This window comes from Aythya ferina (genome assembly GCF_964211825.1).
Source record: "Aythya ferina genome assembly, chromosome: Z".
In the NCBI taxonomy this organism is placed as follows: Eukaryota; Metazoa; Chordata; class Aves; order Anseriformes; family Anatidae; genus Aythya; species Aythya ferina.
In genome coordinates, this window is record NC_140299.1 from 77,802,311 (window position 1) to 78,090,668 (window position 288,358).

The window sequence follows — 288,358 nt, forward strand, 5'->3', positions numbered from 1 at the left end:
GGTCTGAGAGAGGGAAGACCTTGATGAAGGGAAGGCCCTCCAGAGTTATGCCTCTGCTGCAGAGCCTGATGCCTGTTGCATCACCCAGGCCACCAGAAGACGTGTAGGTGCGAGGGGCTGGAGACTGGCACACGGTGTTTCACCCCTGGCTGTTTCTGCCTGGTTGTGCTGTGGCAGTCACAGTCTTCATCTTCCCCTGTGGAGCCACACCTTGCCGACTGGAAGAGGGACTTTTGAGGAAAAAAGTAATCATTGAATTTTGGAAATTTAGATGGCTTGGGTTGGAAGGGAACTTAAAGATTATTGAATTACAGCCCCTCTGCTGTGGGCAGGGACACCTCCCACTAGATAAGGCTGCCCAAAGCCCCATCCAGCCTGGCTTTGAGCACCCCAAGGGCTGGGGCACCCACAGCTCCTCAGGGCAGCCCTCACCACCCTCTGAGGGAAGAATTTCCACCTCACGTCTAACCTAAATCTCCCCTCTTTTACTTTCAGTGCTCCCGTCAAGGAACATTCCTTTAAGAAAACAAAACCCTCGAGAAGCTTTGAGCTGAAGGGGGGGGGGAGTTGGACAGCCGGACAGCCGGACTGACGGACAGACAGACAGCCCCCCCTTACCCCAGCCCCACCCACCCGCCACTGAGGCGCCCACACTCGTTGGGCCACCAGCCCCGCTCCGCGCATGCGCGCCCTCTCCTCCCCCCCCCTTTTCCCCTCCCTCCCCAGCGCCGCAGCGCTGCCCGCCAGCATGGCGCGCATGCGCAGCAGGCGGGGCGCTGCCACGTGGGCGGGGCCCCCTTCTCGCTCCCCCCCCCCCCCCCCCAACCCCGCGCCGCGCACCCCCCCCTTGGGGACCCTGCCCGGTGCTGGGGGGGGGGACCCGGTGCTGACCCCCTGCACCCGGGAGGGGACGGGACGGGACAGGCTGGGGCAGGGCAGGACAGGGCAGGACAGGGCAGGGCAGCCCCATCCTGTCTTGTCCTGTCCCCAAATCTCCCGTGCCCCCTGCCCCAGGTAACGCGCACTCGTCCCCGCAGGGCTGGGGGCGCTTTTTTTTTGGGGGGGGGGGGGTCTCAGCAGTGGGTGCAAAAACCCACTGGGTAGGTGGGGAGGAAGGAAGGAAGGAAGGAGGAGCCAGGCTTTCCGCAGCGCTGCCCTATGAGACGCCAACACGCGGCACGCAAAACGACTTATTTCTTAATGTTTCAACGCAAAAAAAAAAAAAAAAAAAAAAAGAAAAATAAATAAAAATATTGACTGCTATGGTAACCAAGCGCTGGGACAGGTCCCCCAGAAGGGGCTGTGGCAGCCCCTTCCTCGGAGGTAATGCTGACCCAGCTGGAAGCGATGCTCCGAGCAGGGTGGTTGGGCTGGGTGGGCTGCAGAGAGCCCCCAGCCCCGGCCGCCCTGCGATCCTCCAGCTGAAGGGACGGGCTTTTGTGCCAAAGGAGCGAAATGTGCCCCCGTGCCTTTGTTATTTCGCTATTCAGTTGCTGTAAATCAATGCGAGTTATTTTTAGCCCGCGTCTGTCAGTACTGACGTTTCGGTTTGCTCTGCAGATGTCCTGTAGCATGGCTGTCGAAGAGGACTTTTTTCTGGAAGAAAAAAGGTTCAGGCAGCACTGCGAAGAATTTGTTAAGCATTCGGAGCAAATAGGAGATGGCTGGGAGTGGAGAACTACCAAGGTAAAAATAACCAAAGTGTTAATTTTTAGATACCCTTGCCGGCCCTTTTGAGCTGTTGGCAACCACTAGGAGCTAGAACATCCTTTTGGGTGGTTTGTATTGCATGAAGTAAATGGCATTTTATTGAGCTGATCCAACAGCAGAGGTGGTTTATCCGAGGATTTAGGCCAAGGCATCTGTTGAATAGGACTCATGGATCCAGAAACAACTGCTGGGATGGACCTCTTATGTAACAAAGGGGTAGGATAATCTCATGACTGCTGCTTTGATGACAAAATGCTTTTTAAGGCGTTATTCTGTCTCCATTTTCAGAATTCCCAAAGATGAGGAAACAATTACAATTATCAACAAGCCTATCTAGTGGCTGACTGCTTGAAATCTGAAAAAAATACTTTTAATCAGAACTGCCTAGCTTCAGCTTCCAGCAGCTGGAATTTGTACATTGTCTTCGAAGCTGGGGACCCATCTTTTATCAGAATTCTTCCTGTTTTAGTACTTCGAGATTCACAGAGTCACAGAATCATAGAATGGTTTGGGTTGGAAGGGACCTTAAGCACTATCTAGTTCCAACCCCCCTGCCATGGGCAGGGACCCCTCCACCAGACCAGGTTGCCCAAAGCCCCATCCAGCCTGGTCCGAAGCACCTCCAGGGATGGGGCAACCTGTTCCAGAGCCTCACCACCCTCAGAGTGAAGAATTTCTTCCTCATGTGTAATCTAAATTTCCTCTCTTTTAGTCTAAAGCTGTTCCCCCTTGTTCTATCCCCACACCCACTGACACAGAGTCCCCCCGCAGCTTTCCTGCAGCCCCCTTTAGGCACTGGCAGGCTGCTGTGAGGTCTCCCCGGGGCCTTCTCTTCTCCAGGCCGAACAAACCCAACTCCCTCAGCCTGTCTTCTCAGGAGACATGCTCCAGCCCCTTGATCATCCTTGTGGCCCTTCCTGTTGTTCCAACAGGTCCCTGTCCTTCTTGTGCTGGGACCCCAGAGCTGAGCACAGGGCTCCAGGTGGGGTCTCGCAGAGCAGAGCAGAGGGGGACAATCCCCTCCCTCGTCCTGCTGCCCACGCTGCTGTTGGTGCAGCCCAGGGTACGGGTGGCTCTCTGGGTTGCCAGCACACATTGCTGGCCCATGTTGAGCTTCTTGTCACCCAACACCCCCAGCCCCTTCTCCTCAGAGCTGTTCTCAGTCTATTCTCCACCCAGCCAGTATTTGTGCTTGGGATTGCCCCGGCCCAGGTGCAATCCTCTGGATGGCATCCTTTCCCTCCGGTGTGTTGGCCGCATCACAGAGCTTGCTGTCATCAGCAAACTTGCTGAGGATGCACTTGGTCCCACTGCCCGTGTCACTGACAAAGATGTCCCACTACTTAGCCCTGAGCAACACCACTCGTCACTGGTCTCCACCTGGATGTTGAGCTGTTAACCACAACTCTTTGAGTGTGACCATCCACCCAATTCCTCACCCACCATCACGTGGTCCATCCATCAAGTCCATGTCTGTCCAGCTAGGAGACAAGGATGCCATGGGGACAGTGTCAAATGCTTTGCACAGGTCCAGGTAGATGGCTCCAGCTGCTCTTCCCCTATCCACCAATGCTGTAACCTCATTTTAGAAGGCCACCAAATTTGTACGGCAAATTCAGATCGATTCACCCCTTAACCTTGTCTGTCTTAAGCAAAGCACATTGACCTCCTTGACTGTTTGGCATGTTTTCTAGTGTTCCTGTGGATCTTTGAATCCTTTCAATATGTCTACATTGTTCTTCGGCTATGGTCAGAACTAGATAATTGATACTGTATCATTGTGAAGTCCAGATTTTTCTACTAAAGGATGACTTTAACCTTTTAAACTAAAATATCACATGGAGTATTCCTGTTCAGCTAATTATCCATAAACCAAATGCAGGGATTTTGCACCTAAGGACCTAATCCTTCATCTTGCAGTCTTTGTTCTAGATGTGTGACTTAATATATTTTGTGTTTAAATACATGTTAATTACTTGCATACAGCAACCAGAAGAATCTGTATTAGTGATCAATCCTCATTATTTTTTGCTTCCCCATCATTTTTAAACCTCACCAATAACAATTACATATTGTTTCTAGGTCATTAACCAAAATTTGAAATAGACTAGTCTCACAGGACCCCATTAGAATCACTTCTTCATGTTGATTCCCCATTTTTTAAGTTGTGTTTGAGATCTCTGAATTAATCATTTTTAATCCTTTAGTCGGTGTCAGATTAGTTTGGGATTATTTTAATTTTTAATTTCTGCTTTTGGAATCAATGGCTAATTTACAGAAGTCTGCATGTGTCTTGTATAATATTTATCAAACGATCTCATCTTTTTAAGTTACCATAACAAAAATCTATTTTTCTTAAGTAATTCCAGTTAATGAATATATTTCATTAATGATTGAATTCCATACGAAGTCTTTGCTTGGCATGATGTAAAGCTAATGTGTGTATAGCTACGCAACTTTGTAAATACATACTTCTAAAGAAACATGGCTATGTGCTGGCCTTCTCCCAAGTTCTCTGGAACTTCCACAGGGCTCGAAGACTTGAAGTACATCAGCAGTTCTTATGTGCTGATTTGAGAATACCTAATTATAGCCACTTCATGCTAATGTCCTGCTTAACTACTCCTGACATGAAGAATTTGTAGTGGTCAGAGCACATGGCTACACTGTTTGTATTTTATCTCCAGTACAACAGAAATACTTTGAATGCTTGTTTTTTTTTTTTTTTTGGTTTTTTTTTTACTTTGAATGCTTCTATTATTTTCCACCTAATAATAAGGCCATGCTGTTTTAAGATTTCCTTTTTCTTCATTTTTTTCTGCTTGCTTTCTTATATTTTCTTGCTTCTGTGATCAGTGTTCAGTAATGGATGGTTTGAGATACTCATTATCTTAGTATTTCTTCTCTTTGCTGTATGGAATTTACTTCTCTAGGATTTTTTTATTGTTATTTTTTAATGTCTTGTTCCCTATCCTTTCATGAATTTTGGGAAGAAAAATCATGCTTGTACCGTTTTGAAATGCAGGAATTTCCAGAGTAAATATGTAATATAATTTCCATGTAATTGTATGGCAGGGTTACCATTTGTAACCCCTTCATCACAGATAAAACAATTCCAGTAAGAAGTGGGATTTTGGCCCTAGATACATTCTTTTCAGATGTTTTTAAAACAGTGCAGTTATTAGCCAAGTGTTACAATGTACCCTTTCTTGTAGGCAACCATTTGAAACTTTAGATTTTGGTCCAAGGTTCTATTTATGAGGGATTTATTCAACAAAGAAAGATGCTATGAGCCTCTATTGGGAATTCAATACATAGGTCAAAGTTTGAACTTTCTGTGAAATATGAACCTCTGCTGGAAATAGCAAAATAAGATAGATTCTTCTCATGTATAAAAAAATTGTGAGAGTTGATTTTTTTTTTTTTTAATGGACCAAGTTGGCAACTGTGATTTCAGAGTGTGATAAAAACCTGGGCACTGAGACCATTCATGTATTCAATAGCATCTGTGAAGGAAAGTATCTCATTGTCTTTTTGCCTTTTTTTTTTTTTTTTTTTTTTTTTTTTTTTTTTTTAACAATGTACGTGTTACGGGCAGTTTGGGGCACTCAGTTTTGCTGATGTAATGCACTTGGATCCCATTCCTCATTCCATGCTCACGTGAATAGACCCATTGATGGCAATAAGACCACACAAGTAAATCAGACTTGTAGAACTGTGTTCTTGTGTTCCCATGTTTTCAGTAGAGATTAAACTTAGGTGATGAAATGCTCATTGTTTTTGCCAAGCTGCTCTTGTGGCATAGGCTTACATGACCCAAGCAGAATCCTGTATTCTTAGCTGTAAGTGAAATGTTCTAAATTGTGTCATTTTCATAATCTCTCTTTTTCCCCCAGAAAGAAGGCTGTATAAAAAGCTAAGAGAGCCTCCGATGTGGGATCTGCTGGACCTCAATTTAGATTTTAACACTGACTTTTATTAGGGATGGATAATTAAATCTCATCTGTGATGGCTGTCCCACTGTTTGCTTTCTGTTTTTTTTTTTTTTTTTTTTTTCTTCTCTGTTTTAAATACTACAAATTGTATTTAGCTAGGTTAATCTGGGTGGTCATACCAAAGGCTGTATCGGTTCACTTTTGTTTATGATACTTAAAAGACAGCTGGAAAAGAAAGGGACTCCTTTTCCACATTCATGATGATCAAAATCCTTACTAAAGTATTGATTTATAGGGCAGAAATGTACAAATTATGTACACAGAGTGCAACGGGAAGGATGCTCCTCTTTCCAGCCACCTCTCCACTGACCTCTGTCAAATATGGAGACTTCTAACTCCGGGTTTCCAGCTGTATCTAACTACTTTGCATGGCATTCAAATACTGTAGAGCACAAAGACTATATGGCTTTGGCTCCTTTCCCCTCACTGGAAAAACTGGTTCAGGGAGGTGGATGTTATATCCAGCCCTTCTCTGGCAAAGCTCATTGTGCCTTGGGGTGTTTCACCTCTGTGGGTGGTGGTAGTCCTTTCTTTGCTGCTCTTAGGGTGATAAATACCAGTGTAGGTAGCTGTACTCCTGCTTATGCTTGCATGAAACTCCCCAGGGAGAGACTTGAGAGGGTGTTGAGAATGAATGGAGTGGCTTTTGTATCACCAAGATATGCCTAATTTTTTCCACCTCTATTGTCCTCTGGATACAGCCAGGATACAGTTGGTTGGTTGTACAACCAGGACATCCAGCAAAGTTTGGCAGATTCATCCTCTCGATGAGCAATATAATTGCTCATAATATGATTCACGCTTAAAAATTCACAGGGAAAAACACAATATAGATGGCATTATTGTTTTATTTAAGGCGTGAAACTTGATAAGAGCAAAGTACATGTATAGGCTTAACAGATGTTGCAGGTACTTATATACTGCAGTGTCACCGAAAGGAGAGAGCTAGCATGTCCAAATAAAACCTGTGTTGATTTAAAGGTCAAAATACATGAAGTAAACTGTGTCAGAAATGATACATTAACCAAAGAGTTAAATTATGGTTAAATTTGTGGCCTTGTCAAGCAATTTAATGCTACATTAATGAATTCTGTAGAGAGACTGTTTTGAATAGAATCCTTTTTCATCAGATGTTGCACATGTGCTTTCTGTGTTTGTCTAAAATAAAATGTAATGAAACAGCTCATAAAACCCCAATTTATTTGTTTCCTTTGAGAAATATGTTCTTAACATGCAACTACTGTTCTTTGTGTTCTGTATACCCTTTCTCCCTTTCAGAGTGTATATTTTTCCAGTGATCTGTTAGTAAAGTTTTTTTCTCTCTTCTTTGAATTGGAAAAAAAAATAAAAATATATATGTGTGCAGATAGTCAAGTCAGCAGAGGGAAAGCTCCTAAAAGCTTCTCCTACTACTCAGAATTGCACAAGGGCCTTTTACAACAGTAGACCATGTGGTCTGGGAAGCAGAACGATAAAAAGGGAATTGGGAGAAGGTAAAGCTTTGCTGTTTTCTCTTATATTTGACCCTCAGAAGTGATCAAGAGGAGGGAAAAAAAGCTGTCACTCTACACATTCAAATTCTGAAGTTGTTTTTGTTCTTTTTTTTGAGCTCTGTTTACCATGTAACTTTCATAAAGTCCTAAAGTAAAATAAACTACTAAGAATTGGGAAATTTATACTGGTATGATCAATGCCTTGCAAGCTATTGGCTGCCCATCTTTTCGTGACCTTCGTGCATTGTCTTCTGATTCCTTGGCAGTCACCCTTTCTCCTAAAGTATCAGTTATCTCATTCAATTTATTACTATATTGAAATTTATTTTCACTTTTCACATCTATAACTTCCTTTAACACTGGGAACTAGTGTAAACTGCCTGTGAGAAGATGCTGAAAAGCAATGCAGTGGTTGGTTCCTGTAAAAAGACTTGGAGCTTGTGCCTAAATGATAGCATTTTGGTAGCTGTTTATTTTCTAGAACAGTGATAGCATTCAGCATTTTGTTTACAGATCTTTTATTTTTTATTTTTATTTTTCTGAACACAGGACCTTGCTGATGGTTATCTCAGTAAAACACAGTTCCGAATAGCAAACAGAGGCATCCCACCAGGTCTCAAGGAGGAAAACAGTGATAACACTGAACAAGCTCTGTTTCTGCATGTTGAAGTAAGTAGAGATTTTAGACTTCTGAGTTAATAAAAGAAATCATGAACAGGATTTTTTAAAATACTATGTTATTAAATTAAGTCCTTCCAGAAAGATTTCAGATCTGAAGTTACGGTTTGCAGTGGCTTTTGGTTATTCTTCATTCAGTTCTCGTTCATGTGTGCAGCTAACTTGGAAGTGGAAACTGGCAGGAAATGGAAAGGCTCTAGCATGTATATTTGTATATACACATACATGTATGTCATGTATGTATAGTTTCATCGTGGAAGGATAATATTTCTTAGTACATCAATTCACTAACATTAAAAAAAAAACTGTTTTTTTTTGAAAAAGGCATCGTTATTTAGTTATCTTAGAGGCAAAAAATAAAAAAATAAAGAAAACTTTCAGGTTTGTGTTCATTTGAAGTGATATTCTGAAGAAATAAGATGGGTAGAAGCGTTTTATACTTGTATACTTATTTCCTGCTGTGAGAATTCTTACCAAATCTTAAAAATATTGAGTAATTTTTTGAAACCAGTAGTGGGAAAGAAAATAGATTGGGTGTTCTTTGAGGAAAATAAACTGATTTCTTCCAGAAAATGAATCTTGTTCATTAAACCGAGGGTGACTGATTAGAATAATTATTCGCTTGTTTGACTCTGCATTAGACCTCCAGATTATTGACTAATCAAGATATAAACAGCAGAAGTTCACTCACTTGTTTTTGTGTTATCATACATATGAAAAGAACTTTCAGATTATAATTGACTGAAAACAATGGATTCGTTACATTGTAAACCACTGAATAGGTTGACAGAGTGTATTTTCCAGTTACCTTTCCCTGTAACAATTCCTTTTCTTTTCTCATCATCACACTGATTTTTTTTTTTCTTTTTCCCCACAGAGACTCAGGTACAAGGTCTTAGATAAGTATTCTTTTGGCCTGATTTCTAAGGAAATGCCACTTAAAACAATCATACCGTCTGCTAGGTAGTTGTTTCTACTGATTTTTCAGTTCACTCATGGATTTCAGCTGTGGGTAGAAGAGGGGTAGATATTTCAGATCCTAAAAATGTTGTGAGAACTGATGTCTGAATAGGTGAAATATGACTTTTACTGGTAGGTAGGAGGCTGATCTTCATGCTCTGTTTGGCTGATCTGTGCAAGTACAGGACTGGACTGAAGCAGCACCTTGGTCCCTCAGGGTACCACAAGGAGCAGCTAGGGTTCAAATGACCCAATAAGTTGCAAACAAGACTTGATCCTGTTGCTGTTAAGACAGCTTGTTCAGTACTCTGAAAAAAATTGGGAAACTTTACAACCCCGTTGCTGGTACACCAGCTTTGATACAAATTGAAATCCATATCATCTTTAAAATCATTACCTTATCTTTGTTTGATAGTTACAAATTAATAGCATTTGTTTGATAGTTGCAAATTAATAGCATTAGTGCATCTTAAGCATTTTAGGTTTTCCTTTAATTTAAATTCTACTGTTTCTAAGCTAGTATCAGTGCTTCAGAGGTTGTTATTTAGCTGTCATTACAACAAGGTTTGTGTACTTTACTTCTGGCTTGTAAGAACAGATTACTGTTTATATTCAAAATTGCTTTTTATTATTGCAACTGTTTTAATAATGAATCAAGACTTCATTACAGAATATATTTTAAAAGAGCGTCTTGTAAAGCTGTTTAGTTCTTCCTCTAGAAAATGGTATCAGCTATAGAAAGCGTGTCACAACAAAAGAAAAGGCTTCAGTCTTTAATGTACTGCAATATAGTTTTAGGTCAAACTCTATGGTTTATCTTGAAATATTGTGACAGATTTTATATATCTTGAATCATAGTCGTGTCTAGGTTGGAAGGGACCTTGAACATCAATTGGTCCTCTTTGAGGAGAAATCTTTGTTCATGTTGCAGAGTAGCAATAAAGATGAAGAATCAAGCAGGGGGGAGGTCTTAGAAGGTGTTGTAGGTTATAAAACCTAATAGTATGCATAAGAAAATATTGTCTCCTTTCCATAATATTAGTTGCCCAATAGAGATTAGGTCAAATATATATTCTTCATTGAACTAAAGGGTAACCAGACTGTTCAAAGCGTAGCTATTTAATCTAGAATTTTGTAGAAGCAAACTGATCAGTTAGAGAATGAAATTTGCTATGGACATGTAAAGTAAAACTATTTATTGAAGGCTAAGCAGGAAGATGGAAGCAGTGACTGCAAGGGGGATGAATTTGTTCAAGAAACCAGTGCATGCATGAAAGGTATGCTTTTTTTCCACAGATGAAGACTGTGAGAGCCTTGTTGCACTAACAGTCTATTGTTTAAACAGGTTTTGTTTTGCAAAAGTACACATTGCACCCATAAATCACATGGTTTTACAGAGCTACTACAGTCTTTTAAAACACTTTATTGAAATAGATTCTGATGAGTAGACTTGAACAAAAGTGGGAGTTGTGATAGAACTAGGGAAGTCCTCCATGGTTATATGCAGTCAGTGTTTAAAATATTTTTTTTAGTATATTTTAGAAAATGTATTTTTATATATTTGAAACCTAAGGGAGCTCTAAGTAAGAATTACAGTTGCTTTTGCAAAACATGTGGCTGTTGACTGATAGTTTTGCATTTCAGAATTTTCAATTTTCAAATTACTGTTGTGATCTAGATCTTTGCTATATCATATCTCTACTGTTTGTGTGTCACTGAGATATTTTCATCCAATCTTCTCCTGCAGCGTGTGGTTGGAGGTAGGACACAGTATTATGTTAGGTAGTTAATTAGGAACAGTCAGAAAGGAAAAATTAGGAAATTAAAAGTCCTTGTAATCAATATCCATTGTTAGGAACAACAAGCACTGACAAAAGACAAGGCAAAAATGTATTGAAGTATATGGCATGTCATAAAAGGCCACAAGATTTCCCTCCAGAGTGTTCCTGGGAAGTCCAGTTCAGAGATTACGAATGGAATGTTGGTTTTGGCAGGCAAAGTGAAAAATAGGAGGAAGATAAAGAAGACAAAATTTTGAAGCTGGATGAAAATATAGGAAAGCTATCCATAATAAGGGTAAAACTCCCATTTAAGTAATTGAACCAGAGGAGACATTGAATAATCCAGTGGGTGTATCCTGTTACAGCGAAGATGATAAATACAGTGTTGAAACTACAGAGAAACAAAATAGTTACTGTTCTGTTTGTTTTTAATCTGTCAAGAGATACTAAAGTATAATGATACAGTGCAAAAGATATGCGGAATAGTTGAATTAAAGTAACCTTATTAAAACAGAAAATCAATGATTGGATATCATATTATCAAAAATGTGCTAATATCATGGGATCCTGAGGGAAACTGATCAAATTATTTGAAAAGTTTATTTCAGTTCATTGGTCATGGACAGTAAACTTTTTCAACTTTCCATCTCATTCTCTGCTATCTAAATATTTGGAGTCTTCGTGGTGAGGGAGTAATGAATAGCTATGTACTCTGGTCTGTTCTGCACAGCGGTCTGTATTACGTGGTGTATTTGGTTCCATTTACACAACTTGTGTTTTAAGACAGAGAAGAAAAAGCATCTGAAGACCAAGAATAAAATCCTGTGTAGGTTTCTTTTTGCTGTTTTTAGATAGATGCAACATAAAGCTTGTCACTTACATCTTTTTTTTTCAGCCTGAGGAGGTGAAAAAGCAGTTTTCTGTATAAATCAGTCAACCTATTTTAGGGGAGGATGAATGTAGAAGAGTCTATTTTTCTTCATTGGTCAAGGAGAGCTAGAAGATGGTTAACTTGGATGTCGGTGCCTGCGTTTTGTCATACGAATTTTATACAACAAAGTATGGATGAATGCTCATTAAAGGCCACAGCAGTTGTTGCTGTTGATTTCACTGAGATTTCACTTGGACAGTAAAGCTTGTACTTCATTCAGGGCTCGAAGGATCAGCCCTTGGAGCAGCTTGAATTGAGTCTTTGCATCGAGACTGGCATGCTTGACTGCAGCTGGAAACTTCATTTTTTTTTTACAGTAGGATGCTCTTGCCCTTGTGATACCAGCAGTCAGAACAGGCAGGCACAGTTGGCACGTGTGATGGAGCCGTACATACTGGTGTGGCAAAGTACTTCTGGTGGCTCATCACCATTTTCAGGGGGGCAAATTGCTGTATTCCAGCTCCTTGCTTTCACGGAGGTTCCTGTGTTGCAGGTGTTATGAGTTACTAATGACAAGCTGATTGGCAGGAGGTTTCTGTAAGGTGAGGCTGCCTGCTCCGTTGCACCTGCAGGAATACAGCAGAAGCTAAGAACAGGTTTGGGAGCCACTGTGCTGCAAGTTGGCATGCTATCTATTACAAAGCAGGTTTTCCCTTTTCTGGAACTTGAAGGCTCCTGCCATGCACATAGTAGTTAATTGATGGTTGCTTCAGCTCGTTGGCAAGGCTGCAGGATTCAGGCTGTCTCCTCGTTATCCTTTCACATGACAGAGAGCCTTTGACATCTGCGAGTTTCCAGACACACTCTTGCTAATTCCTGAGCTGTCCTAGGCAGTAGAGGAATTGTTTCATGAACTCATATGAGGGCTGCATAGGGTGTTGGGAGAGGGTACAGTGCCCTGCTTTTTAAGTAGGTACAGTGTTAGAGCCATGAGTTGGATTTTGTTCATTGTATTCAAATGACCCTTAGAGCAAGCTTAGGTTAAGATAAATATGAAGAAGGTTTTACATCTGCATAGACACTGAAACTTTAAACACAGGATGTTTGGAGACAGGTAAGCTTAAATGCTAATACTTACTAAGAGCAGTTTCAGAATGTTTTTCTCTTTGTACCTGTCAGTAACTGAGATGTCAAGCTATTTTTCTAACCATTGCCTGGTTGTCCTGTTTTATGCAGACCCTCTCTCTTTCCGTTTGTTTTCTTCCTAGAAAGGAATTGAGAATGTTTCTCTGGAAGGCCATTCTCTGATTTCTGTGGGTTTAGTTTAACCAAAATGTTTGTTTTCACATGTGAAAGGGACGTTTGCTCCTTTTCTGGAAGAATTACATCCACAGCTCCATGCGGTAGTATACGCATCCAGATTGGTAAACTGAAACTGCTAACGACATTGTGGCTAACTATATACAAATTTTTGACCAAGTTTGTGAAGGGCACTCCCTTCTAACTAATGAGATGGGATTCAGTCCTTGGGGTAACAGCTCATAGAGAGATCATAAATCTTCTGCAGCATCTTTCAATAGATAGAAAAATAGCATGAGATGCAAAGCAAGAACTGATACAAATACATGGTGCTATTTTAAATTTTTAAAGTTGCAGTTTTGGTCTGGTTAGATTTTTATTGAGTCAGTTGTCTTTCTGGACTATCCTGACTTTATTCATCTATACTTTTCTGCAGACAGCAGAAACCACCATACTGTATTCTGGCTATTATTCTATTATTACACCAATATTTGGTGTATATTCTTTCTTGATCCAGATCAAATCTGTTCCGCTGGGAGATCTGTCAGGGTCTGTACCAAGGAACATGGAATTGTATAATCTTTTGTATAATTTACTTTATATATAGAATGTGTGTTTAAAATATTTCTGTGTTGATGCCCTTATGTTAACCGATTTTATAACTGAGATTCATAGATGTCATGCATCACAAGCTGTTCACTGAGATTAAATGCAACGATGACCAGCAGTGCAAGGGCAGTAATAAGTTTGATGAACTTAAGCTGTGCTTGATTTTGAGGTATACTGGGACAGTAATATCTTGACTGAGGCCATAGGTTCCTCTTCATCTAAAATTGGAAACTGATCCTTCTACATTTGTGTTTTTTTTTTTTCTTTTTCAGTCATCCTTCTTTTTTTCTAAGCAAATCATAGCAAACAGAATGTTTTTTTTTTTCTCCTTCCTATAGTTGAAGCTATTTGAATGCTATGAAGTCATATATCGCATATTTTATTATCAGCCTATTGCACTGAAACACTGGCTTTCATTCTGGACATTAATATTTACCATCAACTGTATCCCACTCCAGCCTTTGTTAAGTGCAGTGTAGATACCTCTTAAGCAAGACAGAACAATTACTACCACATATTATTACGTGGATTGTTGACAAGATGAAAAATTCTGTACAAAATTTGAAATGAGGACAGTCCTCATGCCTCAAAGAGCTTACATACTGAAAGAGTGAAATGGGAAAATCTGGATTCACTTATGCATTCTTTCTGTTTATTATTCAAATAGCTTAAGGGAAGCAATAACTTGGAGTAATAATTCTCTGTGTGTGGTTTGTCTCAGCTCTTCTCGGTATTGCAGAAGTAGTGAGTCAGCGTGGAACCATTTCTGAAGCTACAGCCATTGCTGCTTTATGTAGGAGTGGGCAGGTTGGGAATGTAGAAGGTCTGTTAGTAACCGATGTTGCCTTTGGAAAATGAGCTCTGAGCTTCACTAACATGTCGGTTAAGTTATATATTTATTTCTACATCGACTCATACCTTTGCTGGCAGATGTTCATTAGTGTAAGCGAAGATTTTCCTGATGAAGGGTGTGGGAGTGAGCCTGACATCTTTCTTGTACTTCATAATGCTGTGTGATTTGCTGTTCAGCTGTTCTGTTCAGTTTATAACAATTAGAAAATTATAAATCTTAGTAATTATTAATCATTTTCTCTCTAAACAACTCCGGTATTTTTAGAATTAAGAACAAGTCATTTTTTTGTGCAAAAGTAAATAGCATGAGCTCAGTGTAAACATAGGCAGAACCACAGTATTTGTTGGATGGTTAAAAAAATGTGAAGTAAAAACCCAGCAAAAGTACTTAGGGAGAAAAATGTAAATATATTTAATGGAATCCAGCTCTCACTGGAGAAAATAATAAAAGGTCCTTAGTACACAGGGAGACAATCAAGTATTACATACGGCCCCCAAACATCATTTTTTAGTGAATGATCCCAGCTGAAGAGCGGTGCAGCTGCTCCAGAAGCAGGTGAGTTTACCCACAGTCTTTCCCATACTTACCCTGATGCTCTGAGGAGGGAGTAGGTCATGCTGCATATGTACTCAACCCAAATTATGTTTCCTCCGAAACCTGATGGAAGAAGGTTTGGTAGTTTTGACAGGAAGAAGGAATTCTAATTTCAGTTCAACTCAGATTCTTTTCAGCACGCTGGGCTTCCTCTGCCATCGGGTCTCCCTGGAACTGGCTCTTCCTTTAATGCTTGTGCCCAAATGCTGCTAGGCACAATTAATTGTGCCATAGTACATGTCTGTGCCCCATAATTCTGCATTAGCCTGGCCACTGTTTGGCTCTATCTTCCAAATTCTCTCGATGCTTCATTTTCTGGCATAGTACCACAAGCCTTTTAAAATGCCAGATCACAGGAAGAAAACCCAAACTGGTGATGGAAACCAGTAAAAAAAATTTTAAAAAAATAATATATATATATATATAAGAAACCACCTGTTCTAAGGAGATCTAAAGTGAGTTGCAAAATGCAGCAAAGATGCTTGTGATTTTGCTTAAAACTATATTAATCTAAAAATTGAATTATTAAGACACATGAAAAAAATCTGGTGTGGATTTTATTAACTTTGTTTTAGATTAAAAAGCTTGGCAAAAGAATGACATTGTTTAGAAATACTAAAGCTGAAAGAAGCTTCAGGAGAGATTACTCCCCTTGCATGAGCTGGGAAAACCTCAATAGAGGAGGAATGCGATGGTGACAGAAGTCATCTGAGTCCAAGATAAATCCTGCTTCTGGACTCTTTCATGGTGGGATGTTTCAGTCTTCATGAAAGAGGCTAAATGTTTCTCCTCTTAGGAACTTCTAGAGGCATGGGAAGTTTCTCTCTCTCCCCCCCATACCTTTGCAGATCACTTTTCTGTGTGTGACTTCTGTACCCTGGCAAATCTTTTTAACAGTAGTTACATTTAGTTTTCAACAGCTTTGACATGCTGTTGGTTTGGCTGTTGTTGTGTGTGGTAGGACTGTAATCTGTATTCTCCATTTTACACATGCTTTGATTGCTGTTCGGTTTTACCCACTAGAATGTACTTAGTGTGTTTTTACAAACCTTAGAAATGATATCAAAGCAAATACAAACTAATTACGAAGCTTTTGGGAGAACTGAAGAAGCACACTGTATGACCTTTAAATGTAATTTCTTTTTGGCGTAGATGTTAGTCCAAAGCGTTTTCAACTTTTTGTGTGCTTAGTATTCAAAGTCATCACATAATATTAGCAAATGAATTCTACATCAAGCACTGGGAAAAAAACCCTTCTAATTCAGCTTGGGTAACTGGATGCGACAGTTCACTTGGAGTTACAGTGGTTGAAGGCATGCCATAATCCCAGCAGAATGTCTTCTTTCTGCAAGAAATAAACCTCCATTTCCTTTGAAGCACACGTTGAGACTAGTAAGTGAAGACGGTTTTCCCAGAGCCTGAACTTTGAGAGACTAATAGCGCCACTGACAAAATTATTTATAAGCTCATTCATTTGGCCCGTGATCATGTGTTACAGATATTGGAAAGAAATATTGTTGTTTTGTTTCTACTTCAGTGCATTGTTTACTGACATCTAGAAAGTTGTTCTGAAAAAAACCCACGTTTTTTCTGTTTTTTCTTTTTCTTTTTTTTTTTTTTTTGAATCTAGAAAAGAAAAATTACACTGAGACCTTGGAACTTTTAAAAAAATTTTTGAAGTTCAGATTTTATTAAGTAAATTTCAAGTATGAATTGATTTCATAAGAGTACAGACTGCATTTTTATGTGCCTTTTTAATCAGTCATTATTATTAAGTCATAAATAATATTTTTTTAAATGGTGCCAGAGTATACTTCAGTAACAGTTGTCTTTGCCCTGTAAATTATGTGGCCAAAGTTACCTTAAAACTGCTTGTAGTTGCACGTACAGAAGTCTTAGAGATATGCAGGATACAGATTTAGACTGTAAACCTACCTGGCCTTTCTGTTTCCCCTCTCTGTCTTCTAGGGTAAAGTCTTTTATAATTTATTTATTCATTACAAGGCTTGGTAACTTTTGCGTCAGATAGGTTGATACCCACAGTTGATAGCTTTGATGTGATATGCTTGACGTGCCTTGATGTTTGCCCAGCTTCTACAGTTTTGTAAGTTGCAGGGCTTGTGGGAAATTAAAATCTGTTTTTCTATTTTCAGTTTAATGATATAACTTTAATAGTCTTATTAAGAAAAACCTATTATAAAAATAGATCTTTTTTGTTATGTTTTTTTTTTTTTTAAATAATTCTCCCATCTTTTTTCCTCCAAAACCAGAAAGTCTGATATGAGCTACTGTAGGTTGAAGAGATACTCAAGTGATGGACATACCAATGGTACTTATGGTAAACACCATCGCATCAGATTCCATTATTAAAAATATTACAGCTGTGTAACATCACAGAATGGCTGAGGGACCTCTGGAGGCCATCTGGTCCCACCGCTGCTGCAGCAGGGCCACCCAGAGCAGGGTGCCAAGGCCTGTGTCCAGGTAATTCTTGGAGATCCCCCCAGGAGGAGACCCCACAGCCTCTGGGCGGCCTGTGCCAGTGCTCAGCCACCCGCACAGCACGGAAGTGGTCCTGGTGCTGAGGGGAACCTCCTGTGCTCCAGTTTGTGTCCACAGCATCCTGTCCTGGCACTGGGCACCACTGACAAGACCTTAGCTCGGTACTTTCTGCGCCCTCCCTTCAGGTATTTATAGATACAGATGACATCCCCTGGAGCCTCCTCCACTTCAGACTGAAAGTCCCAACCCTCTCAGCCTCTCCTCATAGCACCATTGTGGCATTCAGTTCCTGAGCATTGCTCTGCTTGGGGATAATGAGAATGAAGAGACTGGAGGAACATACCAGGAGAAAACACTGATTCTTTCTCATATATGAGCAGGTAGATACCACGCACTTTACCATCTAAGTCTCCAAAATTGTGTTCAGTAGTTGAAAAAAGCTCTATGCTAGAGTGTTTTTACTCAGTACAGCTCATAAGTGGGAACAGGCATGTGGTTAACAGCTCACTAGAAAGAATAAAAGACCCATTTTTGTTACGCTGAATTTTACTCTAACAGCTTGCTTTATCTCTTAATTGTATGGGTTTGTATATGAAGACTGCGCTTCAAAATTCAGAAGAATGCATGATACAAATTGGTGGTGGTTGTTCAGAACTGATTAATCACTGAGATATGCCCAACGCAAAAGGAATATGCTCTGAGCATATACATCGAAACTGACAGTGATGTTAAATATAATAAAAAGGGGATTAATGGTAAAATCTTTGTGTTCCTGAAAAACAGTCATGTCGTGCGTTTGGAATAATCTGGCCTCGTGAAGGTAAAGATAAGGTAGTTCAGAGGAATAGGAGTACTTGTGAAAATAGTTGATGCACAACTACATTTTGGATTGACTAGTATAAGGTAGAGAGAGATAAGAGAGCTGCCTATATCATGAGTAGCATTTTGGAGGCCTGGATTTTAAAGCGTGCTTCTGTTTTCTGCCTGTATTTATGTCATGAGTTAGCGACAGTGGTGCATGGGGTCGGACAGCGTGAAGAAGAATGAAGCTTGCTCCCAGCACTCCTTGTGGCATTGCTGCATCAGCACGTTGGGCAGTGTGTGTTGTGCCAGGTGTAATTAGTTTGCTCCCTCCCAGAGTGGGAAGGAGTCCTGGGGGAAGCTGCAGTACTCTCTGATCACGATTTTTTGGCTGGCCAGGGGCGGGGGGGCAGTCTGATGATGTGCTGCTCTAACGCAGGGCAGAGCATTGCCTTTTTGTCCAGGCTGTATTTGTCAAATGCTTGTGACATCAGCTCACAAATGAGAAACATGACACTGTAGTATTTGTCAATACTGTTCTACCACAAAGGAAGCAAAATCACAGTCTAGTCAGTTGTTAACATTTTGCTTTTTTATGGTGAACCTCCAAATACTTGATGTTGCAAGCCTTGCATATATGCCTTCCTTTGTTTCTTTTAAATTAAATTACACTGGTACAGTGTTATGCTCTAATTTTCTAGGGAAAATGCTCATCTGTTGGATCAATACTCTGATTTTGGCTAAGTGCCTGTGTTCTGTAGCAGCATCATATGCTTCATTTTTCACGTTAGTGTATCTGCACTATTCACCTGCAACATACAGGTCATGTTGGCATGAAGTGAGTGTTGGAGGTTTAGGGCCGTACAGTGAGCAGTGTTTTCCTGAGAACCAGGCGAAATGGATGAACTTCTGCATGGTGCTGCACTGTAGAAAATTCCAGAGTCAGGAAGCTCTTGGATTGCTCATTTTATTTCTTTCTGAAAATTATTTTACTACTTGTAAGAAGAGTCCTAAGTTACTGTCCCTCTAGCTGTGTTTAAGTCCTGTACGATGGACTGCAGCCCAGCAAGCAACCCTGGCAACTCTGCTTTTGGTGGTGGGGATCCAGGACCTGATCCCAACTTAGGGGTGCTGAAATTACACCACTGAAAATTTACATCTACCAAAAGTGTAAAGTAGCAAATTATCTTGAAAGTTAAGAAGACGAACTCAATTTGTCATTGTCATTTTAGTTACTCCACCTTAACAGTCTCTAGTCTTTGATACAGTTGTTTTTGCTGTGAGGTCTCATTGTGGGTTTTCAGATTTTTACCCCAAAACCATCTCACCATCATTGTCTCTGAACTGCTAATATGGGTCACTCTCAAGGTACATGAAACACTGTTTTTCTCCCGTGTTACAAAGCACTGTCATTATTTCCTACTCTGGAAAAATTCGCAGTCCCATACTTTTTTTTTTCTTTTTTTTTTTTCCCCTATGTTTTAAATCTTTCTACACTGTCAATTTTGTTAGCCTTATTAGTTAAAAAAAAAAAAAAAAAAAAAAAAAAAGTAGTCACTGCTGGTTTGTTGTTAGCGTTGTCAATATAGTGATTTACATTTCTTCTCAAGGTCAGAATGCAAAGTGTCCCCCATGTATACTATATACATGCTGTGTAGTCTGTGTGTGATTCTGAGGTCTAATCCTTCCTAGCTGTAACCAAATAGCATTGAAGTTGATGGAGATTTAGGAAGTTGCGTTTTCTGTAGTTATGAAATATGTCAATATCAATAACAACAGTAACTTACCTAGCATCATAAAGACACACACAATGAGGAGACACTGCTTTTCTGTCTCATAATAGCCAACTTGTAGCAAATGTCCTATAAAAACATAGCTGTAAAAATAAGGTTGGGTTTTGCTTTCTTTTTCTTCTATATTGGGCTGGTACTCAACATAGTATTACCAAGGCAGTATGTTAAAACTTAGTACTGATGGGATTGTGAATGCACCAATTTCAAAATTACTATTCCAGTTTATAGCAGGAATGAATTTGGTTCTGTGAGTTTGTATAAGATACAGGTGTTTTCCTGAATGAATAAGGCAATATATCTTAAATAATAGCAAGTATATTTTGCTTGAATTCAGCTTGTTAATGTTGTGTAATCTTTCTGCCCTGGTTTGCCAGGAACTAGTTCAGACATTGCTTAGACATGTTTATTGACAATTTCTGTGAGACACTCTCACTTGTACATTCCAAGCAAAGGGAAGATTGTTTAAATGATCATATATGTTTGGGGATGGGAAAGTGTATTGCCGAGTGTAAACTCATGTCTGTAACTGGGCGTATTTCATTTTGCTCAATGAGAAGCTTTCTCTGGATGATCTGTGGTGGTAGCAATGAAATTAAATGATATGAATTGGATTCGAAGAGTTTTTACCATTCTGCCCTGAATTCTGGAGAAAAAACTTAAAGTCATAGGCTTAATAGGATTTAAGTTTGCTTTCTGAGAAAAAGAAAACAGTAAAGAGTAAAGACTCTTCACAATCATGGTATAGACATTTCTGTGGGATCAGTGATAAACTAAGATGCAGAGAGATGGCTCTAGCACAGGAGGGAGAAAGCTGTGGCTTGCAGGAGATGAAAGATTCGTGCTGTAGGTAATAGGTCATATTTTTATAGTGTAAGCTTTGTGTTCAACTAGTGATTTTTGTAATACAATTAATAGTATTTATTTCCATCCATATTTTGTACTTTTCCCTATTTAATGGCTTGCCAATAAAATTTCTTTCCAAGACAGCTGAACCTAGCTTGCAGACTGACAGGGAACAAAAAAACACCTTCAAAGGAAAGCACATTAAAAAGCTTAGAAATCACCAGAAAGCATTAACGGCTCTGTTGGCTGTTGCACAATGGGATGCAGGAATTGCAATAATGTTCTTCTTCCATCTGGTGCCTGCAAACTTGCTGTTTTCAGAGGCATTCATTACTGTAGCAAACTGTTCACTTATTCATTCATGTGTGGCTGCCCGTTATTCTTTGGAAAAGACTTGGGTTGAAATCGGCTCAGTTCTTTGTTGCAGAAGTGCTCAGTGTCAAACATATTACAAGAAGATGTCAGTCCAAATGCAAATACCACCGAAATTTAAAACATCTCCGCATGTTGTATGTATTTGGAATGTACTGTGAAGGTGTAGTCCTAGGAGAGAGGATCTTGACTGACAATACTCAAAGGAAAATCATGCGTTGTCTGTGCCAAAATGTCTGTCTTAGACTGAAATTTCAATTTCTGTTTTAAATTTCCTGGCTTGTGTTAAATAACATCCTAGCCTTAAAATTTCTTTCTTTCTTAGAGAGTCGATAGTTATTTTCTTTGTTACATCTGGACTAGTTAATTTTCAGGATGCGAAATAGCTCTTGGAAGGTGTCACTCTGTGAGGGAAGAACAGTTTTCTGAACTAAAAAGATAGGGAAAAGCTGGAGCTGGCTTTTTTCAATCCCAGTAACAAAAGGAGACAACTTTATTTTGAAATGTACCTCGTTATTTCCTTATTCGTTGCCAACTGGGGGCAGTATTGGGGTTGCCAAATTTGTCACTTTTGTGCAGAATGAGGGACATCTTAGGTCTAAACTGAAACTTAGGCCCTGTAAGTAATTGAAATAGATAAACTGAAATTTAGGCCCTGTAAGAGTACTGTGCCACTAAGTGCAGAGCAAACCTGAATTAAGGATCTAGCTTAAGCAAATGGAATTCCATCTTCTGCTCATGAAATCTTTGATTTTCCTCCTTTTCAGGTGTTAGCAGATAACACAGATCATGTTGGAAGTGAGGAGTGTCAAAAGAATTATTTAAAAATAACTAAAGATTATCCCCCCCTTTTTTTTTTTTTCTTCATCTGGACCATAGGAGCTTCGGTAATCCCTAGAAGCTAAGTGTAGGTTTCTGAACAGACCTGGTATTTAGCAGTGGTAAGTCCTTCAGCTGCCCTTAGTGGAAGCCTCTGAGTACATAGTTCTTTGAAAAATAAAGCAGATAGGTGCTTAAAGGGAAACCTGCTAACTTCTGACTGTAAGAGTCTTGTCCAAGGCTCATGAGGTAAGGTAAGGTTAGTTTTAGTTTTGAGTAGTTATATAGATTTGCAGATATGAACACAAGAGCAAGTAAAAATTTCCTATATGAATTCCTGAATCCGAGGCAGGACATGTGGCATGCATTTAAATATTTATTTTTCTAGGGTTCTTGTGCTTCAGCAGTGTCTCAACATCTGTCTTTATGCTGGAAAAGTTGCAACCAGTCCAGTTATCACTGGTCTAGAAATACAGGTGAGGAACTGTTTGCCTGCTGCTGTAGGAAATCAACCAAAAATGGTTACTCATAGTACAGAAGATGTAGAAATGCAATTAAAGAACAACAGAAAGTGCATGTGATCAAAACTTTGATCCTGTAGTGTGGTATTAGCTAGAATTATTTTGCTTTCCCAAACAAGCATTACAGCTGCAACCAGTTGAGTGTAAATGGTAGAAATTCCCATGATTTTTTAAACTATTCTTACTTTCTGTCTGTTAATAGATGCTTAGTATTCATGTTTCCCATTTTTTTCGCCACACTTTGAAAGGACAGAAACATATTTGCCATTTAAAAATCAAAGATGCAATTTCTGTGTAAACTGTAACTGCTCAAGTTTCTGAGAAAACCATAACTACAAAATTCTAAGAAAAGTTTTAGACATTGGGAAGATGAGAATGCAAATTGTCTGATATTCTAAGAATTAGCAAAGTATGCCACTCTTCTTCACTTGTTTTAGAAAAACTGTTTTGATTTTCTGTAGTATTTATCTCTGCCCTTGCCTCTGCTCAAAAATTCTTCCATCAGTGGAGGGATGTTAACTGCATTTGAGCAAGGTAGAGGTTTTTAAAGACAATTAAGTTCCTGTAAGTTTTGTGAAATTAAATGGCTGAGTGGAGGACAGAGACCATAAAAATTCTCTGCTTGAGGGCAGAGTTACAACATGTGCTGATAACTTGCAGTGTGCCAGGCAATCCACATGAGAAAGACCTTGTAAATGTCCCAGCTGAAGCAAAAGCCCTGCCTTTCCTTGGACCTAACACTCGGTTGACCACAAGATTCAAATCTGAAGGAAAGAAAATCAATCAGGCAAACCATTGCAAAATAATTCAAGGTAATTCTGAGTGTACACTATTTAACAAGCAATTTGATGAGTAATTTCAAAATGTTTTGTCATGTGGATTTGATGCAATATGGAAAAACAAACACGAGTTGATTAAAGAACTACGGTGACATAAATTTTATTTTATTTATTTATTTATTTTTGCTACTGAGACTTTTTTCATCTTTCCTCAAAAACATATGCTTTGGGAGGACAGTGTGTATGGCCCACCTGATGAGCAGCCCCGTGGCAGTACGCTGAGTATATGGATATTAAACCCCCATTGTGCCATAATTGATGGCACCCCTGTCCCCAGGAATGGAAGATTTGAGTGTCTCTGAGGAACAAAACTGTGCTGAACCTCTCTGGTAGCATTTTTTGATCCTGTGTTAAACAAATGCTCAGGTCTTGGTAAATCTGACTTGAACTTCTGGACATACATGGTCGTAGCCAAAGCTGCTATGCATGTGTATACTAGTGAATTTACATGCAAAGTAAATCCAGGATCTGTGCAGAAACCCCAGTAATTCCACTAAGCTTTATTACTCAGTTCTTCATAACTGCAAAAAGTCTTAATGCTTCCAGGGAAAACATTAGACTTACTGTGCATTGCTGCATATCATGCTTATGGTACATGACCATCTTTGAAAGGAAAATGTACTGGAAATACTCTTTTTTTTTAAATTTTTTTTTAATGCAATATGATGAGTACTTACTTTCCCTGTCTTCTTTATTTTGTGATTTTTTTTTTTTTTCTGGTTGATTTCATAACTTTATAACTATAATGTTGCATGGGCATTGGTAGCTGTAGGAGATTTCAGAGCAAGGGTGTATTGAAATCCTACCCAGCTTTCGCTGAAGCTAATATAAGGACTCACACTACTGTGAACTGTATCTGATCCTGCTTTGTAGATAACAGAATTAGTAGCCAGAGATGCAAAGCTCTCTAATATCCAAGTTTTTGAATCAAAATGAATCATAAACATACTGATGAAGTGAAGAGAATTCTAAACCATGTTTTCAAACATTGTAGCCAGTCTAAATTTTGATATAGTGTTGTTCTCGGCACCTAAAGTAGCCTGGCTGTCAGTAATCTTAACAGGGTATTTTTTACCACTGCTGATCAGATTTTAGTATTAGACTTGATTTACTGCTTCATGTTTTTCACTGTTTTGTGTGTGTGTGTGTGTGTGTGTGTATTACCTCTTCTACTACCATTACATATTTTGTCTCTGGATGAAAAGGGCATTTTCCTGCTGCAGTAGAGTCTTGTTACAGAGTTTTATTTCAAACCCATCTCGACAAGTATCTCTTAAAGTAGTTACTTTAATGCCATTAAAAAAAAAAAAAGTCATTTTCTCAGAACTGCTGATACCACTGTGATGAAAATATTGGTAAAAGGGAAGCAATGGAAAAACAACATGAGGGGGGTTGTTATTTATGTCTTTTACTTGGTGAACCTTACTGTCTTCAATCAAAAGCCCTGTTGTAATCCGATACACTTTTTTCTGGGAGGTGTTCTCATTTTTTTTTCGTAGCTAGTAATTTCAGATCTCACCTGTTGGTGTTACTGTAAGCCGTGTCTTTGAGAATTAACTTCTGCCAGTTGTTTTCCAAAGGCAACCCTTTATCATAGGTCTCATAACTGCATGTAAGCACCATTTTTTCCAAGACTCCAGTGTGTTGACAGCTGGTTGTGCTGTAGGTGTTACAGTGAATGGTGTATTGTTTTTTTAGTATGGCCTAGAAATCTTTCTGTGGCAAGTTGGTCCCTTATATGTGTGAAGTCCCTCTTAAAGGACACCACTTTTTAAAGAAGTAAATAATAGGCAATTAGAAAGCTTAATCATTTTTTTTTTTAGTCATTAAAGAACATTTAGTAAGTAATGAGTAATATAACAATTTGCTTAAGCAAATCAAAATCAAGTGCCTAGGAAATTTTTAAATAATAATTATTAAGAAATGAGTACTTACACTTTGAACTGAACTTGCTAATAATATGTAGATGTACTTACAAGGAGTGAGTGGATGAATATAAACAAGTGTTATGAGTAGGAGGGAATTGAGCTGATGCAATACGTTGGTAGAGAAGGGGATGAACCCATTCTAGTCATTTGGAGACTAATTTTAGAGCAGCTTCAGAATGCCAGAAGTTTGATTAAGAGTAGTTTCATTTTCAGCATCAGGAAAGTGGAAAGGAGAGCAGAATGGTGTTTTCACCCTGTTTTATTTTTTTTCTTTTGGTCTCTCTTAAATTCTCACCTAGCAGTATCAAAGAACAGTTATTTTAAAATATCTTATCTCTGACTAGGTGAAATACAGTTGTGTTCAGCTGGCTCCAAAATAAAATTATCTTAATAATTTAGTAAAATGATAGAAATTCAAAGCATTAATTAAATTTTATAAAAGATAATTGAATTAGAGAGTGGGAAAAACCACTGTGAATGCATTGTCCCAATACACTTGCATAGTTATTGTATCCTGAAAAGAACACAGAAGAGATAAAACATTTTCAGGTATTTCAAAATCTGGCTGTAACCAGGAATTAACTTAGATTGTAAGCTGTTTTTTTAGGGACCTTCTATTTCTTCTATTTTTGAAGGAGTTACAAGGGCTTGCTCCCGGAAACAGAGTAGTTATTATTGCATTGCGTTGTTAGACATAATTAGCCTCATAGAGAAGTAGGATATTATGTTTGCCCAAGCAGAGTATCATACTAATGTAGCTGTGTTTTTTTCTGGTACCTGAACCATATATCTCTAGAAGTTGTGAAAATGCTTTTGCTAGAACAGATGATTCATACTGATAATGTCAGGAAACCAAACAATATAATAAACGGACTGCATACACTGAATAGTTTCCATCTGTCCATACCTTTTGGTATTTGTATGCAGTACTGTGTTATTCTTTGAATCTTACTCTAAAATAAACAGGAATACATGTAGTCCTTTCTCTCTCCTTATTTTTCATCTTTCCTGTTACTACGTTTTATGGGTAATATTTTTATTGAGTATTTTTCAATAGTGGTACATAAATAGCAATCATATAAATAATATTTGAAAGAATAGAAAACGATGCTACAACCTCTCTCTCTATAAAAATAGGTTAGGAAAAATATTATAGAGCTAGAAATCAGTTCTATATCTATATCTATAACTTCTTTGGTTAAAATAACAGTTGAAATGAGAAGTTTTCACCATGTCAATAATAACATTTGGAAGCAAGCTTGTAGGATTGTATTCTCCCACTATCTATTGGAAGTAATTTGTTCATAATTATGGTATTATTAAATTTAATTATTACTTGGTTGTTATTTCTAAAAATGATAAGTCTTCTAGGTGTAACAGCTGGTGAGTTTTTTTCATCAATTGGGTTTCTTAATGAACAAAAACTCTTTCAAATCTTGTTTCAGCATTTAGTTAGATTTACAGAATAGCTGGCCTGGGAAAACAAACTTGTATGGATATGTCATGAATTGATTCTGTTTAAATAAGTAGATAACCAACTTTATATGTTTCTTAATTTCAAAAGGTCAAACTTTTTTTTTTTTTTTTTTTTTTTTTAGTTTACTAAATATGTTTAATGATTTTGGTTGAAATAGGCTTTTACTTCCCTTGAATTGAAAGCACACAGTACTCTGAAACTCAGCCATTGTAGTAAGATTTGCAGGAAAATAATGCAACCTTAAGGAATGGAGTAAAGATATAGCTTCGAATTTCTAGATAAGAAATGAGAATTTCCAGAAAGTGAGCCTACATTATATCTTGAAAATAGATCTGAAAAGATGCTAAGACAAATGTCAAAAGGTTATTTAACTGTATGTATAGAAAGATCAAAGGAAAAGAAGTAAGCCCAGGGGAAAGATCGCAGACAATTATATTTTACTCTCTTCTCCAAATAAATGAAAATAAATTCCCATTTTCAGTATAGACTAGTTCATAGAAGGTAGGATAACTACTAAGAATGGGGTTGTATATAGACAGGAATTATTTTGATCAAGGTGAAAGCAAAATCTGAGAGATGGTAGTAAGGTAGAACATAACAGATTAACTTCCATCCTAGAATTCTTGTCAGGTGTCTGTCTTGTTGGGGACATAGTTTCGAAATACAAAAAAAAATAAAATAAAAAAAATAGAAAGGCAAAAAGCTGTAGGTTTATTAACCTGACATAAGTAGTATTCAAGATTGTTGAAAGAAGTTTTAAGAAATATTTAAATGTTGAAAATGAATATAGGATGGAATGCAATGTGGGTTTACAGAAGGTAGTGGATATACTGAACCATGATGCATTATTTGGCAAAATTACTCATTTGTTGGGGAAAGAAAAATACATTGCTTCTAATCCATGTGGAGTTAATAGAACATTTTGTATTAATAGCACAGAGGAAAATAAAAGTGAGTGATAATACCACAAAAACTGGTCTTTGGGTAGATCTTATATTTTAACTTGTAATTATAGTACAGGATGTAGGAGTGGGTTAATTAAATTTGCTGATGGCAAAAAATCTGGAGGCATTGCTAATGTAGCAGAAGATAAGAAATTCCTGTGGAGAGAACCAGAGGGCCTTGAAGACTGATATAACAGAAATGGGATGGAATTTATTGGTGCAAAGTATAAGATCATGCACTTAGGGTAAAAGGAGAGGATAGTTCCATTTGAGAGGCTTGTGACTCGTTAGTTGGAAATGAGGGAGGAGGAGAAAGAAGTGTTTTAGTAGATCATAGGATTGTTGTGAGCTGATAATGGACATAAAGGTTCTGTCTAGGTGGTGCTCTCAACTGAAATAGGCATTGTACAGCAAGAGGGCTGTTGAAAGCTCATCTGTAGTGCTGTACATCTCGAGTTTCAGCTACTCACTCTCAACAAATAAGGGAACTGAGGAAAAAAAAAAAAGTGAAATTGTTTTAGTGGTTAGGAAAATGAGATTGAATAGAATAGTTCAGTTGGAAGGGACCTTCAGAGATCATCTAGTTCAACTGCAGTTGGGAAAAGCCTGCAAAATTGAGAAGCAATGAGAAGTATCTATCTTACGTAGCCTGGAAAAAAACACAGCCTGACAAAGAATAGGGTCTATCCCTGTTAATACATTGGTCAAAAGAGGTTTGAAATGCCTGTGAATGAAAGAGCTATTTAAGCCCAACTAGCACGTTGGCACTGGAATTAAAATTTATAAACCAAACATGGATAAATGTGCACTAGAGTCAGTGAAGAAGTAAGATGATGCAGGAGGTTTCCAAAAGGAAGAGTACTGCCCTGGAGCCAGTTACTTTTCAGGTAAAGCTACAAATTTAGTATAAGGCTAATATGATGTTGGATACCTGTGATAATGGGGCTGGACTTAATGACCCAGAACGTTCCTTCCCCTCCTGTTTCATACACTATTTTTAGTAATTTGTTGTGATCCATGGCTGTGGCTAAAGCCTGAAGTTAGTGCTGTTGTTAGATGTTGCAAGGCTGCTTGGAGGGTCTGGAAATGAGAGCACAGCTTGCGCAAGAACACATGTTTTCTGTTGTAAAGTAGAAGCCTCATCTTTATAGTATCTAAGTAAGAGAAGTTTTCACTTTTGCTCTTGGTAAAGGGTCCTAAAAAACTTATTTTGAGAAACCGTTACCCTCAAAATGTCTCAGATGTTGTTCTTCTAAAATCTGGCTTCTGTTTTCATGTGAGGTTGAGCTAGGGATTCCTCTTTCTGTATGCCCTTCCCAAAAACAAGTCAGAGAGATACCTACTTTTACCATAGAAGAATCAGCAGGAAGAAAATATGGGGAGGTTATCAAGAATTAACCTAATGGTTCACTGTTCAAGCATTTTTCCCTTTATGTTTGGAGTTCTCCTTTATTACTGAGACACCAACATACTGTGGGGAATATACATTTTGGGATGTCCTAATGACTTTGACACTTGGCTAAACAAGTGGCAGTCCTTTTTGCCTACAGAGCCTGCAATAGGATGCAGAGCAGGGAAACCTCCTCCTTTACTGAAACATGGATGGGGGAATCGAAGGCTCCTTTCCCCCGAACCCATCTCTACTTGGTTTTCAAACGAAACGTGTTCTGAGAACCCGAATGAGGTGTTTCTTCCTCACATCACCTGTGTTGTGCTGGAGGGGGTCTCTAGGAGCAGCTAGGCCTGTGTTAGATCAGCAAAAAAGGATAAAGTTGAGGGTTTGTGGAATCAGCTGGAGGAGCTCCTGACAGGTCCACTGGGCCCAAACCATGTCTGCTCCTCCTGCAGCTCGCTCACCTCCCAGGAGGATCCAAAACTACCCAAAATCCGTGGGTAGCTCTTCTTGCCTATAGCTGCTTAGGCCTGGATGGAGAATTTGGTTTAGTGAGAGACAGTGGGATGAGAATTGAAGAGTGGGATTGCATGCTCACACCCTCTGTAGGTGTGAGCAGGGGGGCAGGAGCATTTCCTACAGATGGACGCTGCAGAGGAAGGACGTGAATGGGACATGTGGAGAAAGCTTGGGATAAGATGGCAGTCATCAGAACGAATAGATACTGTTCCCTGCTAAAATTTCTCTTTGGTGTACATTTCTTGTTTTTCCCTATGTTCCTGGACTGGGAGCTTCTGTGTTTCTGTGGCTTGGAACAAAGACCACTACCGCCAAGTGTTATTGTCAGTAATGCTAAGCAGTCCTGTGGGCCTCAGGTAGCTTACGTCCACCTCTGTAATGAGCATTTAGTAATTGTGGTGGGATGGGACCAAAGAAAAAAAAAAGTTTAAATCCCTTTGGTTACTGTTTTTGTGTGTGGTTTTTTTTTTTTTTTTGTTTGTTTGTTTTTCCTTAGTATTGGACATGTAAGTTGTTATATTCAATTGTAGTTCCTCAGTCTAAAAGCTGCATTCCTATCTGATAAAAACAAGCAGGAAGTGATTACTGGGTGAGCGGCCTCACAGGATGAAAACTTGCTCCCTACTCCTGCAGTGTAGCTTCAGAGCTGAGTTCTGGTGGATTAAAGAGGGAGGAAGGATGCAGCAAAGTTCATCACTGGCTTCACCTCTGTAGCTGAGCTTTGCCTTTAAGCAAGGAAACACTCTGGTAGTTAAGAATGCTATTTTTAATGAAATACAATTTCAGATTATACATAGCTTTAGCTTTTTACTTTTTTTTTTTTTTTTTTTTTTTTTCTTCTTGGCAACCTTGTTTCCAACTTTGTAGCCAAGAACATAATCTTTTGCTTTGCTAGATGAAATTTGTTTTCATTTTTGGAGTCATCTAGTGTTAAAAATGAACAGAACTGACAAACGTTCTTCTCCGGAGATGAATCCTAGGAAAGCAGCATGTAACGCTGTCAGTCAGCAGGGATCTACAACCTGAGAGAAAGCAGGGATTTTCTGGAGCTGGGCACAACTCCTGCCAACTGGAGTGGTCCATGTGCACCTGGCATCAGCTGCTTACTGATAGGAAGTGTCCTGGCAGGCAAGCTACAGGTGGATTAAAGCAGAGCCCTGGGCAATCCCCCAGATCATCGCACACTTCTGCACGCTTCCAGCTTCTGAAAAGCATTTTTTGACCAATCATACAAATTACTGGTATTCAGGACGCATGCTACAGGTTGAAGCATATGTGCTATTAAATAGTCCATGTTACTTACCTGCTACTGGTTGAAGGTGCAGTCATTTGGAAGAAAAGCAAATGTTTTTGAAAGTGCCGTTTTACATATCTGTGCTGAGAGCTTGCCCTAGTGAAATAGATGAGCTTTGAATATTAGCATTGTTCTTAACTTCCCTTGCCCTTGTTCTCAACCCTGCACATCTTTACGATCTTGGTTCAACCTTATTATTTTACTTTCATGTTAGAAAAAAATGAGCCAATACATAGTAGAGAGTTTGAGGTGAATACTTTTTTTGATGGTGATAAAACTAAGGCTGAATAGAGGATGTCATCTACAAATGTGTTGAATTTCCATTTCCGTTTGGTAAACTAGAGGAGCATTTTGCATTTTTGCAGAGGTATTATCTTCACTGCTATTTCATTTTTATTAGCTGACTGCTCAGCAGCCTTTATCTCCATATTAGAAGTAAGGCTGGTAGTTCTGGCTGTGTGTAGGCACTGTTCTCTTGTCCTCTATTAGTGTTCTTCCTCTGCTGTAAGCCACAGAAGGATTCCCAGGACATGTAAGGTTTGTACATATTCCATAGGGACCTGTGGAGGACTGTTCTTTCACTGATGGGGTGTGCCTGTACGTTCATGCTGGCACAAGTGTGGAAGAGATATATCATCTGTGTACTCATCCTCTTAGTAGAGGTTTGTACGGGAAAAAAAAATTAACCTTGATTATAGAATTATGGTTTTATACCAGAAAATCTAATATTAATGTGCTCTTTTTAGGTTAATTTTGTCTGAGTGACTCAGACAGTTCCCAATTGTGATTGGCAATCAATAGCAATAATATGAGCACTAAGTCATGTTTCTTCATCAAAATGACAAGCCACAGAGCAGACAGTATAATTGTTTGCTTTTCTGCACAGATAGAGACATGATTGCTCTGCTTTTTTCTAAAGAATGTGTTCATGGGGGCTGAAGAAATTAATGTGTAGCGTACCAGAGACAAAGGCTTATATAAAAATAGGAAAGCATAAATATAAAACAGAACGGACATTAAAAAAAAAAAAAAGTCAGGCTCAACATATACAGCAGTAGCTAATGACATACCATATAAATACCCTTTAGAAATCTGAAACAGAATGGAGCTTGTGTGTGGCATCTCAGAGAGGCTTGTTAACATGAAACTAGAACAGTGTTAGGTACATACATGCATGATCTTTTAGGAAGAGAAAAAAGGGTTTTAGAATTTATAAAGTAAGATAACTTATGTTACTGGTATTTCTCAACACACTCTAACCTCAAACCTTAAAACCAAAATAAAACCTATAATAAATTTTTTAGGTTCCCAGCAGGGTATATGATTTTTTCTGTTTTCTTGAGTCTTATCTCCATAACAAAGGATTAAGTATAACTCTTTCATTTGCAGTTTGCCAAGTTACATGTTTTCTATCTAGCATCTGATTTTTTTGTGTGTTCCAAAAGGCATATATCTTTTGGCTCAGTAATATGTATGTTATTTAATATCTGTAATATCAACAATTCCCTCAATGCCAGTGCGATTAAGATATAAGCTGGAGAAAGTTAGTTATTTTTAGAGCATCTGATATCAAAGGGGTGAAATCTGCAGAAATCTTGTTGAAAGTTAGGTTGTTTCTCACAGTGCTGTTATAAGAAGGCTAGGAGGAGGAATGAGGCAAGATGGTTTTGGGATGGAACTAGCATCTGAAAGGGAGTATATGATGCAAAATTGCTGTATAAGGCAGGTACTAGGCTTGATACTGTGTGCTGTTACTGTGTGCATGATCATCTAACTCACAATGAGTATTTTAGTTAATGTGTGGACGTGATTTTTATCTAACACATCCTCATTTTGTAAAACCTGGACCTCAGTCTGCCAGGCTAGCATGATTCAGGTATTCTGCACATACTTGTATGCTTTTTCCTTTTTATTCCAAATCAGGTGGATTTGTGTAAAACTGCCATGTATCAGGAAGGATGCTCATGCACAACTGCCATAGTGAATGAAACAAAGCAAATCACCAATGGAGTCAGTAGTTAACAGCAAGAATGTGTGCTGTGACTTGTCAGTCAGTTTTGGAAAGCTCAAACTAGCATACAAAGTTCAGTTTCATAGTTATAAGTAATATGTTCTTATTTAGTTCTTGTAAATTCATTTTTTTCTTTCTATTTTATTTTTCCTCCAAAGATTATATCAAGACTTGAGATTTTCTGCTACTGTTTTGTGTTAAAAAATTAAGATCCTTTGCCATGGGAAGAACTCTATGATTGAAGAGCTAACACGAATTCTAACAGGAAAATGGGAAGAGAATTATAAATCAGAGTGTGTAAACTATGTTTTAAGTATGCTTACAACACCTACTTCTGTGATTAACCTGTATCTGAATAGAAGACAAATTTGGGAAAGAGCTAACTGTCTTAAAGTTATAGTTCAAGTTAAAGATACAAACATATCTTGCCTGTATTGTTCTTTCTCTGGCATCAAATTCTGTGCCTGGGTTTACTATGCTAGAATTTACAGGTACAGTGATATGCTTTTTCTTGGTTATATCTAGTAATTATCTTCTGCCAGCTGGGGTATTCACAGGGTTTGGTGTCTTCAGGTTCAAGTATTTTTCCATTTAATTCTTCAAGGTTGCTGAAAACTTAATTTTACTTTCCCTGATATAGGGGGATCCAGTTTTGGAAATAACATAATCTAATAGTTTACAGAACCATTTGGCAGTCTTTTTTTTTTTTTGTGCTTAAACTTAATTGTATAATACAGAGACTCATAATTCCTGTTTAAGTTGTTTGCTAGGTTCTTTTCGAAGCATGATTTCAGTAGTGACTAAAGCTGTGAAGGTTTGAAGATGTATACAAAAGTCTACTAAGGCAGGGTTATGTTATTTTTGTCTTGTGATTGCAGTACAGACTGTTGATAAATGGTTAAGCATGGCTAGTGCTGATTTCAGTTTAAATTTATTACAGAAAGGGCTTTCCAAACTCATTGTTATTGTACCAGAGAATAATATGTGCTTTTTATTTTGGAATGCTTGATTGCTTTGGAAACAAAAATATTCTTTAAGATATCTTAAGTATTTTACTGTCACGTATTTTACCACTGTTTTAAGGGTTGCTGATATTTATAGACAATTTCAGAACTGGATTTAAAGTTTTTTTAGCTAAAATACAGTGTTCTAAGGTAGGTAGTTGTTTTGAGGGTCTGGAAATAACACAGCATTTTGGTGTAAGGAGTCAGTAATTAATTTGTACCGTCAGTTTTCTTGTGAATTTATCGTGTAAGATTGATCAAAGTGCTTTACCTTTCTGACTTTTTTCACAGAATAGCTTGTGTTTGTAGGGGGTAGAAGTTAGCAAAATAAAATAACTTCGTAAAGAGTTATTGCAATACAGAATAAGGAGTATATTTTGTAATGCCACTATGAAAAATGACAATTTTGCCTTTTTTTTTTTTTTTTTTGTTAAGCTTGAGCTGTAGAATAATCCAAAATGGTGCAACTTAAAACATTGTGTACATAAAGACTGTGAGGATAAAAATCTCAGAACTGAGCCGTTTAATATTTATGTTACAGATGATCGACCTAACTTTAGACCAAACTATTTCACAATAAAGCTGTACATAACCAGTGTTTATTGCAGTGATCCACATTCTTCTTCCATGCGACACATTAAAATCTGTGGAATTAAGCAAGCGATAAATTTGACCCCATTTGTCTTGTTTTTATTGTCATCCAATTTTAATTTTGCAGTTTTCTCTGAGCAGGGGAGAGGGGAAACATTACGTTGTCCAAATGAAACGCAGGGTGTGATGTGAGGAATTCCTCCTGCATGTTCTGCAGTAATGAGAGCGTGTATATCATTACAGATTCCCCCGCTGCAGGTTGTTTATTCGGCTTGAGTAGCAACCACGTTTTCTGTTCGAGTACTAGCATATTGTACTGTAAGTAGTTACACATTTCTCTGGTGACCCATATCTCTGAGCAATTGGAGGACAATTCAAAAATGAAGAGAAAGATAAGGCATTAGAGCAAGACCGGAGGGCTAGCTTAACCCCCTCTATCCTTGAATTTAGTTTGAAATACGACTTCCTGTTGGAGGTCTGGGTCTCTAATGGCAGTGGGAGGAAAATACATTTTTTCCTTACTAAATGTGTTGTAATTGCTGGGAAGGGTGGAATGGGTTGGTATGAACATTTATACTTGAGGGAAAAGCGGGAACATTGTTTCTAATTCCACTGAAGTACAGACATTTTAGAAAGCTCTTTTAGAAGGATGTAAGAAATGACTTGAACGCATCTCACTGGTGAGCCAAGTGTGCCCCACGCGTGCTCAACCAGCAGGCCGTGCCAGCGCAGTGCTGCTGGTGGGCACACAGGCCAAACCCGCAGCTAGACATTTCTCCTTCTAGGACCATCCCCTGCCCCAAACGAGATCAATTTGGATGATGAAGCCTGGCATTTGGTGACAGGACAGCAGTGCTGCCTGTGGAAGAGGCTGCCATCTTGCTCCTCCACATCACTGAGCACCCTGCCTGCTCTGGTTGGTGCCCTTTTTTTTTTTTTTTTTATCTTAACACGTTTGTTTGCAGCCTGTTGTTGGCAGAGGCAAGGGGCAAAACCGATATAAGAGGTTCGCACGTGGTGAGCTGCAATAAATTGATTTTGGCTTTGCAGTCTGTCATGTAAATGCATGCTTTGGCTCATGAAGCACTTTGTCAGTGTGCTCACTATTGTTACATGGTAAAAGCTTTATGGAACGATTTGATGTGTCCCTGGTATCAATGTGAAGTAAATGAATTTTCTTTGACTAGTAAGTGGCCTTTTTCTATTCTTTTCTCTCTCTCTCTTTTTTTTTTTTTTTTTCTGAGTTATAATTACAGTCAAGTTTATAAGCCTGTAATTCTCTTTTTACTTAGTGCTATATGAGTACTGTAGCAGAGGTGAAGGTGTTAGAGATTTTTTTAATGGAAAAATTGTTCTTTACAAAGTCAACTTTTTCTTCTCTCTCTCTCTCTCTCTTTTTTTTTTTTTTTTTCCTAATTAGACAAAGGAAAACAAAGTAGCTTACATAGGATCAGCTTAATCCCACAGGAGGTGTCACAATGTATTAAACTTTTCTGAAAGTTTGTTTTTTTTTTTTTTTTTTTTTAATAGTAGTTCAACAATATGCTGCATTGCCCAGCATAGCTGTATTTTTTTTTCTTTTTTTGCATCATTCCCCACCAGTGCTCTGCTGGGGAAAACTGTGTTATGGTTGTGTTGGTAGAGTGTAGTATTTCCTTTGACTGTGTAGCCAGCAGAGTAGTGAAGTGCCTATGAATGCCTCCTGGTAGAGATAGAAGCCCTGTTTTATGGCTGAGAATCAGAATTGCATTAGGTTGTGTACACTTCAAGGGTTAGCAAATTCAATGTCCAGCTGGTTCTAAGTCAGTCAGTTCAGCACACTGTAATTTGGAAATATACTTTCATTCTTAATATTTTAGTGTTTCTAACCAGAAAGTTTTTGTTGAGTGAAAAATGCTCGCATTTAACTTTTGTGTTGAATAAAGGAAAAAACAAAACCATAAATACTAAAATTCAGGAGTTTCTCGTGGGATGGAAATTGCAGGATTTGCTTGGATGTCAGCAGTCCAAATTCTCTTTTCTTGTAAAAAGAGCAAATGAGATCTGTGAAATGTAGGCAGAACCCATAGTTGCAATATGAGAACGAGGGGCATTTTTCTTTTGTTTTGTTGATACTGTCAATACTTCTGTGACAAAGAGGGAGAGAAGAGCTGAGATCAGCTTGTGGATGATCTTGATGTGGCAACACTTGTGCTATAAACTCCATTTCCTGTAACACTATCCCTGCTCTATTGACAGTGCTTCACAACTTTGTATCATCAGCAAAAATTGTCTACAATCTCTTGCTTTTGTGCTCAGGTTATTAAGGAAAAATTTAACCAAGATTACTTTGCAGATAAGTTTTGGAGGTACCCAGCTAATCAACTGTGTTCTGGACAGTAATTCTCCTTTGAGCATATCCCATTATTATCTTCCCTTTTTTTCCAGTTTCTTATACATTACTTTTTAATATATTCCTCATGTTCTCCAGTTTAAATAATAATTTTCCGTTTGGCACAGTATTGGGTGTTTTACTGAATCCAGGCAGATTAGGTCTCCTGCATTTCCTTGTCCACTAATTTAGTTATCTTATCAGAGAAAGATATCAAGTTAGTCTGCCATGGTCTTTATTTGGTAAACCTGTGTTACATACATTTTGCTAGTGTTTCAATACACCTCTGTATGTTTAATTACTCTTTCCTTCAGAAATTGTTCTAACCCCTGTAAGCACTGAAGTCAGAAAACAGCTATCTAGATAGTTTTTGTGTTCCCCCCTTCCCCTTTTCTTAGGTGCAGATACTTCATTTGTTATTTTTCATTCAGGTATTTTCACTCCAATAGGATTCAGTTATAAAAACACAACCCTTGCTGCTGTACGTATACTTCTTGTGTCATGGGATGAGTGTGCCCTCATCCTCATTAACAATTACATGATGTTCCCATCTTCTGCAGTAGCACACTGAGTGCACGCACAGTGCACTGAGACAAAGTCTGAAATCAGGTTTGTGGCTGTTCTTTTATTTGTTTTACTTGAACCTCAGTCTGATTACATTTTTGCATGACTTTTTTTTTTTTTTCCCTTGTTTTACTTTTACTCATGTCTGGTGAGATTTTTGCCATTTATCAGTGTAACTTCAGCTTGAATTTTGGCAATTTTTACATTCTTCTTCTCACTCAGACTTCAAGATGCAGCTTTTTTTCTTTGTCATTCTTCTGTTCTCTGTAGGTTTGCTGTTGTGTGGTGCTTTTTTTTTTCCCTCCATCTTTTCTGAGGTGATTATTCTCTCAGCTAAGACTAAGCTTCATTCTGCACTTTTTTTTTTGGTGGTTCAGGATGTAAATTTTAGGCAGTTTTTGTATCTCTCTTTTAAATACATTTAAGCTTCTCTTTTTTTTTTTTTTTTTTTTTTTTTTTTTTTCTGAGCTGATTTAAACCATTATCTTCCTTAATTTTTCAAGCATTTAAAATACATATAAAAAAAAAACTAGATTTGGAAAGGCTTATTATGGACAGTTTCTTTCAACAAATACTCAGTACTGGAAGATCCATAAAAAAGCTGTGATAATCTGCATATTAGAGGCCAAAATGCATTTCTCAGTTCATTTTAGAAGGTGAAGATCTGTTGTAAAATACTAAAAGCCACTTCTTTAATTTATAACATTCCTAGCTGATCCTAGAAAGCAGAGCCCACACTGTGCAAGGCCTTAAAATTTCAGGGATCTCTGTCAGTCTGATAGTGGAGATTCCCACCTGATCTGAAACCTTCTAATTGGTTGTTTTTGCATGTTGGAACGAGACATAACAGTCAAATATGCTTAACACCATGTGTACACCTATTCTTTTGTATTTTTTTTTACTTATGTGCAACTGAAATCTTTGAGTCAGACTTGTTTTGCATAAACAACTGTCCTGTAATAGTCTTGAAGCTTTGTTAAAATAAGTACAAATCATTTGTTGTTAATACAGTGGCTTTTTGGTGAAGAAATAATTCAAATATCATGTCTAAGGAAAAGTCTTGCCAATATTAGGAACATCTATTATGTGATATATTGCTACAGAGTTTGTCTCCTGCAGTTCCTGCCATCACTAATCTCTTTAGCAGCATTTGAGAGATTCTTACCCAGATAAAATCATGTAGGTCCTTTTTGTGCTATTGTAAACCCTGTTTTTATAATTCTTCCCCCAGATGATTCTGACCCTAACTAAGTTATCTTCATCTGTGTTACTCGTATTTCTCTGCATGATTCACAGATGGAATATAGGCACTGAAAGCACTTATTCTCAAAGAGAGGTACTTCTTCAATACTTTGCTTTGGATCCAGCACCAAAAGCCCACAAGAAGTCTCTGCTTCTTTCCGCGTGACCCAAGTTCTCTCTCTATATATATTTAATTTCTTAATAAAATTATATATTTCTGTTTCTTCGTTTATGGGTTTATTCTCTGTTTGGATAACAGACATCTTTCACAGCATTTTCATTCCAATTTCCTATTTTAAAACACTTTTATTAGCCATACTAGACTTGAGTGGAAACATCAGTGACCCAAGCTCAAATGATATATTTTTGTAGAGAGAAGTTAGTTTCATGTGGTTGCCTACCAATGACTAAGCTTCCAAACAAACTTAATCAATAAGTCATCTCATAATCAACACTGATATTATGCCTCTGCTTTCCTTCCCTCAAAAAGGTAAATCCCAGTGAGTCACAAAACTGCCACCAAAAGTTCCATTAAACCTTCATTTCTTTGAGCATTTTCCTCTGTCTCGTGTAGTCATCTGTGAGTCATTTCTGTGGAAATTGGGCTTTATCATCTGTCTCGGCATGAAGGGACACTTAGTAGTTTCCCGCACGTCTGTCTCGATCTGTGGCTTGGAAGTTGCATCCTGAATGGCAAGAATAAAAGTCCTTCAAGAAGAGATTACGAAGTCACCTAAGCAGATCGTAACGTTTAAGGGAACTGGACTAGTTAGGCAAATTCACTTCCTGTGCCCCTGTTGTTTGAGTGCTTCAGCCTGTTAGAACAAACATCTATATATCTAGTCATCATGTGCACTCGTGTGCAAATGTTTGTGAAAACATATGCTTCAATATAAAAGGCCAACACTTGCTTTTTTCTCTATGAACTGCATACTGTTTTGTAGCATTCAACATATGAAGGGTCCTGGTACTTGTGAACTGATTGCTGCAACAGTAAATTCCTGATCTGCTTGCATATTAATTCCTTGCTTGGCAAGGTCAAAATGCAGAGGTCATCTTGTACCTGAAATGTTACAGAATAGGGACCTCTGCGGTGATGTTTAAAATGTCATATGGACACCAGGCCTTTATTCTAAAATTATACCTTCAGGGACTGCAGTTGAGCTGCAGAAAGCTATAAACAGGAGCTAAGAAAAAATCAATTGAGCCTTTGATTCTGGTGCATCACTATCATTCATAGGCTCTGCCTTATGAATAAAGTTATAGCATAGGATGTTAATAATATATTTAATTTATTTTTAGTTGCTTTTTCTTCCTCTACATCCTTTGTTTTGCAAATGCATGAAGTTTAATGTTTAGGAAGGCATGCTCATAGTTGATTCTAGATTTATTCCTTTATATAACCAGAAATGAATTAAGTAGTAAATATCTTGCAGTTTCTGTGGGACCCTATTTGGGGTACATGCAGCAGCAAGCAGTACAATAAATGGTTCTTTCAGCAAATGTTTAGGAAAATGCTTTCCAAGAGATCTGCGCAAGATTAGAATTGCTGAGTGCTCTCCTCTTTGGCTTCCTGTTTTGGAATTAAATGCCTTCGGGACACTTGGAATATCTCAGTTTTGAAAAGCAAGAGCAATTTAACCAATTAAATACTTCATTGTCTTAGCTATGATTTCAGTTTGTTGTAAATAGGGACAAACATATGAAATGGTCCCTGAGATACCTTAATCAAATTGAAGGAATAAATTAGCTCCAGTAGCCATAGAATAGCTTTTGAGGGAAATTAGAGGAGGTAAAGTGTAGCAATCAGCCAAATCTACATTCTGGCTCTTCCTGTGCACATGTATATGATTCCTAGTTCTCTTCTTACTGTATGCCTTGTTTCTGGTCCTGTGGGACACTGAGTGAATCGCTTTCTGATCGAGTCAAGGAAATTGGGTCTGTTGAGCCTCTCACGGTTCGTGCCTTCTGAGCACAAAAGTCATCTGCAAAGGTTAGCACAGCATGGTGTCATTCACCTGGCTCCACGAATACTTGGGCTCTGCTCCCTGCTCCAGTGAATGCTTAGTGGCTCGTATGAGGTGGGACAGGAGAGGCGTCACCCGAAATGCATCCAACTTTCCCCACGCAGGAGGAGGAGTGGCACAGGATGGGTGAATGCAGCATCCAGAGGATACCCGCTCTCCTTCTCCATCTCCAGTTTTCTGCTTTTCCCAAAAGAGGAAAGCTTGAACAATTTTTTGAACAATTTGATGATTGCCAGAAGTATTTTACATAGCTTATTTATAAAATGTGAAGGGAAATTTAGATATGCTTCTGGAACATCTGTATAGAGAAGAATCTCTTCAGGTCTCTCCACCTACTGCTGAGCAATTACTTCAGCTACCAGAAGAACTCCCTTAAATGAGATAAATTGATGTATTTAGTTGTTTACAGATTATTTAGATTTTGCATCTCTGTAAATTATCTATGGCAACACTGTATTGGAGCTTAGCCAAGCATACCTATGTGCAGTGTGTAACATTTCTTGATTTTCTTAAAGCTTTTGCTACAGTGGTGTTGGCTGTCTGTTGTATTTATATAGTATTGTTGACCATTACAGGTGTTTTGAGCCTCATGCTGCTGTAAAACTATTTAGGTGTTCCTGATTTGGTACTGGGCTTTCTTGTCAATTGAAACAAAGCTTGCCTGAAGATGGAGACTATTAGAGGATTCATTCCAGTTAGGAACATTGTAAATTGTTCATTCAAATTTTCTACTTGGCTTCAAGTCCTTGGTTTTGGAGTACAGCTGGCTTCCAGGTGCAGTTGTACTGAGCTGTACAAAACTACTGGTGGTGTATTGTTATAGTTGGGATCCTGCTCTGCTTGTGTGTTTTCTTTATTTGCCCAAAAGAAAGTCTCCTAACTGTTACTCAACAAAGGAATACAGTATAGCTATCTTTATTGTTAGAAAATGCCCTAACAGTCTATTTTTAATTATAAGAATGTATTGCATTGTGCCTTCTCATTTGAATTTTGCGAATTTTAGCTACATTTCGTCAAACTACAATTACTTCTTTGTAAAGCCTGCTAGCGGTTAAAATTGCATTGAGTTCTATTATGTTCTGCATTCCTGGAAATTAATAGTATCATGTAATACAGCATGGCAGTTTTCATTTGAGATCACATTAATAAAAGAAGCATTCAGTACTGTCTTTCCATCCAGTACGACTGTCACCAATATACATTTGGGGTAGTTGTGATCAATGACATTTGATAACATTATAGTTATTAATACTTAGAGTATGTAGAGCATTTTGTTTGAAAATGAACCGAAGGGCTTTTGACCTATCCAAGTCTAAATCTGGAGCTTTGTGTTTCCTGTGTAACAATGATTGGAGAGTAGAAAGTAAGTACATCTGTATTACATCATATATTAATAAAATTAGCCATTTTTTAAAGCAGGTAAAAGCTGAACTCATTTGACTTGGTAAAGTCCAGCCCTGTTCCTCAAAAAAAGAATAAAAAAAATTTATTATGTTTATATCTTTAAAAAAGAAAACATTACTGCATCCTAGTATGATACTAGTTTTTGTATAAGTGTAGGAACAAATCCAGAGACTTTTTTTTTTTGAGAACTTACAAGTAAATTGATAACTATTCTGAATGATAGGTTTTTTTTTTTGAATCGAGATTGATTTTGAAATAGCTCATTATATTTTAATTTTCTCTTCCTGTTTTAATAATAGAAGAATCATATGTGCTTCATCCTTAACATGTAGTTAATTTAATTGGACTCAAATAAATACTCATACTCAAATACACTAGTTGTAATTAAGCTATGTTGTTTATGGTTATGGTTTCTAATTGTTGTGATTGTGTAGTATAGGTTATGGCCAAGCTTAGTGTAGCATCTCAGGTAACTTTTAGGTTGTTTATTTAACCAGGTTCTGACAGACATAAAGGAAATCAGGTAGTATTTCCTTTTCCAAGTAGGCAGCATGCAGCCATTAATTACCCTGATTGCAGAGAGTGGTGTGATGGAAACCGTTCACCTCTCATTGGTGGTTCGAGCAGCCTGGTTGTGCCTTTTTCTTGTGATGTTTAGGGTGGGCATTAGAGCTGGCAACCCCCGAAACACTTGTCCTGGTCCCGCTGTGGCTACTTGGGGTCCGTAGCACAGCACCAGGCTTCTGAACCGCACCATCTCCGTTTCCCATCCAGCCGCTTTTAATTACAACCTGTAACTTCAAATCTCATGTTTTTATAATGCCAGATTTTGTGACAATTTGAGCATTTCTGTCTGTAACGTTTTCACTTGAATTACTGCTAAACACTGTCAGCCTTGGCACCATTTTCATGCAGTTTCCCATCTGAGAAATTAATGAGGATTTGAGTTTGTCTTCTGTAAAGTAAAGAGCTGTAGGAATTTGCTGTCAGTCTCCCTATTGAATTAAGTGTGGCCAAAACTGGGTTGCTGCTGAGATTCTCAATACAGAAATAATAATCCGTGTTCTAAAAAGATAAAACTGACCTAAAATACAGCTGAACTGTTACCTTTCTCTTCTAATATCCCAATATTTTTTTTCCTTTTTTGCCTATGATAAAGCATATTATTATGAAGTGTAGAGCCCAATCCCGAAAGCTCTTAAGACCAAAAAAAAAAAAAAAAAAAAAAGCAATAATCTTATGCAATAGTGCTTAGCATTATAGAAATAACTTTTCACAATTTGTACAAATGCAAGATAATAACATAAGTAATGGAAAAATGCTGCAATTTGTTGTTTTCCAGATAAAATTGAATGATACACAACTTAGTCCACGCATCAGGTTTACACTTCTTTTATACTCTTAACAATTGTTGCAAACTAACTGTGCAGCCATGTATAGTCATACCCACTTGATGTGTTTTTCATGAACCTTGAAACTCACCTCTCTGTGTGTATATATATGTATACAAGTGCATGTTTGTAGTTTGTCCTCATGTGGTTGCACTGTGGAGGAACTGGCATGTTTTGCAAGTATTTTTATGCAAGCGTGGGTATAAAATTCCCAAATTTTCTACTGAATGCAATTTTCTTTTTTCAGTCTTAGAATGGTAAAATTGACATCCATAAATCTGTAGAGGTGACAACCACTGAAGGACATGGCTGCAAATGGCAGCTCTGGCCAAAATTTGGTCCCGCAGAACCTTCTCTCAGCCCACGATGTGCCCGGGGTCCCTGCAAAAGCCGCGTTGGTCATGCCATGAAGTCGCTCTCAGTGTTGGCTCTACTAACACTGTGCTTCTTTTTAGAAGTTTTAGGAGCTGTTGGGGTCAGCCAGCCCATCGTTCCATGCTCGACTTTGGCCTTCCCCCTCTCCTGGTTGACTTGCCTTGCTTCCTAGCTTTGCTGTTAGCTGTAATTTCTACCAGAAGGGATTTTTCTGACATATTGTTCCGGCACTGAAGCCCTGTTCAGAATGGGTCCTTGTACTTAGCACATAAAAAAGAAGAACAATGTCTCTTTTGGGGGAGGAGGAGAGCCACCAAATTCTGCATTTTACGTGTGACAACAGAGGAAGAATGAAGAGTTGATTTTGAAAGAATTCACCACCTTTATATGAACATAGAAAAAAAAAAAAAAAAGAAATCACAACTGTTCTGTTTTCATGGTCCATTGCTTCTTTCACTTGAATAGATTTTGCTTTCACTTGTGATAACAGTTTTAAAGCAATCAAAAGACAAATCTAATTTCCAACCATTAGAAACGATTGTTAATGCATGAGGGACTACTAAAATTTTATGTGCTGCATCTTTTTGGGGTGGAAGTGTTGGTTTTGTTCTTTTGGTATGCCTTGAATGACAAAAGGCTGTGTTTTTTGTTAGTAACCTGTATTTTCCGGGAGAAAGTCATTCTAATAATCACTGAATTCTTCGCCGTTACCAGTGTCAGGGTGCTGACTTGTAGTAAGGAGATTTTCCTTTGTGAAATGACTCATTTAAGGGCTCTGTGTATCCATAGGGATCCATTTATTGTTTACCTCAACATACGTCTGTGGTTTCCATAGGTGGCTTAGTGGCTTTTCAAGGAAACTCTGTCTTCCAGAACAAGGCTCTTTGGGCTTGGTGTTTAGTAACATCACTTGAGTGATTTAAGGGCCACTTTCTTTCTGTTGTTGGAGGGCAGTATTTAACCAGGTTCTTCACTTTGCTAATTGGATTTGAACAAACCCAAGATAGTAGGGAGGATCGTGTAGCAGCATAAAAATATAAATCCATCAGGTAAGTTTGTCATTTTTCAAGTCACTTTTGTCATCCTTGCATTGCTTCATCTGTCACTAATGATGGCCACACTGCAAAACATGCAGAGATTGTTGGATTCCTCATATAGAGTTAAGATAAAAGAGCAATTTATTTACTATATGGAAAAGCTGAAACTGGTGGTAGAGACATTTGTATACCATTCATCTTGCACTTAAATTATTCAGGAAGATGTCCACATTTTTGTGTTTTTACAGGCCGTGATACAGTGGGCCAAGTGTGATTAGGGCCTCTAAGTTTTAGCATAGTATGAGCATTTAATAGGGAAAGGAAAATGCTGGCAATCACTTAATACAAACTGAAATTCTCTTACTGTGTTAAAATAGAAAGCATGTGCTAGGACGGTTTTGAGGTTCCTACAAGGTTTTTATTATTATTTATTTATTTTTTTTTCATCCCCAGGATGTTTATTTTTGCAAGGGGATTGTGTTTTTTTGCATTTTATAGGCCGCCTCGCGATTTCCACATAAGGGCTCACTCTGAGACTGCAATCCAGGCGCTCGGCTGCTTGGCAGCTCAGCCTCCGCTCTGTCATCCCAGCTGGTGCCTCCTGCCACCGTCCCCAGCTCGTGGCGAGGGTCTGAGGGTCCGGATGGCTGCTAGGGGACGGCAGCCCCGGTGGCTCTGAGCCTCCTCGCAGGCCTCGCCGCCGGCTCTGACTTGGTGCCGGGTTTTTTCGGCATGGCAGGGGAAGGGCGGCTCGGCTGCCCTGGGAGCTGGCACCAGAGGGACAGAAACCAGCCGCAGGATGACCTGCAGAGACTAGCACAGCGGGGGCTGCAGGCAAAGACGTGAGGCACGGTCCAAATAAAAGTGGAGAACACCCAGGAGGAAGAATAAAGAGCGCAGATACAATCTCTACCACGCTGCCGCGCCCTCCACATTAAGCGCGGTTTTAATTCTATCTGATGAAGGGAAGGCTGTCCTGCCATTCAGTTTGCATGCTCAGATCTCTGCGTTTGCCAAAGGGAAAGTGTTGAACCGGGAGGGGAGCTGCTCCGGGAAGGCTCTTGTGCTTCACACGGGAGCTCGCAGCCGTTTCTGGAGGGAGAGGAGCACCACATGGGAGCAATGTGTGAAGGAGTACGTACACGATACATTAGTTCTCCAGCTCGGAGGCCAAAACAGAATCGAGCGTGAATGTATTCAAGGCGATGAAATCAGATTTGGTTACTGATCTGGACTGCATCTCCCTCTTCCCCCTCGTAATGGGACAACCAGTGCCAGTCGCGGTGCCTGCGTCCCCTTTTCCTCCCCTTCCTGCTCGCGGCCCCGTCACGCCGACCTCCTGCAGCAGCATTTTATGTCTCGGGAGGCTCCCTGGAGCAGGAGGAAGTAGAGGTCAAGGCGCCAAAAAAAGAGACGAGGAACATGGGAATTGGGAGAAAGGCAGGAGTGAACGGATGATACCCAGGAGAAACGACGTGCCTGCTGCTGCCGTTCAGACCACTGCTTGTCCCCAGGAAAAGACTTCAGGCGCAGGGAGTTTGGGCTGAGTCAGGGAGGCCTGTGTGTGAGGTGGGGAGAGGGAGAAGCTTGGAGTAATGTCAGCAGAGGAGAATCCCCTTTCCATCAGGTGATTGTGCCCCTTCTCAGCATACCCTGTCGCTCCCCTGGGCCTTCCCTTTCCATCGGAGCTCTTCCTCCAAAAGTAACCTTGCCTGAACCCGTGCCTTCCTGCTGCCTGCGGAGCGCAGCTACTGCTGAAGAAGATCAAAGCAGGCCTGCACCTCTCCCCTGCTCTCAAATTAACTTGTAACCACGAGATTTTAACTTGTCATCTTCATCAGAAGGAAAAAAAAAAAAAAAAAGTTGCATTATTTTGTTTTCAGAGTGACATCCTACATCACTTCTGATCTATTGATTTAAATAATTCAGCATTTAAAAAGGAACAAATCAACTTAATTTGTTTAGGGGGTACTTAAAGGTTGAGAACAATTTTATATCAATTAAAATTAGTGATAATTCATTTATGACGGAACTAATATAATTAATTAGGTGGTTGCTGCCTATCTTTTTATAATAGATACATTGCTTTTAAACATCTGCTCAATAGTCCATTATGATAACACAAGAATGATTTTACATGAGAGCAACAGGGTAGCAGATGCTTCCTGATGACAACTTCCCAATTTGTTTAGGAAACAGTCGGTGAGTCCTTGATTCACAGCTTTAACATGAAGCATGGCAACCATTCAAGCAAATTGCAATGCAGACACACAAAATTATTAATAATTATTTATAAAATAAAATTATTTCATAGTTTTAAGGATTGCAATTTAAATCTAAACCTTCTAAACCTTTTGAAGGTGTTTAGATTTAATAATAAACTTATTTTCTTTACTCAGGCATGTTTATTTTGTCTTTACAAGATCCAAGCAAAATTATGAATTTGTTGTGTGTGTACAGGTATGAATGTTTTATATCAGTTGTTCAATTTCTTGATGTAAAAGTTGATTTCACTATTGTCATTGTTAGAATACCTAAATAATCAAAATAAAATATCTAGAATATCTATACAACAGTATATGTGAAAAAAGAAAGTAGAACAATTAATTGAAGAAAAAATTAAATAGGCTAGCAACTGAAAATCAAGATCTGCTTTTTTTTTTTTTTATGAATTACACTTGCATTTAGTGTTTGTGGCTTTAGCAGTAGTTGGTTAAAGACTGAAAAAGAGATGTCTTCTTTTAGGTTGATGTAGTGCTCTCTGAGGTTCCATGGCTTTATACAGCCATGCATAATTTTTAGATGTTCCAAAGATTGCCTAAAGTGGCTGTGCTTGCTTTATTCATATCATCAGCAAAGTTCATCTCATCAGCAGGAGAGATACCATCAGAACTTTTCGGCTCCAAAATGTACTTTCCCGGCATAAATCCTATGCATCATACTTACAGAGGCGGAAAAGTACAGGATTACACATCAGTGATGTATTTTTTTTATGTAAAAAGTCTTGCCACTGCTGTTTAACGAAAGGAAGGGGGATTAGAAATAGCCCTAAGAAGGATTCAGCTATCTGTCTTTCTATGCAGATCACAAATACAATGCTCCCACTTCTCACTAGAAATAGCAGGAAAGGAGATCTGATTATCAGAAACTGTCTGTGAATGAGCATAGGAACTTTGTAGTAGACCGAAGTCCATCTTGTAACAGAGCAGAAGAGTGTCAGTTTCAAAGCTGCTTCAAGCTTTGCATTCAGCTGAGTGCTTGACTTCAGACACTGCTTAAACTATCAGTCAGCGAACCCCAGGATAATGCAAAACGAATGCGTCCACAAATATTCTGCTCTCCAAAACAGTAATTTGTTTAGAGTAAAGCTATTTATACAGCCTTCTTCCCTTGTCGGCTGCCTCTCCTGCCATCGAACTGTGTATGTCTTCTGGGAAGGCCACTTCTGGAGAAAATCAGCTTTCTCTGGAAGTAATAGGATGTTTTGGTAAGTAGCCCACAGTCTAATATCCTTCTGGTAATGGCAGAAATTCTCTTGAGAGTTTTCTCACTGGCCATATCAAGGAACAATGAAATTAGGAGGACTGACTGGCTCCTTCGCTTTCCTTTTCCTAATCCAGAAAATGAAGATAGAAGTTGCTTACCAGCTGAAATCCTTGCTAACCCAGCAGGCTGAATTCTTGATGACAAAGTTATTCTTAGCTTAATTTATGACTTTCTGAGATATTAAGTAGGGTATTTACAAAACATGTTTTCCCTAGGGGTATACAGCTTTTGAGTATTTAATTTTTGCGTATTTGAGTATTAAGTTACTTCTTTTCCTAGGTATTTGCAGGTAATAAAGAATACGACTCCTTTATCATTCAGTCTAAAATTACCACAAATCAGATATTGGTATTTATGTGATGGTTTAGAGTCATTTGCATACACAAAACAGGAGAGAGAAGTATGTGTATACAGACAGCATTTTTTGGGGAGAACATCATCATCTAATACATAGCAAGGTAGTCCTGCCATTTCCAGACACGTTTTTAGGGCAAGTTAAGCTAGTGACTAAGCATAATACCCAATGAAGCATTAATGTCTGTAAAGCAGCATGGTTTTGATTCCAGAAGGCTGATCTGAGAGGGTTTTTTAAATTTTAATCTAGGTTCCATTCTGGAACTGTTTCTCTTTCCCACCCCTATAAACTTGAGAGCCAAGTTGTTTTTTGATTTCTTTTACCACCTGCTGCTGATGTTCTTTCTTTTACTATTCACACTAAAGCACTGAAAACAGATCAATTTAAAGAAAGTTGTTTACTTTAGAGAATCTCTCTTTTTGTCAAGAGATTTTTTTTAAAATGGTATTCTTCTGTATTTGATATCTGATCCAACATGAGGGAAGAAGAAAATACTTTGCTTTCTTAGTCTGTTACACAGTTTTATAGGAACTGGGGAACTGGGCATGGCATAACTAACTTTACCTGGCCCATGAACTCAGATACAGCAGTCATCATTGTTCCTTCTGATGTGTTTTCTTTCACATCCAGTTTTTTAAAAGTAGGTTAACACGGAGGGGATTTTCTTTACTGCTCCATTTTGGTACTTTAGATATCTTTTTACTAATAAGCTAAAATTGAGCATTGCTGCAACTGTCTAGAACCTCCCAGAAGCCTTCTACTCCATGACCATCTGTGATTTTCTCATTTAATGTCCAAAATTGTATTTACAGTACCTTGGTCTGTTGCTTCCCATGATCTGGGCTCTTTATTCATGATCTTCTATCCATGTGCTTCAACAGTGTCTGGTTGTCTAAAATGCTAAATGTGGGCAAAATACGTTTTATGTGGACTATCAAAAAAAAAATTAAAGTATTTTGTGTCATTACCATTATAGCTTATCCGGTCTCTTCATGGATTGATTGATAGCTGAGTTATGGGTGTGAGATAAAAATAAATGGCTTTAAATTTCTCATGTGTTAAACCAGTATGGCATTCAGAGGATGCTGGATCTTCTTTTCTGTTCAGTCTTTTTCATTTTGCTTGGGCAGAGACAGTAAACCAATATTCAAAGTTGGTTGGCAATAATAAACTTGTGAAGTGCACACCCAACCTATGGGGCATTATGGTTGCTTAGTTCATGCATGTAAATTTGGGGGTTTGAAAACCAAACAAGTCCACACCCGTAGTGTCTTCTTGGAAAGTTTGTTCTAACATTTAATCTTAGTGGCATTAGTAATTTAATTTTCAGAAATGTTGAGAATTGAGAAATGTTGAGAATTGTCGATTTTTAGAAAAGTCAAAACAACTGGGTGTTTAGCACCATTTGAATGTTATTTTGAAATTAACAAATTGATAAACATGTTAAGAGATTTATGCACCAGCTAGGGAATATCTCAATGCAACAAATTCCATCTCTTCAGATTTATTTAAAGTCTACAACATACATTAATTACTTTACACCTGAAATATACAGTAACAGGAGGAAAAATGTCTTAGCTTTTAGAAGTATTATAGTCAAAACCAGCCTTTTGCAAAAAGCCTTTAAAGACAGTAGAGCAGAGAATTTCTGGTGGATACTGTTGATGTGTCCTTTGGCAAGCAAAACCAGATTATTTAAGGATACACTTTTAAAATGGTTTATAGTAATGTTAATCAGAAGAGATGCAGCTGTAGTTAGCTTATTGTACAGGTATTCTGCCATAAAGATTTTAGAGAGCTTTTGCTTTTTTCTTTTGTTTACAAAAGCAGCCTGCACTTAGAAAGACCTCAGTTCTGCAAATGCCTGCACATAGTTCACAGAGTGTAAAAGTAAGTGTGCAAGATGTCTTTGTAGGTTTTGGACTGCTGTGATTTTCTTGCTGATTAAAATTCTTTTTGTAATACTAGAAGGGTGATGTTAAAGTGGTGATCACTGCTTTTTTCTGTTCTATATGTTTATTAATTACAGCAGTTGTAATTTAATTCCTCTTGATAAAAATACAAAAGCTGATATATTATTATGTTCATGTTTGTTGTTTTAGGAATCTTTGGATGATTCTCAAGTAGCTGGAGCTTGTGCAACAACAGAAGAAGTGGTTCGCTATGAATATCATGTCTTGTACTCCAGCAGCTACCAAGTACCCGTGCTTTATTTTAGGGCTTGCTTTTTAGGTAAGACCAATTTTCTGTTAGACAAAGTGATGAATAAAAACATGTCAGATGCCACAGATGTTAAAAACACAAATTTTATATTAAACAGAGGAACAAAATAATGATCGTATGTAATAAGAAAGTAAGAGATGAGACTGTTCACCAGTAAATTTTATAATACTCCAGACACAGAGCTTCAGGACCTTGGAGTAGATGATATCATCTCAGCCTGAAGGAGGCTGATCTTTGGCTCCTGGCATCTTGCCTGTGGTTGACTAAAACTGCTGATCATTTTTCTTGTTCTTTCCTTTAAATGAATACAAAAACCTTAAAGCTGCAGGTTTGAATTTGACTATGAAATAAGTGGAGAGAATTACAGTGCTTCAGCAGAACTGTGTCTGCTTCTTTGAAGCCTGACTTTGAGCCACAAGGCTGGGGGTGTAAATGAACCTTTTAAAGTGTATGTTGTTTTCTGTTGAAATCAGCTGCTTTAAAAAATAACGAGGTATTGTCTTTTTCTATCTATTAAAACTGGTTCTTGAAACACTAACTGATCTTTTTTTTCCTCCTAAGATGTACATCTTGTTACCCATTACTCAATTGCTACAGCTACTGTGATTTTACTCACCATCCTGTCAGGAAGGAAGGAGGAACACAGAGCCTTCCTCCAAGGCCACTGTTAGTGTCACTTATTTAATCAGCAAACATAGAGTGATCACACTGCAGCACTGGCTGTGCTCTGTTCCTCTCTGCCCGAAGACTGCGTACCAAGGGCTGAGGGACTGAAATCTTCAAGTCATTTCTTCAGTCTCCTGCATGGTAGCATCAGCATCTTTTGTGTTTTGAATAATCTCCTAACTTTATCTAGATAAAGATGTCTGACTGTTGCCAGAGATATCTTTTTTCTTTTTAATTAAAAAGTAGCTTAAGATGCTTTGAATGTGTTTGGTAGATTTAATCACTCTCTGCCTTATATTGTTTAATGGTTTCTAATTTTGCAGTGTTAGCATTTTAAAAGGCACTTTAGATTTAAAATTGAAGAACAAATTCTCATAGACTCCCTGGTGAAAGGATTTTAGTCAGAGGTGCAGTTTCAGGAACGGATAATTTGGGGTAAATTTTCAAACTGGGACATGGGGAATTGGGGACATTGCTCTATCTTTACCACCAACAGAACTCATTTGCACACATCCTGCTGCAAATTTATTTCTAGAATTATTACAGGCATTTAGAAATGTGCAGTGTTTTGCCTTTAAACTTATGTGTAGACAGAAGGGTGAAGAAAGTTTTTCTGTAAGAGACAGGTTAACCTATTCGTGGTCGTGAAAAATGTCATCATCTTGGTTTTTGCTGAATTAATAGTGCATAGTCTCTACAGAAGAGATGGAGATGCTGCAGGTAGAAGAAATAGGACACTATTTCTACTGTACTGTACTTTCATATAATTAGTATTCACCATAAGCAGTTAATCACCAGAGAAGAGCTCCCAGAGACAAAACAAGTTGTTTAGCTTGTCAGCATCAGGGAATCGGAGGTGTTGAAACATGACTCCTTATATCTGGAAGTGGATATTACAGAAGCTAGTGGATGATCTAATGCACAATCGTAGTATTATGTGCCAACAGCTCCCCTTGCAGTACAAATATGTAATTGCTCCTGCAAGTGAGATTATGTTTTAAAATGCTTTTTGGGAACCTTTCACAATGGAAAACAAGGACTTTTTTTGAGATAATTCCTGAAGTCACCTGGGCTCTCTTTCGCATTTAATGCTTTCTTTTAACATATAACGTTCTCTGACTCTTGAAGAGAGAAGGATACAAAATACTGGTAATAAGTACTTCTCCAAGAATATTTTCAGCTGTTATTCTCTGATTTCAGTTCTGGATAGTTTATTTTTGAAAACAGCAAAATCTGTCATCACTGCAAATAATTTACCTGCCTATACAGTGCTATCTGAAGGCACCAGTGTGGGTTTTTCAGAAACATGCAAACATCAGTCAATCACAATCACCTGAGCTCTCTCAGAGAAATATCTTTTGTCTTGCCCTGAGCCTAATATGAAGAAAATTCTAAGGTAAAGCCCCGAGATTTTTTTTTTTCCTGAGAAAGGTCGTAATCTTCCTGTGATAGGCTTCTCACCTTGTTTCTCAGACAACTAGAAATACTCGCTGCATTCCTTATCTGAAATTTTCAGAGAAGAATCTTCTTCTGAGACCTGCATCGATTTCTCACTCTAAATTCCTACTATTGTTTTCAGATTAACTAACAAAATGGGTTCTTCACAAGTCTCTTGCGAGCTGCTCATGGTTTCCCTTGAATCCTGTCCATACTGATCCTCATGTTAATTAGAGCATGTTGCAAGAGGTGAAGGTGAGCTATAATCCTTCCAGTGTTTCCACAGCCCTGCCCTGTTTTGTCTTCCCCAGCAGCAGAGCATGGAGGTTGAATTTAAAACTCTGCTTCCTCTCTGGCAGTATGTTAAGTGGCCATTATAACTCGAGGCCTGCCTAGGAAATAATAATTCTTCTGTTCAACCTGACTAAGTAGTTTTGCTTGTTTTGCAATGCAATTCAACTCCTCACTTTGTATGTTATGATAGCAACCGGTGCCAGCCTGGCCAAATCTGTGCTATTCCAAATAGACTCTAAAAACTTTTCTAGAATAATTAAATCCTTCTTTTCTCCCTCCATTTTTCACTGACTGCTTGTCTCCAGCAGTCCCTCCTAGGAAAAAGGCTTCTCAAAGGGTCGCTGTGGAGTTTTTCCCATCCTCTTTAGCAGGGTAAGCATCTTCAGGAGCTTGTGTCAGTGAGGACATCTGGTTTTCACTCGTTTCTGCTAGTGGTTGCACTTAAACATTGCAGGTCAGTCCTTCCAGCAGAAAGACAAAAGCTCAATTGTAGCCTTATCCTTGCTGCTGTTTAAATGGGATGAGTTATTTTCTGGAATTCATCTTTAAACCTCTTTTCTCTTTTTTGTCAGAAGAAGTTTGATATGTAAGGTAGTAACAAGGTAATGGCTTGAAATTTTAATTGCAATAGGACTAAAACATTTTGAAAGACATCTAAACTTTCTGGTAGTCTCTGGGGATAGATTTACAGGGAAGATTTTGTTCTGTGCAAGGACAAATACTTCAGCTGAAAATGATTAAATGTGATGACTGTCTGGAAAGATGCTTGGGAACATTACAGGATACAAGAAGATATTTTTAGGATACACATATACATCTGAGTAACATTTTTCACCAGTTCACGATACTTTCCATGTGGCATATATTCCTAAATTCAGACCTTCTGAAGTCCAGACAGTGGTCCTCAGTATCTCAGAGTGTCAGAGAACTAGGTGTCCTTTCTCCAATATTAGTCTTATGCATGCCATACCTTTGAAAAGCAGGAACCCTTCTTTCTTTTTCTGGCTTCCAAGATTACCAAAGAGGTAGCTGAAGAAATGCATGAACCCCTTGCTGAGATCTGATGTCAGCAATTAGCCCTCTTAGAGACAGATGGTGTAGGCAATTAGCCTTCCCCTTCAGTGCTGGCATCAGCCAGATGGGCTGGGCTAGGTCCAGTAAGCTTTCTTTAATCAGCAGAGTATTTCCCCTTTTCTTCATCTTTAAGATGTGAAGGAACTTCAGTTTTTTCCTGAATTGTCATCATCTAAAACCATACATAAAAACACCTCTTGCATTGACAGTGAGGTAGCAGCAACAAAATCACAGGTGGACACAGGTATCATTCAGGAAACACCCTGTATGTCAAGAAAAAAAAAAGCTTGTTTCACACTTTGCTGCTTCTTTTTCCTGCAAAGCTAGAGAAAGATTCGCGAATACTGACTAAGCACCAAAAAGAAAGAGCAGGAGTCAACACAGCCTGCACCCCAGCTCACCTAGAAAAGAGTGAAGAAAGGGGATTTTCAAGTTGACCTGCTCAAAATATGTTTAGCTTTCTGACAATACAGATACATCCCTGCCAATAAAAACCATGCTAATCAGTGGTTAGAGAGAGACAGCTTGGAAGATAATGTAGCTTCCTCCAACCCTGAAGGCATGACTTTCTGTGTTCATAACAGTACTGGGCCTGATGGATGCACTTTCCAGAAACCAGACTTACTCTCTGAAGTCAAAAGCACTCTCTCCTTTCTCAGAAAAATGTCTCTTCTTAAGACCTCGTTCTTTGAGAAAGGGCTGGATCATGGTTTTGGACATATAAAAAATTTTGTTAAAAGAAAATCTGCTTTTTAATTATTTCTTATTTCTGGTGATAAAAACAAGTTAACCCCAACTGGACGGACCTTCACCAAGCCTTTTGAAGCAAGTGTTTGTTATTATCAAGGCAGTTTAAATAATAAAAATCAGAGTTTCTGATAGGAATGCTGTAGTTATTCTGGGCTGACTGTTACGGCAGGCGAACTAATTGATTCAAGCCCATAGTGAGTGGCAGAAGTAGAACCAATATTAGGAATTCTTGACTCTTATCCATCAGCTTCTTTCTCAAAAAGTATCTCATCTGGTTGTCTCCCAGGCTCTTTTGTCCCTTCTTGTTGCATTTTGTCCTAGCACTGATGAGTGGATAATGTGTTGTGTGCCAGCCTTGTGGTCTGTCAAGGGAAGGGTAAATCTGGCATGACCCACAGGCAGCTACCGACTGCAGTGTGGTAGAAATTTCCTTTTGCTCTCTGTGGCAATTGGTGTGATTATTTAATGAGGTGAAATATACAAAGCAGGCGTATAACCACAAATTTTTGATTCTGTCAACACACCTGCTCCCAGCTATACCTGGGACAGGGCTTAGGATGAGCACCTCAGGGCTTAGGCAGGCACCTCAGCATCTGCGTCACCCTGTGGGGATGGTGGACAAATGCACTGCAGGGTGAAACTGATGCCTGCGCCTTCCTCTCCTGCTACTTCTCTTTGCTCGCTGCTGCCGTCGCCTTGTTTTTCTGGCTGTACGTGGGGAGCTCGGCTCCGTGACAAGAAGCGGCGCCACAAGAGGCAGAGCGGCCGCCTGGCTCAGCGGGTGCCGCCGTGGCCCCTTGTTGCCAGCAGCAACAATTACAGGCCGCTCTGTCAGCCCCTAGACACGTGAACACTGGCAGCCCTGGAAAACAGCGGGCTGAAAGTGCCCAAAGAATACAGAAGTGTGTTTTGTGCCAAGATGGGAGACTGGGATTAACATGGCTTCAGTTATATCGACCTAAATGATTCAGTATGTGCTTGCAGCCCAGAAAGCCAGCCGTACCCTGGGCTGCACCAACAGCAGCGTGGGCAGCAGGGCAAGGGAGGGGATTGTCCCCCTCTGCTCTGCTCTCATGGGACCCCACCTGGAGCCTGCGCTTAGCTCTGGGGCCCCAGCACAAGGAGGACAGGGATGAGCAAGTCCAGAGGAGGGCCACAAGGATGATCAAGGGGCTGGAGCATGTCTCCTGAGAAGACAGGCTGAGGGAGTTGGGTTTGTTCGACCTGGAGAAGAGAAGGCCCCAGGGAGACCTCACAGCAGCATGCCAGTGCCTAAAGGGGGCTGCAGGAAAGCTGTGGGGGGACTCTGTGTCAGGGGGTGTAGGGATAGGGCAAGGGAGAATGGCTTTAAGATGGCAGAGCATAGATTTAGATTAGATATGAGGAAGAAATTCTTCACTCTGAAGGTGGTGAGGCTCTGGACCAGGCTGCCCAGAGAAGCTGTGGATGCCCCATCCCTGGCAGTGTTCCAGTTAATCTTTAAGTTCCTTTCCAACCCAAACCATTCTGTGATTATATGATAAACAAGTAAACAAATTCACACACAATGAGGACTTTTAAAACATGTAACACACCTCCAGTCAGATTACCTGAGATGAGTTTTATCATCCATACTTATCTTTTGATACAGAAACAGGAGGAAGAACAAAGCAGACTACAAAAACTTAAAACTTCTTCACTTCCAGCTGCTATCTAACATACTAGGACTTCTATCAGTCATTTGAGATCTTAGTGTAGCTTTTATTTAGTTTTGTTTTGTTTATTTCGTCTCATTCAGAGGGAAAACGACAGACTTTGAGGTCTTCATCCTGCAAAAGGCAATGGGAAAACTACCCATTAATCACCTGTCTTTTTGCAAGGGTCTTACAGTTTCCAGCTGTGAAGCTAAACCTCATGTCCATTTTAAGTATTGATAAGTTATTCTTTCCTGCTGTATTTGTATTCCCATCTTCTAGGAAACTGAGCTAGTCAATTAGATGAGAATTTATAGGAATACAATACTTGGGAGTATGTATGAAGTCTTACTAAAAACAAAACAACAGCAAAAAAAAGAAGACTTTATACTCATTTAAATCTTAGTGAAATATATTATAATTGTGCAGAAAATTCAGAATGTAGGGAGACTTAAATCCAAGGATATTTCAATATGTAAGTGCCTGGTCAGAATGCCCAGATCAATTTTTGTTCTTATGTGAAACGCTGCAATTAGTTTATAATAACTATTGAAGTGTATAACTGAGTGTGATCTCACTCTGGTGTGATGTAAAACTTCTGGTTTTAGTTTATATGTATTTTTATCTGAAACGAAAATAATTCTATACCTAAATATGATGGACAGTATGCTGCTTTTCATACACGAAGTAATAAGACCCATGAGGCAAAACTCAGGTAATTTTTAACTATGTGATTAATCCTTGATCCCATGTTTGATAATTTCTGTAAATGAGATGGTTAGTCAGAGTAATCCATTCTATCTCAATTAGCTCAAGTGTTGCTATAAAAATTCACAGAGATGTACAGGGCAAAATCTAGAGTGGTAAATCAAATTTTTCATTTGAATGTATGTTGTTTTAGATTTTCCATTTACACTCACTCTGAATTGCCTTTGCAGGTTGTGTAGAAAACATAAAATTGCAAGTATCTATGGTATTTTGTATTATTTGTACACAGATGATTTGAGCATAAATATTTCCTCCTAAACTTCACTTACTCTCTAGTAACAAATTTCTCAGCAAGTGTTAGCCAGAACAACTTTGATATCTGCCATCACAGGACAGGGGAGATGCAGGTCTAGCAAGTCTCATGTTCCTGAGGATGGCATAGCGTATCTACTTAATATTCTGTTGCCTTCGCAGATACTTCATTTGCTGCACATCTTAATGCTTCTGTTATATGGTGCTTAAGTAAGTGCAGAACTTGGTGCAGTTTTTTCAATGCATGCAGAAGATAAGATAAAACAGAGACTGTAGGCAGCTGTTTTTAACTTACATCTAAACATGGCATTCAAATGTTAATTGGATGAATAAATCTTGTTCATTTTACAGACATGAAAATGTCAGTAGAATAAAACTAGTTATCACAGGATAATGGTCTCTGACACCTAATAGATGTTACGATGAAGCAACTTATTGAAAGTATATCAAAATATCCTATTGCTATTTGTCAAAAACAAATATTCTGAAAAAATTGACATGATTATTTTCAAAGTGGTAATACCTTGGCATAATTCTAACATCACCACTGAAATGTGCTGTGACAATGTGGCTCAAGAAAAAAATGTCTTAATGTCTCAAGTGTCTCAAAATATGTCTCAAGGAAAAAGAAAAAAAAAAAGTCCTCTAAGTTAGCAAAGGGCAGTGAACTTTTGACTGCATAATTTTGTTCCTTGCATTTTTTTCCATTCTCTCACTATGAATTACATGTATTTACATGAAATAACTGTTAATGATGCTATTCTGTGGTTTTTAATCTCTCTTACTCAAGCATTATTTTTACAAAGTTAGTTTAACTTTAGGACTTGCAACCAGGAAAGTGAGTTGTTCCTCTCAGGGGATGGAGAAGTATAGGATAGTTTCGAGAATTTGGGCTAGCTTTATACACACATCCAGTTAGGATTTGAGCATTACTGTTCTGGAGTTTTGAGGCCAGAAGCAGCTCAGTCACATTCTGCTGTTTTTTCCATCTGTCTGCAGATAATCAGTATTTTCAGATTTTCTTTTGCTGTACTCTATTAATACAGCCTGCTTAAGAGCTCTGACTGTGGGTGCTTTTTCCCCTCCCCTCTACCACAGATGGAAGACCTCTAACTCTGGATGAAATATGGAAAAGTGTTCATGCGTGCTACCAGGCTCGTCTGCTGGAGGGGCCCTGGGACACTATTACACAGCAGGTGAGAAGCCACTCGTCCATTACAAAATTGATGGTTGCAATATATGCCCAAATCCTCAATGGCCTTATTTCTCTCCTGGACACAAATAAAAGATATAGAAGTCTTACTGAGGTATGTTGAGCCAGTTATGAACAACAGTTTCAGACCTGGATTTTGAAGAATACATAGATGTTCACCACATAAGACTTAGTGTGACCATATCTCTCATTTAAAATCCTTCTCAAAAGCCAGTCCTGAAAACTGATAATTTCTAAGTAATTTTGGTTTTTGGCAACTATAAAAATAGACTTACTTGCTTACTTAAGTAAAATATAGCGGTGTCATAGTTCACAGATTGTCTGTTAATCGAATTACCAAAAAGACTGTGTAATTTTCAATTTTAAATAGACCTGCAATCCCAAGAATTGAAGGAGAGAAAATTAGTCTCTCAATCAAATAATATGTTGTTACTGACTAATGTACTTAAGAATCAGTGGTTAATGAACACCATGTTTTACAAGAGGAAGCAGATTAGTAAACTCTGTTATCAGTGCCTTGTTTTAGAGGTATTCAAATCACTTTTATTTGAAGTGGTCTTAAAGTCACTAGATTATTTCAGCAATTTATGTCCTATTCATAGAATTGTGATGGTGGCTGTCTTGAAAACAGTCCTGTTTGTGCCCAGGAAGATGTGACTCAGAGCTGAGCTGTGCACTCTGGGTTCTCCTCTCAGCTCCAGGCCTCCAGTGCAAGTTTGGACAAAGAGTGGGAATTCTCCAGGTGTGAGGTTTTTTATCATCAGAGGAAGATACCAATGTCTCTTTTCTTTCCCCACTTCCATCACTGGCTTCTTGATCTTAGCTGCTTCCAGGTACACAGGTCTCTTACAGGAGCAGCTGGTGCAACAGGAATATAACCTCAACTGAGGTCTACAGGTGTTTCCATAATTCAACTAATACAACTTAATTACAGGATGTCTATTTGTAAATGGCACTCAATCATGGGAACACAAGCAACGTTGATGTTTTTGCAGCCACAGACTATTATTTGTATTATAATAGCTCCCTGAGAACTTAACAGGCATTGGTTTTCAGATGTTTGTTGTGCATTTCTGAATTCTAATTGTGAGTTTGCAGATTCTGTCATAATAGATGCTTTTAAATAAAGTATTAATTATCTGGGTTGTCTACTACAGAATGAAGATGAGAAAATTGGATTTAATAAAATAATAGATTAGCTGATAACTCCCTTTTCTGCACAAGAGAGTTTTGTAGTTCAGATTGTAAAGTTTTGTGATTCATAGCTCAAGTTTAAGATTCAGAGCTAAATCATGACCGTTTCTGCATAGAAAGGCAGAAGATTCAATTAACTTTGCTTTCAATCCATTTGAAAATCCATTGCTGGTAGATAGAGACCAGTAACTCTTAATTACAGTCAGATGCTAGGAATCCTTTGGGGCTGACATCTCAGGTATTTCCCAGATGAGCTGTTCTGGCTTGTGGATAGCTTACAGTCCCACCTGCAAAAATGTATAGGAGAGTCTGCTATCTGCACTCCAGAGGTGTTACTCCTTCTCTACACTTCTACACATTATACTGTGGCCTGAAGCCACATTCACGCTCTTCTGTAGAAAGCACTGTCTCTTTCTATTTGTCTGCAAAGCACTGCAAAAACCCACAGCACAGTGTAGGTAATAAATCATAATGCAGTACTACTGAGAATAAAGCGAAAAGAATATGTTTGAAATGTGTAAAATCAGAGTGATGGAAGCCAAAAGGAAAAGCAGGTCACTCCCACCTGGAGATTACTTTTGCCTCTTAAGACGCAGTAAAGTAAAACTGGCCTGCATCTGTTAAGTAGGGAAGTAAGTGTGTGAGATACATGCTCGCAGGGGCTTGCAGGAACAGGTTTTATGTTGGTAAAATGTGTGGTGTGCTGAGCCTCTTGTCTCTGTGGCACCTTTCCAGAAGTGGTTCAGCCCATGACTCCAGTGACAGAAACTAAGATATAAAGAAAAACATTTTGGAGAAATTAGCAGAGTTATAGCAGCAAAACACTACTGGACATAACATCGAGGTGATATTCCATTGAATAAGTCATTGCAGACTAAGTTAAACTGCTTTTTCCCAAAATAATGCACATTGTGCCTCAGGCTGATAGCATAATATTGGAACTGCTGGCAGGTAGAAGGTAAGATCCTCCAGCAGTTCCATGAATGATTTGGAATTAATTTACCTTTTTTTTTTTTTTCTTTTTTTTTTTTCTTTTTTTTTTTTTTTTTTTCCCCTATGCCTTTTGTATGTACCTCATTTCCCTGAATACCATGTACCTGTGGCTTACGGCTGTTGAATTCTGCTGACTTGAGGGAGGTTAGCCTGCTTCACATCAGTATTGAACCAGGTCCAAAGGCCCCAGCTGCATTCCTGGATTGAAAATGTACTTTCCCACATGGCTGTGGGAGAGAGCCTCTGGGAAAGCCGCTTTAAGAGGTCTACAGTTTTAATTTTAGATGAAAGCACAAAGGCACCGGGCAGTGAGGATGCACTGGCCATCCAGCCAGGTGATAAGAAGACAAAGGGAGTGCATGGTTTTGTGCGTACATTTCTGTCTGAGTCTGAGGGGAGGCAAAGCACCAGCACAATTAACAGTGCCAACAGTATTGTATTTTAAGTGCCAACAACTGCTGGTATAACAAACACTTCCCCTTGTAAATTGAGAGATACATATGCCAGATCAAATAGAAAACAGCAGTAAAGATCAGAGCATTCTCAAAGGAATTACAAAAGATAATAAAAACCTACAGTAAGCAATAGCCTGCAAGGCTCAGATCAAAATGGGAGTTAGGTCTGCAAGAAGAAGTGGTTTTTTGCCCTCAAGTGGGCCAGGGGTCTGAACTGAAATACCAAGTGTTTTTTCTTTTTTTTTTTTTCTCCTGCATTTCTGCTGACCAATTTTGCTATGTGGGTTAGGCTTTGCCTGCAGGGACATAGATCATGTAATGCAAGTCACTGGGCAAACTCACCAAAACAGGCTTGAACTCTCAGTACACGTGGACAATAGAGAGAGAAGGTTCAGGATTTTGCTCCAAAACAGAGCAAAACTTCTACAAGCAATTCACCACTGGGGAAAAAAAAAAAAAAAAAAAAAAGAGCAGACAACTGTCAAAGGGTAATGTTACTTACCTTTTAACAAAGGCTGATTTTGGACTTCAATTCAAGAGTTGACAGATTAGGAAAAAAATTCTTACTGCCATTTTTTAATCACAGACCCAGGATGTTCAACCAAACATTTGGGACTTACATTCTAAGTGTTTTATGAAATGTGTATAGCATGCCAGTGTACAGTTGTAATACAACTATGTTTTGTCTTATACTCTGTATGGCAAAATATAGCAGAGATCAGGAACTGAAACATAGCATGAGCTCCAAAGAGTTTAGCTATTTGGCAATTATATCACCAATATAATTGAAAACAAATTTAAATAAAACTTTGAACTTTTCTGTTACTTTTGATTATTATTTGAAAGGCATATTCATTTTCAGAGAAAGTGTCTTCAGATATTTTTACTGACTAGCTTATTTTACTGCAGTAAGCAGAAGCCAACTAGTTACCTTCTCATAAATAAATTAGTATGATAAGGTTGCATAGTATTTTATAATGATAATTGATAAATGGTGATGATTTAATTGCACTTCCTCTAGTAATAATCTTAAAATGCTCAAATGAAGTTCCTGTGATTGGCTTTCTTGTGAGTTAAATCTCCCTGGAGTCTTCAGTCATCCCTTTTCTACATCCGGAGATAACTTGCTTTAGCTGTTTTAAATAATACAAATCAATTATAACACACAGCTGTTTAACAAAACTTCTAAATGTTGCTACAGGTCTCTGTGGGTATTTCCTGATGGCTTATAATGACATCAATTTAGCACACCTGGTAAGATCTGTGTTAGCTGGAAGTAGCTTAATTCTGCAATGACAGGAAAATTAAGGAGTATTTATGGATTACTGTTGCATTTCAGAACTGTTGCCAACTGTGATTTTAGCTTCTTTTTGAAGAGTCAGAAAGGGAGTTGCAGACATGGCATGTCTGTGTCCTGAATATCTTCCTTGTAATTTCATAGATGCTTTTGAGGATATCCTGCATTAGCTATTACTCTCTACGTATTCTGAAAGAATGTTGCTTTGCATTTTTGAATTAGTGGATTTTAGAAATGTACTCTTTCGAAGAAGCTCCTTTCTGAGTGCCTGTTGTAACTTTCCTGAAATACAAAGAGAGCTTTCCTCAGTTGCCCCTCAGCTGGTTTGTCCCATTCAGCATGACTTAGGATGTCCTAGGGGATCTTCTGGGCACCTCAGACTGCCAGCCCTGTTTTTTTCCTGACTTTTTAAACGTACTTCCTAAGCTTGTTATGTATTGGCCTTAAGGACAAATTAGAAATATCGATGTTTCCAAAGGAAGACAGAAATGTCGTGAATCATAGAATCATTCATGTTGGAAAAGACCTCTAAGATCATCTAGTCTAACCTTTAACCCAATATGGACAAGTCCATCATTAAACCATGCTACTAAGTTCTACATCTACATGTTTCTTGTAGATCTCCAGGGACTCAGCCACTTCCCTGGGCAGCCTATTCCAATGCCACACAACCCTTTCAGTAAAGAAACTTATCCTAATATCCAGTCTAAACCTCCCCTGATGAACTTGAGGCTGTTTCCCCTTGTCTTATCACTTGGTGCCTGGGAGAAGTGCTCAGTCCCCATCTTGCTACGAGCTCCTTTCAGGTACCTGTAGAGAGCAATGAGGTCTCCCCTGAGCCTCCTCTTCTCCAGGCTGAACAAGCCCAGCTCCCTCAGCCACTCCTCGCAGGACTTGTTCTCCAGACCCCTCACCAGCTTTGTCGCCCTTCTCTGGACTCTTTCAAGCACCGCCATGTCCTTCTTGTAGCGAGGGGCCCGAAGCTGAACGCAGTACTTGAAGTGCGGCCCCACTAGAGCCAAGTACAGAGGGACAATCACTTCCTGAGTCCTGCAAATAGGATGAATGTAAAAATAGCACTGGAGAGATTTCAATTAATAACAGGAAAAAAACAACTCAGGAGCAATCTCCAAAACCTCCAAGCAAAAGTATCCAGCTAAAAAAAAAATTACGGTAAATGGGAATAAAAGTCTGTACAAAGGAATGATGAAGTATATCATTGTGATAAGGGATGGCAGCAAGAGAGACACGTTTCTCTCACATATGCTCTGATATTTAGCAGAGAAGTCCAGTACAGTTTTAGGTAGATACATAGTGGTATTGTATAAAAAAGCTCCAACATAATGGTCCTTCTTCGTGTAAATGAACAGCAGGTTCACTGCTTTAAAATCCAGGTATGATACACCAGAGGCATAGTAAATCAGCAGAAGTCCAAACATGTCATGGTGAAATGCTAAATGATGAGACAATTTGAAAAGAAAGACCACAAGAACAGGAGAAAGGATCCAAAACAAACAGTGGAGAACAGAGAATAGACCTGAAACGAAGGTGGAGAAATCTTAATCTTAAAGTGAGCATATTTTATGACGGGGTAGTGCATTATTTTACAACCAGGAATTTCAGTTGAAACAAAGTTTCAGTTTTTCAGGTTATCTGTAAAGGCTATTATTTTAACTTTTGTCGTTTTGGGAATCTTCTCCAGCATGAATGGGAGATGTGCAGCAGTTAAACGTAACTCTATGTTTATAGCTAGAACTTCTGTCCTGAAATTACATGGTATTTGGTCCTTCTTGTAGAAGTTGACAATACAGAGTATTAAGTTAAGTACCTGTGACTAGCAGATTTTGTCCTCTAATTTTTAGATACTTGCTTTTCAAAATTATGGCCTGATGATGCATGTAGTTACCTATTAAAAAGTGAACTAAGAAGACCCATTTATTTTCCAGGCACCTTCCAAAACTTATTACAAAATAGTAGAGTATTTATTGGTGTGGACAATGGGTGAAGGCACTAGCCATTTTCATCCTGTCTTTGCGCTGGGGGGTGTTTATAAAAATGTGCACAGAACAACTTCAGCAGGGAAGAGTGAAACATTCCCACCTCCAAAACGCAGCTCAGTGGTACAGTGGTGTGGCTAACTTCCTATGAAGTTAAGAGCTTTACTCTAAAACAAGAAGAAAAGAAAGCTGAATCTAGGTCTCGTGTCTCAGATTAGTTCTTTACTCGCTTGTAGAGTAAAGCGGGGTATAACAGCCATCTCTTCTTTCTTTTTGGTATGTTTTGTACAATACCAGGTTTGGTAGGCATGCTGTGTGGATGGCTGTGGGATTCAGTTTGGGGTGTAGGCCAGAGGTTTATGTTCTCCAGATATAGTTGTTTATGCCCATGGCAAGTAGCAGAAAAATGTTTTCTTCTTCTGTGAGGGGGGACTTAGCACTCTGAGAAACAGGTCTTCCAAAGGCTAGGAGTAAGCAAAGTGAGAATTTCAGAGAATTTTGGATATAAATCCCTGAACATATGTGCCCAAGTTCATTTTTGCTTCTTCTCATTTGTGCCAGTCCATGTCTCAGTTACTTTTTTCTGTTTTTAAGCAAACTAACAAGATGATTTTAAAAGTTGAAGAATAAATCTGATCACAGTCAGGAAACAAGCATCATCAATTTTTTTTTATTTTTATTTTTTTATGAGTGTCATGTTGTCATAAACCCTGACCTTGCCCTGAGAAAACAAAGTCATAAACACAATCAAGTAAATCTGCTAAGTTTTAATCAATGCTCAGCGATGATGGAATGTAAAATCAAACATCCAAGGATAGAAATCGAATTGCATTATTACAGGAGGCTCAGCAGTTGAAAAACTGCCCAATAAAACAAGAATGAAGGCTTGGTGACTTGAAGGTTCTGTAGAAACAGTCTAAAAAACTAATCTGTGAGTCAGGACTCTGAAAGATCATGGAAGTTAACAGAGCACATGCTGCCTTGCTCATTCCCTGCCCCTTATCAGGTTTTACCGAAACCTCTTCAGACCCAGATGCTTCTGTTACCAAAATGTGAATTAGGGCTCTGCCTGCAGGGCACTCCTCCTAACCATGGGAGCGGACAAGGTTCACGTATGGTATGTCGGTTCTGTTTTTGCTGCCAATAGGTTGGTGTTTTGATTCTTCTAGTGCTTTGCTGTCACCCCAGAAAAAAAAAAAAAAAAGACATCAGACATTCTGATACTGACTCTCAATGCAGTAGTTTGTGAGGACAGTTGCAAGTCTTAAATCTCAGGGCTATATTAAATTCCTAAATGTGGTAGATCATTGTTGTCTATGTGGTAGTCTGTTAAAAGATCCTCCACGCTGTTTCAGGTCTTAGCTTACAGGCTCACCTTGTGTAACCCTTAAAATAGAAGGGTGTGGGCTGCTGACACCAATGCTAATTGAATGAGGCTGAAGATGATTGTGCTGTTTTCCTTCTGCACTGTGCATGCATCTTCATGTTCAGTCTATTCAGCCCTTTTATGAATCCTCATCTGCAATGAAGAAAGCTATTTGCATTTACTAACAACACTTCTACTACAAAAGGGAATATTTGCAACCCTGTCCCACAGATACTAAATTTCAGAACAGCAAGTGATAAGGAATTCTCCTATGTCTGATTTGTTACTATTGTTTATTTCTCAATTTCACCTAAATCAGATGTTTTTCTCCTGTCATGTGGTACTTAGCAGGTAGTTGTAATATCATCTCTGTTATATGTCCATTCTGTCACATAAAAAGTAGTCATCCAAATGAAAACTTCCCAAGAACAGCACAGAACTGCAGTATTTTTCCAGAGTCTGCGCTTTTTCAATATGTAGTTAAGAATCTGAAAGACATATTCTTTATAGAACTTCAATAATCCTGTCCATTACATCACTTAATTTATAGCAATGTTAACAGAAAAATCAATAAACATTATTTCTAAAATGTCAAGGATGTTAATGATGTGATTTAAAAAAGGAAGAAGATTCAAAACTCTGAACAGAACACTTTGATATAGTGTTGTAGAGGCACATCTTGCTGAAACTGTGGTAGGGAGGATTTAAATCATTATGGCTCAGTCATCTTGAAAAATGTGTGTAGGTAGCTATTCTTAGACATACAAATCTTTCTTGCCATATTGTGGGATTTTGCTAAGTGGGGGAGGCTGTATACAGTATATCTTAACAGAAGGTTGCTAAGATCTCTCTTAAATCACTTTGACTCATATCAACAGTTGCTATGGATCCCCTGCTAATATTTTTGGAAAATTATTAGTACAACTTCCTGAGGAAAGGGAATCTTATCAGCATGGATTGGAAGGCTGTTTCAGAGGGAAAAATCTAAGAACGGAAAAGCTGGGTGAATATTTCTTTCAATCTAAATTTTTCTGTGATAGATTGAACTTCTGTGGTTGAAAACACACAACAGTGGTGTACAAGCTAGCAATAAGGTTTATTTGAAAACTAAGCATTAATTAATAATGTATAGCTGCCCTACAGCTGAGTCATGCTTCTCCCAGTAAGACTTTATGGGCATAAACCTAGTCTGACTAATTTCAAAGGAGGAAAAGACCAAACAGTGGACCACTATTGAAGGATATAGAATAAGTGAAAAGGCTTAATGGGTAATGTTCATATGGAGATAAAAAGTGGTAGGAGGATCCTTGCTGATTTCTGGGGCACAAGTCAGTACAGACTTTTAGTGTTATTGCTCCTTGAATTGATCAGTTATTCTGAAATGGAGATTTAATAATATTTCTACACTGATACATAATTAATTGAATGAATTACAGTGTAGTAGTATTGATTCCCTTGATTCTTCTCTGCTTCTGTAGAAAAAATGTGACAGTGCTACACATTGCATTTGCCTTTACAGCCAATTTCTCTAGCAAGAGAGATTCCACAGAGCCTCCCAAGAAGAAGATGAAATAGTATATTCTTTCCCTGGTCTGGCATTGCTCATTGTACGCAGAGATGGGTTGCTCTTCTGTCTTCCCCTGCAGTGACCTCCAGCAGGCCTGTATGGACCCAGAAAATCATTACTGATATGAGGCTGGTTACTGAATATTCCGCCTAATTGAATGTTCCTGTGAAGAAAAAATTAAAGTACACAGTAATATCGATTGCACAGTGTGAGGGAAATGGATATCATATATGTCACAAATTCAACTCCACATGAAAGACAACTGTCATGGTCACAAAACTGTTGTAAACTTGATAACAATTCCCTTTTTTTTTTTTTTTTTTTTCTGCAGCAAGTGCTCTTGGTCAAGCCCTTCCGCAGATTTTATTTATTTATTTAAGAAAAGCTTTTAAAGTGCCATTTAAATGGAGGTTCAGTATCCAGGTTAACAGATCAGCAGTTCAAAAGCATTTAGACAAATTCATGAGACTACTTGTCCATAAATGGATTCAAAAAGACCATGCATGAATGTGTCCTCCATCATCTGTAGTACAACAAGCACAAAGGGAGTAAACCACAGAAAAAAGCCGGGCTCTTGCTCTACTACAACAGCTTTTCCACCTGCCACTGTTGCAGACCAGACCCACTGCTGGATGGATTCTGTTCCCATCCAGTAGGGCACTTCTTACATTCTTCAGACAGTCTGAGGTTCAAAAAGGAAGGTGAACTCATCAAAGGAGATGGATTTTCTTCATATGGTCAGACCAGTATATGAAGCTGTGTATAGACTCTGAGGACTCACAAAACCACCTGACAGTTCTTAAAGTTGAAAGTCAGACAGAGGCCAGTGTTGCGTTCTGATTTTGTATACTGTATTTCTGGCTGCATAGCAGCCTAATTCAGGAGTAAGCAGAGAGACTGCTCAAAATGCCCTGGCAGAATGGGAGTTACGGCTCCTGCAGCAGTGATATGTTCAAACTTCTGTAAACTTTTGGGCTCTCTGAAGAGAGATCAGTGTTTCACTCGTTTGTTGTCACAGACACTGAGGTGTTCCAAGTCTTTTTTGAACTCTGAATACCATTGTAACCAAAGCACTTAGCTGCAGCTCTGGGAAGGCCTCGTAGCAGACTGTTTCAGTTCCTTTTGGCATTTTCTGTTCTCCACCTTTCTTATGCCAGCATTCACTTTTTTTTGGTGCTCGCTAATCCCAATTCAAACTTTTTACTCTGCCATATACTGTGTATGGAGATTCTTGGCCAACTTGTGACAGATCAGGCTTTTACACAGCACAATGCATGTAGCCTTATATCGAGTCTATCATCAGGAAAATTACCACGAATATTGATGGTCTTAAAGTGTCTGTGCAAGAATAAGAATTTCCTGTTTCAGTAGTTATTCAGAGTATTGGTCCAACAAATGGTATTTCAAGTAATATGCACTATGGGGTGCAAGTCTTCCCTTGGCCTGAACTCAGAATGAGGGCTGAGTCACATTTTTACGGACATTTGATTGCCTTCTTATATTTGATATAGTCAAATTAGTGTTCTACTGCTCTGCTGCAGAAGAAATTTGCTTTCCATTCATTACCCTGTGGTAATTGTCTGTCTTCTGACAACATTATAGCTATTAGTCATACTTCCTTCTTGATAAACTATATAGAGGAGGTAGGAATATATGCCATCTCATTTGCTAGTTACAGTATTTCAAACTCAAAAGTCCAATGAAAATCTCTCTTCCCAATATCTTCTTGTCCAGAAATTCCTGGGATTATAAAGTGAACCCTTCGGGGGCACATTTATCAAATGCCATTATGGATTTTTTTTTCTTTTTTTTTTTTTTTTTCTGAACTCAACATTTTTTAATCAGAGTTGGAAATCTGTCCCAAAATCTTTCCATACTTATACAGCTTGTTGGATCTTTCAGTTTTGCACCTTAGATGAATCTCTTAACTTAAGAACAGATTTCAAATAGTAATTAATTAAGACTATAAGCTACATAACTAAAATGGTGACAACTGAATTAATCTTATTTTGGCAAGCATGGAAGAGGAATCATCTGTTTATTTTCTTGGAAAAATGGCTGAGATGCCATTTCTTGACAATATAATTATGGACCTGCCAATTTTTAACTATAGAATTTTCTTAAAGAATCCTAAATGCAAGTTACATGCTTTTGGGAAGTTTAGGCTTTAAAAACATAGCTTTGTCTGAGCGTCACCTAGTGCTTTATTCCACTTTTTCTTAAATTTAGTAATTCAAACCTGGTTTTATATATAAGCATCAGCAGTGTTGTCTATTCTTGTTTAATGTTATGCTTGTCCTGCGTGACTTAGGTATGCCTTTAAAAGATATTCTGTTAGATGTTAAATTATTAAAAAAAATAAATATATATGTAAATTGCAAAAGAGGATTATCACCCTCTTAAAACTGTAAATATTCTGGAATAAGGCAGATGAACCAATTTCAGGGATGAAATATGAAATAGGTCTTGGTTATCTAGTTATTTATGTTATTTTTTATTCTGTAGTATTAAGGTGATACAATTGTAAGCTCTGCACAAAAAGTGCATATGCATGTCAGATCTTAAGACATTCTTTTCTGTTGTTATCACTGTGTTAGTTACAGAAACCACTATATGGAAAATGTATTTATCTTCTGAATAAACCTGAAATAGGAAGGGCCCAAAGATGTAAAGTAAATGAAAGTGAAACTTCTGATTAAATACATTTCTGTCTGTTGCCCTTGAAAACACTTTATTTCTGGGTAAATGGCTTTGTCTAAATGACTTTCTAACCTGTACTGTGCATTATACAAGAAAAGCAAAGCTGTCCTCAAAGATTTTGGATTGAGGTACCATTCCTGTTTTGGATGCACATCCTATTTCTGGTAGCTTTAAAAATGGAAGAGCAAGATTGATGTTTTTGTGACATTTGACTACAGACACGTTCAGGTGTCACATTCAGCAGAAGCTGAAGATGTCAACGTAAGTCACAGTAAGTTAGCAATGTAGAGGTGATGTGTGCATGGACTGTGGTGGTTAGAGCTCTGTCCAAATTAAAAAACAATTTTATTGCAAACTGTAGACAAAAGGCTGCATTCAGGCTGTGATCAGCCAGCTTTCATGTCATTAGCAGGGTTTTAAGATGTCCTTTATGGAAAAAGGAGTGGCAGTTTGTGCTCTGAAGAATTTGTTTATTCAGAAACAGCATTTCCACCGTCTTGGCCATGATGGATTTGAAACAGCAGGTACAAAGTGGTAAATGTGGTTCATTTTACAGAAATTCTGGCTGCATCAAGTATTCTCGTATATTTGTGTTGTGGAATCTGCCAAAGCAACTCCATTTTCCTCAGAAAAACTCCAGCAGTTTGATTAATTGGTTTTTCGACTTGGACTTCATACTTGATGCAAGAAGAAAGCTTATTTGACTGTGTGGGGTTCACAGTTGTGAAAGTATTAATAAAAACATGTCGCTGAAGGTAGCATGTCTTTGGAAACACACAGGGAACACATACATTAAATCATAAGGGCAACTGTAACTGTCCCTCTCCAAAGAACTTGAGCAGGAATTAAAATCCATCTGTAGCCTTCTCCTCCAAAAAGTGGTTCAGTAATGACAGAAAATCGCTTTTTTCGTCTGATTTTCACTTTTTTTGTCTCATCAGGCTCCCTTCAGGTTTTCCCTAGCTCAGTACCATTGCAGATTTATTTTGATTATCTAAGAAAATGCAGGAGAGCAGAGATAGTTGCACTTTTAGAGTCATTCTCCAGTACCTGCTACAGACAGAAGTAGGCTGTTTTATCCTCAGCACGCTTAGCAATAGGAGTTCTTCTCTGTGTTTTACTGCAAAGTTGTCGGAACTTTCCGCAGTTACATCAGTGGGATGACTCGACTTCTGTTTGTAAATCGAAATCAAGGTGACTAAATATGTCACCTGCCCCAGGTAATAAACTATCCTGTGCCCACTAAGATGGTAGGAGCTTTTAAAATGCTTTTTGGATTTGCCAGCTTTTACAGCAAGCACATTCCTTTCACCAGCCATCTTGCCCCATCTGAAGATTTTTTTGATTATCACTTCTCTGTAACCAATACCAGTCCTATTCCTTAAACATTGTTTTTATGAAGTGGCTGCACTAGTAGAAATGTTCTGACCCACATCGGTAGAAAGGAGAAGTGCTACACAGTTAGTATTCTAGCAGCTTTATTACTATCATCTATGCCTTCCAACGGGATGATAGAAATTTTTGGTGTAATTGAAATTCCTTAATGCTGCTTCTGCAACACAGTGGTGCCATAATAATGGAGTTCCTGTTGCAGTAATTCTATTATTAGGGAAAAATCTGTAAGAAGGAAACAGAGAGAGATGTTTGGAACATGTTTCTTGTAACAGCTGTTGCTGTCCTGTTGCCTTTGCAAGTACCATTACTGGACCTTGTAATCACAACATGCATATGCTCATCAGACTTCACTGCTCAGGCTTAATGTCCCCCTAGCCCTTATTCATAAAAACATTACTTGATTTTTACACCCAAACTGGAGCGTGTGTGTAATCGAAGCATGAAGTCTTCCTTTGACCTCAGGTTCAACGTGCTTTGGGTTCCACGTGTGCAGTTATTGTTGTGGTTGTGGGACATAGAGTCAATCTGAAGAGAAAAATTATATTGCTGTCTTTCTGAATAAGAAGAGTTTGATTTTATTGACAAGTAAGTTACTACTGGTGTGTATAAAAAATAAGGAATGAAAAAGGAGGTTGTGAATTCAAGGCCATAAAATACTTGTAGCATCATAACCCTGTGTGAAGAATTTTTACATAAGAGTAGGCATTTATTTCAGTAAGTGGGGTTAAAAGCTGGTGAAAAGGGAAGGGTCTGCAGCTTCCTTATTCATTGCATCACTGTTTCCATTTCCTTGAATGGAAGAGATTATGGAGGTCATGATTTATTAATCCTACCTTCTTTTTCTGACCTGATGATTGGGATTGCAAACACTGCTGGGAAAATACCTGGAGATGGTAGGTGCTGCATGGGGTGTTTGGTAGCAGTATCCTGCATGAAAGTTTTGACACCCCTCCGTGATGATATTTGTAAAACAACATCATGCAGACTGGATCGGGGCAGAGTTAGTTTTAGGTACAAATCCCTTGCACTATTGTAAATGGAGAGGCCATAAATGTTATGATGTATGGTCTAAGGCAGGTTAATATAGCACTGGAGAAAATAGAAGCCATTACTACGGGACAAGCTCCAGTTATGACAGAGAAGATAAATGGTGCTGTTACAGAAGATGTACTGACAACAAAATACCTGCTGGCTGGCAAAGAGAATAGCGGAGCACAGCACAGCTACCTACAGGCAATTACCCAATACCTGAAGTAATGTTTATTTTTAATTCAAATCTGACTTGGGTAGTATTTCCTACGCGCACTGATAGGTAAAGTGACATAACCCAACCCGATGGAAGTTTTGTATTCGATTATATGTGCACTTAGCGGCCACCCAGTTTTTGCCACTGTTCAGACTCATCTCTGACATTTCACTGCATTACAGGCAGTGCTCAGGGCCGGAGATGAAGCTAGTCTTAACCCCTTACACCTCACGGCCTTGCGAGGACAGCCCAATTGCATTAGTAAATGGGGGCAGAACGAGTGAAGGACGGTTGATCGAGTACTGGCATCCCTGACAGGCTTTATGAAAACAGGCCTCTTTGTGCCACACAGAAGAAGCTGCTGCCAAACTGAAATGTTTCCTCATCCTCAGGGAGCCTGTGGCATTCCTTTGGTCGTTGTTGTTGCTGAGGGTTCAGGCACACTAACAAAAACCTCAGTGAACGAGGTTTAAGCTCAGCAGTTTGTCCTCGCATCAGAGGGAGCTCACCACACCTGCACAGATGGTTGTGGTTGCTCAGCTAACATACAGGAAGCTGTTACGCTCCTCAGTCACGTGTAGGATCCCTAAACAGAACTAAATTCATTATCAAACTACCACTGAAACATTTCACATCTCTTACGTGGTTTAGTGAGAGAAGCTGAGGCAACAGGGACAGAAACGGGTGCAGATCGTCCTTTGAAGTTGTTCTTGATGTCACCTAAAAAAGATGTCTTCCTACAGAAAGGAAATGGAGCAAGGTTTGGAGCTTTCATATTCACTGGAGCTGGTTGCGGCCTGTAAAAACTTGATTTCCAGTGAAAGTTGGGTCAGGCTCAAGAGATATGCAGGTGTGTGACGGACTCCAGTGTCAGGTGCTGATCAGCACTGTGAGCCAGTGTGGGGATGGCAACAAGAAAATAAAGCAGCTGATTTCAAATTAACTATCCAAGCATTGCTGTCCGGAAGAGTTGAGAGCAACCTGTAAATGGGTTCTTTCTGTACAATGTCAGCGAGTAATTGCTGGGATTGAATTGGAAGTCACACACGTTTCTCTGTAAAAGGCATTGCTATATGACCGATTAAGAACGAGGAGACTCTTTTTTACTACCTAAAATGGTCTTTTTTTTTTTTTTTTCATGAAACCTCAATAGGACTTTATGTTTTTCTCAAAAGGGATGCACAGCTGAGGCTAGCTGAAGGCTAGTATTGCCATCCCAGCATTTTTCCAGGATACATTTCATTGCCTGTGGAGTATCTTTATTCCAACAAATGATTGTGGCAGGTACTAAGCAGGTTCCTGGAGCTGATGCAGCACTAGCTCCCTCGTTCTCATGAGGTACACTTTGGACAGTGTTTGAGAAGGACCTGGGAGTGATCACACTGCAAATTCGCAGCCCTCTCTCAGGGCATACCATGAGCGACAGAAGTGCACCTTTCTTGCTTCTCCTGATGGAGCACCTCAGCATGGACCCCTGGGGTGGCAAGATAAGCCACTGCCTTCAGTTCTGGACTCATCTGCAGTGATGACCAGCAAGGGCACTAATTAATGCTGGTTTGACTGACAATTGCATGTAAGCTGTTGTACAATAGTGAGTTCTAGATACTGCAAGCCCTGGTCGAAATCTGAACTGGTGACCTGGCAATAAAAATTCTGTATAGCCCAGTATCAATTCTGAAGTCATTCAGAGCTTTGATAACTTGTTTTTTTTCTTTTTTTTTTTTGGCAGCTGTCCGGTACTTCCAACGGCTCTCCCCCCGTGCCTCAGCCATTTCCCTCCTTAGAAACTCCTGCTTGGCTCAGGAAATCTTTCAATCTCTCCTGCTTCTGTGTGCTTCCTGTCAGACGTACAGAGCGTGACGTATTCCTATCTTTCAGGTTTTGAATGTTTCTGAAAAGTGTAGCATTCTTGCAGTTCCATTCCTTTCATTTGAGGTGAAAAAGACAAGTGGTTTCAATCAGCTTATTGAAAAATTCCCATTTTATACACAACTATTTTCTTGACACCATATTTGCTAAGAATCTGTGTAATACCTAAATTTCATGGATTAGAGGTATACAAATAAGTGACAGTCCTCAGCTTGCCTAAGTGGAAGCCAAAGCAGCTCTCTGTGAATGTGCAGCTGTAGTGCATGTGCCATGCCCACAGCCTCGCCAAGAAGCAGCACAAGTTTCAATGAACCCCTGGGTCACTTCATTGCTGCCATTCAAAATTAGGTGGATTACAGCGAAATCTGCACTGCTCTGGCACTGGTGTTGCTTCAGAAGAGCAAGGAGGAGGGTTTGACTAACCCAAACCAAGTGTCCTCAGAGTATTTCTACCAACTCTGAAGCCGGGGGCTGGGTCCTGTCACAGAAACCTCTCCCTTTACATCTGTTGGATCAGGAGGGGAATAAAGCGCCTTTCCACTGTTCAAGAAGAGTGGAAGAGATGCTGCAGGGAGTTTGAAGTTGAGTGGATTTCACCACTGTCACATGCTCTTAAGTTGGCACTAAAGATGGGATCAAGGGTATGACACTTCCGAAAAATTGGGGAGCAATACACTTTGCTTTTTCATACAGACATGTAATTGTTAGTGTTTGGGATTTTTTTCAGTCTCACTCCGTTGTGTTGTAAGGAGAGGAAGAACTAAAAGAAGAAAGATGAATAAGCTATTTAAAAAATCATCTCTGGCTGCCATTGGCTGTCATTCATTGGAGGTTTGCTATAGCAAGAACTGCAGGATAGGATGAAATACCAGGTCACGGGATGGTTGGGATTGACTTCAGGCTGAACATTCATCTTTGGAAATCATCCTTGTTCTTTTCTTGCAGTGCTAAGACATTCAAAGCCCAGCGGATCTTCTGCATTCTCTTTGGGGCTGTGTATTATCTCTTTAGACTTTTTCTTCACGTAGGGGAATTGCTCAGCTTGCTGCTTGATGTACTTTGTTTTGTTTGGTTTGGCTTAATAGTTTTGTAAATACTGTTAACTATCTGTTTTTACTGTCTTTGAGGAATACCATTGGCACAACCTATGTATTTTCTAGAATTGCTTAGAGATCTGAGATGATTTAAGCTAGCAGATAATTTGAATGGATCTTTTATTCAAACTGTTAGCTTTTCTCAATGGAAAACAGCATCAGTTCACTGTTACCAACAGCAGATGGTAGCATTCATGGGTAAGTTATCTGTTTGCACTGCGATGTAAAAACACAGCTTTCTGAACATTATTTCTGTATGTTGTGAAGCATCTGGAAGTTTTTAAAAGTTCTCCTAGACACAAAAGGATTGATCCTTATGAGTGTGTTTTTAGCATGAGAACCAAGTGTCCTCCAACTGCAAGAGACACTGTGATTGATACAGGATATGTCCTCTTTGCTAAAGGTGACAGGCCAGGATTTGTCTTCATTTGTTAGCAGGGGGTTGGGAAAGGAGTTTTTACTGTATTGTAGGAAGATTTAGCGGTCTTCCTCTCTTCAGTGCAGGCAATTTGCTAAATCCTAAGACAAAATGCAGCCACAGAACCAGGAGGCTCCGGCTGCAGTTATATCAGACTGGAATAAGAGATTATGTCTCGGAGACTAAGATTAGTATAGTTTCTTCTTGGCCAACCGTAGTAGAGCCAGCACAAGAAGTGCAGCTAGGGAAAAGGGCCTTTATCCAGAATAAAACACCCAGTCCTCACAGTAAGTCTCTGCCGAGGCTCTGGCTCCAGCAGTCTGGGCTTGGCTGCAAGCAGGCTGTGCTAGCCTTCCACGTTGGGCATCTTTCTCTCCTGGAACCACTCTCTAGCTGTTCCCTGCTGTGCTGCACTAAGTGCTTTTGCCCTTCCTGAGTGTGGGGATGAGGTAGGATTTGTTGATTTTGGTGCAGAAGCAGCAGCAGTGACCTCAGCAGCATTAAAGGAAAATCAGTTCCCCGGGGCACAGTGCGTGAGGCAGATGTGCTGATCTCTTGGTATCACTGATGCAAGAGCAGATGAGATCACTGTTAGGGCTGTGCGTGGAGTGCAGGTTTGATTCAGTCAGAGCACGTACTTAGTTTCAGTGCCTGTTGGAGAAGAAAGTGAAAGCGTTGTGCAGCATCAGATTGAGTTTTCAACAGCACCCCGTGCGGTGTGAGGGTGGAAAGGAACACACAAAGCCTTAGCAAAGCCTTGTAGGGAGTGTGTATGACTGCAAACTTAATTGTCACTATATGGCTTTTTTTTTTTTTTTTTTTTCCTGCAGGACAGTTTTGATTGGGCTCTTGACAAACAACTGTGTTTCAGGATACTTTTTTTTTTTTTTTTTTTTCCATAGAATAGCCTAATGTGAGGCTATGCCATCTAGTGGAAGTTAAAGCTACCCTGAGGGCTCTTCCTCCATTCCTGCTTCCTCTCACAAGCCCCGCATTAAACTCCATTTATTTCTCAGCACCTGTTTGACAAGACTGTAACTCCAGCTGCTTTTGAAAACTTTTACATTTGAACTAAACTGTGGCATTGCCTGCTTGGTGCTTTTATTTCTGTTTTTAGATAAGAAAATATGCTGTCAAGTATTGATATGTCAGCCACTGCTAGTAGAAAAACAATGTGAATTGAGAAAAATTGCATCAAGCATTAAGTGGACACTGCTTTGTCTGTTTCAAGGGTAAACAATATATTTTCTGTTTTCTTCCTGCATAGTAAAACAACTGATTTTCCCTCTTAGGAGCACCCGTTACTTGGGCAACCATTTTTTGTTCTACACCCCTGCCGGACTAATGAATTCATGTCCTCTGTACTGGCCAGCTCACGGAAACAGAACAGGTAAGAAACACTACTGTGCTTTGCAAGGCTTGCTGTGGTGCAGGCAAAGTAAGTCAGCTAGGGAGTGAACATCATCAAAACAACTTCCTTTATCCAAACAGAAAGGGATTCTGTACTGTCACTTAAGCGCTGAAAGCTGAAGTACGCTTGATGTAGATAAAGTAAGAGAATGGCCCCACTTGAAGTTGTTGTTATTTTCTTTTATTTTTATTTCTGTGACTGTCAACTGTATCAGCAATGCAGAAAAGTTGGGTAAGATGTTTATGGATTTTTCTGTCCTTTTCTAGACACACAAATTACATTATATTGTGGCTGAGTACTGTAGGCCCAGTTGTGGGTCTAAATCTACCTTTGAGTTATGCAAAACTAGGACCAGAGCAGAATGTAAGTGCTGATTTAAAGGAAAGGTAAGATAAAATTACATCACCATTTTTCTCTCCTGTCCTCCCACAAAATTTTAAGAGATCAGAACTGTCAAAACATTATCTTTGCCTTTGGAGCTCTTCAAATTCATTTGGGACTCACCTTCAGATAATATGCTTACATGGCTGCCTTACTGCCTTTCCTGCTTCGCAGTGAAAATGTATGCAGAGGGAGATGTGTTTGGCACGTTGCTGACAGCCTTCCTGACTGTCAGAAGGTCCCTGGTAGGGAGGTCTCTCTCAGGTGTGTAAGGGCATTTTGTGGTGGTCCCTCCAGCATGTGGTTGATGGTGTGATCTAGAAAAACTGCTGCAGTAACTTTCAGTTTCATCCCTTCTCTTTTTTTTTTTTTTTTCTGTTTGATATCTCCTCTTCAGACCCACGAATTGAAGGACAGCTGATGGTTAGCAGTAGTAAACTACTGTAGTAGTGTAGGAAGTCTACTACTGTAGACTTCCCTACAGAAGAAACCAAACACAGACGAGAGGAATCCTACCTGACTGGGAAGCAATACAGCGTGGAAAAACAACTGTTCATGGCTCTTTCTTTGTCAAGAGCATGTCTGGTTACAGCTGAAGACCTAGGAGCTGGATGCAGTTGTGACAACTCCCAAGCACCACCAAGACCTGTGATGGCACTAACCCTTTGAAGTCACTCACTTCCTTTCTCTGTTTTACTGAGACTGTGGCCTTAATAGAACTGCACACAAATGCAGAAACCTATTACAGAGTTGAAATACTGCATTTGGATCTTCTAAACTTACCTACTGACAGTCACATCTGTAGAAAATCCACACCATGTGTGAGGATATGTACAGCAAAGTACTTGCAGGATGTGGTTTAAGCTTCCAGCAATCGGTGTATGGGCTGAGGCTACTTTGCCTTGGGATCACCTTCTCCATCACAGCCTAACACATGGACCCTCCTCATATCCCACACCACACACATAGCATATCTTAATCCTACGGCTGAGTAACACTGAGAAGATGTGTATGTCATGCTTCAGGGAGCAAACAGGATCAGGAGTCTACGAACAGGGTACTTACAGCCTACATCTGACTAAGCAGGTGTGGTTCTAGAGTTCAAGGTGCCTAATGCTATCATATGAGAACATCTGGCTTGTCCCTGCTTCACTGCCTCCGAAGGAAGCTTTGCCATACCCTGAGGGAGCAACTGTTGTAGTCAATTAGTATTTCTGATTGTACTAGTCATCGTTTACACGTTTAGTCCCTATCCTGCAGTCTTTGTGCAAGCCTCCCCTGACAGCTGTTGAAGTTTGAGCAAGGAGGAATCGCATAGAAGTGCAATCAGCGAGAAACAGATTAGATGTAACTTCCATACAAGCCATCTTGGACTCCTTCCCAATCACATTTTATGTGTGGTATAAAACAGACCACAAGTCCTAAGCAGTTGAGATGGAATTACGGATTTTACTGTATATGTTCAGCAATATGTCACTTACATACAGAGCCCAACGTATGCTGCATCAGAGCTGTAGATGTAAGCTGCATCGGATTTCAAATTCTAGGTTTTCAGATATTTTGATTGGTTGCATATTTTTAACTTGCATCACATGTTATTGGTGGATTGAAATATAGTACACCCTTTGCAATTCCATTGGTGCACAATTCTTCTGCCAATAATTTGGAATTAGTAATGAAAGCACATCATTTATCCCATTCTGGATCCTAACAATCTGAAAAGCAAGTTTTCCATGAAAGATCTGTAAAATCTGGACTTCCATTCCTGTACTTTGACAGCATCTCGCTTCACACTTTTGGCAACATATGCTTGATAACTCCATCCACGGCCCATTTTCAAACTTAAGGAAGATTTGCCCAGGAGGGAAAACAAGAAGCAGATAGGAGCAGTTGTGAGAGCCATTAAATGTTCATCCCTGCTCTGCATCTTCATTTGCGATGCAGTGGAACAGAGGGGTGAAAACAATCAGCTTTTTCTCACCTGCCCAGCATTGCTGGCCAGCTCTGTGCCAGCTTCTGCTGCCTCTGCCCACCACAGTGACAAACTCACCCTGCCCTGGCTAATCCTTCGGACCTTTGTTCTTGGTATAACTCAGAACCAGCCCCAGGCAGCATTATTTCAGCCAGGGTCTGAATTAGCTCCTGCTGTCCTTAGGATCAGGGAACTGGAAAGAATTGATGGAACGTTTCATGCAAACCATCAGCACTGAATGCTGCATCAGCGTATCTGAGGATCGCTTAATGCTCATTTTCCCGCAGCATCACAGATGTTACCTGGTACTGCACTGAAGGTCAGATGTACAGAAGAAATTCCACTTCTAAATAGTATGAAAACCAGAATGCAATCCTGTACACCGAGTGGTTTTGGAACAACCTACAGATGCTAGTTTTAATGTTTTCATACTCTGGACAAGAACCGTTCCTTGATAAAAGAAATTGAAAGAGCTGTGAACATCCTTGAGTATCATTTCCAGTAGTCGTTGTGAGGCACTGAGACGCTTCAGCTGCTGAGATGCCGCTGTGCAGTTTACAAGTGTAGTTTCACAGACATTTTGTAGAGACGAGCTCTTGCTGTTTCTGCTTCCAAAGCAGAAACTGTGGTGCAATGCTACTGTTTGAAACAGGCTTTGACCAGTCAGGTTTCTTCACTGTCGTCAGCAAGACTGCTTATTGCAAGTCTGTTAAGTATCGGTCCTCTGCTCAGAACATCAGCATCTCTCCCATCTGTGTGATACTGTGCACTGGACTTGGTACCTAAACAGACTGTAATTGCAGACAAACAGAAATATGAAATGTCTAGGAGAATATACCCCTTTCCCACCCCATCAGCCTTACATTGCACCCTAATATTCTTTTATTCAGTGATTGCAATAAAAATGGATGTGTATGTAGATAAGAAATAAATAAACACTTTTCTTTGACATGAAGGAATTCTCAGCACCCTTTGCTTTCTATGTTATTTTTTCATTTGTAAACAAAATCGAGGATTATTTGGGCAGGGCATTGCACATTTTTATAGACTTGAGATTTCCCCTGTCAGGGACAACCCTAGGCACCTGCTAATGGATGGCTGCACACAGCAGGATACTGCTCTGTCAGTGTCCTGGCAGTCACGCTCCAGCCTCTAGACATCCTCCCCTGGTAATCACTGTAGGATACCCCCAGGTGTCTTGTAACCATGCATACACTAGGCTGGAAAGTCAAACTTTTTCCCCATTTCTGAGACTCTCTCTGTCTTGCTTCCTTCGTGCTGATAAAACCTCTCCAAGTTCCTCTGCAGTGCCTTGACTCTGTTCCCAGTTTCTTGGGCGTGATGATGATAATAGAGAGCATGAAGTGGATGAGCAAACTGACAGTTCCCCGCCCTGCGACAGTTCTTAACCTTTAACAACATAAACATCTAAGTAAGAGAGCAGTATCATCATCATCATCGGTGTCAATGCTTTCCTGAAATTTGTCTGCAATACCACCAGGCAAAAATTCAGCTCAGTTAGTACAAATACTCTGAGCTTAGGCTTAGAGACAAACACAGGGGACCTAAATGTTTGGGATCAAGGAGTGAGAGGATTGTGTTTAGGTATCTACTTTCTAATGGCTTAAATGGGAGGTAATTCACCATTTACATCCGTGCTGTAATAATTTACAGAATATCTTACCAAAAAAGCAAAGGTACAAAAATCTTGTTTTATTTCAAAATCGAGTTAACTCTGCTTCACTATTTGGTAGTTTTATTTAGCAAATACACTGAAGGTTTTTAGATTTGAACTTGGGTTTTGATTACATACATTATCTGAAATCTTGCAGCCTAGCAGAAAGACGATTTCTGCATCCAAAGAGTTGTGTAGATTTGCTCAGCCATTCATCCTTGCTAATCTGGGAAGACATATTGAGGACCATGGCTTCTGGGGACTTCTTTTAAGGGAACTGATTCATACCTGCCTTTGGTTACAAGAATCAGCAAGAAGAATGAATTTTATGTGTTCAGATAAGCCAAAAATGTGCTTTTGTTTGGAATGCAGTTACAACCTACAAAAACCGTCATTTGTGTCAGCATGATCAGGTTAGAATTTAGCCCCCATCTGGTCTGCCAGAAGGTCTGTCATTGTTCGGTTTTGTTTTCTAAAAGAAACACTCCTTGGGTCAAATTGCATGCTTGTTTTCACAACAGTCAGTGTTGAGCTAGCTAATTAAAGCTGAGTATGGTGAAGTAATCAATACCAATTCTTGTTGCAACACCATGAATTTCAGCGAAAGTTCTTCATTTTTTTTTTTCTCTTTTCTTGCACCATTTGCTATGACTACAGTTTAATGAGTTTGCCTGGACATCTGTATTTATATTGCATAGCATTTCAGCTCCAGCACAAAGGAAAATGATTGCTCTTTCCTGTGAACTGTGAGGTTATAACTGTTTCCTCGAAAGTACTCTCTTCTAGAGAATAGAGTATGTATGAATATCCGTGCATATTTTTAATCATGTGTATAAGGCTTTTAAAAGTGTTTCAAAGAGTTTAAGACATTTCTTAGCAATGAGTTCTTACCATGTATAATAAAAAATGTACAGCTAGAGTTCACAGCTGCAAAGCTGGCATGTTGAATAGCTGCAGCAATAATTCCTAAATTTGGAAAGCTGTGCTAATACAAAGGTATGCTAAGAGAGTAGCCCTGAAGAGAAGAACCTTGGACTGAGTGCTCAGGAGGAGATAGGATGGTGTTACACCTGTTAGCTTTATGTCCTGGTTTGCATTAAAGTCTTAAAAGTGCTTGAAAAAACCTACACCAGAAGGAAACTTTCACTTACCCACTGGAGTGTTTGTTGTGACTGTCACCTACTGACGATGAATTTCAGCGTAAAGTGAGAGAAGAGTTCACTGCTGTGCTTGGAGTGATGTTACAGAATCTCACCTTGAACACCTTCTTTGTCCTCGAGCCTGTTGGAAAACAGCATGTTTTCCTGTAGTATCATTTTCCAGTAATGTTAGTGCAGCAGACTGGAGGAGGTGGCCCCAGCTAAAGAGACAAGGACGCATGCTTCTCCGTGGCTCCGCTGGGTTCAGCACCGGGCGGAGGGAGGTGGTGTTCAGGTGCCTGTTTCCCCCCCTCCCCGTGTTACAGCCTGCTATAAGGCTGTTGGCAGTAAGCAGATTTTCACCAGCAGTCATCTGCATCACCAGAGACGATCTCTGGTACAGGGTCTGTCTCTTGGAATACGTCACGTTACAGTGCAGAGCAGAGACCTGACAATTTTTGCTTCTACTGACCAAGTGCTGCTGTTGATGCCACTCCACTTCAGGGGCAGGCAGAGCCCTGAGCCCAGAGCGTGGGCTGAGCACAGGCACAAAAAGCTTTGGCAACCTGCAGAAACCAGCTAATCCTTCTGTCCTTTGCACCTGATCCAGGTCAAAATCCTGACCTGTGGTGGCTTCCAGGCAAGCCTTACTTGGCCAAATATTGATTTTCCTGGGTTTTTGAGGTTTATTCTCCTGCATACAGCGGTCAGGTATCATTGGCTTCATACGGTTAGCCAAGTGCTTCAATATTTATACACATTTGTTAATGAACAAGAAACAGGGACTGCTGCATCTATCGCACAAGCTCACCACTGATCTCTGCAGTCTGCCTTCTGCTTCAGAGGGTTTGGTTGAATAACACATAGTTCCAACACTTTTATGTTAGGCTTCAAACCACTTTACTAGTGACTTGGTGATGCGGTTTGTTTTGGCTCTTCTTCCTTTGATTTCTTTTCTACAGCATCCAGACAACACTGGGTAATGCAATCCTGGGCAGTGGCAGAACCCACAGACGTACCCTCGAAGAATCCTGCTGCCCAAGGGCTGACCAGACATTACTTGCTGTCATGTTTGTGAAACAAGTGACAAAAATTGCAACTCAAGATGTGCAACTAGCTTTATTGTCTTCATGGGTTACTTCTGTTCCCAGTTCCCTGCGTTTTCTCACTTCTTACAATGAATAATATTCACCCATCTTAGTAACACACCACAAGAAGCTAAAAAAAGCTCCTTAATTTAACCAAACCTGTGCAGTGTGCACATGGCTGATGGAGTAATCCGTGTTCTTCTCTTCCATGTTTCTGATCTAACAAGATTTATGGTGAATTTACTCCATAAGCTCTTGCATTATCCTATCCCCCATTTGGGTACACAAATGCAGTAAGGCAGTGAGTGTCCCGCTTTTCTAGTGAGAACTCACTGAATCGGTTAAAAGCTAAATTTACCACTTCGAAGACTTGCTTTGTCGAAGTGCACATAACTTTATGGTTGGCACTTTCCATGCCGCAGCTTTTTCGTGCTCATAGCAACATCTAGTGGCAAGGCTACCTCACGACAATGCCCTCGTGTCTGAAACCGGTCTAGCTCCGCTTACCCCCAGGTAAACCTTTGTCTCCTCTCTACTGCCAGAGTGACAGAATTCAGAGTTTGAACCATACAGGGGCCTCTTTGCTGGCTGCAGCATCAAGGCACTGTCACAGGTAGCCACTCTAGTATTTTTTGCTAAGCAAGAAAGGCAAATCAAAATAAAAATGAATCACAGAATCACAGAATTTCTAGGTTGGAAGAGACCTCAAGATCATCGAGTCCAACCTCTGACCTAACGCTAGCAGTCCCCACTAAACCATATCCCTAAGCTCTACATCTAAACGTCTTTTAAAGACTTCCAGGGATGGTGACTCCACCACTTCCCTGGGCAGCCTGTTCCAGTGCCTCACAACCCTTTCAGTAAAGAAGTTCTTCCTAACATCTAACCTAAAACTCCCCTGGCGCAACTTAAGCCAACTTAATGAAGAGACTCGGTTTGCTGGAACAACAAAACCAAAGCTGCTGATTTACTTAGGTGAGGTAATGCAGCTCCTGTAGAGGCTGACCTGGCATCCTAACACCAGTGGTTGTGCAGAATATCAGCATACACAGGAGCATGGTTTCTAAATTCAGCTGGCTGACTGGGGCCTGCCTCTTCCCCTAGGAACTGCTGTCTGCGCTGCACGCTGTGGATCACACCCCTGAATTCAATGGTTGGGTCTGCTAGCTTCCAGTCATGCTGTGATCAAGGATCACCTGAAAAAAATTACAGAATCACAGAATTTTCTAGGTTGGAAGAGACCTCAAGGTCATCGAGTCCAACCTCCAACCTAACGCTAACAGCCCTCCACTAAACCATATCCCTAAGCTGTACATCTAAGCGTCTTTTGAAGACTTCCAGGGATGGTGACTCCACCACTTCCCTGGGCAGCCTGTTCCAATGCCTCACAACCCTTTCTGTAAAGAAGTTCTTCCTAACATCTAACCTAAAACTCCCCTGGCTCAACTTAAGCCCATTCCCCCTCGTCCTGTCACCAGGCACGTGGGAGAACAGGCCAACCCCCACCTCTCTACAGCCTCCTTTAAGGTATCTGTAAAGAGCAATAAGGTCACCCCTGAGCCTCCTCTTCTCCAGGCTGAACAAGCCCAGCTCCCTCAGCCGCTCCTCGTAGGACTTGTTCTCCAGGCCCCTCACCAGCTTCGTCGCCCTTCTCTGCACCCGCTCAAGCACCTCGATGTCCTTCTTGTAGCGAGGGGCCCAAAACTGAACACAGTACTCGAGGTGCGGCCTCACCAGAGCTGAGTACAGGGGGACGATCACCTCCCTAGCCCTGCTGGTCACGCTGTTCCTAATACAAGCCAGGATGCCGTTGGCCTTCTTGGCCACCTGAGCACACTGCTGGCTCATATTCAGCCGACTGTCCACCATCACTCCCAGGTCCTTCTCTGCCTGGCAGCTTTCCAACCATTCCTCTCCCAGCCTGTAGCTCTGCTTGGGGTTATTGCGCCCCAGGTGCAGGACCCGGCACTTGGCCTTGTTAAACTTCATGCAGTTGACCTCAGCCCATCGGTGCAGCCTATCCAGATCCTCCTGCAGAGCTTTCCTACCCTCAAGCAGATCGACACACGCACCTAACTTGGTGTCATCTGCGAACTTACTTTTAGCTGTTTTGCATGTAATCACGTATCTGATTCCTCTCGGGTGTACCTACAGCTGGTTTGGTGCATGTCATTAGTAAATACAGCTGTACGACTGGCAGCCAATTCCTTCAAACCTGTCTGTGTCTTTATGTTGTTCCACTGCTAGATTAAGGCTCGATTTCACCATAGGAGATGTCTGCAGCTCTGTCTGGTTATTGCTTATATACTCCATGTTTCACAGAAGCGTTAGGCAGAGCCACAGCAGGCACGTGGTAAGGATGTATCTGGATTTTCTAGGCAAATAGCACAGCTGAAGTTACTGGGCATAAACAGTAACTGTGATTCAGTGAAGCTGTAAGAAATGCTGGGCAGATGTGGAAGATCCTCGAAATTCATCCATGTAACATTTTGGGTGAAGGAAGAATGCATCCAGAACACACATAGGGTTGTGTGAAAGAATAAAAATGCCAGCATTTAGCTCTCTGATATCCAAGGAAAGAGGAGGGCTAGCGAACAACAAATTGCAGTAAATAAAAGCGGTGGTAGTGGGCACCCTGCAGAGATGCTGGGGGTAGCTGGTGGCGTGGCCCACCCAACCTCTTCACTTTGGCTCCGTGTGCTGAAATATGGTTACCGGTGCTGTGCATTTACACTGTGCCTTAGAGTAGTCTGGTGGAGGTGCAAAAACCCTCTTACCTCTTCTCCATCTGTTTCGCAGCAGGAAGAATTCAGTTGTCTCTTCCCCAAATCCTCATGGCCCCGGTCATCTCAACATCCATCTTCTCTGCAACAAAGACCGCTTTGCCTCTACAGTTAAGGTCTCTGAAACTCTTAAGGACATTTAATTCAGGTTGCAACAAAGGGAGTGCTGATTCTGGAATCGGACAGCAGCTTCCCCAAAGTTCCCCATGAATCTGGGAAGGGGTGCAAGGAAGGTTTCATTGTGATTATAGCAGTTACAAGGGTAAGGGATGCGCCTGTAAGCACAAGGGTAAGCACAGCCTCTGTGCCTGACCCGAGCAAAGAAGGGAATCTGAATCTCACAAGCTCCCAGGTGACAACTACAAAACAATTAGCAGCAGAGATCCTCACTCTGTTCTTAAATTTTATTTCCCTTTCATATAAATTAGTGAATGCTAATTGAAGCAGAGACTCTCAGATGAACACACAGAACTGTGATTATAATGAGGGAATTAACACTCCAGCCAAATAAATATTTTCATTTTTTGTTCCGTGTTAGCCCTAACGTGGAACAAAGGACCCAGTCCTCCACTATAAGATTTGTGAAAAATGTACTTTTTCAAGGAGCCAAACTCAAGGTAAAATGTCAGAGTGCAGGTATTGACAGCATGGAGGATTGGGCAGTGGTTTAAATGCTGATTCAGAGGGACATTTTTGGCCTCGTCTATATCCTATTCTACAATTCTGTGTTATATTAGCATCCATGCTTTAATATTGAAAAATTGGACAATACAGAGAGAAAAAAAGATTGAAAATATGAAGTGATGAAAAACTTCAGTTTTAGAAGTAGTTTGACAATGGTGTAGAGGTCTCTGAAAAGTCCAACAAAAAATCCCAACTACTTAGAAGTTTTAAAATGTAGCATAGAAAAGCAAAAAACCTTACCCAAAGACACATTTAAGTCAGTAGAAGGGTTAAATATTAACAGGTAACAGCTGGGATGCGCTAAAAAATGAGAAGTCTTCAAATCAGCAGGACTTGCTGAAGTCAAACTAGTTGGACTTGCACTCAGCATGAAAGCAACTGTGTGAAGTTCTGCGGGTTGAGGATGAGAGATGAGATGAGATGAATGGTTTAATAATCCCTTCTCTACCTAAATCTGATGAATTGTGTCAGGAGCCTTTACCTGCCTTCACAATAGAAACTAGAATTTCTGTCATTATTTGACTAATAAACACCTTTGTCAACATTTACAGTGACCATTTTTGATTCTGGAAGACTGTTTACCAAAATATGTTAAAATACAATTTCTCCTCCCAGCTTTCTTGCCTGAGGAGATGTTATAATTCTCAATTAATTTAAGTCCCAGAGAAACCTTTATTTTTTTTGGCCTGACCTAGCAATAACAAATACTAATTCGAGTCCCTGTGGAAAGAATTTTCTGTCTGATATGATGAAGAAAAAACTCCAGGTACACTTGACAGGAGTCTGTTTCTTCTAAGAAAGACTGAGTCTGTAATTAAGTTCAGTACTGTGCAATAAATATTATAAAGCTCATACAAACTTTCTCAAGTAATATATAGCATCAAGCATAGATAATTTTTTTGATTATATAATTATATAAGTAATGGATGTTATATAAAAAAGGCCTCGAAAAAAGTTACCAGAGACCCCAACTATTGAGAGTTGCAGGAAAAAGTACAATTATCCTGTTTTCCTAAAGCACAATTGATCTTTCTTTGTAGAGATCAGTGATATTTTATAAAATAGGAATTTCCCCTCAGGAAAAAAAGTGCTAAATGACTGGTAAAAGGACACAGTAGCTCCAACAAAGACATAGGGAAATCTAATCTTGCAGCTGTTGTAAAGTTTTTTTTTTTTTTTTTTGTGTCAGAAAACTCCATCTTCTATTTGTAGTTGCTCTACTGACACCAAATGAGAAATTCTCCCTCCTAAACGTTTTAAAACCCACAATCTAGGTGCTGACCTAGACCAGGGGAAACAGGAAACGTTTTACTTTGTCATGCAGCTAACTCCTTACCTCCCAACCCTTGTCACTGCAGAAGCCATCCCGAATGACTGGCACTTGCTCTGTGATCCAGCCTCGTTAAAATTACCATGGCTGTGACACTGAAGGCGCTCACCCACCACCACGCATCAGATCTGGGCTCAGGCAGGGGGGTTCAGAATTTCTCTGACACCGCTGGAAACCACGGCTGGCAGACACAGCCTTTGCCTGGCACGTGTGCACTCACCAGCTCTGTGCTGGACCACGTGTGCCAGGACCACACGCCACTCGCCTTTTTGATTGTCATAGTCAGACCCAAGCTTCAGGATTTTTATGGTTCTGCACAAGCAGCAGCTTTAACTCATTTTTATTTAATGGGGCCACCTTTGTGGCAGCCTTAGAAAGGGACAAAGGCCTCAGAGGCGTCTATCAACCCACCCTGACAGCAGGACAGCTGCTGCTCTGGTCGTTCAGCTCAAGAAGCCTTCATGAAGGTGCTAGCAATTGGGGGTGGTCCACAGAGCCCCAACCACACTTTCACGCTATGAAGTAAATCTCTGAAGTTCTTGGCGAAGAGCTGTCTCAGCTCTCCCAAACTAGAGTAAATTTGGAAGTGTAAGTGGTCATTGAGCTCACTCTCCTGGTCATAAAGATGCTCTGGCTTCCTTGTCATTTAACAGGAAAGCATTTATTACTTGCAAATATCACACAAAAAAATTGTAAATCTTAAATAATAAGCACAGAAGTTTTTCCAATCAAAAAAATTTATTGTTATTCTTGGCAAGTTAAATCTCAGTTTATGATCTGGGTCTCTCTTTCTTGCCCTTGTACAAGGCCAGAAGAGAAACGTTGGCTACTTTGACAACCTTGAAGCGAACTCCAGGAATGTCACCAACAGCGTGACCCTTCCGACCGAAACCAGCAACCAGCACTTCATCGTTTTCCTGCAATGAAAAACCACGCGGTTACAAAGCTAGAAGCACTAAGCCTGCGCATGCACCTGAGCTAACGTGCATTAAAACTTCAGCCACAGCAAAGACTTTGTAAGTAAAGGCTGGAAATACTGAAGGCTATCTGTAGGTAGACAGACTATTATCACCTTCAGTATTTTTCAGTATTTTGCTAACAGATTAGCAAAGTAGATTGCAGACTGGAAGTACAAAAACATTTCTGGTGTTTGTCTCCCTCTGCAGCTACATTAATATAGTTCAGAACGACATGAATCCTTGCCTCACCATCCCCTGTATCCATCAATTATGTGCTTTTCTGGTACACAACTTTACAGGTTAGATTCTTGAGAACTGCTCACCTCAATGAAGTTCAGGCAACCATCGTTAGGAACGAAGGCTGTGATTTTTTTGCCATTCTTGATCAGTTGGACTCTTACGCATTTCCTGATGGCAGAGTTGGGCTGTTTAGCTTCTACTCCACTGAAATGGAAGCACATGAAAACACAGTGAAATTTATGACCATCAGATACAAGTTACACCACGAAATTCATGTATTGCTTTGTATTAAGTTCAAGCTGCATTTCACAGCAAAATGCTTTTAACGGTCTGCTTAGAGGTGTAAAATACCTAAAAGCTTAATTAGCTCCTAAGTTGAGTAAAAAATCGATCTCCTAGAAATATCAGCAAATGAAAATATGGAAAGGAGAACGACCTTTTAGTGCTGGCAGTGTCCTAAGAAAGCTTACAGGTTGATAAAGAAAAAAAAAACCCGAAGAGAAGTACGAGTGATGTCTGAGGCCTACTGACCATATCAAACAAGGCATGCACATACAATTTCCCTCTTGTAAGAAAAAAAAAAAAAATCAAGAAAACCCTAAATCAAATTATTTAGTTGATAAGAGTTATATATAAGCAGAATATAATAAAAAAAAAAATGACGGGTGTACGAGAGAAGTATTTTTTAGCACCGATTATCACTCAGAAAATGTAAGCACGTTTTCAACATGGCGCATAGAAGCAATAGACTGAAATTTGGCGTCTGAAAGGCAGCAAAAACCTGTAAAATGTACGAAATGCAGCAAGCGGGAGCCAGATCCCCCCACACACACCCCGAAAAACACCCACACTTTCTCCAGGACGATGCCCTTGGCGTGCGAGGCGCCGCCGAAGGGGTTGGCCTTCAGCGCCGTGCCCAGGTGCGCCTTCTTGTACTGCTTGTCGTGCCACTTCTGGTCGCGGCGGTGGCTGCGCAGCTTCCTGGCGGTGCGGAGCCCGCGGCACTTCCCTGCGGAACGACACCGGCCGGGGTTCAGGGGGGCGGCGGGGCCGCGCCGCTCCCGGCCCCACGCCACGCCAAATGGCGGCGCCGCCGCCGCTCAACCCCGGCTCTCAGCGAGCTGCGAGCCCGCAGGGCAGCGCAGGGGGAGCCCCGCAGGCTGTCCCCGTCGTCCCCGTCCTCCCCTGGCCGCCTCGGCCGCCTCCGCCGCCTCCCCCCGGCCCCCCGCGGCCTAGCTCCGGCCCCGCCGCGCTCACCCATCCTGCCCCCGCCGCTGCCAAGCGCAAAAGGAAGCGGCCGCCTCGCGCCGCGCCGCCTACACCCACCCGCAAGGCCCCCGCGGGCTGCCCGCGCCGCGCCTGACCGCGCGGAGGCTAACCGGCGCCCGGCAGCGCTGGGGCAGCCGCGTGTGGGGGCCTGGCGCCGGGGAGAGGCGGGCTGCCCCCGCCTGGCCGCGCCGCGTCATGGCGGCCTGAGGGGAGGGGGAGGAGGGGGGGGGAGGTGGAAATAAAGGGTTTTAAGGTGAAAATGGCCGAAATGGGGCCTCCGGAAAGCACCCGCCGCCTCCTCACGCGTCCCGTCTTCCCAAATTCAAAGCTCCAGACCTTTGTGGGGATTTTGGCTGGAGATTTGATGCGGACGGGTGGTGGTTAGACCCCAGTGCCCTTCACTAACACGACCCGTGCTTGTAACTACAACCCAAAATGTCTATTGTTCCGTCTCCTTTTACATTCATTCTTCACAGAATTAAAAAAAAAAACGCAACCAAATGTTGCAACGGTTTCAGGGGCGAACACGCTACCATTAAAAAAAAAAAAAAAAAAAAGGCAACAATTAGAAAATGCAGTTCTGGCTTGGAGAGTGCAGCCCAGATTTGGTAGCTGTAGGAACAGGGAAATAAAAGTTGCAAAAATGGTACAGACTCGCTTTACAATCCTGAAAGTGTTAGCAGTGTTAATATGTGAAAGCTGACTAGAAAGGAAATTGATGAATAAATAAAATGAATATGAGGAACCAAACTGGTGCTTGGTGTACAAATATTCACTAACACGTTAAGAGCTCCAAAAGATGCAGTTTCAGATGATAACTCCATAGGTTTTCCCCATTCTTTTAAACCTTCTATAGACTTTGGGATACTTAGGACAGTTTTTGGTCATTTGGCCACATATCTTCAAATTTTGCTTGTTTGGTCCAACAGTAAGTGCTCAGGTTTACTTTGTGGCATCTGTCACAAAAATGTTTGCGCAGGTGTGGTTACTAGTATGCAGAATATATGAATATAAGAATATATGGCTTGGGTTGGCATCTGCTCTGGCACCTCAGGATTGCACCTCCACACGCCCCTCTGAGGCTTGGAGCTCCGTCATCAACCTGTTCTCCAGAGATCTTCATGGGGAACCCAAGCTCGCAGGGGTCACTACAACTTTTGTTGCCCCCCCACACCAGTGCTGCTGGTTTGGGCTTGGAGCCCAGCATCTTGTGGCTCTGCCACATCAGTGGCAACAAGTTCACAAATGACTGCTGGGCGTCAAATGAACAAAACAGGCACTCAGTGCCACTGTGACATTGCTGGGGGAGTGGGGTAGTGCAGATTTCGGGACCTCCTTTCACTGTGATAGATCATCGTTGTAACAGGCTGAGCTTTTTGCTGCTCTCCATCCCCAGAGAACAACTGCAGCAGGGACACGGCTCTATATGGAGATTTCCTGGGGTAGGGTGGGATCCCTTGAAGGGTGATAGGAGTAGAAGGGAGGCCAGAAGAGGTCTGTGTGGTAACACGATTCATTTTTTTTCAGCATCATAGCCTGAGCCTGTGTGGTATAGATGAAGGGTGAAAAGCCTGTGGGCAAATTATATGGCCTGAGAGGTTATTTTGCTGGATCTGAGACAAGCTTTTTCTATGTATTGAAACTGGTTTTATGTCCATACTTACACTGCATTTCAGGGGTCAGTCTGTTGTGACTATGCTTGAGCCAGAGGTTAAGATTGCATGTCTCTAAGTAAAAAACCTGGAATCATGTAAGTGCTGGTATCTCGTACAGGGACTTAGACCTCGTGCTTCATTTGAGGCATATTACTGTAAAAAGATGCTCTGTTCACGGTGACCTAATATGTCATCTGAAGGTAAACTGTGTTGAAAATAAATTGTGTCATTGTCGGCCTGAGGAGATGCTCTCCAAAGAGATAAATTATCCTAGTTTAAAATTATGTCTGTGGTCCCATTCATTGCATGCAAACTCAGTGCCTACACCATCACTGCTGCATCAGGCAGAGCAGCTGTCATCTCCAGGCCTCCATCAACATTTATGTAATCATCCTCTTTGACAGAGGGCTTTGCTGGACTGCGGTGACACATCTGGGGATGTGTGGAAAGCCGGGAATACCGATTGGTTTACCTGTCAGTCTCTGAGATTCTTTCCTTCATGAACCTCACAAAACTGTGAACCCTTGCACCAAATATAATTGCCAGCTGCTTTCTTAACTACCTGTTCTGTAAGTTAGATCAAAAAAAAAAAAAAAAAAAAAAAGCCAGGTAAAAACAAAATCAACCCCCCCCAAAAACAAACAAACAAAAAAACAAGCAAGCAAACAAATAAGCAAAAAACCAAAACACAGTGAGATCTCCTCCTCTGTCGTCTCCTTGGGTGATGCACGTTTTGCAGCAGAAATGTTTGAACTACCATCATGCTAAGCAATTAACCAAGTGATAGGTGCTCCATCATCACAGGGCAGGCTTTGCATGGAGAGTAATCCCCAGCAGAAGCGTAGTGCCAGATGGGGAAATCGTGATGATAAACAGCAGCTTAATCTTTCTTGAAACATTAGCCACTTTCAGCCTGCCGTAGCTCGTCTTGGAAGGTGTAAACAGAACTGTGAACTTCTTGTTGGCTTTGTCCTGCGGGAAGTTCGCTGGATGCATTTGTGGTGTTGAATGTAAACTTGTGTGTTCCATAAAACAGAATTTGGTCTTTGCCCGTGATCCTTTGTTCACTCTGTCAGCTGTGTAGGTAGCTGAAGTGTAAGGTGTGGCTAATCAGGCTTTGCTGGCATGTTTGATTTCAACATAAAGCAGGCATATGGACACGGTGATTTGTCAAACAAATCACATGAGCTCATCTAATCATGTCCTTGTTAAGACTGCTGCATACAAGGCTCCAATTGTAAAGGTTTCTGTGTAAACTGTGTAGAAATGTCATTGCAGAGTTGGATGTTTCATCATAATTCTTCACCCAGATGAAGTGAGTGCTCATGATGACTTCTTTGCTTTCAGTAAATCTCGGTGCTTTTTAGATACCACATATGTCTATTTATTCTTGAAGCTCAGAAAAGAAACATTTTTAAGAATTGCTTAATATTATCAGCAAATGCCAAGAGGTAAGGAAAGACTTTTATTTGTGTTCTTTGCTTCTACTAGTATTTCAGGTGATGACTGTTGGTTAATGAATTACTGCCAGCATGTACCAGTATAACATAGTGAGGAAGTCCGTATATTTTCACTGATTTATATTAGTTTAATCTATGTTAGTGGTTTGGCGTTACATGTTCTCTTGGTTGTCTGCAAAAAAACCCTTATTTCTGAGCAAATTAATATCTACCTTTCCCCTCTTCATGAGACAGTGGACTGAAAAAACACTTTCCCTCTAAAATAGGTAGCACCATGGAGTATACAAGTGGAAAGTACAATTAAAGATACATTTGTTCACATGGACCACAGAACATTTTCTTGGATTCAGCTTGTGCTGACTTAGTTTAGCTAGGGTCTGTTAAATGTTGTTAAAACTACTTTCTCTCCCTTTCTCTGCCCCCAGAGGACACGACACTTGTTCATACGTGCCATAAACGGTTTGGATTTCTGCCTTTTCCTTTCTTAGTTTGTGCTCCCATTAGCAGCACATGTTAAATCTCAAGGCAGAATGAGGAAGACTCTCTGTGCCTTATTTATTTTTAACTTATTTAGAAGGAAATATAGATCAGGATTACTAAAAAAATAGTATGTCAGTGATGTTACTGGCTCACAAGTTTTTAGAAAGATGTGTGGCACTTTTGCCTCCTTCCAGGATTTCCTAAATTTCTGAGCCATGTCTCTATATCAGTGAAATTAGTTTACATTTATCATCATACATTTATGATGTTTCACAGAAAAAATAAATAAATAATATTTTCAGCTGGTACTAGTTTTTTTTTGCTGTGCTCCATCTCATTTTTCAAGCTGGGATTCTCACATAAGTATCCGGGTTCATCCTTAAATTGGATAGAAGCAGCACTACTGAGGACAAGCTGTTGAGAGATTTTTAAGATTAATGAATACTCTCTGTATCACTGAAAGAGAAATTAAGATGGTAAATCCTTTTGAATAGTTACGGCGCTAAAGCTCCTATCTTAATCTTGTATCTGGAATGCAATAGCCAGGAGCTCGTAATCAGTGAAGTAGGTCTTACTCGGTGATCATGCCGGCTGGTGGAGATAGCACGTAGGCCGTAGGGTTTGAGGTATCACTTTTTGTTCCTTACCCTCTTCTTAGCCAGCACAGGTAAGTCAGAAGTCCATTTTGAAGAGGCTGACTAGAGCAGAGGGTCTAGGACAGAGGTACCCACACCTCCAACCCACGTATCCTTGCCAAGGCAACCTGAACCAGCGCCCAGAACCAACCTGCCGTGCTCCTACTGCTGCCTGCGGACCCTGGCACCTAACCTGGCAATCCCAAAATTGAGGCGCTGAAATTCTGTGGACACTGAACAACTGTGGTCCTGCTTCACGTTATCTGTAAGTGTAAAAACAACTGAGCCAGAAATCTGAACATGCACAAACCGAGTCAAAGCTAAGGAAAGGAAATCGGTTCTGAGAGTTTAGCTGCTGAGCTGTCTATGTCTGCTTTTGTATCTGTGAAATGGGGGTACTATGCTATAATAAAGGTATTACAGGACTTCTTTAATATACATGTAATCCTTTTTCAGCTTATCATGCAGGCTGGGAAATTTCAGAGCTGTTTGGAAACACAGCCTTCACCTTTCTTTAGGGCTAGGTTTGATTAACAGGTAACAAACGCTCTCCGGTCCAGCCTCAGTGTAATTTCAGAGTTTGGAGAGACCACCTGTTTTTGCTTTCCTGGAGCAGACACGCCACATCCTGATACAATTTCCCCCCAGACTACCAACCCTCCATGCACAGGGATGTGGAACGTGCCCGCGGTTGGCGCCGGCAGCCGGCGTGAATAAATCCGAGCACACCAAGACTTTCTCCCGTGGGTACCAGTGCGGCGATGGAGTGGCAGATGCTGCCTGCCATTGGTTGCATCTGCAGTCCATCACTCAGCCAGGGCGTGCGGGGCTGCCCTGCTCCCCCCCGAGCACAGAGGAGCAGATGTGCTTGGTGTGGAGGCACCGGCTCTCATCCCCATGGAAAGAAACGCGGCGGTCAGCTTCTTGCTGCTCCTCCTATGTGGCGGGCTCTCGGTGTCTGTGGTGGCAGATGGCAGGTGAGTGCTGGTCGATTAGCTGTGCTGGTGAAGTTGAGTGCGTGTGTTAAGCACTGTCATTTATTTGCGTTGTGTGGGAGCAGATTTGTCTGCAGTTCAGACTGTTTGGAAGGGCATGGTTTTAATTTTCCTTCCAGGTTTGAAAACACATGGGACTAATACAGAATTTATTCTGGAGCCTATGCTGCATAAAAATGTGACTCTAAAACAATTTTATATACAACAGTAAAAATGGTTTAAAAACTGACGTTTTCTGAGCATCTGTGTTACATTACATTTTAATGATTCTCTCACTCTGACTTTCCCTGGTCTACATAAAAACAGAGTTATAAATAAAGTAACAGCAAAGGTGTGAAAAGTACTCCAAGAAACATAGGTGCTAAAATATTCTACTTGTGTAGAATGGGTATTCAAAATGTGAATTCAAAATTGCAAAAAAAAAAAATCTTAAAATTATGAAATTACTAGAGATTTGCATTCATCATTGTTTTTTAATGACATTTCTTTCTTTAGTGAAATATAAATAGGAAGCCTGAATCAGAGCAAGAGCAAGAGGATTTTCTAAAGGCAAGCACTGTAAAAGTGAAAATAGTCTAAACTGTATTAGTAGAATGATGCTCCAAAGTCACTAATAACACAAGGATCAAATATGCTGATGAAGATCACAGCTGGCAATAAAATCTGTGCATTTAAGGCAAGAAGGACATGTGGTGATTTGCTTAAGCTTGTATTACGAGAGATGGTAGTCAGTGACCAATAAGTGCTGCAATATGTTTTCATTTAAATAGATTACTTGGCACTCTCCTCTGCCAGTTTGCAGATTTGTTAGTGCCTTATAATAACTGCACTTTTCTGCAATCAGATGAAGATTTGAGTGAAACAAAGCAATGAAACATTACATGAACTTTATTCTAATAAAAAGTAAGAAATGCAGTTGTGGTCCTGATGCCATTGAATTGAATGGGAATTTAGCCTTTGCATTCAGTGGAGGTGAGATCATACCTGTAAACTGCTAGAATTTCTGTGAGCTCAATTTCGTTATTTATATTAAAAACAAATGAGTGTCTTGTCAGTTCTGATTCTGTTCAGACATAGATCAAACCACAATACACAGTACATTATAAAATAATTATGCCAATCTGTCTGACTGCATCCCATCAGAGATGAGGATACCAAAATTAGAATACTTAAATGCTATAAAGAGACACGAGCCTTGTAGATGTTTATTAATGATATAACTTTAAAAGACACATTTTAAATTCAATAACATTTTTTGTTAAGAACGTTTCTTAGAAGGAACTAGATTTTTTCCTGAATCTGATCTCTCAGACTTGCATTTCTAGTTTAATGACTTCAGAGAAATTACTTATGACCAATGTCCCTACAATCTTCCATTGTTCTCCAACTAAATACTTCATAAATTATTGAAACTAGCTCAGCAGTCAGTGAGGTGGTCTGCAGCTGGACAGTATTAATATTGGACAGTATTAATATTGGACAGTGATATTTCTGGAGTAAATACTATGGTAGAGTAGGTTTTACCATCTGATGCACTTTGTGGGAGCAGCAATATGAAGAGTAAAAGGCGGCTATGAATCTCGCTTCCCTCAAATTATTTAACTGATGGCATGAAAACTACCTATATGGCTTGCACACTTGGTTACAGTTGAGTGCCAGCTTTATTCATTTGGCTCTCTTCAGTGGCCAAAAGACTACTCTTCAAGGGCTGGAGTCTATATGAACTTTTTCAGATAAACAAATTAGACTTTGTTATCTTATGTAGATGGATAATGTTATCTGATAAGAGGGAATTTACACTTCTTTATACTTATAATCTTGTTTAATTGGGTTTTACATAGTGATTAGTCATCCCAGTGCTTTGTATTAGGGCTAAGCCAATTTCATATGGGTTCCTGACATACTTGGAATGGTAAATTCAACATACAGCATGCATGTCTGAGTGGATCTGGAATAGTTACCTACGAACTGGTAAAGAAATATTTCAGTCATCAAAGCATACACTATGCATGTGGCTGAAGTTGAAGTTGCTATAGCATAGAGTGGCCAAAAAATATTGCACATTTAAAAGTCTAGCCTATATTTGGGTTTGCTAAAAATGATTTTCTCTTACTGATTTGCAGCCACTCTTTGCTGATAGTTTTGCAGGCAGTGGAGAAGAAAGCTCTAGCTAGGGCTAGCTAGTGCTAGTGTCCTGTCTCCCATTAACGTAGTTAACATTTCTATGTATACCAGGGAATACATATTTTTGTTGTATCATTCTCTTCCTATTTATTTATTTATTTATTTATTATTATTTTTTTTTTATTTTTCAATGCTTTTATCCTATGCAGCATGCTTCATCAGAGGGCAAAAGTGCCTAGCTACCAGAGGTCACCTGTCAGTTCTCCAGCTCGCCTTTGGTTGGAAAGGCTGCTTATTTGACAGCAGGGTGGTTATTGAAGGCCACCCATTCTGTCACAGATGACACGCTTCTGTGACACCTCAGGGATGTAAGTGTCAAAGGCAGTTGATAGACCTGATAAAATCAACATCAGTGTGTGGCTGTTCAGAGACAAGGAGGTAATTCTTCCCTTGTGCCACTGATACACTGCCTGTGCCATAGTGGTTGGGCTGTACCAGGGCAAACAAACTCTGCAAGCATTGACTTGATGGCTAAGTCCTTTCTCTGAGGGGGTTTCATGTGGTAAGGAGACAGCTGGCATTGCTGATAAATGGGGTAATAAACAGGAGTACTTCTGCCTAAACTAGTGCCTCCTAGGTGGAGGTTCTTCACTTGTATGCTTCTGCAGGCCTCCCAGATGTGTGCCATGTGGCTGACAGTATTTGTCATACCGTGGTACTTAGCAGTGGTTCCTGGGTCACTGTCTCCACTGCATTCCTCATAAAAGCATGAATATTTCATTAGCTGTGCACATTCATCTATATTTGAGTAGCTTCATGCTGAGATAAGAAAACTTGGCATTTGTTGAGGAGCATCATGGCTGTTCATTGCTGTGGTGTACTGCATGTGAAGTAAAGGAGTCAAACTGTATTGTCACAGGCTCCTCACCTGAGCCTCATGGTCTGTGTGGAGTGTTTGTAACTATTCTGTCCAGAGTATAACCCCACAAAGGTTTTTGCAATTATTATACCTCTTATATTCATTGCATGCTCTCCCGAAGGCTTGAAGTTGCTTATCATTTAGTATTCCTCAAGGTGAACCTATTCAGCATGACCACGGTGTTAGCATCATCCCAGATGGGAGCTAAGTAACATTTATTTTTTTAATCGACATTCAAAAACCAAAAACAACCCTTCCTCTTTCCAGAGTGGCAGAAGAACCTTTCAAGTCAAATAACAAAGTGAAATGGATTATGCAATTTCACCTGTCTCCTCTCATCGTAGTCTGCATGCCTCAGCATGGCAATTTCCAAAACGAAATAATGGGCCTTGAGCTTTTAACTAAGCATGTGCAGGAAAGATAACTGTATAACTAAGGATAATTAAATATATATAGATGTAACTAAATATAACTTAAGTTTTTATAACAAAATAATTCACATTAAGTCCTTTTTGTTGTGCCTCATTTTTATAGTTATTGTCAAGAAAAAATGCCCAGATGAGCTGCTGCCTTCTCTGTCCTGAAGGCACAATCTGTCATGACAGACTAGAAAAGAAAACTTTGATGGGTTCAAATAGCAAAGACCATGTTCTTAATCACTAAGGAACTTAAGAGAGAGCTTTGCCTGGGCAAGAGAACAAAATCTGGTCTGTTGCAGTCATCTCTTGTGACAGCCAGTTCTCCATGGCAGAAGTCTGCTGCGTGTTCTGATGGCGGCATTCTGGTGGAGCTTGGGCTATAGCGAGCCTTAGGTAAGAAAAGGTGAGAAATGCCAGGTCTTTATGCATCTCAGTGGGATCCTGCTGCAGTTACAGTTTCCAAGTTTGCTCTGGGATTATACTCTTCATTGCTCTGCTTGGGTGAGCACAGCACAAGGCCTCTGCTCCTGCTCGTTCCTTGTGAAGCAGTGGGTTAAAAAAAAAAGGGGCTCATGGCTAGGTCATGGGCAGGCAGATAAGAGAACTGTAGTGGATCCAACCAGCCCTTTTTAAGGTACCTGTCAAAATGGGAGTCATTCCCATGTATCTTTGAGGGCTGTGGGACCTGTGAGCTGCTGCAAGGCCTCAGCTCAGTGCCAAGCCCTGGCTCCAAGACTGTGGTGAGGAGACTGTGGCACTTGGAAGTGCACAGCCTCCCTGAAGTCCCTGGGCTTTAAACACTCTTGGCTGAGGGAGGAGTTGGGCTCACTGTGTGTAATTAAAACTGCCAGGTTGATTTTAAACAGTATCGTCTATATTGAACTTCCTTTTGAACGTGAGATCTTGTCAAGGTTCTTTCAGCTCAGATTAAAGTCACTGGTGTGGGGGCTGTGGAGCTTAGCTGTCTTTTCGTACTCTGTCACGTTTTCTCTGGAGACTGTCTTCTGTTTTATTGCCTTGGTTGCTGAAGAGGCTGAGCAGCCTGCCTGGTGCTCTGGAGCCACGCTGCTCATCAGACCTGGTGTTTGGTGACAAAGTGACAAACTGGGACATGGACTCCACTCACTTTTGTCTCTTTTGCCTTGTGGGTTTGAAGAGCTTGCAGGGGACAACGGCAGATCTATTATTGGCAGCACAGAATATGCCTGTGAAAAGATGTTCTCCCTGGAGAGGTGCTGCTCAGAAGAAAGAGGCTCCTGCCCTTCTGAACCATGAGCACAAACAAGATACTGTGTGAGAAATCTGGGCTTTGCTGAAATTGGTAAAATTCCCATGGGTTTCAGGCAAGTCAGGTTCAATGGGATCTAATTCCCTTACTGCCAGAGCTGCTTGGGCATGACAGCAAGCAGGGCAGGCTTTAGGCTGCTCTACGTTTCTCTTCTGGTGGCGATATGATGCTCTCACACCTGCCTGCCATTAGGGATGCTGTGGTGGCAGTTAGGTTGGTGTCTCTCCTGCTTGAAGCCCTCCCATATTCTGGTCTTTGCACGCATCATTTCAAGTATTTTAATGGGTTTGAAAGCTGGTAAGAAAGCAAGAAAAGAACAGAGAAGCACATTCCCATGTGAAGTGGCTATGAGGAAAGTCCTCTCCTCTTGCCTCTCTGCCATCCCTCGTGGCCTGGAGGCACTGCATGCAGGGGGAGGCCAGCACATGCAAAGCTCCTTCAGGGATATACTGGGCTGTGAGTGTGGGAGGGCTGCTGGCCAGTGTGCCCACCTGCTGGGGGTGCTGGTGGTGGGTGTGAGAGTGGACATGCTGCATGAGATAGGCAGATCAATCCACAGTAAAGAGCTGCAGGTCCTCAGGAAGCTGCTGTGGTGTGGAGGGGGCAGGAGGGGTTGTCAAGGTGTTACCTGTGACTCAAAAAGTGGAGCCTGGTCCTAATGGAGAGCCCCCCTTGGTGATGTGAGTAAATTTGCTGGACTTGATTCTCCAGTTCAGGAAAGCAGATCTTACTTACATCAGCTTAAGATGTCTTTCTGAACTATACCAAAGAAAGAAAATCAAAGGCTGTAAATTTTGTGAGCCTGATAATTGTCACCTGATACGTGCCTCACTTGCTCCCTGCCTTGCATGTTGACTTCCATGGGATTTGAGATTGTTTGGAGCCCTTCAGGAGCCGTCTTTAGATGTCCATATGTCCAGGCTCAAGGCGTGCTAGCCTGATACATTTTTTCTGTCCTGGAGCAGTTGGATGTGCTGCTCTTGATCCTCAGCAGGGCCTGGGGTGCGTGCAGTGTTATCCTGGTGCACCCTGCTTTTGGGCTGGAAGTGTTTCAGTTCCTCTCATCCAAAGCATCTGGAAGGCTGCTCTCCATCTACCAGACAGTGCAGGTAGGTAGGTGCTGCTGCCTGTGGTCTCTGGGAGCAGGCACAGCCCTCTGGTGGTTGTGGAAGTGTACAAGAGGAATCATGAAGCCTTCGGTTGATACAGTAAGGACATGGGAATGCCTGAGAGGAAAATCCACATCAGGAACCTCTGAAAATGAGGTATTTTTAGCCTGCGTATACTGTCTTCAGGATTGTCTTGTCCTGTTCCTGTGACATTAACCAGCCAGGGATCTGAGTTACATTTTGAGTGTTTTATTGATTGAACATTGATTGAGCAACAGGAGCTCTTACTAATAATCTTGCTGCAGACTTCAAATCCAGATTCTGTAAAACAAATATTTTTCTCTTCTCTTCCAGTTCACGTGTGTTTTCAGACCAAGATACTCTGCAGAGTACTGGTAAGGCTTTCAGTGGGCTGAATACCTGGATACTGTCTCTGTTACTACAATTTTTTCATTCCCAGCTGTTGCTTCTGTTGGTATTAGTGACTGTTGTCAAATGTTTTGTCAAAGCATATCCATGTTTAACAGATAACCTTTAAGGGATTTGCCTGTTTGAAATAATCATGTACTGACTGAGTCTGAGACATAGTGAAAATAGGGAAGGAAGGATTCACTCTTATTTATTTATTTATTTATTTTTATTTTTATTTTTATTTTTTTTGGTAAACAAATGAAAAAAGTTAAATGTTTAAAGGATGGAGCTATAAGAGTGTCTGTGAAGTGATTTCTCACCTGTGAATCTTCACTCTCCTGGCAACCAGGCAGTCCATGAGTTTATTTGTCAGAGGTTTCCATCTCTGTTCGGTTCAGGGAAAGAAATTCTCTGTAAAGATGGTAAGATATTCAATGAAAATAAGAGGAACCTTGTTATATGATAAAGGTAAACTAAACTGGAAGATGGATATTTTGAAGGCAATATTTACATCAAGCCGAATATTTCCTAAAACAAAATCAGTTATTCTGAAAAACATATTTTGTGCATGGCTGCTATCTATTTGCATCAGAACACGCAAAATTATGCTTGTATGAATTATTGAATGTTTTCTTCATAGGCTCATAAAACACTTTCATCTGCAGGTCGACGCTATGATGGTGGTGTGAAGCCAAAATTTATCGTAAATCAAGTAGCAGTTACACAGGTAATTACAGAAAGAACTCTATCTGTAATCTCTAAAGTATATATATATTTGTCATAATATATTGCAATCTTTTAAATTTATACTATTGAATTAATCTGTTATTTACAAGAAATAGGCAACAAAATTCTCTGAATCATTGTGGTACTGATTCATAACATGCATTACAATATATCTTCTGCTTTTCTGAGACATGAGGTAGGACTTCTACTGCCACCTCTTGTGCTGATTGGCACTGGGTTCAGGCACAGGGTCATGTTAAAAGAATCAAATCATGCTGCCTGTATTTTGTGCAACTCCATTTGGCTGCAGTAGCCAGTATTTTGCTTATATTACTTGTTACTAAAAGAATATCTGAGTCAAAACTGGTGTTTGTTTAAATTGGGTGGGAGTTACTCCTGAGTCCAGCTTGTAGGTTTTGTTAAAAACTGAGGCAGAGGCTTCCCTGTCAAAAACCCTGCAGTTATACAGCCTAATGTAAATACTTGGTTGATAAAATCTCTTTCATTCTTACCTTGCTTTCTGCTTGTTGCTGTGAGTACTTACTCATTTTAATTCCTAAAGCAGTCTTGTGCCATATGTAAGGTCAAGTATCAAAAGGGTCTTTCAGGGCCTGAGCTGGGAGACATGATTTGCTAATCTTAACAACAAAAAAAAAACATCTCTCTTTAAGCTAAGACAAAGCTTTGGGGCTTAACTGTGTCCCTTCTGGAGCCTGATAAGATGGTGTTTATGACTGAAACACAGAACACCTCTCTTGTTCATATATGATTTGAATTTGCTCAATGATATAGCTTGCAAAACAGCCATGCAGATGTTACATGAATTATTATATTCAGCTAGGACCTATGTACAGCTGGCAAAGAGTTGGTGTCTGGAAATCTTAGTTTCAAATATGAAAATTACTCTTACCTTTTGAAAGCATTTCTGAGTCCTAACTCACAGTCACAAATTACACTGCCTCACAACCAAATTGTCTTTCTTTGGCTCAAAATGAATAGTATTTTTTCTGATGTCCAGAGAGGACGTGGAACCTGTAGTTCCCAGGATTCAGTCTTATGAACTGCAGCTGGCCTACAGGGCATTCTGCTGTGGTGAGCAGCTTGTGATTCTATCATTGCTTCAACTTCTGATATTGGGCAGCTTTGTGTGTGCTGGGGTGAGACGGGAGCATGCCAAAAATGTCCTTTTCCCCAGTGATTCTGTGCTAGAGCAACTAGAAGAACAAATCTAACTTACATTGGCTCTCTGGGTGGTCATGCTGGAGCTACAGGTCTGCATGGTGCGCTGCCAGTCCCAGGGTAGGAAGGGGTTTGTTAGAGACCTCTCTGCTCCCTCAGTTCAGTACTGCTGCAGCTGAAAACTTGCTCCAAAGGTGCTTTGCAAGTGCTGACCTTACTTATTGTGGTAGGATGGAGAGTAACTACTGAAATGCCCATCTTTTGATACTTTTTTTGTGTGCGGCCCATCAGGTTGTCAGCTACAACTTGAGCAGGAAAGAACAGCTAGAAAGAGCATCCTGGAGGCCGTTCACCCCCAGCCACCACAGCCCTCTCAACGTCACGGTTAACGGCACACCCTGCATTCTCTTCTGGGCCAAGAGGATCATGATTAAGTTTGAAAACCACACGCAGCTGGATTTGACTGAGAAGACATTTGGTGTCCATGCAACAGTGGATGTTGGAGATTCAAACTGCAGTGAAGACAATGCGATGTAAGATGCTAGTGAAACTAGTACCAGATAACAAGTCTAGTAAATAAATACTGAAGGAACAAGCCTTGTAATATCTGGTGTCGAGCCCTGGTACCTCAGGGGCAAGCTCCTTCCTACAGTGGCCTGACATTGCAGGCAGCATGGCGGCATGGGTTATATACTTTTGGACCCACGTATTTGGAGACAGAATTGGGTAGCCCCGGGTCCCATGATATGATTTGTGAGTTGCTGAATCTGAAAGGTGAATTCACTAGAGTTTTATGTGTGACCTGAAGGGTCTCCAAAAAACCTGGAATCTGCATCCCAGTCTGTCATGCATTACTTCAGCACTAACAGTTCAATGCCTTGCTCCTGCCTAATGTGAGTGAGAATATATGTTAAACCTAACTAGATCCTAAATCCTCCAATCCCATGGCCATACTAGAAAAGCAGGTTCTTTTTTATCTCCTTTGTAGTGTACCCTAAAAATTTTCTTCCTCCACGTACTATACAGTTTGGCTCCACATCTTATACCAGGTTGCTGGTTCCATTCTGGTAGTCTAAAAATTAGGCAGTGAACACCTAACTTGGCATTTGCTGAATTTTCTTCACAGTGTATAGTGCTCTGTTTTGGACTTGTTGCTAAAACAGTGTTGACTTATGTTTTGGTGGTTGCTGAACAATTTTCAGCCTTCTGTCCTTCATTTATGGAGCTCTGTCCTAACAAACAAGCTTTCTCTCTTTGTATCCTCTCCTGTCCCACTGAAGTGGAGATGGGCAGTGGGTGAGAGTGGCTCTGTGGGGCTTAGCTGCTGGCTGTGGTCAACCCACCACAATGCTGTTCTTGCAATGTTCTTGCTTGATGCAATGTATTGGAAGATATTTGGGAATTTGTAGAACACACCATACATTAAGAAAAGCTACAGGAAGAATCAGGAAACAGAACTTTACAGGATGCCCTTGGCATGCCTTCTATCCGTGTAAAAAACATGTCTGATGTTTGATCTCAAAATCTGTGAGTCCGGAGTGATTTTATCTGTCACATCTGACCTTATCATTCTTTCTTTCATGTTCTTTTAGTAGTCTCAAAATAGGGACACAGGTGCTAAAGGCAGGCAGGACCTCGGTGCTTTGTTTGAAGCTGAGGTTAGAATTTTTTTGCCTATGTCAAGAGAAATACTGTGACTACTGAGCCTTTCCGCCTCTGTTCTGCAGAGAGAGGAAATTGCTACACCTTCACAATGGTGATGCTTTCTTACATGTTCTATGCTTGATTTATTTGGGATACCTAGAGAAAACATGAGTCTTAGTGACCTCAGCTCTTTGAATGTTGAACAGCACCAGTCCCAGTACTGTCCCCTGAGGAACACTGATCTGCACCTGGACATTGAGCCACTGACTGCAACGCAGTGTGACCATCCAGTCAATTCCTTATCCACCGTGTGGCCCACCTGTCAAATCCATGTTTAGAGACAAGGATATCATTGAGAGAGTGTCAAATGCTATACAGAAGTCCAGGTAGATGACATCAGCTGCTTTTCCCCCATCCCCCATTGCTGTAACCCCATCATAGCAGGCCACCAGGTTTGTCAGGCATCATCTCCCCGTAGCAAAGCCCTGTTGGCTGTCACCAGTCACCTCCTTATTTTCCTTGTGCCTTAGCATGGTTTCCAGGAGGGTCTGCTCCATGATCTTACTGGGCACAGAGGTGACTGGCTGACCTGTAGTTACCCTTGTCTCCTTCTCTCCCTTTTTTAAAAATAGAGGTTATATTTCTCCTTTTCCAGTCGGTGAGAACTTCACTGGACTGCCACAGCTTCTCAAATATGATGGATAGTGGCTTAGCAACTTAGGCAGTGGATTATCTGGCTGAGTGCTCACATGATGAATTGCCCTGTTTTTCTCACCCCAGAAAAGTCTCTTAAACTTCTCTCATCTCCAGCCTTCTTTGTTAAGACAATCCTCTGTTGTGGCTTTAGATTAGCTTCCAAGCTGCTTTATACTGTCTGATCAATGCAGAGTAGCTGGAGCCAGGACATGGCCCCAAATGCATATGCATTTGCCATGTAAATATAGTAAACCAGCCCACAGGATTTCTTTTCATTTATTTATTTGTTTATTTATTTTAAGCACCAAGTTATGGATCAGGCAGCTATGCGTTTTCCTGTGTCTAATCCTCATCTGTGATATTGCTATCCTCAGTCCCTGATTTCCCTTTGTAATAAAACAAGGGATGGTCTAGATTCAGTGTATGGAATGTGCAGAAGACATCTACATGTTGTATGAAATCATACATCTATCTATTTGTTTTGTTTTGTTTATTCTTTAGCATTAGGTTCAAAAAGTCTTTCAGAAGCTGCATGGTTTCACTGTGTTCCATCTACACCGTGCTATGGTGCATTAACTCCTGAGATCGTTAAAGAGTTGTTGGAGAATGCATGTGGAGCTTCATGTCCTAATTTACAGCGAACCTGCTAGTGCCTTTCACTTAAGTAAACTTAAGATGCCCATATTGACTGTACATAAGCTTTGTAGAGCTGCCTCACAGCCAGTGCATTTTTATTTCTCTATTGATGCACAAGTTTGAACTCAAAAAACATATGGATTTGTTATGCTCTAGTACCTAAAAAGAGGAGGATTATGTGTAGCTCTTTTTAATGACATACACTGGTGATACACGATTAAGAGATTGTATTATAGATTAGCCTTGTTGACTTGAGAAGGAGCACAGAGATCAAATAAAACCAATTATCAACGAAGGTTGGAAACAGTGGGATGTATGTCAAAAATTGATCTTTCAGTTCTGTTGTTTCTGGATAGTCTAGGCCTCATTCAAAATTTTTTCTTTTTTTTTTTTGGTACTGACTTTAAAGGTATACCGAGTAGAAGGTTTTATGTATGACTCAATCATTTGTGCTATTTTTTCTCTTAAGACTTCTGAAGTTTTTATCTAGCCTGACATTACTTGCTTTTTGACCCAGGCTTTCTCTGAAGTTTGGAGACATTGGCAATCTAAAGGGACTTGTTATTAGGTAAGTTATGTGCTAAAGCAAAATGTTAGGTAATCATGTGTTAGTATCTATTGTTATGCAGTTGCTTGTGTAATTTTGGGGGGAGAGTTTATATAAGCAAAAATAACCTGGTAGAACTGTTGATTATATGGTATGTTGATCTAGTGGGAGGTGTTCCTGCCCAAGGAAGCAGGGTAGGAACTAGATTGTCTTTCATGGTCCCTGTCAACTCAAACCTTTCTATGATTCTGTGGTATAACCAAGACACTTGCAGGCTGCCATTTGCTTGGCTATTCCATTTTATTAAGGCTTTTCTTCTTCTATGTTGGATTTTCTACTCATGAGAAAAGTTCAGATCATCTCATTTGAGTAGAATCTTCCCATGTCTGAGATTTTTGCTAACTCTTGCTAGTTAGTTAAACTTTTTTTTGGGGGGAATTTTGTTGAAAAAGTTGATAGTATGGTCTGCACAGGCATAAAACTATGACCTAATTTAAGTATGCTTCTCAGTGATTGAAGAAAACAGTATTTCCTGATAAATAATTTTGTGTTATTATGTGGTTTATGTATTACCAAGACTGAAGCATAAGCCGAGTGTGTGTTGGATCGTATCACTATAGCCTTCAGTCTTCCACACCTCATCTGCTCATTCCAACTTAGTGTGTTATACTTAAAGTTTAGGCCACACAAGCATTTAGGGGTATGTATTGTAACCGACAGTGCTCTCTGTGATGCCAGTAGTCTGCTCTGGGACTGTGTGAAATTATAATATACAGAGACCAATAAATGTGCTGCAATGTAGGTAACAAAAGTGAAGTTTTCCATACGAACAGTTTAGTATACTTGGCATGAGCAACACATTTCACACTTTAAGTGTTCAGGAGCAAATTCTCACTGACATCAATAAAACTTACTCTGTTTACTCGTGGACTTTGGGTCATGTTGCAAAGTGATCACTGAAGTCTTGAGGAAGTGTCTTCTAAGATTGACATGTGAACTTAATGGTGCCAACTCCTAGACTTTTGATCTTACTCATCTTTCTTCCCATACAATATTTTCAGATTCTTACTAACAACCAGCTATTACGAGCTGTCTGTTCAGAACTGGTTCAGCTTACACAGACTGCAGCTTCTTTACAACCACTCCGTACTGGCGACATTTAATGCAACAAGAATATATGCACCGGCGAGTTACTCCTTCCACTGTGAACATGTGAGCAGCTTGCAGAGATATGATGCACTCCTGATACCCAGCTCTGCAAATGATGTTTCAAAGCTTTGGGAAGTCACTTTTATTGATTTCCAGGTAAGGTGGAATTAAGCCAAATGGATCCCATAGGTAGACTGATGGGAAATTTTGCAATTAAGTGCCTATGAGGTATAGTGACCTCCCATGTACAGTTTATGGGATCTCCATAGAACATCAAATGGAAATTGAATAGAAATGAAAATTTAAATTATTGTGGTTGTACTCCTGTCAAAGGAGCTGTAGGGCTATATAGATTTTCCATAGTTTCTTGCAGGGGTTTCTCTTTCGTGAGGGAAGTGAATTTAACTGTCAACATTAGATGTCTCTGAGCTGGGCTCTTAAAACCTGACATCAACAGCAGCATCAGCCACCAAGTATGGGATTCATCTCACTCAACTTTTGAAGACTGGGTATTTTAACCTTTTGCCCTGGTTACAGTCACCTCAGTCTGCCTCTAAAGCCAGTGGATAATTCCTCTGACTCATCTTAAGTCCTTATTTTAGGATGAGATTAATCATGATCTGAAAATGCCTGTATTTTGATATTTAGTAATAACTGAGCCCCAGATGACTGGGCTAGGATGTCTTGCTTTTAGACGCCTAAGTTTTAGGGGATGGTTCCCACCTCAGACTGTCTGATATCCCTGACTGAACTGTGTCCTTCTCTAGCTCACCCTTGTTAGGCATGTTTCATTGCCCAGAGCTGACTATTTCACACCAGACTCTGAGGTCTGTGAAGAAGGATCTTTTGTAACATCCATAGACCCCAATTTATTTATCTCCTTCAGGGACAAGAAAATAAAAAAGCAAAAACTTAGGCTGGAAGAAAATCCTTTTAATAAAGGAAAAGCCAAATAAGTATGTAAGTAAATAAATGCAGAGATGTGGGACCTGTGTTGGTAAATAGCTGAAAAAGGTGACTGGGTGAGAAAGTTGACCCCCTTTTTCTCCCCAGTTGATAAATGCTTGTGGACCCACTTTAGCAAAGGAGACTATCTTTGAGTGTGAACTGGTGAACTTCATGTTAGGACTGAAGCCCCAAATAAAACTTAGTGGTATTGTCTGTAGTTAAATGCAACTTCATGTAATTTTGTTGTTTCACTGCCATGTGCCACACACTCGAATCCGATGATAAAAATCTAATATTAGGGTAGGCAATTGAGCATACCTTGTTTGGTGCATTGAAGTTGGTGCAGTTTGAAACAGAGAGCTTGGAGATTCTTCACAAATGATGCTGGAAATGCACAGTAAACTAGAAAGGTACGGTACCATGCTTACAATTAAATGTGACTGGGCTATCAAGAGAGATCATAGAAGGTTTTGTTTAAAATAAAAACTGCAAATCCTTTGGGCAGCAGAGTGAGGGGGATTAGAATAACTGGCGTTTTCTGGAAGACTGACCTGGATAAACTCCGAGCATTAACTCCAGCTAGCACAGCTCGATACAATTTTGTAACATGATGATATTAAATTAAAAGTTCGTACTGGCACCAGAGCAAATTCATAAAATTGTTTGTAAGCAGCACAACAAATACTTTGTTTAACATGAGCTCTTCTGTTCCCTTTGTAGATTCAAGGCTTTAACATTCAAGAAGGACATTTTGCCTATGCAAAAGATTGTGCATCTTTTTTCTCTCCAGCAATACTGATGGGATTGGTTATGTCACTGATTCTGCTGCTGGTTCTTGCCTATGCTCTTCATATGTTGATCCACCTCAAGTCTCTTGACAGGCACTATGAATGCAAAGCTTCTCCTGCCTATTTTGCACAAATGAAAGACAATGACATGGGGGATGAGAAAGAGCCACTGAGAAGCAGTGGAAATGAATCCTATGAACTTAGAAACCAACAGTTCTCTAAAATCTATATTTAGCAGTATGCATCTGTCTCAGTGAAACAATTAAAGTTTTTTTTTTTTTTTTTTTTTTTTTTGTGTTCTATGTAGTTTTTGCAAATTTTTCACCAACTGATGAAAGGAAAATAAGTAGCAGATTGTCTATCCAGTATATTTCTATTTTTTATTGTTAGCCATCTCCTTTGAAAGCAAGACAAGAGGAAAAAGCTTCCAATATGAGTAAGAGGTTTCATGTGATAGGAGTTTATTCCTGTAGTACAGAAACAAAACACATACCTTTGCAGCCAGCTCACCAAGTCCTGAAGAGAAGAATCAGTAATGGATCTTTTGAAGTTAAATAAAATTACAAATAATTAATTAAAATTATCTTGTCTCATTCTTACAGATGGTGAGATTTTTCTTGGTTTTGTAATTGCTTCATCCACTCTGCTTTGTGTCCTGACAAAATGGCATCATTCATTTATTTTTCAGCATATGATTTCCTTTAATTTCATTTAGATATTTCAAATTACATCCTTTGTAACAACTCTTTGTCCTCCCGAACTCCTCCTTTTTCAAAGTCTTCAGAGCCACACAGGCTATTACCCACTACACTAATGAAACAGCAATGCCTGTGGTACAGAAGCATTGTGATACTTTTCTGTAAGCTGGAGACTTACCCTAAGGATCTGGTGGGAGAAGAGTAGACATCTGGTCAAAGGCTTACCCTTAACTTCCCTGCTCAATGCTATGCCAAAAGACGGATTATGAGCATTATGTCCTGTAATTCTAGGTTAATTTCTTTTCTATCAAATCCCTGTGGTATTTCTTGAAAATTTTATATGAATGGAGATACCTAGTGCTAAGCATGTTGGGGGGTGGAAGCTCCCCAAGAGTGGAAAGGATACTGTGACATCATTTTGATGATTCCCCCTGAGCACTGAAGATACTGTCTTACTGTGAATCCTTTCTTCTGTTAGAGTCAGAGTCTAGGAACTCCAAATTAGCCCATCATTTAGCCCTGACTCCTAGCAAGGAAGAACCTAGCAATGTACTAACAGTAGTGCTTTCAGGGCACAAGTGGTACAAAATCCATCATGTTAGAAAACCTTTCGCCAAACCAGATTTAGCAAGCCTTTTCCCATTTTAAATAATAGAGCTAATTAGTTGTTTGTGGTCTTTGTAAACTATACTGCAATGCTCATTAAACACCTTGAGATATGTCCAGAGGCCTCCTATTTACTAGCACAGATGACATGCAGACTAGACGTGGAGTCTGAAGCAGTTTGTTGATTTAGGAAGGCACTTCAGAGGAAAAAAAAAATCGTCTTTGAACTGTAACCAGATGTAGGAGGCAAGCTTCTGGGGACTTGGCAGGGCTGCCTGTGGCCAGTTACTGCCAAACATGATGTGTTTCATAAAGGCAACAAGCAAAAACATGAATGTCTGGGAAGCTGAACGAGAATAAGATCTGGAGACGCAAATAAAGGAACACGGCATTCCTCATGGGGTGCTGAAACGCTCCTCGGCTTGGTCCCCCTTCCTCACACACACGGTGATGACAGATGTAGGTTGCTGGCAATGTTAACATGAGTTCAGGATGCCATTCCTAATTGGTGATGTTCCTCAGAGTGTGAAGAGCAGTGCTGTTGTGCCTGGGGTTTGCTTGCCTGTCAGGCAATAAAGAAATGACACTAATCAGTGGTAACCTGACTCCCAAAATTACCGTCATGTGCTGATGGGCAATACCCATCCTGCAGAGCTGCACATAGCTTTGAGCATGGCAGCACTCTGAGGCACAAGTGTGCTTGCTCACCCTGCAGCGCTCACTTAACCTTCTGGTAAGCATCTGGTAATGCTGCAGGAATAATTCTTATCTACTCCGAGAAGATGATTACTGACCATCTTCTTGCCTATTTTAAATAGGCAAGATTGGTACTGTTGCTGTAAGAGTTTTTTATGACCATGATAAACCAGGAACAAAGGAGCTTCCCTCTGATCATGTCCTCATCTCCTAAACCTCCTTCCCTAGCTATTGTCCTACTCACGTGGTGTTCCTCTTGCCTTACTCTGGTTTTGAGGTTGAGACATTTTTTGTCAGTTTTATGCCGTGGAGTCACAGTGCTGCAAATCTCCAGCACATGCCAGTATAGATTTTTGGTGCAGAATTAAAAGGGAAACCCCTTTTAATGTGTGTGTGTATGTCCTTTCAGCTGTAATGCAACTGAACAAGAGAGATGAATTTATACGTGCTACTTGCAAAGCAAACTTCAAGAAGAAAAGAGAATACAGAGGAAAAAAACAAAAGCAGGCAAAAAAAAATAATCTCTAATTTTCTCATCTTTTCCAAAGCCATGTCACAATTGGTATCATACCCAAAATGTCTGGGGTGGTGGAGCACAGTTAGTAATCATCTTCTCTCCTTTGGGCCTTTTTATGCTGCAGGCTGACTTGGCAGTGAAAGATGACTGTTCTCTGCCAGGTATGCTCAGTATCATCAAACTTCCACTGGGTGCCAGTACCAGTCAGAAAGGATAACAAATACACCATTTGAGATAGACAGGAAATGTCTATTCAGTTCAGTCATAGCACTGGAATTACAAAATGTATACTTGTAAAGAGTTAATTTTGTTTTAGTGGAAAAACAGCACTAGAAGAAAAAAAAAATAAAATCACCGGCATAAAAGCAAGCACCCATGTTTGAAAAAGACAAAATGTGCATTTTTGCATTCCTGGTAAGCTGTTTTCCATGAGCCAGATAAACAATCCTTATCAAATGCAGATTTTGGAACAACAGAGGCATTTTATTGCTCTGTTTCAGAAATAGAAAATTCAAGCTAAAATTAACTGTCTGCTACAAGCGCTGTTTGCACTAACAGGCTCATTAACAAAAGATAACCTTTTTTACACGGTCCACACTCTGCATAATTTGGCTGCCGTGTCAGAACACAGCTGTCTTTTCAAGCGATATACCCTCATTCAAACAAAATCCTTATGCATCTTTTCAAAGCTGATTCTCTGTTTCAGACTGAGGGCCCCATTCACACTCACTCAAAGTCAGAAGGAAGAGCCTCATCACCTTTGGCTGAAGCATCCCTTTCACTGAAGGACAAATTTCATGGACTCTGCCGCTCTCGCTGTGGGATGGCAACACTGAATTGAAGAAATAAATGCATTTGTTTATCATATGTTTCAGCTGCCGTAGTTTAAATTTTATAGTATTTTATGGTGTTGTATAGTATATCCCCCACACCCAATGTTAGGCAACTTCACACCTGCAGAAAACCAAGATTGCCATCAGTACATTAAGTACTGTTTGACCTGCAGTGGATGGATCACTGGCATAGGATTTGTGCACCAGGAGTAAACAAAGCCAAGGTTGCTGTGAAGATGAAGATAAAACGAGGGCCCACTAGATGGTAACACTGAATTCCAGCAACACAGGAGAAATAGCCTTCTTTTTTTCCTTTAAGTATTTTAAATGGTGGCATTTCCTTCCTCTGCTTTAAATGTTAATTCTTACTGTAGCAACAGAGTGAGGCTTTTTGCTTCTTTTGCTTCTGGTATCAGTTAGGGGCTTGTGGGTTTCAGTCATTACCTTTACACAGCAGTGAAGAATTTCCCCATTACGTTGATGTGAGAGTGAAGAAGGCAACAAATGCAAAAAGAAGCGTGAGCAGGTCTGTTGGCACGCCTACCTTTGGTCACAGGAAATGTGTCCTTGCACAAGTAGTAATAAAAAATGCAGTACTGGAAGAGCATTGCTACCAAAATGAGAAGAAATCACAAGCTGTTATTCATTTGGTGGTGGACAGAATGGACAAATCCTCTTCTACAGACAGATGCCATGAGTTGTGCATCATGCTTTGCTGCCCAGCATCTCAGATTTGACAGCGTTTTTGGAAATGACCTTCAGGGTGAAAGTCTTAACTTTTTATTTGCTCTTAATACAATTCTTTTCCTTTAAAAAGAAAACCACATCACCTTGGGGTTTCAGCATTTCCATTCAGATCTTTTGAGAGAGCTTTTCCTAGGGTATGGCAGTCAGCACGTGGTCACACTGGGGATGCTGTTGCCAGGACATCTCCAGTCCTTCAGCTGGGCGGCACAGCTTCTGAGTAGAACTTCACCTCCTGCCTTTAAAATGCTTTAAAATGAGCATGGCAAGTGGGTAAGAAAGGATGTTTCTGCCTGGTGGTTCTGGTCATTCTGGTGTGAGGATGGGACGTGGTCAGCCCCAGATACTCTGAAACTCTGTACTCTCCCAGCACCCTGCCATGGGACCCAGAGCCTGCCCATCCCCTCTGGTTGGCATTGCCTTTTGTCCCTCCTCTTCCACCTCTCCCTGTAGTATGGTGGTTTTTGAGACAGCTTTTTTTGCCCCTGTGCCTGGTATTTCTGTCAGGTTTTTATTTATGCATTCATTTTTAACTGAGGGCTTTAAAAAGGTTTCAGAAAAAGCACCACAGAAAGAAGGCTTGATTGGGAAAATGGCAGGCTGGTGCAGAGGAAATGATTGCCATTTCAGTCCTGAAAAGTTGTATCTAAACATGAATAATAAAGACTCATATTCTTAGCTGCAGCCGCTTATTTATGTGTGCAGAAGATAAAGTTGGCAAAAGAACAGTTCCCAAGCAGGAACTGCTTTATTTGGCAGGCGGGCAAAAATAAGACAATCATCTCTCTGTGCGTCGTCTCATATGGGAGAATCCTTGCTCAGAATCATCCTGAGAAGATCATCCTGCACCCAAAACCAGGACTCTGGGTTTGGGTGCACCCAAAACCCTGGACTCTACTGTTTGCTGTCTGAATGGTATCTTGTCTTAGTAAGCCAGGTAACAGAAAATTGGTCTTGGTTTCTCTCTGTGACTTCCATAGTTCAACAAACCCTCTGATGTTCGCATTTTTCAGGACTGGTCTGTTCTTCACCATTGCATGAATGCTTCTTAACGTTTCCTCCATTTTCAGTAAGCCTTGAGAAAGGGCATTTAACTGTTGTCTGACAGATCTTAGCTCCAGTTCAAAGACTCCTAGTTCGCGCCTTGGTTTGCTTGCTGTAACATTGTTTGATGTAGCAGAATGAAGATCTAAAACCACTTTCAGAGCTGCACAAACTCTGTTAATAGACAGCCGTTTAATACGAACCGTGCTCATTGTAACAAACTCTTCATGAAAACTCAGGATTTGCCCCAGCTGAAGGAGCATGTCAAGAGCTACGAGTTGCACGTAGTCCAGATGGTTGGGATGCCATGCCGTGTGGTCTTTGAAGTTTGGTTTGCTCGCAGTGGTAGGGTCCAGAGAGGTGAACACGTACTGAAAAGCCAGTCTGGGGTTCACCATCAAGTCAGCAGGTGCACCATCCAACAGCACCCTCTGTTCCTGTCCTGGACCACTGCTGCTCCCTGTTCTCCTGTCTGTGCATGCCTGGAGCACCATTAAACACAGGTAAATCCTCATCATGGACGGGCTCTAAAATTAAAATCAACACAAGCATCTTATTAGAGAAGAATTTGCATCTCTAGAGGAGGAGACTGAACAAAGTAACCTGCCTAGTGTCTCAAAATTCACAGTAACAGTATATGCTGCATGTGCTTTCCAATAAATAGTTTTCCCTGTGATTTAAAGATCAAAGCCGAATTTCCTTAAGTGGTATATTTTTTATTGCAGCGCTGGATGCACGGGGGATCCTTCCGCCTATCGTGCATGTTTGAAGTGACAAACTATCTCGTATTTATACAGCGAAACAATGAATATTCAATTAGCACCTATACATATTCATTACCTAACCCCGCCTACCCTCGCTTCGTATGCTAATTAGCTTATCCGTCCTTGCGCTTGCGCAAAGCCTTCCAAGAATTGTGGGCCAGGGTCTCCAGGATGTGGGCAGTGGTCTTTGGGAGGAAGGCCGTAGGTCTTCCTCGTAATGCACTTTCTTAATCAGTTGTTTTCCAGGCTGTAAAAATGCTGAGTTGTCTTTCGGTTTAACTGGGGGTCAGCGGATAACAGGATGTCTCAGTTAACAGGACATAACAGACAGTTGACTCAAGTTATCTCAAGTCTCAGCCTGACTGAGTGTTAACGGATAATGGGGTGTTTTCAAATAACAAAATGCTTAAACGTAACAGAAGGTCTATGGATAACAAGATGTTGTTTACTTTGTCCTTGCTAACTTTTAATCACAAGTTCTATTCTATCCTAAAGTAAGTTTATACAATATCAATCCACAAGCTTTATTCTATCCTAAAGTGAGTTTATACTATATCACCTGTGTATAGCATTTCCACAGGCAACAGTTGATACATTTACAGCTGCTTCTGGAATGGAAAGCAGCAGTAGAGAGAGACAGGAAAGCAGCTATGTGAGTAATCGGCTTTTCCGGAAAGGTGGCTGTCAACACAGGTTAAAGCTCTGCTGAAGACTCTATTTCTCCAAGACAGTTGGCTGTTGGTTTCATGGGAACTTAAAACAAGAGCAAAAAAGTGGTGTTCATGTGGTAGCATTTTAGATAAAGGATTAACTTCACAGGAACAGCCTGTTTACATCAAGCCCTTCATGAGATAAGAAACCAGAAGAAAGTGCTAAACCTTGTATATGAATCTTTACGCTTTTATTCCTTCAAGATGATAGCTTATCATTTGTCCAAAAAGTTTTTTTTTCCTTTTTTTTTTTTTTTTTTTCTGAGTCAGTGGTGTACATTTGCTAGAGGCTCATACTGTTTTTCAAAGGGTGTCAATTCCTGAAAATTTGGTAACAGCCTTCCTGAACATTTTGCATCTGCTTAATTATGTTTTTATTTATTTATGTATTTATTTATTTATGTATTTATTTATTTATATATTTATTTTTTATTTGTTCAGAAACGTTCAATCCTGAACATATGTGGAAGGGGCAGCTTCTGCCTTATCCTGAAACAGCACAGGGTGGCAGAGCTTCCATCAGGCTCCAGTGGGATGCTCGTGGTGTCAGCTCTGTGGTTTGGGGGCAGCTCTGGCTCCTAAAAATGAGCGTAGCCAGGTGCTGAGAAACCCATAGGAGGGATCATGGGGAGGGTCAGTGAGCACGCTGGCCAGTTCTGCTGCTCCACAAATGCCTGCAGAGAGGAGCAGGCTGCTCTCTGGCTTTGAAGAGCAGCTTCCCACAGCCTGAACCTCACCCAGCTCTTGTCCTTGGAGCTGCAGTGTTTTTGTGAATCAGCAATGTGTACGTTTTTTACTCCCAGTTGCAAACTTCCATCACAAAATATTAACCAAGGCTTTTCAAGGAACAGAAAAGCTTTGTGCCAGTTATAACTGTACCTTCAAAAACATAAGAGTGCCCAAATTACTGCTGGCAAGGGTATATCTTTGTGAGATACGAGTCACTGTCACATTTTACCTTAGACAGAAATATCAATCCAACAGCACAGTCATTTTTCAGAGCAAAGAAACTGTGATATGAAAAGACAACAAAATTTCAGACCCTAGAGAGAGAAGACAGAAAAGAAGAATAAATGAAGATGGTGGAGAACCCATGACTGAAAATGCAATGCAGAAGTCCTCCAGCCCAGACATGGGTTGCTCTGCAGGTCTCTCTGAAATGGTTAGAAATGCCCTGGTATGTCACTGGACAAATCCTTCCTGGTCAGCTTCCTTCTGTCTTTTGTGGTACTGATGGAAATCCCGAAACTCATTTCCAAAGAGGCATACCTTTGGTGCTAATGTTCTTCTGTTTCAAATGTTCCTCCATTTCATTTGACTTCAAATGGCCTGGCTCCGTGCACTACATGAGAAGGAATTTTAAGTCCAGCTGTTCAGCTCGTGTGTCAGCATGGTTGTTGCCTGTAGTGCTGGCTGGGAATGTTTAGGAGTTGAAATGGTTGATATAAACACTTACACTAAAACTGTTGCCCTGCCAAAATCGCTTGAGACCCATGGTGAGACCTCTGTTCTCAGGGTATGCCATGCAGCTTCTTAAATTTTGCAAGAACTCCACAGTGAAAGGTAAAAAGTGAAATAATTACACAAATAATCTTACCTTGGCATTGGGAAGATTAGTGGATCACCACTGTGGGGAAAGTGGTGGCAGTGTAAACAGCTCTGAAGGCAGATTTTTCATGTAGTTAAAATGATTGTGAAAAGTTCAGCTCTCCTGATATTCTGCTTAGTGAATTAAATATTACTCTGATAGGAATTTGTGTGGAATTAGCTGGAGGAGACGCTAAAGCTGTGTCTGAACACATAGTTGTCAGAATATGTTCTTTGGCCAACTGCTGGAAGAACATTTTTAGGCAATGTTATAATACATTTTTTTTTTTTTTTTTTCCGCGTGTGTTTTCCTTTACAAAGGAGTAAACACAAACGCTGGGGCTGGGGCTACTTAATGCAATGGAATTAGGTCTGCATTTGCAGCCTGGTACTTTGCGTTCACCCGGAGCACGACAGCCCCCTGGTGAGCACATCTAACCATTGCAGCCCCGCGGTTAGAAGGCTGTTAGTGCACGTGAAGGAGCTTAAATAGCGTAGAGCCAGCAATATTTACTGTATGTTTCAGACCACCACTTGCTTGTATCGGCCATTTCATTTGTCGACATATTACAGAAAGAAAAAAGTATAGCCTGTCGCTAAGAGACTTAGTTTTCCAGCTAAGCCTGTCCAGACATGAGAGAGCACAGAACTGCATCTGAGCAAGCTGTGAGAAAGACATACAGGCAAGCACAGGCATCAGCAAGCTGTCCCAGGCAGGGGGAGTCCCTCGTCTCTTCCAGCCTCACTGATATCAGGACATAGCAAAGCATTGCTGCAAACTGAGCAAGTCAAGCCAGAGACTACTGCTATGCTGTAGGGTTAAATAGTGTCACTGAGACATCACTTCATATGCCATGTATGCAAGAACTGGGCTCTCACTCATTTTTCTTTTCTGCTTCCAAACTAATATTAATGAAAGTTTTGTGGTCCATTAAGGAGGCCTAGTCCACAAATTATTTTGGACTAATGAAGTCTTATTGCTCCCAGCACACACTACAAAGAGGGAACTGGAAATTACGAAGGAAGATCGGGTGATGTTTCTGAGTTGGATTATGGAGAACAAATGCCCTTTCCTGGGCGCAGCACTGTCTGCACCCTGACATCTCCAGCACACAGCTGTGATCCAGGCTCATGCACTAGTGGTGGATCTCATGCAGCTGACCCCTGTCCCATCCCTCCTGGCAGTGGTGTGTAGGCCTTGTCCTGATGAGGGCCAGCTGGGGCTGGGGGTGTGCTGATCAGCCATGCCTGGTGCGTGGCATCATGGGGCTGGAGAGCATCTGCAGCGCTGAAGAACAGACACCCATAAACCACCAAGGCATGCGTCTCTCCAAAATTCCCTTCTAACGTGATGGTTGGACCTTAGCTCCAGCCTAGTGGTGCCAACCTTATTGCTTAGCACACTGTGGAGCCCTAGCTCTGCCAGCAGGAGACATGAGACTTGTGAAAGGCTCCTGCTGTGTGGGACCAGGTGGCACCTCCACTAATGGGCTTGCAGATGGTATGATCTCCATGAGGAATTGGCTGAGTATTTTTAGCCTGATATAAACCAGGACAAGCAAAATGTCACTGCCAGGTTGCAGCCAGGGCTGCTCCCTAAGGATTGGGTTGATGTCCCATTGCCCTTCAGTGAGGACAGAAGATCTGATGGCCTTGGGTTGGGCTGAAACTGGACCTTGGGGTATGGGCAGGGGTGGAGGAGGCTGGTCTAGGATGTGAAGGCCTTTTAGTGCCCTTGGGAGCCCTGATAGCTCTCTCTTGCACTGCCATGCTGTTTTATGAAGAATTCCTACCCTTAGCCCGTGAGGAAAGAACATCTTCAATTCCCTGTTCTTATTAAAAACGCAGAAACATTAAGACTAATCTATACTTAAGCCTCATTAGCCCCTTTTAATTTCCCTGAGAGTCTCATGGTGCAAGGAAACTTCATTGCTTGAGATAAATATTATGGATGTACACATTCAGGTCACACATTTTATCTGACATCTTTGAATTGCCAAAAACTTAAACATAAGACTCACAAGAAATCACTGAGTTGTTCGTCCTAGCTCTGTAGGATCTGTCTTGTAAGAAAAAATATAGAAAAATCTGAATTTAATTCTAGAGGGTGGAGCTCAAATAAATTATATTGTTATTTACCCTCCACATCTAATGACCTGGAAAGGTGGCTTTAATTTTGTGTGTAAGTCTGTGAACAAAATGGCTTCATTAAGATCAGTTAGTTTGCATATATGTGCTAACAAAAAGACTTCACTGTAGGGGAGGAAAAAAAATCCAGCTGAAAAATCAATCCCAAATTCAAGACTGTTAATTTATGGACTGCTTCTCTGACATTGGTTTATCTAAACTTCATCTAGATTTATTTGTCTGTACTTAGCTAGGGGCACTATTTGTTCTTCCTAACCAGCTTACAATACAGTATGTATTACTAGCAGAGTTTACACGAACTCATATGTTTGAGAGTTATAAAAAAATCTTAGTTTGCAAATTAAAAAAGTAATTCCAAAAGCTTTAATGTACTCAGGGTTAAGAGCTCTGCAAATTGGCAGAATTGCACTGCAGGTAGGCCATGGCCTGCTATGGTGACTCCAAGTGGCAACGGCCACCCTGGCACTCTGGCTCTGTGACGGGTTAAGATATATTTGTAACACTGCCATATTTATACAGTGCAGTGTTGTATTGGGGTTATGTGGCAAAGTTTTTGTAGGGGGTTGCAGGGTTGGCCTCTGTGAAGCTGTGCGGCCCATGGAGAGCCCCCGCAGAAGCAGGCCCCAGGCTGGAGCTGCAGCCCGTGGAGAGGAGCCCACGCAGGAGCAGGGGGTCTGGGGGGAGCTGCCACCCACCCGTGGGGGACCCGTGCTGGAGCAGTTTGCTCCTGGTGGATGGATGGACCCTGTGGGACGGAGCCGTGTGGGAGCAGTGCTTGAAGAGCTGCAGCCTGTGGGCAGGCCCCACAGGCTCAGTTCGGGAAGGACGGCATCCCGTGGGAGGGACCTCATGAGGAGCAAGGGCAGAGAGGGACCCTGAAGGAGCAGCGGAGACGAAGTGTCAGGGACTGACCGCAGTCCCCAGTCCCCGTTCCCCTGCACTGATCAGGGGGAGGAGGTGGAAGAGGGTGGATGGGGCAAGGTGGTTTCAGTTTGCTTTTAGTTCTCACTGTGCTGGTCTGATAGTGATAGGCAATAAATTATGTTAATCTCCATATGCTAAGTCTGTTTTGCCTGTGACAGTAATGGCAGAGTGATCTCTCAGTCCTTATCTCAGACCAAGAGATTTTTCATTGTATTTTCTCCTTCTGGCCCTTTGAGGGAGTGTGGGAGTGGCATGGTGGTGCTGAGCTACCTACCGGCATTAAACAACCACAGCTGTAAGGAATAATAGTAATAGTACCACCACTACCACTAAAATCACAGTAGCCTCCTAGACTTAACATTTCTTCTCAGTTTTCTGAGAAAATGCTTGTTGTGAAACCTCTCATTTATTGAGTCAACAACCACACAACCCTCCAGATGCTCTCTGATGCCTACCAGGTTGGGTGTGATGTTGATTCCTATTATATTGTCTCCTTGAGTAGCAGGTGGAGAACAAAGAAGGTTTTTGATCATGGGCAAACTCTTAACACCTGACACAAGCTTTTTCCTCTTCAGGAAAGCTGAAACCCAAGTACTAGAGAAATAAAGAACAACGTTGTTGAAGCTGTGGTGTTAATACGTTCTCATCTGGTTGTGGTCATATGGAGGACTGTATAAAAGTAGATGCACTAGACAAGAAAAAAATCCCCTAGGACTATTTATCTGTTGCCAGTAGTGTGAGGCAGCAGATGCTAAGGGAAAGAAAAAAGAATATATTATTTACATAAGGATAAAGTGCTATGCTCTTTCATGGTAAAATCTGGGAAAAGTTTGTAAAACCTTCCGGCTTCATTTTGTAGCAATCTGGAGACTCCAGAGTGCCAATATCTCCTTTCACTTGTCTTATATTTTGTTTTGTTACTGAGGGAAACAATTTATGTTTTCAAACAGATGTTGCCCAGTCAAATATTTATGGAGTTCCTATCCTCTACGCTATGTTCTTTTTGAATGTCTGAATGTAATCCAGTCAAAGCTTATTTTCTGTCACACCCTTAAAATCATGTCCCCTCCAAGGATACCAATACAAGAATTTTCTATGTATTTCACAGAACAGAAAAAAAGTATTCTATTAGGTGCTAATTTTGTCTTCCAAGTATTCTGAGAAATTTTCTGTTTAATATCCATTAATAAGTATATTTTATCAGAAAGATGTCTTTTCTGATGCCAGTGTACTATCATGCCAAAACTATGACAAATGGTATTTAAAATGAACAGAGATGTTTTCACTTCCTTATTATGGGGAGAGATCATTATTTACAAATTTGCTATTTCTGAGTTCAGTAAAGCATTATATAATTTGAAAAGGATCCTAAACTATCAAAAAATAACATTGTATTTCTTTCAGGCAATTTGCCTCATTCTAAAGGCTATTTCACAGCAACACATAAGGTTTCATATCACTTGGGTGAAGGTAGTGGTTGCAGATAGACACCTTTCTTTCTGCATAAGACAGATGTACTTCTGATAACTCTTCACAGCTAGTTTTAAACACAATAAACATCACTTCAGACTTGCCTGAGTCAAGACTGAAAATGTTATTTTGCCATTTGGACCTTCTTCTAAGACATTGGAGACCTTGGTCCAAGCCTCTACTTCACAACTGGGTTTGGACTATAAAATAATTTTGTTCTCTCTCATGGAGTGATGAGAAGTGAAGGAATTTGCTGATGGGGAGATAGTTGTATGAGACATGAGACTGTGTGATACTTTAGTTAGCGTTAAGAGTGCAAGCCATACAAGAGTGCGTAAGTATGCTTGTTCTTCATCCAGATGCTCACTTCTTGCAGTTTTTGGATCAGCTCTTGGGTAGAATTGATTGCAACTGTGAAAAAAAAAAAAAAAAAAAAAATCACATCTGTATTGTCACTGTCACTGGTAGACCTGTTGTCTCTAGAAGTATCAGGAGGCACTTTCCTCCAAAAGGTATCTCAACACTTTTTTTCCACAGCGTCTCCCTGAAGCCATTCTTACTTTCAACCTGATACTGGAAAGGTAAAGCCACCTACCAAAACAGAGTGTCAGCAGTTTTTTTCCACACATTCAGATGCTTACAACCTTTTACTTGAACCAAAGGAAGAGCATGACTTTGCTGAATATCTTCTATACCTTTGTTCAAGCCTTATCAATTTTTATATTTTATTTTTATTTTTATTTTTTAAATATCTTTTCATTTTTCTAGTAGTTGCAGAGAGACTGGGGTCCTTTGTTGGTCTTGTAGAAACCTGCTCAGTTCTTCTGTCATTTTAAGATAGCAAGACTGATAAACTCTGAGGGTATGAAGTCTTGCTCACATACATGCAGTTGCTTTTTATTATTTTTTATTTTTCAGCTCTTTTTGAACTGTTCTTCAAAGGATTTTAGAACCAAACAGTAGGGATAAGCTTTTAATGCTTTCTTCAGAGAGAGGTGATTTCCCTGCAAAGACTATTTTCTACTTTTAGACTATAAAAAAATAAAAATAAACTAGTGTATATTTATTTTGGTTAATGACTTTATATATCATCTGTGTTAGGCTGTGAGTTGCTTTTCTACTGCACAAAAATACAAACAAGATTCACGTTTCAGCAGAAAACATCAGGATGTCTTAAACTACAGGTTTTCTGCTCTCTGGATTAGAGGTATGTGGTGGGGTAGCTGCCTTCACCTAGGAGGGAACAGCTTGAACTGATTAAACAGTAAAATTTTAACTTATGTAAAACAACCAATGTCTGCTACTGTCCTTATCACCAAGGTCTTTAGTGTGAACATAGCATCTTTGTTTCTCCTTATTACCTTGATATTTATCACTAAGGGCATTAGTGTGGATGCAGTATCTTTCTTTGGGTCTGTATTCCATATTTGACACTCCATCAAGATTTGTTGACAAGGCAATTATTTGAACATCATTAACTATGAACTCAGCCTTACTGTCACAAACAATTTCCTATTGTCTTTCATGGGAGCAGGAGGACTCACAGGAAAGTAAGCATATGGTGTGAAGATCCCACATCCATGTGAACAATCAGAAATGCCTTAATAATTAAAGCCTGAAAGAAAGCAGAGACACTTGCAATAGGGTGGCACACAATAGTCAATTTTTTAGGACGTTCTTAAAAATTTCCAGAAGATGCTCATTCCTTGAGTAGAAAATGCATCTGGTAAATATTACATTCTCTGCCCACCATAACATTTTCTCTGTAACGTTACTCTAGAATATTTTTGAGCTGAAGAAACTGCTGCTGATATCAGCTTTGGAAATTCAGACACATTTTTTTTTTTTTGAAGACTGGCATTTATTTATTATTTCTATTACCTTTAGGACTTTTTCCTTTACTTCTTTATTTTTTATTTATTTATTTTTTTTTTTATCCCCCCCCCCCCCCCTCTCTTACCTTTGAATTTAGAAATAACAAGTACTTTTTGCAAAAAAAAAAAAAAAAAAAAAAGCAAATTTCTATCTTCTGAATAATCAAATCAGAGACAAGGGCAGGAATGGACCCTGGTGCTACTGTGTATGGGAATTGAGATAAATTATGCTTATTTCTGCGTTTGCATTCCAGTGGCATCCAGAGGTGCCATGAACAAGTCCCCATTGAGCTATACACTGCAGCAATAAAAGAAAGCCCATGTTGTTGAAATTTCAGTAGCTTTGTGTAGTATAGGTTCTTACCTTTGTCCCTGTCCTGAAGTGTATATATTGACAAGTTTGTCCCTCTCTTTTGTATCCAAATGACTGTCTTCAGGCAATTCTTACCCATTGTCTTGCTTTGTTCCCAGATTTAAGACAAGGAAACATACATAGAGTGCTAAGACTGACAGCAGCCTGTGCTCCTTCAGGGCAGGATTGGAACCAGCTGGCATGGCTTGTGGGACAGGCCAGGGAGGAGATGTGGACAAGGCAACAGAAAACTGCAGAGCTTCAAGCTGTCTTATGGTTAACCACCAGAAGCTGATCTGAAAGCTGCCCTCCTCTGGCAGAGCCACCAAGTCATGGCTGAACGCCACCCCTAGCCCAAGAGAGCTGAAATACATCCGCCTGCAAACACAGAGGAGTTTCCTCTGCCTACTGTAAGCAAAACACATGAAAAAATCCCCCCTCAGCCTCTGCTTGAAACAGGACCTCTGGAGAAAAGTAGGCATTTTCTGAGTATTTCAACAGGAGGTGGTGTTGCTTTGAGTCTAAAGCTTTACTAGCTAGTACACTGGGAAAAAATCATCAAGAAATATGAGTGATAAGGTATTTTGAGCCTAGCTTGTAGCTACAGTGTTCTTAGACACTCATTGCAGTTTCTTATAGCCAACAAGATATATTTTTTAAAAAATTTGATTTCACATATCAGCCTTGCCTAATCCTATCTGATTATCCTGTCTGTGCTTAGCAAACATCACACTTTTAACCAGCCCAGAGGCACTCTAGATGGGAGGGTCAGGTTTGGTGTGAAGAAAATTGCACACGATACTGGGCTTATGGGGTTTACTTACCATTCCTTTTGTCAGGCAGCCAGCCGGACAGTGTGAATTATGGCAAGAAAACACCGCTGTGATTTGGGGATGCATGCTGAAAGGTGGTGAGTTCCTGCTCTGTGTTGATGGGGTGAGACCACACCTGGCATCAAACCAGCATTTTTTAGGTTCCTTGAGTCACCAGCTAGGAGACAAGGAGGTGAACTCAGATTGAAGCAAAGAAGGTTGTGAGTCTGAAGACCCCTTCATTCCCTGCCCAGGACAGACCTGCTGCTGCCCCATTCCTAGACCTTTCCCCTGTCACAGCAATTATTTGACTGTCCTCATTGTATCTGCTTTTAGGGTAAACCCCATCAAAGCATACATGGCCCTATAAAGAATAAAGTGGCTGGTTCTACCTGGCCGTGCATCACATTCTCTGCTGAATCGTGGTCAGTTGCAGACCAGATATATTGCTTCCTTTTGTTTATTCTCACCATTTCTGGCCATGTGAGCACAAATAGAAGTATAGGAAATATAGGGAACTAACTGAAACTCCAAAAAAAAAGCCATCTCTGCAGGGACGTTAGTGGGATTTGGAGTCAGCAGGCATGGGTCAGACCTTCTCCTGCCTCCAGCAGTGGTGGATGATGAGGGACCTGGGTATGAGGTACAGTGTGTAGTGGTCCCATCAGCCTGCTCTGTGCTGTACCTCTGAGGACAGCCTGCCTGACACACAGCCTCTGCCCTGCAGCAAAAAGAGGAGCCCCTTGTTTGTTGTTTGCTGGGGAATACATTTTCCTCTCCACCTGTCCCTCTGCCCCTTGCTACTCATTCAGCTTGGTTTCTCGCAATATGATCTTCCCTTCCTTGCTGTCAGTCAAGAAGACAGACACCTGCCTTGTGCTGAGTGGTTCCCTTAATTAGCCCCAGGAGCATCCCGCTTGTGGTCTTTTTCCCCTTTTCTGCTTCCTGCCACTCAGACTTGCTGGCGAGAGACTCTTTTTGTTGTTTTTTCCTTGTGCCCTTGTCATACGATTCCTACTTGACCTCTTTTTTAGCTGCTCGCCAGACCTGCTGGAGTATCCCAGTGCGCCAGCCCACCCTTTGGTAGACCACCCTACAGGTCAGCAAAGAATTTTCTCCTTTGTCTCCTGCTCTCTTCCCCCTCCTCCTATTCCTCCCGGCCTTTTTTTGAGCTCCAAGAGGTTTTAGACTTAACAAGCCTGAATGCTGCTGCTGTCTGCCCTCCTGGAGACTCACTCTGCACTTCCTCTGTTCATTCCTTGTGGCTGTCAGATCTGATTTCTCATGATCCCTTAAAGAGACGTAGCAAAGCAGAAGAGTGATTGCAAGCCTCCGGCACTCTTCCTCTTTCAGAGGAGGGTCAGGTCAAGGCTGGCTGTGATGAGTTCTGTCACTCTGATGGAGGGAAACCATTTAATAAGGGGATGCAGATGCTTTGGGAGAATACGGCTCTGCTACAGTCCCAACTTGATACAATTAGAGATGTGGAAAACCTTTTTCCCTCTTCATATCCTGAAAACCTTGTGGCAGATGACTGGCTCTCACCGGAGAAGAGATTAAAGGAGGCTATTGTATGAGAGAAGGGGTCCAGACTACAGCAATGAAAATTACCCAGTGCCTGGGGAGGAGAAACCACATGAGGAGAACTTTAAAAAGACCAGAACTATTTAGTATGGAAAGGCAAACAGAAGGTGGAAATGTGATAGTGCAACATATTTTATTGGAGGATATAAAGACAGCCAAGCAAGGAATATTTTCTCAAATAAACCCCTTGATCTCAGGACATGGGGTCACTTTGCAGCATATAAGGGCAACATCTTTCCAACAAATCAACTGAATTTAGTCGTGTCATGCATATGTGCAGTTCACGATGACATGAGGAAGCCCAGGAGTGTAAATGAATATGACTGGCCTGCCAGGCCTTGCGTGCGGAAAGCGAGATTCACGTAGCTGTGTCTGGCTCTGCATGTCCTCACAGATGGATCTGTGCTGAGCACATGTGCAGCACTGGGCTGCAGTCCTCCCTTCCCCTTCCCCAGATGTGAGCTGTGTCTGGCACGTGGGATCATGGAGCGGGAGAGGGGCTCTGCGGCTCTGTGGATGGAAATCCACCATCTGGAAGAGTCCTGTTGCTCCCCTGCCTATGTCTGCATCTCCTCGCTTGTCAGGCAGTGTCCTCCTCTTGGTGCTGGGGGAGTAGGGCTTGAGGGGCTGGAGTATGTCATCTACCTGCAGGAGGCTGGAGGAAAAAGGACAGCAGACATCCCTGCTGATACTCCATAGCATTACATGTGTCCATATGTGTGTCTATAGATAAGTATTTCATCTCTTATAATTCTTTCATATGCAGCATAATGTTTTATGGTTTCCTTTATGCTGGGGGATGTGGGAGCTCCCTTGAATTGCAGACAGCTGTTGAGCTTAAAAGCAGCAACGTCAAAGAGGGAAATATAATGGCTGGAAGGAGCTGCCTGGTTTTTGAGGCTGTATGTTGGTGTGGGGTACTGCTCTGAGATTGCTGGTATTTGAAGAGATGTTGTTGAAAAGATCTGGAGACTTTGCTGAAAGGTAAGAACTGAAGGTCTTTCCCTGGAAAGTGTCTGATGGGGCTGTTTTCATTCCTGATGTTAACACTGTGACTACAGTTGCAAGATGTTAATTCTCACCCTAAGTGTTTTGATAGCTTTCTCCACTGTAGTGAACCAATGCATGTGCCTTGTGGTGAAAATTGTGCACATCACTTCATCACTTGTGTTAGAGCTCATCCAAAGCCTTTTTTAAAGGAAGTGCCATGAAAGAGGAACATGGCTGATGACACAGGACTTGGTTTCCTTCCATTTGCCACTGTGGCTCCCATTCTGCTTACCAGTGTTTTTCCACAACCTCAAAAATCGGAATTAGGTCCCGTGTCAAAATCTGAGTGGCTTCCCATTGCCTGAAAAACATGGAGCTCCATGGTGGAAGCTCTCTCTGGCAGATGGCAGCTACCCAGATTATGATCCATTCAGACAGTTGTCTGGGAAGTAACTGGCCACCAAGATTTTGAAGCCTGGGTGGAAAATATCCAGCTCGGCTTGAGGACCAGGCTGTCAAAACTAAGCACAGCCACAAAGTTCCAGTGTGCTGTCTTTGTACTTTAAACAAATTCCTTTTAAACATATTCCTTTGGGTAGATCTGGTCATATTGACTTCTTCTAGTAGTAATCTGGAAACCCAGAAGTGCTCAAATCAAAGTCAGTATGTCAATGGCAGTGTCCTCTGCATCTGTGCAGGCTCTGTTTGGCATGGGTTTGGTTCCCCTTCCTCAATTGCCTCTGACTTCAGGGCCAGACTGTGAAATGTTGGCCTTGCCAGGGAAAGTCAGTGCTACTCCTTTCCAAGATGAAGGCCCTAGGATACTGAGTTGTGTCTCACATCTGCCTAGCTGAATATGACTGACCAAGTGGTGGACAAGCACTGTCTTTTCCTGAGGGGCTACAGCTGCCTGGTGAGGCTTTCAGAGGACCTGTGAGGGATCCAGAAAGCAAAGACCACCATCAGAAAAGCTTGGCATGGTCCATGAATGGTGTCTGGGTGTTCAGGGCAAGGAGGGTTTGCTGGCATGTCTGGGCTGTGGGATCTAGGCTAACCTCAGGGACTGACCAGACCGCGAAGGTGAGCAGCAACCAGAAGGAAGTGAAAGCAAATATGCTGGTGAGAAGGCAACGAGCACAGAGCTGGTAACTTCACAGGAGTGATTAAAGCTTTCCAGACAGGAATACACAGCTTGGCAAGAAAATTCAATGTCTTGAGCAGCTGGTTGAGGCAGCAGACAGGGGAAGGGCTCTGGGGGGGTTCCATTGTACTGACCACTTAGCTTTGGGGTGCTGTCCCTACCCCTCCAGACCAACAGGACCACATGAGGGCCTCTTGCACCCCAATAAATGCAATGGACGTTTGACAACAGCCACCATGTTATGTCCATATGCTGTTCCCTTGTGTCACACAGACTGCTGACTTATGTTTGCAGCCCTGGATTCCTGCACCTTTTCCCTTGTGTTAACTTCCATGCATCCTCTTGAAAACACATGCTACCTTAAAATGCTCAGTCCCTCTGAAGGATCGTATCCTCTGACATCTGCAGCTTCAGTGGGAGCTGGGAATCCTTAGGAGCTGCAGAACTGCGTTCCTACAGAGGGAAACATGAGAAAGTCATTATTTGTTAACAGAGTTCGACCCTCAGACTGCTTGGAAAACCATCCCGATGGGATTCAATTACCAGCAGTTTTATGACATATCAAAGGAAGCATCTGTAAACCCAGAAAATGACTTACGGCCTATGACACCCGTCTTTAAGTTCCAAAGCTGTTAAATAGTTTAGAAGTCTTCAGTTCTGAAATATGGAGTTGAGCTGGATAATATTGTGTAAATTACAGAGTGCTGCGTGGTGGAAGGCATAGACAGTCAGCAAGAGAGATCCTGAGAAGCATCCAAATAATATTTCTGAAGAGAGATTAGAAAGATCCCAGAAGACATTGTTGCATTTGCCATCGTAGAGAAATTTGAAAAGAGCTCCCTTCTTTTACATAACAAACATGATCCACTAAGTTTGTTTTGCAGTGTATAAAGGTTTCTGAATATACCCGTGAATTGTGGGCCTGATTTACCTCCTACTGAAGTCAGTGGGTGCTGTGGTTTAACCTGGCAGGCAGCTCGGCATCACACAACTGTTCGCTCATTCCCCTGCAGTAGGATGGGGGGGGGAGAACTGGAAGAAAGGCAAAACTCATGGGTTGATATAAAGACAGTTTAATAGGATAGAAAAGGAAGGGGATGATGATAATAATTTAAAAAAATGTACATATATAGCCTGTGCAGTGGCTGAACCTCCTGGGCCAACCTCTCCAGTTTTATTGCCATACATGACTGCATATGATATGGGAGATCCCTTTGGCCAGTTGTGGTCAGCTGTCCTGGTTCTTGTGCACCCCCAGGCTCCTCACTGGCTGAGCAGTGTGAGAAGCTGGAAAGGCCTTGACTCAGTGTAAGAACTGCTTTGCAACAGCTAAACATTGGTGATTTATCAGCATTATTTTTCTCCTAAATCCAAAACATGGCAACATAGCAGCTACTATGAAGAAAATTGGCTCTGTCACAGCTGAGAACAGGACAATATCCACCCTTAGGTGCCCAAGGATCCCACACTTTCCAATACACCCCAGTAAATCACCACCACCTTTCCTGTCTTCTGATACACACGCACAGATATTATTCCCTTAGTCTGTGGGCCATCATCCTTCTAAAATGTCCTTTGAGATGTTTAAGTCCATGACTTTGGGCTCCATCTGTCATCACAGTCCTTCGGGGCAGGAGAGATGGCGCGTGGTGTTGGATTGTTGCTTGCTGTGGCCAGCTCTGCTTCCATCACTACTGCAATGTGGTCAGTTCTCCTAAAACTCATTCTTCATTAATCTGGGTGGCTCTTACTGTAGCACCGTTGATGTGACATACAGCAACCACAGTAGTGATGACATACAGTGTTATACAGCAATATACAATGCAATTCAAATCATGGGCTACTCTCACACCACAGCAAATCCCCTTGAGGTACACATTGGCCTTCTCCATCCTTCCACACTACCCACCAAATGTGCCCAGGTCCTTGGGAAAATGTAATCCTATGGATGGGTTTGCCTTTGCTCGAGGCAGGAATAACCCAGACTGTCTTCCCCAGCATGTTCTTTATGTGTACTACAGGGACTTTATCCCCTTCTACAATATGTAAACATTTTGATTATGCAGGGCCAGCTCAGTTGGCCGATCCCCTAGTGTTGACTATTGGAGATGTGCAGTGTGTTTAGCAGGAGATGTATTACCCTTGGCCTCATTAGTATCATTTTATTTCACTGTTGTGGACAACCTTTGCTCTTTTTGTCACAGAAAGGTGAAAACTAAGATGTACTGCATTGTACCTTCCATAAATTTCCGTCTCCTTTGTCTTTAGTAACTTCTGTGATTTTTACTGAAAAATATTGCTCCAAGTTCCCCTTGCTGGCTAGCTCTCCCGTCTGCCCCACCACTTGTTCTTCCACCTTTGCAGAGCAAAACTGATTGCTGAATTTAGCAGGTATTCCTCCCCCCCCAGGGAATTTGCACAGCTGTACATAACCTTAATGAACGTTAATGACAATGTCCCATGGGACACTTTATTTATTTATTTATTTATTTATTTATTTTTGGACTGGAGGATGATTACTATTTTCACATTAGGATGAATTTCCCAAGCAACTTGCTTCTTCCCAGAAGCTGTGCTCCCTCTCACATGCACTGTGGATTGGCAAGTTCTCTGAAGATGAAGGCATGATTACATGCGTGCACCTCTGTTTGTGTGTCACCACTGGCTGAGGTCCCCTACTGACTCAATCTCCTGCTTGGAGTATTACAAGCATATTGACTTAGCTGAAAGGAAATCAGTTTCAGAGGGACAGAAAGGAGTCCTGGTGCTGTTGCTGCTGGTGCACTGTTACATGTGTGCACAATTACTATAGGCGGTGGAACAAAGGCAGGTAGGAAGGAGCCAAGAAAGCACCTGATAGACCAGAAGAGCTGGGCAGTTCTGCATCAAACCTATGGCTGTAGTAAAAGATCAGTGTTGGTCTTGCACCTCAGCAAGAAGTCAGATGAAACCTCATAGTCTGTAGCAATTCTTCACATGATTATGTACAGATTAGTGTGCACAGAAGCTGTATTGAGAAGATGGGTGTGCAGTCCTTTATAGCGTTAACTTTGTCCACAACATCAGGAAACTGTGAACTTTGTAAAGCTGGCATGTGCTAAATAACTTTTTAACTTTCATTTGGTCCAAAGAGAAAACGGAACACAAGATAGTAAAGTCTAGCTGATTAAAGTATTATTATTCTGATCTCTTTGAACAGCTAAGGAGTCACATGACATTTCTAGATCAAAGAAACTTAACTTAAAAAGTATATAAGCTTTTGAAAAACAGGAGTTCCTATTGGAAGCAGCCTACTCATAATTAAAACATTGCAGCTGCAGTACCAGAAGAACGGAAACACTGAAAAGCAATAAAATCTTTCCTCTGACTTTGATGGGCTTAGCATCAAGACTACAGAGAAAAAACAGTGTGTCTCCATGAGTTTAACACAGGGTTCCCAACAAAATCCCCCTCTGTCTGAGTGGTATCGGGAGTGCAAAAAAATCAGGGAATTCAGTCGTTCATCTTCTTAATCAAAATACCTCGTGTAATGAAGTTGAAGGAGGATTCATACCCTTGGAACTGAGCTGAGGTGAGGTGTGTCTTCTCCATCAGTCCTTGCTGCAGAACAAGGTTTTGGGCAGCACACAGATGACGTGCAGAGTGATTTAATAGTGAGGTCTGAGATGAGCTGTCTGTCTGCAAAGTCTGTCTGCTGCAGCCCTCTGAGCATTTTACTGAAAACTATAGCCCTTGATCTTTGGTGTAGTCTGGCTTACTCCAGATAACTGTAAACATCACACCAAAGAAGACGTCTTTTAGAAAGTATTCCAGGGTGTATTTACTGGGATTTGGTCATGGCCAGATGTATTCATGATCACTGTTTTAATAATTGGAAAAATTAGGGCTACAAAGCCTCAGGCTTGATTGTTGTTGGGAAAGAAGCAAGGTTGAGGCAACCAGTGAGCATCATTGAAAAGCTGCGTCGTTTTTGAAAGGTCTTGGTGATTAGGGAAGTCTTCTGATGCCTGGAGAAAGGAACTTTCTGTCTTCACTCCTGTCTTCAAAAATAGCAAGAGGATTCATGAAGAAAACAGCGGAGTGGTTGGTCTCCCCTCAGTCCCTCGTAAGATTGTGAAGCAAATCCTCTAGGAAGCAGTGCGGGACACCCTGCAACTGGCAAGGAGCAGCTCCGTGACACACCATGGAGCTCACTGTTGGCAGAGTAGGATGCATCTTTGCAAAAAATGGATCTGGGGATCAAGGTGGACAGCAGGCTGAACGTGAGTCAGGGGTACACCCTTCTGTCAAGGAAGGCCAACCACATGCTGGGCTCCATGAGCAAGTGTGTGGTCTGCAAAGCAAATGAAGCAATTATTCCCCTCCACCTGGCATTCATGAGGCTGCACGTGTCTAGGTTTGGAGACCTCTCTACATGAAAGTAGAAATAATCTCAGACAGCTCCAGAACAGGGCCATGAAGGTGGTTTGGGGAATAGATCACAAAATGTTCAATGGGAAGCTGAGGGAACTGCGTTTGATCAGCCTGCTGAATCGAAGGCTGAAGGCAAAATCTAGTTGCTGTCTTCAGCTACCTACTCGGTGGTGGCAGAGACTCTTTTTGGAGGTGCACTGTGAAAGAGTGGAGGTGGATACAAGCTGCAGCAATGGAAATTCCAGCAGGGTATAAAAAAGAGCTTTTTTTTCATAGTGGGGGTCATTAAACACTGGGACAAGAAAGTCTCTGAACTCTGCATCCCTGGAGATAATTGAAGCTCAGTTGGACAAGACCCATAGGAACCTGACTTTGCTTTGCAGTAGGCCCTGCTTTGAGCAGAAGGTTGGAAGAGATGACCTCCAGAGGTCCCTCCCAAGCTGTCATTCTATGATTCTGTGATGCTGCTGAGTGGTATTTCCCCCAGTCTTCCAGAACTCTGTAGGTCTTTCCTGCACTTCACCCAGGACTGTTCTGCTCACTTTACAGATTATTTCTTCTAGTCAGGGTTGTTTGTACAATGTAAGATCTCACCGTATGATAGTTGTACAGCTTTTTTCGCCCGCCAAATTATCCATCAGCCTTATTTCAAGGGAAGCTGTCAGTTAGGGAGCGCTCTGACACTATTTAATTCACCTCTGCTGAAATCAGATCTGGTGTCTTGCTGAATGCTGCCGACTAGGGATGTTGCTGTCTCCCTTTGAGATTATGGCCCCAGCTCTCATACCACCACGTCAGCAGCCTGCCCAAAAGGAACAAAGGCATGTTCCTGAACCACACTTACGAGTATTTTTGTTCTTAAGACAATGAGCAGAAAAGAGGCAACAAGTCTAGACCATTTCTTCATTGTGGGGAGAGTTTGCCAGAACCATACTTCAGCTTAGCTGCAAAGTCTGTTATTTTGGTATTTCTAGTAGATATCCATTACTGCCATTTGTCAAACCTGCATGACCACGAGCATGAAGCCAGAAATGCACAAACAAAGAAAAAAAATGTTTTTTGAAAATTGATCTGAAGGAAGCTGATCTCCTGACATATGTCAATGGCTAATTAATATCTCACTGCTCCTGGCAAGGGGCAGTCTGATGCTCCATACCACCACTAATTCCCCAATTACTCCTGGCATACTTTCAATTGACTTTGGTGCTTGCTAATCTCAGGGTAAATTTAGAGATCAGAAAACTGAAGTAGGAGATTTTCTGGTTACTTCATATATTTTCCTTAATCTAAATTAACCACTGTTAGATCTCTGGTGTGCATGTTTGCATAGGCTTGGTAAAGCCAACATAATTCTGTTGCTGTACTCCTCTGAATGAACAATGTTTTACCTCAGGAACTCATCTGATTTTCGATTACTCGAATTTGTACCTAACTAACTTAACCTTCACCTAAATAAATCTTGTTTAAATGAGAGTTGTGGAGCAGCCTTTGTCTGAATGTGATGGCAGGGAGGTGAATAGGCTCAGCTGTAGATGGAGTGTTGTGAGTTCAGACCATTTCCAGCCAGTCTGATGGGACCACATCGCAGTTGTGTTAAACCACCAGCTGTAGTGACTTTTATATTGCTACAGTGGGAGCATGACGGGAGCATGAGCAACCAGTTCCAGGTGGAACTTTGTCCTTTGAGACAACTTGTGTGCATGGACCTGGTTGCACAGAAGGATTTTTTTTTTCACCAGTTCAAAGGTGAATGTTGTTTGATTAAGAAAACATCCCAGTGGCTGCACAAGCAGGTCGTGTTAAGCTACAAATACACAGCTAATGTGCAGTACAGTGTTTTTGCAAGACTACATGCACGAGGCACTTTACAGTTAGAAATAAGGAGGGCTGCAAGCTTATTTCCATAGGATATTAATAGATGGGAAGCAGATGCTCTTTTCTGCCTGACAAGACTTCCCTTGAATCCCACGCACTGCAGTCTGATCAAGCTTCACCGCGAAGACATGTAGCACCTGGATTTAGGGGATGTTTAATTAGAAACTATAGGACATGCAACTAAGGAACTTGTTTAAAATATCTTCCAGCTGTTGTGTGATTAAACCCCTGTGATTGTAAGATTGTTCTTCCACTTTTGCAAATGCAGTTATTAGTAGAGTGGCAGCAGGACATGTGGTGTGCTTAAAACGATAACCAGAATTGTTGCCTCCCACTTATAACCTCATATTTATGCAAAAAAGCAGTAGGAGCCCCTCCCAGGATATTCATGTTACTTTCTCTCTGCAGAAATAGGTTTTCTTTGTGGAATACAGATTTTTCAAATGGTCCATGCTTAAAAGCTAGGTCAGTGATCACGTCGTGATATCTAGTGGTGGGCTTTGAATCATCTGTCAAAAATCCATAGAGAGCTGTTTAGTCACCTGGCATTACCCTCCCTCTCCTGTACAGAGACCTATTCTTCATTGTAGTGTAGTTTGAGGGGTAGAAGTAGCTGTTAGTGGAAGTAATTAACCAATATTGCCTTGTATATTCTAACCTACAAATGGTGCAGTTGGTGGGGAAAAATCATTTTGGATTTCTGAAGCTAAAGGCCAGTCTTTGAGTGTGACAGCACCTCTTCATACAGATCATTGCTGTATGCCTGGAGGTACTGTTGGAAGATGAGACAGAGACATTTGTGCAAGGGAAGACAAAGGACAGGGATTCAAAAATGAAGTAGTTTATGGATAACATTGTGTGCTTAGTTAGAAATAAGTACATAATAAACTCATTAAACTAAGTGCGCTTCTGTGAATTACTTGACACTGTGACTATAAATTGTTGCTGAAGTTTTCCTGGGACTGTTGTGATTTTTATTTTATTTTTTTTCCTTTAGGGCCAGCTCTAGGAATAGGCAAATAAACAACGGTCTTTAGCAACAGACTGCTAGTGTAAGGGAGTATAGTAAAATGGTTATAATTCTGTGATGTCCTCTTTATCTATACGAGTTCCAGAAGGCTGCAGGAGATGCTGAGCATGAGGGTCAACAGGGCTGAGGGAAGAAATGCTGAGCTTGACAGAACAAGGAAAGTTTCGTATGAGTCAGGACAGCATGCAGTCTGAGTAGAGTACACAATGCTGAAAAGCAAATATCTTCTTATATATGGCTATGACAAGCCTAGATCCTCAGGTCTGATATACTCTTTCTTACAGTAGATGTGTCACACACTAGGGGCAGTGAGATGCTTGAGGATAACATACATCAGACCAGCTGAGTCATAGCAAGACTCATGCTAAGGAAGGGTCAACAGGGACTTGAAAACAGAGGGAACAGTTTTGTGGAGCTATTTCTCCCTCTTTTCTTTACCCTTCATACCTCTCTGGTTTATCGTGTGCAATGAAGGGTCACTGGGATCAGCAGATGGGAGTTCTGGTGTGACCACAATGACTTCCCTCAAACAACTCCTTCCTGACTCTAACAACTGCCTCCATTTCTTTATTTGCAAATAAAGTGATGGGAAATGCTTTATAATACATGGTAAATTATTCTGTTCCTTTGCTGTGTCGAACTGCTTTGTTTCAGCTCCCAAGTCCTGCTTGCTTGTTGTGTCTATGCCTGCTAAGCTAAAAAACCCCATGGTGAATGTGTGTTCTCTGTGGAGATGAGTAGGCTAAAAAAATGAATCTTCCCAAGCCATTCTCTTTCCCTTGATCAAAAGTTTCCTGATCTTTGCTCAGTGTTAAGACTCTTTACAACTATGCCAATTCTCTTTAAACCATCACCATCCTTATTTATCTGCTGTTACTGGAAACAGACATACTATTACAGTACTGGTTGCCCCAGTGCTAAATGCACAAATATATAACATCCCTGTTCAATATTCCTTCTGTACCCAAAATTTCCATTAGTACTCTGCCTATATTTAACACGAGTAGATTTTGATGCAGAGATTATCCACCCTTGAATCCTTTAAAATCACTGCTTGCCATAAAAGGTACATTATATCCTGTATGTATTGTGTATATTCTTTATCTGACGTGTGATTTTTTTTTTGTTTGTTTTTACCTGCCTAGGTAAATAAGTGTACTGTTGGTATGTGCCAAGGATAATCCAGGTTGCTCTCACTCTGTATCCTGTTCTGTTTTCTTTGTTTTCTGTTCTCCTATTCTTGCTGTCATCTGTGAAGTTCAACAGTCACAATTTCTTCTTCCCCCCTGGATCATTCATAAAAAGTTATGTAGTATAGGGTCAATAACTCATTTATGTAATTGCAGAAAAAGCACATCTACTTGGTTTTGGTTTTCTTCGCACAATTGCCCTTAGGCATAATGTACGTGGAGGTGGAGCCCCCCCCCATTGCCAGGATGCCCTGTGATCTCAGCCTTGCTGCCCTGTGATGACAAGGCACTCCCTTGCAGTGCCTGGAAACACTGCTGCCTGTATGCCAGAACTGCACAGCCTGGAAGGTACTGGGAGAGCATGGTTGGTGAGCAACACCAGATTTACACAACCTGAATTGTGCTCAGGGTGGAGAATTACTGTCTAAAGCCAATCAGCTCGTGGTGCTGTAATTACTGATCCTAGGCGAAGAGCCCCTTGGAGCTGTCTGGGACAGCACAGGGCTGTGACCTGAGATATTCCCCTGAGGTGGGACCTCTCTCCAGGTAAGACTCCTTGAGGTTCAGTGATCACCCACTGAACACATCAGCACAGAGAAAGGTGAGTAATTCACCAAAAGAGGAAAAGATCTTGAGTGTGCAGCTGAATTTAGAACCCCCCAATACCTTGTTGTGTAGAAATCCCCAGTACTTCACCATAAATCTTGTATGAACCTACCATTTATAAATCTTTAAGTCCGTGTTTTGATTGTAGCAAACACTATCGAATTATTGTGTTAAATAGGCTAATTATTAACTGATGATTAAGTGCTGCTAAGGAAAAAAAATCATACAATGTAACTTACACTTTACCATAGGGATATTAATAAGTCTTAAATTACTGGTGAATCAAACCTCTGTAAAAATTTCATCTGTGAGAATAGGTTGTTTTCATTCTAGTTTTTAATTAGATTGTCATGCCTTCTCAAGTGAAATGTCTTGCAAAAGAGAATTATTACATCAGCTACATTAATGGCCTAGATGAATTATTTTGTATAACATCTGAAAATTAAAATTTTCTTCTGACCTGAAGGTTTTGTGAATATATGATTAATTCAACAAAGATTTTAGGTTCAGGTAATTTTTAAGAAACAAAAAGGCTTAAATTATTTTTTTTAATGCTCAAATGTAAAATTTGAGTCAAAACATTACTCTGATAACATACAGTGATTTTAAAATGGTTGAAAACTACTGAAATCATAAAGGGACATGTCATATTGGATGATACATGATGGAGACTTTTCATTTTTTATTTTCATTTATTTATTTATTTTTTAACCTTCATAAAAAGAATCCTGACTCATACACTTTTGTCTGGCACAATTTATCAGCCTTCACGCCTTCGCAGTTTTGTATAGGGTGTGAGGCTGATGGCTGGTATTATAGGAACATGGAAAGCTATGATACAGTATTGTACAAAATTAAAGAGCAGACAAAAACTTTAGGACTTTAGTTGAAAAATACCTGAATAAATGAAATGTAACAAAAATCATATAACATGGTTAACAGGAGTCATCAGTAAGGTAAAAATACATAGGATCATATGGACTGCTTCATCAAACTCAGACCATTGTCATGGTCTGCTCTGGCATAATATAAAAATTGTGATTCATTCATCACATGCCAATTTAAAACTTCCTAGTTTCTGACCTTGATGGCTCTGTTGGAGGAAAACTTGCTGCCCTAGTGTGTGAAAGCCATCAGATTTGAAGTCCAATATTATTAATAGACAGTTTGTACACTTTTGTTACTGTGCCAATGCTGTAATTAGCTTAATAGTCTCTCTTCCTCCCTGAGGTTTACCCACAGGTGTATTTTTAGAGTTCCGTCATGTTCCCTCTTGATGTTCACTTTCATATGCTAAGCAAGCCTTCCACATACCCTTCGTAGCATTGGCTGCCTATTCCCATGACTGGCCCAGCAGTTCAGCTCTGTACCTGTTCCATGTCTGCCTCGTCTCTGAACACAGGTGGGAGAACTGCAAAGGCTGTTCCAGATGAGGTTTCATCCTTGTTTAATAAAATAGCCTTAGCGGCTCAGCTGCCTTCTGCATACCTTGCCTGATGTGTCAGAGGACTGCATTTGCCTTTTTCATGTGATATATTGTGTCTGATGTGCTCATCAGATATACACACTGGAGCAAGTGGCTCTGATCCAGAGTTAGCTTTGTCCCAGCCACGCAGCAGCACTCAGATTTTATATTTTTATTAAAATCCTTAGTGTGGAATTTGCAACGTCATGTGGCAATTCTTCTGGTATTCTCAGACAGTGCTATTTAGTTAGTCTCTCCTAACCACAACATGTTCTGTATGTGGACAACCACCTCTGCTGGTTGCTGGTAGCAGGAATATGCTGGAAGCTGTACCATCAGCCTCAGTGGTGGTGTTTGGGATGATATATAAGCACTAGAGAGAGTTGTGAGCTGAAAATGACTGCTGGACCAGCATTAACAACAGAGTGTTATGTTAAAGGAGGAATACTTGTATCTAACCGGGGTTAGGAGGCCACAGGAAGAACTGACTGCTGCAGAGGCCAGAGAGTGCAAATGAGGTTGCTCAAGCAGTTGTCTAGGGGTGCAGTTCAGGTTCTATGGGAGATGGAGAAATTTTTCAGAGCCCTGGGACTTGCTGTGATTGTCTTTCCAACAAAGCAGGCTGTGTGTAGTGGTCTGTTAAGGTCGCAAACTTGAACAGAGAAAATCCTTGGAGTTTTAAACCAAAGGTTCTAGCCAGCCCAGAACGCCTATCTCTAACAAAGGGTAAGAGCTTGCAGAGAAAGCATTTAGATCTGCTTGGATGAATCATCCCTTCAAAAAGAAATGAAGGGGAAGCAGAGGTTAATAAGGAATCAAGAAGGGTCAGAAACTATTTGAAATTAATTACTGGATCATGCCAGTACTGATTGAAGCAGAGCTGTGCTAGATTTGGCAGTAATAAGGCAATTGCATTTTAACTATAGTAAGTAACAGAGAGACAAAAACAGATGGGACCAGTCTAAAGGTGGAATTTTATCTGATGAGTTTAAGGATTAACTAACTACAGCCCCAGGTGAGATGATTTTATCTCAGAGCACAAGGAAGATATTAAAGAACAACATACTCAAAAAGGCTAGAGCAAGCGGATGAGAATGGGAACATGAGGATGGAGATTACCACTTATGAATGGCACACAGTTTGTGCTGAAATCTGAAAACCAAGAAATTAATGCTTGAAAGACAGTTGCTATAGTCTTTTTCTCATTCTCTGAATGAGAAAAAAACATAAACCTATGGTGGTTTTACTCAGGTGAGCAGCCAAGTTCCACCAAAACCGATCTCTCACTCTCCCTCTCCTCAAAGAGGAAGGGAGAGAAAATACAATGCAGAGAACTCGAGGTTTGAGATGAGAAAGCTTTAATTAAAGGGAAAGGGAATGGGGAGAAAAAAGAAACAAAAGAAACAATAAGTCCGCGCGCAAGCACAGAGAGAAGGAAAAAAAATTACTCTACTTCCCATCAACGAGCGATGTTCGGCCACGTCCTGTGAAGCAGGGCCTCAAAACATGTAGTGGTTGTTCAGGAGGAACAGCCCCTTCCCCCACGAGAGCCCCCCTTTTTATTGCTGAGTGTGACATCAGGTGTTATGGAATATCCCTTTGGTTGGTTTAGGTCAGCTGCCCTGGCAATGTCCCCTCCCCATCCCTTGCCCACCCCCAGCCTGTTGGCTCTTGGGGGCTTGGAAGGAGTCCTGATGCTGTGCCAGCACTGTGCAGCAATAGACACAACACTGGAGTGATACCTGTGCTGTTCCAGCTATGAGTGCAGAGCACTGTGTGGGCTGCTGCAGAGAAAGGTGACTCCATCCCAGACAGACCCAATACAAAACCAAAAAAACAAACCAATAATCTTTCAGAGAATGATAAAAAGAAGATTAGCAAAGTCAGCTCAGTGCTGTGCAGTTTGGAAAGTGCCACACTACAAGTGAATAAACAGGAAGATATCATATAATATTGGTACATGTAAGGGTTCATTGCTGAACATGAAGGGAGACTCCAAGGTAGAAGAGATTGCTACCACATTTGTTCACATCATAATCTTTGGGACAGGCCTTCATTACTCTTATATCATGGTTATATTTGTAGCACTGATCACTGAGTTTGTGAGAAAATCCATGTGGTTAGCCAGAAAAAGATCTTAGTATTATATTGGCAATTATGTTGTCAGGTATATGTTTTTACTTAGCTTCAAAATATTCCTTGTTTCACTCTTTCTAACTAAAACTAGTCACTGATGAATTCTTCTTTGAGGAACTAAGAGATCCTTTGAGATCAAATGCCCTTGTCCTTACGGGGGACTTCAACTTGCCAGATGTCAACTGGGATTCCCACACAGCCAACATGAGCAAGTCCAGGAGGCTCCTAAAGCACCTTGATAATAACTTCTTGGTGCAGGTGCTAAGGGAGCCAGCTAGGAAAGGTGCCCTCCTAGGTCTGTTGCTAGAGAACAGAGGGGATCTTGTGGGGGACACGGCAATTGGCGGCTGTCTCGGTCATAGTGACCATGAAGTGGTTGAGTTTAGAATTTATGACAGAAGGAAAACTGTCACCAAAACTTCAGCCCTGGATATGGTGAAAGCAGACTTCAGGCTGCTCATTGTGGCCTACAGCTTCCTCACGAGGGGCAGTGGATGGGAGGCACCAATCTGTTCTCTATAGTGACCATTGATAGGACCTGAGGGAATGGTGTCAGGGGGTGACAGGGGAGGCTTAGGCTGGAAATTAGGAAGAGGTTCTTCACTGAGAGGGTGGTCACTCACAGGAACAGGCTCCCCAGGGATGCAGTCATGGCACCAAGCCTGTCAGAATTTAAGAAGTGTTTAGACTGTGCATTTAGTCAAATGGTCTGAATATTTGGGTGGATCTGTTTGGTGCCAGGAGTTGGACTCAATGATCCTTATGGGTCCCTTCCAAATTGGGATATTCTAGATTTCATGATGCTATGAATAACCCTTTGGCCAGTAGAACCTAACAGGGAATGAGTGGTAAAAGCACCCTATTGGGACTGGCCTGGATGCTCCGTGCATCCTTGGCATAGGCTACCTCAGGAGAGGATATTTCAAGGGCCTTTTTTCTTCAGGGAGCCAATCTATGCAGGTGGCAGGCGGAGATGGTTTTTCCCACTTGTTTGCTCCCCACTTTCTCCTTCCCCTGCCTCTTCTCCTCCAGACTAGTTAAGGCAGCTCTTCAGCTCTTTGAATATCCTGGGGGTGTTCAGGCCAGCATGTTCTTATTGTAATGTCTCCCGAGTGAGCTTCAGCTCTTGTCCAAGGTTAAGCGACTGCTTAGGAATGCCATCCAGAGGTCTGTTCTGAGGCAGGAGAGGTATGAGTGGCAGGCAGTGTGGAAGGATATGGACAGGCATCTAGAGCAGCGGACACCTCCAGTGCTTTGGAAGTTCAACCCTGAACAGGTGCAAAATCCTAACAAAATGGCAGAATGAAAGGCTTGGAAGAGCTGTGTCATCACCCTGGCAATTCCAGAGAGACTCAAATCACTGCAACGCGCTGGGGCTTGGCCCACTGCAGTTGCTCACCACCCGCTGAGAGATGCCCAGCCTGCCCCCGAGCAGCCGGTACCCCTGCCATCCCCCAGCCAGCCACCCCACAGTACTTGTCCAGCATGACTCCAGATGGTATGGAATACCCCTTTGGCTAGTTGGGCTCAGCTGTCCTGCTTCTGTCCCCTCCCAGCTCCTCCTGCACGCCCAGCCTCCTTGCTGGCAGGACAGAGTGAGAAGCTGACAAGTCCTTGACTCTGTGTAAGCACTGCTCTGCAACTAGTCAAACACGTAGAAGACTTTTCTTCTCAGAAAGAGCGGACAGGCATTAGAACAGGTTGCCCAGGGAAGTGGTGGCATCAGCGTCCCTGGGGGTGTTCAAGGCAAGGTTGGACCTGGTGCATAGGGATGTGGTTTAGTGGGTGACATTGGAAGCAGGGTGATAGTTGGATTGGATGATCTTGGAGGTCTTTTCCAACCTTCATGTTTCTATGACCCTATAGTACACTGCTCAGAGGCTAGAGCCAGAGCTGGAAAAGAACATGTGGAACATGTGGACCAAGGCAGATAAGGCTGCGATTTGCTAGGTCCTGCATTTTTGCCACCTAAGCCAACCCATAGAAGTGGCCTAAAAGAGAGGACTCTATCAGGGAGTGTAGCCACGGAACAAGGGAGAACGGCTTTGAACAAATGGAGGGGAGATTTAGACTAGATGTGATGTGGGGAAGAAATTCTTCAGTCAGAGCACAAGCGCACCTGGGAATTAGGGCTGAAGATGCACCTTGCTTCTCTTCTTTTGCATAAGGAATAGAGCTAATTACCTAAAAACCAGTGTTAAAAAGAAATGCAGGGCACAAGATGGGAGGTGCAGGGCAGTCCCCGTGGCCAAGGCGCAGCCTTTCACTCTGGCAAGCCAAATGGCCCGGGGGATCCAGCCCCACACAAGGGGCCCTCAGCCCCCCATCCCTCCTCCTTCCTCCACGTGAGGGCATCTTCCAGAACACTCCCAATGCAGCCGCCCAAACTTGGCCACGCATGGGCCACTGCATCACTGAGGCTTGCTGAGGTCACAGTGGCCACCACTGCCCCGCCTTTGCCTATAAAAAGCCCCCCCTGCCGCTGGCCCGCCACTCGCTGAGCTTCTAGGCCCTCTGAGAGCCGGCATTGGCGACAGAAGGAAGACCAGAAGCAGCAAGGTGAGAGGCGGTCCTCGTTGGTGTGAGCGGACAGCGATGCAGTCCCAGCAAGCACCAGCAAGGAAAGCAACTGAGAAGAAGCGTCATGGGCAGAGGCAGAGCACCAGCGGCACAACAGACACCAGTGCCCAAGGCAGCTCTGGCATGCAGCCCATTGACCACTATAAGCGGTACCATTGGCACCGCAATGATGCTGGGAACAGGCCAGCCCCTCAGCCATCCAGCAACAGGGGGCCTGGGCCTTCCCAGTGGCGCAACGGTGGCGTGGGGAGAGAGTGGCAGCATCAGATGGACACCCACGTGAGGCACAGGCGTGCCCACAGTCCACAGCAGAGCGCGGGACCCAGCCATGGCCGCTACACAGATGGCAGCGTTGGTGCCACAAATGGCAAGGAAGCACACCGTGGCATGGGACAGTGGCGTGGAAGCGGACAACCCTCTCGTTCCGCACCCCAACCTGGAACCGTCCCAGATGGAAGGCATCCCATGCGGCCTGTCCCAAGAAGGGACGGACTTGAGCATCAGCCATCCCGGGCCATGCGCAGTCCTTCCCGGCAGCCATCCAGAGACTCCAGGCCTCGTTCCTATGATTGGCGCAACAGCAGCGTGGGGAGAAGGCAGGAGGATCTGGCAGACAGCCGTGGGGAGCACAGGCGTGCCTATCAACCCTACCATGGCGCGGGACCCAGCCGTGGCCGTAGCACAGACGGCAGCGTCGGACCCATGCATGGAAATCAAACGCACCGTGGCATGGGACCAAGGCATGCAAGTGGACAGCCCTCTGGTTCCACACCCCAGCCTCAAACCCTCCCAGATGGAAGGCATCCCGTGCGGCCAGTCGCAAGCAAGGATGGGCATGGTCATCAGCCATCCCGGGCCACGCGCAGTCCTTCCCGGCATCCATCCAGAGACTCCAGGCCCCGGTCCTACGAGTGGCGCAACAGCGGCGTCGGGCAAAGGCAGCAGGATCTGGCAGACAGCCGCAGGGAGCACAGGCGTGCCTATTATCCCTACCATGGTGCGGCACCCAGCCAGGGCCATAAACGAGATGGCAACGTCGGATCCACGCATGGCAATCAAGCTGACAGTGGACGTCGGCATGGAACGGAACGATCCCGTGGTTCAGCACCCCGGCCTGGAAAGCTTTCGTCTGGAAGGCATCCTGTTTGGGCAGTCCCGGGCAAGGACTGGCTCAGCCTTTTGCCCAACACTGAGGAGCCCATGGAGGTGGAACCTCCACAAAACATGGATGAACCAATGCAAGTGGATCCACCTCGGCCAGAACAGGCATGGGACTTCCGCAGTGCGTCTTTGCTGTCTGCTCTGCAAGCACGACAACAGCATCGCAGGAGTGCGCGGCCAGCCCCCTACTCGTCGTCGCGCAGGCTCCATCGCAAGCATTAGCTTGCGATGGAGCCCCCAAACACCATGGACGTCCTGCAGGCTTACCTGCAAGACGTCCTGGCAATAAACCACTCTGTTGCCAGTTCTCAGGGGTTGTGTGAGTGCTTCTTTCCCATCCCCCAGCCCTTGTGCCAGAGGTGGCATCCCTTCTGCACAGAGCCTCAAGGAAGAGCACAAGAGAGGAGCCAGCTTCCTTCGGGCTGCTGCACTGGGGTGACAGCAGGAGTCCGTAAGGGCCACCATGCACCTCTACCATTTGTGTCAATAGGAGACCGAGGGGTGAAAATCGGAGTGTGTAAGCAATTAGAGGTGTCTAATTTCTTATCCTAGGAGTGAGTTCCTCTACCTGAGTACTTGTTAAGGAGAGACGTGGAGAAAGCTGAGGTACTCAACAACTTCTTTGCCTCCGTCTGCACTGGTAGGCAGGCTTCCTCAGTCTTTCATTTCCCTGAACCCCTAGATGGAGGCTGGGGGAGCAAAGTCCTGCCCCCTGGAAGGGAAGAGTGGGTTCGAGTCAAGCTGATGAGTCTAAACAACAGGGACAGGTCTATGGGACCTGATGACATGAATCCCAGGGTACGGAGGGAACTGGCTGAAAGCCTCTCTCCATCCAAGTTCTAAAGTCCTGGCACTCCAGCCATGTCCCTGGTGAGTGGAAAAAGGGAAACACCACGCCCCTTTTTCAAAAGGGCTGAGAAAGTCAGGTCGTTTAGAAAGCAGAGGAACTCCTACTCAGTCTGGGGAGGGAGAAGAAGAAGACGAGATAGGCTACTCCAAAGTGGCTGGGCCATCAGAGGAACAGGAAGACAAAGGGGAAGATATCATAAGATGACTGAGTAGCGTACTCAGTCATCACCCGCTGAGTGATGTCCAGCCTGCCCCTGAGCAGCCAGTACCCCTGCCATCCCCCAGCCAGCTACCCCACAGTACTTGTCCAGCATGACTCCAGATGGTATGGAATACCCCTTTGGCTATTTGGGCTCAGCTGTCCTGCTTCTGTCCCCTCCCAGCTCCTCCTGCACACCCAGCCTCCTTGCTGGCAGGACAGAGTGAGAAGCTGACAGGTCCTTGGCTTAGTGTAAGCAGTGCTCTGCAGTGAGTCAAATAGCAGCATTTTATCAAGATTATTCTCATCCTAAATTCAATGCACAGCACCCTATCTGCTACTAGGAGGAAAATTTTCTCTATCAGAGTTGAAACCAGGGCACAGCATGTCACATAGTATCAAATACCATCAATGGAATTTCTATGCATCTCTGTACCTGCTGGCACCAGATAGGATGCACCTCTGTCAGAGGTAGAAAGGATTTTTCCCAGGATTTAGCGGAGTGATAGATTGGGCTTTCCACTAGAGTTGAAGGGAGTAAGAGATAAAACCAATCCCACCAATGATAAAGTAAGGGATGGCATGCCAGATTCAGTGGGACTTTATGCTAGTGAGATCCTTCGGTCTGCTCCTCAAGGTGCTGTGTACAATGAGGCGCATCTGAAGTGCTTATATGCAAATGCATGCGGTATGAGTAATAAACTGAATGAGCTGGAAGTCCTGGCCCAGTCCGGCAGCTACAAAGTTATCAGCATAAGCAAAACCTGGTGGGATGAGTCCTGTAACTGGTGTGTTGCAGTAGATGGTTACAGGCTCCTCAGGAGGGACAGGCAGGGCAGGCAAGGTGGGAGGGTTGCAATGTACTTGTAGGAGGGTCTCAACTGTGTGGAACTTGAAGTTGGCAATGGCAAAGTTGAGAGCCTCTGGGCAAGGATTAAGAGACAAACAAATAAAGGGGATGTTGTTGTGGGAGTCTATTACAGACTGCCAGGCCAGGACGACGACACCAATGAATTCTTCTTTGACGAACTAAGAGATACCTTGAGATCAACTGCCCTTGTCCTTATAATAGGATGTGAAACTGTTGGAGAGTGTCCAGAGGAGGGCTACGAATATGGTGAAGGGCCTAGAGGGGAAGATGTATGAGGAGTGGCTGAGGTCACTGGGCTGGTTCAACCTGGAGAAGAGGAGGCTGAGGGGAGACCTGTGTGGTGCCAGGAGTTGGACTCGATGATCCTTATGGGTCCCCTCCAACTCAAAATATTCTAGATTTTATGATTCCAGTTTAAATCACATCACTACATTGCTGTAAGACACATTTTTTTCCCCTTTCTTTAACGTAATTGTGGACAAAATAATGATGTATTATAATCTCATGAAACAACAATTCTACAACCTTCCTGTAATATCTCAGAAACTGAAAATACTTTGTGGTTTGGACCAGATGCTTGTGTGACTCCAGTGTTGTATCAATAGACTGCTGGCATGAGGTCAGCCCTGCAATTGATGACGGAAGGTGAGCAACTTTGGGAGGTTAGTCATCTAAGCTTGTGTCTGCAGAGCATGCAGTGTAGAGGAAATCAAGATACTGTGGAAAGCCTGTATATCACCATGGCTCTCCACCCAGGGCCATTAAAAGGGGGTCAGGAAGCTCAGAGTGAGTAGGGGATCTCAGTACAACATTACATTACTATGTGGGGTCCATCTTAGATCATCCCAGCTGAGTCCATCCCACTCATGGGCTTTTAGCAAGACAAATGGGGCCATCTTGCATTGGTATATCTTCACTGAGACAATTAACCACTTTGGTCTAGGTCCTCAAGTAAGTGCTTCATTAGTGGCTGTATTCTCTATAGTTTCCTGCATCTTTTCTCCCTTCAGGCCAGCAGCTGGTTGACCAGTCATCTCTTCTCACAACACACTGCAGTGCTGCCCTGATTTACTCAGTGGTAGGTTATTTATTTGCCCACATTCAGATACCTGAAAAGGCCTGAGGTAATTTTTACAGGCATAAGCTCAGAGCTTAAATCTTTCTAAACCACCATCAATTGCACCACCAATTTAAAAAGCTTTTGGAAAACCGCCATTGCACAAATTGTTTACAACACTAATTTCAAAGCCTGAGAACTCTGCATTAACAGAGAATATCTAGCAGAAATATATGTAGTTAAACATGTAGATGCAGCATCATATTTTTCAGTTTACTTCTGAATATCCTGAATACTTTAGCTGCTTTAAAACATAGGTGTGGTTTGCTTGTTTGTTTTTGTTGTCATTATTCATGCAACTGCTAAGAGAAAAATGCCAGGTAGATTCAACTTTTTTTTTTTTTTTTTTTTTTTTTTTTTTCCCAAAAGTTGGCAGTGCATATAAATACTTCTCAACACTAGGTTTTAACACTACAGTGTTGGCACATGTATTGACTTTATTGTGAGTTCTGGTAGACAAGAAGAAGGCTATTGTGATATTTTTAAGCAAGCAAAAAAATAGAATGATTTATCTGAAAATGAAATGATTGCCTAATGAGAACTGAAATATGCAGACCAACTTTTTGCTGTATGCACACTTTTTTTTTTTTTTTTTTTTTTTTTTTTTTTTTTGAAAAAAGAAAAAAGATTCTTTTTGCAACCCAGCAGGCTGTACAGGAAAACTACTGGGATTCTGGTGTTGGGCAGATTTTCTGACGAAGAAAAGGCGAGATGTCTGTATCTAAGGCTTTCTTTGGGATGATAGCAACTGAAAAATAAAAAGAAAGAGAAAACCTCCTGGTTCAGATTCCGATTTTGGCCTGTTCATGAAACTGGACAGTTGGAAATGTCAAGATGTAAAATTTAGTTAAGATGTACTTTCTTTGTCATAGTCTATCTGTACCTGCAATGAACATGTGAGCTGCTCTATACAACTGACTGAATAATGACAAATCATATATATCATATACAAATTCATATTCAATATATTCAAATCACAAATTCAAATTAAAACATATTCAAATCATATATCATATACAACTGACTGCATAATGACAAATCATATTTATCTTATAACAGGATTTTACAAAAGCTGTTCTGAATTCAGTGTCCATCTAACAATTCACTGAAATACCCTATATGCCTCTTTTCAGGCAATCTAGAGGAGAATCAAAGTATCCTCTGGTAAGTAAATACATTACACCGTTACATCCCACTGTTGCAACTGTATTTGGGACCCGCAGAGACTAAGATACATATTATCTTCCTGCTGAGTTTTTTCATACAGCAGATCCACAGTAGTTGAAACAACTCAGCACCTTGCTAGAGGTGAATGTCACTGGAGTTAATAGACTGCAGTCTTTGAATGCAGGTTTGCTGTTTACTGCTTTTAGAACCTTGGAAACTGCAATTACATTGCTGAGCAGAGAGATGTGTGGGCAGTGCCACTAGCCACACACCAGGATCATATGCAATGTCAACTGCACTTACCTTTTGGTATACATATTATTTTCCAATGACCATTGACTGACTTTGAAATAATGGAGTGATTTTATTGAAATTTATATATACATATTTATTTTATTTTATTTTATTGTATTGTACTTTATTTTATTTTATTTTATTTTATTTTATTTTATTTTATTTTATTTTATTTATTTTATTTTTTTTCCTCAGACTAACATCTCCAGACCTTATTGATAAAAAATAAATGATTCTAGCCAAAGACTTCTGACTCTTTACGACAACCACTTTTTGTGAGGGCTAAGGTCTGACAAGTGAACCACATCAAGCATTATGCATTATCTATTCCGAGTCCTGAGTCATGCTCTTAATTTCATTCTACGTCTATTTAAAGCTCTGTGTGTAATTTATTTATTTATTTATTTAATTAGGAATGTCTGGTAACTGGTGGAAAAGTACTTTAACTTTGAAAAAAAAGATCTATAATACAGCTTACACCTTAACTTTTCTATAATGACAGTAAATGCACACACTTTTTGGCATATGTAATTGCAGACCTCTAATCTGAAAGTTTGGCTTAGATTTAAAAAAAAAAATATTAAAAAGGCAAATTATTTATCATATGTGAATGGACCTGATCCAGGATCTATGGGGCAGCTGCAAACTCCCCCTGCTTCCATGGGGAATTTTATGATGTGGAAATGAAGGGGGAAAAAACAGTAAAGCAATGACTTTGGGGTTTATATTTGCATAGACTTAAGATCCACTGAAGTTAAAGACTGGTCTGTGTTTTAATTGTTATATTGAAATGGGGCCTCCAGCCAGTGGAGATAAATAACCAAAATAAATGGTTGTGCAGAACTGCTGGGTTCATATCAGCCTTCTTTCCGATCTTCATAGTTTTAACCTTCTTCAAAATCCCTTTGAATGTGTGATGTGAAATCTGGAGAAGACAGGTCCAGGTCATTGGCTCACCATCAGGTACACTGAGAAGGTAAAAAACTAACTCACTCTCACTTAGTCCCCCTCTGGCTGTAAAGGAAAATGGAAAATATTATTATCAGAAAGCTGCAAACTATGCTTGCTGGCTTAATTTTGGCAAAGGATGACTCCAGAATTTACATTTTGGGGATGAGGCCTCCACTTCAGACAGCTGAGGACCTGGAGAGGGAAAGGTGTGGTGACGGGGACCCTGCACTCACTTGCACTCCTCTCCCACCACCACCAGTCCCCATCTGTGTCTGGTTTGCAGTTAGGCAATATTGTTGGTCTAGACCTTACTAGTGATTAAAACCAGACCTGATCTTCTTGTTGGAGGGAGAATTGAGTTAGCCTTTATTAACGTGTGGTTATTAATTTCACAAGTTACAAAGGAATCATTCATGTGAAACCCTATTTTAGGTTTCAAGCTGCAAATGCTTTCTAAGACTGTGCTACACAGAGGGCAGCACAGTTAATGTAGCTGGTTCTTTACTGAGCATTTAATTAAGTGCCTGCCTTCAAACAGACGTAAGTACAACCAGCTAACACTTATATGAAGATTTTCTCTCCAACCGCTTGAGCCCAGCACTATTTTGGGTGAATGCTGGCTGTGCATTGTGCCCACAGCCATCCTTGGGCATGTGCTTTGTCTTCTTTATTACACCCACCTCCTTTACTTCCCCCTCCCCCCAATATGTTTCTTGTTGGCACTGAGGTACAGGTCGACCACAGAGCTTAGATACCTAAGATGAAATCCATCCCAGCTCTTGCAGGAGCCAATGTTTTCAGTGGGTTCATATCCCAGGGTTTTCTGGAGGATTGAGATAGGGCTTCTTTGAGTTAATTCAGAAAAAATCCACACGGAGGATTATGCCATCCCTTGCATACTGTTTACGTGCAGACTTAATCTGAAGTTCATTGCACCCAACTGTGTTCACAGATTGCAAGTCCTCTGAACACCTACTCAGGAGCTGACATCCTGCAGGTGTAGGGCTGCAGCATTCCCCAAGGGATGTTCCCTCTAACCAGGTGAATGTGGGAGTACGTAGTTATAAAGAAAACAAAGCCAGACAAAACAAACCCCAGCTAGAACAGCCTTTCCACAACTGTTTTTTATAATTAATTGACCATTTTTTTTTCTACATCTCGGAACCATTGGCAAATTTGAGAGATTTAAATTTTCTAATTAAGCAAGCATGACAGCAGTAGCTTTCTTTTGGGAAGAAGAGAAAGAAGAGTTTAAAATAGGCATTTAATTGTTCATTACCTGAATGAGATTGCCCTTGTAGGATGCCTGCAGAGCCATTCTGCTTCGTGCTGGCTTTTCAACCAGAGGGCAGCAATACAATTTCTGCCCAGTTTCAGAGGACTGGGCTAGGAAGGCTCCAGTTCAGCTGGTGGGATATTACAGCCAGTCTATTTGTTGTGTCCATTTCCCACCCCCCCCCAAAAAAAAAACACAACAGAGGACAAAGGCAGACCCAGGGTTATGTTCACATCTCCTGGTATAGGAGGACACGTCTGATGTCCACCCCACCATGGACCAGGCTGTGATCACTGGTGGGATAATTAAAATGCCTGGGATGGACAACCTGGCTGTCTGCACAAGCAGTGTCTTAGTGGGGAGATTCTGGCTTCCTCAGGCTATTTTCTAGTGGCAGTCTTTTTCTGATTTGCATACCAATTTGCATGTCAGATCACAAAGTCATCAAAAAATGAACAAAGAGTACCATGGGACATGCCTTAATTCTATAGACACAATTTAAGACATCATGTACCCTTTCAAAAGCAATGGGCATTAACATCCAGCTATTTCCAGTGTCCAAATGCCTTTAATGAGTAGCTTCAGTGAGTTTTCCAAGGGTCATCTTGAAAATTACAGTCTAAATCTTGGAGCAAAATGGTAGGTGCTACATTAACTGACTGCTACTAACATGCTTGAAGTGAATGCTTCTTGCCTGTTTGCTTTTTTAAAGTATATAAATAAATGTAAAATGTTATTAAATTGCACATGGGCTTTTAGTGCTTACACATGAAAAAAGACGTCATTGTTTGCTAGCAGTTTAAGATAATGGGAAGCACTTGAAAGACTTTCTGTCAATATTAGTTAACCTGGGAAACTTGTATGACAGAACAAGTGTCAACAGCAGCTTGAAGCCTTGTTCCTCAGAGCTACTCTCAGTGAAGAGACTGCAATGCTTGTCAGACCAAGCCTAGGACACAGCTCTGAGAGCAGAGCAGAGGTGATAGCCTGCCATCTGCATGATGCCTCAGTGCCATGGACGTACCTATGGCATGGAAAGGGTCTGCTGGTTCTTCCCATTTCAGGTTGGCTTGAAAGGGTCAGAAGAAACCAGCTTTCTCTACAGCTTTGTGACTCTTGAAGGGGGCTTGCTGATCTCAGGGGTGGGCCTCCCTCCTGGCTGCCTTCCTGCTCCAGGCATGGTCACGGTGTCTCCCCCCTGCCTTCCCTTCTGGTGCATGCACCCAGGGGCCAAATTCACCAAGGCAGGTGAGCACCTCAGTGTGGGTATCTGGTCCTCCTTGCTATTGCAGACCAAGAGGTGATGCATCTGAAGCAGACGTGCTGTGTACTGTTGATGGAGCCACATCACACTGTGCTAACGGCACCTTCTGTGGTAGCAAACTAGGAGGGAGGTGAACAGGAAAACTGAAAGCGTAATGGTGATGGAGCTGAGTTACCCTGTATACAGAGAGAGACAAACACAGACTAATGAAAAACAGAGTGGCCTGCGAGGAAGTGCAAAACAATGCTTGTACTATGGGGGGAAACATGAGAAAGGCCAGTAAGTTGCCAGCTGCGTGAGTTTATTGCAAGCATTTTTTTTTTTTTTTTTTTGCTTGCAATAAACACAACATCAACCTAAAAAACACAACATCAACATCAACAAAAAAACTCCAAACACATTTTGCAAATAGTGACAGAAGCAGTCTGAAAGCATTTGCCAAGAGGAGAGCGACAGTGAGGTCTCCTCGGAGAATATTGTTTTCACTTCCCACTGTGCTGGAGCCGTGAGGAGAGGAGCAAAAAGCTTGTTTGTCCTGCTGAGCCTTTGGGTTGCATCAAAGCATGGACTCAGATGTCACACCTGGCAGTGGCTTGACTTAATGGGATTTAAAAATCATGGCAGAATTATGTTGGATAAGTCCTTCGTGCTGCAGGAGGGCATCTGCTGTGTTTGTCACTGCATGTGCTTGGTGTAGAAGTGGGGCACAAGCTGGTGTAGCCAAATAAAGCAGGCTCTGCAGCTGGATTTCAAAACTGTGTCCAAAAAGAACCTATTGCCTCCACCTCCGTCAAATGATCAGGCTGAAGGAAACAGTGAGGTTTAGTCCCTGACAGGTGATGCTGGCTGCAACACCTGGTCCTGCTGTCAGTGTCAGTCGTGGCAGCGGGGAGGGAGTGTAGAGACTCAGGACAAAGGAGGATGATCAAAGTTGTATTGAACTATGGACTGATAAACAGATGCTACCTGTGTGAGATGTGCAGAGCAAGAGCCAGTAGGTGGCTTCAGAGTATGCAGTTCCTATGGTCTGAAGGACAAAAAAGCCATTGTCCACTTTTCCCACATGGCACTTTTCACCAGCTCTTAATATGTCCACCCTCTGATGCAAGCAGTCAAAAAGGAATAAAAGAGACAGGTTTGATCAATATTTTACTGCTCTCCATAATCTTATCAGACTCGTGGCTCTCCTGTCAATCTGCTTTGTATTTACCTGAGTGGCTTCCAGCATGGTATCTCCCCATCTGCAGGCTTCCTCGCAGCACAAGCACGGCACCACGCCTGCCCGCTCCTTCCTCCCAGCCCAGCTTCCTGCTCCTGGTGCAGTTTTTTTGTCAATCCTCATCAGCTGCATGTCTTCCAGCATCTTTCTTTGTTCAGACACTGCATAGGGTCTGCTCCTTTGGTCAGAGCTGTTACCATGACTTGTCCTCAAAAGATGCTGCTCTGGTCACCCTCCGCTTTCATCTTTTTCATTGTCAGATTGTTTTCACCCGTGATGGCCCTTGTCCATCAAACGTAGTCTCCCTGTAAATACCCTCAGGCAGGAAACCCATTAGCAGATGGACTCCATGACCTTCTCCAGAAAGCGCTGAATTTACAGCTGTGTGCATTTTGCAGAAGTGAGGGAAGGTTTATTTATTCTGCTTTGTTTTCAGATTTTGTTTTCCTCTGCGGGGGCAGCTTTCTTTGTGCCCTGAGGGAGGGCTCATCTCTCTAAGTTGCTTTCCCCACCTGGTTATCAACTTTTAATTTACTATCTGCTAATGAGGGGAAATCTGTATTTCAGGGACTGAACACTGACAGAAATCACTTTTTTCACGTGCCTGCTTTGGAGGACTGCATGGTGTTGGGGCTGGAGCAAGGTCTCACGTCACGGGGGCAGGAAGCCATCCTTTGTTCAGGGGAAAAAAAACCACACACGCACAAACACACACACACACACAAATCATGAGAAAGCTTCTTTCAATGGGGCTGATTAGCAGCCAGTGCTCTGCAGCCAGGCTGCCTGCACCAAGGGCAAAACACTACTGCAGGGGCTGAGACATGGTCCCACCAAGCCCGGTGTGCACAAGAGGGTGATGGCAGGGTAGGCTGTGCAGAGACATTCTTACCTCAGCTCAGCCCTGCCTGTAGCCACCCAGGGTTCCACATCACTGTTGTTTTCAATGTTTTCATGCTTGAAAATTGGGGAACATGTAATGAAAGCAATGTGCTGAGCAGTTGGGTGTGGGCTGCTGCTGAGAGGGCAGTGAGGATAGCTCCTGTGGCCAGCAAGAAGCACAGGGAGCAAGGCAGATATGTGGACGAAAGAGCCAGCAAGAATGGGTGCTGGCAGCCAAAGCCACATTAGCAATGTGTCCATGAGGAAAAGGGTAAGAAACAGTCTTCAGGAAGTGTCCTAGCTGGAAAACATTTTGGAGTTCTGAACAGAAAAGTCTTGTCTCCTGCTGGTTGAACACAATGGGGGAAGGGAAACAGGGCTTTGTACATTCTCTGCAGAAAAATAGGAGCACATCAGAAAAATATCTGATTTCTTCATCAATTACTTCCCGTAATGGAAACAATATGTTTGTCCCCAAATTTTGGCTAACCGCTCAGATCAAAATGGGCGACAACACTGCAGCATCATCCCACAAAGCTAACTTCACCCCATTGCTACAGAGAGATGCTAGCTTCAAGATCTGTGCGACAAGGTTTGCTTATCCATACAGAAGAAAGAAGCCTCTTTTTTATTTTATTTTATTTTATTTTATTTTATTTTATTTTATTTTATTTTATTTTATTTTATTTTATTTTATTTTATTTTATTTTATTTTATTTTATTTTATTTTATTTTATTTTATTTTTTTTCCTCCCATTACTGTCCTTCTTTGGGATCAGAGAAGTTGGCTCCTCTGAGCGAGGAACCAGCCGTTGCCCTCCCTGCTGGTGGCTGTGGTCTCCTCCCTGCTGTCAGAGCCATGCTCCGTGTGAGGACAATTCTAGTTCCACGTGCAAGGACGCTGGTGCTGTGTGCTGGCACATGCACACTTGTGCCTGTGGCACATAGGAGTGTGCAAGCGGGTAGGAGTGGTCATGATATACCTGTCATGGCAAACTTTTAAGTAATGCCCTTGTTCAAAGGTACAGTGCAGTGTGATGACCAGTGTGATGACTAGTTTGGTTTCCATAAATTATAGTGGAATTAAAGGGTTAGGTGGCCAGTATTTTTATTATAATGTCCTCTTATCTGGTGCTGTGATGCTGAATTGCTGAATGAGCTATTGAAATATTGATGGAGCATGTTATCAAAAAAAAAAAAAAGAAAAGAAAAGAAAGAAGAAAACAAAACTTACAATTCTTACAATTTAAACTGAAGTTGGAAGCACTGTGGTGAACAGTTTGCTGTTTTGTCTGGAGTAGATTTCTAAGCTGGAAAGTATTTGCAATAGCTTGTTGACAAGGCACACATGTTCATTAGGAGCGAAAATGATACCTAGTAGCTTAATCTCTTTCTACAGAAACAACAAAAAGCCCTCAGACATACAGCAGCGAAGCAGCAGAGGGCATCAGCAGCCTGTGTTTGAGGACTGTAATGGCCTAGCAGAGCTTAACAGAACAATGCTGATTTAACTAGTGGATGGAAACCTTTAAAGCATCCCTGAAACCCTGACAAGTCAGCATGGTGAAGCATTTCGTGTTGCTGCATTTTCAAAAACATAGACATAAATAAAGCAAACAATGGCCTGGCACTGGAATACAGCGGGCAGCCTCTAATGTCAGTGATAAACCAGGCAGGTCACTGTGCTGCTCCAGCAGGCTGCCTCTCCAGCTGAAGCTGAGGGGTAGATGCTGGATTAAACAAAGCCATGTGCTATTTACAATGTGGTTTGAGTTTGTGCTTGCGGAGGTTTGCAGTGCCCCTATGGAACAATAGCTCACTGAACAGGACAAATGCAGAACAGCTTACGAACAATGAACAAACAGTAAGAGGGAGCTGGGTTGTTTTAATTTTCTTCCAGAATTCAAGGCAATTGGTTTCTTAACGGAAAATAAAAAGCTTATGAAGCTGCTGGTACATTGTCACTAGGCGAGCAACCATTCAGCATCCTGGAAATTGAATTCAGATTTTTGGGAAGCGTCTTGGACTAGTGGACGGAGCAACATTGGACTGTGCCAATCTTCCCTCACACTGTGGCCTTCACTGTTTCCTTTAAAGGATTTTGTCAGAAATAAAGGGCTCTAAAATGGCTGCAGCCTGAGACATTTAGAAGTCCACCCCACGTATCTCGCTCCCAGTAGGGAATCTGGGAAAAACAGAAATAAAGAGGACTGGCTCATCCCTGTGCTGTGAGTGCTTTTTCTTGCATTTCATACCCCCTATATTAAGATAAAGCCCAACCATTTCAAAGTCCTGTGTCCCCCCCATGCAAACTGCAGTGGTCCAGCAGCCCAGGGGCAGGTTTTGTCATTGCTGCAGAGACGAAGAGCCTGGTGTTGCAGGCAAAAGGCAGCAACTTTCTGCTCAGAAGTGCTGACCTGGGCCCTTTTTTGCGGGAGATTTACCGTGCTCTTAAGGATGGAAGGCAATCACGTCTTTGTCTCTCTTTCCCTTGCTTTTCAATGAACACAGGAAGAGGGGGTTTGCTAGAATATTGACCCCACTGTGAGAAGACACAGGTCCTAGTTCATTTCTTTTTAGGGGTGCCTACTTCCTCTGATTGTAAATCCCCCAGAAACTGACACTTTAACTGCAAAGGTGATGCTCAGACAGGAAAAGCAAACAAAGACACCATCAGAGACCCAGGCAAAATAAATGTTGCCTGAAATGCCAGCTAAATATCTTCACAGTTCAGAGGATCTTGCACAGACATATGATGTGCCCTTACATTTCCTGCCCCAGGATCTGCTTTGTCACCAGCTTTCTTTTCACAGAGGTGGAGGGCAGGTCTGCTCGGGGAGGACAGCAAAGGCTCCTTGCTCGTCTCTGCGACTGCTGCCTTGCTTTCCCTGCTGGCTGGCAGAGAGCAGCTCTAGCAACACCCTCATCCTGGGGATAGTGCAGAAGCTAGCTCTGGCAGCTTGGGGTCAAGCATGCCTTCCAGTCCAGGCTATACGGCTGCATTACCCATTCCTCTTATGCCAAGTAAAGCTTATTGCCATATTCCTGACCTGTATCTTGCACCATGGCTTCCACGTGGCTGGTATAAAAGCTCTCTTCGTTGTCATCAGCTGGCCATCAGCATTGTCTCTGCTTGAACGAGCTTCTCCCATGAGTTTTGGGCTGCTGTGACCTGCTCCTGCTCTTTGGCTGCTTGACTCAGCCTCAGGCCACAGCCACAGAGAGAGACTCTGAGATGCTTCACGCGTGCTGGGGCTGGTGCGCTGGCAGTCCGATAACACACATGATTTCAGGGGTGTTTTGTCAGGAAGAAATGAAGGCAGATGTATAATCAACGGCTGAAAAAAAAAACGTGCCAAGATCTGCTCTTGAATTCCAGTAGATCTTCCTTAGACACAAATTAACTTTACATCTTCAGGGCATGTGCGTACTTGATTATTCTCCAGATACAAAGAGACCTTCAGTTTTTGAACACATGGGAAAGATTATGTCAGGGTGAAAATGTGGGCCTCACTGAAGCTGGGAAGGAAGTAGAACCGAGCATATTTTCCAGAGGTGTGGATAAGTGAGAAGATTTCATGCAGTTCATGTCAGTCATTACCTTTTATCTATGCTGGAAAGCAAAGCACCAGTAAAATGGATGTGCTATGTTTAAACACTTTTCCAGAAAGCTGAATTTATCCAGAGGGGATTTTTTTTTTTTTTTTTTTTTCCTGGAAGAAATGATCAGCAATAACTTTTGGAGGAATTCTCCGGCTTCTTTTATTGCAGCTGAACCTTCTTCCTTCCTTTTGCCATTATCTTCTCCAAAAGACATTATCTTTGAAGACTATCTTAACAGGTTTTCCCAAGCAGAGTTCTTCAGAAGAGACTTCCCATATATAATTCTATAATTCTTGCTAGCTTGTGGGTATGTTTTTATACCAGTGCAGTTAGTGGTACTTGTTCCTTGCATGTACATTAAGGGACTGGCCAGAATAAGAGAGTTTTTGGCCACCGTAGTAAAAATGGAAGTGAAGCAAAATCACATCTAATAATATCCAGGTGCAGTGTGACTGCAGGGTCCACTAGAAGAATTCAGGCATTAGGGTATTTTGTTGTAGTACTTCTGAAGAGTGCTCTGCACCAAAATCCAGGAGACTTATTGCTTCCTCTTCCTTCAGCAATGCAAGACAACAGCTCTCAGTTTGAGTGTGCAGCATCCCAGAGCTGGAAGAGAAATCATCATTGATGACACCTTTGCTTGCTTAGTCCCTCTGCAACTCATTGCTCTGCTAGCCCATGACAATTCCATGCAGGGGCATATTAACATGATGCCCTTTCAATTTTTAATGTAACCAGTCACACAGAAGAAAACTGGAGGGTATGAATACCTCCTAAACTTTGGGGGAAATAAATCTGTCTCCTGTACTCGAGCTCCAAAGCAATAACAGGAAGGTGGTAACTCTCTACGATACAGTAGGAAAGGATAAGCTGTACGAGGCCAACATCTTTAGCCCTGTTGACAATGCTCTCCTCCCAGAAGAAGGACAGTGCCTCGTTTCTGAACTATGGATATTCTCTTTGTTTATCCTGACCTCCCATCTTGAGAAACTAATTGCTCTCACTTATGAAGTATCAAGACTGATGTGGGGTGTGCTCTGGAATATTTTTAACCAAAAAAAGAAAAGAAAAAAGGAAAAATAGAAAGAAAAATAAATCAAAGTACCCTTTGCATTATGCTGGTTTACTATTTTTTTTTTCTTTTTTTCTCTCTCTCTCTCTCTCTTTTTTTTTTTTTTCTTCTAGAAACAACATTGTGGATACAAATGGATTAGCACATTGTGTTGAAACATTGTGAATATGCTGACATCTCATTGTTTTGCTCAGGAAGTAGTTTGTCATTGTTACAAAAATGTAACATGACTGTTTCAAAGTTAATTGAGTATGTTGCAAGAATTTTTTAAATCTCAAGAAAACCCACTGGTCAACAAACAACCTTAGCTCCTTGGATGGAAGAGACTTTCTGTATGATGGTGGGAAAACCTCCAAGTAATTAGTAGGTATGTATTAGTAGTGTGAGATTAATGGCATGGGTATGCTCAGAAGGACCAGCAAGGCAGCCAGGGTGGTGAGAGATCAGCCCGAGCTCTTTGTAAGGAAGGAAGCCGATACAAAAAAACCTTCTTGCCAGACCTCATTTTCTCAGAGAGCGGTTCTGGATGGGATTCAGGAGGCAGATTTCAGCATTAGGGTAGTCACTGGAGCTGAGTGAGAAGGACTTCCCAGCGTGATACCACCACCAACCCCCCTGCCACCTCGTCACTGCAGCAGTGGAGCAGTCAGACCCCAGCCAAAGAGGCAGGGCTCCTTCCCAGGTGGTGCAAGAGGAGGCTCAGACCCCGGATTAGGCATGTCTCAGCTGTGTGAGATGACCTCTGGGTTTTCTGTAGCTCTAAGAGCAAAGCCATGGCCCTGAAGGCATGGAATGACCTGTTTTTGTGAGCCAAGCCCAGGCTTACAGGGAGATAGGTATAAAGAATTGGGTGCAGTGAAACCTGAGGCATTCGGACATACCTAGGAAGCAAACATTTGGAGAAGTCAAACCCTTAAGGACCTGGGTTTAAATGACAGCTTTGTGAATTCCTCTGATTTTCTACAACAGCTGCAGTTGTCCGAAACTTCTGGGGGCATTTGTATCTCCGCTGGAAATCTTGCCATGTGATTTTAAGTCACAGAAAAAAAGAAGTGACTTTAAGCATCAGTTCATAGATTTATCCCTTGTAATGAAATTCCCAGGTGAATGCATTTTGTCCTGTGCTTTGCGAGCAGCTCAGAGTAGATCTTGTTTCTGTCACTGCAATCACTAGTGGAAATATTTGCTGAAAAGGTGCAGTGTGTGTGGCTGGGTTTACAGAGCCAGAGATCTGCAGGTCCTGATTTCCCATGGTCTGCTGCAGTCTTCTTCAGGAGGAGCTGGGTAGGCCCCTGTATGGTGCGGGGAAATCTCTGGTGGGCAGACCTGGTGTGACACCCTGAATCTTGCCTTGGTAAACATCCAGCTGGCTTCTTGCTGCCTCTCCATAGCTCTGCTGGGTCTGCAGAGGGCAGGAGGCTTCCTCCCATTCCTTGGGATGGAGCTGAGCATCCTTTCCCCTCCCTGGTTTAGTTTGTGTGTTGTCTCCCTTAAAGGGTACTAGAAAACTCTCATCCTACGTGGTACCTTTCTTCAGTTTCAGGCACCCAAACCTACCTTTGTTGAACCACATTTCCTCTAAATCACTAATGGATTGGTTCTTAACTGCCTTAATGACCTGCTTTCTATTAAACACCTACTCCAGAGGAAGCAGTGGCCACTTTGACACAGTGCTTTACGAAGCTGTCTCTCACTCTTTTTCACGAACGACGTGCAGAGCTCTAGCAGTGTTCAAGACACACTTATCCAGTTGGTTAGGACCACACGGCTACTTCTGGAAAATCCCAGTGCCTAGGCATCTATATGGGTGACCAGGTCCTAGTCCCTCCTTTATGTCATTGCTGGGAGCATTTGAATGCATTCCTGCTTCCCCAGTGAATGCTCTAATGGCTGGGCTATTGGTTATTCAAAGTGGGTTTCTCTCATTGTCTTCTGGCAGAGGCAGTCTGCTCTGCATAAATAAATTAAGTCCCATGACTAGGCATGTAAGCTTATGGCTACAGCCCAACACATTGTTTCTTTATGCAGAACTGAACAGCTCCAACAGAGAGAAAAAAAAACACAAAACAAAACAAGAGACAGCTGGGTACTCACCTGGGATACGAGTTGAAGATATTCCATCCATTCCAACACCAGCACAATGTGAGTCTCTCCCATCCCTTTGGCTTGTTCTAATACCTCAGCTATCAGATGTTCTGATATTTATTTTCTGGGCATTTGGTGGGCAAAAACCACCTCTAAAGAGGTCTTTGGCTTCATGTTCTTGAAGAAAGGGAACATCTTTCTGGCCGGAGAGTTGGCAGGACTTTGGTGGAGCTTTCTTATTGCAGGCTATACAGCAAATGCATTTGGAAATACAGGAAACCCATTCTTTTTTTTTTCCAAATAAACAGAGAACCTTATCTTTATTGAGGTATCTTACTTGAGAATGCAGTTAATTTTACAGTGTTAAAAAGTAGATGTTGTAACACTTTGCAAGGTATCCTCTAAGTCCTCCTGGACTAATTCAGCTGAGTCAGAATGCACTAATTTTGATTCATTCACCTTTTGTAGACTCTTTTAAACAGATTTACAGTGCTATCTTTTGGCATCCACTAAATCATAAGGAAATGTTAAGTCAATAAATTTGCCTTCCTCAACTGGAGAAATATGGCTCTTAGGAGGAAGACTATTGTATGCTTTTTCAGTGCCTAAGAAAGCAGAGCTTTTATGTCTATTTAAGTAATAGTTATAACCTAAATTTTTTTATTTGACCACATTTAACCAATTGTTTCCAAGCTGATGTAAGTGAATCTCTACTGCTTTCTTCTGTAGATAAATCCATGATCACAGGGTATTGATTTCTGCATCAAACAACAGAATTGTGATAACAAATGAAGCCTAACATATAGCAAAGGGCAAATTATGAATTAATTATTTCCTTTACTTCATGTAACTAAGTATATCAGCACGGCTATCAGCCACTTTTGTGAACAAAAGCCTGTTCATGGGTAACTAAAATAGCAAATAACAAGATTGTGTTCCAGAGAAATTGCTACTGAAATAAGTGTTCAGTCTTGTGACACAGCCTCTGTAGTTGCCCCATGCCCTGGTTTTGTGCCATCCTGAATTAATTACACTGAAGTTGGAGAACAGAAGTGAAATAATTTATATAATTGAACCATGATAATAATACTTAGCACATTATTTAGTGGCAATCTCTTCTCCTGCTTGGGCTGAATCTGAAATAGATGATAGTAATTTCACTAACTCTGAACTCAAAAATTACCACTGACAGCAAAATCTGTTTTCATATTCTGTTTATATTCAAAATGTGTTAGAAATGTTAATGAATTCTCATCCTTATGATTAATAAGCAGTAGCATTTCTGTTTTTCAGAAGCAAAAAGGCTGCAGAAGAAATCAATGTCAGGACTATCAGCACTTGGACTAAATGTGGTTATGGTAAAGATGGTGGAATACTTGTGCTGAAAATTTCTTATGTCTGAGTGAGCTTGGTATTCTTCATCTGTTTCCTAACTCTTCTTTACGAACACTTCTATTGTGACAATAAGCTTCTCAATCTGAAATTAAATCATTATAGACTTTTGTGGTTTTATTTTATTTTAGTTTATTTTATTTTATTTTATTTTATTTTATTTTATTTTATTTTATTTTATTTTATTTTATTTTATTTTATTTTATTTTGTGTTTGTGAATGTAATTCTTAATTTATAAGTTAAATTTTAAACAACAAAGAACACAACAATGAAGAATATACATGAAACCAAAAGTGGGCATTTTGCTTTTCTTTGGTAGCTAGGAGTGGCCGTGAAAATTGAAGGCAGTTTCTTCAATAACATATTTAAATGCTTTCTTCTGCAGTTGTCTTTCATGCTGAAATAATACTAAAAAAATATTAAGTAAAAAAGAGGACAGTAATCTTTTCTTAAGTGGAATACTATTTTCCTGATGAGGTAAACCTAACTGACATCAAGAATTGCTGAAGCCTGCCAGCTACATGCTGATACTGGCAGGCTGTGCCTTTCCTTCAGCCACTGCTATAGCTGATTTAAGTCATCTTCCATGCTTTTCATATTCACAAGGAGGTGAAACTAAGAACAACAGGATGGGATGTTGGGAGTGTAGGCTGGACTCTGGACACTGAGGTCAATGTAGTGGTGAGATGGACCTATAAGGCAAGTATTGAAACCCATGGCACTTGATACATTGAAAACTAGGTGTGAAATGATGTTAATGTAAAACCAATATACCACAACTGTCAGAAGGTAAGGGAAACATTCTTCCCTATGGACAGCTCTTTCACATTGCTGAAACTCTCAAAACAGGATGATGTACCTGAGAAGATCAGTAATCTCACAATTGGGTGGTCACTGGCGGCTTTGGAGATCACTGCCACAGCAGGCATACACTTCTTGCGGGACTAGCCATGTTCTACTTAGCCAAACAGTTGAAACAGGGTTTTTCATTTCCCATTGGAAAGGTGGAGACCATTAAAAGGTGTGGGTTTAAGAGACGTAAGATCATAAAGCAATAAAAGACAGTGCAGAAATTAGTCATCTATGCATCTGCTGTGAAGCCAAGAGGGCTGGCAAAGCAGACAGATCTGTCATGCTAATCTAACTGCAGGAAGCAAGAGATGTCTGAACTCCATCACTTCTAAGTTCCAGGAATGAAAAACATTTTTTTTTTCTTTTTGTATTATTTTTAAATTATTTTCTGTTAGGAGCTGATTTGGCCAACAAGAAAAACCTAATCATAGCTAACCATTAAGTTTCAAGAGGTTTTGTTTTCTTGTTCTTTCATTTCCTTCTTTTTCTTCCCCCTGCCCCCTCTAAGGCTTCAGGGACTATTCTATTTGAGGAGCTTGTCTTGAGACTTTTCACATGGTTGAATTCTGTGGAAAATTTATTGTCATCAGAAAAAGGGGTGGGGGTAGGGGCAGGGGGTGGGGAAAAAGAAGAAAAAAAAGAAACACATGAGTTTTCTTCCAAACCCTTTTCCAGATTTATTTTTCTGCTTCAGTTTTCGTGGGAAAATCCCTCTATGTGGTTATACATCTATTTTAGTGTTTTTACTTGTCAGTATTTTGTTTTTGTAGCTGCACTGAATCTTTTAGCTTAGAAACTGTTATGCTGTTTGTTGATGGAGAAAGAAACGGCATTGGAAATTACAGTGATGTAACATTTGGAGACATTGCAATTAAGGGCCTGACTTCTCTCATCACTAATAGCCACAGTAGTGACTGGGGTTATCAAAGCAGCAGTTGTGACTCCCCAGGCTTTGTGTAAGTTCCAGCAGAGAGCTGATTGCTCCTCTATTAGCTCGCATGAAGTATCCAGGGCCTGCTGGTAGACGTGACATGAAAATGGCATTTTTGCTGTGACCCACCTGTAACTCCCTTATTTGCTAAATGCTGCAGCCCCAGAAGTTGTGTGGTGTGAAGGAGAGGAGCTGGAGAACATGTGGGAAGGCAATCGTTCCTGAGGCATCTAGAAGGTCCTTATGGTGATTAAAAATGTTGTCTGAGAGTGTCCCCAAGGTGCAGCTGTTGCCCCTTGGCAGACAAGACAACAAGGGGCAAATGCCATGCATTGAAGTTTGGGAGATGCAGGCTGGACTTCAGGAAAGCTTTCTTCTCCAGAAGGGTATTGCAATATTGTGTTGGGTTACCCAGACAAGCTGTGAAATCTCTGGCTATGGAGAATGTCAAGAGTTGAGTTTGTTGCCTTGGTCTAATAATGGTGATAGTCTCTCTCAGAGCAGGCTGTTGGACTAGAGTCTCTAGAGGTCCCCTCCAATGAGTATTTATGTGACTGGTCACCATTGTGACCAGATGAATTTTAAAACCTTATTATCCAGCTGTGATGAATGAAATAGTTTTTCTTCTGCCTGGAGACACTTGGTGTTTTGGTCATGCATTTGAGGCTCAGGAGAAAGGGTACTGGGCAATCTGTAAAGGGAAACTCAGAGCTTAAATCAAGTAAGAAAAGGAGGCCATAGGAGACACTCTTCTCATGTGGATAAATAACATATGCTTTGCCCTTTTCCAGCTGTACTTCACCTGCCAAACAACCTGTTAAAGTGGATTTATTTATTTATTTATTTAAAATCCTGGTATATTTTTAATCCAACATGAATATTTGAGATTTATGTCTCCTTTTTTTTCCCCTCAAAGAAAGGTTAATCTTACATAGTTAAGCAATTATATTGATGGAAAAAGATAAATAGAGCTCTTTCCATGGGATCAGATGCCTAAGTCTAACAGTAAGAAATATTGGAGCTCTACATTCCTACAGCTCATTGCAGTGGAAAAACTTACGCTGACAAAGACAACAACTGGAATTTTCTGTAGAGTACAAATGAATTTATAGGCAGGACTAGGCTGAATAGCAATTCACAATTTCTGACAACTTTCTTTCCTCTGTCCCAGGGTCTGGATGCAGTTCTGGGACACGAGTGACTACATTGTGTGGGCCACAAGTGGTTGAGGGGAAAGTGACAAAAATGTTAGGGGACATAGAAAAATGTCTCTCTGGGGGAAGACTGAAGAGTTTGAGATAGTTTGTGTTAGTAAGGAGATGGTTAAAGAGGGAAATGATGAAAGGGCATCACAGGACCAACAGTTGGATAAAGATGTTCAGAAGAGATGATGGCCAGCATTCCCTGATTCTCCTGACACAGAAAAGGCGAGGCATTCAGTATTGAAGCTTCTGGATTTTAATTTCACACACACACACACAAAAATGCTTTTTGTTATAGTATGTCCTGGCTGTGGAGTCAGCTACACTGGATGCTGCTAACTCTAGAAATCAAAAAAACCCATAGGTCACTTCAGTAAAAAGAGCATTTGTAACCAGGTGTTTCTTGCAAGGTGATGAGGTCTCCTCAGGTTTTAAATTAATCTCTAATGTCTCATGATTATGAAAAGACTTCTATTCAGCAAATCACTGATTCTGGCCCAAGGTAGCAGATTGTGAATCCTCTTCTTGAGCATTTGGCACTTGTCAGATCTCTTATAGTAAGAAAATGTCTGTGCCTTTACGTATTATTGTGCGCCTCTGGCTTCACAGTACTCTTTGGGAAATCAGAAGGAATTTTACTTCAATAGAAAAATAGATTAATTGAGTTCTAGTTCATTTAACAACTATTTTAAAAAGCAACAGCTTGAATATCATCTCTTGTTTTTGTTGCAAAGTCTTTTATGGATTATATTCACTAAACAGATGTGGTTATACTGCAGTTATATCTGTTGTGTGTGTCCATTTTCTGATTCGTACTGAGATGAATTTACATATTGCTACTGATGACATGTTAGCTTTATGTCTCCACTTTCCTGTTCCACCCCCTTTAAATTTTAAGTGATGTGATTGACTCACTGAAGTGTGGGCTGAGCTCCATAAGCTGTTGGTAACTTTGGTTGGGCTATGTGTAAGCGTGGAGCATATAGAAACACTTTTATATAGCAGGTTTTCTTGCTTCATTTGCAATTTTTAAAAAACACAGCTGTAGCACAGTTGCCTTGACGGTGAAAAGCCATTGCTTATTGGACAGGGTGGTGATATGTGATTAAGTCAAAGCCTATCTAGTGATGATTAATGATATATCAGCATTCACCCAACGTGCAGCCCTTCATGGCACACAAAAATGTGGTTTATGTCATGAAAGCTAATTAATTGTTTCAAGCTCTGATTGACCTGGTCCATTCCTCCAGACTGGCTGCAGCAAAACAGTGATGTTTTTAGCAGTGACAAAGGGCTGTATAAGAGAATGAACAAATTAGCTCTGGAGACACAGAGGGGTTCATTCTCCTCTCCGTCCTTCTCCTTCTCCTTGCAGATTGCAAAAACCTGCTAAGCTGTAGACTGGTTTGCAAACTGAAATTTCTGCAGCCAGCCACTGTTGACAGGGATAGAGATTGGGGAACAGAGCTGGGGCTGACAGTTTTACAATCCATTAGTGTTGAAAAGTGTCATTGTCAGTTCTGTTATTTAGAAGAATATCCTCGGTTTGACTCAGAAGATGAAGATTTATTATGTAAAAAATCTGAAATGTTGGTGTCTGAGAAGCCAATATATGTAAGTAACACACCAGGCTCACAGCTCTTGCATAAATGAATTATCACCAGGGTATGTCTTCAGCTGAGCTCCACATCAAAGTGATACTTCAGTGGGTTTCACAGACAGGCAATTGCCCCCTCAATCCCCCACTCCCTGAATTTTCAATTTTCAGAAATAAAGAGAAGACAGAAAGGTTCTGAGGCCATTTCTTGATTTTTTTTTTTTTTTTTTTTTTTTTTTTTTTGTGTGTGTAACCTTTGGCATTGGAAGTGGAATTGGTGGGACTATGCAAAAAAGCAAAGGTTTGTCATGATGTGCTGAGGACCAGTCTTGCTGAGTAACAGTAGGCTTGTTTCTGTTTGCTCTCCATGAGGCATTCAAGCAGAGTCTTTCCATGACATCTCACCTGAGGATGAGAAGACAAGTAACTCTACCTGGCTGATAATGTGGGATGGAAACCTCTGAAATAGATCCAGATCTGGGGCCAGGTTCTCATCTCAGCTTTTCATACCCATGTGAATGCACCGGCATGAGAAAAGGGACTTGGCCTCTGTTTCAGTCATGGTGAAAGGCTAGTCAGCAGGTGTTGAATCCTATGGGAGTGGGGTTGGAGGAAAGAAAAGAGATTGCTTTTCTGAGTCAGTACTGCTGCTAGATGCTTCTGATCACTTATAAATTACACTTTCTTGAAATACCATCTGCATATATATGTATATTTGTGCATCTATCTATCTATCTATCTATCTATCTATCTATCTATTCATTTACCTATTTATCTGTGTGCCTGTGTGCGCTTAGACACTGACACTCTCTCATCACTGTCTAATGATTGGGCATTATCACCCTTACATCCAAGTAATATGGGTACTGGCAATTTTATTAGAAATACTATATGACAGCTGTGAAACCTAGTAGTTCCTGAAGCATTTCTTGAACACACGGTGCATCTGGAATGTCAAAATGGTCCTTGGAGATATGTAGGCTAATAAACCAGGCAGGACACTCATCTCATGTTTATGATTATACATATTCCCCCATGAAATAAAACTGTACAATTGTGATTGGAGGCAGAGAGTTATCAGCTGGAAACAGCTGTGCTGCTGAACACCCGGTGGCAGGCTATATAAATATTAACAAAGATACCCCAAACTCAACTGTGTCTGTATTTATATATGTTTTGTTGCCAGCTGAGGCAGCTGTCAAGAGGGTAGACTTTGGGGAAATGGATGTGAGTTAGGAATTGCAGAGTTTGAAGCCTTTCTATTCATTTTGCTTGTCCATTAGCATTTAAAAATGTGTATTGAAGGGATCCATCAGCCACATGAAACTGTATACTGCAGGAAGCCACAAGTTCATTTCTTAAAGCAGTCATTTAAAAACAATGAACCACCTACTTTGGGGCAGCATGATTCCAAGCAGGTTTTCTTGCAGGAAAACTCTTCTCTTGCAAAGCCTCAAGGACTTGGTGTGTTACAGAAATGCACTTATCTTCACAAGAACCAGCCCAGGGACTGCCTCCTTGCTTGCACTGGTACAAATCAGAATCCCCTTGACTGAAATTAACGGAGCCATGCTAGACAAATATGGCATGGGAGGGGGGACCCAAGCTGCTGGTGTTCCTGCAGCTTTTCTGACTGCAAAGGGCGAGGTCTACTGCCCCCATGAGCAGTGTCTGCTCCTGCCTGTGCACAGCTCAGTGTGACACACCAGGGTTAAGGGATAGGATGTCCCCAGGTGGTATGTAGAAACAGCTTTCCTCTGTCCTCTACTACTAGGAGGACTTAGTTCAAAGTATGGAATGGAAACAAAGTATTCCTGGCTCTAGTTCATGTGCACTTAAAAGGAAAGACATGGGAGAAGTAAATGGAAAATTCACTGGTTTATCATAAGGATAGTTTCACTTAAAGATCTGTTCTCATTAAAACATGCTCTGTGCATTGATTACATGTCTTAAGCACTCTGATTTTACAAGTACTTTCCAATAACTTTTTGTTCCTTCTGAAGCAGGATTTGCTTTCTGCCTCTTTCCCTACTGTCCAGAAATCATTGCCCCCATTAGAGATGTACAGATGTGTCATTATATATTAAAAAAGATTTAATGTTTCAATATTTCCTTCTACTATGAGTCAGACAAAAAAACACTGAAGATATTCTGCACAGGTCAAAGTTAGAAAAAATTTCTTGGACTGTTCGAAACAACTCAGTTTACTCAGTTGATTTTCTTTCAACTTTGAAGGTTTCTTGCTATTTTGAACTCTGATAATTTCAAAGTGAAAAGCGTGCGCGCGCGTGTGTGTGTTCTTCCACCTAAGACACCACTTAGCCTGGTTTTATGAGGAACTCAGAGCCTTGTTCTGCTGAGGTTCCCTCAAAAATACTGCATGGTCAGGGAGAACAAAAGCCCATGATGAATTTCTGCAATGTGTTCCAGGATAATTATACCTGTCTTGATTAAAAAAAAAAAAAAAAAAAAAAAAAAAGCAAACAAAAAAACTAAAGCCCAGCTGCCTTCCTATTTCCACCCTCATGCCAGACAGTTTTTGCTGACAGGTTTGGTTAGCAGTGGGAGTGGTGAAGGCTGAGGTGCACACCTGAGTATTGTGCATGAGTATTGTCAGACTGGATGCTGACAGACTGAGTGAGCTGTGGTCTTACGTGCTTCAGATTTAATCTAAACACTCTCCTGACAAGCATTCACTTTCCATGTTGCTCTGTGCTAAGATGTCCCACTGTGGATACTGGGTGGTGAATTGAGTATAGTTGAAGCAGGAAGGAAAAAAGAGCTTTTATCCTTATTGTTTTGCATAAAAATAATAGCTAGCTTGCAACTTCAAACTTCTGTTGGGTCCTTCAGGATTTTAAATGTTTGGAAAAAGATATCTTCTGGTAAGCTTTTACAGAAACCAATACTGCCTTTTGAGATGCTCGTATGCTCATATCTTGAAGTAAAAGACCTTGATTATTTATTTATTTATTTATTTTGTGTGCCCCTGGTTTGCAATTCAAATTCAAATTTTGCTGGAGTTTAAGAGACTTCTGTGTTGAAATGTTGATTCAAACATGTGGCTTCTTTGGAGGTTTCTTTTTATTTATTTATTTATTTATTTATTTTTGTTTTTAATAAAAGGTCTTTTACTTCTCCATGTGGTTTTACCCTGTAGTGAGAGAGAAGAATTGGACATAAAAGCATCAGGCTGCTGAGTTGATAGTTTTTTTTTTTTTTTCTCTCACTGGAATAGGTAAAGCTGCGGATCCATCAAAGACCCAGGAGAATGCTTAACATTCACGAGACACAGATGATTCAAATTATTCACCTGCTGAAATGTTTTGCATATTTAAATAGGATAACTGTGATCCAGGAGAGTAATTCTGATCTCCAAGTTAACACCATATGGAAGTACATTGCCACCTGTACATGACTGACTGTTTATGTTGGGAAATTATAACAATACAAGCTTCCAAGGTGTATATTCCTGTTTCTTTTCAAAACAATACATATTTCAGGATTATACCTGGATTACTTAGATGACTTTGTAAGTATTATTGAATGGAAAAAAAAGACAAGACAACTAAACAAATACCTCTGACAAACCAAAAGGTGTACACTGCGAAATTTAAGCTGCACGTATTAGGCAGCATGGATTAAGGAGCTGGCCATGTTTCAAGTGTTTGCAAGATGTGTTTGTTTTCTCAAATCTCCAATTTGCTCTAATAGACATATTATGTTCAGGCATGAACAACTAAATCTCATGAAATGAATGAAAGTGCTCAAAACACATGGTACAGTGGGCTTATTTGCATTTAATCATATGAATACCTGGTTTTTGACTGTTTAAGCCCGCAGCAAAGCCAAGGCTCATGTGGAGAAGGTTTTCTTATTTTAAACACAGATGTCTAATGACTGAAGTATGGGAATCTTAAAAGCAAGGTTCTTAAACATCTAGACTTTTTGATAGCCAATCATACAGGCACATACAATCATACAGTTGCACATAATGCATGCCAATTCCATAGAATAACAGAAAGGTGGACTGAGGCCGTGGGAACTTTTAGAAGTGGGATTGAATTCTGATTATTGCTTCTGGGATGGTGTCACAGAGAAGTGGCAAGACAATACAAATTGAAAGACTGAGTAAAAGAAGCAAAGCCCAGACACACCACTATTTTATCTTTAAACTTGGTATTATTGTTAGCCAATTTTTAACAGTGTGTTTCTTAATAGATTTCTTTATGCAAGAGTAAAGAGATTAACAGAGAAAATGGTAATTCCTGGGCATCAGTGTTGTGGACAATTTCAGGAGCACAAGGACTGCAAGTGCCAGACAGAGTTCCTGTATGTTGTCATTTAAGTCAAGTATTAATATCAGTGAGACTAAGAGTACTTTTGCTTTAACTACAGAAGATGTCACATATGCAATACCTGATCCTACTAAAGGACTTAAATTATCATGAAGAACGCAAAATCCCTTGAGTTCAACGTATAAGAAATCAAGCAGACAAAGCAGAAAACCATTGTGGCTGAGTAAGGACTTGCTGGTCAAACTGAAGTGTAGAAAGGAAATGCACAGGAAGGGGAACCAGGGATTTATATCCTGGGAATAATGTAGGAATGCAGCCTGGGTGTGTAAGGATGGGATTCAGAAAGCTAAGGCATAGTTAGAGCTCAGTTTGGCAAGGAATGTGAAGAATAAAGGCTTTTACAGGTACATTTGTCAGAAAATGAAGACTGAAGACAGTTTCTCCCTGCTCCCTTCTCCCCTCTCCAATAAATAAGACAGGGGAACTAGCGGCAATGGACTTGAAGAGGGCTGAATTACTCAACATTTTTTGGCCTCAGTTTTCACTGGTAATCGTTCTTACCACATCTGAACCTCAAGACAGGAGTGGAGGGAATGAAGTCCCTCTCATTGTAAGAGAAGATCAAGCTTGAGACCATTTGGGGAACCTGAATATATGCAAGTCCACAGGACCTGATGAGGTGCACATCAGAGTCCTGAGGCAACGGGATGATGTAGTCACTAAGCCAGTCTCCATCATATTTGAAAAGTCATGGCAGTCAGATGAAGCCTCCAGTGGCTTCAAAAGGAGATAGCACAACAATTTTTAGAAAGGGCAGTAAGGAGGACCCTCAGAACTACTTACTAATCAGCCTCACCTCAGCTCATGGTAAGATCATGCAACATTCCCTTCTGGAGGATTTCCAGAATGTCCTCCTGGAAGCATGTTGAGGACAGGGAGATGGTTAAAGACAGCCAATATGTCTTCTCCAAGGGCAGTTTGTGCCTGATTATTCTATTGGCCTTCTACAATGGAGTGATTGCTTCTGTGAACAAGGAAAATGAAGCTGGTATCATCTGCCTGGACTCCTGTAGGACCTTTGATACAGTCCCCCACAGAGTTCTTACTTCTAAATTTGAGAGATAAATATTTGGAATTGGTTGGATGGTTGCATCCAACGAGTTACAGTCAAAATCTCAATATCCAGATGGAAACAGGTAATGAGTGAGGTCCCTCAATGGTCTGTACTCAGACAAATACTATCTCCTGTCTTCATTAATGAGATAGATAGTGGGACTGAGTGTACTGTCAGGAAATTTGTGGATGAAACCAAACTGAATGGTGCAGTTAATACACTGGTGGGAAGGAATGCCATCTAGAGGGACCTTGACAAACTTGAGAGTTGGGCCCATGTGAACCCCATTAAGTTCAACCAAACTAAGTGCAACATCCTGCAACCGGGCTGAAACAATCCCTAATATCAGTACTGACTCGGTAATGAACTGATTCAGAGCAGCCCTGCAAAGAAGGACTTGGGAAGAGTGGTGGATGAAAAAATATATATAAGCCAGTAATGTGCACTTGCAGCCCAGAAACTCACTGTATCCTGGGCTGCATCAAAAGAAGTATAACTAGCAGGTTAAAGGAGGTGATTCTTTCCGTCTGCTCTCATGGGACAGCAGCTGGAGTACTGTGTTCAGGTCTGGGGCCCCCAAGACAGTAAGGACACGAACATGTTAAAGTGGGCCCAGAGGAGGGCCATGAAGATGAACAGGGGATTGAGTTGCTGAAGAGAGGCTGAGAGAGCTGGATCTCTTTAGCCTATAGAACAGAAGGCTTCAGGAAGACCTTACAACGTCCATTCAGAGTATAAGGAGGGCTTGTGAGAAAAAGACTTTTTACCAGAGTCCGTAGTGACAAGATGATGTGGTTTGACCTTGCTAGGCAGCTAAGTGCCACAGAGCTGCTTGCTCACTCTCCCCAAATGGAGTGGGAGAGATAATTTGAAAGGTAAAAGTGCAAGAACTTGTAGGTTGAGTTAAGGACACTTTACTAGGTAAAGCAAAAACTGCCCATGCAAGCTAAGCACAAGGAATTCATTCACTACTTCCTGCTGGCAGGCAGGTGTTCATCCATTTCTAGGAAAGCAGGGTCTGTCATGTGTAATGGTTTCTTGGGAAGAGAAAATGTTATTATGCCAAATATCCCTCCACTTTCCTTTCTTTACCTCCAGCTTTTATTGCTGGGCATGACACCACTTAGTATGGGACATCTCCTTGGACAGCTGGGGTCAGTTGTCCTGGTTCTGCCTCCTCCCAGCTCCTTGTGCACCCCCAGACTCATTGCTGGCAGGGCAGCACAAGAAGCTTAGATGTTCTTGGCTTAGTGTAAACACCGTTCAGCAACAACTAAACATCAGTGTGTTATCAACATTATCCTGATCCTAAACCCCAAACATGGCACCCCACCCACCAGTTACTATTTAGAAAATTAACCACGTCAATATCCACCTTTTATTCCATACATCATGCTCTGGTCCCATATTTTCCAAAACATCTTCATTAATCACCAACCTTGATTAATATACATATTTGATTAATATACATATATAATTCCTTAGCCTATAGACCTCCACTGTGAAATGTCCATAAAATATCCATAAAATGCCAGCTGAGGTTTTTTACTCCGTGACTTAATTCTGTCTCTAAGGGTGGTTGCTCAGGACAGGAGAGGTGGTGTGTTGTGTGGAGCTATGACACCAAAGCCAGGACAGATTGTGTCACTGCTGCACTTGTACTGCTCCTCCCCTCACCCCTGGTCTAGTCTGGATTTTTCCATTGGCCACAGTCCTTTAGAGGCGTACCTGCTCTGGAATGGCCTTATCAATGAGCCATAGTCCCTTCACAAGTCTACCTGTTGTGACATGGACTTATCCACAGGGACAGTCTCTTTGCGGTGTATGTGCTGTGACACAACCTTTTTGATCAGCCACAGTCCCTTCAGACGTCCTTCAGACACCTCCTGTGCTGTGGTCTTTCTTGTCCATGGCTACAGGCATTCTGAGGTATTCTAGCATGGCCTTCTCCAAGGTGTACCTACTGTCACAAACAGGCACTTCAAGGTGTACCTACTCTGGAGTGGTCTTACCCATGCCCACAGGCACTGTGGAGTATAGGTACTACCACAAGGACTCATCCCAGAGGAGAAGAGATAATGGTTTTAAACTTGAAGACCATAGATTTAGGTAGGATATAAGGAAGATTTATTTATTTATTTATTTATTTATTTATGAGGTCGGTGAGGCACTGTAACTGGTTGCTCAGAGAAACTGTGGATGTCCTATCCCTGGAAGCGTTTGAGGCCAGGCTGGATGGGGCATTGGGCAATCTGTGGAAGGTGTCCCTGTCCATGGCAGGGCAGTTGGAACTAGATGGTCTTTAAGGTCCCTTCCCACCCAAACCATTCTAAGATTACGTGATTTTGTGATCTGACCATTGGTAGTTCAAAGTATGTGCTAAGATTAGGATTTAAGCTTGTATCTTTATAATAGCAGCTCCTCCCTCCCTCCCTCCCTCCCTCCCTCCCTCCCTCCCTCCCTCCCTCCCTCCCTCCCTCCCTCCCTCCCTCCCTCCCTCCCTCCCTCCCTTCCTTCCTTCCTTCCTTCCTTCCTTCCTTCCTTCCTTCCTTCCTTCCTTCCTTCCTTCCTTCCTTCCTTCCTTCCTTCCTTCCTTATTTCTCTAGTGATATGGATAATCACTTATCTCTGCTGCCTAATCATTAAGCTGGCCAAAATGCCACCAGTTTTTACCATCTGGACCACAGTCAGAAGTTTTTGTCTGCTACTGTTCAGTAATAGCTGTTTCATGGGTCTACCTTGATAGTCACTAATGGGAATGTTTTCATTGTGAACTCAAACAACTGTTCTAGCTTTACTAGTCCTAAGCTTCAGATTTTGCCTAATTGTGGAAAAGAGAGTGGGCACTTCAGGGTCTGTCTAGACATGGCTCTGTTAAGCACATGTCTGATCATGTAAGTTACTCACTCCGGTAATATTAATAAATGGGACCAAGCCAAATAAAAGACAGTTCCATTAAATTCTCTGAGCTCATAGGGTGGTTATAAAGTCAACATACTGTGCTATGTTAACATCTGACCAGTGAAATAGTTGTTTCCTGATCCCAGCTTTGGCTTTCAGCCACAAAAAACACAAGACAGATGTTACACTTTAGTAGGGTCAGGGTTATCAAAGAGATGTGATTAATAGTCAGTTACTTTGCTTTTTGACACTTTTGTTCTGCTGATTACATAGTACTTATGGCCATGATTTTTCATTGATTTGGTGAACTGGGGAAGAAGAAAGGAAGAACCATACTGAATGAGAGCTTTTCCCGGAAAAAAACAGGCATGGGTGCAGTTTGGATTGCTGGTTTACTTTGAGTTTGTTTGATGTGGATGCTACTGATACTGGTATCTTAGAGGGCAAAGGGGCAAATGCCTCCTCATAGAGGTAACAGTTGTAAATGCAAACAAGGTGTTCTCAGTTATTTAATGATTTCCTATCAGGAAAAAATGCCAGAGAATTGAAAACACTGACTTTAAAAGTCCATCAAAGTAATTTGTTAGTCTTTGAAGTAGGAAGTTATTTATAATGGAGGGTGTTCTCTGATGGAATGATAGGCTTGCAATGTGAATGAGTGATCTGAGTCAGAAAGAGGTTTGTAAAAGAATACCAGAGCATTATAACTTGGATTTGTGAACTCTTTATTGCCTGAAACATGGGCATGCTACCGCCACCATTATTTTGATAGTGATACAGTATTTTCCTCTTGCTCCCTAATTGGCAATACAAGCAATGCTGATTTTCCTGATTTTACAATGGCTTGTGAAAAACAACATTCTAAGCAGGACTATGGTTTCAACCACAAATCATTGATAAACAGGGATAGCAGCCCTTCAAGCACAATAAGTCCTTTGAACACAGGTACTGAAAATCCCTTTTCATATGACTTTGGTGGGATATATCAACAATGAGATGTCATTGTTAGAAACTCCTTTGAAACTTTGTCAGTAACTAGGTAAGACAGAATTTGATTCTGATGTGGTGTGCCCTGCTGGCTGCAGAAAACAGATGAAGATCTGTGGTGTGATTCCTTCTCTTTTGGTATCTGTAGTATCCCAGAAAGGCTTCTTTCCCTTCTGCTTTTATTGGTCTTCTCATTACATTTTAATATTGGACAATGTATTGATCATTAACATTTTGTGGTAGCCATTCAGATAGATTGGTATGGCTAGACTCAAGGCTAGAAAAGCCTACTTCTGAGCCACCTCTTTGCCTCTGCCACCTGCAGCTGTCTGCAGCAGGGATGGCACTGCTGGAACTTTGATTTGCTTGCCTTTTCCTCTGCCTCACACACTAACCCAAACAGCAGAAAGGAGAGGGAAACCAGCCATGGGCAACTTACTGAGAGGCCTGGAGTGTCAAAAAGAAGGTATGTTTCCAGAGTATTGTGGTCATTAGTAAAGGCAGCATGAACCGGATCCCTGGACTGAGCACCAAACATGGGCTGTGGCTGGTGTTCAGTCTGCTCAGAGCTTCAGATCTTACTGACTGGCTGTGTACCAGCACACAGTTTTGTTTAATAAACATTAGACTTGAGATTCATGAGTGGTTGGGGGCCTGGTGCAAAAACTGGGAGGAAGCAATACAATATCCTGTGCCATGCATTATCAGCCATTGCTGTATTTAACATGGTGCTGTGGTGTGTGCACTGCTCCCTACATTCAGCATCTCCTTCAAAGTTATCACTACCTTCTCAAGCTCTTTTGTTAGCTATTCTTTCTAGTAACACTGCAACTCCATGTTAAATGCAACAATAGCTACTTACTTGGCCTATGAAATACCAAGGTAGGAAAGCTTTGAAATATTTGCAAATGGTGTCAAATGATATGCAAGGATTTACATTTATTTATTTATTTATTTATAGGATTTTTATTTATTTATTTATTTATTTATTTCCCTAGGCAGGTATTTTCAAAAACTGAATTAATCAAAGTCCATGTACCCAACTCATGTTGACTGCTTGGTAAATTTCAGCTTAGCATTTGAACATGTTTTCTGCCACTTGGACTGTTGCTTCCTGTGTTATTTGTTTTTATTTTGTTAAAAAGACACTATAAATATGTGGAAAATTGCTTCTAAGTAAAAATATGCCTTCATAAGTAATTGCCTGAATTGCAATATGCGTATTATTGTTTGCAATTGCTGATCCTCTTGATGTAGGTCAGCATTTTTTTTGGTTCAAATGTCGCAGAATGAGTCACAAGAACAAGAGGAGATAACTTCATTGTAATATTGCTTGGAAAGAATAGTTAACATAATTACTCTGCCTTATTGCTTTTTCCTCTGGCTTAAATAAGATAAAATCCTGTTTTGTCACAAGAAAAGTGGAGTAACTGGTTCATTTGGATGTCAAGAGGAGCTGCTTTTAATACTCCTGATCTGAACCTTGAACGACTGTCTGATCTGCTGATTGTTCCAGTTTCAAAAGGGATTTTACATAAAATTTTGCTGCGGTAGCTGGAAACCCAGCCTTGTTCCCTGTGGATGAATCCTTACTTTTCTTAAAAAAAAAGAAGTAAATAAAACAAAGATATAAAATAAGAATAGGTTCCTTTCATATAACAGTCAGAAAAAAAAAAGACAAAGGAAAGAGAAAAAATAGAAGCTAAAAATGTAAATGCAGAATATGAAGTGTAGATGCAAAAAAATGATGAACTACAGGAAATGTTAGCATATGTTTCTTAAAGGGAACAGCCTCTCATAGAGCTAAGATTAAATATTTACAAAAAGCAATGAAAGAAACTATCAGACTTTTGAAGAAAAAAAATTAAGTATGTTAGTAGTTTCCCAAAGAGTGGAAAGAAGACAAAACACCTATTCTATTAAGAAGTATGCTTGAAATTAGATACAGAGAAAACAAGGTGAAGAAAGCTGGGCAAGAAAGCAGGAATTTGTAGTGCCACCAAGAGATTTTGGCTTGTCTTGGCCAGAGATGGAAATCAGACTTTATGGGATTAGACATGGAGTTTAAACCAGGTGGTATCAGGTGAACTGCTCATTGAGAGCAGCCCACAGGTTTTCATGGTGCACCGAAGTGGCTACTCTGGATAGTGTAGTTGCTGTGTGTTATACCAAGCAGTTGGCACTGTGAAGGCATCTGTCCCCATCAGTGCTGTTGTGAATTTGAAGGGTATGGAGACAAGACAGAAAGGGAGACATAGAAATGAAAGAAAATGTCACTGCCCACATTTCTTGTTTCCTAATGAAGCTTTGGCTTTTAGCTTCAGGAGGGTTTCCCACCTCTGCTCTGTGCTGTAGGACCACAGACTGCCACAGATGTCTCTGCAAGTATGAGCCCTTAGGTAGGAACAGAGAAGAAAAGAGTGGCATAACTGCCCACACCTGGGCTTTGCGTCTGCTATTCCAGGGCAAATATCTTTTGCTTTTCATGGATGTTTTGAAAAGTTCCAGTTTCTGTCTAATGCAGAAAAAAAAATATCCAAAATCTGTTTGATCTGGTTGCTAGTATGTTTGCTGTCACTGTTATCTTTTTATGTAGCTCCAGTAACCTGATGCCTGAGAGAAAAGGCTATGCAGTATATCAGTATATCTAATTTTTTTTTTTTTTTTTTTTTTTTTTTTTGGAATAAGGGAAAAGAGCAACCTTGTATGGTGGAGAGGCACACTCCTGTTTTGCGTTATTAGGCTGCATTTTAGTCATGCAACAGCTTGAAGAAAATGACTTAAAACACAGGCCTATTTAGAGTTGGGTATGTAACACCAGGAACATGGTACTGACATTTGAGGGTGAGTTTTCACTTTGGCCAAACCAAACTTGGGTGCATGAATTGAGATAAGAGAGGAATGGATCCTGTCAAAGCATCACCCCGGGGGCAAGGAACCCCTCTGGGGCTCTGCCTACTGCCATCCTACCCTGCTAAGGACGGGGAAATATGCTTGTGGCTTGGAAGTAACATGCAGTATGAAACTGTTTGGGAGAAAAGTTATCTCATCAATCTCCACAGGAACAAGAAGAAGACAAGGGCTGGGACCATCACTAGGATGTTCTCAGCTATGGGAGTCTTGTTTAATAGATGTTGCTGATTTAAGAGTTGTTGGCTTCCACAGCAATTTCTCGCTCAATGAAATTCTCTTGAGTTCATTTTTTAGGAATGGAGAAGTGGCATTAATAACTGATGTATATGGAAAGGGCTCTGTTTTGTTTGCCAGGCTTCTAGGCAAGGACATTGACTTCCTACCTATTCTTAATTAAAATGTAAATAATATGCCTCAAATCTGGCTAGATTTTCATTTACAGCAGAACCCTGAGAAGGTGTCACACTTGGACCCTACTTTTTCAAACATAAGGTGCAATGTAGCCGTACTTTTTAGATTGAACTGTTGGCTGATTTTTGGGAACCTGCAGGTTGCTTCAGCTAAGAAGGCCAGCAGCAAGGTAATCCTGTCTATCTTCAAATACTGACTCTCAAAAAGTGGAAATACATAGTTTCTTTGCTCAGAGATCCATATCTGTTCTTTTTAGCTCTGTGTGTTGTCTTTCTCTCAAGGCTATTACACAATCATTTATGTAGTGCTCTGGTGTCTCTCTTGTTGGCCTCAGGCTCCCCATTTTCTTGCTCTTCTTGCCCCACTGGGAGAGTGCCACAGTGCTGGTTGCTCCCCACAGAGGCCTCTGCTTTTCTACCTCTACTTTGACTACTAGTAATGGCCGTGAGCAGCTAGTTTTGCAATTATCTTTAAATAGTCACACAGATTTTCTCTTCTTAAAAGGAAGCTGATATTAAATTATAGGAGTTGTACTTGATGATCCTTGTGGGTCCCTTCCAAGTTGAGGCATTCTGTGACTGATTCTATTATAATAATGAAAAAAAGTGTATAGTGAACCCAAAGTTTCTTGTCCTAATTTCTAAGGGAAGTCCACTATAGGCAGATGGTGATAACATTATCCAAAGAAAACTTTTTTGGCTGGGTATCTTTACTAAGAAATGAGAGAAATGGATGAAATGAACTGAACACATGGAGGAGAAGCGGGAGGTGGGGGGAATATCTCCTTTTTGTTTGGATCATTTGGTGGATGCCTCAGGTAGAGAAGGTTGCTCTGCACCCATGTGCTGTAGTACTCACTGCTTTGAGGTGCAGAGCATCCAAAACATATGGACAACCTCAAAAAATCCTGCAAAAATACGCTCTTTGGTGCAGTGGATAGTTACCAGTTTTGGGTACTGGATCAAAAGGTCCTTTCTATACTGCAGCTCCCATGTCCCGTGCAACACTCCCTGATGATGGTCATAGCTGTGTCCCTGCTGCTGCCTTCAGCCTTCTCTCCTTGCCTTGCTGCCTCCAGTATCTCTTCATCAGCAGCTTGCTAAACTATGCCATTTTCTTCTTCCCTTGATGTGGAGAGTGTGAGGAAACCTGGTATTTGGATATTGGAATGGGATAATCAGGTTAATCAGTTAGACACATTTAAAAACAAATTGACAAGAAATTAGGGGAGAAGTCAGATTATAATCAAATTCAGCGTTAAGCATCAAATGGTAGGCAATAAACTCATAAAAGGGCATTCAGGCTGCTAACTTATTCAAGAGAAAGACTCATCTACTTGTTTCTCTGTTATTCGCCACATGCTGATTAAGCATTTTACAAAACAAATTATCTGCCTTACAGACAGCAAGCAGTGCATTGCCACTGCCAGTCTGAGCTTTGTGACTTCTCAGAGGAGTACTTAGCTTATGCACTTCTCTTCTTCCTATCTTTGCAAGTTCTTTGCCAGTGCTAGTTTTACATTGGGTGATTATTCTTGGGGAGGCATAACAAACATCATTTAAACTAAATTCACCAGACCTGCTTCTCTGTAATAAGCAGCAATAGCATTTTATTTATTTATTTATTTATTTATTACACCTAGCTAGAGCTGCTAGGACACTCTCCAAAGAATGCTAACTGGGAAAATTATGATGTCATTGTCGATGACTTGCTTATTTCCTCAGAATAAATGGACATCATCATGAAACTCCAGGAGTAAAACTCGGCTATGCTGGAGTTACAGAGCTATTAAAGAAGTTGAGACTAAGGTTTGCAATTGTCAGGGGTTATTTGGAGGTCACCATCATACACTTTTATTTGGAGTCCTAAATATGGATTTAAGTGCCTCACTTATATAATTTTGTCTGTAAGGAGGCTGGTTTGGCTCTTCTTGTCTGAAATACTGTAGAACAAATGTGTTACTGAATCACTGCAAATTTTTAAATATTATAAGGTTACAAAAAGGATAAATTCATAGTTCTTCAGGTGTCTGTTTTGTAGCATGCTTTAAATGAAAGCTGTAATCACAAGGATGAACAGAGTTCTGAAACTAGCTGTCTTTTCTTTGAAAGAACTAGCTGTCATTTCTTCCTTAAGATGATTTACCCTTCTAGGTTCAGCAACTGTTCTTTCTCTGAAGCACAGTGGGAGAGCGTCTGTATCAAAAGGAAGACAATTTCCAAAATGCTCTTCATAATTATTATAATAATGGTCTATTGCTGCAATTTTCAGGCTCTACAACTAAATGAATGATGAGCTTACATGGAATGATTTTATTTATTTAATTATTTTTTCAGCAGATTGAAAAAAAGACAAAGATATAGCTGGAATTTAGGATTTGTTATAGTGTAGTGGATCACAGCTGTGGAGCCACGTGTATTGCTTTTGGCAATATTACCTAAGATTCAAAATCAAGATCTAGCAGCAGAGTTGTAGAATGCTGTGTATCTGGGAAATATTCCTATCCTACTCCTTTTGCTGGATGCAAATGTATGTGATTGGATTTTCTACTGATTTAATGGATATTAGGAATTATGTAATACCCTAAAAAATATATTTTCCAGTATATCATATAGTTTACTACACTGTGAAAACCGATTTTTAACATATTTTCAACAGATGCACTGCAATTTCATGAAGACTCATCATCTTCTCTTTTTTTAATAACTTGAAAAGTTCTACTGTGCTATTCATGATTTTCAATAGCTGCAGTATCTTCTGTTCCTTTTTTGTGACCTTTCCAAATGAGTACATCAATCTTTAGCCTTCTGTAGCTATGTTAAGCATATTGTTTAAAATAAAGTTCTATCTTTACCTTTAGAATACAGTTCTAGGAAAATCACCCCATGTACTTTTATTGAAAGGGCTCTGCCTATGGTCATTCAGTAGATTTAATTTCTTACATTTTAACGAATATTTTCCTAATGTATTATCTTGGGCTAATTTAAATTTCCTCACAGTAAAATACATCATTTGTGTTTATGGTGGTATTCACTGTTTCATCTTCTTAACTAAAAACATCAAGGCCCTCTCTTCATTTCTGCCTACTGTTCCATTTGTTTGGATGAAGAACCACAGCTTTTAGCAGTGTGCCATCTGCAGAAGGATGACTGTATGTTTCTTTTGCCAACAAGGAACATTATTCTTCACGGTGCTTTTTGTTTTCTTCATCACTTTTTGGCCTGATTTATTTTCTCTTTTACATCTTCTATCTGTTTTCTTTCTGATCTAAGCATCTGCTGAAGACATACTTTATTTTAAATGATAGTATCATTGATCAATTGTCTTACTCATTTCATGGCTGAACTGAAACTTCACATTAAATTTTTATAGGTCAAATAATCATGGAATTGTAGAATGGTTTGGGTTGGAAAGACTCTTGATGATCATCTAATTCCAACCGCCCTGCCATGAATCATCATCATGATGATGATTCTGAAGTCCAGATCATCTTTTGAACATGTGTGGTTCCCACTGTTTTCTTTCTGCTGGTCATTAATTAGTGAGCAAAATCTCAGTGTTTTATTTTGCATTTTGTTCTTCATGCTAATATGTTGAAAACTGAAGTTTTATTTTATTTATTTATTTATTTATCAATGATACATGCAGCTACAGTATTTACTTTGTTCTGAGGTGCTGTAAAATGCAGACCTTTTCAGTAATGAACTCAAGTTCTTTCAATGTCTCCCCAGCTGGCAAAGCAGAGGTAATTGAAATATTTGAGTGAATGCAGGTTTTATTTTTTTCTTAGCCAATGGACCAGCTCTTTGTGATCAATTTTCCAGCCACTTAAGTGTATGTTACACACTGATTAAGTAAAAGGTGCCTATATGATGAAAGACCAGAAAATTTCAGTCTTGGGTCATAAAGCATTATATTCACCTCAAAAAAAAAAAAAAAAACCCCAAAAAAAAAAAAACCACCTCATATGATGATAAATTATATTTGTACATCTCTCTCACTATTTTGTTCAATGTTATTAGCATGTAGGTTTTGACTGAAACACTATGTATTATTTTTCTTGGTTGGAATCCAACTTGTAGTGAGTCAGTTGCTCATTGACAAGGTTAACAACTCATAGAATGGAAAAGAGAGCTGATAAACTACTCACATTGTTCTTGCACTCTCTTTTATAAAACTGGCTTGTTCTTATTGATCATCTTTCTAATTCTAAACCATAATTTGCACAATTTACAACTACATTGCTTTGCTTTCTCCCCATTGTCTCTTTCAACTTTGATTATACTCCTAACAAAAACTTCTTTTGAGAGGCTTCGTTTAGATTTGGTTTAGAAAATGAGTGTAGGCATACAAATATAAGAGAAAAGCATAGAAGAGCTGTTGTGTAATTATTGTTATTTTTACATTAGATATCAAAATGACCCTTCTGTAAACAATTTAGAATAATTTCAAATGTCATGTTTGTCACTGAATAATTTAAAGGAGAACATTCTCCTCTAACCTCATAGAACCTTCCCATCTTGAAAATCCAAGACGAAAAAAAAAAGATACTTACAGACTTGGGGTTGTCTGCATTTTGTAAATTTCTGAAATCTCATTCTAAGCCTTTTGTTGTTAGTACAGTGAGTATACAGACCTGGGAGACTTCATACCTGTCTCCTGGGGTAGGGTGGTAGCTCATGGAGGTTGGAGCACTATGAGGATATTGGGACCAGGTTTCTCAGAGGAGGTGTAAACTCCCTGGAGGTAATGCAGGTATTCAAGGCCAGGCTGGATGGGGCTTTTGGCAACCTGGTCTGGTGGGAGGTGTCCTTGTCCATGGCAGGGGGTTGGTGTTTAAAGCCCCTTCCAATCCAAACCATTCTACAGTTCTATGACTCTATGATGTCCAAAACTGATACCTTATTGGTTTATAAGAGAAGAGAGATTGAGTGGTAGGAGAAAACTGACAGTTGTTACTATGGTAAAGGGATTGCCTCTCATATTGTTTCTGACTTGTATACACGTGTGCTAAGGAAAGAGAAATAATGTTACCCAAGAGCTCTCTTATCAGGAGTCACTCCTTCTCTGGCACAGAGGTTTTCATGCCTTTTCAGCAGTGAAATAGGAGTGACCACTGTCTGCTGTACATTAAGTAGTGCTGAAAACATTGTGAGTATAGGTGTGAAGGACTGAAGAGAGGATATGGGCTATATGATAGTCTTCCTGTGCTTTGATAGGGTGTTAAAGCAGATGAGGATACTCGTTGCAGAGACATAGTGATATTACTTAGTGGAGCAGGGTTAGCTGGTTGGGTGAGTACTGACTACATCCTGTGGTTTCTCAGGATCTACTGAATCTTAACAGAAACAGATATAATATCACCAAGTGAACTGCATTTGAGCAAGTTTCATGGCACATGCCCCATCAATGTAAAATCAAGTTTCTTGTCTTTACTGTTCACTGATCAGAGAAACTCATACTTCAAACAGATCTGAAGATGCCCCTTTGTTTATTTCTCTGTTCCACTATATGCACAGGGCATCCAGCCTGCACTGATCTCAAGGCCAGTAATGAGGTTTGCATAATCTCTCCATAAATTCATTGCTTCCCTAACTGTCTTTTGAGGAAAATTTACTTAATGCTTCAGCCACATTTTATTTGCTTCAGATCGAGATAATTCTGTTCTGCTTTCGTTTGACATAGAGAGTCCTAGCATCAAATAGCTGTGTATTTTCTCCTCCTTCCCCTCCTCATTCTCTTCCCCCTTCTCCTTCCTCCCCCCCTCCTTTTTTTTTTTTTTTTTTTTTTTTTTTTTATTAACACTTTTACAAAGCCATGTTAACTTCTGGTTCTTCTACCTCCTCAGTAACTATTTCCCATTTCCTACTTGTATATTTCTTTTCCCTTAGCTGATTATAGCAGTTAGCATGGAATGTTTTATTTCAGAAGTGACTATTTGATAACTACCACAATGAAAATAGTAGATCTGGAGTTGAAATGCATCTGCTGTCAGGTAAAGGGTGACAAATAGTTCCTAGTTTTGTCTAATCCTTACTATACATTTTATTATAATAAGACAGGAATTGCGGTTGTTCAGTGAAATGTTTAGAAAATTTAGTAGTTAATGGGTATGGCGAGAGAAATTGCAGACATGGTCTATTTTCCAACATCTTGACAGTTTTATTGCTTAACGGTTACCATAGACTACTTTTTTCTTATCATTCTTAAAACTGGCTCTCTCCTACATTATGTCTCTGTGCCACACAAGGTTACCTACTATGTAGAAATTTGGACACCATTTTCAGCTCTTCCACCTCACCACACATCTAGGAAAGGGACATAAGTAGTCTTCATCTTAGGGAGGATGGAGTCTGACAGAAGCTTTGATATTAGTAAATCACTTTATGTCGTGAACAACTTGAAACAACCTAAACTCACACACACAAAGTAACCTATTAGCTCCCATTTATTATATTAGCTCCCAGAGCTCTTCATTTGTTGGAACATGGTTTGAAAACAAGCTAACAAATGAACTTCAGCCTTTGGAGAGGGAAAAGTCTGTTAATCACTTGTCTCTGCTTGGCATTTGCACATGTTCAGCTATGAGTGGATCTTGATCTTCCCACATATAGCTGTGCAGTTGCATCTTTTTTTCCTCATCATTAGGCTATTATAATAGAAAATCTTATGCTGAACAAGCTACTTGTGTGTTTGGTTGTTGTTTTTGTTGCTATTTGTTTTGCTGCTGGATTACATGTAATATCTTACTGAAGGATTGCAGTCTTTCTTGGTTATATGCTATGGGTTGTACATTGAAGTAAGCCCTGCGTCTACACAGAGTTCCCAGTCCAGATGAAATGTCCTGCTGCCTTTCCCCAGCCCCGATGTCCCTACTTCTTTGGCCCTACTCCAAAGTAATCACTCTTCCACTCCACACACTTTACATCTCTTTGTTTTTATTTCCTACTTTTTGATGTCTTCTGGTGTTCACCTTGCATTGCTTTCATATGCCACATATGGCAGGCAGGAAGAAGTGGAGTTTGACTTAAAGAACATGTAATGGCTGGCATGGGTTTTATAGTTGATATAGCATTTATCACTTGGTGGAAAATGGTTTTGAAAGACTTCTTGAGGTCCTTGTTGCTCCTTCTTCTGCCTTCATGCCATCAAAGCATGCTTAGGTCACTGTTTATAATTGTGCTTTTTTCTCTTCTCCCCAGGATAATGTGTCTTGGGAACCTGCAGTTCAAAACCTGCATTTACTTCTTAGGTTTGGAGTCTTATTTTATTCAGAATACTGCAAATTCTGCCTTAATGCAGTTTGAGTAGGTGTGTGCATCTGTAAGCATTAGAGTCCATAACTAGTTATTGTACAGAGCTGTAGGGCACGTAGCAGACTGCCGTAATGTGAAGAAGAAAATCTGTATTTTTACCTTCTAGGGTGCAGCAGTCCCACTGTTTTTTTTTTTTTTTTTTTTTTTTTTTTTTTTTTCACTGTGGAGCACAGGGGAGGGTGTTACTGTTACATGGTAAGCTGCTGTACAGCACTGTTATATATAGTGACAGCAGTAGCAGAACTTGATTTCTGATAGCAATTATGTTGTTTTCTTACATTTGATATGTAAGTATATGCTGTACGTACATCCATCTCCCTCAGGGAGATGTTCGGTGAGTCTTGCAGAAGTTGGGAGTGTCTAGAACTCAGCATGGGCCAGCTGTGCCCTCAGTGAATATTACTTTAGAGGATCCACAGAGGGTTTTCCTTAAGGAAGCTTCTTCTGAAGACATAGAATCAGAAACTGCCCATTTAGGATAGTTTGAGGATGTTTCATATCACTACAGAAGCAAAATGCAGATATAAGGGGTCAAAAGCATGCCCCACAGTAGTATTGAACCTGCTTGTCAAAATAACTTACAGCATGGGTCTTTTGGGCAGTCACATTAGAAACATTAATACAGTGTACCTTATAGTTAAGATTTTTTTCCTGCCTTTTATGTCATACTAAGTAACTAATGTAACTATTTGAATAAATCAGCCACTGAACTCCTTTTATACACAATATACAGCATTTTTGGCCAACAAAGTAATGTGATTTAACAGTTGTGCTTCACATTATACTTCTCTGTAAGCTGGAAATCTGGAAGATAAATGGTGTGATAAACATTGGAGAGGCACCAAATTCCAAGAAGACTACTATTGCCTCTGTTATGTAAAACTAAATGAGAAAAAACTACTATACAGTAACTTTTCCTTTAAACTGACAGTTAAGAAAATAGCAAAACATGGTTGGATGGCAATCAGACTTTCTCTCTAATTATTTTACTGCTTCCTTTGTCACAGACACTCTGATTAGATTTCCCTTACAGGAATGCTTGTTACATCATGGCTGGGTGCAGAATGCCCTGTTCATACCAACTATTTATTTCACAAATGTTGGTCAGCGGCTTCTTTTTCAGACATGCTCACTTACCTCCACCCATTAAAAAACAGTCATTAACTTTCCTATCTTTCCAAAGGTGATGGCTTTGAGCTTTCCAGTTGTGCTGGCTTTGAGCTTTCCAATTGCAGTTGCCTTTCTTCTGCTGGCCGTAGATCTGTAGCTTTTATATCAGTCTGGCTTGTTCAGTTTCTAGCCTGGAATAGATTATTATTATTATTATTATTGTTATTGTTATTATTATTATTATTAATAATAATAATAATATATATTTTTAATAGAAAGTAAATACTTATTCTTGAGAACAAGGGTCCAGCAGTGAGGTATTGTTACTTTAAGTGATGCTGACTTTTCCTGGAGGGTTTCAACACCAGGATGCTCATTGGCTACCAGACTAATTGCTTTACACTGCAAACGATGCCCAGGGGTGAAATAACACAAATACTGAGGCAAATTTTCCAACATGTGTTCTTTAAAATTCCCCCCAGAGCTGAAAGAGTGACCTTTGGTGAACAAATGTTCTTTCACCTTCAGTGTTCAAAACTATTAATGTTTTAGTATGCTTACATGATTAATTCACAAGCTTTCTTTTCAACACAGTAATTTTTGGACTCTGCCTTTCTTGTGGCCTCAGATTTGAGGCAATTTGTTCTGTAAGTCTGTCAATGGTTTATTCAGCACAGCTATGTTTGATTGTAACTCTAATAGTTACTAAGAGTTGCACTCAGCTACTTTGGCTTCAGCCTGAGCAGTCTTTTGAACAAGGAACCTTTAGCCATATTATTCTATAATGTTGTTTTTTTGCAGCTGAGATGAAGAGTTTGTAGGCAGGAATTGAATACTGAATCTCCCAACAGTGTTGCTTGTTAATAGTTTTGCACTACAGTATGTGATGTGTCCTTCATATTATGAAGCTTTCTCTTATATTGCAAGAATTTAAAAACCCGCAAGGAGGAAAGATCCTCCTCCTATATTATTATTATTATTTCTTTCAGCTGGAAGACAAGGAAGCTGTATGTGGATTTCTGCCTCCTGGTGCTGTAGAATGGCTCTGTACCCTTTGATAAAATATTTCCACCTGTCCAGGTTTCATTAAGACCTTGGCAAAGGAGTCAGGGGATCTATCTTCAAAGATCAAAAAATCAGAGCTGTGGCCAGGATATTTTCCTGGCTTACTTTTATGTTGCCAATAATTAACTCTTACTCTTTGACCAAGATGGCGATGTCTCTAAGCTTTATTTCTTAAACAAATCTGAATAATTTCCTTTTCTCTTATTTTTTCTTTCTCTTATTAATATTTTTCCTTTCTCTTATTAATATTTTTCCTTTCTCTTATTAATATTTTTCCTTTCCTTTCCTTTCCTTTCCTTTCCTTTCCTTTCCTTTCCTTTCCTTTCCTTTCCTTTCCTTTCCTTTCCTTTCCTTTCCTTTCCTTTCCTTTCCTTTCCTTTCCTTTCCTTTCCTTTCCTTTCCTTTCCTTTCCTTTCCTTTCCTTTCCTTTCCTTTCCTTTCCTTTCCTTTCCTTTCCTTTCCTTTCCTTTCCCTACTGTTCTCATTTATTGGACACCTTACTCCATTGTCTTTGTTCACTCAGTGTGTAGTCAGAAAGAATCTTGTTCAGTTAGACTTTGACTTTATAGATTCTTGTATATTTCCCTCTAACCTTCACCTGTGTTTTGCAGAATAGTTTAAATCATTGGTGAATGTGATGTAATTTGCTTCTTATGAAACTAACTTATGTATCTCCTCAACCCCAGAATCAGTGATGTCTGTATCTGGTAGTGACTTTCTGCAATGCAGTGTCAGATGGTGTTTAAAGTGTCTCTTCTGTGAGAAATTCTGAAATAAAAATAAAAAATAACTCCAAGCTGAAATAAGCCTTTAAAGCGTCTCATGGACGGAACATTTCCTTCCGTCTGTTTTCAAAACAAAGTGGATGCTGGGCTTCCAGTCAGCACAAGGATCCTCGGCCCCAGCCCAGGCATCTCACTGCTTATTGCTGCAAATCTCTTGAGCCTCAGTGTCATGGTAAGTGGGATGAAGAAGTCCTCAGTGCTCTGCCCTGTGCCTCTTGGGTCCCGGCTCTGTGGCTGCCTGCAAGGTGGGCTGCTGGGCAAGCAGGCAAACTGGCAGGGAACCAGGCAGCTGGTTTCCTTCTAAAGATTTGATGAAAATGAAATGTACCGTGGGAACATGTTGATTTCATGGAACAGGCATTTTTCTAACGGAAAAAATTTAGGTTGGAAAATATCTGTCCGACTCTAATTGTAATGTTTCTCTCCAGATCATGGTTTTGACTTTTCCTATGGGAAATCAAGGAAGCCCCATCATCGACAATGAGGGTGTTATTAATATCTGAAGGCATAAAATCTTTGCGTGTACTCTCTGTGTTACCTATCCAACCCCTGCCTTCTTAGACCATGATGAATAATCCTTATTCATTTAAGTATTTAGAATTTACCAAAGTGAACACTTTACTAGAGGCTGTATGAGTGTAAAATACATTACATTCTCCACTTGCTGTGCAGGTATTTGTAATTATTCAAGTCATTCTAATTCTGATGGCCACACCTTTAAACCTGGTGGCACATCTCCCTTGGCACCATTACCTCTGTGCTTGGCATCCCTGCTCCAGAGGCAATGGCACAAGCAAAGAAAAAAGCCTCCTGTGGATCTTATAGGCTATTTTGAGATTTGGGTTGCATATGGTGCAAGTCAGGAGAGCAAAATGCAAATTCTCCTGACAGCTGTGTTCACTTGTCCCGCTTCCTCTCCATACAGATGGCTCACAAATGCTGCAGCAGGATTAGGAAGGGGTAGGGCCTGACCTGTTAGTTAGTCTGGGTTGATGAGTAGGGTGGAGTGTCGTTTACTTGTGCAATAAAGCAGCAGTAGGTTTAGGAAACTTCAGTGACATATGGAAACCAAGATTTTCTATTGGGAGTAGTTTGGCTTAGATGAATCCCACTTCAAGAAATGTTTTGGGGGAGAGAAAATTTAAAATTGATGAGACATTCGGTTTTGAGAATTAAAACTAGCTTTCTAGGTCAGTGTTTTTGTTTAAAAATGTAACCTAATTGCAGGATGATGGGGGGGCGGGAGCGCTGGAAGGAGTAAATATGGCTAAAGTTAAAAGGGTGGTGAAAAATACATATGTTTCTACTTACCTGGAAAATATACATTTTCAACTTTTTTTTTTTTTTTTTTTTTTTTTTTTTCATGTCTGGTTGGATATACATTATTATGTCTTCTTCTAACGAATTGCATGAGGATGTGATTTAGAATTATATCTCCGCGATAAAACAGCTTTAGGAGTATGGCAACCGAAGCATAAATCCTGAACAAGAAGCAGTGCTTTAAGATGTGTTCCAAAGCAAGTCCCGCTCCAAGCAGATGCTCTTCCTGTGCATTTGCTTATGAAATAAAAAATGTAAAGATTATGGTAAAGGAAATAAGCATAATTAGTATGTAAGAGCAAAGAGAAGCAGGCGACTTTTTATTTTATTTAAATTTATTTTTCTTCGGCTACTGCCAAACAATAACTGTTTTCTGTTCATTGGTTTCATCTGCTTTTGTTTAGGAGCCCCATGGCCTAACTTTGTGAGAATGCAGGTGTGCTCCAGAAACAAAAAGGCACTCCAGTTTGAAGGGAGGGAGGGATTTCTTTTCTTTCTTGGCTGATAGTCCTTTGCCTGACTTGAAGGTAAGCTGCAGATGCCTCCCCTCTTTGCACCTGTGCTCCGAGTGAGGCTGCTGGGAGGTGAATTCCCATCTCCTGTGGCTGTCCGGCACCATCTGGGGCTGCTGTGTTGCAGAGAAAGAGGCTGGCTCTCAGCTGGCTGTGGAAAGAAAATCACCTGGGAGAGGAAAGGAAGAAGCAGCTTGAGAAACTGCAACCCACAAAAGATTTCAGACAAAAATGAATATATGTGCTCAGAGGTTTAGCTAAATACTGTAAAAATTGACTTGTACATGACAAAACTCTCCAATATGAAGAGATCCATGGGCTGTCTAGACTTTTTTTTTTTTTCTTCTAAAAAGCAAACACAACCACACATAACTAAGTAAGTGCAAAATTCACACATGGATGATGCCAGAACATAACAGCATTGCATGGAATAAACGCTTCAGTAAGGTTGGTTCTGGTTTTCCTTAACTGTATCCTCTGTGTGATTGCTCCTTGCAAACACAACAGATACACATCAACATGTGTGATCCTTGCTCCTTAGCAAAGGACTGTTTTGTGACACAGAAATGGTATATTATAAGATCCCATCCCACTGTTCAAGTATGCATTGAAATAAAGAGCATAGGGCTACAGTACTGCAAAAGTTTATTGATTATGCCTAGGAATTTTGCTGTGCCCTGAGAAAAATTGTTGTGGAGAAGTCTCTGAGAAAGCCCCTCCTGTGGCTGCGCATGGAAAAGGCCCATGGGTCAAGACACCTCATGAGCTCTGCTTCCTGGATTGGTTTCTGAGCACCTTGTTTGGCACAAGAAGCATGCCAAGCACTTTTTAACAGCCCTGACATCGATGATGTTGAAGTTCCAGTGTGTGGGCATGCTCCCAGGTGCTGCTTTATTTACCAATGTGGACACAGCTCTAGTGTTATTTTAATCTCCCCTGCCAAGTGTAGGAAAGATCATTATAATGGGTGGGCTTTATCCTACTGAACCTTCTTTGCTTTGCTATAAAGGCATTGCTTCATGTCACATCTGTCAGGGAACAGAGAGAATATGATTCTTTTTCTCTTCCCCTTGGTCTGCTTTGTATTTGAAGGTTATTAACATATCTCCCACCAGTCTTCTGAAGACTGAACAACCTCAGTTTTGTCATACTTTCCTTGCAGGTCATGTTTTCTAGACCTCTACTTATTTTCATTGCTTCCTGCCTTTCCTGAATGGGCATATAACAAAAATGCTTGTTCTGCCTGGGAGAGCTTAGCTAAGTGTTGAGGACAATATTGATAAAAATAATTTATATTACATATGATTATCTTTCACTTTCCATGCAAGAATTGAATGGTAGAACTGTTATTGGTAATGTTATCTAAACCTTGACTTGACTAGACAGGATATTCTCCTGATATTTGATCTCCCTCCTTTTAACGGAGCTGCAGTACGGATGCTTCTGAGATCTGGAAACTATACAATTCACATTATAAACACAACGTGACTCCACTTCTGAGGCATATTTTTACATTAGCTTTTTAACCTTGATGCTCTACAACAAATTAACTTTATACAGAAGTATTTTATGCACCTAATGTTTTTCATTGTTTCAGACATAGTTTTGAATTTCCTCTCAGTGGTGCAGGAAGGCTTTGCAGAAGAACACTCATAAGTTGTCATCCCAGCCAGGGTGCACTGAGCACGAAGTCACTGGGGGAAGTAAGCCCGGCGCCGTGGTTTGACATGCATTAGACCCGTGGTGATGTGGAGACTGCACACAGCTCTGGGACCTTCCTGAATTTTCCTGTTTTACATGCCAGGTGAGAAAAACAGACGTGCTCTGCAGAGTTCCCCATGCAGAGTTGGGAGCTGTGATGTAAGGTGGAGACAAGGTCGATGGGTCTTCTTGGAAAGCACCAATGGGATTACATTTTCTGTCTGTGCTTACACAACCTATTGTGTCTGCATCTTCGCTGTATCTGAGCTGCTTCCCCCCCCTCAGCTACCCTCCTTTTCAGTAACTGGAGAATCTCACATGCTTCCACTCTTTTATTACACATAGCAGGAGCACCTATAACATCCCGTCACTGTTTCTGGGAACACTCCCTTAATACTTACAACCACAAAGACTGAAATTTCTTTCACAGAAGCCAGTTTACTATTTGAAACATTTTTGTAGACATTTTTAGCTACCTAGCAATATCCAGGGGATCTAGAAAGTTCCTAGTCTACACAGGCTGTTAAAAATATGCGTTTTCCAAAGCAGTAATAGAACTTCAGTAAAAAAACTTTCTTTGACAGTTCCTTCCTTCCTTCCTTCCTTCCTTCCTTCCTTCCTTCCTTCCTTCCTTCCTTCCTTCCTTCCTTCCTTCCTTCCTTCCTTCCTTCCTTCCTTCCTTCCTTCCTTCCTTCCTTCCTTCCTTCCTTCCTCCTTTCCCATTTTTTTTTTTCCATTTTCTCTCTCTCTTTGACAGGTTTAGGAAGAATCATGAGGTAACTTACGATTTTCAAAAAGGATAAAAATGAGGTGTATCCTTGAGAAAACACCTCATGTAAAGATTACACCAGTTAACAGAACATTATTCATATTTTTACACATTGAAAGAAAGTAATTAGATGTTCCGTAATGTTGAATGTTGGGTTGTCTGTTGAACACAAGTCCTATTTAAACTACTTACAGTTGTCATCTTTCTATATAGCAGCAATTCTTATTCCCTAAGTCCAGAGGGGCTATTTCCTCTGATTGTCATAGCACTGAGGACAAAGGGAAACATCTATTGCCTTATGCATTTCAAGTAGTTTCGGTGTCAAAATCCATGTTTAGCAGCCAGAATCCCTGATTCCAAGTGTGGAAAGTGATATTTGAGCCCAAATGGTGAATGTGGAGTTCCAAGATGAGCTTAAGAAAACAAAACACTAAAAACCATTATTGAACTTTTCAGTCTCAGGAATCTGGGAAGATGAATCTGTTCCATAACTGCTGCATGTTCCAGGGACGCAGGAGAGCCATGAGTCTGAAGTTGTAGGAGTGTTAATAAAAATAAATAAAATCCCAGTGTTTTGGCAGCAGCTGAAATGGGACAAAGTTGGAGATGGGATGGATTCCTGAAAGACCCTCTTCTCCTTGTGGAATAATTCACATTCAGATGGTCTGGCAATGCTCTGGGCTTCTGACACTACTTTAAAAAAAAAAAAAAAGCAAAAAAAAAAAAGCACTTTTTTTCTTTTATATGTGTTTCTAGTGGTTTTAGAAAGGCAAAGGGCTTCAAACCTATTGCTTCTTACAGGGAAAATGTCTGTATGTTTCTTCAGAGAGATGAATAAGGATATCTTTGCCACTCTGGAGACCAGCAGCACCAGCAGCTTGATAAAACTTGGGGATAAAGACAGTTTTCATCTCAGCCAGTATAGATTGCTGTCTCCACAGCTGCAGACTTTCAGTCATTGATTTCTCTTCACCTGGTTGTCAACAGCAGCTCAAGTTTGTTTGGAGATTTGGAAATAAATTCTTGAGCCTGATCGTGCAATCTCTCTTCATGAGAAAATATTGCCCATTGCACCTGTACAGCACAGTCCCTGCAGACCAGGGAATGATCTGCAAAGCAGGCAGTTGGTCCAACATGCTATAAACTGCAATTCAAGAAAGGAAATGTGTTTGGATATGAAGTGCTCAGAGCAGCCCTGAAGAAACATTTATGAGACAATGCAAGGGGCTGTAGTGCTTCATGGAAGCGGGGTTTGCTTTTTTGCCAGAAAGAGCATCGAGAGGTAAGGGAGTTGTACAAAGGCTGTGTGCTTTTGGACTGAATCCTGTTCTTAAAGGGTGTTGAATGGATTACAACTTTGTATCTGGTCTGTTGTGCAGTTACTGCAAGCTGTGTTGGTCCTGAAATTTTCATGGCAAGTTGGTGAGCCAGAATATTAAAAAGTCTGAAGAGTCTGTCAGGCAGAAAATTTCATAAAGCAGCACTGCTTGTATGCCTCCTAGTAGGTTCCTTCTAGTAGGTGGGTGTGAAGTACCCAGTGTTGGGCTGTCATTGGGACTGCACTGCTTGGACCATCTTCCCCACAATATGTTGGGAGTACCTGCAGTTCAGGACAATGGATGTTACAGCAGCCAGGCACATACACGAGGCACATATACTTCACTCTTCCTTGCTGTGTTTTCTGATAGCCATAGGGAAAGACTGACACAGGTGAAATGTACTGTTATCTCCATAACATCCCATAATTTACCTGCTTCAATAATAGTCTCCATGCAAACAATGCATCTGCATCTTTTTGTACAGTAACACCAAGGCAGTACTCTGTAATCTTTTCACTAACTAAATAATGAGAAATAAAATTTACTCTGTAAATGACTTAATCTAATTAATGTGCTAGGATAACTGCCCAATTAAGCAGTTGACTAAAATGAATAAATATTAAATGACTCAACAGTATGCAGAGGAAAGTGTTTTTAACAGGTTTCTGAGAACTTATATTCAGGATTTGCCTACAGGGCAAAAAACATATTCAGAATTTCCCTACAGGTCTCCTAAACAGTTGACTTTACTGCTGTGTGTAGAAAATGTGGAATCATGATAATTGTTCACCTTCTTCCCAACAGTGTAACTCCACAGGTTCATGTGGGTTAAACTAAAAATAGAAGTGTGTGTAAAGAAGTAGTAATTTTAAAAAGTTATTTCCAGGAGTGTCTAAGCTTTTTGCAAAAGAAACATATAACCTTGCTGGTTTGGAATTGAGACCTTGAGTATCAGCTTTTCTTCATACATTGCTTTAGAGTTTTAAATGCACCACAAATTGAGTGCAAAAGAGATGATCTACAAGTGTTTTAGAATTATTCAGCATTTCAACAGTGGTTTCAATGCTCTCATTAGAAGTGAAAATCTGGCCCAGTACCTCAGCTTTTGTGATTTGATTTATTTCTGTTTATTTATTTATTTATTAGTTTTTATTTATTTATTTACTTATTCTTTTCAGGCAACCAAAAAGGCAAGGGACAGGCTGTTTGAGCAGTCAACCCTTCCATCTCAGGTTGGTCCTATGGACCTCTCATTTCAGTTGCATGCCAAGATGTCAAGAGGATCTGTTTGCTGGCCTCTGGCTATAGAGGTCTACCAAATCTTACTTTCAGCCACTACAAGCTGCTTAACCCCATGGTATGCAGACCTGTGCTTCAGTGGTCTCATGATTGCGGTGCTGGGCTGCAGTAACTCTGTTTTGGCGGAGCTTTTCGGGGGCAGTTTGACTGTTTTAGCACAGCATTCACTGGGATTAGCAGCTCTCCTAGCTCTCTGATCCTGGTCAGAAAACTCCCAGTAAAGCACATGCAAAATAAAGTAAATACTCGCACTGCTTTTACAAAATGCACTTAGAGTAAGTTTTTCTTTCTACTTCATTTCTTAATTCTTTATTAATCTTTGTTTCGGTTTTCACAGAGGAGAGAAGAGCGAGGTTGCTAGATTTGCTCTAAGCCATCTTAAAAAAGACTTCGAGTGAATGTGTCCCACAGGGTGTGATAAAATAGAATTCAGTACGCTATAGGCCAATATAAACTCTGCAAAATTGAAACCTTTCGTATTGTTGGAATCATCAGTGGAGAAGCTTTCCAAAAGTGCCAGGAAATGGTTTTATGTATGTCTGATTAACCCTGTCTGAGCAGCACAAACACTAGAAGCTGATTAGATAAAATGCTGGTCCACACTTGTGGCTTACCTCGTTTTTTAACTGGTTTGAGAGCAGAACTACAATGCTCTGAAGTTCACACCTACAGGCATCAGTGCTTCTGATTGAATCACAGAACCCAGCCTTTGCAGACCCAGATCACCAGTGAATAAGGAAAAGCCTTGCTGTGTTTGCTGCTACGCCGCAGCACTCACAGCTATGGCTTTTGCTTGATTCCAGGGTACCTCTATTGTTACACCAAAGATGAATTTGGCCTATTCTTCACACAGTTGCCGAAATTTTTGTTTATCTGGCCTCCCCTCTTATCAGAGGATTTGGAGTTTTTCTTTTTTGAAGAGTTAACCTTTTGGCATGCATTGCCGCTCTTTAGAGCCAATAGCCAATATAGCTTGAATTACTCAGGGGAAAAAAAGAACTAGAAACAATATAAAATAGAATCTTAACCAAACATTGCTGATGGTTTCTCCCCAAAAGAGCAGATTCTGCCATATTCCCTGGACTGTGTGTTCTCGTGTTTTAGGAGCAGTACTGCCTCTTCCATATGAATTTTAACAGCCACTCTGTACTTCTTTTGCTGCTATTCAGTAGTCTCAGATTATTTGTTGCTGTACAAATGGTAATTTTAGATTTTTTATTTTTTTTTTTACTAGAAAAATATTATTCTGTTGTGTTTGAAGGACAGATTAATTAAATTTATTCTTTCAACTCCTTCTTAGGGAAATAAGATCATGAGTGCCTTCTTTGAGTGGAGAAGGGAATAGATATCAAAAGCTAATGTTACTGTATTTTGATTTTTCTTTCTGAGTAGTTCTTTGGAAGCATTTTGGCTAGTGAGCTAAAGCATCCTGCTTTCTTTGCGGCTGAGAGAGCAGGAGTGGAGGTTTTATTTTGGCAATCATATGCCTTTCCTAAGGGCCTCTTGCTGAGTTTTGAAGTTTTCTCTCCCCTCGTAATTTAGTAACTGCATTGACATCACTGTTGTTTTATAGGTCTAAAACTCAAGACATCAATGAGAAGAATAAGTTATTTTAGCTTGAAACTTGTGATTTTTCTCTTTACCCATGCAAATGGTGTTGCATTATTTGGTTCAGACTAAAATATAACCTGAGGTTTGATATCTGTACTTAACGATAATGCACATTTTAAGTACTATGTCATGTACGAAGCATATAAGTGTTTAGTATAATAGAATATTATAGAATATAATATTTTGCTAGAAAATAATATTTTGCTAGAATAGCAAACTTTGAATTCAGTTTGATTGATTGATTAATTGATTTTTAAATAAGCAAGTTCTTCACCACAAGGGAGTAGCAACAAAATGTTATAGCATTCACTTCCTGAAATTGCTCCGTTCTTGCTATCAGATTGCTGGTATGTGAATGACTGTAGCGACAACATGTAAAAGCAAGTGAGATTCAGAGAAGGAAGCAATGAACTTCAGAGGCTCTCTAAAAAGCTCCAGCCACATGCTTCTTGTCCTGTAAACAACAATCAAACAGTGCTTCTCCAGGGCATTATAACTCTGACTGCACTTTCCCTTCCTTTTTTTCTGGGTAATTTATGAATACATTGACAGTGTTTACTGAAAAGGTCCCTTCTGTTGCTGGCAGCTGGTTGTCAACTCTTTTTTTTTTTTTTTTTTTTTTTTTTTTTTTTTTTTAATACTCTTGCCAAGTGGTCTCTCTGCTTTACAGAGCATCACCTGGGCTTCTCTGAGCTAAAGGGAAGGCAAATGCTAGGAAATTGGATATGGAGTTTTTGAACAGTTGTCAAGGGCAAAAAACAGTGACTTAGCCTACTGCAAATTGTTTGTGAAACTTACAAATAAAAAATAAGAAACTGCAATAAAATTACAACTGATGTTATTGAAGGGTTGTGTTAAGATTGTATTTGATGCAAAAAAAGTATGAGATGAGACAGAAGTGAACCAGCCACAGTATGTTCCTAACTATTAGGAAAAAAGAAGATAGCTGTATCTTTCCCAGTAAGAAATTTTGGCCAAGGCCCATTCTCTAGCTCTGAGGAGAGGTTGCTTGATACTTGTGATTCCAAGTGGTGGAGATCTGTGCTGTCCATTGTGGAGGTAGACAAAGTCTAGTCTTCTGGATAAGATGTAAGCTTTACCACCTTTGCTGCCATTTCTATCAAATCTTGGGATGCTGTGTTCTTCTATGATCCTTCTGGGACTGAGCCCAGCATAGGCGACTAAGCAGCACAGTTATTTGCATAATCTCTGGCTATGTTCTAAAATCCAGGTGGCTAGTGAGAATGTAGTCCTGGTGGCCTGCACTTCTTTGCTCTCTTTCTTCCAAGCCTGTTCTTGTTTTCTTTCTGCTCCCCGTTGGAAATTTCTCCCCTTTTTCTTCCCAGATTGGTGTTGCAGATGAAATTTTCTGAGCAGAAGCCTCTGAAAGCAGCACTGTGGGGAGCACAATGGCCATATGGTACACAATGGCCAGCTTTAATGGCTGATGGATATGCTATGCCTGTTGCTTTCAAGACATGCTACAAAAACAGACAGCACTAACATCAGATACTGTCTTTTATTTTTACTGCTCTTTTCCAACAAGAATGGCACTGATGATGACTTTAGCCTTCAGCTGCTAAGCACCTTTTCACTCTTTCCCGAAGTAGGTGGTTAATAAAGGCAAGTTGAGTGTACTTATTTTTTTCTCTATCATAGAGGAAGAGATGGACAAATCATTAAAATAAAAGCCACAATAGTGGTTCACCTCTCACCTGCTATAGCTGAGTTGTTTCACTTCAATGACATACTAAAGACTTTCTCTATAACGACAATTATTGCTAAGTCTCTGTGCTTCACTTCCTGAATGGCATTTAATGTACAGAGCCAAAGGGTCATTTGACCTCTCTTAAGATCTTAATTTCCATCAGATTTCACACCTGTGCTCCTGGGAAAACGATGTACTATGTCTGCATGTGGTACAAAGTATACCACAAAACACTGCTGTAGGAAAGCTTTTATTTGATAGTCTAACACAGCTACCATAGGCAGTCTTGCTGTGGGAACTCAGAACAATACATATTTTAAAAATATTTTAAATCTGTTAGTCTACCTTTCCATACTTCCCCAATTAACTCTCTCAGTTTTTCCTTTTACAGTGATTCCTATTTGCAGTTTTAACATGTAACAAATCTAAGCTGTTGAATACTGTAATTGATGTATATATATATTGATACATATCAATTATATTACATATTACATATTATATATTATACAATATATAATATAATATAAATATTATATATAATATATAATATATATATATATTATATACAATATATAATATTTTATATATATATATATATATATATATATATATATATATCCTGGCAAAGCTTGGCACTATTCTTGCATTTACCTTTTTTATTTTTTTTTTCCGTTTCCATTCCCCTCTCTTTCCCTTTTGCATTAACAGCATCAATGCCATCTCCAAAAAATACAGTGAAAACTGTGAGGGCAAATTTTTCTTTGTGTGGGAATGCGTTGCCATCGAAGTCTCTTTAAGTCAAGGAAAAAATCTGACAGAAAAATGTGCTTCCTAAGCAGAAAGAGGTTACATAGCAAACGTACTTGATAATACCCTGTGGAAGAAATTTTATGTGAAATAGACCATAGCGAGAGAGTGCAAAACCTTACATCACCTTTTGTATGAAATAAGACAACAATTTCTTATGTTTCCATTGGTAAGTCCCTGATATTAAAAGGAGCTAACATACAAAACCCTAAATTGGTAGAACTCCTACATCTAGAACTCCACATTTTTCTCAGCACAGCTAGAAGTCCTGAAGTTAGAATAACTTGCTTAAATGGTGAAAATTTTGTGATTTTTCAGCATTTGTGTTATTGGCTTTACTAGATCAAATGTACCTCTCACTTTAAAGTGTTGTAAAGCTGTAGTAATTGCGCTGAGTTTGGAAGACCGCCAAAGATATTTACAAGTCAAATAGAGGACTTGGCCCTGATTAGCTGTTCACTGCTGTGCAATCTTCATTATGCACAAGATATGGGAAGCAATGTTTTGTCAGTTTTGAAGCAGGTTGAAAAAGAGGAAAATTTTCCTGGAGACAAATGAAGCAGCCCAGACCATAATATCAGTGTTCCCAACATTTTATTAGCTCTGCTGCTGAAAATTTAGGCAGTCCATGTTGGAGTCACTAAAGTGTAGCTGGGCATCAGAGCAACATTTACAAAGGTGTGGAAACTTCTGGCATCTTGGAGATGATGAAATTTATAGATGTCAATGATGTGGAGAAAAAACAGGACAGAGATAAATAAAAATTTCTTGATCTGGATTCAATTTTTGTCTTGTTTAAAGGAAGAACAGTGAGATATCAAAGTGACATAGAGTAAATGGAGCTAAAAACAAAGTGAGATTTCCTACTATTAAAATGCTGTCTTTTAAGAGTCAGGGAATGATCAGGAGCTGAACAGGATCAGGAACAGTGGCAGGAATGGAGGAGTCAGCAGGCAGGCTGGGAGGGAACAGAATGAAGAGAGAATATATGTATGTTTAGGCTGGTGTTCTCTGTGCCAACTTGTAGGTGTTTGTCAGCTAGTGAGATAAAACCTTACTGGAGAAACAGGGATTCTCTTACAAATTAATTTTAATTCTTGATTGGTTTATGAATGCTGTCAACCTGAAATAATTTGTGTTTATTAGGTGTGAAAATACATGTTTTTATCTCTATGGAAACTAACATTCATATTGAAAATGATTTGAGGAGACATTTTTCTTAATAAGTTCCCTCATGTATAGTACTCAACATCGAGTAAGATTATCAGGGCAACTTGAGGTAGACCTATATAAAAGGTTTTTTTTTTGTTTGTTTGTTTGTTTTTAGCGTTTTATTAATCTGATATGTATCGTTACAGGCATTGAACACTGATTGTTTTTCTTCAGTAATACCACCCATAGATTTGCCAGACAAAGGTTGATAGCTATCCTCACAAACCTCTTCCCTCTGACTAAAGGGTTCAGATTTTCTTCCTCCTCCACTTCTCTTGTTTGTAACCAGACTACATCCCAAACAGCTCACTGGCAACAGTTTCTTCAACATAAGTGTCAATGATTCCAAATAGTACATATTTTTATAGTTAGCCTTTTACAATTGGTGATCAATTTACTAATGAACAAGTGGAATTGCGTGCAATATCACAAATGATTTTCAGATTTATAAGAATATGTAGAAAATGCATGGACCATAATAAATAATGCATTTATATTTTGCAGAAGAACAACCTTTCCATTCCAGTATTACAACGAGTTTTCTGCCCTTGCACTGGTGTGTCTAATTATTCATTTTATAGGGCCTCCATTACCTGGTAACCCAAATCATTAATAATGTTGTGTGCTTGCTAAATCTGCAAAGCATTATGGTTCACTTGATAGTGTGTCAAATACTGTTTCCCTGGATGAAAGCTAAAGATTAATTAATTAATTGATTGATTAATTTCTGTTACTGTTGCTTTGCAAAGAATGTGTTTACTTACAACTTAATTATTGCATTTAGAAATGGAAGTTAGCAAAAAACATTTAGATTTGCTATCTAAACTTAAGTTCAAAGGTTCTTGTGACTCAGCTTCTTTCCTCAGTTTTAGCCTCAGTTTGGATAAGCAATTCTAATACAGAAGAACTCATGCCCTTAAAACCACCGGCGGAGTTCCGCATGTGTTGAGTAAAATGTTTTCTTAAAAAGTGAGCTCATAAAATGATGGATAGCAGATGCTTCAAAGAAAGGTTAACAACACCCTGTCCCTACGAAAAGCTTAAAGACTATTTGGAACAGGATGTTCAGTGTCCAAAATACAAAGTTGTGACTAATATTTGTCAATTCAATTTCAGAATGTAAATCCTTTCACTTCTCAAAAGGCTCTGGCACCTTGCAGTCCAAAGTCAACAGGCTACTTGGACCTTCAGTGCGTAATTTGAAAGCCAATGCTGTAAATTCATTAAAATCTGGGGATCTGCAATGAATCACAAGAATAAATAGTACTTGGAATTTGTAAAATAGTCATTAAAAGTTAATTGATATGAACATTAATATTTTTATTGAGTTATTCAATATTTATACTTGAACTCATGACAATATTAATGGAGAATTAAATGTAACACTGAATGCTACTTATTCTCCTAACAATGGAAAAATCTTCTGGTAAGGTATGTGCAGGTATGTTGAGACAAGATAGATGTTAAAAAAGAAATACTAAATGGTTTATGTTTTGGTTTTACTTTGAGCTGTCCCACGTACTCATTGAATACAATTACAGTAGGACCAGATGCTTTCTCTTTTCAACCAAACTCACAAATTGCTGAAGTGCCAGCCGGACAGTTCTTTTTTCCTCTCATGAAAAGAAAACTCAAAGGTAGAATATGCAGTCAAAGCAAAATAGTAAGTAACTTTGATTCCATTGTGGGAAATGTGGGAAAACTTTTGAAAATGTTTGAGCACATAGTATGTCATTCGTCACATAGTATGACATTGCTCCTTTTTTTTTTTTTTTTTTTTTCAGAGGTGATAGTTTTTTTTGTTTTTTTTTTAAATACCTTATTCAAAAGAAAATCTTTTCCTCTTTGTTTTTGGAACTGTCATCTTTAATGTTAAAACTGACCAACATTGTATTTAAAAGCAGAAATAAAGGAAACATAGAAATGGTTGAAGATTCTGGAAAACAAAACACATCATACTTTGTTAAATTCAGTTTATCAATTTGACCTTAAATTGTATTCGTCCACTAAAAAAACAAACACCACCAACACCAAAACACCAACAGTCATTTCCATACCCCACCCAGTAAGCTGAGGCTTTTAGTTGTTCGTTTTTATTTCTTTGAAGAGAACCCAATGGTGACAAAGACCAGTGAATTCAGCAGATTACAACTGGGATTTTAGCATATATGATCGAGTTAAACCACAACAATGATGGCTGGTGATGAAAACTTTTATGCAATATATAACACAACTTGCCAGTTTATGAATAAAAGGGACTGTGGTAGGTAACCACAGAGTAATTCCGTCCTAACTGAGTAAATGCATTCAGAAATGAAAGAAAAGACAAGAAAAAAAAAAAAAATGATTACAATTTATATTTTCATTTGGTTTCATTTTAGTGAGACCAACTTACTTCTAATACGACCTTTTCAGTGATGAATACCACATTCTACACTTTCCTTTCCATGTCACAGTGTCCATCTGCATTGTGTTAGGAAGAGCACCATATAGTTTTGGCAGTGTGCTTAGAAAAATTTTCAACTAAAAGTAGAGAATTCAACAACACATCATAAACAAAGATAATCCTTTTCCCTGCACATGTTCTCTCTCCAGTATAAAAGTGACATTTTCTTTACCTATGTTTTCATGGTTGGAGACGGAGAAATTGAGTTAAAAAGGGATGTGCTTCTTTAATAAAATGGTCCATATCTTCAAAAAAGTAGTATTTTCATTTCAAATTATTATGTGAAGATTAATTAATTGATATGCTTATTCATACCCACTTCCAGACTCTTGGGAAGGAGAATGATAGAAATATAGAAACAACAAACAAACAAAGTATGCATGGCTTTTGTGCCAAGGTGAAGAAGAAATGTAGGGACAACTTAAAAAAGAGGCTTTTTTTAAGCCCCTTTAATGGGTTGGCATTTACTGACATTGAATCAGTTGTTCTTATTACTTTTCATATCATTCTCTGGAATAGGATGGTGGGGTAGAATATCCCTAGGTTCAGCTTTCACTATCAAAGCATATATCAAAGCATAAATTTAGGAAACTGCTTGGGCTGAGATATTTATCTCTGAAATAGATAATCTTGGCCAGGATACTTTTAAGTTTTTACTGGCCTTCCAGTGTGGGAAAAAGAAGTAGAGACTGAAATGAGAAGAGACAGACCTTATGTAAGTGGGGACTGTGGGACCTTACTTGCTGTCTGTACATCGCGGGCCAAGAACTGCTGACAACTGAAACTCCTTCCCAAAACTCCAAGGATCATGGAAGTCTGGTTTATTTTTATTTCCACATCCTTCTATCTTGTCTCAACCCTATCACTTTTGGAAATGAAATATTGGGCCATTTCTGGAGAAATTATTCTGAGGAGAAGCCTGACATGTCTGGGCATCATGGGGTTGGTCATAAAGGACAGAGTAATGCTCATGGGAAGTCACCTGCCCTATTTACAGAATGAGGTGTGTTGTATCTTGAAGTTTAATTGCTGGAAGGTATTTATGTCAATTAAAAAACCTGGGAGCAGGGTGGAACCTTATTCATGTCTAGAGTCAAGTTCCCAGGAAGGATCTTAGCATTGGGTGATCCTTCATATTCTCATTTAGGCTAGCACATGACGGTATGGGTAGTGTCAGAGAGAGATTTGGTACATTTGGTACATTTTTGAGAACTGTATTCTTGGAAAAAGTCAGGAAAATCTGAGCTGAACAGGTCTCATTCTGCTCAGCTGAACAGGGCTTTTAAATTAACTCCCTTTGGGACCCAAGGTCATAATTTTGGAAGTCATCTGCAGTCAGCAACTATGGTATGTTCTTTACTCTTTTCATTGTGGCAGGCCGGAATCTAGCTAATTTGAAAGCATGGAAATGACAGATTTTTCTATTCTGTTGTTACATTATTAGAAAATTGTAGTTTGGGAACAAAGACTTTCCTTTTTTTTCGTGTTTGAAAGGCCAGTGTACATGACAACATAAAGGAAGCCCCTGGTACAAGACACTGCAGGTGGGAATGGGGCTGGGGCTCAACAAAAGATCACAGAACCTCCAATTTTACTGCAAACTCAGGAAAAAAAAAAATTGTTTTCTATTTGGAAGGGAGAACAAAAATATATGACTAATGCTAGCAAGTAATACCATAATGAAAACGGTGTACTGTAGTAATTATAAATGTACTCTAAAAAATGGAAACTGGTAACATTTTGTGTGTAGTAAAACAAGTCTTATTAAGGTTGGTTAAGACTTCTGCCTGCCTGCCTGCAACTATAAGTTTTAACAAGAAAGCCTGAGAATGTCTATTTATTATTTAAAACACTTCTCTGCTTCCTCTTTCCTACTGATTTAATACTAATATACAGTTATGTTCCAAGAGCTTTACTCCTGATTTATACTGGGCTAAGCAGGAGAATAATGAAGCCAAGATCCTAGTGGAAGATATGAGATGTAAATCAGTGCCAGTTTTCTGCTGAGATAAGCCTGAGAGGTCTGGAGGTTATCAAAGAAATGATTTGACTGTGGAGAAGACAAGGTTGCACAAGCTGGGCTTGACCCAGGCCTTACCTGGTACTTGCTGGTCTTGCAGTTTTTGAGAGACCCACAGGCAACAGTCTGGGAAAGAAGTTGAGGAATTTGAGCATTTAGATGGAGCAGAGACAACAGCTTCTGAACTGCTGCCTCTTGAGAAGGTGAATGGGAGGGCAGCTCTCATTCCTAGTGCTTGTGTGAACATTTTTCCTCCTCCCGCTAGTATCTTGCTAGTTGAGAAGGCTCACTGCTATGGCTGCTTGCATACAACTGAGCTCTTTTTGGGAAAAACATGAAGAAATATAAACCTTCAGAACTTTGTAGGAACAGGTTTCACCCTACTTCCAACCAGTGAGATTTATATATATATATTTTTTTTCTTTTAACTTTTATCCCTATCCTCATTTCTTAATGGTTTACTCGTTTTTGGAATGGACAGGACTTTGCTGTCCAGCTCACCTGTGAGAAGCTGTTTTATGCAGCCTGACAGGTTTTAGAAAGAGAATTAGCACATGCAGTATGAAAGGCATAAAAGTCAAGTCATACAAAGCAAGTGCTAAATCAAGGACTCTTTGTACCAGATGTTTGCAGCCTCTGCAGCCCTTCATCTACCTGAAAGTGCTTTACATTTGTACATTTTCAGCTGTTTATTTATTTATTTATTTATAAATCTGACTGCATTCTACCACCATTATTTTTTGTACTAGGAGGAGACTATATTTGTAGTATTTTCTTCATTTAAATGTCCTTTTGATCATAATTATCTAGAATCATAGAATTATCTAATTGACACTGCAAAGGAGTTAAAAAGTAGTAGTGTATCTTAGACTACATAAAGCTTTTGTTACAGGCTTTGTCATCAGCTTATTCATATGCAACTTACACTTTTTTATCTCTCTTTAAATATTCAAAAGTAGAAGAACAAGTGTCTTCTCTTCAAGTTGACTTACCTGTTTTGAAATTCAAGATCAATCCATCGGTATGGTTTCTGCATCTGTAACAGGAATGACATATCTGTGCTTTGCAATGCAACCCTTTTGACATCATGCAATCCTGATTCTGTAATGAGTTATCTGTTACAAGGATGAAAAGCAGAAGTGTGCTACAGGGAGTGAGAAAGATCTGTTGACCTGGAACCAGTCAAATCTGTGGAGACATTTAGAATGAGAACATCAGAAGCCAGGAGCTCTACTTAACAAAGCATAAATTAAAATTCATGAGAGATCAATTTATTAAATGACAAGGCCTGTGTAGAGCATCTGTGATTCTTACTGTAAAAAGCACTTTAACACTCTTAAAAATGAGGCATGTCTCAAAGAAAGATCTAATGTTTTTTGAGGATTTTAAATTTCAGTAGCAATCTACCTCTGAGTACTTGATTGACTAACACTGTATATTGTAAGGAATTCTGTGCCCACACAGGTGGCAAAACAGAATTAATATTTACATGTCTTAGCTTGAATGTGTGAATTACAATGTCCTTGATTATTGGTGCAGTTATTTTTTATTAACATTTATCATGATCTGGAGGGTACAGTACAAACCTGCAATGCTTTAGGAGTTACTGGGCAAAGACTTTATTGTGGCATGCATCATTCTAGGGCCATAACCTTGGGTTTAGCAAAGGTGGTTGAACTTTGGTTTGCTCTTAGCAGCAGTATTCTTATAACCGACTTTCATCTAAGATTTAGGTGGAAAGACCTGTTTTCTATCTGGTAGCATGAGGGTATAGCAAAGATCTTCTAAGGCTTCTGCATCTCTTTACTACAAGTTTCTGGCAGGCCAAATTGTCATGCTGGCTTGCAGGTCAATCTCCTATAACCATTCCCAAAACAATTGTTACATCCATTTTGGCTGTATTTTGCTTTGCAGTTCCATGAAATCAGCTATCAGTTATCAGTTTCATCAGTTATCATCAGTGTGAAACAGTAACACTGATACTACTTGAATTACAATGGTGTAAAATTGACCTCATAAGAAAAAAAATTAAATTAGGATTTGCATGTTACCAATATCACTTAACAGGGATATTCCTCTTAGTAGGGAATTAGTGTGGTTTGAGAGGGCAGCGTATGATCTGTTACCTAAATCTAATATATTTGAGCTATGGGTCATGCAACAATGCCTCTAGACAGCTTTCTCTATAGGAGGTAATTGAAGAAGATATCTGTTTTTGTACATTTTGAGGGAGGAAGGAAAGTGTTTTTTCCACTTTTTTTTTTTTTTTTTTTTTTTTTTTTTTGGTATAGTTACATTTGTAAAGATATTAACATGAAAGTAAATACGTGTACAACATGCACACATATTTTATCTGCTGATAGATAAGATATTAACAACATTTTTTTTCTGAGCAAAGCTGGTAGTCTACCTTTTTTGTAAGGACTTTCCCTTATGAACCTGAAGGAGATAGATAACTTGTATGTCTTCTTTTGATTTATTTTTGATTTATTAAGAAAGGATTATTTCTGATAGAACTGAAAGAATAGGACAATAATGAGAGCACCTGGAGCAGCAATGAGAGCACCTGGACTGAAAAATTAACTGGCTTAAAAAAAAAAAACAAACAACACAATCCATTCTTTATCAACTGATACACAGTTTGCTTTGTTCAATGAGTTTTATAGTTTTATGTATTAGCAGTGCAAACAAATCATTTATGTGAATGTTCTTTCTCCTAAAGTCCTTGGGCTCACCTTTACTTGCCGGGTTCCTTAGAAGAGAAAATGTTTTTGCTGTATTTTCTTTGCTTTGTTGAAGATTTCTTTAGGAAGCACAGAGTGTTTTCAAGTCCTGAAAAAAAAAATAAAATAAAAAAAAAATTGTGGCAACTTAAAGGGGAAGTGGCAGCTTTTGAAGGGAAAAAAGCAGAGCTCTAACAAGGCCATTTTGTGGTTGGTGGATGTCTATCTTACAGCCTTACCCTCTCCTCTAACAGGCATACCCTGCCTTACAGACCACTAGCAAGGATGGTTGCCCTTCAGCATGCTGACTGTTTCCAGTCTTGTTCCTGGGCTGATGTTGACAGCAGTGAAGTTTTTGGTCATTCCAAGTATTAATCCAGTTGCCTCTATGGGTTGTGGTGCCTCAGAGCACAATTTGCCTGCTAACATTTGCTGCCACCTCGCAGAGCAGTACCTGAAGTGGGAGTCTCAGCCTTGTGGTGGGTCTCATCCAGAAACTTAATGGTGTGGGACAAGCTCAGATCTTCCAGGGCTGTAGAATGAGTGCAGTCTTTAACTACTGACTGCAGAGTTTTTCACTAAACAGGAAATAGAGGCTAGTAGTCTGTAATTGCTGGGAACTGCCCTGTTCCTGCAATATAGAGAGAAGTGAGGCTTCTGCCGGCTGAGGGTCTGCAAGGGAAAAAAGACCAGCTAGAGAAGAAGGTAGGAAGAGTCTGGAAACACTGTTTCCTGCATTTATAGCCACATAAGAGCCAGTACCTTTGTTTGTTGGTCATTGCTAGAGATTCCTCTGGATGCTAAGAGTAAACCCTTTCTAGGCCTTACCATCCATCTAAGATTAATTAGACTTTAATGCAATTTGCTGTTGCAATATACATATAAATGCTGTTTGTGGGCAGCTGATTTCTTCAGAAGAAATATATTGAGTGTGCCAGAGTCAGTCCAACTGCAGTGATCTAGCCTGGCTGGGAGTCACATTTTCTGGCTGCACAAACCCATTAAGACTGGAATGCCCTGGAAGAGAGAAAGATGGGCCTTTACTCTGCCCAGCTACACAAAGGATAATGACTTCACGGGGACGTGGTGAGAGGTAGATCATTATGCTTCCAAAATGTTACAAAATTTTTGAACGAGAGTTGCTGTGGGAGTGAAAATGAAATCAGCATCATCCTAACACTGTCCAAGTCCAATAGCACAGATAGAGATGGAGATGAAAAGCACCTTACTTTGGAGCTGGTCATCGTAAGTGTCCATTGGACTTGGGAGATCCAGTTCCTGGTGCTTAACATTAACGTGTTTACTTTATGGTAGTTTATATCTTCAGTACCAATGAAAAATTAGCAAAGAGGAAAAGCAGTGTGTGTGTACCTTCTCTAATACATACACACATAATTAATCATTTTATGCAAACTGAGGAAATCACACAGAGAAGGTGCAGTTGCAGAAACAGGAAATGGGTCATTTTAAGAGGTCTTTGTTGTGCTTTTTCAGTGTGGGGGGTAACTTTAAATGGGGAAAGCTTATTATATTAATAACTCAGGAAACAGTAAATAAATAAAATGTGAGACAGTTAATCTAAATTTAAGTGCCAGGGCTTGGATCCAACTTTGAAGGATAACACAGGAAACTCCAAAGCATGCAGTGCTTTTTGCAGAGAAAGTTTATCTCGGCGTTCCCATCTGGCAGTGAAGGATGGGGGGCCCTGGGTCTAACAGTTTATGCAGCCACAGCAGCGCAGATGGATCAGATCCACAGCTGAGGTGGGTCTCTGGGCTCTGCTTTCCAAAGGACTGCGCAGGCTGAGGAGGTGGCCTGAAAGTCTAAGGGTTCCCAAGCTGATTGTTACTTATGGGATATTTCTCTTTGCACCGGGGGAAGACTAAAGGGAAGATAAGTCTGCCCCAGTGGAGCTATGTTCTCTGTATTTTCTGGATGCCACCTGGACCCTCCTCTGTTGCACACTATTGAAGGGAAGTTGATGCAATTAATTGGTCAAAATGCTTGTCAGATATTTTAAGGTCTGCAGTAATAATGTACTAACAATGGCTCTTGTGCTTGTTCTTAGGACAAGAATGATGTATGTTTAATGTAATAGCACAGAAATACACATTTATCACACTTCATTTCCTATGAACACATTGGTTTTAATGAGATATTTTGTTATGTATAACAAATCTGAAGATGAAACTTGCTATAAGAGACCTGCCTGTAGTATTCCCTATGAATGACTGTTACCTAGAGCCAGTCATTTCTGTAAGCTACATGCAAGTGTAATTAAACTCTTTAAAGTAATGACTCCCAAAAGAGTACATTCCTTCAAAGAGAAATGTGATTTTACATTGCCTCCTCCTATTTAAGAAGTCTCAGATGTGTTTTATAACCCTTCCAAGTTGTCCTTTACCCAGTGTGTCTTGTGCTCTGTGGTACTCTTCAGCTGACCAAAATGTCTGCACTGAAATTAAGACAGTGATTTGGTTGTATGCACTTAAGTTATTGACTGGTTATTGACTGTGTGAGATGGTTCAGACCTTTTATCATTTTGGGATGGCTAGCTGGCAAGTCATGAATATTAGTACAGTAATGGTGTTCCTGATAATAATAGAAGTGATATAATATATGAGTAGTAAAAAAGAACATTAGAAGCCAATATGGCTCCCTTAATAAAATTGAGCAGCATGGATTTTGCAAAATAATATTTAATATTTTGTAAGAAATCTTCTTAAAATGGCCGTGTTTAAATGAGGAAAAAGGTAACAGTTCTAAGATTTAGTTTTTAGTATGCATTTGCGGCAGTTTCATCATTTTTGTTTTTCAACCAGAAGTTTTGTCAGTCATGTTTATTTTCTTTTCTGTCCAGAATTATTTGAATCCACTATACTTATTCCCACCTTAGAGATATATATGCATGTATGTATTTATGTATGTATGTTCACTGTCTCTCGCTCTTTGAAATTCTCAGTAAACTCAAACTCCTTGTGTCTCTTCAAGGAATGTTTCAGAAGACCTTCAACATGGTGCTGTAGAAAGAGGTGCTGTAGAATGTGGGCAAGGGGTTTTTCTAAAGAAATATTTCCAATATCAAGCCATATGTGTGTGCCACACACATATGCTGCCTTTTAGGCTGTTTCTCTGATGTTATTTCCAACTCTTAGGGAGCTGACCTTGGTTTTCCTCCCATATTTGTGTTGGCATTTGTGAATATGTGTATATACACATAAACATATGTTTGTTTATTTATACACACCTGTACAATGCACACTGTAAGTATATACAGTGCAAAGATAACAGAAATGGTGCCAATTGTACTGTGGCATATGGATTGTCTGTAACTGTGATTCTGTTTTGTTTTTTGGCCATTTCCAGTATTGTACCTGCCTTGCACAGGCATTCTTTCACTATTGTTTTTGGAGGTGAGATTGCTTTGGGTAATGATCCATCCCATTCTATCCCTAAACTGAAAGCTTCCTCTTCTTTTAGACAGCTCAAGCCACAGTAGTCACCAGGAAAAAAATATACAGTTTTACTTTACTTTACTGGAACTCATTTTTATGTAATATCTGCCAACACTTAATTTAAAAATATTTTCAAACATCATATATTGAATTTCTGGGAGTTTTCCAGCTGATGTGAAAGCTTTTTCAGAGGCATTGCTTCAAGTTTGGGAAATATTTTCTTTCATTGGCCACTCTTCTGGTAAGATTGATCAGTGCTGTAGCTGTGAATGAGAATTACATACCTTTCTGACATATATTTTTGATAGCAGGTGTGTAACATTAAGGTAAAATTTTCTGTTGTGACTCCCTTCCCCCTTTTCCTATAACATTGCTGATTATAGGAAAATAATCCTATTTTATAACCACATTTTGATCCCCCCCCCAAAAATAATAATAATAATAATAACAACAACAACAACAATAATAATAATAATAAAAACTTGTATATATTTCATTGCTAGACTCTCACTGCATGGTCTCCAGTGTACTGTATCAAATACATGTCGGAAGAATGGAAACCATTAAATGTGTTTTGTACTTGTGTTAGGCAGACAAATGTTTTTGATTTCCTTTCCTGTTATGTGATATTGCCCCAAAATAAATTAAAGGGAAAGATTCAGTTTATTAGACTTACTTCATCTTTTTTTTTTTTTTTTTTTTTTTTTTTTTTTTTTTTTAACTATAAAATAATTTAACATTGCTACTTGGTATCAAGTCCACTTTTTTGCAGTCACTCTGGCCCTGTCTTCATCTCTTAGGAATTTTACCTTTTTCTTTCTCCAGTTGTCCAGGGAAGAATAAGGTTATATTCCATGAGAGAGACCCTTCATTCCAGGAACTCCTCTGATTCTTGATTTTGCAAACTTTCCAAGTGTATTGCCATGATTTGATATCAGGAATACTGTTCATTAATTTTATTCAGATACAAAAAGAGGTACTGACACAACATTCTGAACAAGAGGGGTTTTTTTTGTTGTTGTTGTTCATTCTTTTAGACATCATCAGGTCTTTTCATAAGTACACGTCCCCTCTGTTATTTCTGAGAACAAACCCAAATAAAGCATACAACACTCTTGGAAGTAATCGGTTAATCCCCACCCTCAGATTTCAGCAGTGTCTTTGCAGGACCTGCGGCTTTATCATGCAAAATGCTGATCAAGGTTCATTCCTGTTCAATTATAGGATGTCTGCAGTAAAAATAATTTCCATATGTGAATGGTGTAAGCTTGTAATTTAGACTATTATGTATTATTATTTAGCTTAAATAGATTTGTAAGTTCAATATATGTAGACTTTGCTCTTCTTTATATGGAGAACAAATAACATAGACTTTCCTTTGTTGTACAAATTTAGTGCTCACAGAAAATAGTACCTATATGTCATCAAACAAACTGCTAGCAAGCTCTGGGTGGTTACATATACCCAGCTCATTTTTGAACTAAAACTTTCATAGTGTAGTGTTTTTGTTTAATGGATACATGGTGGTTTCATATAACACTAAGGCTTTAAAGATTCTACAAATGTCTCTTGTTAAATAACAGTTTTTCATGATTAATCATAAGAACTGCACTCAACCGTAGGAAAGTCACCACTTAACTCTCTACCTGTCATTATTTCTGTTTCATTACTGTCATGACTGAGAGCACACAGTGAGCCAGTGAACTGTGGGAAAATATTCTGTTTTTCCAAATTCTTAATGAGCATTCTTAGGTATTTTTCAAATCATTCCCATACAAAATAAATAAGCAAAAACATAAAACAAATTAGAAAAAAACAAGTACCAGGAAATTGAAATAGAGTGCTATGACTAAAATTATATTTAAATTTGGCAAATCACTTTAGGCATGCTGTAGTCATCTCCCAACCCAATGTCCTGCTATGCCCAGACCAATATGTGTACCTAAATGTGTCACTTAACATCCTAGGTGGATGTTAATCTCTGAAGATACCACATTTGCTGTTGCGGAGCTGTGCAAATTGTATGTAGATGAGATACATAGGGGTGGCAGAAGGGTGGGTTGGTAGAGAGTGTAGAAGTGTTGCCACGGGACAGTATTTTCAATACTGTTAAGGCATTTAGCATTGTTTTGTATGTAGTTTAAGAAAACTATGCTGCTATGTTGTAATGTTGACACAAGTTCACTGACAGGTGAGTTTTTAAGAATTTAGCAGAACAGTAGGTTTTGGGAATCTCACCTGTCTAGCTGATGACACTGTCATGAGGACCCTTGAAAAAGATTCCCATTACCTTCCCAGCAGGTCAGTCTGTGTAAGACACTAGATTGACTATCTTAGTGTTACCCTGTGCCAATATACCAGTAATTTAGGCTTAAATTTTAATGGACTGGGAGGAGTAAATATCTAAATTAGAGATGATGAGACTTGGTGACTAATTGAATCCAGAATGTGCAAAATGTGTAATAATTAATTAGGATTTTATTTTATTTTATTTTATTTTATTTTATTTTATTTTATTTTATTTTATTTTATTTTATTTTATTTTATTTTATTTTATTTTATTTTATTTTATTTTATTTTATTTTATTTTATTTTATTTTATTTTATATTTTTTGACCAGATGCATGCTGCTGTCCTGACGATATCACTCATTCAAAGAACAATCATGGCTGATATTTCTGAATTTATCCTTGCTCCCTTTAATATTTGTATTTCAAAGAAATGTGGTTGCATATCATGGATACAGGTATATGTTTCCTTTCACAGGCCTGTATTTTGTCTAAATGTCTTCTGAAAATATAAAGTCTACAACTACCTGAAAGGACTTTGCAGTGAGGAGAGTGTTCTCTTTTCTGAGGTAACAAGTGATAGGATGTGAGGAAATGTCCTCTAGTTGCACTAAGGGAAGTTTAGACTGGATATCATGAAGAATTTCTTAATGGAAAAAGGTGGTTAAGGCATTGGAACAGGCTGCCCAGGGAACTGGTGTAGTCCCTGTTCCTAGAGGTATTTAAGAGATGTGTGGATGTGGCACTTAGGGACATGGTTTAGTGGTGGACTTGTAGTGTTAAGTGGATGTTTGATGATCTTGAAGGTCTTTTCCAACCTAAACAATTCTATGATTCTATAAATATGAAACTCTTTTTTTTTTTTTTTTGTGTGTTTTCAAAATTATTGATACTTAAGGAAAATCCCTGCATTAGAGTTGTCATATGTGGACTCCAATAACAACCTTTTGGTGATTTTGAAAAAAGAAATGTGGATGGTGGAACTTTGATTCGATCCAAAGTACTTTGCTGGCTAGAGGGAGAAAAAGAGATGTTCAGGGCTTCTGCAAGGACGAGGAAGGTCCTGTCATTCCTTTACATTTTGTAACAAGAGACCTAATGCTTCTTGTTATGTGTCATGTTAGATTTTAAAAATGAAATTATAAACTGAGGATTTTTCTTTGCATGTATCCCTAATGAAAGGAAAGGTAAATAGATGATGTGATTGAAAATGTAACCAAGGAGATGAACTCTGGGAACAGGCTCTCTTTCAGAGACCTAAAATCACTTAATCTCTGTGGTGTTTCTACAGAGTGCTGCCTAGATGTTGGCCCTTCCAGAACCTCTGTCTTCAGGTTTTCATTTGGTTTATGGGGGTTTATTTGTTGGCTCAGAAATCAATTGTGACTTTTTGCGACGCAAATGGAATTTGTGTGCTCTGGCAGGGGCACCGTATGTCCTGTCTGCAGAGGATGTGGAAGAAGGAGCCAATTCCATTGTATTCACCAATATTAATACAGTCTATTTTAACAGTGGGAATATTCTCCTCACATAACTAACACGTCTCTAACACATACGCTTTTGGTAGTCCTGTGTCCTGTGTTGTGAATCCAGAAATTTGTTATCAAAGCTTTTAAAGAAGACAAATGTATGTCTTCCCTATATTTGATTAAAGTTTTGTGTTTGTCTGTTATATTTAAAATGTCTTATGTTTCAGTCAGCCACTGAATCATACTTTGTAAAACTCTTGTCCAAGTATGAGTTGTTTGTTCTCCACATAAATGGTCATGTTGTTAGCAGAGGGTTGTCAGATACTGAGAATTCCCAGACACGATATGTATGTGGTTAAAACTTGTCCTGTGCTGTCCGTCTAGATTGCTTGCTTTTGTTGTAATGGGGGTTATGTCATCTGAACTAAGGGACTTTTTTTTTTCCTAAATTAACTTAAATATGATCAGGAACTTTTATTTAGAAATGGATGTATTCAGTTTGCATAATTTCTAACCTACCTGAACATAATGAGTTTGAAAGTTCAGTTAGAATATAAACATTTTTGAACTTATGTTTTTCGTATGAGTAGGTAAAAGAAAGAAGTGAAGGAAAACCTCTATGAACAATCCAAAATACAAATAGAAAAGTAGATTAGATGATGATAAGAAAGAAGGAAAGAAACAAACAAAAAAAAGTGATGGATAAACAGAAAGATGATGGAGCAGGAAAACCAAGAAGGATGGGTGATTCTTTCATTTTCAAAAACAAACAAAAAAAACCACCACCACCACCAGCACCAAAAGAGAAAACTGACCAAAACTCAACAACAAATAGAAGACGAATGATAAGAAATCAATATTGAAAATTAGCTGCATATTGAACATATACATATGGGGTTACCTACATTATTTACACATACAGTCTAATTGTTATTTAGAAAAAGCCTCTGTTTTTAAACAGAAATGCTCTTGGGAGAGAAAAGTGGTCTAAATTAAAAGACTGAAATTTTATAGACTCATGATAGCTTGAAAACCCCAAAAAATTATATAAGAGGATTGGAAGCTGGAGGCACTGCAGTGTTCATCTATTCTGGTTGTTAATTATCGTAAACCATGTGGAATTTGTGGATGATCAGAAATGCTCAAGGAACTGGACATTCAGCTGTATGGCTGCTAGGAAAAACAGGCAATGATAATACAGGTTGAATGTGGTTTATTCATCCTGAAAGTATTTTGTCATTTTTTCTTTCTCATCTGTTGATTCATCACTTTTTGGCCAAGAGGTATTTCAATTTTCTGTTGGGAGTGTGGTGTCTATTGCAGGCATGCTCAGCAGGGAATCTTGAAGATAAATGTACTTATCTTGTAGTGGTGGATAATCAGTGTCACACATGGTTAACAGTGTTACACAGTGTGAGACTGCATTGTCTTCTCTTCTAAGCCTCCTTCCAAGCCATTCTCTGAGAAGATATGCTAGTATTAGCACCCGTATGTTCCCAGAGTGTGTCCCTCAAGTGCAGATGAACAGAAAAGGAAATGTGCTTAACTTCAACCTCCCCATCCCATAAACATCATTTAATAAGGCTTTTGCTACCTTAGGTAGAGTGCATCCAAGGTACAGGAAGTTCTACCATAAAACTAATTCTGAAGGTGAGGAGAGGGACTTTGAAGGCCTAGTTAGCCAACTCCAATGTCTCCTATGAGGTCAATGTGTGTCTAGGGAAGATGAAACTGAAGAGACAAGGCTGTAGTCTTGGTCAACTAATGGAAGAGAATGCTCTTGGGTGGATTTTATCTATTTATTTATTTGTATGTGTGTGTGTGTTTATGGGGGGCATATATTGTTTCGAAATTTTAGCTGAAGCTGTCATTATACTGCTAGAAAATCCAAAAATAAAATATCTTTTTCATTAAGATGGTAGGAGTACTTAGCCTAGAGCTTGAAATTTTTCTGAGTTCAATTTGTATTCCGGCATTGGACAGTTGCTGCTTAAATTTTGATATTAAATTTGATTTCTTTGGTAGTTGTGCCAGAAAGAAAGACAGTTAGACTGGGAAAAGATGCTTGGATGTAGCTGATAATTGTAAATTAGTGTGTGAAAGGAGATAACCAAAATCATTTTAATATGCCTGATAAAAAACTTGTCAACATTTAAATGTACGTTTAAAAATTTTTTAATAACATTACAAACCAAAGAGAAAAAACATTTTTATACAACAGGCTATGGCTAAGTTAGTAGTTCTTCTCACTTTATGGATGATGACCACTCAACTTTTGGATGGTGATCGCTTTCTTCATTGTCAAATATAGCCAGAAGTGCTCCCCAAGCTGTTATCAAGGATAAGTGGAGTGTGGTCAGTATCACCTACACTAGTTAGATTTAAAATGCTAACTGGAAAGTTAGTGCAAGAGGTAAAGATCACATATTCTTTGCAGAGGATAAACTGCATACTTTGCATATGAAACTGGGAATGCTTCACCAAGCATTGAGTTTGATGGCCCACTCACTATTCCTCTGTAACATTTTTTTTTCTTTGATTTTAAAATATGCATTCCATGGCCAAGGATAAGCATTTCAGAGAAGCAGTACTTTCTAATTTTCCTCCCACAGTCCTGCTCAGCAACCATGTGGTTTCCCTTTCAAAGTGAAATGCTTAATTGTGTTTGAAGTCATCCATTTTGTATGTTGAATGGCAGGTCAGAAAAACTACCACTTCCACAGAGCTATTGCCAGAAATAAATGCCTGGCTGCAAGATTCTGAGCCATGGAAAACAGCAGTGGGATTTTAAATTGGTAGTTCATGGGTAGACAGTTGTTGCCTGTGCTCTTTGGTATCATACTGCCAAAAGATTAAAAAAAAACACAACCTTGCAACTATCTGTTGAATTCTTTGTTCATAGGAGACAAACTTGGCACACAATCAGCAGTGGGCAAAATTGCAAGGTGACCCAACTCGAGGGTCTTTGTACACCCCTCCTAGTAGTGTTATTCTGTACATTGTTTGGTGACTTGAACCTAATGCATCTGGATTGCAAGGTAGACCTGCTCCATCCCTATTAGTTTTTTGTTTGTTTGTTTGTTTGTTTGTTTTTGGTTTTGAGGAGAGCAGATGCTGAATTCAGATCAGGAGTTGAAAAAGGGAGACAAATATTTCCCAAGCTTTCACCCCATTCTCTCTACCTCTATTCCAGATACATTCCTGATACTCTTCTGATACTCTTACAATTTCTGGCTGCAGAACTTAGAGAAATTGAATTTGACAAGGTAAATCAGCCTCACATGCATCTGTAGACTTATCAACAGTATTTGCAACCACAAAAGACAGTTAATTGAATAAGAATTGAATAAGTAAAATGAAATTACCTGGTGAGGAGCAAAGAACAAATTACTGTGAGCATTTTCTCTGAAGATGCATACAGATACAGAACAGAGGTATATATTCAAGCAAAATAATTTTGAGGTTCAAATAAGGAATCAACAGGTCTTCCAGAAAAAGTAAATTTCAGGTTCATCTCATCTGTGAATAAAGATTGTAACAATATACCAGTAACTAACATAACAATTATAATGGCAACTCCCTGTATTTTTCAACAAGATTCTTGATTCTAGAACAGGTTCATCTGGTTCATCTAAGTATTGTACTTGATAAAATTATTTGCAGTAATGTACAAATAATGTAGAAAAGTGTAGTAGTTTTTTTTTTTTATTATTATTATTTTTAATATTATTATTAGTTGTATGCTTTGTATAAATATTTATATGTTCAGTATTTCATCTCCCCATAATAAATTCAGAGAGGTTTAAGAGGTACTTAGTGACTGGTTAGACTCCATGAAATGTGGGTGAGTGATTGCAGTGCAGTTCATACAATAGCAGTTATATATTTCCTGCTGCATGAACTGTGTGCTGTGGTATGTATGGAAATTGAGTATTGTAAGTTATTTAGAGAAAAATATTTTTGCTTTGTGGAATGCAAGAATTAATTAATTAGTAATCCCTTTCAAAATTTCATTGCCAAACCTCAGAGATTAGTGATATATTTGTGGTATCTTGGTTCATCATAGTGCAGTTGACTTTTCCAGCCTGTAGTTACCAATTTTGGAAGAATCCTTTCTACTGGTGGAATTTCACAAGGGAAAAAGAAATTGAGATTTAGACCATGAAAGTTCTTAACAAGGTTGCAAACCTTTCCCCCACTTTTACAATGATTTTGACATACTTACTACTTACTGACAGATGTACTGTGGTTTGTGGTTTGGATTTCCATGCATTTTTATGCTTCATTATTTTCTTTCTTAGTGGTTTTCACAATTCCAGAAAATTATATATAGATCTTTAATTGTGGAGTAAGACGAAAGGGAAGGCAGGGGTGAAGAAATCCATCGAGTCACAAAGTAAATACACAGGATTGTTTCTGATCACAGACTTCCATGAGATGCATAGTGTGTGCATATATGTTTTAGAGAGAATTGAAAGGAACAAGAGAGACCTATGTTATTTGGTTTGGGTTGATTGGCCAAAAGCAGAAATTTACACTCAAGCACCTTATAACAACAATATATCTTTAATTTATTATTATTATTTTTTTAAAATTTATATATATATTTTCAATATTTTCAGAAGCTATGACTTCCTTTTCAGATTTTTCATTACAAACTTTCCTTCAGTATTTTCCAAATTTGTTGTCACATTTTCTGTCTTGTATATTGATATTTATCTCATGATTTGTTAAATAGTATTCAGCCTTTGCAGAACTGCTGATAAGAAAGCTATCCTCCAACACTTTTAAGAAAGTATAAATACTGTAAAAGTAACTTTTATAATTTAAATCATTTTTTGTTTTCTCCCCATGTCTCCTCAAATCAATGACTTGTCTACTGCCAATTACTTCTGCATGACTGAGTAGTTTGTAATGGTGCTATGGTATTTTTTTTTAGTGTTTTCTCTTAGACTTTAAAACTTCCTCTGCTGAGACATGAATCCTGAAGCATTCTTCAAATACAAAAGTTATTGTCTTTCTTCTTTCAGAGATAACGATGATGTCTTCAGTTAAGAATAGTCGATACTAAAGAGATACAAACATTGTTCAAAGATTTGCAAATTTTTGGTTATAGTACTAGGAGAAAGAGCTTACATTTTAACCTAAAAAGTGTCAAAACCAACACCAACACCATTTTGGGCTGGGTTCTCTCTTGTGTGAAGAAACCTTAATGCTACTCTGGTAACAAAGTAGGTTTTAGAGCGAGTATAAATTACACAGGAGAAATTCAGAACGGTCTGTGATTTTTATTCTTCACAAGACTTTGTCATCAGAAACATGGAGTTCTAAGTTCTGTAACATACTTTTGCAGAACAGAGAGAAATGCTATTATGCTAAATCATAATATAAAGGAAGAAACCTACCTATTGAGAAGAAAGCAGCAAAACCACTTGAAAACTATTGGCATGGCTGCTGTAAAGTTGTGGCCACTGTAAAATAAACTCTTAGACAAAAGTTTTTCATGTACTGAGTATGGAGCAGTAAGCCAATGCTATAGTATGTTGATTTGTATCATGCTAGTATATAGTACTTTATCAGTCATATTGTAATCTCATTAAAAAATATATATTTTTTTCTGGCAAGACACATTTCCCATATAATCAAGCTGGTTGTCATTAATTACACTGCAGTTTTCTAAGTGAACGCCTCCCATATCAGCCATGCAAATGTTTTGTTTAGATCAGAATCATGCTAACTGGGCTACAGTTTCCCTTGGTATGCTTATTAAATTTTAACACTACGTTCCTTTTTTCCTAAACCTTTGAAATCTCATCAGTGTTCAGGATTTTTTAAAAAGTCATTCTCTCTTACCTAAAGAACACAATTATTTTGTCAATGGTCTTATTAATATTGTTTTAATAGCAAAAAATCCTTTATGTCCTTCATGGCTGATGACAGGATAGAAAGTATTGTAGAATACTTTTTCAAGTATTCTATTTTATCCAATATCTCTTTGATATTCTGCAGTATCTAATTCTGCAATTACATAACATGAAATCTCCCACCTGCATTGTGATAAACAAGGCGTCAGACTTATCTGAGATCAGGTATATTTATCAGGTAAGGTTTTATTTAAAGAATCCCTTGCTTAATCCTACTGTCTGTATGCTTCTTATTTGTTCACTAGCTTTTCCCACCTCTGTTACTTCTGGTACCTCTGTTACCTGGCTACTTCTTTGTAATCATTGCAATCAGTGTCCCTGTTTGTTGTAAGTGCGAATTTGACTTTCATCTCCTTTATTAAGCATTGTTGTTTTCATTGAACAAAATCATCTGTCATGAGAATGAAGCTCTTGAGGAATTTCCTGTTACCATTGGCATTTTGATGGTCTTTCTCCCATGCTGTTGACTGCCATTGGGGTGATTGCTCTGTAGCCATGTGCACCATGGGGCTGTGCTCACTGGTGAAGCCAAGGAACATAGAGAGATGAATGGTGTCAAAAGCTGAGCAGAGGCCAAAGAACATAATGAGATCACTTCAAAATCCTACAGGAAGCTGTCCTCTGCTATAGTCTACTTTGAAGGCCAGAGATTTTGGTGCATCTTTCCATCTGTGGTACTTTTTCATGTTAAAGCTGATGGCAAAGATGAATGGTAGGGATTTACAGTGATGACTATCAAACCAGTACCAGAGAACTTTCAAGTCATCCTGAGTTCTGCAATTAAAAACAGTGCACTGCACATTTTTTTCATTAGAGTTAGGGCTATCATAAACAAGATTTGTTGACCAGAATGGAATGTCCTCTTCTTTGTTCAGCTCTTCTTTAAAAAGTATACCATAGTGTTAAAAAACATGAATGCTCTCAGTCACTTTTATTTAGTTGCATTTACTTTACATTTACTTCAAACTCTGACTTTCTAAGAGGTCTTAACCTAACATGGCACATTTTTTTTTTTCCTAGGTTCCATAAAAATACAATCGTTTTAGCAGAACGTATTACCCTGTTTCTTTCCTTTGTTCAGTATCCAATCCTTTATGATAATTTTCCAGCCGAGTCATGGCTGAGTGAACTAAAACATTTGGGGATGTATTTAGAGCTGTTTGGACTCAAATGAAAAACATGCTGATAACCACTGAAAGTCTTGTACAAGATGCTGGAACTGCAAATGCCTTGAGAAATCTATTACGTAAAAGGCATCTTCTCTGTTTTTCTGTTTCTCTTGTGTCAGGATGCTATGGCAGGTCAGCACATGACAGATGCCAGGGAGCTGGCAGTGAGACTTGGTGCCAGCTGCTGTGGCATCATCAGCAGCTTGTTTAGGTTTCTTTAGACCTTGAAAGTTTTTCATGGTAATTTTTTGTTGTAGTTTTCACCAAGCACACTGGGCTGCTTAAGGATGAACAAAAAACATATGACATTGCTGGTAATGGGTAAAAAGTTCCCTTATGAATGTCTGCATGGATAGAGGCAAATGAATCCTTGCCTCTTTACTGTAGTCATCTCTTTCTGCAGATGCCAATTCTGCTAATGAATTCCAAGTCAGTTTTGACTAAATTTTTTTTAGATCTGGTAACCTAGAAAGAAATACTGTGGCATGTATTTCATAAAAACATCAACTTCCTACAGCTTTATGCCACTAATTACATAGATTTGGGGCAGAGTGGAAGTCTTGGCATGTTGAAAACTGAAATATTGAAAAGTAAGGAGTGAAAAATGTTTGTGATGATATCTGATTTTTTTTTTTCCACAGAAATACCATACCATTGTGGGATCAGGTGGTAGTCACATTGATTAGATCTAAGCATTTGCTGTTTTAGCAATACAAATTGTTGTTCCTTACTCCCATTTGAGATCCAACTGGGAACCACTGGGAAAAAAAATAATGTACCTTTGTTTACCATGTCTGTAATTAGAACATTCTGACCTAGGAAGAAGTACGTCATAGGTTATAAGGCAGGAGTACTAACCAGCAGTTTTGTTAGGAACCTGTGCTTGCTCATGCACTCTTTATCAGCTTCTGGGAAAAAAAGCAAGCAAGCAAGCAAACAACCAACCAATAACCAGTCATTAGAAACCACAGCAAAATTGTGGCTTCAGATTTTCTCTTTCCTCTCTGTACAAAGAGATATGCTTTTATTTCTGTTATAGGAAATGTAAAGAGTTGTTTTCTTTTCACATTTTACATTCAAAATAACAGGGAAAAGTATGAACACCCTCAGGACAGAGGTAATTTCACTGCATCTCTTTTAGGAAAAACCCTCGGTTTGGAGTGTGGCTCTTAGTGTCAGCTGGTTGCACAATGAACTACAGCAACCCCTTAGTGAGCTGACACATCTGGAGGAAAGATCAGGTGGGCGCCAATCCCTCCTCCAACCATCCAGCAGTAGAAATGTAGTGGCAAAAGGACAGATTTGAAAGAAAGCTGTTGACCTCCTCTGCTCTCATCTATGTTGTTTCTGGGTCAGCCACACTTTCTGAGGGTATTCACCATCTCCTTTTTGAACTTGTCCTCTTCTTGGCCCAGGGAAGGGTGCAGGATAACACACAGACTGTAATTCTTCCCGCTCTTGACCTGTTTTCTTGATTAATTGGCAAGGGTTCAATCTGAGTAGTCAGTGAGGTGCTCTTTTCTGTGGTGTTCTCTCATGGGGCAAAGGAGCCCCAGTTCAAAGTCACGGGGAAGGGAAATGAAGGAAATTAAAGGGAAGGGAAATGAAAGGAAATGAAGGGAATTCATTTTTCCCTTTCATTTTCTTTCAAGGAGAGGGGAAAGGAAGAGAAAAGGGAAAATGGAAGGTAAGGGAATGGAAGGGAAGGGAAGGATTTCAATGCTTGGGGGCATGAGCAGGACAGGCAGTGTCTTCTGCCATGTCCCAGAGATGTGCTCTGTGGAACTCAGTGTGACCTTTGCATAGGTAGGAACAAGTGTGCTACATGTTGCAGGAAAAAGTAGTGCTGTGTAAGTTTTCAGAACAATTACCAGTCCAGGTAATGATGCCACGTTTGTGAAGAAAATGCAGTATAGAGTGAAAAAGTACAGCAGAGATTAATAAGGGCTTCAAGAACTGCTCAGATGTGTCTCAAGCTAGCAGAAAAGAGACAGCTCAGTGTTATAACACAGAAAAGGAAAAACCTTCCAAATCAGAATGATTTTTAAAAGGCTTACAGCTCTTCTAACTCCACTTTTGAAAATCACAGTTAACAGAGGTGACCATTTTGCGAATATGGTTTTCTTTAAAAGCCTTTAAACAGTGCTGGGGAAAAAAAACCTGCTACTCGGCTTGACCTTAGCTCGGTGTGTTAGCAGTACACATGGTAGGAGGCCTTTTTGGTAACGAGAAGCAGCTGTTACTGCCCTCAGCACATAATCTACAAAGCTATTCAGTGGAAGTGAATAACTATTTATTATCCCTTTTCTTGCAAAACTTTTAGGACTAAACAGTAGGTTCATAAGCATGCCAGAAATAGCACCTCATTTTCATTGAATAAGGTCAAAACAAGCCATTGAAAACTGATGATCTCCTACTTTAGGAAACAAGAAATGAATGAAATATCCAATGCAAAACAACCACACATAGACATCTCACTGTCCTGCACTGCAAAGTGGGTAGCTCCTTGTACCTAATTGTCAGTTGTTGTTTAGATTTTTCCCAAGTGACATCACAACTGAATTTACTATTTGGTAAATGATAAGTGATAGATCTTCCAGTCTCAAAGGACACTTTCAAAAGAAAGGGAAAAGATTCCCAGGAGAGTAGATCAAAGAAAAAATTCACTCTCAGGATATGCTTTGTGTTCCCCTTTTCTTGATAATGGAGTTGAGAGTTAAAAATTAGGTAGATATTAAAAATTAGGCTGTTGTTTTATCCACAAAAGCTTATGTCTTTCATAAGTCTGTGTGAAAATCTGTGGGATGTGTTCAGCTTTCTCTTTAGCATGGTGTAGCTCTTTTCTCAGGAAGATGTGAAGACTAGTCCTGACAGAATGGAAATGACAGTATAATAACTTTGCACAAGGATTAGACTAACCTGAACTACATTCATTAAATCACATAGCTCCAAAGAGCTATGAACTACAACAGGTTCCAGAATTCCTTTGCACAGCAAATTAAAAGTCAGGGGAATCTGTGTACATAAGAGAACAATGAGGCTTTTATGGATCTATTACTGAGTTCTAAATTCTCAAAAATACACAAAGATAGATTTTTTTCAATGTAAATTGAAAAATTTCATCTGATTTAGTGGATGTGTTTGTAAAAATGAAACAGGAAAGATCCTTAATCTTTCTTTAAGGCTTTAACTATAGTTAGATTCTCTCTGCTCTGTTGTCAGTGATTTTTCTTGTATTCATTGGAGTCCAGTCCACAGAGTTACATCAGCTGTAAGTCTATCATCTGACACTGTCTGTTTTAAAATTAGAGATATGGGAAATGTGTCTTTGGGCACGTGAGTAGGCAATAGAAGTAGTTGAGGAACCAACTGAGAAATGTGTGTTTTTCATTTCCTACATATCAGGTCATCAGTTGGATGGATTAAACTATTTTTGATGTTGGATAAAATGTGGAGAGTTTACATTGTAGATGTAATTTCCATTTCTTTCAACAAGAAAAAAAAGTCAGAAGAAAACAAACTGCTTTGCAGAAATTCTTAGTTCTCTAAATTAAACACAGTTCCAGGAGAAGAAGAACAGATTTGTGAATACATGGTTATAAGTTGATTTCTTTACCTAACAGGCAAGAAACTTGAAGTAGTCTGCCTTGCATGGCAAGTCTTGGATATTTGTTGTGGTTTATAACAGTAAAGTCTTTAAAAAAAAAAAAAAAAAAAGGCTCTAAATGCATTTCTCATGTAATTAGGAAATTAAGAAAGATAATTTGCTTTGAGGGTCCACTTATTTGTCTTTCTTTTGCTTTGTAGACTACTGCTGACCATGATGACTTAATCAATCCTGATTCTGAAAAAAGTATCTAAAATCTATTCAGTGTTGTTTATTTTTCCTATGGATTTTAATTAACATAAGACTACAGCAGAATGAATTTTTCTTTCCGCAATAGTTGCCACAGAAACATGACCCACCTCTAACCTTAATATTGCAGAATAAATATGAAAATGGTTAAAGACAGAGCAGTTTTTTCCATTTAATAGTTCTGAGAAAATTGGAAGCATATGTTTAAGCAGTGTGTCATGCTTTTCCTTTTTGTTTATCTGATAAAATTCAAATGAGAGCAGGTTCAGTCCTTATTAGCTCCTTCAATAGCTTAAGGATTCCTAAATATACCTAAATGCTTTTTTTTTTTTTTTTTTTTTTTTTTTTTTAATTATATACATATATACTTCTGGTTTCCTCATTATGTAGCAAAAGAAACTCCTGAGCTGGAGTGTAAGCAGGTGATGTCTCCACTTGTACTGCTGAAACTCAGTTGATTTCAACATAGCTGCTCTATATTTGCCTCCATGTAAGCAAGAAGAGACCCTGTGTTCCTTTGGTGTCTTGGTAAGGTGTTCATCATTAACGCATTAAACACAATCTGTGTAATCCTTTAAGGAAAATGTCCATTACAATGCAGAAAGCACATGAGATTGTGGATACCCCTGGTGGGAAGAGCAGGGCACCATGTCACACCTGTGTCAGATGGGGCTGATGGGAGATCACCATGTCCTTTTCTTAGTCTCAGTCCACATCATTAATATTTGGTGAAGCACACCTGGGCTGTGAGGAACACTGGGATGTTATTAGAGATGTGTGGAAAGGGACCAGTTTTAATGAGTACTCATCAATTATTCTGACAGAGGGCCAAGAAGGAGCAAAGCCACAGAGATAAATGCTAGACATAAGCTGATATTTTAATGGTTGTCCTGTGGCTGTAGGTGCTGTCAGAAGGGATTCTTTCAGTAATTGCAACTCCAGTGTGGGGACTGGGGCTTGTCTCAGTGAAAACAGCAACAGGACTCCCACCAGGAGCTAACAGCACCCCTTCACTACCTGCAGCTGCCAGTGCTCCAGAGCAGAAAGTTCATCACATACACTGGTAACATGTGAAATGAAAAATGTTGGCTGCTGGAGAGAAATTGGTTGCATATACTGGTTGTTTGTATGTCCTGGGCTCTAGTGCTGGAACCTCTGGTAGTTGTATGCTGTTTTCATTATTTCTAAATCTTACCTTGCTCTCCCCACCCCATGGTAGTGTACACATGGGGTGGGCAGAATCCAATTTCAAAGACCATCTCATATGACTGTTTAAAGAGCTGTGTTGCTCTATCCAGAATCTTTGCCCTTCTTTCTTCCTTGCCTCCTTTCCTCCTTTTCACCTTTTCTTCTTTCCTTCTTTCCTTCTTTCTTTCCTTCCTTCTTTCATTTCTTTCCTTTTTCCCTTTTTCTTTCTTTCCTTCTTTTCTTTCTTCTAAGCTCTTAATTTTACTTATGAAATTTGACTGGCAGTACAGGTCAGTGAGTTGAGTCACAAATCCCTCATGTTGATGTCTCCTTTTCAGGTATCAAAAACATGTACGTTTAATGAACAGAGCCCTTCAGGCTAGAAAAATAAACATTCAGATGAGACCCTTTTCCCACTGCTGCCACAACCCTAACTCACAGACAAATGAAAATCTGATGAAGGATATATGACAGGACCTATTCCACTCCCCCTCAATGACCTCAATCTATCATGAATGCAACTGGCCTGTATCATGGCAAGCAACCCAGGCAACTGTCAGTGCTGCCAATAAATCACCGCACTCCTGAAGTTATGAGCTCCCCACAAATGTTACTATAATTCTTGATGTTCAAGTAGTCACATGCCTTAGGGTTGCAAAAGTTTTGAGCGAGGTTTTCTCATGTTGGTGTTATGCTCATTAGATCAAAAAGAAACACATTCTCTCACAGAGGAAGGAACGGGAGTGAGTTTATTGTTGCTTCATTCTCAGCGCAAAATGCCTCCTTTGTTCTCCTGTCGGTAATAAGCGGAGGCACCCACCATCATGAAAAGCATATGACAGATGCCTTTCATTCTTAGAAGAACACAGGGCTTTCTAAAAAGAGTGGGACTTCTGGTTCCTCTGAAGTAGTTGCCATGCAAATAGTGACTGGTAGATAGTACCGTGCTAAAGACAGCTTTCGGTCTGTTTTGTATAAGCAGCAGTGTGTTCGTTGGAGCTTGGCTGAGCCTTATTTCTTCTAGTTATTCTATCCAATTTCTGTGTCTTTCATCTTATCCACCACAAAACAGAGCTGATTTTCAGTAATGGAGAGACTTTTACACATTTCAGCCACAGTTTCTCTCTGTTCTGTGTTGCATGTACCGATGTAACGGTCATAATAATAACACAGTAAAAATTCATTGTTGTGTAGGTTTCTCCTGTGGAAATGTGATTCCAGTTTTGTCAAGCACAGTTAGGTTTCAATGCACTTGGGTCCAGAAAATATTTTGTGCAGTGCTAACAGCAGTATGCTTGACGGATGGCACCACAGCCAGTCTTTGCCTCATAGTGCAGTGCCTTCTAACCTCTCATTGTGCAATGCAGTGTCAGGGGCAATATGTTCACCACTTATTTCATTCATAACAGGACTTTGTTGCTGTCTTTTTTTGAAATGAAGCAATGCAGCAGTTACTTCTGTGCTGAGAAGAGAGGTGCTTGTGACTGTCTGATGCTTTAGTTCTTATGCTTTTATGTTTTAGTGGCATTATGCTCAAAGAAGACAGCAGCTATCTTGATAACCTCGTCCTACATGCTGGCTGTCACTTCTGTCTTTTTGCTTCCTTCGGAATGACAGATATGTTGCCACTGAGCAAACAAAGGCTTCTTATCAATCAGTCAAATGCATTTCTGCTTAGGATGAATGAAATACACAGTTATTGGCACTTGCTAGGAAGAAAGGCAAGTGGAAATAAAACCTATTTTTTTTTTTCAAAAAGAGAGCCTCCTCAGATGCACAAGGGATAAGCTAAGCATCCATATTATGCTGGAAGCAGAAACTTGGACAGCACTTTTAATATCTGCTTTGAAATATATTAATAATATTAATAATAGTTTTGTTATGCATGAACACCTAGGATTAGAAACAAAAGATTTGTAGGGAGGAGCTGTAGCTTTCATTTACACCAGCTGGTATAATATTAAATAGCAAGGAAACAAACAAACAACAACAAAAACACCCCAAACTTTATGGTACAAAAAAAGTCTTTGTCAGGTCTGAAACAGAAGTATGAAATACCAAACTAAGGAGATTAATCCTCCATTCTTGCCTTGATACTATAGTACTAGATTATTAATTTGTGAGAAAATAAGGCTGCAATATCTAAAAATTATGCTAGCAGAAAAATGCTAAATATTCCTTCTATGACATTGTGGTGAAATAATTATTGATACAAATCATGAAGAAACAGACTATTTAAGGTAATCAGAGAAAAAAAATCAAATAAGCAAAAAGTCACCTGGCAAGGACTATTTGAAAGGAAAGAAAAAGCTCATTTTATACTGATCCTGGAACAGAGATATATCAAGATGTCTAAAAAATGTCCACATATATATAAAACTGTAATACATCCTGCCACAAGACTCACACATCCTCTTCTTCATTTCATGTTGTCTGTTGCTCTCATTTTGGCATTTGTTTAATCGTAATAGCCCTTAAAATATCTTGTACTTAATCTTCCAGAAGGCCCATGAGTGGATGTAGACTCTTAACTAGAGCCCTTGAATGTCCATGATTTCTGCTCAAGTGCTTTAAAGTTGAACATGTCTGTAAAGTGTGCAGATCAGGTCGTATATTGATAGATTTGGCCCTAATCTCATTTTATTTTGCCAAAAATATATTGCTGCTACTTTTATAGACAAAACTGTTCCACCTTGCCAGATACATTTCTGCCCAGCAGCAGTGTTTCAATACTCTCTTATTTTTTGGGTGGAGCTAGACAAGGGATGAAAGGACTGATGGATCGTCATCACCTTATCCATGCAAATGCTCCAGCCACTGGTGGAGCTGTGCCAGTGGGAAAATATTGCCCTTGAATCCCATTGCCGAAAAGGCCTTTGTGTAGGTCAAAGAAGGGATTTTCCCCACCCTCTCTCTTGTCCTCCTCCAGCTGGACAAACAGGATTAATTTTAATGTCTCTTGTTACTCAGATGCCATTCCATATGTCCTAATTAAACCTGTCTTATCTGGTTAAAGGTTTCTTTAAAAGAAACCTTTCTAAAAGAAGGTTAACACCTTCTTTTCAGTATTTTTTGCATGATGAATAAACAGTCTCATGCACAAAGCTCCATTAACATGCAAATGTCCAAGTTACACTTTGTGTTGAACTTCATTAGTATGGAAAGATGCATTTCCTAATGGGAGGTAACTTGGACAAGACTTAGTGCAATTATACAATTTCAGTGACAGCTCAATATCATGTGGGTGAATACTGCAACATTTTCTCTGGTGTGTTTGCTTTACTGGAAAATGAATTTTCTTTGAGCATCTATTGCACTCATTTGCCCAACTTTCCAGCTGTATAAGACAAATAATATTGTCAAAAAGTAACATTTTAATGTATAAAGAAGAGTATTTTAGGGTCACATTTCTGGAATATACTTTTAACAACGTTTTCTGTGACAGACATGTGATATCATGTGGTATGCAAGTCCAGTAAAATGAATATGGCTAAGATTTTAGTACTGATTTTTCCAGAGTCAAACAGAACGGTTGCAAACAATCTTCATTAGATGTGTATGAGAGTATATAGAAAGAAGATAAAAGAGAAATTATAATTTATTGCTTAATGGTAGAATATTAAAACCTGGGCAGTTTCTAATGCATAAACAGAAAATGAGGATAAATTGATTAATCTAACAATTCTAATTCTCAAATTCTTTTCCACCTATATTGCTCATTTGAATTTATTCACTTGGCTGTGGTGACTGTTGAACATCACTACTTACTATCTTTATTTCTAATCCAGAAGACATATTTCCAATACCATATTCATTCTGATGTATAATAAATATGTAATATTTTGCCTGGAACATTATAACGAAGAAGACCTGGTGTCAGCTGTGTTCTTAACCACCCATCTAACCCTAATTGACTATGTTGCTCATGCAAGGATACAAAATTAGCTGCATACCAAATTGAAAATGCAGTAAAAGTGGTTCTGATTCACAGCCATGCTTTGTAGCTGCACAAGTAAAGATACATACTGTGAAAATGCTGAAGTATTAATTCAATGCACATAGCACTTGTTGGAAAGGAGAGGTAGAAAATGGCAGCACTACGCTGTGTCTGTTGTGTGACATGGGCTCTTTTGGGAGTTAAGGGCTGGGCAGGGCTGAAGAGAGGTTGTAGAATTATATAATGGCTTGGGGTGCAAGGGATCTTAAACATCATCTAGTTCCAATCCCCCTTGCATGGCAGGGAGACCTCCCACGACACCAGGTTGCTCAGGTCCCCATCCAGGCTGGCCTTGAACACCTCCAGGGATGGGGAACCCACAGCTTCCCTTGGCAACCCATGCCAGGGACTCACCATCCTGAGAGAAGAATTTCCTCCTCACAAATAATCTAAATACCCCCTCTTTTAGTTTAAAATCATTCCACCTTGTCCTATTATTATCTGTCCAAGAAAAAGTTGCTCTCCTTCTTTGTTATATGCCTCCTTTAAATACTGAAAAACTGCAATGCGATGACAACAGAGCCTTCTCTTCTCCAGGCTGAACATCCCCAAATCTCTCAACTTGTCTTTGTAGCAGAGGTGCTGCAGACCTCTGATCGTCTTTGTGGATGATCCTCCTCTGGACTCTCTCTAACAGCTCCACATCCTTCTTGTGCTGGGGGTCCCACACCTGGATGCAGTGCTTCAGGTGGGAGCTCATGAGGACAGATCAGAGGGGCACAATCACCTTGGCCTCCTGGCCTCTTCTCTGCTAATGAAGCCCAGGACACAGCTGGTCTTCTGGGCTGCAAACACATACTGCTGGCTCATGTCAAGCCTTTTGCCCGCCTGATACGCCTGGTCCTTCTCTGCAGGGCTGCTCTCAATGAGTTCTTCTCTCAGTCTGTCCTCAAGTCTGGGATCTTCCCAACCCAGGTGCAACACTACTCCAACACTTAGAGATGTTGAACCTCATTTGGTTCACATGGGCTCACTTTTCAAGCCTGTCCAGGTCCCTTTGGATGGCATCCCTTCCTTCTGTTGTACCAACCGCACCACTCAGCTTGATGTCATCGGCAAACTTGCTGAGGGTGCACATGATCCCACTATCTGTCATTAATAAAGATGTTAAACAGCACTGGTCACAGAGCAGACCCCTGAAGGACCCCATTCATCACTGGCCTCCACCTGGACATGGAGCCACTGACAAACAACTCTCTGGTGAACATGCTCTCTGGTGGATGCTGTAGACACTGCCCAGAATAACATTTCACTGTACAAGTTAATAATTTCTCCTGTAAAAGTGGAGACATGTTCCAAACATGTTCCAAAAAATCAGTTAGCAGCTTTCTAGGAGTAAATTCATGGGTTTGTCTGTGTCACTGGCCGCAAATCAATGGGGTGGTGGCAACTTATATGTACCTGGTGGCTGCTGTCTTGCTTTTGATGCAGTCACGGTCAGGTGATTCAACAGAATGAGTGAGAAATTCCAGCTGTGGCATTTTTCCTTCGTTTAACTCAAGCTGCTCATGATGCTTCAGGGCCTTATGGAGGCTGCTGGTACAACCCCTTCTGTATATCCACAAAGGGGGTTGTACTATTTATAGGAAGCCCTATGCATTTTGGACCTGCAGAATGGTTTGGGCTGTGATGATATGGTTTGGCAATTAAATTTACAGCTTTATTATTTTCTTGCTTAAATAATATGTTTTACCCTTTAATTATCTACAGTTTTGTATTGAATAGTCCCTTCTTTTTGTAATTATTTTGTAATCACAAAGCAGTGAGGTCCTCAGTCATTGTAGTTTTGAAGCGTGGCTATCATTTCTCCTCTTATGAATATCCTTTGTGAGCTACCAAATATTTTATTTTCTTATGGAAGTCTTTTCATGTTGTTATGCCATTCTTTTGAGACCATTCCATTGTTACAGCATCTCTTTTACAGTAGCCAGAGTTGTAGACAAGTACCCCACTGATTTACTGAGTGACTCTATAATCCCTTTGGTATTATTTTATGAACATATGCTTCATATATCCTTAAAAATCCACATCTGTCCCTGCACATTTCAAAAGATACTTGCACATGGTGTCACTAACATTTTTTATGAATGGTTTTCTTACTGTAGAAGAAATTATTTCTTGCAATACATATTGTTTTGCATGACTTTCATCTGCCAGGTTGATGTATAGCTGTAGCTTTCTCAAATCCTCTGAAATTCTTCATGCTGTTCTCTCATCTCAACAAATTGAAATCATTTTGCCTTTATTTATCATTGGTTTTTGTCTTCTTCTGGCCCTTTCCACCATTCTTGAGTTACTTGTTTGGAGAATTTCTTGAAAAATCTTAGCTGCCAAACACAGTGCATTTATAACATAGCCTCTGCTTCTGGTACAGTTATATTTGGGCCTGGTCTGGTGTTTCCTGTGAAGAAATATCCATCCAATATATATCAAATAACAAAAATAAAATAATGGCTTTGCTCACGCTTTACTCACAGTGTTTGTTTCATTGTTTTATGCAATCAATATCAGAGTGCTGTGGTATATGCAATATCATAATTGTTTTCAAAGTCTGAGAAAAGGACAGGTCATGTTCCAGATTAAATACTTTTTTAGGTAGTGCAAAGACAGATATAAAGGGGTCAGTAGATGGATTTTGAACTGAGTTAATGGCTCATATAAATCCCAACTGGTTGTGGTGGTCCATAATGGTTGCAAAGTCTCTGCACATCAAGGTCACAAGGCATTTGGTTTTGGTAAAATGTACAGACTACCAGTAAAATATAGGGGTTTTCCTCAATTATACATGAAGATCAGAGCTGAATGAGGAAGAAAGTGAGGAGGGATTACAGGAATTTCCAAATTAAATACTTTAAAGTGGAAAATAAAGCAAAAGTTGTATAATGTCCCAGACTGAGTTGTGCTGGAGTATCTGCATTGTGAGACAAATGATTTGTGTGTGCTGTGGAATTTTATTTTAAGAAAGATCTTTAGGGATCTGTGATGTCTGCAGCTTACTACTGTGCACTGTAAATAGTTTAGTTTAGCAGAGAAATGGTGCCAGAACAACAGCAACTTTAAAGTCTCGAGTTCCACCCTCTTCAGTGAGTTGTAACTGCCTTAGGATCTAGTTGAATTTAGTTTATCCTGTGATATATTACTAAATTTCCCAAACTCCTGGACTGTCCTGCTGGTTTTCTACTGGAGGTCCATTTCAAATCGAGGCCCTGGAATTTCTCCTGATTTATTTGAGGGACTGAGTGCAGAGCTCCTCACTAACAGCTCACCAATTTTGGCAGCACATACCAAATAAAAGGAAGAAGGAGCTCTTGTTGTGGGGAAGAAAGCTGGCAAAACTTACATGTTTCAGGAGAGAGAGAGAAAGAGACAGTGAGAGAGAAGAGGGCCAACACATCTAGACTGTCTTTTTAATTATAAACCATTAAACTTCTCAGTTCTTTTAGAGGACCTCAGAATGGAGGAATCTGAGTCAAAGTCTAAATCTGAGTTTAGATAATTTAATTGGTTGAAAAAAAATCTAATTCTAGGCAAATAACTAAAAAAGTAACACTTCAATCTAACACCCATCCCTCTATGATAAAATTTATCATCACAGGAGACCAAGATGCTTATTTTTCATGTAGAGGTATGATACCAAAGCCTGCAGTTTTGCAAAATCTCTCTTATTTATCCTAGAAGAGATTTCTGTTTGCAAGGTTAACATGTTTGTGGTAATTTACTATGCAACAACATTTTTTAATGTACACAACATTACCCTTGTTGCTACTTACTGTGAGATTAAAAATTTGATTTTCTTTTTTTCTTAAAAGGTGATGTGCAATGTGCTCTAGGTGAACCTGTTTGAGTATGGACATTGGATGAGATGATCACAGAGTTTCCTTCCAACCTCAGCCATACCGTGATTCTGTGTTTTACAGCTGACTTGAAATAAAATCCAGTATTTTTATTTTTCTTGAAGAAGTGTAAATTTCTTATTACATTCTGTTTTTAATGGAAAGCCAAAGTCATAATTACTGTTGAGGAAAGTGATATTAAAATTTTGTGTGCATATAAGGTGACCTAAGGTAGCATTATGGCATGCCACATACAACCAGGCACGTCATTAGGGCGAAGATTTCATCACCACATTTAAATTTTTCCTTTCTCTTCTTTTTGTGTATTGATTGCTAACAATATCTTCATTGACAAACTGTCAGTGTAGGGATCTGATGTTTTCTTGCTCCACTTTATTCTAATAATTATGAAACAAAACATTTTTTTCTAATTCCTTTAGGGAACTGATTTTTCAGACAAAACAGTTCAAAAGAAGAAATAAAATAAAAAAAATATCTAAACTTGTTTAATTGGGAAGGGTCTCTTCATTGGTCTTGCCATTTTCTTTTTTTTATTATTTTTTAAAACAACAACAACAACAACAAAAAAACACAAGAAACTTTCAACAGCAATTTTTTTGATGATATGGCAATCTGATGCTTGGACAAAGGCAAAACAGAGAGAGACAAGCATTATAGAGTCAGTATCAAATATATCTTCCATATTCAGAAATAAAAGCATCTGTGTTCTGCAGTCTGTGGTGCTGAGCGTGTTTTTGTTCACATCAGGATGTTAATATTTAGAAACTACAGTTTGGGTGTTCACATATTGTTTTGAATTCCTTGCTGAGGGAATGGTTGGGTTTTTCTTGTGAATTCCTAGTGTATGTAGAAAAAACTACAACAGAAAAGTCTGCCTAAATGCTTCCAAAATTCTTCCCATTTTGTGTGGAGGTGGGGGAGAGCACTCTTCCCCTAGTTTTTTGAAGTAACAGCAACTGTTCATTTCTAGCATTTAACATCATAGTAAGTGTGCAATACCTATGTACTCTACATGAACTGTGTTTTAAAGTAAATGAAGTTACCCACTTTGTTCTTTAAACTTGTTTGACTCCCAGCACAACATATGTAATATCTCATAATAGACTGCAGACAGGATAATATTTCTGCCATTTGAATGACCAACAAATCTTTTAATTTATGTGTTTTACTCCATTTTTAAAAGGCTGCTTTGCCAAGTTGTTTTATTTTCTTGTTAAATATTAGGCACAGACTTTATTCCCTGAAAAGTTACCAAGAACATGCTAAAAAAAACACTTACTTTTTAGCAGGTTTATTTCAATGGTATGATATGGGAATTTGAATGATTTGCTTACTACATAAACAGAAAACAAACAAACAAACAAAAAATCACAACACAGCAAACCTATTAGATTTTTTAAAGACATTTAGTAATGCTTTAGTTTAAGAGAGTCTTTATTCTGCTCTTTAGCAGCATCCTGAACTGTTGTCCTATGGCAATTTGGGCATGTCATATTTTGACTTTGGCAGAGGCTGCTGTTGTGTCAATAGTCAAAATCAGATTCTGGGCCACATATCAAGATGCAGGCTGAATCTGTTTCTTTCCTCTTGTCCGTACTGCTCTGTTGTTGTAGACTTGGAACAGTACAACCAAACTCTGTCCATTTTTATGATTCAGCGTCTGCTGTGCTGAACTACGTCATCCATCTAGTGATGTGAAGGGATCAGCTAGGGCAATCTTATAATTCCGTGTGTGTGTGTCCTGCTGTCTACATAGGACACAAGGCTGTGAGATGGAAATGCAATTTGGGATGAGTCCTGCTGTGGAGAGCTTTTAGAATGATTGACTTTCATTTCTGCAGCTGGCCTGAGAAGCTGCTAGCCTATTTTTTTTTTTTTGGCAGAGTGGGGTGAGTTGACCTGGACATATTTTAACATTTCAAATGAAATGAAAAAAACAAATTTTGTTTTAGCTTAAACAGCAGTTTTATTAGTATTTAATTTAATCCCTCCTTCACTCCCCTTCAAAGTAAGCAAGAAAACAAAATTTATATACATGTATATATATATTATTATTTTTTAAGTGAAAAATTCGGTTGATCTGTTAGGAAGAAACATTCAAAAAATCCAGTGAAACTGTAAATTTTTATTTTCCTTACTTGGCTAAAAACAGTAAATAATGAAAAATTAATCATGAACTTAATAAACAGGTTAAGATGGCTAGAAATAGTGAATCTTACAACCTATTGACTAGAAGATCTTTAGTATCTGAGCCTGGGTAATACTTAGAACCAGTAATGCTGGTTCTAATACTTAGAACCAGTGATGCTTTTGAATAATTTTCAATGTCACAGAACACTGAATACTTAAATGTAATTCCTCATGTTCACAATGGCTTCATTTACAAAATTACTTCCATGGATAAATTCTTTATCTGCACATTGTGGCCAAACTTGTTATTGTGGAACAGGTTATTGATGAAACATCGCTGTTGCTGCAGCTGTCAAATGTTGTTAATAAATTACCTCACTTAGGTTTCTTGCTCTTTTATGGGCTTGTTAAAACCTTTAAATGACAGCAGGCTGAAATATAATAAGAATAGTTGCTGCTTGTCCTGGAGTTTTTGGTGGTTTCTGGCTTCATACCTATCTCTGAAAGGTCATACTGAACCGGAGATCTCAGAGAGAACACAAATCGTGATGTAGTAAGTAATATGATATTGTGATGTAATAATATCATATAATTAATAATATAATAACATATCATAGCAAGATATGAATCAAACTGGGCTTTTCATACAAGGCTCTGCTAATTTGTCTGTTGCACTGGTGTTTGAATGCCTTTGAACAGAACAGGGCGTACAGAGTAGCTCCTACTGAGACAGAGGTGAAGATATGGATCTGTAGGCATTTTACAGTGTCCATACACAGACTGTCATTGGATTTTGATAATGCCATTCCACAAAATGCAGTAGCATAGCTCAAGCATCACACTGCACTTCAAAGATTTAGCCTTTCCTATTTAAGTTGTCACATTAAAGAAATCTTCCTCAAGATCTTATTCTGTATAGATGAAGGGGGGAGGAAACAGCAGATAACAATTTTTTATTATGAATTTGTAACTCTGGAGTATCTTGAAAATTCAAGTTTGTTGTTTTGGTGGGACTAGAGAGTAACAAAGAGTTATAAGTTTTTGCTTTATTGTGCTTTGTGGGCCTCTATTCAGTGTTAGATCCTATATGCTTTCTCACAGGCTTTCATCCAAGCATCTGTCTAGGGACAATTAGGCAAGTATTCATTTTGAGTATACATTATGAGGCAATTAAATAAGAGCTGCTCTCCTCAGAGAGGAGATGGAGTGAGATCTAGGACATTAATTACCGAGATGTCATGAGAAACTGCAGTGAAGTAAGTCATCTGGTTCCAGCTTGAACTCGCAGCCAAGCTGCAAGCTCACTGCAACTTGATACCACAGCAGAGATTCAGAGATAGCCCCTCGCTCAGCCCGGTGTGTGTGTGCTGGCTGAAACAGTGAGGGAGAATGGAGAAAGAAAAAGAAGCTGTACTCTTCTTAGCAGTTTTGAGAGATGTGGGAGCTATTCATAAGCAAATAAACCAGTTTTCATTAATCCTTCGAGAAGAATACGGAGGGGCTAGCGAAACTTCCCATCATTTTAAGCATCTGTGCTGGTCACTGAGGTGGTCTAGTTAACTGTTTGACCTAAGAAGTCCCCAGATCTTGCAGTTTAACAAATTTCCAGTGGGTCAGAATGGCTGCTTGCATGTTATATGAACACTTTGTTGTTAAGTTTAGTAATATATGAAAAAGAAATTGTTTGCTTCTTAAATTAATCAAAGCTTTAGTCTTAAGTAGCAAAACTTTGAGCCAGCAGCCTGCTGCAAACCCCTCTGTCTGGCACAGATTAGTGAATGAGCCTCAATTCTCCATGGTTGCGAAGTCCAAGGCAGCAAGAGGGCGGCTGTAAAACCGATGATTAATTTCATGCTTTCCAAGCTTGTCTCATATTTTCTGCTGGCGAGAGGGATGGGACTGACTCATGATTTCAAAGACTCCTGCTGGTGAGTTGTGAGATAAGGTGGCAGGCATGATAGCCACATTAAAGCTCTCACACCTGATGAAGGGGAGGAGCAGAATGTAGAGGATGATGCTGTGGCTGGAGGCCACACCAGGATGTCCAGCATTAATATTTGAGGGGAGGTGAAGTGTGTGAGCTACAGCAACGCAACTGATGTGAAGGCCAGAGGAAAAGCTGTTATAGGGATCTGGGCAGGAATGGACATGTGCTTCTCAGCTATCTCAGAAGACCCTGTTAGCTTGGATATAGCATCCCTTTAATACCTTTACATGATTTTCAGGCTTCAGCTGGCTTGTGTCTGCCTGCCTCAGCGAGTCAACCCTTGCCTGACACCCTTCCTCTGCACTGACTTTCCCATAGGTGGTAAAGGCTTGGTCAAGAAAGATTAAATCTTCAAAAATTTCTGAAAGTGGAGGTGACAGGCAAAGGGCATGACCTGAAGAGGGTGAATTGGAGATCATACCTACGTTATGGGCCTGAGCAATTGAATGGGAAGGTGGAGGAATCACCTATGGTGACAGAGGAATTTGAGCGTATAGAGAGGTTGGAGAGGAAAAAAATCCAAGTTAATTTTTATGGAGTTTAAGTTGGCAGCTGGATCTGCACCAGGAGATGCTGTCAGGGAGGTAAGAGAGCTGTAGCAGGCAGTAGGAACCAGGATTTTATGAAGTGAGAGTAGTGTTGTCAAAGATGCCCTTGTGAACCTCCTCAGAACAGTGAGGAGCTGTTTCAAGAGGAAGGAGGTGGGAAGCAGGCCTGAAGGAGGATGCTGATGAAACATGCTTGACTTCCATGTATTTTGCTTATGATCATTAAATAACTTTTACATGCATAAGTTGTTCTGTGCACTCGATATGTACAGAAATGGGTGATATATTTCACAAATCCAGCAGGCCAGCACCCTCCTGAAGTGCTCTGTTCCTGGTGCGGGTCCCTTTGGGCTTGCCAGCCCACTTGGTGCCATGTGCCATCAAGTCATTCCCAGGCAAATACTGAGAGAAAACCGAGTGTGGCCACAGCTTGAACGTGAATATACAACCAGCTGACATGGCAGCAGAACTAGCAAGCAGTACAGGGAAGAATTTAAACATCCTTTATTTAATTGTCTAGAAGCTGTTTTCTGTAAAAAATGGCAAAAATGTCATGAGAATGGATAAATTTAACAGTCCCTGCAAGGAGCTGTCTTTCCGTGCAGCAAGAGGGCTGCATGCATTGCAGCAGGGAGGTCACTGCTAATTGGCATGTAGGAAGTGAGATCTGCTCCTTGCCTTTGCTCTGGTCACACCAGGAGGAACTTTGGGAGTCTGCAGATGCGGAGTGCAGACACTCTGCTTCAGAGCCTTCTTTCCGCCTGCACAAACCCAGCACAGTTTCTGGCCAACTCCTGAGCCCAGCTGAGTTTTGCTTTAAACCACATTTATATTTTCCCTCTGGCAAGGCAGGGACAAAGACAATCTTGGATGGAAGTCAAAGCTCCACAGAGCTGTTCTCGTTTACGTCCAGCTGTTCACTGACCACTGGGGCTCTCATGATGAGTAAAGATGACTGTGGGCAATGATGGTCTGTGGACAATTGCTTTTCTTTCTTCTCGTTACATTGGGACAGGCTGAGAGAGACACAGGATCTGCTATGGTGATTCCTAGAGACATGAATATTTCCCATAGGAAAGGATACGCTCACACAGCTGCAGCAAGCGATTTGGTGGCTCAGAGGCATGTGAAGGGACACGGTGGGAAAAGCAATGGGCTGAAGGGAAATAAATTGGGCTTAGGGGACTTGGGTGTTGTGGAACTCCACTACCTAACGTTGGCGTAAGGAGAAATTTTCTTGCATTACTCACCCAGATCTGGTTTTCAGAAACATTAGCTGTGGGCAGATGCTTACAGATGAGTCTTTACATTTTTAGGGGGTGAAAAAAAAAAAGAAAAATGAAAATCTTGCAACCTCATTGCTTAGCTTTCTCTCCTATTAGGTTTGGGCTAAAAAGCAAAGAATCTTGAAAGCCCACAAGTATTTGTATTTAGCAATTCTGTGGTTTTATCTCTGCATGAGACCAGGCTAGGATAGGGAATGCCTTGGAAACACAGATTAAAAAACCTCTTTAAATAGTGGCTCCCAACCCCCTCCCTGAAATTTCTCATGGAAATCTAATTAGAATCAGGGAAGTAATCTGACTAACACCTCTGAAACTCAGAGACACAAATACCTAGATCTGAGCTTCATTCCATTCATACAGGGTTGCTGAATATAAATCCTGGGCAAAGTTTTAGCCTGGATCCAGTCACTGTGTGTCAAAGTAATTTAAAATACATTGTGGTTATTTATTTATTTTATTTATTTATGAATTTTCCGTTTAGGAAAGACAGTGGGATATATTGCAAAACATGTTTGTTTAAGTAGTCTAGAAAGTCCAGTCAGTGGACAAACTGTTTTCAAACCAAGCCTAAAACTAGTCTGCAGTCCGAAAAGTTTTCAAATTAATTATGCTCTCTTTTTGCTAGCAAATGATTAGTTTTTAAAACATCCTTTTTTTGGCTTGCTGAGTAATTTTCTGAAGTTTCCATGGTGTGTTACTGCAGAACTTTTTTATTTTCAAGGGCAAACCACTGCAAAGTGCAGTAGGCGATTGCCCACATTTCCACTGGTGAGCAGCAGATAGGTATGGGCTGCATTAGGCAGCATCTGCTGTTCCAGATTTGCTCGTGTAAATTCCTGTGCTGTGGGATGCACTGTACAATGAGGCATGTTATTGGCTTGCGCATGCCATGCACTGGGCAGTGGCAGCAGGAGAAAGACACGGAGGGGACAGGCAGGAACATGGTAAGGGGAGGTGTTTGGTAGGATCCCACAGTAGAAATTATTTATTTCCTTTTGCTTCTGTGGAAGCCAGGGCAGGTACCTCCACCCCTGCTGTCTTTGTGAGGATATTTCTGGGGATGGGATGAGGAGGGTCCTGGGAAAAAAACATGTCTTCCTAAGTTCCTGGGCACGTACACAGGTTCATCATCACCTTTCCTTCCTCCTCCTGCATGGCAGAGTTGGGTGCCAGAGGAACTCTACTGGTCAAGCTGCATCATCTGAGATCTGGGTGTCTGTGCTCCTCTAAGCTCCCTTCACACCTTGTGAAGAGGAAGAGGCACCTCCAGGAGGTGATCTATCACCTAGAGTCCTGGCTTAGGGTCTGATGAACCAGTTGTGAGAAGTACTTTCCCTGCAATCAGAGTGGTAGCAGAGGCTGCTGATTTAGACAAGCTTGTACAGTTTCAGTGGCTTATTTTGGATGGGTTGGCACTTGCCCTGAGAGCCTAGGGCTGTAGCGATGTGCAGCTTAGCATGACAGTTGCCATAGCAAATAAGAAAGCAGCAGCAGAAGACTAACCTGGAAGCAAGAAAGTAAAAGGAATCAGAATCTCTTACAATGCTTAGTAATGCCTTAAGCTGTTATTGTTTCGAGAAACAATTCTGCATACAACTCACCTTGTTCTCCTGTAGCATGCACATGAGTCATGGCAACCTGTTTTCTGAGACTTGTGCACAGCTATTACAGAATCAAAAAGCATTTTCAGACACCATCCACATTCAATGAGCATCCTCACAGGGTGTTTAAAGACCAATCTCCTCCCAGCCATGGAGTAACCACCACCATAATTAGTTACAAGTGCAGGTCACCAGGACCTCAGTTAGGGATTACACCAAGCTGTAGATAGGCTGAACAAATAGCATTACTGACAATCTAGCTTGTTAGCTATACCCATGACATGTAAAAGCTTCAGGTGTTTTCACATGAAAATCCACAGCTCAATATCACTTTTCTTTGCTCAACACCTGCATCTGTTATTTTTCTAAAACAAGAATATTGATTTTCCTTGGTTTAAGGATACCTAACTAGCAACTTCTGAAGAAGATATGTATTGGCTAGTTAGATTAAAGTGGCACTATCATGTTTTAGTGTGCCTGAATTTTTGTGTGTGAAATTTCACAACCTTTTATACCAGATGTAATAAAAATATTTTAACTTGCCTTATTCTGAGTATTGTCCTGTATTTTTATTTTTATTTTTTAGAACTGAATGTTCTTTAAAATGTTGAAGTTACTGACCTACTGACCTAGAAATACTGAGAGATATAGTGCATTTGATGATATGCCTTGATATAAGGAGTTTTTTAAGTGTCTTATAAACAGGGCCTGCTGCAGTGTCATGATGCCAAACATTGTAATTCAGTGGAAATTACAAACTGAGCAAGACTTTTCATGAACAAGGTAAACATAAACTGGATACATGAGAGAAGATGGAAGATTTAGTAGAATTCCTCATTCTCTGTGGAAAACAACAATGCAAACAGAATTTTGCTACCAGACAGACCCAAGAACTGGTAATAGAAGTGAATGGCACAACATCAGCCTTGACTAATCTTGTTTAAGGGATCTGAGACTGAGGAAAAAAGTAAAAACAAAAATACAAAAAGAAGTCTAATAAAAGTGTCCAGGGGGTTTGAAACCCAGCACAAACTTGCTGATGCAAGGGAAAATGTGAATTAATTTCAGCATGTGTCTGTAAAGACAAACACTCAAAGGACCTGAACAACACAAAATTTAATTTACAGAGCCAGTGTGAGGAGTAATTAACAATCTTAAATGAAAAATAGAAGTTGAAGAGACTTAGAAAATTGGCAACTAAATGTCTTAATGCTTTAAATCAAAGCCTCATTCATTAACAGCCAAAAAATGTCGTCCTATAATACTTTGTTAACATAACAGGAAATTTTTGCTACTTCGAATGCTCAACTGCCTGTACAGGATACAATGTAAATACCTTCATATAAATGTTTATATTTTATTTCAGAAAAATGTAGACTTTTACTTTTTGCAAAGGAGATCTAACCTCCTGCCCCAAAACATTGATGTTTACCATGGAATAGGAATACCAAGCTTTGACTCTCTTTACTAGACTTTATTGACACTGTGACATTGAGGCTGTCTTCTGTTCTACTACAGAAGGCAGAAGTTAATAAAGTCATTAAAGAAAACACAGAATTTTATCCAAGCACAAATGATGTCATAATTAATTACTTTTCTTCATGAAAAAAGGAACTGGAGCTGGCCTTTTGTTTAATCTCTTGGGTTGAAAGGATAGCGTTATCTTTGCACCTATCTCTGTTATTTATTCATGTGAGGTCACAGAACAGTGAAACAGTGAATAGACTGTCTGTACATATCTCTATTAGCCAGTTTCAATATAATTATATCTATTTTCTTGTTTTGATTTGTGCAAGTGTAGTGGCAAGAGGTCCTCTTCCTAGGCAAGAACGCTATTGAGTTGGGTGCTTTCCAGACTAAGAATGAAAAGATGATCCCTCCCTCCAAAAGCTTACAGCAAGTAAACAATGGGCCTGTATTATTTGGCAGGAATCACAGTAATCACAGCGTTTCAGCAACTGCACTCATATCAAGTGACTTCTATGTCACTTCCTTAGGAGGACAGAATGATTGTGAGGTATTAGCAATTTATCTGTCTCCTGTGAGAGTTGTGCACAATCTGGCTCTTTTTGAAAGCTCAGAATATGACTTTTGCTATTCTGAAGTTAAAACCAATTCCTAGGTTAAGTGAAATTCCTATCTCAGGGAAAAATGAAAAAAAAAAAAAAAAAAAGTGAGAGTTGATTTGGGTTCTCTATAACACTAAAAACTGTTCCCTAATGTTAAAAAACTGTTCTTATTTTCAAGTCTAGCCAGTTCTACCTGGAGAAGAAACCAAGCACACATACACTTTCCCTCTCACTTTTAGTCTCCTAATCTGATTTACACGATCAGAATTAAAACAAAACAAAACAAAACAAAAGCATTAAAGATAAAATTACCAGTGGAAAAATAGTATTTAAAATAATTGTGTCTATCCAAAGGCTCTGTTGAAGAGTAAATATGGCTGGTGATATGACAAAACCTTTGTAGATCTAAAAAGAATGAGCACATATTTCATTAATCCAAAGAAGCTCTAAAAATATGACAATAATAGACCATTTTTAGTTCATAAATCTCTGCCTTTGGCCTGAAATACTAACATTCCCATACCTGACTTTAGTCACTTAAATTATTACCCAGTGAAGACATAAACTGGGCTACCCGCACTGCCAAGCAGCACAAGCCTTTGCTCTTTCAGCAAAATGGGGTAATTTGTAACTGCACAAACTGGCAGATGGGAAATTTGGAGCACTCTCCTTGTCGCAAACAAAGACTAAACAACACAGGTTCACAAGTACTGGAGCAGTAAGTCAACTTTTTTTTTTTTTTTTTTTTTTTTTTTTTTTTTTTTTTAAAGGGGCTACTGTATTTCAGGTTTCTCTTGTTGGGTACCAATAAGTTTTCAGGAAACAAGATAGGAAGGGGTATTCCCATACTTATTTTCAGCTGACCAAATATGTGATCTTGTTTTGAGTAGTAATCAGGCTATACTGTATGAGTCGTTCTGTGCCCAAACAGGGCAGACTAAAACAAAGTTATGCAATAACATCTGTTCTCAGGTGGAAAATGATTGGCTTTGTTACAGAGGCTACATATAACTGAGGCATCTTTCCTTCCCCAAGTCCCAACAATGAGAATTAATTTTAATTTTATTTTTTTCCAATAACAGCTCCAAATCTTTGAGCACGAATCTTATTGGGGTAAAAGAAAAAGAGCTGACGAGTGTGTAATACTTTAAAGCTTTGGAACTGTCTTCCAAATATCTCTCCTCATCCAAAAGCAGTTTGACTGAAGTGAAGCCTTGTGGTCTGGTCTCACTTGCTTGAAAACTCCTTTGTTTTTCTGGGATGTAAATGTGAACTCTTGGGAGAAAACTGTATCTGAAGAAGCTGAAACAATCAATGGGATGTTGGAAACTACTGTTTTGTATTTCAAGCTACATAAAAGCTATTAGGACTGTGTTTAAGTGGGTCCTCTTCTTGAACAATTCTATATATCAAAACTAGGGAATTAAATCTACATGCATTTAGCTGTAAAACTGTAAAAACATCTTATATTTTGTCCTTCAGCAACTGTATTTACTTGGGCATTTCCTTTTGTGACTTATGAAACTGAAGCTCCTTCAAAGAAACAGAAATCTACACAGTTCCCAGATGTGCTTACAATTTGGCTGAATGCTATCAATAAGTTAACAGTGCAGACTGATCTAAACCCTTATTTTTAACCAAGTTATATAAAGTGGTGAATTAAATGACTATATAACAATTTGAGAGTTGGTTTCCTCTGGGCTTTGTTAATTCTCTTGAATGAATATGTTTAAAAATAATTTATGAAAATGTGGTACAGTTGAAAAAATATTCACCCAGTTCTGTTCTCAACTATTTTGCAGCTATTTTAGTTGACAGTGTACAGCAAATTGGTATTACTCTGTCCTGTTTCTCTAAAATGCTCAGTGAGTTCAAATGACTCTCAAATCTACTGAGACAGTTGAATTATTGCAAAAATCTGTCTAGGGCTGTAGACATGTGTTCATTTGACTCCCCCTCCATCCTACTGAAAAATAAACTACTGTTCTTCATGGCTTATTTTGTCTCTGTCAAGGAAACTTTCTGCTCTCATCTCAGGAGAATTGTACAATAGCAATCTGATCCTGACCTTTCTACCTCCTCCTTGAATAACAGATGAAAATTGGACAGTGAAAAGTGGTGTATGCTCCATAACTTGTATCCCAGACACAATCTAATGACGCTCTTCTTCTAGTAAAAACAATAGTTGCAGCAAAGGTTAAAGTAAACAGGTTTAGCTAATTACCTCTTCATCAAATCCTGTTATAATTTACTGCTGTCCTCCAAAACTCTGTGCCTGCTAAACCACTGACATTGGTTGGATTAGCTTATCTCTGATAAACGTAGTGTGATTAATTTCCCCCACAGTACAGCAGCATGTAAACATCAAACAGGAATAAAGTATGACCAAATAAACTCAAGTCACACACTATCACTGCAGAAGTCTCCAAGGCACTCATGTACCAGGCACTGAAATTGAATCCTGTTTTACAGAAGGTGACGGTGGGGTAGTAATCATTTTTATGTATTTATTTATTTTTTGTCCCAGAAACAAGGAAAAAAAACATCAATAATGAAATGCACTGATACGTTCATACTGACAAAATCAGATCTGTGCATGCAAATCCTTGCTCTAAACAGTAAACCAAGTGTATACATGTGAACAACATCATGCATTTGTAATACTACATTTTGAAAATGTTGTTTCTGACTCCTTGATGTCTTTTAGAATATGAAATAATCTGTTTTTAAAGTAAGTGAGAGAGCTCAATTATAAATCCATTTGAAAGTTTTATATGAGATCCAAAACTACACACACTCCTTGAGTTTATAGTTTGTTTTCAAGCTCAGACTCATTCAATTAAAACACTTGCTACATTTTGAGCAAACTTGAAACTAATTTCTGAAGAAGTTGGTCTGAGGTATGGTTCTGTATCAAAATAATAAGGAAGTCAGACTTATCCCAAGCTTTCTTCGGAGCCCTGTGAAATGCACCCATTTCAATTCAGTTGCAGGTGTGTTTTTTTTTTTTTAAACTTTGTATGAGTCCAAAATCTGAAGCAGACAGTAAAAAATGTCTGCATAAAGACATAGTTATGGTTACAAACAACATCGCTTTATACAGCTGTCTGATGCAATGCACTGATGTTCAATGGGACAGTATCTATTTTCTTGATCTGAAAAATCTAAAATACAAATCTATACAAATCTATCCTTGTTTTAACATTAACTTCAGTGTCACTTACTTACTCCAAAGCAGTAGGTTTTCTGTACTATAACAATACCCAAACACTGGAGTAGCTTTAACACTGGATGTCCTTTTCTACGCTACTGAAGAGCTGCTGTTGCACTGAACCCAATATGTTCATTGAGCAATGAACATATTGCTCACTATGATTTTATAGTTCAAAAGCTAGGGCAAATAAGTTCTCAGATCTCAGCACTAAACTACATTTAGTATATTGGGCAGCCCTATCACCAGGACATCCAAGGAGGAATGATTCTAAATGTAGAGCAGCAGATTCATGCTTCACGTCTGCTATTCTGAATAGTGTTTTTCAGTCTGTGACCTACAGACTTTGTGGTTCAATGTCCAAAGGCACCTGTGAAAAGCAACTGAGAGAACCAAACTAGGCACAACAGGTTTGAATTTACCAAACAAGGTTATACAGCTCTGCTGATTACTGCTCTACAAATGAAAAGGACTGAACGTGCCAGCTTGTCAACACAGATCAATGGTCAACATGTCAAATGCAAAAGTTTAAATGGAAAGCCCTGGATGTAAAAGCAGTACTAAAATGGCTACAGTAGAAAATTTCTTTGAAGCTGAGCCACGTCCTTTCACAGATATGAATAAGTCCCTTCACTGGGGATTGCATTATGGTGCCATGCACACTGTAAACAAAAGATGGGCCAAACCTTAGGAGCCTTCAAACCTTCCCTCTGTTGGACAGATACCCAGCTGCCATGGCACTTTGATTTGCTCCCTTTAACACATATATTTTTGTTAGCTCTTCTGCTGTATCTTGTGAAAAAGGAACCTTGAGCTCAAGGCTGTATCCAGTGGTTGGGTTTCTCTCAAGCCACTGGAGTTCCAGATGGTAAGAATGTAGGCATACGGGCCAAATTAATTCCATCATCATCAAATGGAAACAAAGTGCCTGAAACAAAGTGACTGGGAGCTCAAGGAAATCTGCAGCTGAGAATCTGATTGGGAACAGACAAGAATTCAATAGCATTAAAGGTGAACTAGGAGGTATTTTTTGAGCTTGGGGTGCACTCTGGCGATTGTACAGTCTTTCATGCTTTTTGCATCCTTGTCTCAGATATGTTGTTGGGTGATGCACATGATGAAACAAGAAGGATTATTCTGAAAAGTGAGTTTTCTTTCCTTTGATTCATTTTGTGTGTGTGATGCAATTACCACACATTTTAGAAAGCATTTTTAAACCCTGGACCAGCACAGGAAAGCTTTGTGTTTCTGACAGCTATGGAATTGCCTGCTCAGAAGATGGGTCAAGGTTAAACCTACTAAACTTCTGGTATCTCAAGATGCCATATGAGGCTTTATGAATTGCTAGCCCATGAACACAAATGTGATTACTGTTTTTATTTCCTTTTATAGAAATAGACAAAGCATGAAGTAAATTCTTGCACACATCCAGGGAAACATTTTATTCCCTAAGGGGCTGATATCTTTCTGGTTGGATAGAAAAAACCTTCAGATGATCAGACAGGAGGACTATATGTGCTATGTGGTCATTATGTCTTAGTATACCACTGTTATTTAAGACTCCCATTTGGTGGAAAGTCCAGGAAGATGCGGAAGAGCATAACCTAGCTAGCTTTTGGGTGAAAACAGCTGTGAGCTTTCAGTACTATTGTAATCTTGTACCTTAAATTCATGACCCCTTAAATCTGGTGTCATGTGAACCCTGATTACTCACCCTCTGAGGGAAAAGGAGCCTATCTGGTAAGCTCTTATATTTCCAAACTGCCCCACATCTCTGTGGCTTTAAGCCACAAAAGAAACAATAAGATATTCCATAAGATATTGCTCAGTGGCTCCTGCAAATGGCTTGGAATAGGACTTATTCAGCAGCTTTGTATAAAACTCAATCTCTTGTTTTTACAGTGTCTGTGGATTGAAACACTAAACGTAATCATTCTGACTAAAATCTATGCCTCTCCACAATGCTGTTTAATATCAGATATGATGCTTTTTGGTCGTCTGTTGTGGATTGCTGGTTAGCTCTGTTGTGCCGTAAAAGGGGTCTGGAACTTTAAAACAGTTCATGTTTCAAGAATGCGTTTATCTAGTCTTCTCCTGGCCAAACTACCTCACACAGCCCAGCTAACTGGGGGCTACAAAGCCCTGAGTATGCTGCTGCTGTGTTTGGGGTCCTCCTGTCCTCATGAGAACTATAGTTAAACTCTCATTTATTTTAGCTTCTCTCCACAGGTCCTTACACAACAGTTAGGCCATAATTTAGCCAGGCTGATCTCAGTCAAGAGCTACCAGTAGAACTTTGCCTCCTGCCATATGTTCCCTCTTTTGGACAACGTGTAAATGAAATGTTATGGAAAGAGTTACTCAGCCCATATAAGATCTGTATTGTTATATAATTGTTATATATTGTTATATATAACTGAATTGTTATGTATTGTTATATATATTGTTATATATAACTGAAGAATTAATTATTCCGGCAGACTCCAGAATGCAGGACAGGATCTAACTTTTCATGTCTGTCCTTGAGACTCGTGTGCCTGAACAAGTCATCCCAGACCTCCAGATGGAAAATGGGGAGAGATGCTTTCAGGTTGCTAAAGAGATAAAACCTTACTATGTTCCCAGGGGACAGTGAGATGCACACTTGCAGGTGAGATGATAGAGATCTGAGGCGACCCATGCCATCTGAACATACTTTAGGTCTGCACTGGATTGAGGAACCACATCGTGGAGTTACTGGCCTTTAAACTTAAGAACTTTAATTGAAAATCTGCTAGTTAATTAGGATAAAGCTAATGGACTTTCAAAACAGTTCCTTTGTGGCAGAATCAACTCCATTAAACAATACTGAGTTTCTTTAAAACTGACAATTTTTGAAAGATATTAAAAGAGCAAGTATAGCAAGTTATTTGCCTTAAATTCTGGAATCCTATTGTGCTAAGAAGAAGTTATGTATGTATGTATGTATGTATGTATGTATGTATTTATTTATTTTTCTTCATTACCACATATTAAGAAACCCTTTCTGTGCAGAGCAAGCAGTTTTACCTTGAGGGTTTTAAAACCTTATTTACAACACTTGGAAAGATTGACAGCTAGCTATGAAACCTTGATGAATTTGGAGATATTAATAAATGTAATCTGCACAATGAGGGCTGTGTCAATCCAAAATATGAAACATTTCCAATGACACTAGCTCTGAAGAGTCTTTTACTTTTGAAAGACAGTTGAATTCTGCTTTTGACATCTGTAGTGAAGAGCACACTTTCACTAGAATTTATGACTCTCATTTTTGTTGTGAGGGAATTTTATACAAAGCTTTCATGAAGAGTTGAGAGAAAATGTCTCAGCCTTAGTCAATGTGACACTGGTCTCAGTTGCTTATTTGTCACCACCCACTGGTTTAGTGCTATGTAATGGTCAATGCACAGAGAGAATAACATGGGCATTTTCACTGTTCTTCCAAGTTACTACCCTATCATTGCTAAAGGATAATACTCTGAACTCAACTCAAGCTACTACTCAAGTTTGCACTCATTATGGGTGATGCTCAGCATCTAGAGTCAAAGCATGACAAAAAGTGAAAAGGACATTTATTTGGGCCAATGAATGTTTCTCATTTATGCCAGGTGGAAACCTCAGCACAGCAGGACGGTGGTTTCTGTCCTTAGTGCACATTTGTTGGGCTGGACCTCCAGTGCAAGCAGGAAGGAAAAGGAGCATAAGAATCAGGCTGGTGTGGAGGTGTCCCTGCCTGCTCAGTACTGTGGGATATGTAGGAGACCTTCTGCTTCAGACACAAGGTTTGAGGACCTTGGTTTTTGAACTCAGAGCTATTCCAGAGGTTACCAATCATATTCATGTTCATGTGCAGGTCTGACCCCATGTCCTTAAACTGTTGTCCTGTCCTCAGCATTCTCCCAGAGTGGAGGCTCCTCTCTGCACAGTGGCCTTGGTGGGTGTCCCCGTCCTGGTTTCAGCTATGTTAGAATTAGTTTTCCTCCTAGTAGCTGGTATAGTGCTGTGTTTTGGATTTAGGATGAGAATAATGCTGATAACACACCGATGTTTTGTTGTTGCTGAGTACTGCTTACACTAAGTCAAGGCCTTTCCAGCTTCATGTGTTGCCCCACCAGGAAGGAGTCTGGGGGTGCACAAGGATCTGGGAGGGGATACAGCCAGGAGAGCTGACCTCAACTGGCCAAAGGGATGTCCTGTACCATGTGGTGTCATGTGGAACAACAAAAGTGGGGGGGATGGTGGTGGCATAGTGTTTCTGCTGCTGGGGACTGGTTGGCTATCAGGCAGCAAGTGGTGAGCAATTGCACTCTGCATCACTTACTTTGTATATGATTTTTTTTTAAAGAGTTATTTTATTATTATTATTTATTTTTGCTTCTTTTTCTGTCCTATTAAACTGTCTTTATCTCAACCCACAGGTTTTCATCTATGTATTTTGATACTCTCCCCTGTGCCACTGATGGAAAGGTGGGGGGTGGGCAAAGGGCTGGGTGGTGCTGAGCTGCCTGCCATGATAAACCACAGACGATCCCTTCTCTCTGACAGCTCCCTGCCCATGATACATACAGGCATCAGATCCAGACCTTATAGAAGGTCCTTGTAGGTCCTTGTAGAAGCAAGCTGCTGCAATGCTGAGTCTAATCCTGCTTTGTGAATCCAACCCTTTTGTGAATGCCAGCTGTGCTTGGAAATTTGACTTAGGATATTAAAACCACTGTGTAGATCCAGCCCTCGGGCACCTTTGAAAATTCCTCCATAGGAAATGTTTTTTTTTCACCATAAGTGTGAAATAGAGTATAACTCTTACTGTTTTTAGTGCAACTAAGATCATGTAGCACTTTTTATAGACTGCCAAAGGGCCTAAATATGGTCAGTAAACCAGAAGGTGTTTTAAGGGGAGTAGACAGAAGGAGGTTACGTCTGCATGGGCTCATTGCCATCTGTATTTAAAGCATGGGGGGGTTGTGATGTCTTTGGGGAGGAATGTAGCTACTTGCACTTTATTTTATTCTTGTAATTTGGCTGCCATGTCCCTGGAGCTGGGGAGAGATGATTCTTTTTCTTTTTCTTGCTTCTGAACTTCCAGGTAAACAAATAATTTAACCTTGTACACTGGCTCACTGTGCATAAATTTAACTCATTGAATAGCTTGGCCTTTTAATGATTACTTGTATTTCCAATTCATTATTTTAAGCAGACTGGGCTTTCAGTCCTCAGTTTGCCTTGGAAAAACACATATTAGCATGTTAAGGTTTGCACATGAGTTTTCAGGTAAAATTGACTGTAAGACACTGAACAGCATAGGCTCAAAAATAAAAATAAAACAATTGAACCCTGTAGCTGTATAGATGTATGTTTTGATGTAGTGAAGGACTCTTGCAACTAGCCTACTGTGATGTGCCTTTTAGAGCCTCAGACAAATTTTGTGGGTCTTGTGGAGACAATTGCTTTTGTTTTGTGAAGGAAAAGTATGTAATAATATATTTGTTTTAGCAAAAAGTATCCTGTGAACTGGGCTCCTGGGGAACTGAAATCTTACCATACAAACTCCAGGCTGCAACTCTTGGAAGTTTGGGATGGTTTGTAGTCTACAAATGCACTGACAAATGTGTGATTTAATGTGGAGAAACACTAGCACAATGATCCTTTCACAGACCTCTTAAAACATTATTGTTTCCTGTCTTCTAGCAGTCACTTCTGGAAATTTGAATGTAACGCTGAACCCTTCACTGGTTTTAATGTGATCTTCACGTTACTGCTCCCTATTGGAAAAAGATGTACAGGTGTTAATCTACTTATGTATTTCAGCTGTGTTATTGTTTTAAAGAGGTCTATGAGAAAATGTTCTCCATGTTTCACATTGAACAACTCTCATTTCCTTTTGTTATCAGCAAGCTTTGTGAGTACACCCAAAGAACCTATGTAAACTCAATTTACTTCTAAGGAATCACTTCTTGTACTTTATTCTGGATTTATTCTATGGTTTTGGGGAAAGTGGGATCAAAAACATAAACTATGAGTTTTGGTTTGAGTTAGACTGATGTCTTCTGGGAGGGGCTTCCAGATGGTGGTGGTAAGTACATGGCAAACTTTCTTTTTGTGCTCACACAGTACCTTGTATTTATACAACATATAACTGTGGACTCAGTTGCATCCCAGTTGTAATCCTTGGTTATTCATCTCCTTACATGATATAGTTGATAAAGGTCTCCTTTTACTAGCCACTTATACCGGCATCTGTTTACACAAGCTGAAGAGCTGGCCTTGTGGTTTTTAACTAAAATGATAATTTCAACAGGCATGTGTCTTGCAATCTTAGGGCTGCATGCTATGTTTGTTGTTGTTGTTTTCCCCACCTTTCTATTCTGCTTAAAAATGATTTAGTTGTTTAGGGGAGTGACGTTGTGATGACCAATGAAAATACTTGAAAAGTGAAATTCTCAAAGTAAACAAACTCCATTCAGGGGGAAACAAACAAACAAACAAACAAAAAACAACTAAGAAAATAGGTGCTGCTGGTAGATCTATCATTGCAACTTTTACCATCCTTCCTTTCAGCAGAAAAATTTATTTCCACACAACCTTCTTGATCAGCTCTGTGGTTCTGCAGCAGCCCTACCTATAAGCAGCTGCTCCCAGTGGTTGTCAGTGCACACCGCAGGAATTAACATACTTGAGATTGTATCAAACATACACTTTAGTTGCAGAAAGAGTTGTCCATGGGCTGAACAGCTCAGATAAGTGATATCAGTGCACAAACACGCACTTTAGAGTCTTACAGACTGCTTGTAGCCTAATGGCAGGCTTTGGCAGAATGGGATTCATCTGTGCAGAGGTAGAAGGTGGCAGGGACTGATGGAGCACAGCAGCCTGTTTGGCACCTTTATACCAGGACTTTCAAACTTCATCTTCTTTGAAGGTGCTTATGTTTGTTATGCACAAGTGTATAACAAACATAAGCACCTTGTTGTGCATAACAAACATAAGCACCTTGTCTGTGATGCCTGACAGACAAGGGTGGTTTTTTTTTTTTTTTTTTAATGTGCAAGGGCAGTTACTTCATGAACTGATTGCTTACTGAGTGTGTTTTTGCCCACCAGCTTGCTTCCTTGCTTGGTTTATGTCTACCATCTGCAATTCTGCGGCCCCTCTTTTTCTAACATCTGTTTGATTTGCCAGGAACAGGATAGATAAATGAGGTGTGACTGCTGCTGAACACTTTGGTGCTAAGAAGCTTGTCAATGAGGTCATGCTGTGGTTTTGAGGTCCTGACAGTCCAAGCCCTGGTTATCAGGAGCTGGACTTTCTAGGTTTGTAGTTTGATTTTAGCATATCATATTGGCACTAATATCCCTTGATTTATCTCTGTAGATGGCACGTCTACATGTGAAATGCTTTCCTTTGAAGTACAAAAGGTGCTGGTGACCTTAAGGGTAGAGAAGTATTAAGCGGAACAAGATGTACAATTCTTTAGATGTTTTGATGTAAGTTTTTATATTTGTATTACTTTCTGCTGACTCAAGAGAGTTACCTCAAAACAAACATCCCTTTCAAAAACATAAAATAAAACTCAATTCCTTTCATTCCTTCAAGATCTTTGACTGTCTTATCACGAAAATGAAGTAGAGTGGAGCCAGACCTAATACAGGGTTCATCAATAATGAATTGTGACTTTGAAGTTCGTATTTGATGAAAAACCAGGAAATTTCTATTTAAATTGCTTTAACAAATGTTTTCCTTTAACTTTTAAATTCAGGGAGAGGATCCAACAGCAGAGAGATCAAAACAACTGTTTCCGAAATGTAGAAGTTCATGTCTTTGTCACTGGCAGCTGAAAAGGGTTTATTTTCCATGCACAGTCCACATACACTCATGTTAATTAAAAGTGGGTGTTAATCGGAGCCTCAGCTAAGGCATTAACAGCTTTTAGCAACATCAGATGGTACTAGATGTAAGAGAAGCAGAAAGGGGAAGACCCTCCAGCCTTGCATGTGCTTCCAGCATTCCTTAGACCACACTGCAGTGGAAGGAGGCGGTGCTGCCGTCTGGCAACTTCTGGCAGCTTCCTCCAACTCCTTACCAGTAAAATTGTCCAGGTAGCCACACAGCAGGGCTAGTTCTGGCTTGAAAATATTCATGACTGTGCCACCATCCCACCTCTCACCTGGTTCCTCTTCCCAGATTGGCTTGCTATATCTTAGAGGGGTGGTGTGGGGGCAGTGAGGACCCACAAGGGATGAGGGAGAGGGCAGGGCTGCCTCCTTCTGCAGGAAGTTTGTGTGAATGATGGATGTTCAAGAGGGATGCACATGCCCCTGTGTTTTAAGTGAGGATTTTTAATGCAGGATATATTATATATGTTGTGTATATATATATATATATATATATGGTATAAACTTCACAGTGCAAAGGTCTCCTCTTTTATCAAAGCACATAAAAATGACTGCTGTAACATTGTAGTTGTCCTGGTAGATATTTACTAAATACGTAAAATCTGCTACGCCAAGCTGCCTCTTTGTGCATGTCGAAATTTAAATAAATGAGCAAACAGTATCATGTATCCATTTTACTTGATGGTTTATTGAGTGGGAGCTCTTTACACATGTAATATCACTGTACCTGGGCACAGGAGGAACAATACAACTATTTTCTGCCAGATAAAATGCAGTTATCTTTTAATTGTTACAAATAGTTCTCGGTTACGACTGTGAAACACAGGAGGTAGTTAATCTTTTGTCATATTCTGCACAAATAAAGATGAAGTTGAAAGTATTTCCAGTATTGAATTACTTGTTCTTTTATCCCACGTTAAAAATGCTAATTAGTATCTGTATTTTCAAAGCCTTATCTGATTACATTACCCTGACAAAAGAACAGCCAAAATTCATGGTTAGATTTCAAGATAAATCTTAAACAGTGTTTTTTTTTTTTTTTTTTTTTTTTTTTTTTTTTTTTTTTTTTTTTTTTTTTTTTTCTATCTCCTCTGCCTTTTGGCTGATTTTCATTAATTCATTATAAGGTTCATATTAGCCCATGAGTTATTTCAACACAGTATTCAGCATTCATATGGAAATTTGAGCTTGATATCATCCTCTGTTTTTTAAAATCTGACTTCAGATCTGCCTATTGCCCAAGGAAAGCAGGAGAATACAAATAATATTCTTAGATTCAAGAAAACAAATAGAGAAGTACAAAAAAAGTCAGTTTGGAGAGTATCTTCCTGCAAGGAGGAATAGTATGATAGCAAAAAATTCTAGTCAGCTGAATATGAGCCAGCAGTGTGCTCAGGTGGCCAAGAAGGCCAATGGCATCCTGGCCATAAGAGGCAGTGTGGCCAGCAGGGCTAGGAAAGTGATTGTCCCCCTGTACTTGGCTCTGGTGAGATGGCACCTCGAGTCCTGTGTTCAGTTTTGGGCCCCTCGCTACAAGAAGGACATCGAGGTGCTCAAGAGAGTCCAGAGAAGGGCAACGAAGCTGGTGAGGGGCCTGGAGAACAAGTCCTACGAGGAGCGGCTGAGGGAGCTGGGGTTGTTCAGCCTGAAGAAAAGGAGGTTCAGGGGTGACCTTATCGCTCTCTACAGGTACCTTAAGGGGGGCTGTAGCGAGGTGGGGGTTGGTCTGTTCTCCCACATGCCTGGTGACAGGACGAGGGGGAACGGGCTTAAGTTGTGCTAGGGGTGTTTTAGGTTGAATATTAGGAAGAACTTCTTTACTGAGAGGGTTGTGAGGTATTGGAATGGACTGCCCAGGGAAGTGGTGGAGTCACCATTCCTGGAGGTCTTTAAAAGATGTTTAGATGTTGAACTTAGTGATATGGTTTAGTGGAGGACTTGTTAGTGTTAGGTCAGAGGTTGGACTCGATGATCTTGAGGTCTCTTTCAACCTAGATAATTCTGTGATTCTGTGATTCTGTGAAAAAGGAATAACAGTTTGGGGGAGCTATACTTAATTAAAAAAGAGATTCATATACAGAAGCATTCTCATAGACAGAACCAGTCAAGAACAAATACCTCTCAAAACAGCAGCCTTAATACTTTCTGTGGGTTATGTGGACTATAAAAAGACAGAAAAGCCAGTAGTTTTTTCAGTGTCTTCAAAGCTGTTATCAACTTAAGGATGAAAGATTCAATTCAAATTCATATGCCTGGATCAGAAACTCAGCTTGTATTCCAGCAAGGGTGTATTCCTGGCCCTCTTAACTGTGGAAAAACGCTTGTATGTCCAAGACTACAACGATAAGAAACTGATGATTTTTTAAAAGTATCTTGGAATTTCACCCAATTTCTTATGCTCTGTGGTCCCAAGTCATGATTTTTAAATGCCTAAGTTTGGTGCCAGGGAAATAATACATATATATAAAGCACTTACTTTTTTTTTTTTTTTTCAAGTGAAGCTTCTCTTGACTGTATTTGTGGAGGGAAGCAGCATCATTTGGAAAGCACATTGTGGTCTTTCATTGCTGGCCAGGACCATTACAATACCTGAGAAAATCAGAGGGCTCTGTTGTGCCTTCTGAGGCACAACCCTCCCAACAGACACAAGCTCCTACAGGAAGAGTAACCAGAAGCATGCAGCTGCCATGTGTGTTGCACTTCCCTTAGGATAAATCTTAATGGGAAAACTGTTGCCTTTTTACAACATGGGAGAGGGTGCTAAGCACTTTTTTGTAGATGTGATGTGGCTTCTTGGTGACTTTGTGACCCACAAAGAGCAAGGTCCTACACTTGGAGAGGAACAACCCCATGCACCAGAACATGCTGGGGGTCACCCAGATGTAAAGCAGCTCTGGAGAAAGGGATCTAGAAGTCCTGGTAAATATCAAGTTTATCATGAGTCAGCTGTAGTACCCTTGCTGCTATTCTAGGCTACATTAGGCAAAGTATCACCAGCAGATCAAGGGAGGTGATCCTTCCCTTCTGTTCAGCATTGGTGAGGCCACACATGGAGAGGCTGAGAGACCTGTGACTATGAAGCCTGGAGAAGAGGAGGCTCAGGAGGATATTACCAATGTGCATAAATGCTTGAAAACACCATAAATACCAGATGACTTCCAGAGGTTCCTTCCAATCTCAACCAATCTGTGATTAAGTGGCAGCCTGTGATCCAGCAGATCTCTTTTCTGCAGGAGAGTTTGTGTTTCAGTCAAGAGCATGGACAGACAAGTGTTTTGTCTGATCTCCATTGCAGGTCCCCCAAAAAACGGACAGACATTTTCTCCAGAGGAAATATGATGCAAGATTAACTCACTTTCATTTGAAGTGAAGAAAATGGAGTGAAGGGACAGTCTACATAGAGAGGACTGATCTGGAATTAATTCCGATCTGAATCTGTCTCCCAGGTTATGTTTGCTTTGCTGTATGGCATGATTTAATTCACTCCAAAAGGCAAAGACAAGCTACAAATCAAATGTAAATGGTGTATGGATTTATAAATCCAAAAGCTCATCATTAAACAGGAATTTCAGAAATAGAAATTGGACTTCACCCAGAGGTGGCGATAACTGTTTTGACATGGAGGTCTCACGCCTAACTCAGTAGAAGACAGAAAGTCAGAAATAGGCCCTAAGCAATGCCTTGAATCAATTCATATTGCTAGATGATTGCCTTTTCAGCTAGTTAGGATTTTTTTGTCTTGGTCATCCTGCAAAGTGGCTGCAAATCTCTGGTGTTCAGAAGTACACAGTGGTACATGTATGTAGCTCTCTAAAGGAAGAGAGTAGGTGTTTCTATGGGGAAAAATGCATGGGGTGGAGAAACATCCCAAGGCAGTAAACAGTAAGACAGCAATGGGATATCAGTGTCAGATCTGGGAAAGAAATTTGAAGGTAAGGGGTTAGGCTCTCCTCAGGCTTGTTGGCTCTTTGTAGTATTTTGCACAGCTGTGTTAGTGACCAGCAAGGACTTTGCACCTCTCCAGGAGGGCCAACAACACAAGCTGTGCATGTGCAAACAGAGGGGGTGAGGGGCTGTTACATGTATTTGCCACATGCACATAATCCTTCCTCAAGAGGGACCAAGTCCTGACTATTACTTACACTCAAGACGATGTTTATAGGAAGGATGAAACCCTTATTCTTCTGCTGCTCAGACACAACGGCAATACCGAATTATATATTATGTCTAATACATGTTATAGCTCAAGTACTATATCTTGGTTGCTGTAAACGGAAAAGTGACTGAGAAAATTGATGTTTCCTATGGAAGAGCTGCAACAACTTAAGTACTCGGGAAACCTAAATCTCATCTACTGAAGGCTCATTTATCAAGCTTGCTGTCTGTAATGAAAAATATGACAAATCCTTTCCCACAGGAAAACTCTTAAACACAGGGTTACACACAGCTCCCGCCTCCTGGTATTTTTCTCCATGTCTTCTTGTGACAGAAGAAGGGGATTCCTCTGGCCAGCAGTAGACGTGTACAAGTACAGACATGGTGGGGCTGAGGTTCATTTCTCTAAAACAGATCAAAAAAATGGCATGTTACAAGAACTAATTTCTCCCTGTGGATGAGGAAGAAAGTTCAGGTGGCAAGGTCAGGTGTAGATTTTTTTTTTTTTTTTTTCTGGTGATGACTGAAGAGGGTTGAATCCTCCCTGTTGACCCTGCTCCCAGCTACGGGCAGTTCTTCCTTCACTGGTGTGGTTGTGTTGGGCAAAGGCAGTGCTGTTCTGCTGCCGGGACTGCCCTCCTCTCCTCATGAATAGCCCCTGAAACCATTTCAGTCTAAATACATTTGGAAAAAATATATTCCAAACTGAACTATATCATATCATATCATATCATGTCATATCATGTCATATCATATCATATCATATCATATCATATCATATCATATCATATCATGTCATGTCATGTCATGTCATATCATATCATATCATATCATATCATATCATATCATATCATATCATATCATATCATATCATATCATATCATTTTTTATTTTAATTTTATTTCATTTCATTTTATTTATTTATTTATTTCCAGATCAGCACTGGGGTGATTAGCTGCTTTGCATGTGCTGCCTGGGAGCAGGCTGGGACCCACCAAGGTGGATGCTGCCAGGAAGCTGAGGGTGGTCTGGGATCGAAATGGCACCTGCATGGAGTGAAGCTGTACCCGGGGCTACTCTGCGGGGGCTGCAGCCACCGCTCATGTCCCCTCTGTGGAACAACATCTGCCAAAGACACAGGGGACAGACTAAGAAAGATCAGTACAAAGTGTTTCAAGCATTTTTTTTTAAATAAAATATACAAAAACAAGGTCAGATAGAGGTTTTTGGTGTGTGTTTCACTGGTCTGGCTAGTAAAATGGAGAAATACTTGTTATAGGTCTTGTAACAGGAGTGGAAGAACTGGAGCAGGCAGAGTCCCCTGAATGAGTGACTACGTGTGCTACTTGGCTTCCCTGGCAAAAACTGGAAACAATCTGTCCCTCTTTAGATGGTCAAAATACCTACATTAAAAAAAACAAAACAAAACAAAACAAAAAACAAACACTGAAGCTGATTTTAGTTCAAAGTATTTGAAAGGGATCCAGCTTATATTCTCAAAATGATTTGGTGCCTGTATACACATATATATATATATTCGGCTTTTTATTAAATATCATATAAAATAATAAAAACACCAATGAAACCACCACTGACCTGATCAAAGAGTTCATTCACTTTACTCAAAATACATTTTTACAATGTTAAAAAAAAAACTATCTTAATATTTTTTATATAAGTAATTTCTAAAAATACTGATAAGGAACAAAAAAAGTAAAAATATTCATAGCTCAGTGGGAATACTTTCACAAAATAAAAATAAAGGACTTTGTTTTAGGAAGGAATTTTTCATCTGAGCTGCTCACGTGAAAACTGGACATATTAATGTGTGAATTTGTGTCTCCAGGTTTAAAAAAATATTTCCCCAATTAACCAGTTTCATTATCACTCTTTGTATTGCCAGAGTAACTGGTATGTATACTGCTACAGATATCCATAATCTTGACACTGAAATCTCAAATCATTGTAAATTAAAGTCTTTCACTAATACGTATTATAGATGAATCATGTAGCTCTTTTTTATCACTTGTTTTGGGTTGAATGTACACATATGTTTAGGCATCCTTGAGATAAGGGAGAGCAGAAAAATTATGTATTTGTTTTTGTGTTAAGCCAACAAGGGCCACATTTGGGATTTATGTTGAAAGTAGGCTTGCAAAGCTATACCTTAATAATAAAGGAAATCCTGGTTCCTCTATATCATGATTCTGTTGTGTTTAAATATTACACTTCTACCATTCTGCATAGGAAAAAAACCAAAACACACCATGATTTTGCTTGCCTTTTAAATTATGAACTGACATTACAAAACATTGATTAGGGCATCTGTGACAGAGTGCTGCTCATGCAACTTTCAAAACATTCTGGCTATAGCACCACATACCCCTTGGCGTGCCAAGATTTCTTCTAGTGTTCATGCTGGAGCCAGATGCTCGACTCCATAGAGCACTAGAGGGCAGGCTAGACTAGATATTGCCCCCCCTTCCTCCCCCCAGCAAAATCCAGATGAAGAATAAGAGAAATAATCAAGTGCAAAATTTTACTCAGAAATATGAATTTAAACTTGGGAAAACCTCATGCTGCACCCAAAGCCTTTAATAGGGTCTGGGCAACTTTGAAAGGAATATTTTTTGCTCTCATTGAGAAGCTTTGTTTTCTGCAGACATGAAAAAGAAAACAGGTGCAGTCCTGTCCTGCTGCAGGGACAGGATGTCCCTGCAGTTCTCGTGGGGCTCTCCCTGGCCCACCAGTGCAGATGCTGAGGACCCTTGGCTTGGGTAGATTCACAGGTATGCCTGACTCCCACATGAGCTATCGACAACTGCAGATGATCTGTGTTTCAAAAACACTTGGCCGACTTTCATGCTATTAATGGCCTGATTCTGAGAGCTTTCCTAATTGCAGAGTCATGTTTGCTTCTGGTACGTCTGTGCACTGGGGCAGGACAAGGTGGGTTGTTCGGTGTAGTAGCTGCAGTGCTGACCCATCACATCCCTCCTCTACAAGGAGCTGCTGTTAGTTTCCTCGGAACCCAGAGTGCACTGACCCATCTCAATGTCCCTCCTGGTGCTGAGATTTGAATACTTTCCTCCCAGTGGCCATCCATTTACCAGAGGTCTCTGAGCTGATCAGGGTGAAACAGCCCAACCTGGTGGCACAGAGCTGTTGACTGAGATGAAATATGGGTGTGAATAAATTAGCCCTGCAGCAGTTCACACAAGCACAGTGTTTGAGTTTTAACTAAAGTATGTATTTTTTGTCTTTGCCCCTTATCACTTACCACCCAGATTAACCATCCACCCAGATTTGACAAGGAAACTTTAAGCCTGTTTATGATATGTCTTAAGTATACTGTAAAAACAACATATATTAACTGTGTAGGATCCTTAGGCCATTTTGTTCATCCCTTGGTCAAGATAGTATATTTTCTGCAGTGTGTTTCTCAGCACTTTGTCCAGTTTGCAATTGCCTTTCACTTATGAATTTCATCCAGGATATTTGAGGCCAAGTTTTTACTTAGAATAACACAAATTATTGAATCTGTCACATTTCTGGTCAGCGTAGAGGTTCTCTGTTTTATGAGTATTATCTGTTTGAAGATATATTCCTTGATTCCTCACAGTTTCCCTTGCAGAATTTCCTCGTGCTACTCTGTGTAACTAGGCTATTAATTCTTCTTTCACACTTCTCAAACCAAACCATAATAATCTACCTGGAGGGGAAAACAAAAACAATAACCTTGTATAAAGTATCCATATTCTGGGAATGTCTTTTCTAATACAGTAGTGGGGGATTGAATGAGATGAAAGGAATTGTTAGTCTCTGCTCATATTTTACTTTCTGAGAGTTTTCCTTCTGAAGAGAAAAAATCCCGAGTTCTCATGGTAAACTGAAATTTGGATGAACATCAGCCAAATAAAAATTCCCTAAACACCTTACAATGAAGCTCTGTCTGAGTAAACAACCTGGAGGGAGTTTTCTGAAGCTTTCTACCTTTTCCTGGCCATGTGTTGTACTTTCATTTTGTTTTGCTTTGTTTTGTTTGTTTTGTCCTTGAAAACCAAGGAGGTTTGCTGTTGATATGGGGGGAGCTACACTCCTTCAGTGCTAACTCCTCTGCATGCTGTGGCATGGGTTTGTAACATAACAGCCTGAACAAAATTGTCAAAAAAATCCAATTTTCTACCTCAGATTAATCTACTGTTAGCACTGATCCACTATGTGCATACCACAAAGTGTTCATTGTAGATGTGAGGGTGCAAAAGGAGGTGACTAGTAAAGAGAAGATACTGAAGTCAATTGGAGGTGGTGGAAAGATTCTTACTTCTTTTTATTCTGTCCTGAAAGGCACAAGAAAGGGATCACTAGCTTGCTTGAGAGTTACATCTGCTCAGACTTACTCTGATACATGGCTAAAGGATGTGGGCGAGAGCTGATCATAATACATTTATTTTCTGTGTTGCATTGCTCCAGGGAATATCTGAAAGAGCAGTGTTAGCCAGCTGTCTCATGGCTCTTATGGTAGACTTGTGGTAGCATCCTGAAATTTTGTATGAAAGCAGCTAATCCATGTGATTTCGTCTGTGGACAGAATGGCATGAACTTTTTTGTTGTTTCAGTCTGTAGGGATGCAGCTCTCACTGTCATGGTATATGACTGCAAAAGGCTGGAGTTATAAGCACGGCACTGGGATTTATAGTTGAGTGTTTCCACAACATTGAATGGGACTTAGTATTTAGTGATATTTAGTTAAGACATTTAGCGTCCTAACAAGGGGCAAACCTGTAAGGCTGAAGGACCACAAAAACTGCAAATTTTATCCTCATCTTATGAATTTTAGACCAACTTAAAACCAAATGTATGGCTTTAGAATGCTTCCTCAAATAATAATAATAATAAAAAATCTAGGGCCAGTGGTTAATATATAATGATGCTTTATGTCATTGCTGAGTCATAGTGAAATTCTGTAGAAGCCCACATTCATATTTAAAGGTAACATCTTTAATGTTACCTTTAACATCTTTAATGTTACCTTTAATGAGATTTTAATGTATCTTTAATGAGATTTCACCTCATCCTTATGCTGCTGAATTGAATAGATTCTTTACAGCACTGGAGCATTAGAAAGTTTACAAATCCATGTTCCTCTGAACAAATTCATACTATACATACTATAGCATATAGTATTTAATACATATACATAACTGATAAGAAACTAGGGTAAATTATGTAAGTTATCTGCATTCTGACCTCTGCATATGATATTGTGAACATGTGACTTCATATTCATTTTCCTAATTGTCTTTAGCCTAAGTGCATAGAACAATTTCCCTAAAATATGCTTTTACTTGTTTAGAATATTGAGTCAGTATTCTCTCTCAGGAAGAAGGCATACATAGTAATAAAGGAATAAATGTGTGAATTGGATTGTGGTGAATGTCTATATGTATGGGTATGTATGTCTGTATGTATGTCTATATGTTTGGGTAGTTTTAGTTTCTGTAATGTCGATTTTTTTTTCCCCTGTTGATATAAATACAGTCTTTCAGGGTGAAGAAACTTCTTTCATCCAGAGAATTTAAAATAATGTACACAAATTATACGTGACTTATACACCCAACAATTTATTTCACTATCTAGATTCTGATTTCTGAATTTATAAAGGCAAAAACATAACATGAAACAAAATAAAATATAAGTTTGATTAAATTAATCAAACAAAAAAAGTGATTTCCATTATTATGATTTCCTTCAGGAAACACAGTCTCTCAAGACAGGAGTTAATTCAAAGCTAAAGCAGAACAGCTGACTTTCCATATTCCCCCAAGCTCTGAAATGTTGATTGATTCAGGAGCTAGTCTGGAAAGTGATGGCTTTGACATTAAAAAAAAAATTTACTTGACCTCAGTAAAATACACAGAAGAGGGAACTCCACAGTAAGGTCTTGTCCCAACAGAGATGTAACACAGAAGATGAGTGATTGTTGATAAGAAGAGCGTGTTTGATGGTTTTATGATAAATTTTCTCTGTTCATTCTCATTCTGCGTGTGCGGGAGGTTTTCAGCCAGTGAGGAAGCACACCAAGACCTCTTGCTAAAGATGATTCCTGTGATTAATGAGTTAAAGCCTGTCCTGATGTTTAATCAAAATTGTGTTTAATGAAAAAATACTATTTTCATAATAAACAAGTGTTTTTTGTTTGTTTGTTTGTTTGTTTGTTTGTTTTTTAATACAAGTAGAGCTGCAGTTATAATTTTCAGTGTAAAGAAAGAGTTGGCATTTTGTTGTCATAATTTTAAAACAATAATATCTGTAAAATTTTAAAAGAATAAGAATGTCATATTTATATTGAACTATGCACCTCTCCTTCTAGAGCTACTGCTGTTGGGGCTGGTAACGTATTTCTGAAGTTCAGGCTTTGCATGCAGTAGCATCCTTGGATACAAAAGTATACAATTATCATCATTATCATAAGCAAATTGTACCATCTTTTGATTTTCTTAATAATTCTACAGTATTTTAAGAATGACCTCGAAAGTAACTTTGTTTTTCAAAATGATATATAAACCTGGTAAACAGAAAGAAGGAGAGAAATCCTCTTCTCATCTGTTCTTCAGGAGAAATTCTGTTTAATTTTGTCCATGTTATAATGTTTTCATAGTGATTGAAATTTTTATTTTACGCACTGAAGTTTTGAACAGAGGACTCCAGACACCTCTGGCAAAATGCACTACTCTATGTTAAATTACTGTCTGAAAGACTTACCTGAGACGGGAACACCACTGTGCTGGGAACTGCGAAAACACTTTGGGCTAAATCCTGGCCCATTAAAGCCAGTGGCAGAAATCCATTCACTGAAATGGAGCCAAGAGTCAGGTTTCACCCACAGTGAGAGACAGTACTCGTCTAGAAACCCTGGACCTCACCACTCTTGTGCTTTGGCAACTGAGTCAGGAAAACTCTCCAGCCACCCAGCACAGAGTAAGTGCTCCAAAATGTTCCTTTCAATAGGACTCAAAACCCAACCAAGAATAACCTAAGGGTGCTACCTGTGCAACTGCCCAAGTCCCTTTGTTTCTTTTCTGGAACTCTTCACCAGCCTCTCGATTTTTAATTGAAATCTGTAAAATGTCAGATTCGTTATTGTCTCTCCATTGTGTTTCTAGGCAGAGGCAAAGACTGTCATATGTCAGTGCTTGGTATCAGCAGTGCACAGTTAGACAGATAGACACAGACTTTATTTAGTGTTGGAAAACTATTCTTCCTGGAGTTTGTTTGTTTGTTTGTTTATATAATTATGTATTTATTAAATACACTCAAACTAGCACTCCCTGTATCTTTTACCTCCTATTTTGGAAATACCATCACCTCCCAAGATCATAACCTCTTCAATATTCTCAGGTAGTAAGGTTTTTGACATGCCTTATACTCTAGGTCTGAATAATTCTTTGGCGTGAGAAATGTCAAGAGTGGCCATCTCTTGTGTCACCTTCTCACAATTCTTACACTAGGGACTCAGAAGTGGAGGGAAAAATGTTCAAGGCTTGGTCAAAGAAAGAGAATATTAGTTTATTTTCCTCATTTTTCTCCCTCTTGATTTTTCTAAACCAACATATTTCAGGGAAAGAAGATCGACTCTTGCAGTTAAAAATATAGGACGGCAGTTTTTGTCCTAATAAAGTTGTCTAGAAGTGAGACACAAGTAAACCACATTGTTAATGTAACTTGCTCCACAGTTTTTCTGTCAAAATCTTTTATTGACTGATGTGAATTTAAATCTGCAGCAGGTTTGTGAGAAGTCATATCAACAATTTCAGTCAGAATAACAGGCAAGCTTTTGAGTATACAAGTTAGATGGCTGTATTAGCTATATTAAGAAATCATATTGATCTTCCTTGTAAAGCTTGTCTCACTTATAATCTAAGAGTGTGATGTGTAATAGTTAAAACACCTTTACTGTGTTCTGCCTGTCCATGTATATAGTCTTTCTCACAGAGTTCTATGAGGGGCCATGGAGAACTCGTAAACTCGACATTTCATGTGCAAATGGGTGTTTGATGCATGTTGAATGCAGAATGTAAACAGGCAAAGCTGTAAAATATCTAATCTATTTCCATTTGCAGGGGACCAAAAGCAATGCAGATGCTCTTTTGCCTGATATATTTTGCCTGATCTATGTTGTGTCCCATTTCAAAGTCTGGGAATTGTGATGGTTTAAAAGAATGGATTATTGAAAGTTTTAAAACTGTTTTTTATCACATCTTATTCTGTCACCAGATTTCATATTTCATTAGGCTTCTCCACATTTCAGTTCCATCATTGTTCCCAGAGTTCAAGGGAAAAAAGCCAGAGAAGACTGAGAAACATAAAAGGAAAATATGAACAAAATAACCATCTTAAGCCAAGTGTTGGTGGGAGGTGCTATGCATAATAGGGTAATCCCATGCTCCTGCAATAAAACAATCACATGATAGAGGATAAAGAAGAGTCACAAATAATGGTGGGAATGTCTTCTATAAAGAACTTCAAGAACAAATATAATTACCAAAGGCATTATTAATTGTGGGGAAAAACACTTTGACCAGCCTTTCATATGATTTAGAATGTTTACCAATAGTGCATACACAACTCACCAAGCCAAAAAAAAATTAAAAAAAAGCTATAAAAATGTTAATGGGAGGGGGAGGAGTCCTTGTGTTGTGCCTCAAAGGGCATTTTGGTTGTGCTGAGCAATCTTCTTAATTCACCTAAACATGATTCATCCTTATGCCCAGAGCTATGTTTCATGTAACCTTGCCAACTTGCACTGCCTGCAGTCCTTCTAACATAATTTTTCTGAGTTATAAAGCTACCTGCCAACAGTGCCATGACCCAGTCTGATGTGTCCTCCCTGCTCCCAGCATCATGGCCCATGAGAAGTCCTCACAAGATAAATTTCAGTGCTTTCCTTCATAATATCCTTCATAATTTCCTTCATAACTTCTGCACCAGATCCATCATAGAAAGAATGGTGTTTTCTCTGTGGATAATGGAATCAAATGTTTCTTAACTCTTCTAGTTGGCATCAGAAACCACAGCAAGGTTGTAGCTATCAGCCTATGGAGAGAACCATCTTGGAAAACAGATAGCAGACCTAGTGGCCAAGCTCCACACATTTGCATGGTGACTCTACTTTGGCATGCCACCAAAATCTGCAAAGAGAGGAAAAAGACAAAGGAATTGTCTATTGGCTGGATGTTAAACTGACAGAGCCAATGTGTATGAAAATTATCTGATACTGCAGAGGGTGTCCTGTAAAGACACAGATGGGTGGCTGTCTTTCTGACTACAAAATCTCCAGGCTTCTTCAAGGACAGTGCCACAACTCTTCAATAGGAAATCTGTGTGAAAATGTCAAACAACTACTTTATGGGGGACCAAAGACCGGTTTGCAAATCCCTGAAGTGTTCCATCATGTTAAGACCTGTGTTGATACGACAAGGGAAATGTTAGTTTTCATTAGCTGGAAACTGTATTTTTATTTAAGTCACAGTGTCATAGTGATATATGAGTATCTTTGCAAGTCTAAATATATATATAGGAGGACTTTTTATTTTTATTTTTAACTTTGACAGTCTAAAATACTCCTTGTCATAACTATGGAGAAGCTAGTGAAAAGGAAGTGATGTCACAGGAAAGTTACAAGCCAAACGAAATTGTATCTCAGACACAAAGATCTCTCTGAGGAAATACATACTTATTGGGAAGCAAAACATTGTCTTTATTCTCAATAGTTAGAGATCTGGCAGCTTTGTCATGTACAGCTCTCCAGCTTCCTTCAAAGATGGTGTTCATTTCTGACTTTAAATAGTAAATCCTATTTAATGTTAACGTGAATGAGACGTGTACCTTCACGAGTGAATAGTCACATATAGCCTGGGGCCTATTTCTGTGCTAAACTTCAAATGTTTTTACAGTCCTACTAGAGGGCTGCCTATACAGAAAGTTCATTGTTTGTGGGCTACAGAGAGAAGCCTACTAGTGCTTAAAACCATTTTGAACTCTGTTGTGCATCCTTCAGTGGAAGTATGTTCTCAGAATGCTGAGAATACTGCAAAATAAGTGGACCTGGGGAATGACTGTGGTGTCTTCAGGAAAGAGCTAGTTTCAAAACTTGTTGCTTACTGTTTGCAAAGAGCTCAGCTTATGTAGAAAAAGCCCCCCTTATGGTTCCTTGCAGAGACCCTGCACACTAGACTGAAAATCCAGACAGCTGCCAGTACTTATCTTGCTGAGTCCATTATTTTATCTGTGTGCAATCACACAAAGTGAGAGAAAAACACACACACACAATTTTATGAGCACTGAGCCCACATGAGGCACATTTGATATTTTGGCAGTAACCTTGCAATCCTCCAGCTGTGCCAAGTCAAGAAACATGCTAGGAAAAGAAACTAGTGTATAACTACGTCTTTCTTTCTTTCTTTCTTTCTTTCTTTCTTTCTTTCTTTCTTTCTTTCTTTCTTTCTTTCTTTCTTTCTTTCTTTCTTTCTTTCTTTCTCTCTCTCTCTCTCTCTCTCTCTCTCTCTCTCTCTCTCTCTCTCTCTCTCTCTCCCTTCCCTTCCCTTCCCTTCCCTTCCCTTCCCTTCCCTTCCCTTCCCTTCCCTTCCCTTCCCTTCCCTTCCCTTCCCTTCCCTTCCCTTCCCTTCCCTTCCCTTCCCTTCCCTTCCCTTCCCTTCCCTTCCCTTCCCTTCCCTTCCCTTCCCTTCCCTTCCCTTCCCTTCCCTTCCCTTCCCTTCCCTTCCCTTCCCTTCCCTTCCCTTCCCTTCCCTTCCCTTCCCTTCCCTTCCCTTCCCTTCCCTTCCCTTCCCTTCCCTTCCCTTCCCTTCCCTTCCCTTCCCTTCCCTTCCCTTCCCTTCCCTTCCCTTCCCTTCCCTTCCCTTCCCTTCCCTTCCCTTCCCTTCCCTTCCCTTCCCTTCCCTTCCCTTCCCTTCCCTTCCCTTCCCTTCCCTTCCCTTCCCTTCCTCTTCTTTTTTTTTTTTCTTTTTTTTTTTTTTTTCTTTCTCTCTTCTTTCTTTTTCCTTGGACACTTCTCTCTGCATAGAAGGTTTCTTTGTTTTTATTTTATTTTATTTTTTCCAAGTGAGCCTTCTCACCAAACAGGTTTGTTTAAGTTCTCACCATTCTACTGATTACTAACAAAACAGTGCAGCTATTAAATACCAAGACAGAAGAAGAGTTATACAGTGGGGAAAGGGAAATGGGAATGCAATGCTAATATTTATTTTATTTTTCTTAATGTTACATTGTCAACGCTTGTAAATGGCTCCTGCTGTTGGCATTGTCATTTTAGTTGTGGGTCCTCTGTTTCTGCTTCCTGTTACTTGTGATGTTTCCTTTAATCTGTCCTTTATGCAAGATTATCACCCTTTCATTTTCTCACTCATCTTTATAACCTTATCCATACAGCTCTATGCAGAGGTGAGTGGAATTGTTGGGAAATGGTAAATTATTTGGTGACAGCAGACTTTTTGAGTTTTAACCACTCTAGCTATGTTTTCCTGCAAACACTATGCACAAGGATGCTCAATCCAGAGCTAAGCTCCATGAAACAGAATGATTAGTAAAGAAACTTCTTGTACAGGACTGCAAAACCTCACATGAGAAGTATATTTACATTATTTTCCTTTCAAATCTGTCGTAGTATGGAATTTTTATGTTTCACTTTGAGAGAAACACTAGTTTGCACTGCCAAGGGCTGGGACGTCTCCCTCTAATGTAGGGCCTTAATGGAAACAACTCTGGCAGTGTGACACAGATCGCAGTGTTGGGAGCTCACTGCAGCCACTTGCAGGAACAGCATCACTCACAAGTTTGCTCGGTGTGTGCAGAAACAAAGGCTGCACTTGACTTCTAGAGGAAGGCCTACAGCTTTCTGCCCTGCTGAGTGTCAGGCATGGTGCTATGCCCATGGCACTAACTGCAGTGGGTCAGGTACCAATGTCTCAGGAGCTGCAGGCAGCACTCCTCCTGCATCCTCTCCTGATATAGCACCAGGCAGGCTCCAGATCTAATAATGGGACTGTGTTAATTAATCATCAGAGTTAGTCTTAGGTTAGGGATGCACTGGGGGATTGATGGTCCTCTTGCTCATGGGAAAAAAATAACGTCAACCTTGTGCCTAAAATAGATTTTCAGTGAATGGGTTTGTGGCCAAATGCAGTGAACAGTTTCAGCTGAAAGAAGAGATGGATATTGAAAATTTGAAGAATAATTACAAGATTTTTTTTTATAGCTGCCAAAACACGTTATTCTTTTTTAAGACCTAACATGCTTTTGCGTTCTTGTTTTTAAAATTGAGTGAGTTACAAAGATTAAAAAGGTAAGAAGTAGAAACAGTACTTCATTGCAACTTGAAGATCTGGCTAGGTTCAAAAAGTAGTGTTTTGGGAGAATTCTTCATTAAAAACAAATAAGCAAGCAAGCAAACAAAAAATACCCATAAAGATCTGTCTTTATTACCTGAGAATATTTGCTCCATCATTTTTTAAAATTTATTCATTGAAAGAACTTTTTCCTTTCCCAGATCCTAATTAGGATCTGCTCTGTTGTCATTCACACTAAAAACTGTGTCTTCCTGAACAAAATCCCAAAGGAGTAAGAAGAGAATCCATGCAAAACAAATAACTGCTTTGATGTATTAAACAATCTAATGCCTAGGGAAATAAATAAAAAAAAAAAAAAAAAAAAAAAAAAGTGAGAGAAATAATACTTCATATTGTACCCTGAAAGTGGTCAATGAGAATACAGAAGTTTATCTGCTTGGCAAAAATTTTGGTGTAGATGCTCAACCAGGTGTTTGTCGGTGTCTACTGACTCCTCATAAGATTTTCCTTGGGATCCCAAGATGGAAGAATTGCCAAGTACTCAGATTTTATGACTGCATTTAAATAAAAATTTAGATTTGTGAGGATGTCTAAGAGATACAGATACTTATTTTCCAGAAAAATGAGCATTAACTTGAAAACCTCAGACAAAGTGTTCTAGAGTTCATCTAAAAAAGAACTTTTTATGTATATAAAGTATTAGACAGGAGAGGGGTGCTGGTAACCATTATTATTATTATTATTATTATTATTATTATTATTATTATTATTATTATTATTATTATTAATTTCATTTGTTTTATCCCTTTTCTAAAGGGAACGGAAATCTGAAGCTTTCACCATGAACTGGAAAAACAGCTCAAGTCAGTTCATACAGTGAGCAACAGTGAAGGGGAATGCATCCACCAAATTAGGAGGGGCATTTCTGCCCACCAGAGGAGAATTCCTCTTCACCAGCTGTGATATCATTTAACAATGACAGCTCTCTGGTTTGTAAGTGCAGCATGTGTTTTCAATGCCTTATTTGCAACTGTTTTCTGAAATAATGATTTGGGGTTACATCCTGCTTGCTCAATCTGCTTGTAGTTTCTGTGTGTCTGATGGGACAACTGCCATGAGTAAGGTGAACAGACTTTTGGCTTCCAAGGGAAAATTCCCAGTCCTTCAGACCCTGGATGCATCCTTCACCAGTAAGAATTAGGGATAAACTTTCTCCCTGGGTGGCCTGGGTCAGCCGCATCTTTCTTTGAAGTGCACTATGCCGGCCACAGTTGGTGACAAGGTATCAGATGATACAGCAGTTTCTGTGTTCAGAAAGCGTCCCTAACATTCTGCTATGAAGGCATCATGAATAACATTCTGCTATGAAGGCATCATGAATACCTTGTTAACAACGTTTTACAGGATTCACTTCGGGAAGGGAAGGGACAGGAGACATTCCCATGAACTTTGTTACCTCTTCTCCACTCCCTTCTCCCCATCCCCCCCCCGCTTCTCCCCCCAAATCGAAGTCTTTAAGCAGCTAGCATGTGTTTGATGAAAAGCCACTAATGTATATGCTCATCTTGCACTAAGTGAAACGTAGCTGGATATTTACATGGTTTGAGGAATGCTTGGTCTTTCTCAGGGCCAAGAAAAATAAAGTCACCAACCACCCCCAATAATGAAAAATGAAGTGCTGCTCCCAGACATCTGCAGCAAGCCTTGAAGCATTGCTTGATTGTTTGTTTGTTTTATTTTTTTTATAATGTTCTAAAACTTGCTCCAGATTATTTCATTTTCAGAGCCCTTGCCCCTAAAGAGGCAAATAACCTTTTTAATTTTATTTTTTATTTTTTATTTAATTAAAAAAAAAATGTACACAGTGACATCTGTATACAATTTTTAAAGAGGGTGGTACAGGAGAAAGCAGGTTAGTTTGGGACAGGCTGGAACTACATGCTGACAGCAGGAGATGCAAAGAGGGCTATTGTCTTTCTTAAAAATAAATAAATGAAAGCTGGAAGAAATTCTTTCATTAAATTGGAAACAGCATTATCCAAGGAGTTTGCAGGATTAATTAAATCACGTAGCTGTAAAATATAATTTTTGCCATAATAGCATTTAATTTTAGGACTTTGGCTAGAGATAGCAACAAATGTCTTGTTCTTGCCCTGAGCACAAGGAGGTGAGGATATGTTTGAACTAAAGATTTACCATTTATGTAAGCCCTGAACAAAAGTGAGGGGGAAGGGAGCTTGCTTTTTCTGAGAAAGAGATAACACTTATCACTGCCTTGCTGTGGGCTCTGCCTGCGGAAAAGGAAGACTACCTGCTGAATGTGTAGTGATCTGCCAACAAGAAGATGAACCATTGCTGCTGGTTGTGTCTGTAGGAACATAGCTATATCTGTACAAGATAAGACCATTGCTCTTTCGGTCACTCCTTCCTGATGTTGATAGGACCAGTGCATTCATCAGTAGATGCAGAAATACACACTGCACACTGTTCTGAATGATCACTGATATAAGAGATTCTGACTTTCATGTAGGGTGTATATTCAGAGTATCAAAGAACAGCCCAGGTTGGAAGAACCTTGAAAGACATCAGGTCCAGAACAAAGTCTGATGAAGTGACTGGGTGTCACAGAGGAGTTGTCAGAAGGGGTGGGTTCTGAGAAAACAAGAAAGTTAAAAATGTTTACATTTGGAAATGTCAAGGCATTTCACTGCAAGTTTTATCCATGTTTGTCCATGTGGTCATGGTGACTCAGAGATGATTCATCCGGATGTGCATTGCTTTCATGAGGTGGATACCCCAGTCAACTGCACCTTATATAACTTAAGTCCCTGAGTCTGCTCTGTTGTACAAGGATGGAAATATGTTGTCCTGTAGAAAATACAGACATGGAGGAGGCCAGAACATGAGAGAGATCTTCAGTTCCCATGATGACTCCATAGTTTTTCACACTCACTGTAAAAGACAGAAAATCATAGAGTACAACCATGCACTTTAGATAATTCCTGGACAACTCTAGTAATTGTCTGATGCTCTGAGATGTGAAGTTCTATATATTTTCTCAAAAAGTAAATTCTCTCTGCAACTATAGATGTTTTGTTATGTAAACTACTGACACATCATTTCTTGGGATGACAAAAGAGAAAGGTCAGTGTAGCAATTACTGATAAGAAGTAATTACTGATAACAAGAAACGGGGTTATTATGATGTTCTATTCTGTCTTAGTGAAGATGTTCCTACTAATTTATTTATCTTTTCCCATTTGATATGTGCTTCTCTGTGCAAGTGTCATTCTGAGAAAGAAAAAGAAAATTCATTGTGAGCCTTCTGACTGCAATAGGAAGAGAAGTAGTATTGGACATTCCCTCTGGTTTCCTATTGTATGTTTAAGTTTTCTAAATGAGACTAACATGAGCTGAGTTTTTCCTTGGAGCTGCATGGATGGCTACCCACACTTGATCTCTGTATCATGGCTGCATTCACAGTGCATGAGACAGTTTCAGTACTTTACCCAAAAACTTCTCTTTCAAACATCTTCTGTTTGCTCCTTATCCTCTCTGAGCACACCTTTGGCTGATTTTGGAAGTCTCTGCTTTGGGCTCATTAGATTTCTTTTTACTGATTCTCATTAACTATGTGTTAACACTGTTGACTTCCCATTGTCTTATCCAGTTAAGCAGCTGCCATGATTTTGCATTTACTGAGCCTACTCTTTATCCGGTATGAAAGCTACTATAAGTTACAATTTCACACCTATCTTGATGTTACAGATTTCTGTATACTTCTTCAGCAGAAGAAGTATACAGAATTTTCCCGATTTCTTTTCAATACATGAATGTATTCACTGCATGTATGTGATTTAAATACCTTCTTGTAAAAGTCTAACAAAAGAGAACTTAATTTGTTAGTTCATCCTCTGTAAAATAGGGTTATCCTGTGACACTAAAGTCACATGGTTACTTACAAGGATATTAATTGTAGCATTTTACTTTAGAAGTCTTCCGTAAGTTGCTTTTAAATTCTACCCACCCCCCAAATTTTGAATCCCATGAGTGTTAAATTTCATAAAATTAATTCTTATAATTATGCTCTTCTGTCTCTGAAATTGTTTGCTATCAATAATGGGCTCGGTGGGTGTTAGGTAGTATTTTGTACAAGTATAAGTACAGTATAAGCAGTCCAATGACATATTTAGAAAGCACATGTCTGTCATTTATTGAATAGATTGCACTATTTTAATAATTTGCTCCAGAAGGTGAAGGTAACAGGTTTCCAGATGCAGAATCGGTGAGTTCTATCCCCTCTGCTTTGCCAAGGAGTTTCCATATGGGGACCGGAATAATAAAGCAGTAGGAAGAATGTGAAATTTGCAAATGGCATTAAAATTATCATATTATTTTCTGTGTCACAGATCTGCTCAGTTGTAAAAGACTACCTCTCTCCATAATGAAGTTTTTGTTAAAAAGGAATTTGTGAAAGCAGGGGAAAAACAAATATACCTATGACAAAAGAATGTATTATTTAGTAAAATGTGAAATTATGGGCAATAATGAGTTCCCCTGTGCAAAATAACCACATAATTTCTGATGGATTTGCTCAGAGACGTAGGAACAGACTGCTTGTTTTAAAAGCTGTTAACACAAATATGAAGTTGTAAGTTCTCCTTTTTACTATTCTGGATTATTCACATTAGAGTGATGATCCATTTGCAGGAGACCTATATACATCCTTATGAATTCTTATTTGTCTGTCTGAGGTCCCAGCACTGGGGGGGCTACTGCAAAACCCAGAAGCTGTGTGGGATGGTTAACAGAGAGCTGAGACTTCATCAACACAGCCCGGCTGCTATTGAATCCACAATGTAATAATAGCACTAGCAACTCAGGGAGTGACCAGCCACATTTTGGTAGAGGATTTCATCAAACTGTGGTTGTCTGATGATCCTTTCACAGAATCTACATCCTTGAATGTAAACAGAGAGGGCCAGGCAACAAAGATTAGTTAGCTACCAGCAGGTGATTATCTGGTTCTTAGATTTTGGGGAATATATTTCAGGTCTTTATTAAAGCAATTCACGACAGCATCTGGCCCATTGAATACTTCTTGCTAGTTAGCAGAATTCCTCTTTTTATCAGAGACTAACACACACTGGAGAAAATTATCTCCAAAGTATATACCTTTCAGCATACATGCAAAGGTATGGGGTCTCATTGCCTTCCACTGCTCAGATGAGGAATTTTGGCATCACAGTGGCGATTTCTGTGAAAACATGACCTTTGTGTTTTGAGGTTGAAAAAAGCAATCAGGATGCCAAGAATTATCAGTGGGCAGCTTGATAACAAAACATAATGCTGGCAAGTATGCTTCCATTGCAGCTGTGGTTTGAACACTGAGGTTAATAGATCTCAGGGTCTCTAGCAGGGGTACAGAGAAAGTCGACAAGCGTGTTCAGAGGTGTGAAACAGGTTCATTTAAATAGTCTGTTCTCCTGGTAAAGAGAGTGGAGCAGGGCTATAATAGGAGGTTTATAAAGTCATAAATGATAAGGAGAAGCACCCTCCTGGCATGCTGCATCTCATGCTTTCACTGAGTATTTTCTGCGCAGAGGGAGAACCAGTGTCTGAGTGCTCATTTGTTCTTACCCTTCATGGCACTGTCTGTCTCCTTACTTGCTTCTTCCCAGCTGAGTCCATCTCTTCCAGTGGTGGATGGGTGTAAATACTGCTGTCTGCAGGTAGGCGTTGGTCAGTAGCTGCAAGCCTCTGCCCCAGCACCTGCTGGTTTGTAAGCAGAGGCAGAGACATTTCTTTTTCCTGTACCCTTCCTATAACTTCTACACACAGAAATTGTCCATGGCTGTCTCTGCCCCAAAGAGAGACTTTCATAATAACATCTGCTTGTATGAAAAAGATAAATCTTTGTGTGGAATAAGAACAATAAATGGATGTCACATTCTGTGTGATACTAAAGGCTTTAATTGCATTCCCTCTCTTAAAAGACTGGGGAGGTGGTTATGATAACTAGGTGTTTATCTCACATTTGTCAGCAATTAGCTTAAGATGGTGCTTGTCCTGACAATTTTCTGATCAGGAGCCAGGGTGCAAGGGAAAGTCTTCTGTTGCTGAGACTTTTTGTACTGTTGTAATCCACTCTCTTTGATTGATTATTACCCATATGGATTGCTACCAAACTGGGATTATCTACAGTACTGATAGCAGAAGGTTGAGGAGATCTGGTTTATTTCTAGCTTCATTTGCAGACGACACTAAATTTAGCGAGGAGGGATGAGTACATGGATGAGTTTTTTGGGTTTGTTCAGCTCCAAGGACAACTGCTCTTTCTGTAATTATATCCGAGCAGGGTGTGTCCAGGATCCAGGTTTATTCTTGCTTAAACCATGTGCAGCCACACGAAAAAGGGCCACTGCAGAAAGAATGACATCAGTTTTTCTTAAATTCCTTAAGTGTCCTGTTAACTTGGCTGAACAGGGAGTTGACAGGTTAGAAAGAGCTTTCAAAAGCAAGGAAAGCTGAAGGGAGACAGGTGATGTTTTGACAATTAAGTATATTGAGCTCTCTCATACTAAATTAAGGGCATGTTATTAGGTCTTCTTTCTCCCCTGTGTAAATTTTAGACTGAAAGCATGTTACTAATGGGTACTTCACTGGATGTTTTCCTCTTGCTGACATGGTTGAAAATATTTACAAATCTTAGGACACTGTGTCTTAAGTCCACTCCACCGATGATGTATTTCAGGTGACATCAGTGTAAATTTAACCTGACAAGGGAAAAATCAAACCTTAACATTGTTTTGCACTAAATGCAGCAAGATAAAGCTGCCAAAAGTTTGAAGTGATTTCATTCTTTCTTTTCAAAAGCAGCTCTCTGAAAAGAAGTTCAGTAGTTCCTGAAATTTAGATTCGGTATTTTGAAAAAAAAAAAAGAGAAGATTAATCTTCCAAAATGTTAGTGGAAACATTTATGATAAACACATGCATTAAAGAAAAGGAGAGCCTTTATCTGAGGTTACATCTGACAACAGACAGATACTGAATTAGTTTGATACAGTTTACTTAAGGTAAGAAAAATTATATGAAAATTTTCTGGACTTTACTCCTGTATGTCGAGGAGATGTTTTCTAAAAGTTTTAAAAGGACTGAAGGAGTCTGTTGGGTTAAAGGCTTCAGTTTTAAAAATTGGGGTTGTAAGATAGTGGGAATCACCCTGATGACAAAGCAAATGCAGATCATAGCCATCCGTTCTTAGCATTTGATTTGTAAATTTATTCAATGGGTATTTTATGTTGATATATCAGACTCAAATTACAGCTGTTGCTCTGAGAAGTTTTAGTAATGCCTTCATTCAGCTGGATCATGGGTGAGTGAGAAGCTGAGACAGACACAGATGGTGTTCAAGGGATATAGCTTAGTCCACTTTTGGAAAAGGTGTGAACAGATCAACTGGTAAAAACTTCTTACTTTACATATGGGGTAAAATGTTTTCTTTAGTATAATTTGTACCAGCTACAGCAAGAAATATATCAGATATGGGGAAGCCTATTTTTTCCCAGGTAGCTACACTTATGCCATAAATCTGGGAGGATAATAATACTGCAACATTGAGAAAATGCTGTTCACTTGAATAGGTTAGTAACTGAATTAAACAAAGCTGTGGATAATTTCCAAGTAAATTAGTAGTGGGTTTTTATTTATTTATTTTTTTAATTTTTATTTTTAAATGAGATTGCAGGCTCCTGAGATTATTTTTTCCCCATCTTGATTCAGTTTGCATTTATTGTGCCAGGACCTTTGCTTTGTTACAGCTGAGGTCTTGCAGCTTTAGGCCATTCCTGTACTTCTTTATCCCTGTAAAACTACCAGAAGCAATCTGTGGGTAGAAAGGTTTTTCCAGAAAAAAAATAAAATAAAATAAAAATAAAAATAAAAATAAGTGAATTGAATGTGTGCTATTATGTGTGATTTGATTTGAGATGCAGTTAAGGAACCAAAAGTTGCTTATGTAAGGGGATAAGTAGACATAATGGGAAGGAATTAAGAAATGGAGGTTTTGGGATATGAATCAAGAAGAAAAACTTCCTAATGAGTAGGATAGACTGAAAATAATCATTCACAGAGGCATTGCTCAAGACAATTTAACTTGATGGGACAAAAAAAAAAAGTCTGAATGAATCCAACTTTTTTCTGTTTCTTTGCATACATCATTAAAGAATGAAAAACAAAACAAAACAAACAAACAAAAAAATAAAGGCAAATAATACACTACTCATGCTGTCAAGGAGACCAGCACCTAACTTCAAAAAGTATCTTCATGCAGGCCTAAGTATTCTGGCCTCCAAAATATGTGAGAAATTGTGAGTTTCATGTTCTGACTTGTACCAAAGGACAGTCCATTTTAAGCTTCACCATCCTGGATAGGCTTTACGAATGGAGGCTCAAACACCAGTCTTCATCAATGTGGCAAGAGATTTTTTGCATCCCTTCCTGTCCCAGAAATGCTCCTCACTAAAGCAGCAGCCTGGTTTCAAGGTGGTGATGGGGCACAACCACCACTGGATAGCACAGTTGTTGGGGCAGGCTCCTGTCAGGATCATCAAGGTATTCCTGCTGAACATTTGTAAAGGACTTATGTGGAAGGGTGGTGGTATCAGGGGTGGCCTCTTCTGAGCAGCTGCCCCGTGTCAGAGAGGAACCACTTCCAGCCAGCTCCAAAAGCTGCTGGCCAGAGCTGGGCTATGAGCAATACTGGTTGGGCTTCTGGGAGAGCATATTGAAGAAAGGGGGGAAACAAAAATCTTCTGTGCTACAGCAGCTGGGAGAGAGAAGTGAGAAGCAGCCCTGCAGCACCCAGGTGAGTGCAGCAGGAGGGCAGGAGGTGCTGCAGGCAGGCAGCAGCAGTTCCCCTGCGGGCTGTGCAGGGAGAGGCCCCTGGTGGAGCAGGCTGTCCCCCTGCAGCCCATGGGTCCCACATGGAGCAGATCTCCACGCTGCAGCCCCCCCATGGGTGGAGGAGCCCCCGGTGGAGCAGGTGGATGTGGCCTGGAGGAGGCTGCGGCCCATGGAGAGCCCCCGCAGGAGCAGGTCTTGGGCCACAGCTGCAGCCCGTGGAAAGGAGCCCATGCAGGAGCAGGGGGTCTGGGGGGAGCTGCCGCCCTCCCGTGGAGGACCTGAGCTGGGGCAGTTAATTTTTTGAAATTTACGTCTTTCTGACAAATCTGGACTGATCCAGGGCCTTCACCTCTGGAAGAATGACTGACTGCTCTACAACCTATGCTTATGTTATCCAAAAAGTGAGTCAGGCATTTGTTAAAAATAAATAAACCTATTTGTTAAAATTTTATGTGCCCATGTTTTTATTTATTTATTTATTGAATTAATTTTATTTAATTAATTTATTTATTTTTTAAGAGACTGTGTAGAGAGGAAAATGGAAAACTGTCCAGATCAGACCCTAGAGGAGGGGAGGAGGGATCATGAAAGTGCAGCTCAGTATCTCAGTGTCTGAACAGAAATAGCACTCAGTGCAGGCAACACTTCAGGCTAAGGCTGAAAGTGTAAAGTGAAGTTATTTGTTTCCAGGGCTAAGCTACATTCAGATAGAAGAGGTTTTTTTTTGTTTGTTTGTTTTTTTTTGCACGCTGGTTTTAGATCCACCATATGGACAGTGCTGGAGAACCCAGGTGTGTTATCATTTCTCCTCAGAAGGGAAATGAAATGAGAAAGACATGTCAAGACATGTCTCAGTACAGTGCATAGGCTTTTCAGAGTGGTCCATGCTGAAAAGAAAAAAACAAAACAAAACAAAACAAAACAAAACACAAAGTTTTGGATTTCTGATGAAGTTTATTTTAAAGCTTGATTGACTATGTAAAATGACCCATGTTATGCTTGGTGGACTTTGTTTCTCAGACCAGCAGGGAAGTGAAGCATCTTCTGTCTGTTTATATACAACTGTCTGTGTTTCCTGACTGACACACTCATAATAACACTTGCATTTGATCTGCCTTGGTGAAAGAATCTCCATGGACGTTAGACAGTGAATCCAATGGGAGTTGGCCTTGGGAGCAACCATGCTACATCTTCCTTCCTTCATGGGACTGAAATAATTTACAAAAGCAAACAGAAAATAACCTTATCATAAACAAATCTCTTCATCATCTCTTCTCTAATATCTTTGGTTAGGTTTTTTATTGGGTGGCATTGCATTTCCCCGCAAACCCTGCTAAGATTTTTTTACTCTCATGTTTGAAACAAATGAGAGTTTTGTAGCTACAACCACACACAATGTGCTGGAAAGCTGAATGCCTAACTCTTTTGAGCTGAATTACAATGGGTTTGTTGGAACAAAGAACTAAAGACATAGCTAATGCCTGAACGCTGGAGACTTCTATAGCTGCACCATGCCCAACTTTTCTCTTAATCTGAACACAGCATTCTCAGGGCTCAGGATAAACCATGTGTAGAAATAAAATGGATGAGTGGTGGGCAGAAGTCAAGGTCTGGATTTTCTGTTCTGTTGGGCGCTTTATGCCTCAATTACTGAAAAGGTGAGAATAGACATTGCACTTTTTTAATCAGGAAAAGTAACCGCCATGAAACTACTGTTTCCAGTCTTTTTCACAAATTCCTCTTCTATATGCATTCTTTGAGAAAAAGTCAGTTCTTCTCACCAATTAACATTCACTGAAAAAGACCCAAAGAAGGCAGTAGAAAGTGTCCTCACACAAAGCTTTGGAAGAAATTTTAGTGTGTTATTACAGTGAGTGTTTGGTGTAAATTTCACTGTCACTAATTAGAAAGGGACACACACACATCTTTCAGCCTGTTGACTCTTTTGGTTTTGGGGGCATGTTTCACCTGGACATTCATTCCTGGATAGCTTTTCTTGACAGGAGATGTGGAGGGTTTAGTCAAACCCATCACTGGGTAGAGCATTCTTGTTTAAGGATTTCATCAGAGACACATAACATGTGCCAGAATTTTTGAAATTTACAGTCTTTCTGACAAATCTGGACTAAACAGAGTGCTGAGGCTGGTAGATTTAAAGATCAGAAAGAATGTTTATGACGATCCTGAAATCAACGAACAATTGACAATGAGGGTTTTTTTGGTGTTTTTTTTGTTTTTTTTTTTTTTTTTTTTTTTTTTTAATAGCATTCAATATTTTTAAGAAGTTAATCACAAAAGAAGAATAAGCCTTATGAAAGTCATAGTGAAAAACACTACCTATGCAATGTTCTTCTCTCACTTCATATTTTAATTGAAGGTGCA

At 40.0% G+C, this 288,358-nt stretch overlaps 3 protein-coding genes across 6 annotated transcripts; 2 read left to right on the top strand and 1 right to left on the bottom strand.

Moving 5' to 3' along the window:
• The first annotated feature begins 831 nt into the window (after positions 1-831).
• On the top strand, positions 832-81,466 carry ATG10 (autophagy related 10). 3 transcript variants are annotated; one of them, XM_084504960.1, is made up of 8 exons: positions 832-1,014; positions 1,561-1,686; positions 7,748-7,867; positions 50,909-51,038; positions 59,042-59,139; positions 78,040-78,137; positions 78,425-78,544; positions 78,937-81,466. In XM_084504960.1, exons 2-8 carry the CDS (start codon positions 1,561-1,563, stop codon positions 78,947-78,949), a joined length of 705 nt encoding a protein of 234 aa, XP_084361086.1. In that variant the 5' UTR covers positions 832-1,014; the 3' UTR covers positions 78,950-81,466. The 3 variants fall into 3 exon arrangements, with proteins under 3 accessions (XP_084361086.1, XP_084361088.1, XP_084361087.1); XM_084504962.1 differs by having other exon boundaries at positions 78,425-78,521; XM_084504961.1 differs by lacking the exon at positions 832-1,014 and adding an exon at positions 1,140-1,323.
• Positions 81,467-89,929: 8,463 nt separating this feature from the next.
• Positions 89,930-91,793, bottom strand: RPS23 (ribosomal protein S23). The gene is made up of 4 exons (XM_084504963.1): positions 91,667-91,793; positions 91,259-91,418; positions 90,493-90,613; positions 89,930-90,127 (listed from the first exon to the last, which is right to left on the bottom strand). The coding sequence occupies exons 1-4, from the start codon at positions 91,668-91,670 to the stop codon at positions 89,981-89,983; spliced, it is 432 nt and encodes a 143-aa protein (XP_084361089.1). The 5' UTR covers positions 91,671-91,793; the 3' UTR covers positions 89,930-89,980.
• Positions 91,794-95,691: 3,898 nt separating this feature from the next.
• Positions 95,692-112,148, top strand: LOC311427521 (V-type proton ATPase subunit S1-like protein). Of its 2 annotated transcripts, none has more exons than XM_084504964.1 (7): positions 95,692-96,885; positions 103,117-103,157; positions 103,814-103,900; positions 105,370-105,611; positions 108,572-108,622; positions 109,663-109,906; positions 111,419-112,148. In XM_084504964.1, the coding sequence occupies exons 1-7, from the start codon at positions 96,771-96,773 to the stop codon at positions 111,719-111,721; spliced, it is 1,083 nt and encodes a 360-aa protein (XP_084361090.1). In that variant the 5' UTR covers positions 95,692-96,770; the 3' UTR covers positions 111,722-112,148. The 2 variants fall into 2 exon arrangements, with proteins under 2 accessions (XP_084361090.1, XP_084361091.1); XM_084504965.1 differs by having other exon boundaries at positions 103,839-103,900.
• Positions 112,149-288,358: the final 176,210 nt, after the last annotated feature.

Coding starts and splice junctions, on each gene's coding strand:
- ATG10 (XM_084504960.1), top strand. CDS start 1,561: ATGTCCTGTAGCATGGCTGTCGAAGAGGACTTTTTTCTGGAAGAAAAA. Junction 1,687..7,747: donor GGGAGTGGAGAACTACCAAG/GTAAAAATAACC, acceptor TTCTGAACACAG/GACCTTGCTGATGGTTATCT. Junction 59,140..78,039: donor GGGACACTATTACACAGCAG/GTGAGAAGCCAC, acceptor TTTCCCTCTTAG/GAGCACCCGTTACTTGGGCA.
- RPS23 (XM_084504963.1), bottom strand. Junction 90,614..91,258: donor GGCATCGTCCTGGAGAAAGT/GTGGGTGTTTTT, acceptor CTTCCATTTCAG/TGGAGTAGAAGCTAAACAGC. Junction 90,128..90,492: donor GTTGCCTGAACTTCATTGAG/GTGAGCAGTTCT, acceptor TTTTCATTGCAG/GAAAACGATGAAGTGCTGGT.
- LOC311427521 (XM_084504964.1), top strand. CDS start 96,771: ATGTGCTTGGTGTGGAGGCACCGGCTCTCATCCCCATGGAAAGAAACG. Junction 96,886..103,116: donor TCTGTGGTGGCAGATGGCAG/GTGAGTGCTGGT, acceptor CTTCTCTTCCAG/TTCACGTGTGTTTTCAGACC. Junction 109,907..111,418: donor TCACTTTTATTGATTTCCAG/GTAAGGTGGAAT, acceptor TTCCCTTTGTAG/ATTCAAGGCTTTAACATTCA.